Source organism: Vidua macroura, chromosome 2 (assembly GCF_024509145.1).
Source record: "Vidua macroura isolate BioBank_ID:100142 chromosome 2, ASM2450914v1, whole genome shotgun sequence".
Taxonomy (NCBI): domain Eukaryota; kingdom Metazoa; phylum Chordata; class Aves; order Passeriformes; family Viduidae; genus Vidua; species Vidua macroura.
In genome coordinates, this window is record NC_071572.1 from 82,825,458 (window position 1) to 83,037,961 (window position 212,504).

Below are 212,504 nucleotides of genomic sequence, written 5' to 3' on the forward strand. Positions count from 1 at the left end.
TGTCCACAGAAGAGTCCTGCAAAAATCAACTTTATTCCAATAAAGGGAGAGTATAGTGGGCCATACCTCTGTGGGGTCTCCTGAGTTTTTGGAGGATCCAGCCTCCTTTTATCCTAAACTTCCAACTGCATATTGCCCTCCTCTTTCCCCATTGGCTGAGGTACTAAGAATGTACAAACTTCCCAAACCACCTAATACATGTCTTCCTTCCAATGTGAACCCATTCTTCTAGAATATTATTAGGTCTTTCAGGTTATCTAGTTATATGGTCTGATCTCTCCTAGACTCCCTCTAGGAAAACCTGAAAATTTTAAAATTTTCCCACATGAATATGGAACTATGCTCTATGGGTCACAAACAGGGAAGGCTCTGAGTAGCTTACTCAGAGGTAAGAGATTGTTGGATCATCTCAAAGACTTCAATAGCCTTGGCTTGTTGCTGGATTGTGGCTTCCAGCCTTGCCATTTGCATTTGGAGCCTGAAAAAAAGTACAGGCCTTATCACAGAAGTCCACAAGAGAACAAATCCCAAAGGAACAGCGTGAAAGAACCTCATCTAAAACAATAGCATCTTTGAAAATCATGTATTAGTATCTCACTGGGGTGCAAGATGACAGCCCTGTTGTTTTCACAGAATCACACAAAGGGAGTCCTTACTCCACTGTCTTACCGTTGAATGCGTTCTTCCAGCTGGGGGATAGCTGCAGCTGAAGAATCAAAAGTATCAACCAGGATGCCTTGCATGTTCCTCAGAATTGTTATTAGCTTCTCCTTTTGGGCATTCTTCCCTGAGTCAGCATAATATTCATTCTTGTTAAGAGGTTCTTTCAGGTCCTTGAGCTGTCAAACCACACGAACAATCCCCAGTAGAAAGCTTTTACATATTAAAAAATAGTAGAGTGCTTTGACTCTGATGTTAACTTTCAAAACCTGTGCTACTTCTTCATCTTTTATAGTAGGCCCTTTCCTACACTGATTTCCTGGAGTGTTTCCTAAAGACTAGCACAACACTTTTCTTCTCCTCTCCTCTTTCAAGGACTCTGAACACACTTTGTAGTATGTTCTGGTGTCATGGTTTAGGAATGGTATTCCCCAAATTTGTGCTCTCACTGAGACTCTCCAAACCATACTGCTGCTCCCTTGCTCCCTCCTTCTCTTCCCCCTCATCCCTGTGACAGGAAGGAGAGAAGAAGTGGGGACACAAAAGGTAAAGATCATGGGTTCAGTTAAGAATAATTTACTGGAAACAGCAATGAGATAAGAAAACAGTAACAGCAACAATATTCATAAGAAGAGTGTTCAAGAGAGAAGTAAGAGATCCATGTGCAAAATGCTCAGAACCAGTGTTACCCAACCACTCCCTCTGCCACACTTATTCAAGTACAAGGGAATAGACTCCCTTTCCTTTCCCCTTCCCCATGCACTGCATTCCCCTGTCCCCCCCCTCCCCCCCCCAGCCCCGCTTCCTCCATCCTCTGTCCTCAGCAATGACCTGAGGTGGTATAGAATAACCTCAGGGCCCTAGCCATGCCTCCTGGCTACTGTGATTAGAAACTCCTCCTCTTACTAAAGTGACTTTACAACTCCATAACAATGGTGATGGGGGAAAGAAATACTACAAAACATCAACACAACCCTCCAACAGGCCTATTCCTTCTCTGTCAACACTCAGTCCTCTTTGCAAAACCACAGAGGAGAAGCAAATACTGTGTGCTCCATGAAGCTTGGGAAGCACGTTCTTCTCCCATTAAGGACATAGTGACGTCACAACTAGTGATTTTTTTAATTGTAGTCACCAAACTTATAAAATAAGTCGAGTCAGTCATGTGTCACTCAACTTACTCCTGTTGCAAAGTTTTATAGTGTACTAAGACCACCTCAGTGCAGCCCTCCACTGTTACTTCAAGTGGTGTCAGCAGGCAAACCTCAAAGGCAGCAGTGCTATTCTCTCCCCTGAACCACCCCGTTACACAAAATTCTTAAGGAACAATCAGTTCCCTGCTCTGTTTACTACAAAGAAGGCTTGGGACCCTGCCAAGAAACAGGCATTTTCCACACCCCAGTTTTACACCTCTCCAGTTTCTCCAACAGCAGTTTCTGTTCCTTCCTGCTGTTGATCTTCACAGTTCCAAGTGGAGCTCCTTCCAGGGAGTCCTTTTTGAGAATTTTGCCAAGCTTCTGCCTGGCTAATGGCTAAGGTAATGGTGTTTCATAAGTGTGGGAAAATCAGTGTGAACATGACAACAAAAGCGATGCTTTTACTGATGAAATTACATCATTAGATTGGTCTACACATTGAGGGAGAGGCTGGCCAGCAGGTTGAAGGAGGCGATTCTCTCTTTCTACTCTGCTCTTGTGAGACCTTGCCTCAAGTACTGTGTCACCTTCTGAGGCCCCCAGCACAAGGCAGACATGGACCTGTGAAAGTAGGCCAGAGGAGATCCACAAAGACATTCATAGTCCTGGAACACCTCTCCCATGGAAAAAGGGTGAAGGACCTGAGATTTTTCAGTTTGGGGAAAAGCAGGCTCTGGGCAGATCTTATTGCAGCCTTTTGACATTAAAAAAATGAGAGATATATTTACCAAGGATTGTAGTTACAGGTCAAGGGGCAATGGTTTAAAATGAAAAGACAGTAGATTTAGATTAGATATAAGGAGGAAAATTTTCCAAGTATTGTCATGGAACAGTGGACCAGGTTGTCCAGAGGAGTTGTGCTCATCCCTGGACATGTTCAAAATGAAGCTGAATGGGACTTCAAGCAGCCTCTTTTTGCAGCCTTTCTGCTTCAAATACATATGAAATTAGGTCCAAATTACAACTCAGGTCCAGATTAGTTACTTCCTCTCAGCACTATTTCAAAATATACTCACTAGCAAGAACACATGTGCTTACACTGATAGGTTCTATTTAGGGATATTGCATCTGTCTCTAAGAGTCACTTGTTTGTCCTGCTCAGAATCTGTTTGAGTTGAAGATTTTAAAGTTTGAACCTTTAGCGAAGATCTTCTCCTTGTAATGTAGGGAGCTAAGCAAGCAAGAAAAAAAAGAGAAATAGTTGGGAAATGAATCCTCAGCAGGACTGCAGCAGCAACACTGCCTTCAAGTAGAGAGCATGAAGAAACGTGACTTCTGCCAAGGGTAGTGTAAGAGCTCCAGAAGAGAGCTAAGTACCTTATTCTCAGAAGTGGAGATACATGTTCCTTCTGTTCTGCTCTTGCAGCTGATAAGAGAGATAAAAATAAGGTAAGAGTGTTGCTGCTGTGAGTGCTTTTTTCATTTTGCTTTTCCAAAACTGATCCACTACAGAGAGGCCTACAAAGGTAACCATGTAGAGCCTCTGAAATTACCTTTGCTGTGCTCCACTGCAGCAGAGCTCACGCCCACTCTGTTTTGGTCTGCAGCAGGAAGCTGCACATCAGCCAACACTTTCCTTTGACCTTCAGAATCAGTCTGCATATTTTAAAAGACACATATGAGAACTGCCACAGGCTGCTTCCACACCCTCTTCCACCCTCAAAGCTTCTGCTTCAGCCAAGAGGCCTAACAAGAGAGGGATCAGGTAAAGGAAAGAACAAAAAGAGCAAACACAGTCAGCATATTTGGCATCTCTCTCTTGAGCAGAACTTCCAAAACAGGACAAAGTCCTCCTGCCCAAGCTTGAGAGAACCTGGGCAGAAGAAATAGAAATTGTGGGTCATCCACAACCATTTGACATTGACTGGATCCACAGAAGAGGTCTATGAGGTGGGAAAAAAAGATTCTCACAATGCCAGCCTTCTAGGACTTCAGAGGACTGTAACTAAAAGGAAGTTTTACTTATTTGCCTTAGAAATCCCACATGGACTTCAGCTGTAAGGAGGTCCAGGACATTAACTGGACCTCACTTTGTCCCAGTCCCATCTGAACATCTTGTCTGAAGCAGCAGCATGTCGAGGTCCAAGTTATGAACGTGTGGCAGAAGCAGAAGCAAAGGAAAGTGAGCCCAGAAGCAGATGAGTCAGAGGGACCCCCACTCTCTTCCTCAAAGAAGATACCTCAGAATCCCAGGGAAGATCATTGTATTCCTGTTTTGCTTCCCTTCCTCCTGGCTGCAAGACTCTGTCTTCCTTTTTAGCTTCTCTCCATGCTTGTTTCAAGACCCCTAAGAAAAGATAAGCACACAACAGCTATGAGTGTTTATTTTACTCTGCTTTTCTGCATCTGATTCACTCCAGAGAGGCTTACAAAGGTAACCATTTAGTCCCTCTGAAACTACCTTTGCTGTGTTCCACTCCAGCAGAGCACAAATCCGACCTGTTGCTGTTTGCAGCAGCAAGCTGGACAGCAGCCAACACTTTCCCTTCACCTTCAGAATCAGTCTGCTTAATTTAAAAGACACACATGAGAACTGGTACAGGCTACTTCTCCACCCACATCCACACTCAAAGGCTGTGCTTCAGCCAAGACACTTAACAAGAAGGATCAGGTGATGGAACGAACAAAAAGGGCAAACACAGCAAGCATATCCAGCATCTCTATTGAGCAGGGTTTTCAAAATGAGACCAAGTACACCTGCCCATGCCACAGAGAATGTAGGCAAAAGAAATAAATCTATAGACTGTAGGTCATATGGGAACCCAGTTGATGTTAATTGCATGTACAGAAGAGAGATGTTTGATGGAAAATGAATCCTCACAATGCCAGCCTTGCACAGTTTTCACAGGATTGTAACAAACATGGAGCTTTACTACATTATCCTTACTGCAAATCTAGATTGGACATCAGCCACAAGGATGCCCAGGACATTAGCTTGACCTCACTTTGTCCTAGTCCCATCTGAACAACGTGTCTGCAACAGCAGAATGTTATCAAAGTCTAAGGTATGAGTGTGTGGCAAAAGCAGCATCAAAGGAAAATTAGCCCAGAAGCCAGTTATTTAGAAGGACCTCACTGTCTCCCTCAGAAAAGGTACCTCAGAATCCCAAGAAGAATTATCATCTTCTCCTGATTTTTCTGCTGGTTGCAAGACCCCTAAGAACAGATAAGAGACTTGTCACAGCTCTTCCAAATCTGATTCACTTCACTGAGGCTTACAAAGGTAACCATGTAGTCCTTTTGAAATTACATTTGCTGCGCTCCGCTGCAAGAGAGCGCATGCCCAGTCCTTTACGGTCTGCCACAGCATGCCGCCCACCAGCAAATACTTCTTCTACAATTGCAGAAAAAGGCTGCGTGATTTAAAAAACACACATAAGAAGTGGCACAGGTGGCTTCTGCACCCACTTCTATGCTCAAAGCTTCTGATTCAGCCAACATGCCTAAGGAGAAGGATAAGGTGATGAAAAGAACAAAAAGGGCAAACAAAGCCAGTGTTGAGCCATTGTTGTTGAGCAGGATTTTTAAAATGAGACAAAGTCCACCTGCCCAAGCTTGAGAGAACCGAGGCAGAAGAAATAAATCCCCAAATTGTGGGTCACACACAACCATTTAACATTGACAATTCACAAAAGAGATTTGCAAGGAGGGAAAAAGCAACTCTCACAATGCCAGTCTTCTAGGACTTCAGAGGACTGTAAGCAGAAGGAAGAATTACTTCTTTGTCCTAGAAATCCAGCTTGGGGATCAGCCACAGGGAGGCCCCAGACTTTAGTGGACCTCATTTTGTCCCAGTCCTAACTGAAAAGATTATCTGAAGCAGCAACTGGTTAAGGTCCAAGTAAGGAGGGTGTGGCAGAAGCAGCATCAAAGTAGAATGAGTTCAGAAGCAGGTGAGCCAGGGGGACCCCACTGCCTCCCTCACAGAAGGTACCTCAGAACCCCAGGAGGAATCACCATCTTCCTTTTCAGCTTCTACTGATGCTGCTGCTGGCAAGACGCCTAAGAAAGATAAGAAGCATGTCATTTCTGTGGGTGCTTATTTCACTCTCCTGTTCTCCACCTGCTTCACTCCAGAGAGGCTTACAAAGGTAACCATCTAGTCCCTCTGCAATTACTTTTGCCACGTTCCACTGCAGCAGAGTGCGCATCCAACCTGGTGCCGTTTGCAGCAGGACACTGCGCACTGGCCTGCACTTTTCCTCGACCTTTATGATCAGTCTGTGTAATTTAAAAGATGCATATAAGAACTGGCACAGGCGGCTTCCATATCCACTTCCCTGCTCAAGTCCTTCGCTTCAGGCAGCAGGCCTAAGGAGAGGGATCAGGTGATGGAAAGGACAGAATGGGCAAGCACAACCAGTGCGTTTGGATCACTGCTGAGCATTGTTTTCAAAACAGGACCAAGTCCACCTGCTCAGTCTGGAGAGAATCTAGGCAGAAGGAATTAATCTCTAGACTGTAGATCATATGGGAACCAGCTGATACTGCATGCATCTAGGGAAGCGAGCTGTGTAATGGAAAAACAGCAATCCTCACAATGCAAGCCTTTCAGTTTTCAGAGGAGTGTAACCAACTGTGAGCTTCACTGCTCTGTGCTATACTAGAAATCCCACTTGAAGGCAAGCTGCAAGGAGGCCCAGGACATAAACTGGACCCCACTTTGTCCCAGTCCCAACTGAACAGCTTGTTTGAAGCAGCAGCATGTCAAGGTGCAAGTTACGAGTGTGTGACAGGAGCAGCAAAGGAAAACAAACCCAGAATCCAGGGAGTCAGAGGAACCCCATTGCCTCCCTCAGAGAAGGTACCTCAGAATTGCAGAGGGAGCGTTTGTCTTCTTTTTTCTCTGTTCCTTCTGCTTTGTAGTCTCCTAACAAAAGATAAGAAGTGCATAATTTCTGTGAGTGCTTATTTCACTCTGCTTTTCTCCACCTGCTTCACTCCACAGAGGCTTCTGAAATTAACCATCTAGTCCCTTTGAAATTACCTCTGTAGGGCTGCACTCTAATAGAGCAACTAGACCTTTATTTTGGTCTGCAGCTGGACCATTGTCTTTCTTTTCTGCTGCTTCTTCTTCTGGGACATCACCTAAGAAATAAGATAAGAAGCACGTTGTTGCCTTGAGTCTTTATTTTCCAGATCTTTGACCCGTCCCTCCAGACCAGCTTTCCATTGATTGGGTATCATTCTGCTACTGGCCACAGTGATTTTCCTCATGACCTCTTTGATAGCAAAGTACCTTACATGACTCTGCCAGCGCAGGTGTTTCCAAGGGAATGACAGGAGCTGTCTCATAGCAGGAGCTCCCAATTTGTTCATTAGCAATACTAAATATAGAAAGGAAGAAGATGCATTAGGAAAAATCCCCCCAGATTTCCATGCACTCTCTGCAGGAAGAGTAAAAGCCATGCATGCTCCATTCTACCCATATTCATAGATAACTGCTAAAGGGTCGCACACACACAGAACATACTGCAGTCCCAGAGTAATGGAGACTGAAATCCTCATTACAGGCATGCTGACAGTACAGGGTGCCTAGTCTTATCTGTGAAGTAATTCACTCCTGCTACAGTCTGGCTACAGTCTCATCTGATAAATCTCCTCTCCATTTCAAGGGCCAATGAATCTAACAAGCCTCCTGGCAGACTGACATCACCAAAGCCTCTACCTCAGCTAGATGTTATGCTAATGGTGCAGCTACTCTCCACTTCAAGATGGTTTAAAGTCTCCTCAGTCCTGGTCTTCACTTTGAAGGGCTTCAGAAATTCCCATGGCTAGCCTGAGGACCTCAGAGTTTAGAGAACGCTCAAGTGGGTTACCAACAGGCCAACAAATATTGTGCTTGCATTCCAAGACCTGTGCTGTCTTCTAACAACCCTGAGTTGACTGGGGCTTGGGTTTGTTTAACAAACAGAAAAAAAAAACCAATCAAACAAGAAAATAAATTAAACATGTTCTCCAGATCAAGGTTGCTGTGCAGAATGGTGCATTATCACGACATTTGGACTGTGCCAGAAGCCTGGAAGGAAGGAATGAATGCCACATATCGTAAGAGCAATCTTCAAAGATGCTTTATCCCTAAAGGAGTTTTTACACCACAGTTTACACATGCTCCCTTCTCTCCTGCTTCCCATCGATACAGGTTGCCAGAAGGGGCAGGGGAAGAAGAAATGAAGTCAAGATCCAGTGGCATGAGTTCATGGGCAATTGTTTATAGCTAGAAAAGGCATGCTTATAAGAATAATGCAGTAGATTCACCCATCCCTTGGCTACCACCACTGTGAAAGAGGGCTTTTTCCCTCAGCCTAGTAAAGCGCACAGGGGATATCAGTTAGATCCCCTCTGAAACAAAAGGCAAGTAGTTGCTGCCAATGCGGTGTAACTTGGAAACACACAGGTGAATTCTCAGAGACAACTGGGGGGGAAGGGACAAAGTTTTCCTCAACTTCTAAATCTACTCTTGACATGGAAAGAGATACATCAGAAGACATCACTGAGCTCAGCTTCTACAAAGCTCTCAGCACCTCATTAAACCCTACTGCTGTTACCAAAAAGGGAGGTACCTCAGCCAGATATTAGGGGAATGCGGTTGTTCTAACAATGATGTAAAACACTTACAGATCATCTTGAACCATTTTGGTGAAAGGTTGACATGGGTAGAGTTCCTTGTCTGACTCAGGAAAAACAGCACCATGTTGAAGAAGAAGTTGTATTACTTTCTTATTCCCAGAAAAAGTAGCAACTGTAAGAGGGGTCCTAGGGCATCCAAGAGATAAGAGTAAATATGTCAGCTTTTGCAAACATTGCCTAGCCAATACTTTAATTCCTCTTTGCTCCTTAAACAATTCATTTCCCCACTCCTACAGGCAGAGTGAAGGGACAGCCAAATACCTACAAATGTTGGAGAATTCAGGTATGTGGGACCTCAGGAGGTCTCCTGGACAGCCACCTGCCCAGAGCAGATTCAGGGCCTGTGTGCCTGTGCATACATGCACATGTGGGCATGTGGCATGGTAAACAGTGCTTTCTTGCAGTCTTGCAGGTGTGGAAATCACCCCCTGAAGAAAGTGGCAACTGAGCCCGGGTCTGCTTTCACAAGTCACACAGGAGATACTTCTGGGTGACTCCTGGTCCTTTTTCAAAGTTCATTCTTATGCCTCCCATCAATCCAACTCGAACAGGGCTAAGGAACCCCACATGCACTTTTTGCAAACCCTTTACCTATAAACTTTATCCTGAGCATTCACGTCAGCTCCTTTTTGAAGAAGGAACTTGACCATTTCTTCACGGTTTTCAATGATTGCAAGAGTAAGCGGAGTGTGTCCCCACTGAAAGGAGAAAACATCTCTCTTAGAATAACAGAGAGAAGTAGAGCAAGTTGACCTGGGAAGAGCAGTTTTACCCAAAGTCCAAGCTTACTTTATTCTTAGCATCAATATCTGCACCATGCTCAAGTAACAGCTTCACTAGAGATTTGCTAGAAACCATGACAGCAAGGTGAAGGGCGGTGTTACCATTTACAGCTCTGTGGTCGTGGTTGGCACCATGTTCCAGCAGAATAGCTGCACAGTCCCTGTGCTGGTGCTCTACTGCCTGGTGGAAACAAGACACAAAGGAGGAATAACCTCCAACATATGTGTTTCTCACTGTCAGAACTCCCACACCTTCCCAACACTGGAAAGAATGAGCGTCATCAAAGATTAGAGAATGTAAGCCCCTTCTGCATACCTTTATTAGTGGTGATTTATCCAATCTGTCACAAGGGTTTAGTTTGCACTTCTTTTCTACCAGAAACTGAACAACATCTGCATGGCCATTTATGCAAGCAAGATGCAGAGGAGTCCTAGAAATTAAACATATGCTGTTGCCCTGGTTTAAGTTCAGATGGCAAATAAGCACCATGCAGCCATTTGTTCACACCCTCTCCCTCTCCACCCCAGTGGAACAGGGAGGAAAATCAAAATTAAAACTTTAAATAACAATTAAACTATAACAGATTGATAAATAGAAAAAATGAAATAAAATAAATATTATAATAATAATAGCAAATAAAAAATCCCAAGAAAAAATGTGATGTACAATACAGTTGCCGACAACCCACTGATGCCAAATCCCATTTCAGAATGTTGACCTGGCTAAGCTCCCTCCAGCTTTTGTGTACTTTCTCACTGGCAGAGCATGAGACACTGAAAATGTCCTTGACTTAGGGTAAACATTGCTTAGCAATGGAGGCTGTGTAAATCTACAGAGAGCGTAGAACCAGTGTGAGCACCTGAGAACTCCCCCCTCCCTCCCATCAGTCCTGCATCAGTTTTGTCCCAGAGACTGATGGGATGGGACTTCTGACAGCATTAGGAAGGCTGTGCTGGTTTTTTGCGAATCCATGCCCTGCTAAACCAAGCCACTCAGTCTGGCACTTGGAAAGGAGCTGTCTCTGCTTGAATGAAAGGCTGATGAGCTCCACAGAATCATCAGATCTTAATATGGTTTGGGTTGGAAGGGACCTTAAAGACCATCTAGTTCCAACCCCTGCCATGGGCAGGGACACCTTCCACTGGACCAAGTTGCTCAGAGCCCCATCCAGCTGACCACTTGGACAAACAGGGATGGGACAAAAAGAAGATCAAGTACAGGGCCCAGGCTCCAGAGCAGGGCAGGGCAAGCCAGAGCAGAGTGGAGCTTTCTCTGTCTCCTATTACAGCTCAGGCAGGGCTCCTGTAAGGCTGGTGCTGTGGGGCTGACCCTGCTGCCAGGCACAATTCTGGGCTTGCCTGACTCTTCCAGACAGGGTGGGTGTGTTCTCTGCAATATTGGGTTTGTTACCTGGTGTGCAGCAAGTCAATAATTACACACTTGTGAGAGACATGGATTATGTGTTTCAGAGCCTGGGTGCTCAATGGTATTTCATAAATAAAGCACACCCCACCGGACTTTCCATGCTATTATTTATACATAGAAGTTCAGAATTAAAAGCTTCCCAAGTACTGCCCCTCTACTACGACTGTTTAATAGTTTCCATACAAGTTATGTAACCACAGCTAACTTCTATGCATGCTTAGGGGAGGGGTCTTTTTAACCTGTAGGTGTGATTTTCAGTATTATAATGAAGAAAATACAGCAACATTATACATGGACCTTGAGTCTTTTGCCAAACTGGCAATGTATAGACACAGAAATACATCAACATCTTGATTTACAACAGGCTTTACAGATGTCCTTCACTAAGGGATGCTTCTGCTGTCTGTTCTACTGACACAACAATATCTTGATTTACTACATCTTAACGCTTGTTAGTTCCAGGATGTCCTTGGCTAAGGGATGCTAGCTGTTGTTCCACTGATTGTCTCCTCTCTTGCTGCTCAGGCTTGAAAGCAGGCAAAATAAATACTTAAAAACCCCACCCCGACTCAGATAATTTCGACAAACTCCACATTTTGAACAGGCGGAAGGCCTGCTGTTTGTCCTTCCTGCTTGTCCCGGTGGTAGCCATTGATGCGGAGTTTGTTCAGCCACCAGTGCTGCCGCAGCCGGGCCAGGTCCGCGCTGTGCAGGTCCACCAGCACCATGGCTCGGGGCTCGGCGACCTCGGGCTGGGCTCAGCATGCACAGCAGGTGCCCGGCGGCCTGTGCCGAGCCCCGGGCGGGGACGGGAAGCGGCCGTGGGGACGGGATCGGCAGATCCGAAAGGCGAGGTCCGAGCGGCGGCTGCGGCGGTGAGGGCCGGAGGCGCGCTGCCCACACCGCCAGCACGGAGCCAGCACTGGGAGCTGGACAGCGCCCGGCGGGGACAGCGACCGTGCAAGGCGCCCAGGCGTCACACACGGGCAGCTCGGGACACACCCGCCCCGGGCACGGCCCTCTCCGGCGGGGAACGGGGGACCCGGGATAACACGGCCTGGAGTATCAAAATCACAGCCTGAGACTCCCTCCTTTTGAGAAACTCTGAAGAAGTATGAGCTATAATAATGAAGAATGTTACCCCAGATTAAAAAAAAAAACAAAAAAAAACAAAACAAAACAAAACAATAAAAAAAAAACCAAAAAACAAAAAACCAAAACCAAAACCAAAAACAAAACAAAACAAAACAAAAAAAACCAAAAAACCAACCAGAACTGAGATACTGCTGGTTCCCAGGAGACTGTGTTTTCCCCTTGGCAGACAGCGTTCTGGAGATAGTCTCTTCAAGCTTCCTCTAAGCCAAGGGCAGGCTTTTGAATAGGAGGCAGGCTAGAAGCCTCCTGTGGTTTACCATATCCTAATCCCAGTGATCAATAGTTAATTGTATTTCTATCCTCTTCAATCCATTGATCATTTTATGTTAAAACATTAGCTAATTAATGACTACCTTTGAACACCACAGTTAGACTCATTAAGTTAATTTTAAATAAATCAGTAACAGACAAATTCCTGGTGGTTTGGGCAGCCTTTAAAAGGGGTAATTTAGAAAATGAGTTTTCAATGACTCCATTCTAGCAGTTGGCAAGAACTCAAAAAATAAGCTAAGTCTCAACTGAGGCCATAAACCCTTTTATAGAAACACTAAAGTCAGATTGTCAAGGAATTCAGCCCCCCAAATCCCCAGCCTGTTTAAAAATCTGCCTACTCTCCTGGCATTAAAATACCTCACTTCAGAGGCAAAAACTCTGAGCCCTCTATCATGAGCAGGAGGGGGGCTGTTCACTACATATGCACAGACAAAGAGAAAGCAAATTATTTCCTGAAGAAAAAGACATTTTAAGGAATGATTTTGCACTTCCTCTTCTATCTATTAGGAAAAACGGTTGATGTCAGGTGGAAGAAAACTGCAAGGACAGAAAATAATTCTTTAGGGAAATACTAATATCCAACATATACAGTGATTTATGTCCTTTTTTTTTTTTCACCTAAAAGATCGTTGTAAAGATTATAATAACATAAATTAAAGATTTAAGTCTTGATTGCTTTAATACCTAACTGCTAAATCGTGTTAATAAGGAAAATATGTCTGACTGCTTTTTCTAATCCTTTTCATGCTTGATTTTCAAATTATATGGTAAAAATTAACTACAGCCAAATGCAAGGGCCCCCACTGAGGGACAGGAATGAGTTAGGCCACTGGTTGTTCATAAAATAATTCCCTAGTAACTTACCATCAAGGAACAATTTACATTCACAAATTATCAGGAGCCAGATTTTGACTACCTAGATAAAAGTCAGAGCACTTAACTGTGAAGTATTCTTTTGAGCCTCAAAAGAAGGCATAGACTTTGGATGCTAGCTTCTCAAAAGCTTGAAGAGACAAGACCTCTTGAAAAGCTTGAAGAGACAATACCAACAGAGTCTTTTACTTGCATGGATTAATCCTTCACCAGTTACACCAGTAGAAGTTGTTCTAGTGGATGTGATAGAATCACACTTAGTGATTGTATCAGCAAGTGGTATAGAGAAATACACCCCACTGCAGTGGCTGTTATTCTGTGTCCCCTAGAGATACTCTGCCGGAGCCAAAGTGTCATCCAAATACAGTCTTGTTGCACTGAATGCCATAAACAGTGTAAACAGTGCTGCAATAATTATCCAGACTGGAGGCAATTCCATTCATTCAATCTTGCATTTCATTCACACAGCTGAGCCTAAAGCACATCTTTGCAAATGTTGTGTTTGATGCTATCCCAGCACACTGTCCACGCAGCATTCAGAATTAAGCGGGCTAATTGAAATAACAAGAAAAAAACCTTAATTAATGCCTCCTCATGATTTCTGTGGGTCACATGGTGGTTCTCTGCTGCAAGTAACTGGTTTCTTGCAGGAAAATAGACACCTGAAGTGGCACAGGCCATTCCATCTGACTGTTAGCTCACTGGTCATTACCATGACTTGAAAGCATTTAGATGTGCAAGTAACAGGATACTGCTATCAAACCTCCAGCATAGTGACTGGGTATTGTGTAGGAACATAGAAGCTTTCATATTTAGCACATGGCAAAAAAAAAAAAAAACCTGCTCTCACGAACCTGCTGTATGTAAGGTTCCCTGATTCTAACAGTGCATCCCATCACCAATGTTTGCCAGTATTCAGTGGTGCAGCTCAAAGAAAGCAGCAGGGTTTGCTCCCAGTCATCACTTGAATCTCTTAGTGATTGTTAGATTTCATCCTGCTTAATGAACAGATTAGTTCTGTGCATTGGAATTACTCTACACTTGATTAGAGAATTTATTTATTATTCTCAGAGCATCAGAAATAATCAATTCTATTATATTTTTGCCCTTTTATCCCTCATAATCCTTTTTCACCTCATTCCAGAAATGCATTTTCTTCTGAAATTTGCACCCTAAGTTCTACTGGGACCATCCACAGAGTACCAAGCTTCTAAAGATAGCACAAAATCAGCCTTGATATTTTTCTTCATTGTAGACAAAACTAAGATGACTGTTTAGTATTTTTCGTCACTTGCATACCAACAGAGTATCAATTCTTGTGTATTATTAGCCCCTAGGTGTTTTTATCTGCCCTCTTTATTCACATTTCTTTCCAGGCTTTTGAATTATCTGATCATAATAAGTGTGCAGGCTGGGATCCCTCTATTCAAGGCCTCCCTGAGATGCACAACCATTGGGAGATGCTTGCTCTCAGAACATAGCCTGTTACATACTCCTTTATGAAACTCCTTAGCTGCTAACTAAATCTTGTCTCCTCCAACAACTTCTGTTTATGAAGGAACTTCTATCATGTGCTTACCTTCATGGTTTGAAGCTTAAAGAACATTAGCACCCTAACGTTGCTGGTGAGATAAATACTGCAGTTGCCTTTCAGCCAGAATCAGTCCCAAGAAGAAAAGCTCACAGAAGCTTGCAGAGAGGGAGATTACAAACCTCCTCAGGGTCAGGCCACAGTCCCACAGCACTTTCTTTCCACCAGAGTACAAGAAAAGACATTTTGGAGAGGAAGTGCCACCACCACAAGACACTTTCCTGATTTGGGTCCCTTTCTTCCTATAGACAACCCTGTGCTTTTTTTTTTAAGCCATCTTTAAGAAAACACTCAAGCAAAGTTAGGACACAAGTTATTTAGGTAAAACTGGCAGTACTGAGTTGTTGCAGGACACCAGAGGAATGGCTGGCTGGCTGGCTGCCAACATCCAGGTGGGGAAGTGGTGGGAGAACAGGGGCAGCCGTGAGTGGGTGGGGTGGTGCCCCCTGTCCCGTGTGTGCACAGCCAGCCCCAGAGCCCACACCACCAGGAACACCACCAGGAACAGCCCAGCTCTGCTGGTAGTGCAGGAGCAAGATTCCAGTGCTGGAATTAGCATAGGCTTGCCTGACAGAGAACCGTAGGCATAATGAAATAATAAAACTCAGCATAATTTTACAGTTGAACTTGACAATTTTTTTCCCCAAACTAGACTATTCTATGAGAATCATTCTACAATAAAGATATATTTATGAGGGCTTATCACATAAATCCTGCTCAATACTCACAGGCCCTTTGTGAGCTGTGCGCCCTTTCATCTGCATTTTGTCTTTCCTCTTCTTTGGGTTGGTGGTTGAGATGAAGTGACTTACCACTAGCCACCTTGAAATATCTTCAACAGACAAAAAGAAAGATAATTTAATTTAAAATTACAGGAACAGTAGGTTTACCTGTCTAACCTGATTTATTAGTGTTCCCCTGCCAACTAGTTTGGATAAGATTCCAACCACCTGAGCACCTTCATGTGTTTGATCTCCGACAGACATTTAAGAAGATTGTCGTTTCTATGGATTTTGTCGTATGTGACATAGTGAATTTCCTTTCTTCCTTTTTTTTCCAGTTGGTCCTTAAGAAACAGAGCACACGGTTAATTTGGGAGATCTAAAGAACAAAGATAAAGACTGGTTTAAGTCCACTTTCGCTGAAAGATTTTTTTTCTTCCCTGGAATTATGTCTGATACAAAGGTTTCTTACAAAGGAAATTCACAACAGACCCACAGGGGGAAACTAAAAGGGTGGGCAGGATGTGCCTTTAAACATCCTTAATTCAACAACTGAATGTTGCACAAGGGAAATGGACTGCAGAAAATGGAGAGGTTATTACCATGCAAACCTGTAATACAGTATTGCCATTGTCACTAAGAAAGCAAAAGCTTTGTACTGAGCTCTTTAAGCCTCAGAGGAAGGGCTTGCTCTAGATAAGCTTTCCTTGACCTCTACAACCTGCACAAGGTAGATGAGCTGGAGCCAGCCAAACCGGGCTTTGGGGGTAACAGAGAGAACAAAGAGCGAGTACTTCTAACACATGTAAAATGCATCATATATCATGTATTCAGATGTAATTTGGGGCTGAAGAGCAATTAAGAAAGAGTAAAGTGTAAAAATATGTTGGCAAATACATAAATGTGGCCTCATGTGTGTCTTGAAATGGGGGAGAGGAAAATACCACCATGAACATCTTGCACTTCCAGACACTGGAAGTGGGCTAAAGCTCCCCCTTCACCACCAACCACCAAACCAAAACCATCAACCCTAGGACTCAAAGGAGCAGGGGAAGAGTGAGGCAGAAGGGGTCTAGAAACTAAACAGAGTGAGAATAATAATTGTAATTGTGTAGTTATCATTATTATATTATTATTGAAGTTTTTCTGCACTGAAGCATTTTTTTTCTTATGTAATTATTTAGTCTGAACTATTATTTGCTTCTTGGATTAGACCGTTAATATTTCAATCACAGCAGCAATAAATTCTTGTTTTATATATATTTCTTCTGAAATTTCCTCTGTCCTACTCCCTATCCCTCCTTTATCCTTTGCTCCTCCCACTGCACCATCCAGAGTGGTGGCCACACTGAAAATGAACCAATGTGAAAGACAGGCTTTTTCCAGTGATTTGTTCTGGGAGAGTTGATCAACTTTGCAAACACCATCAGAGTGAAGGGAAGATTACTACCTGTTTTAGAAAAGCTGGAGCTCTACACAGTTTTACTATCTGAGCATCATTATAATTTCAAAACTATCTCATTCCAACAGAATGTGAAATGCAATAATAACTACCTGTGAATTTTCTATGGCTATGTCCTGACAGCAGTACAGCAGCAGCAGTTTTTCCCTACTCTTATTTATTTCTTCTTATTATATATATGCATTTTCCTGATTATTTTAACTATAAAACTAGCCACATTCCAGGAAACAAGAATTTTAAAGCCGATTATGTCTGGAGCAGGACAGTGATTGAAATGAAAATTGTATTTTCAATGTAGACTTTCTTAAAAATTACCATTCTTTGAGTTTTCCTACCTCAATGCTTAGAGCAGGATGGAGAGTAAATACCACATATACAGAAACCTAGAATTAATTCTTAAATATTTTTCCCTTATCTAAAGCATATTTCTGCAGCATATCATACAAGTTAATTCTAGTCCAAATTTCAGATATTCAGGACTATTTTTCTTGATGTATGTTCCTAGAAAGGAAAGCTGAAGGGTGTAGCAAACCTACCAAGATAAACTAATGTATGAGATGATTTGCAATAGATTAGTCATTTCATCAAAAAATTTAAGAGACGTCTGAAATACCTGTGCAGGGTAATTTTTAAAAACATCTACCTCACAATAAGTAACGAATTAAAGGTATGCAGGCAACAGCTGCGCACTCCTCTGGGAAGAGATAATATTTTTGTTCTTTGCTTATTCAGCAATTAAAGAGGTCTTAATCAATTAAAGTCTTCTTATAACCACAGTCACCAGAGGACAAAGCAAATATTTCATAGTTCTTTATGTTCTAAATCAGTCTTATCCTGAGCTTTTGGTTTATTCTGGACTAAAGGCTGCAGCCTTGCACATGGTGCCAGCGATTATCCCAAAGCATACGGCCATGCTGAAGCTTCACATCTCTGTAGTGTTCCAGTTCCAGTTGAGGCTACAGAAACCTGGATCCAATGCAGATGAATGCTACACACAAGCCAAGATATTTATGTCCAAATTTCCTACAGCTTAAGGCATTAATTTCTTCCTTCTGTAATATTTAGAATATGTCCTCAGTCTGGGATTACATTTTCTGGAAAAAATACAATCCTAAACCCGCAACCCCAGTTTTGGCTGCCCTTTCCTTTTTAATAACTTCTATATTGTCAAAGTGTAGGAATTGGGCATTTAAAGCATCTTTTAAGGGTAGGTGTTGGATTTTTCAGAACCAGAGCAACTAATCATTTGTCAAAGTCATATGTTTTTATAAATATGTTTTGTTTCTGGCTCTCAGTGTTAGCTGTATTTTCTATGGCTCACCAGCACTTTATGATTCTGAGCAACCCAAATACTGCTCAAGACAGATGGAGTGCTGGGTTATTGCAAACTCTTCATCTGACCCCAGTTCAATCTCATAGGAAAATTATCCATGGCCCTAGAGAAAAAGAAAACCCAAACTGTTCATATCATCACACAATTATCCACATTTGCACCCTGAAATCTCCTCCTCATATGTATGCTTTAAAAACAGCATCCTGCCACATCCTGGGAATATCTGAGCCCATCAAGGCAATTCATCTCCCTTCATCACTATGTCTGCTGTTTTTTTTCACCATGAGTCTGCCAAAGGTGAGTTATTCTGACAACTTTTCCAGAGCATCCACCCTGGGAGCAAATAAGGATGCAGGCACAGAGCAGACAAGGGATTAAACTCATCTTATGGTCAGGAGCAGCTGTACAGAGAACACAGCACACCCTAAAACTGTCAGGACTGTGGAACACATCCAAGATCACCTGAAGAGCTCCTTTACACAAAATTCCTAGGCTTAATCTGGGCTTTGCCTCTTTGTTTTAGGAACAAGTCTATTCTTATATAGGACCCACTTCTGACAGTGTGGTGAAGGCCATAATAGAGAAGTCTCTATAAAAACACCTTCTCCAAACAAGAAGTGAAATAACTCCTTTAAACTGTTAAGTCAGAAACTGAATAAGTGTTTGTCATCTAATTTCAGCTCTCCCACACATACTTCCAGTGAAGTCAGTGAAAATTTAGGCATCTAAAAACTATTTTGGATTGACTTCAGTCTTCTAACCTGTCAATAAGGACAAAATTCTGTACTTCTTCAGTAAGAAGTGATCTCATTGTAATCACTTGCTTCTGCAATTACCTGTAGCTAATTAGGAGTGAGTTATTTAACTTAATTTTTATCTCTTACCCAGAAAACCCCACTAGGCAGCCAAAGGCAAGAATCAGCAGAGACAGGAAAAATAAACTCTTGCTATAATAAGTAATTTGCTGTTTGCTGAGTTTTAAGTTAGTTACTAATCTTCAGACTTTCTATTGGCAAGACATCACCTAAACTTGTATTTTCATCCATTTAAGCATCTAGTAAAATTTTTGGCAGAGTTGTCACTCCAGAACTTGTTGATCTACTCTTTGTGAATTATTTTCAGCTTACTACTAACAAAACTACACTAACTCAACACTGCTTTATAATTCTTGACCCGCACCTGGTTGTCCTGTCAATGACATTGTGAAAGACAATGACATTGTGAGACTATTGGTGAATCAATTCACAACAACCCTCCTTTGCAAACTATGAAGCCAGGAAAAATTGTGCACAAATTGCTACAAGAAATTGCCCTCAAATGGATTTTGTCATATCCAAAGGATGTTTTTGCTACTCATGGCATGAAATGATGTGATGACTCCTTTACTCAGGAGTAAGAATGTTTTAAATACTACCACAATATTTTCCATTAATTAACCCAAGGAAAAGTCCATCCACTTCTCCCATGAGGTTGTGCATGACTTGATACTGTAAAATTTCTCAGCTCTCCTAATCAAGAACAGGTCACTATTTTAGCCTCTGACAACTCAAAGCCTACATGGGTACTACTGAAAGTTCACCTCAGACTTGTTGCCTGCAGCCTCCTGAATCCAGAAACTAAGACTCTGCCCTCTTTCAGCCCTGCACCCATGAGATCAAACTCCAGGCAGGATGTTATCTCCACTGCTTTGTCCCCCTGTCCTCGAAAATGTCTCCAGGATAACTCATTTTCCTTGTGACATACATGTGGGAAAACACTATTATCTCAGTTTCGTCTCTGCTTAGCTTCTTTGTGCTTCTTTGTGCTGAATGAACCATTGATCCATGAAACCCTCTGGCTGCTCAGCACTGCTGCAGTCCTCACTCCCTCCCTCCTTTCCTTGGGCTTTGAACATTTGGCACTGCAGTAATCTTATTGTCAACTCACCTGAAGAACATGAATGACCCCTCTTTCTCCCAAATCACAGTTAAAAAAATAAAGGGGGGTGTTAGAATTACAATAAATAAATGCTGGGGCTTTTTTTTTTTTTTTTTTTTTAGGTTTTTTTTTTGTTTCTTTGTTTGTTTTTCATTTCTATTTTCCTATCTGTACCTGAAATGAAATTCTTACAAGCTGTCATCTAGAAGGACCCTCCATTTTTTTTACTATGCAATATACTTTTTCCATTTCATTTTTGTCAGAAAACAAAGGCAGATGGTGATTATTTCTTTTCAGAAAAGGATGGGATTTTTAAAAATACCTGAACAGAACAAATACTTTGGGTATCACTGACAGATGGCCACAGCAAGAACGATGAGTATTCAAAATTGTTTGTGAGACCAGGATAGGTCCCCATGCTTTCAGTGCTGAAAGCCCAGTGTCTGTCCCCTGCAATGTGTACAGTCAGCATCTGTTACAGAGAGGAGTAAAACACAGAAAGATCTGAACAGTTTAGGGAAATTCTGTAATTTCCACATGTGGTTTATAAAAATAAGACAAAGTTACCCTCTCTTTTTTTGTCGGGTTTTTTGTTTGTGTGTTTGTGTGTGAGAGTGTTGGGTTTTTTTTGGTGTGGTTTTTTTTTGTTTTGTTTTGGTTTTTTTCTTTTTTTTCTTTTTTTTTTTTTCTTTTTTTTTTTTTTTTGTTTTATTGGCAAATGCATTTGGAAGTGTTGACATTATATTTTGAGGTGCATCATCAAAATAAAAAATTATTAAATTCACAATTTGGCACGTATTTATTTGTTTCATAGGGCACAGGTAAATCATTGCTAGAATGATTGTTAGGAGTCTTTCCAATTTTAATAACACTGTTCTTTCAGCTATTGCAATGCATAAGCAGTTCATCTGTCTTTATTGCCTTGCCTGACCATATTCTCTGGACTACTGTCAAAATATCCCCAGTGTCCTTGAAAAAACTCATATACAGACAATAATCAACACATTATCTGTGAGTCTCCAGGGACCCATATCCAGAAGTAAACAAAACAGATCCCTGGTAACAGAGATCCCCAGAGGAAATGTGCTACTCCATTGTCTGTGATTCAAAAGTCAGTGCTTCAGAAAACAATACTACTGTTTTTAGTCATTAGAAGGACATTTTAGCTGAAAGCAATTTGAAAAGAAATTTATTTTTATTTCCTTTTGAAAAAAATATATAAAAAATTACGTTTTTCTATGACAAACTTAAGGAAAAAAGAATCTCATGGTGCATCTCTTGACTATTTATGGCAGAGGCCATTGATAACAAGTAAACAATTCTGATTGTATTCTATGGAAGGCAGCAAGATATGTTCTAGCAAATCCTTTATGATGAAAGTTTTCTGAGCACAAATGACTGTAACTCACTTTCTTGCCCATCCGTGTACTTCTCAGAAGTCAAATGATTTCCAGAAGAAGAAGAGAAGAAAAAAGTAAAATTCAGGATAAGTCTATGACATCTTTAACTTCAAAATATCCTCTCACTAAGACTGAGTTTAGAAAATAAGCTTTTCCCCCCAAGCTGCACTACCCATGGCAATTTTATGCTTTAAAAAACACAGCAGCAAAATACTAACTGTAATGCTTTTGGCTGTCTGCTCCTTCCCTCATTCATACATCATTTAACTTCCTTTTAGGAGGTGAAAACATCAGCTAATCTGAGGAAGGAGACAACTGGTTTGAAGCAATTGTTCCATGTAATACTCTTTTTTTTGTATTCTCTCTTGTGCCATCATGGTACATCAATAATTTATAGAGCATTTAATTACACAGTAAAGCACAAGTGGGCATATTTTCTGTAGCTATTCCAAATACATCAACAAGGCCTTTTTCCCCTTAAGGTCCTGAAGCATGTATAGTAATGGACTTAAAAAAACTTTCCCTAGAGTACCTTATTGCTCTTGCTTTATGTTCTTTTAATTTATTTTGGGGATGCTTTTTGTTTTGTTTTGTTTTGTTCTTTTGAAAGGGGAATTTTCGGGCCAAACCTAGAGAATACTCTTGCTGCTTTGACTTAATCCTTTCATATAGGCAGTGCATTAATAAATAATATAGTGCTGACCTGCACTGAATTATTTTTCTAAAAATCTTTCTCAGGCTTCACAGGAAACAGGACATGGGCTTCTCAGGGAAAAAGAATCAGATGGCATTAGGCTGGTTCCTTGCTGATTTTGGTGAGACACCTGTGGATGGTCCATTCTTGGTATTCCCTTTGTTTTCAGCAGGACCCTTGGAATCATGACACTGTCACACTCAGGCTCTGAATCACTCAAAATCTCAGGTTTTCCTTCCTGCAGTGGGCCCTGACATTAGGTAAGGGTCATGGCAATGCCATTTCTATTTCTGCCACTGATTTGAAGGCTCTTGGAGCGACAAATTAACCCTCTGTGTTTCACTGTATTTTGTAAAATAAGCATTAAAAAAGCTTGCACCAACTACACAGAAGAATACCATGAGACTAATTATCAGTGTTTCTGAAGAATTGTTATGTCCTCAGGCCAAATGTGTTATTGGCAATGTTTCTTACTTTTATAAGTGCCAATCTAAGCAATAGGCACCAAATTCATTCTTTCCTTAAGGCCACTGAAGACAGCAGACCAAGTAGACCAAGTTCTGGTCTCATATCTGATCCCATCACATTTTAACCCAAATCTCTTCAGGATTACTATTAAAATTGAGACCTCTTTTACACCTGCAAAGTCTTTAAGAAAAAAACAAAAAAAGCCTACCAGTGACAAAAGTTGAGCTCCATCTGCCTAGCACACTGCTTGGCCCAGTTTCCAGTAAATATCATACCCTGCACCTGTGACACATTTTTTTTCTGTTTAAAAGTGACACAATTAGAGATAATGGAGGAAAATATACTTTATATATATACATTTATATAGCTATATAAAATCTATATTCTGCAGAATGAAAGCTACCTGAAGTTGGAAGCAGAATGCCATAAATACGTGGAATAAGCACAGTGACAGAGACAGCAAAATCACCACAGAAAAGAGAGGTGCTTTTGCCGTGCTTGTCAGGGAGGGAAGAAGGAGCCAAGTTTGGCCCAATATCGAGAGTACCAAACCATGAGCCCAGCCTTATCTGTCAAGAGAAATTGGTGTAGAAGAATTCTCTGTTTTCCAGGTGCTTAGCAACATAATATTGTGGAATTTTCATGCAGATTTTCCACAGCTGAGATTTCCAGAAAATAAAAAATCTGAACTTGTTTGGAAACAATGAGTTATTTCCTAAGCCCTAAGTGTGATGGGCTGGTTAGTAAATGGAATCCCTGCTCTGCTCGCACTTGGGTCTGTGCCAATCTTCTTGCTACATCTGTCATCTTTCCAATATTGTTTAATTAGAAAAAAAAATTGACACAATAGCACATTTTGGGTTGACAAAAAAAAAAAAAAAAATCCCCAAAGCACCCAGTTCTGCAGAGGGAGCTCCATTGATTTTGGACTAATGTTTAAGATTTTTTGAATTTTCTGCAAGAAATTTCCCTTATTATCTCTGTATACAGGACACATCCCAAGCAGATGACATTTACAGCACTTGTCAACATTTTAAGACTCTTATTCAGAGAAAGCAAATTAGAAACTGCATTTTGTTTTCTATTGAAATACGCAGAAGGAAACCTTTCCAAATTACCTTTGGAAGATGCAGGTCCCTGTAAACACAGAGCTTTCTTTGGGACCACTGTGTTCTAGGATGATTACTTGGCTTGTTCATCTTGTTCCTGTATTCGGCCAAACAATTAGCTTGGCAATGTGCCATAGCTAAACTTTTCCTTGGGAAACTACTGTTGTCTAATTGAATGTGCAATGAAAATATATGAAATTTTAAACTGTTACAAGAAAGAAAGAGGGTTAATGATTTTCTATGTTGCATTTTAAAAAAGCATCTCCTTGGACTTAGTGTACAATGATATACACTAGCTGACTACGTTGCTAAGTGACCAAGATTTGAAAATGAAAAATGTAAATATAACCCCTGATGTTGATTTCAGTGCAGGGGAGAATTTGGAGAGGAGAAGCATACATTAGGTTCATCACCCTCACATGAAAAGACATTGCAGGACATATACATTTTCAGCAATATTATTAATAATAGTTGAGTACATGTAAGTGTCTTGAGAAAATGCAATTAAAAGTTAAATTGATTTGCTTATTCATTTTTTCACTTTCATGGCAACACTTATGGCTGCCTAGTAACTGTAGTGGAATCAAAGGATTAATGCCCAGTTTTCAGGGATGTCTTCTTCACTGCAGATATAGAGATGACATTTAGATCTTAAAACATCCCTTGGGAATCCTCAGTATAGACTATTAAATCTCATGCAGTTCACTTTTCTGACCACTGAATCATCTTTCCTATCTCCTGTTTACATACATGTCAGGCATTTGTCATTTAGCATGGGCTAAGCAGACAGGTATGTTTTGTAATAGATATCCTTTGCCTCCTCTGTGAAAATACAGTATTTGAACCCAGCTTTCTAGAAAGAAATGGTCCGTGAATTAGACACTAATTTTGTCTCTTCTGTAATGATACACACATTTTCTGCATGCATTATGGGGAGTCATGAATATAGTCAGCATGGTTCAAAACAACATCTATAAACAATCATGTCTAAAGTGACAGCTTAAGTATAGATATCTGCACTGCCTATAAGAGAAAATGGGCAGCCAAGCAACATACATTGCACTCTTCTGTGTGGTTGGGGATTTTTGTTTGTTTGTTTGCCCTGAATTCCCCTTTAAAATATTTTTCTTATTTAATAAGCACTCTACTATAGTTCAGGTTTACATGGCAAATTGATTTGATAAGGTGTAAATAAATCGTTCTGTATAATTATGTGCATGCTATGTAAGGCAACAAGAATTTACTGGAGACTCTTGAGCTTTCATGAGCTTGAGTGTCTCTTGATAACTTCTGCAGTGGTAGCTGAATTGGAGCCTTGCTGCAAAAAAAAAAGGGACAGAGCAAAAAAGGAAGCAGCAAAGTGGAGAAAATACACAGTGAAAGCAGGATGCTGGTGAAAGAACAGAGAAGTCAGCATTACGTGCACTGGCACCAAACAGCACAGCAGTGTGTCCCACCCACTGAAACGGGAGGGTTTCAGCACCTCCGGATGCCAGCCCAAGCTGGAGTGGCAGCTACAGCCCTGGTTCTTCCATGGGCAAAACCCACAGCGTCAGGTATCCTACAAAAAGGACCTTGACGCTCAAAGAGTGGGTAGAAAATCACACAACCACTTCTTGCAGCTCCCAATTCACAGTACAGAACAATGTCTCATGTCCTCTTGTGTTTGTCCTCTACAACTGAGCTTGGTCCCTGCCCCAAGGACAGCCTGAGGATGCCCAAGATGGTGCAGATTCTCCAGGACACCCCCTCAGCTAATCACAGTGAAAAAACAAAGGTGCAGCGCAGACTTCCATGAAGACAGCAGTAGAATCTCCCATCTGGCAATTGCTCCAGTTATTTACTTCAAAAGAGAAAAATCTCTGAGAATGCACAAGTCAGATCTGAGATGTTTCAAGAAAGAATCAAGATAATATCATTACCAATGAGATATAAAACCAATACAGTTAAATGGATAGCTGCTGCTTTTTAAAAACATATTATTATTCCCTTTTTATTATTTCTTTGTTTTTAATTCTAGGTACAGCTAAAAATTTTTATTATGCATTAATTTATTTTAAATTTAAGAATAATTTATCAGAGGAATATTTACTGAATTTAACATAAGATTATCATAACAGCTTAAGATTTCCTATCCAATGACAACTAAAAATACTGTGATTATCACTTTGCTATGAGTATAGTACCATTTAATTTGAAAGACGGAATTACCTAGGAGAAATTACTGCAACTTGTAGACATCAATAAAGTCCCAGAAATAAAACATAAGATACTAGAGGCCAATGAAATAATGATGTTCAAACTTTTCTTATTACTGACTGGGATGATGACGACGATGAAGGCTGTGCTGGCCATTGCAGAATGCCTTCATCAGGAAGAAAGTTGTCCACAAGGACAGTCAAAATTTTATGGACCATGAGTTTAAATTAGCACACTCAGTTCACTCAATCCCAGCAATCTACATAATTTAAAAATCCCAGTTCAGGTTTAGCTGATGTCTTCAGATGAAAACATAATAAATTTTGGCAGCAGAGGCAATCTGAGGCAGAATAAAAAAAGGGTAAAATCCAAAGATGCAGAGAGGTTGTTTCGGAGAATGTGCAATGCCTAACCTGGGATGGGAGAGTATGCTACATTTTGTTTTAAGGTAATGGGAGACTGGACAAGACTAGCAAAGTCTTGACTGCAAGCATTGGATGATAAGAATATTCCCCATACCAGAAAAATATGTTTTAAAAGTTTATTAAAAACTATCAAGAAACTGCTTTGTCTGGCCTGTGCTTAGCACATTTCCAAAATGTTAGATGCTTTTGGGGAAAGAAGGTGAAGGTTCTTTCTTGTTTTCCTGCTTTTCATTTGAGGAAAGTTCTTCTTTTTTCTAATCATCATGACAAAGATGTCCTATATTTGCTTTTTATTCAGTTTTCTTCTTTGTCATGTTCTTCTCTCAGCAAAATATGACATTTTGAAGTTTTCTGGACTGGAGAAGTAAAACTGCTTTTTGCCAGTGATTCTTTATCTAAAGAAATTTCTCAGCTTTTTGACAAATAACAAAATCATTGTGCACTATCCAGGACAAACCATATTCCCCAACAGAGGTAAGCCAAAGCTGTAAAATTAAATAATTTGGTATCTTGCTTTTGTTGAGGATGTCACCTGTATGCTTTCTGTGGCTTCCTGATGGATGCACAGAAACACAGGCAAGGAGGCAGAAAACAACTTTAAAGTTCATATTGTGATAATATGAATGGGAGTGGTTCACCAGAACAGTGCTCTCATTGTGAGGGATTTTGCACTCTAAGGCACAGGATGACTTCCAAGGAAGATTTTCTTTCCTATCTTGTACACATTATACCTGGGATATTTGTGACGTATTGTGTGAGATATAGGGAAAAACTGAGAATGGAAACTTTCCCATTGAAGATAATAGGAATTTTGACTGGGGCTTAGATTCTGGCCAGAGGATTTAAATGTTGATATTTGTCTAGGAGTCAGAAAATCTGGATTCAGCTCCTCAGTGGACTATTGATTTCTGGATAGATGTTAGTATGTCAGTTAACAGTTAATTTTTAAGGCAGTTGGTTCTCAGTAGGTTTAAATAGCCCTGACACTTCCTTCAGGTCCCAGAGAGAGAATTCACAATCTTGGAAAATGCAGCTATTAATCTCTGCCCTCTACTGCTGTATCTTTCTCAGCTCTTCTGATTCCCACACTTTAAGCGGCCCATCTCTTCAAATTATAGTTTGGGGTTTTTTTTTTGGTATTGGACCTTATTAGGATGAAAGAACAGTATTAAACATTTTTCTAGTACCTGACTCTATCAGGCCCAGGCTTTGTGCTATTAGGCCTAAAAGCAACACAAATAGAAAATAATGACATAGTTTGTATTGAATTTTATTGAGGCCAGTGAACACAGCAGGTGTCACATGCTTAGAGTAAGTGTAGAAGTGAGTGAGTGTAACTACTAAAAATGAAGATGCAATACCCAAAAGAGAGTTCTGCAGCAAAATCAGAGGTGAGAACAAAGACAGTCCAAGGAACTTTCCTAGACACTAATCAAACACACATGCACATATTTGTGTCTGTGTGGGTGTACTGGGTTTGCATGGCAAGCTTTTGGTAGCAGAGGATCTACAGAGGCTGTGAGAATCTGCCAGAAGCTTCCCCCATGTCCAACAGAGCCAATGCCAGCTGGCTCCTAGAGTGACCTGCCACTGAGCAAGCTGAGCAATGTGGTGATAAAATGCCAAAGAAAAATTAATAAATGCTGAACAGCAGCCAGAGGAGAGGAGTGAGAATATGGGATAGGAACAGCCCCACAGACACCAAGGGCAGGGCAGAAGGAGGGACAGGAGGTGCTCCAGGCACCGGAGCTGAGATCCCCCTGCAGCCCATGGTTAGGCAGTTGTGCTCCTGCAGCCCATGGAGGTCCACGATGGAGCAGTGATCCACCTGCAGCCACTGGAGGATCCCATGCCAGAGCAGGTGGATGTCTGAAGGAGGCTGTGACTCCATGGGAAGTTCACAGTGAAGCAGGGATCCACACTGGAGCAGTTCATGAGGAACTGTGTCCCATGGGAAAGACTCAAGTTGGAGAAGTTTTTAGAGGACTGCCTCCCATGAGATGGACCCCACACTGGAGCAGGGGAAGGGTGTGAGGAATCCTGTCCCTGAAGAGAGAGAAGTGGCAGAGACATAATGATGAAAGAGAGTGTGATGAACTGGCTGCAGCCCCCATTTTTCCCCATCTCCCTGTGCCACTCTGGGAGAGTGTAGAGAAATCAGGAGTGAAGTTGAGCCTGGAAAGAACAGAGATAGAGGGAAAGTTTTTAAAGCTCTTTTTCTTTCATTATTCTTCTCTTTTACTAACTAGCAATAAATTAAACTAATTTTCCCATGTCCAGTCTATTTTGGATGTGATGCTAATTGAGGAGTCATCTTCCTGTCCAATGATTCTGATATCTTTAACAGTGATTGTGATTCTATGAATGGACAGGATTTTAGAAGATGGGATCCAGTCATAGACAGGGACTGTAACCAGTAGTAACCAGGTAAGTACTTAACCAGCTACTAAGACTGCCACTGCTTTGGGAGTGCTGATGCTTTTTTCAAAAATTTACACCTATGTTCTGATCATGGGAGGGTCAAGGTTGAGTGGCCTATGATCAGATAGTTCAGCTAATAGTAATTGTCCTTCCTACTCCATGTGCACCCCTCTGCACTCTTCTATCAGCCCCTGTCAGCCACTCAGCTCTTCATGTACTCACAAGGTTGGTGTAAAGTGCCCTTTCCTTTGACTACATCCTTTAAATGCTATTGCTGTATAAATGTCACCAGTTCCAGTGCTACCCACAATATTACCCACTGCAAAGCCTCATGCTGTTTTTTTACTCTGTGGCTATTTTCCTTTTTTCTGCTCTCCTTCTGGCTCTGGACCAATTCCTTCTTTAAAATTCCTTTTGAAAGGTTCAGCTTGAGAACACTTCATTTAAGTACTGACAGTAGGTTCATACTTTCAGAAGTACTGCTGCAGAGCACAGGAACTCACCAACTTCCCTTGATGAAATGCCTCATAGGTTTTTTTTTAATGACTCAAGGAAAAAAACTGTCTTGGCTCCTTTCCTCTCTCCTCAATGATTCAGCCACACAAATATGTAGCAAGATGTGTGAAAAGCCATTCTGTAAACAAAATTATTTAAGCAAAATGAATCCTATTGCATTGGTTTTGTACAAGTCCTGTGTCAATCCTATGGGACAGGTTGAATTTAACCCTGGCTTAAGTTTGCATAAATGAAGACAACTCTTATTTGCTGTCAGAGATGCTGTCACGAATTCTTATTCCAGTACATGAACTTCCATTCTTCCAGAATGCTACCCCTGAATGTGCAACGTGGTCTGGCACACAGCATGTATTACTAACAGAAAATCTTTCAGAGAAAGATGGACAGGAGCTGGAGGGAGGCAAGCATCTGTTCAAACTATTCAAGGATTAAATTGATTGTCTCTACATTAATTGGGCCAGAGAAAGGCGATAACAGATTGGCAACTGAACACTGCTCAGAGGGATGTAAATTTCATAAAAAAGGTTGGAGTACAGCACAAGATAATTTGTAACAGTGAGCCACTCTATTCCACTGGGCTACAGAACTGAAAGAGCTGAAGAAAAAGTCTGCAAACTTAATGCAGGGAATTCTTGGTAGCTCAGAAAAGTTGATAATAAAATAAAGGATCCAGCATCTCTTTCTGGTAAAGAAAATACATGGATTCTTATAACCTTCCCTCTAAAAAAATCCTTATTTGCAAATATTGTCAGAATGGGTCTCAGTCAAAGCTGTATGAGGAAGGGTGGGAAGGATTTTGGATGTATTTTTTGACATCTCTTTTCAGGGGATGATTGATTTATGTCTGGTGATGTACCCAGTATGACTCAGCTGTAATGAGCAAAAAACTTTCTGTGATAATTTCCTATATGTTTTTCCTTCTCTTTTCTCTTTAAGTAGCAGCATAAAGTAACCCAATATAAAATCAAAGCAAAGGTACCACCTCTCTGTTGCAGAGTGTATTTAGGCTGGTAATTCTTGTTCCACTCCAACAGGAAGACCTCTCCTGTTTCACATTCTCATGTATAAAATTTAAAACTAGCCCCAGCATCTGGCTGACAGACTGCATTGTCATCTCCTCTGGGAGAAGGAGTTTCTCCTGGTAAAGAGGAGTGTGGTGGGTTGACCCTGACTGTACACCAGGTGCCCACCAAAGCCACTCTGTCACTGCCCTCCTCAGCTGGACAGGGGAGAGAAAATAGAGTGAGAGGTTCATGGGCAGAGATAAGGACAGACAAAAACAAATCTTGAAAACACCTTTCCCCCATCTCTTCCTCCTTGCCATGCTTAACTTTAATCCCTATTCTCCACCTCCTCCCTGACAGCAGTGCAGGGGACTGCAAATGGGTGCTCTGGTCAGTTCATCACATGCTGCTTCTGCCGCTGCTTACTCCTCAGGGGGAGAAGTCCTTCCCCTGCTCCAGTGTGGGTCCCTCCCACATGCAACAGACCTCCACAAACTTCCCCACTGTGAATCCTGCCCATTGGCTGCAGTTCTTTACAAACTGCTCCAGCATGGGTCCCTTCATGGGCTGCAGTCCTTCAGGAACAGGCTGCTGCAGCATGGATGCCCCATGGGATCACAAGTTCTGCCAGCAAACCTGCTCCAGTGTGAGCTCCTCTCTCCCAAGTCCCACAGGTCCTGCCAGGAGCCTGCTCCAGTGTGGGCTTCCCATGGAGTCACATCCTCCTTTGGGCATGCCCCTGCTCTGGAATGGGATCCTCTGCAGGCAGATCTCTGCTCAACCCTGGATGTCCATGGGCTGTGGGGGCACAGCTGCGTCCCCATGGGCTGCACCATGGGCTGCAGGGGGATCTCAGCTCCAGTGCCTGGAGCACCTCCTGCCCCTCCTTCTGCACTGACCTTGGTGTCTGCAGGGCTGTTCCTCTCACATGTTCTCACTCCTCTCCTTTGGCTCTTTCTGCCTCTTTCTGTCTCTGACCACAATCACTTCTGCACAATGTGCTTTTCCCCTCTTCTGGAATACAATATGCCAGAGGCACTACCACTGTTACTGTTGGGCTTGTCCTTGGCCAGCAGTGGGCCTCTCTTGGAGCCTGCTGACATTGGCTCTGTTGCACATGGGGGAAGCTTCCAGCAGTTTCTCAGAAAAGCCACCCCTGTAGATCCCCTGCTACCAAAAGCTTGCCAAGCAAACCCACTACAAGGGACTAATGCGAGAAAACTGACATGGAATAATTCAAAGTTTCAGGAATGGAGACAGTGGCTGTTTCTGGAAGCTGTTCCTCTCTCAACAGGTAGGTAAGAGTACCAGAATATTTGGCATGAGTCAGTGGCCTCTACACTGGATGGCTAGAGAAGCTTGCACTGCTGACTGTTCATTAACAGTAAAGGAGGGCCCTTTCATCAGTGATTGCAGATTTTTTGCTAGAGGGAGAAGCAATTAAAATTCTTTAAAATTGCCTATTCCTGAAGTATTTCTCATTATAAAGGACTGCAGAGGGAATTACAAATCTGTTATTTTTTCACCATGCGAGCACAAAATGAAACAATTCCTTAATGCCTTAATGTGATACTTGCAAATAAATGTGAGATAAGTTTTGGGACAAAACCAATGTTGTTTGAAAATCTGTGACACTCTAATGAGAAGATTAATAAAAAATAAAAAAGTAATTTGGTTCAAATACCAGAGAGAGGCCAACATGATTTTTATTCCTATTTCTTTTTCCTTCTTCCACCCTCCAGGGAATAGTTTATCCATTATAAAATGGGGGTTTGCCAGGACCGGTGTTACTAAGTAAAAAAAAAGTATGTAATATCTTACTCACTAAGATATTACATAAAAGGTTGGCAGTGCAAATACTGTCCTCAACTTCCTGAAATGGTGGAGATGGTGTACTATCCATAATTAAAAGGTTGGTAGTTGCTTAGACCTAGAGACATTACAGGACACATTCAGTCTTCCTGAAATACATTGATACATTCAAGAAACCTGATGTTCAGGGTGCAAGTGGGATTGTAAGCACATTTTTCTTCTCTGCATTGTCTGTCCCTCAGCTCTATAAATTCACCCCAGCGCCAGAGATGCTCAGTGGTTAGGAAACACTTCAGATCAGTTTCTGAAACTCTGATAGAGGTTTCAAAGCTTCTTTTCTACCAGGGTAGGGAGCTATTCAACGTAAGAGAGCATGGGCTAAACTTCTTTCATTTTAGGGTAGTATAGACGGATTTTGCTTTAAATCTTCTCTGTTCTTTAGGTAAGAACACTACTTCCCACCTGTGCTTGGGCACAGTCTGGCTCTCAGAATGATCCAGAGTCATCAGTTCCTGTTGAATTTAGCAATAGCTACTGGGGCACAACTCTGGCATAAGCCACATTTAAATTCAGTCTTAGGAGAAAACTGCAAATAGCAGCAGCACATCTTCAGCTGGCTGTTCAAAAATCAGTGAAAAATCACTACTGATTGCATGAGAAGGTGTTTTTAAAAGGTTTGCCAATCGCCCCCTGTTCCTGAAACTTGGATCACTGCAGGTCCCCTCACTGATGCCACTTTGCCAGCAGCCAGCAGCTGTTGATAGACATGAGCTGCTGAAGACGATCTGAAAATACCTCTTGCTTTTTCACAGTACAGTACTCCTTACCCAGATTTTTTCATTTATATCTTCAACAGTCCTCACTACCTGTCTGTGCTTTCTTTGTCTGAAGTCAAGTAATAAATTATTAATGTAACTTCAGATGCAAAATGCAGTGCCCACCCAACATGGTTTGACAGAGACTCTGGACACAGTTTGATGGCTGTCTCAAGTTATGCCTAAGGGTTTTGTCCACCCTCAGAAAAGCAAAGTGATAGGGATAGCTAACCCAGGAAAGCTGCAAGTCAGCAGGCACACAGGGACATGAAAACACAGAACAAAGCAGAGCTAAGCACAGCCCTGTGCCATGCTGGAGTTAGCAACCCCTTGTTCTCATCTACACATCAGTTTATCATCCTCCTAAGTCAGAGTTTTAGTAACGTAGGCTTGCCCACAATACCAGCTTCATAGTCAGCATGGACCAACTGGGGGAGTGTGCTTGCAGCATCTGGCTTGCTGACATTCTTTGGAAATGGCAAGGAGCTTTTGAGCCTACTGTTGTCAGAAATCCATCCGCCTCTAGCAGATCTATCTCAAGAAAGAGATTTATTTACAAGAAAGAGCAAAGAAAAGGAGTCAACAACTTGATCTCACAGAAGAATTACAGAAAAGCAGAAATGGAAGAAAGAAACTCCTTCTTCCTCAACATTTGCCAGTGTGGACTGTGTCTCCCCTAAATGTTACCCAAAGTCTCCTATGAAGTGCCAGTGGTCCTCCTAACTCAAGACAAGTCAGTGAAACACAGCTTTGTACTTAATGGAAAAGCCATTTTGACTGAACAAGTGCATTTCCATTAAAAAAAATCTATTACAGAAATTGATTGCAATGCTCATACTGGGGCATATGAGAAAAAAAGAGACAGAAAATGTAAGCCATTCATCATTTCTTTACAGATGCATGCTACCCAAAGGCTTAATTGTGGTTTGATTATATGCAGTAGTAGCTCATTTACACTTGCCCTGGCAGAAGGCAGTGGTGACTAAGAATGCTTTAACTGAATGTCATACACAGCTTTTCCTTCAAACCATGCCAGGGCCTGCTGAAGTCAGGGTGATGAAGTTCACCTTACCTATATTTAGATTTCCAGCCAGATATCTTTCATATCATGATTCCTTGAGCCTATTTTGGTCACTTGCTCTAGTTCAAGATGCATGGGTCCAACAGGCAGGACCCATTCCTGTCTGTGGCATTTAGAAGCACTGTCCTGTGACCAGCTAGATGTGGTCAAGTGTATTCCACTCTTAGTCTTTGCATTGGCTCAGTGGGTTCTGGCTGAGAGGTCAGCAATGAATTCTGGTGAGGTTAAACAGTTTTGGAGACTTCAGTCCTGAAAGTACACATTGCATCACAGTTTGTCACCCTTGAAATAAGCAGTGTCCTGTAGTCAAGCCACAAGCCATTCTGCCAGAAGACATTTCCTCCTTGTTATAATCCCTGCAATGGTATAAAATACACTGGTACATGTTACATTTTTCCTGAACTTCCATTTTTCTTTTGTTTTTTTCTCATTTCACTTCACCTCCTCTTCATCTTTCTCTGTTTTCATCTACTTTTTTCAGTCTTATCTTCCTTGCCATCCTGTATTTTGTTTTTCCTTTTTACTGCTTTTATATAATGTCATTATTTATTGTTTTTTATCAACAAGTCATCTCTTCAATACTCTTCTTACACTTATACTTTCCAAAAACTTTGGAAGAGAAAATAAGTTCCATTCTGCTTCTTCTGCAAAGCATTTATTTAATGTGTTAATACACATTGCATTTCTAAACAGTGTAATACATTAATGCAAAAACAAAATAAAAAAATTATATTCCAACTATTTTCACATAAATGTAAAATCTTTCTAAGGACTACACACATATGTGGGATAATAAATTATTTTCCTGTATCACTTCCATCACTTAATTTTTATTTCCTTAGTCATGTTCGCACTTTCCTCAATTATTTTTGTAATACAGCTCAGCTCAGTCACTCAAAGCTCTTAGAAATCACGCCCACCTTGTTTAGTCTCTATCCTGCATAAGGAACAGGAATTCAACTGAAAAAGCAGCCTCAAAAATTGCTTTTCAATCTTCAGAACCATGCATATCAGCCCTAAATACAACCAATACAAGTCCGTCTGGCATGTTAATTGTTGCTTACCTCTTATCTATGCTTGCAAACCAGCTGCAAGACCATAACCCAGTGGGGTTAAAAGCAATGCTTAGGTTTCTGTATGCAGTATAGAATGCAGGACAAGATTGCTCCTGGTTAATTCCAGCTAGGGACTGGGAGATTAGGATGCTGGGGAGCTCTCCACATCCTACACTGTAGAAGACCCCTAAGCTAATTTCAGGAAGGCGTGTGAACAAGTCAGCAGAACTTTTCTGCTTCTGGGAGAAATGCATACACTGGGTTTTTCCATGAAGATACAGGAGCTCACTAAGTGCTAGCTCAGCGCTCTCTAACCAGCCCTTTAGCTCTTTCCTTTGCACTAATGTGAAGACAGGCTGAGAGAGCTGGAACTGCTCAGCCTGGAGATGGGAAAGCTCTGGGGAGGCATTCTAGGAGCCTTCCAGTCAGTACCTAAAGGTTCCTACAACAAAGCTGGAGAGGGACTTTTTACAAGGGTGTGTAGTGATGGTACACGGGTGAATGGCTTTTAACTGAAAGAGGGCAGGATTAGATTAGATTAGATTAGATTAGATTAGATTAGATTAGATGTGAGGAAGAAATTCTTTACCAGGAGGGCAGTAAATCATAGGAACAGGTTACCCAGAGGAGCTGTGAATGCTCCATCTCTGTAATTGTTCAAGGCCAAGATGGACAGGGTTTGGAGCAACCTCTGGAAGGTGTCCCTGTCCATGGCAGGGGGTTGTAACTAGATGATCTTTAAGGTCCCTTCCAACCCTAACAATTCTACGATTTTATATGTAGCAGAAGTAGCATTGTGCCACAGCAGTGATTTCATACATCCCTTATTCAGTCTGGCAGCCACAACCTGGCTTCTTCTGAAAACTTTCCAGAGCAATAAATAAAAGGGTTTTTGCTTGCAATCCCTGCTGCTGTACTTTGGAAGGAGTGTCTGGAACTTCCAGCAGCAGATGGCCCTTCCACATCTTCAGACTTACTTGGTGGACCTTTGATCTTTCTGAAGTTGCTTCAATAAGCCAGCTGAGTCTGAATCAGAAAAAAATCTAAGGCTCATGAAGAAGTTTAATCCCTCCTAATAACCTAATCTTATGACATTTACAATCCTCCGGTTGTTTTTATATTCAATAACAAGGTAGAAATCTTTTGCAATCCAACTTCATTATTGCCTCCAAGGCCTTTCTAGGAGCACCATAATCATTTTCCAAGTGCTGCAATGGACCTGAATTAGAAGCATGCTGGAGCTACTCTTCTCTCCCATGCCTGCAATTTGTTCTTGAGTGCTGGTGTAACTGGTATGGTTCCACTAAGCCATTGCTGACTTTTCTCAAAGACTTCTGCATCCCGCTGGACTAGTTCTCTATTCCAGAGAGGAAACACTGAGCTGTTTTTGAAGATAGTCATCTTCAAGTCAGTGAAAACAGCCTAAAACATGCATACATGCAGCACCTGTTTACCTCCCTTGCTTGCCAAATAAACAAGTGGTGGAAGACTTCTGGAGGGTATGCAGGAATAGCTTAGTACAAGGGCAAGGCAATAACAGAGAATGGCAACTGTTGACTTGCTCTTCTGATTTGACTGTCCTTCCACATTGTTATCTCAGTACAAAGGTCATGGAATCACAAATTTAAATGTACTTAATTATTAATTTTATAAAGAGTAATTAAGTGTTCCTTTCCAACTCATCATGAAGGCCTTCAGTCCAAGGCATGTACATCTGTATCACTCAAAGCATTTGGCTATTGCATAAAGAGCTTTACAGTACGAACTGCGTATACTTTCCAGCTTTCCCTGTCTCCCAGCATTGGTTAAAAGGGAAACTTCAGGGGGATAGTGTTCCCCTCAGAGCTGCTGAAGCACACAAATTCATCCAGTTAGTCAAGCAAAGGTAGAGCATTTACATATCCATAATTAAAAGGTTATTTAATTAAAATATCCATAATATGCATAATTAAAAGGTTAATTACTCTCTGTCAGGACTGAGGGTCTAGAAATTCCCACAGATGTTTCTCACTTTGGGACAGTGCAAAGGGAAATTCCTTTTGTCTTACTTTGTGCATATTCCCACAGTTGTCCACCCTGAAGGGAAAGAAACGGTCACCTTCACAGATGGTCTTACCCACAGGTTTCATTATTTGCTTTAACACTGACAACAAAGGGAGACCACTAATTTATTTTTGAATGTCTGCCATTATATGAAGTGAAAATGGCTCATGAGTGACTTCCATTTCCTTTGCCACAGCTACCACATTGCCAGCCTTCGCTGAACACACCTCAAATGTCTTTTCTTTGTGATCATCCCAGTCTTCTGCACCTCCTTGTTCCATGGAACATCTCTTTCCATTCCATGTTCCTCAGAACATGTCCTGAACTGTGGAGAAAGCTGACAATATACATGCTGTGTCAGCTGGTAGGTTTTCTCACACTGCTTCTACTACATGGGCAATATCACTTAAGAGCAGGAATGATGTTTACCTTGAAAAGGGTGGGCACATGCAATCTACTTTTACTAATGATGGACTAAAGGAAAGGGCATATCTGAGATCCTGAGCAAATATTAATGTCTGATCTGTATCTTTTTCCATTTTTTTACAAATTGAACATTACATTTCACAAGGGAAAAATCAGGATGCGTTGATCAGAGAACTGTTAACACCAGAGACTTATTAATAGTAACTACAGTACAAAAGCAGCTGTTTCCAGCTTTTATACAGCATTACATTTGCTTGATGCAGATAAAGAGAAATTACTCATGAGGCAATGGAAAGAAAGGTGTAGGAGGGTGAATCATGTTGGAAGAATAGGAAAAAACGAAAGTGGGGGCAAAATTTTTTAAGCATGCTGTGTCATCCCCAGTAAAAGGTAATTTGCTACATCAGTGGAATGCTATTAACTCCTGCTTGGTTGGCATAATGCATGGTGGAGGAGGGAATATTTCAGTCAAATTGAATGACAGTAATTTGGGGGGAAAGAGAATGACTCTCTTTACTTTTTTTTTCTAGAAGGAAACTCATTGGCATCTTCACATCTAATTCTGATTTGCAGGCAATTAGTGCACAGTTGCACGACTGGAGCCAAACTCTTGCTATTAGCAGAGCACAGCACAATTGGCTAAGACTGAAAATAAGTGAACACAAAAAGACTGCAGGCTTTCTTGAGAATAGGATGACAAACATTTAGTGAAAACATGGTTTACCAGTTAAAATTGCAGTTAATTTTAGGTATGTTTCTTTTTTTTTTTTTTTCCCAACGACCACTGTCATATTATCAAGATTACTCTTTGAAACAGGACTAAGGAATGCTCTGGAACAATCTCTACTTCAGGGATTACAGGCTATGTCATATTAGAACTAACCAATCTACTATAATCTGCATATTACACAGGATTGACTGTCACATTGGATTTTTATGCAAGTTTATAACAAGAAATACTGCATGTGTCACTCTGACTGCTTTTTTTCAGGATGACATCTTCCATTTCCTCTGCCTAGGGAGACCTTTTAATCCATAAGCAGAGATTGGAAAACAAAGATACTCATGTCAAAGTCAGACAAAAAAAATACATTTAATATTGTGCCACAGAAGCCAAAATTAAGGGCTTAACCCAGACACAAAAATGACATGACTTACAAGCACATTCTAGATTTCACGTGCAGATTTTTTCCCCTTTGTGTTGCCAATATCTCCTGGTGTCCAAAGAGCTGTTCCCAGCAGAGAGGGAAATGATCTGGGCTCTCAGGGCTCCTACATATTAACTCCTCGACCATTCCATACTGAAACCTTTCCTGGCAGCCAGTCTGAGTCCATATACAAAATGAGGTGGCATGTTTCAAAATTTATAATCATCCCATTAAACCTTTCACTATTTCTTTTCCATTTGTGGGGCACAAAACAGTCATGTGGAGTATCTAAGGGAAAAAAAAATCCCCAAGTTGTCCTGTTTTCTCAGTGTTAAGCAGCTTTGGGGTACATAACCCATGCCTACGTTGCAATTCAGGTATGTAAAACAGGCAGGGCACCCCAGGCCCGTTTCCCTTTGCAACCAGGCTGGATCTCCAAGAGCAGTGCTGAGGGAAGCCCCAGCCTGGGTGTTTCCATCACAAGGCCAGGACCACGTTCCCATGTCTTTTTTCCCCTCCTGAAATACTGCTCAGTGCAATAGTTCCACAGCAGATCACTTCACCATTTCACTGTGGCAATCCAAAGGACATCCAAAATCTTTGCATAAATATTGAGAGGGGTTTAATGGGGAAAATATTACTCACAAACCCTTTACACTCTCCAGCTGATAACTTGTGCCCTTCATTCCCTTCACTTACACTACAGAGGTCAGTATGACCAGGTAACTCCAACTCCCTGACCTACTGCCAAGTGATCTATTTCTCTGAGTTTTTTTCTGCTCTTACTCTGCTCCTACTGCCTCTAGGGCTGTCTCAAAGTGCCACATCCCAGGTGCTCTGGGACATAGATGAGATCTTTGCTCTGTCACAGGAACACATGCTGCCCTTGAGGAAGTTGTTCTCAATTTAGGCTCAAGATTGTGACTCCTAAGATTGTGCCACAAACTGCCCCTTGAATGCACCACACATCTCACTGTACTTCTCCACACCTTCTGACAGGTCAGGAGAGATTTGCTGAGGTGTTAATACCAAGTATGCAGTATTTCATGCAGGATAACACTGAAGATATTGTATGCACAAATACCTTTGCAATGACAAGAAGGTTTCAGTGAGGAGAAAGGTGTAGGCAGTCCTGGAAGGAGTGGATCTGATCAGCTTCTCGTTTCTTGCAGTGAATATCACACTGCTGCAGTGAATATCTCACTTGGGAGTGAGACTCCAGCTAGAAGGGATCTAAAGAGGAGGGGCAGGAAATGATTAATTATTTTAGTTAAAAGAAACAATACTACTTGGCCACAAGCCCCCAGGTAATAAAGAATTACTTTTTCTTAGCTAATGAGAAATTACACCTCTACAACATCTGAATAAGAATGCAGTCCACTGAAAGTAATTCTTCAAGAAAGGATGTACAAAAAGACTAGGAAATGCACAAAACATTTGCACACCACTGCAAAAGGGCAGTTTTGCTGAGAAATCATTAGAACTGGATTTAGAGTAGTCCAAACTCATCCCAGCAATGGTCATGGAAGGTGCTCCATGTATCTAATGTAGCTCTTTCAGTGGCAAGACAGGGCTTTATTATTGTTTTATTTTTAATTTTTTGTTGTTGTTTGTTTTGCTTTGTTTTGTTTTTAATAATTAGCTATTATTCCAAGATCTAGCTATAGCTACATTTACTAAAGAGCTGTATTTATGCCCAGTAGGATGGGAAGATCCAAATCTGTGTTATTTTTGAAAGACTTCAAGAGGCACTTCACTACATAAAGGCAGTGTAACCAGTTTCCCACCTGCATCAGAAAGTGGTGTAAGAATCAGGTCCACATGAAACAATCAAATTAGGAGCCCTTTCTCTAAACAATTGCCCTTTTCTTGAAGAATTGATGATACCTTGAAACTATGAGAGAAAATTCTGACAGTGATAAACTTCAAATTTTAAGGGTCCAGAAAAAGAAGAAGAAAAAGGAAGAAATAAAAAAGAAATTAGGAAAAAGAAAGAGGGAATGCTTATAACAGCCTTTGTGGGTTTTTAGAATTTTGTTCTTTTGCAAAATGGTAGAGGGCAGACTGGGGAACTTGTACATGTATACCAGGGTACTGTATATACTTCATGCCCACCAAAGCTGCTCTATTATCACTCCCCTCCTCAGCTGGCCAGGGGAGAGAAAATATAACAAAAGGCTTATGGGTTGAGATAAGGGCAAGGAGAGTTCACTCACCAGTTACCGTTGTGGGCAAAATAGGCTTGCCTTGGGGAAAATAGTTTAATTTATTACAAATCAAATCAGAGTGGGATAATGAGAAATAAGAACAAAACTAAAAACACATGTTCCACTCACCCCTCCCTTCTTGGGCTGTGCTTCACTGGTGGTTTCTCTGCCTCATCTCCCACAGTGGCACAGGGGGATGGGGAATGGTGGCTGCAGTCAGTTCATCACACACTGCCTTTGCTGCTCCTTCCTCCTCACCGGCAGGACCCCTCACACTCTTTTATCCCTCCAGAAGGCTCTCTGCAGTTTGGGGAGTGGATATTTTGTATTCCTTCTCAGGATCTTACAGTGACTGGCACACATCATGGCACCCTGTTTCTTTTTTCCTATATTCAGATCAGTGACACATTCAGAGATGACAGCTCAGAATTCATGCAGATAAGGGCTCATATTTAAAATTCCCTTATGTAAACATTAATTTTATTAAGATCTGTCAAAAAAACCTTCCCAAACATTGAGAGCAAATGAGAAAGATTCACAATTTACTAGATACTTCAATTATAATTTGATTTGAGACTTATTTTTTTTTAGAAATGTTCCTACTATAAAATTACCTGTGTATTATGAACAGAATTTTAAAAGTTTTACATCATATTGTTACACATCTTCACTAGAGTTCTCCTTTTGAGATACCTCCTGTTAATCCCTGGATTTTTACTGGATACTTCTCACCTATCAATTCCAGAGAAACTCCAGTATTCCTAAATCCTTATTTTCCCAATGGATTTTCCCAAAACAACAAAACTTGCTATTTTATGCCTCAAGGATAACCAAGAGCTTCTCCAGACTGGGAGATTACCTCTGTAGCTAGCAAATTTAAGCCAAATATTTGCTCTTTTTGTCTCTCTAGTTCCATCTTTTATGTTTTCTTCATATTTTAGCAGTTAGATTTGGATGTCAGGGACCCAAACCACCTCACACTGGATCTTTAACATTCAGTAGTTTTTATTTCCAGGGTTACTTTTTCTCCCTTTCCTCCTCCTCCACAATATGTCCCTAGTTTTCCTTCTGCTCTACTCCTACCCCCAACATCTCTGTCTTTGCCTGACTCCTCTCAGTGTAGGGCATTCAACTGCATTAACACACAATCTTCTTTTTCTTCTGCATCATTACTGAAGAAACTACTTGACAACAGTAACTACAAAGATCCCTGGTTTATCACCTCACTCTGCCAAAAATATTACCCTTAGTGCTAACCTTATATGTTCTTAATTTCATTTTCAGTCCCAGGAGAGCTTGTATTCAATCTCATCTGAATTCTTTCTGAGTGTGAGTTTTTCCACCACTGCAGTTCCTGCTCACTACTTAAGGAAATGATGTGTTCTAATCCAAAAGCATAATAAACTAGATCAACTGCTTTGCTTTCAATGACTGTCCTAACTATTCTATGAAAAAAATCTGGCAAGATTTATTCTTTATAAACATAATCATTTCTTTTCCTCATGCTTCTGAGGACCAAATCTCTTTCACCAGTAGGCTGGTTATCTATCTCTCTGCTAAGCTGGAAAACCTCCATAAAAGTAAATAACATTATGCCAGCTTCACACTAGGCATTCTATCAGAGTTTATTTCTCTTCTTTAGAGGCAAGGAGTTCTGGATATTGACCTTAACTAAAATTTTCAAAAAGATCATATAGACTTTTTCTTGGTTTGGAGCTGTCTGCTCATTTTGAGACACAATGGATCTCATTTGAAAGCATAGAGACACCTTTGTTTGTTAGACACCCAGAAGTACTTGCAAGTTTAAAACCACTAACATTTCTCCATTCCCATGTCCATGAAATGCAAAAACAGCTTATCTATCTTGCAGGCATATTATAAGGAAAAATATGTCACTGTAATTTAAGATCTCAGATACTGTGAACAATTAAGGAAAACGGCAAATAATGAAGCAAATTCAGGTAAGCAGCTCCATAGACATGAACTCAGTTTTTCTTCCTTCTCCTTACATTATTGAAAAGTTCTACACTTCAGCTGTGATTATATTACTTGTGCTAACACATAAAATAGCATTTTTTATCCTTCTGTACTTTGTCCTTCGCAGACTCAGGATGAGTTGTTGTCCTAGGGGAAATCACTGAAATGAGGAACATGAGCAAGATCAGGTTTCTGCAATACAAACCTGATTCAAAACATGATCTACACTTTGGTGCCATGTAGGTCATGTAGGAGGGCAAAATGTACCCAGTAATATCTGTGATTGTTAGTTTATACTCAATGGGATCAGAAGTTGATAACATATCTGGTACTTTTCCTTCCATTTTAACCAGCCATCACAGGTCTTCTAAATCCTCCTTCTCAAACTGTGAATGACTCTTAGACTTCAAAACTACAAAGAAGTCTTCCAAACTCAAATCAAATAAAATACAGAGTGTTCCCTGTGTAAATAGATTCCTCCATGAAGAATAAATCTAATGAATCACACAGATCTCTGATTAATGATGCTTACAGCCTCTTGTTTCCTTTCTTTCTGTGGAAAAACTCCCCATCCATCTCCTAGGAACTGAAGGGATAAAAGCTGATGCAAGCTGTGGTTGCTTGCAAGAGTTGGGAGTGCTGCTGCTGGAGCAGCAGGTCCATGAGCAAGTGTGGTAACGAGAGCAGCTGACAGCTCCACAGGGTTCATTTGAATGCATTTCCCCAAGTCACAGTTTTGAGAAAACTTTGAAGAGTATCTTAGACAGCATTTTCAAGGTGATATCTATGCCCTCTGCCAGACTGGTGAATAGCTCTGAATGTGTCAAGGTCATTAAAAGGAGATATGACAGGCAAAGATCCTAATATGCAACTACATCATTCACTGCCTTGGTATATCAGGCTAAAAATCTCAAATTTCCCAGAATAAAATGTCACCAAGGAGAAAACAGTGAGATCCATATGCAATCTGCTTTGCAGGGAGAGAACAGAAACTTGACATGTTTTTCTACCAAAGAGAAACTGAAGTGATAATTCAGGTGTGATTGTTTCACACCTCCTTGAGGAGTGGCTGAAAAGGATTCCCTGTGTAATAAAAGCGCAAAGACTGTAGACTGAATCTAGGTCTATAAGACTAGAAACAAAATGCAGATTTTAAAAAGTGAGGAGCACCTTAAAATCAGCAACTGGCACAGCAGTCAGAATAGAGGAGGGGCTAAGAAGGTGAAGTCCCTATATAAGCTTTGAAACAGTAATATGTACTGTTACAAAGATACTTTTCTGGTAGCAGTATTGCCAAGTAACCCTGCCCCAGGGCTGCCTCCCACCAGCATCTTCACATGCACCCCAAAAACCTCCTGGCCTGGACCTTCAACCAAACAATTCTGAGCTCACTGCCTTGTCAGCTTGAAAATGTTTTAGCTGTTGGAGCTGAGACCAATGAGATCAATGCAAGACCTGACACTGTTTAACATTTTCATCAATGAACTTGGAGAAAATATAAAATCACTGAAGATAAGTTTTGTAGAGCTGATGATGTAAAAAAGAGCAGAGAGAAAAATAGTACCAGAGACAGAACATTATTAAGAGCAAACTGGTGTTGACGAAATTATTTCATTGAAATAAGTGAAAATTCATATTCCTGGGGAAAAGAAATGCAATATTTATGCGTCAAGAGATTTTATCAACAGTAAAATAAGGGTTATATTGGGCAATGAGCACACACTGCAGAACTGTCAGGAAAGACTAGAAAAAGATGACAAAATATTATTTTTCAGTGATAGAATTGAGTTGAATTAGTTTTCAAAGATAAACAATTATGTCATTCAAATGCTGGAATACTTTTATGGGAGAAAACACAGTGTCCTATATCTTGAATGGGGCTCTAATCTGGTGGGGAATAAAACCAAAAAAGTTTAACAAGATCTCAGGAAGCAAAAAGAAAATCTAAATTAGAAACTACAAACAAAATTCTAGCAGTGAGGGAGACTAAACTCCTGAGCAAAACACCAGAGAAACTGTTGGATTTTCAGCCTCTTGATGTTGTTGCATAATGACCTGATGCCTTTTTGTGTCAGGGCTTAGATTCTGGATGTAAAGCAGCCACCTGTAATGCATTTGGCTTGGGTTTGGTGATCTTCTTATGCCCTTTTTATTTCTAAGCTCTATGAAGATATGTGAATATTGTCTTTACACTCCCATAGCTGTTCCTTTTTTTGTTTCAGTTTCTAGCCAAATTGAGAAGGAATATAAAATCTTTTGCCTAGCCTAACTAGAATCAGTCCATGTTTTATTAATACATATCCATTTCTGTTCCAACAGCTGGAAGAGGAGAAGAAGCTGAAGAAGGCCTTAGTCCCAGACTTATACTCCTGGGCTATATAGGTTTTCATATTTTTTCCAAATGCCAATTAAGTACTGTGAAGTATGAAATGAAACCAGCAATGCAGAAGTATATTTTTGTGTATTTACAAAGCATTTTGCAAAATATATTCTGCTAGTTTCTTCTGCTATTGCCTGTGAGGCTTTTCAGCAGCATGTCATTATCCCAAACTGCATGATTTCTTGTAGATATTAATTTTGTCTCCATATATATTATAGGTCCAATAAAATTGATTTAATAGGAGAAAAAATTTTAAAATTCTCAGATTTGTGAGCTGCAGGCAATGCAGTTATTACAGGAAATTTCGAACTCATTTACCTTTATCAGGGTCCAATTAAAAACACCATTTAAAAGGCACGTGATAGCTGCAGTGTTCAGCGATGCTGCAGGAGATTCACAAGATGAGAAGGGGCAAAGAAAGTTCAGCTCAAAAAAGAAATATATTCCCAATGAACAATTAACCACCCTGAATCAGGATCTGCTGACAGAAAGAGGTAACAGCTGGACTGGGTAACAGCTTCCGAGCCTAGAGAAAAGAAGGCTCCAGGGACACCTCATAGCACCTTCCAGTACCTAAAGGGGACTTATAGGATGGGGACACACTTTTTTTTTAGTAGGGTGTCTAGTAAGAGAACAAGGGGGAATGGCTTTAAACAGAAACCAGGCACTGTTCACTATGAGGGTGGTGAGGCACTGGTGGCACAGGCTGCCCAGAGAGGCTGTGGATCCAGTATCTCATGAGCAGAGTTGTGCAGATCTTGTTGGAGGCACTTGATGGTGTAGGGAAAAATGTAAAGGTGTTTGTTGCTTGCCAGGAGCAACCTCATGGAAAGCCAGCCTTTGAGAACCTGGTGAGTGCATTTACACAGGTATTACTCATAGATAACTGCAAAATAAATGAAAATTAAATTCATCCTGAGGTAATAAATTTACCTTTCTCAAAATTAATAGCCAAGAAGACCATAAATATTTATGAGAAAGGAGGAAGAAAATAGAAAAAAAGTCAGGTAGAAGTCATAATTTGTTCCTATGAGTTTTGAATAGACACTACAACTGTCTGACTGTGAAATTTAGTCTTTTCTATCATTAGATCTCACCTTTCAGTTTCAGAGTCTTCTCCACATGTCTCTCCAGAAGAGAAAGACCAAGAAATGAGACATTACAAAGTCTACATTTTTAAGTGTTTCCACATTTGGCCAGTACTTCAGGGTCTGGAGTGTCCTGCAATGTGTGGAAGGATAAATTCTTTAAATTCAAATGTTTTGAAGCCTGTGTAATATAAAGTTGGTACCTACTTATTCATCTACCCATAGCTAGAAACAAACAGATACCTTCTTCTATTATCTCCATTCAGTGCAATAAAACAAGAATGAAAGTTCTGAGACCCACAGCTGGGTTATAAAAAGCAACAGAGCCATTGGAATGGGATGTTTGAGACAAGCAAGCATGAGGTGATGGCTCCTTGAGATGCTCTGGCAGAAAGACTGGTTTCCTAATGCATGTATGTGTGCCTGCCATGTTATTTTGGCAAGGAAGAAAGTGCAAATGACAGGACAAGAGCTGTAGGTGTTTGTCCAACAGAGCTGAGGGCTGTGCATGAAGCCCTTTTCGTTACATGGCACTGGTTTTGCTGCATAAATTGAAGTATTCCTAGAAATCTCAAATCAGTTAATCCCAAAGCTCCTCACATGGCTGTAGGGATTATTCAGTAATTAAGAAAATTAAGAGTGAAGCTACACTTGTAGATGATATATTAGGGGAGTCTTGCCAAAAGTTTCTATGATGTTGTAATTTTCTATTAAAAAACCAAACCAAAATAAACAAACAAACTAAAACAACAAAAACCAAAACAAAAACCAAAACCAAACCAAACCAAACCAAAACAACATAAAAAAAACCCCAAAATCCCCAAACAAGTAAAGAGGAAGATAAAAATAAATGCTAGGGGGAGTTGTCTCATAATGCAGAGAAATGACATTTGCTCATGACATAGATCAGTCAAAAAGAAAATCCTGTTTTGTGCCAAACTTTGATGGAGGTAACTGAGCATGAGATGACAATACCCTCATAACTTCTTATATACTATTCTATAGGGGAGCATGTGTTGCATGGGTAAGGCAGCAGCTAATAAATACCTGGAATAGCAGAAATAAATACCTGTAACTTTCAGCAAACACTGCCAAAGTGAGCCACCCCTATCCACATCTATGTGTGCAGAGCACTGAACATAAAAGCATAATTCCCTTCCTAAGTATGAAGATGCTGATATGAGCCAAGATTCTCCAAAGTAACTATCAGACCTGGGGATCTCACTTTTACGCCTGATTTGAGATATTGCAAAAAAATAACTTGTATTGCAGACAGTTCTGGGTAACTGCCCCCCTAGTTTTGATCTTTTGATAGGAATCCATTGTATTATTGCTCTTGAAGTGTCATCCTTCAGCAGCAAAGAAGAAGGGAAAGAAGAAAGAAAACAGGAAAACAGGTATCAGTTATTCTCATCTGCTTAACTACCATGGCAAGCTAAACCCTTGCTGATGCTGATACAAATCTGAACAGTTTCCTCAAAGCATAGCACACTGGAGATTATTTTACAGAGATGCTTCCGAGGCAATTCACAGTGAGCTAGAGCTGTCTGTAAGCAAGAACACAGCAGACTTTATGGCAGGTACATTCTTGAGGGAAATAGATTTATTTGCTATGTTTGCTTGTCGAGCCCAGCACCTTGTCTTCAGTGGTAGTAAGAACTTCACTTTCTGTTTGATTTCAGAAAACTGTGATGGCTTTATGCATTTCTCTCTTTTGATTCATACTTTTTTATTGAACATCACTACTACTCTTGCCATATCACTTCAGCTAACTCTAAAATAAAATGGAAAGATAAACCATACAGTCCCAAACAAAAAAATTTTAAACCCCCCAATTTCTCTCACAGATACAGAGATGTGAGAGTAAGGGCTGAAATATGGCAATCAACAACCATTGCAAAGCCAGAAATTACCCAGTAAAGTCTCCAGGCAAGCCATAGACTTGTTTGCTGCCACAGGTTAGCTGACCTCACTGCAGGACAAACCACACCTTTTGTCCCCTAAGCCCCAAAAGAAACAAACTACACTGCAAAAATAACGTTGTTGCAGCAAATTTTGCTGGCATTGCAGTGTCTGTAAGGGATCATTTGTCATCAGATTGAACAACATGATGTTGTAAGAGAATTGTGATGCCAGCCTGGCCTCTGGCAGTCACAAGATCCACAGCCTTGTTCTATATAAAAAGAGAGAATTATAATTTAGGACATTGAGAAGGGTCATTCTGCTCCATTTTAATTAAGAAATGTAGCACTTATGATTTAACAAAGGAAAAAAGTTCTGTAATAAAATGTTTGACAAGCCTCTTATGAACTATAGCTGTGCCTCCAGAAGAAGATGCCAACATTTATAGGACAAAACCATAGAGACTGTGATAACAACTGGCACTGCATGTGACAGTGCCAGGCGAGGCATGTTACTGAAATACAATGTAACATGGCAGAAGTGCGATTGCGAAGAGGAAAGATGATCAGCTGAGCTGCCTGAATCTGATGGAAACAGAAACTGCTGAATAGAGGAGGAAGGAAATATCTGGAAGAACAAGAGCTTGACTGGAGCGGATTTTTGTGAACAAAGCTCACCTTCAGTGTGTAGTCTGAGGCTGTAGAAAATAGGCAGGACTGATGGTGAGTCCCAAAGTAGCCTATAAACACCTGAGGAAAGAGCTGAGGCCTCTGCTTGTTGCTGGTGATTTTCTCAACAGCAGATCAGGTCTTGTTAGCCACGGTCTCCCTGGGCTGTCCCCATGCACTTGGACTATATCCAGAAGGGTGCTCCAGCTTCCAGCCTGGATCTTCATCTCAGCTTTTTCAGCTGCATTTCTGCTCCGACATGGTCCACACTAGTGCTGCTCTCATCCCACCACCCCAGCCCAAACGGTGTGTTTTCCAGAAGAGAGCCATCGCCCACCCAGGCAAGGTCTTTGAACTGAGTGCCTGGAGACCGGACGGCACCTCCAGATATCTGAGATGCAGCCAGAGTGCCCCCCGTGTGGAGCTTACCTGAGGGTCTGTGCTGCAGTCACAAGACCATGGCAATTTTAAGGAGATTTTATCAAGGGCAGACCTGAGAGACTTCTTTCATGGAGTTGAATTGAATTGAATATACCTCATTTTGTTTCTTGAATAACTCCACTGGACATGGGCACATTTGCTTATTAGAATGATTGTCAACTGAATCCTTGAACTTCCCCATATTCTCACCTTTTAAAATCAGCTGTGACACCTGGGTTCAATAAAATAAGAAGAAATTTGAGATTTACAATAAATATAATTCAGCTATGCATTTATGATATACAGGTGTTTTGAATGAACAAGGCAGAACAAAGCTCACAGTACCATGATGAGTAGCAAGATTTTGTCTAAAACTGAGAGCCAGGGACAAGGCTAGCCTTGCATTCTGAGCCAGGAAAGATCATTGGATGCAAGGCATAACAGACTTCCAAGAGAATAGCTTAGGTATGAAGAGAATGGGTAATTTTAATAAACATGTATATGAAATATATTTATTTATATATATAAAAAGATCCTTTCAACCAAGCTGACATGAGTTCAGCAATTAAAATAGAAATATAGAACTTTAAATGACAGAGAATTCACTGAAAAATAGAGAAGTAAGGAATCCCCCAGTGACAGATAGGGTGAAACATCATGGACTGATTGGACTCAGGAGAGAGAGCATTCAGATGCAGTAAGCCTGCAGAGGTAGCATACGCACCATGTGTTCTAACAGAAACCTGAAACAACAAAGAGTTGCCAAGTGAGGAGAAAGCAAGGAGATGAATCTGATCCAACTATCCATGTAAATAGTCTCAGCAAAGTTTTGGAGATTAAAGTAAAGTAGTACTTGTGTTGTAAAAGCAGTATACTCTTTGAAGGTTAGCTTGTAAGGCTGACGAGGTGAAAGAGTTAAGTTCCCATTGACAGACTTATTCCTGTATATAGTTGGGTCATATTTAGTAATAAGAAGTTTGCTGAGCCTTAGGCTGACACCCTCTGGAGCCTACCCAGCAGTAGGAACAAATGGATTCTCTATCTTGTGGGCAAGAATTGCTCCAGTAATTTATTATTCAATATGAATCCATTAACAGTAACAACGTCATAGGGTTTGGAGGAGATGGTGTAGCACAAATTATGCTGAAAGACTAACAAATCCTCATAATGATTTTATTAACCTTGGGGAAGTATGAAAAAAGAGCACTGGGCTTGGTTTCCCAGGGCTCTGGTCTCTCAGGGCTGGCAACTGAAACCAACAAAAAAAATGTGTTCTACAAAGAGATTATATCAGATATGAAGATGGTCCAAAAAAATCAATAAACTCTGAAACTTCCAATGGCATTTATATGTCAACATTTAGAGGGTTGGATACATTAAAGATTATTTGAATTTTGGAAAGTTGCTGAAAATTGAAATATAGAACAATAAATTCTGCCTAAGTATCTAAGATACAAATGGGAATGCTTCCAAAATAAAACTTTGTTTCAGAGTGCATATGTAAGAATAAAACTGAAAGGACTTCACTGGCTTCAGTAGTTTGAGCTCACTCATTCAAAGTCAAATAAATCCATCAGGTCAAGAGACAAATACAGTACAGCATAAATTATCCAGAGAAATAATGAAAAACACCTCACAAAATACCACATGCACAAATTCTAAGAAGCAATTGAGCTGTTTAAAAACCACTAAAGAAACTATTACCTAAGGAAAAGGAGTGCTGGGGGGGGGCACATGTACCTTTTACCTGCAAGATGACAGAAAGCCCAAAGCTCAGCAGTACGAGGCGATGCTGCTGAGCCCCAGAGAAACCAGTTTTCTCAGGAAATATGGGGGGTCTGTTAGAGCTGCCAAAGCTGGTAGCAGGAAGGAAGTGAGGCTGCCACAGCTCCATGTCCAGCACACAGTGAGGCTGGGCACATACTCCTGACAAACACATGGGGTGTATACACACCCCAAGCAGGGCTTAAGCCAGGTAAGGGAAGAGGCCAATAAGAAGTGGATCCTGCAAGGTGGGATAATGCTTTTTATCATGCCAATGTTCTCCCTTACACAACTGGCTCAGGTGTGGAAAACTGGGACATTGCTATGGGTAGGAGTGGAAGCTCCAGAAAATTTTACTAAAGAAGCCCATTGCAGGTGCAGAAAGGACCCCCTTGCTTTCCAAACTCCTTCTCAGAGACAGAAGCTCAGGCACAGCTGGATTCAGTCCTAGTTTAGTGAGGAGGCAAGAGACTACACTGGTCAGGCACAGGGCATGGACAGACTGACACCTGTATTCACCATTCCTGGCTCACATGGGATTGACTGGACCCTTTTATCTCTAGTCACAGAATCATAAAATTCCATTTTCCCCAATACAGTTTGATTCATCTCTTCTCCCACTTTTGGTCACTACTCTAAATTTCCATTACAAGTCCTGTACATGCCCAAAATACATTTCCCATAAGTCCTACAGGTGCTCTCTTGCCCCTTTAGGCAGTAACGTTCTCAGTTTGTACAGTTATCCTGGGAGATGCTCACCAGTCAATGCTCTTTGGTGATTTCTCACCTGGACCATGGACTGATTACTGTGCTGTGAAAACCCTAGAAGAAGCCAGGTTAGGGTTCCATTTCTCTGATGAGGTTATTTTGGTTCCCCCATTCCTTTGCATTGACAGAGATTGGTTTTTAGCCACACCAGGGGCTCCTCTTCCCTTTCCTTGCTGTGCTACAAGACAGGCTCCTAATCATTTGGTGCAACCTGTGAAACCTACTCCTTTGAAATTAACCCTTATCCTGTAAGAATAAGGTGAATTTATTTGAAGTGGGCTTCATCCCCTCCCAGTTGAGCCTCTGCACTCCTTTGTGTCTGTGGAGATGAGTGCTTTGACACATAACCTTAACAGATTCTTTTTCTGTAATTTGAGAGGCACCTCCTTTTGCATGCAGAGAAACTTTTGCTGAACTCAAAGGGAATGTCTACCTAGATGCTGCTTTCTACACCCCAGCTACTGCCTGCTTGGAGTGAATCTACGGAACGGTAAATTGAGATCAATTCTTAATTGTTAATAAAAGCATTTTAGGAAAAAACAAATTAAACCAAGAGTAAAAAAATTACTGCTATCAGATGCTACTCATCCAAGCATTCTAGAATTTGGAGATGAAACCACTGAGCTGCTACTTCTCATGTCATGATAAGAAGGTCCAGGATGACCAGAACATCTGTAGATAACACACAAAACCATGGAGAAGGTTCTCCTCCCTTTCTGAAACCCGAACAAGATTGTTGTTGTTTCTCCCATGGACAGCATGTGAAAAATGAACTTCAACAGGTGTAAGCTGTATTGCTTGTCTTCTACCAGAGAACCCTTTGACAATTGAGAAATCTGTAAGCAGCAGAAATACTGATTAATCCATACAGAACCAAATAAATTAAAGCATGCGAATGGGAGGTCTGACAAGGCTCATAATACATTCCAGCAATTATAGAATGGTAGTGAGTGATGTATACAGCCTCTCTAGTCCTTCATCTGGAGACATTTTAATATAGAATTAATAAAACAATCACTTTTCTATTATGTCCCTCTTACTTTTCACTCTCCCTGAGATGAGCTGAGTGGAATCTCTTAGGTTGTCCATCAACTGATCTCATTCCTCACTTCTAGTCAAGAGTTTTCCAAGTTAACACTTTCCCTTCTCTGCCAACATGTTGAGACAGCACTCCATCCTTACAGATAAGGCCAAGTCCACAGTAAATATGTACAAGCTTGTCCAATTTTAAAATGCCTGGATTTTTCTTTGGTTTTCTAAATAGGAACTGGAATTTCAATGGGGCACCTGCGTCTCTTTTTACATTTATAAATTAATTTATTTACTACAGCACCTCTAAAAAGATGCAGAAGCCTAACTTTAACTGTGCCCTCATGAAAACCCTTGGGGTGAAGTGGGATTTTTTCAGAAGTTCCTATGTGACTTTAAAATGAGACTTATTATCAATGAAAAATCAGCTCTAGAGCTTGCCTGTGAGTCTCACATCAGTCACCATTCCTTGGACAACTTCAAAGATAAATTCTGCATTAGGACAGCTATTTCTTCTAGTGATGCAGTAGTGGAGACAGGCAGGATAACACTGAGTTTGCAGGGTAATTTGTAGTTTTATTGATACAGAAGATTAAAGTTTTACAGAACATCAGGCAAACCCATCCTCTTATTTGCCCAATACTTGAGGATGAACAGTTACAGACAAGAAAATTATCCAGTTACCTGTAGTGCAGCTAATGATTAAATTACATTAAAACTGTTAACAATATTATATTGTAAAATATAAGTTCATGTACAGTATATAAATACAATACCTTTCTGCTCCTTGTCAGGAACATAAGCTAATCACAGATCTTGCAGTTTAATTTAGCTTGTGCTAAAGTACATTTCCATCTTAAATATATACCTTAATGTAAACCATACCTATGAAATCTCTCAGTTTCATTCCCTGCTTCTTAACTTGCAACTAATATTACAGCACTTTAAAAGCTGAATGAACACTCTTATTGAGAAGAGGTTTCTGTCAGAATTTCCTCTCTTTTAAATCTTTGGCAATGCTACACAGGACACTCTCATTAGTCAGACTTAGTTTTTTACCACATGACATTTTAATCTTATCCAAAGAAGGAACACTGATTCCTGACTCTTTCTGTCTGAAAGAGCAGGCCATGCAAATGCTCTGTATGAGTGTTTAAAATTATAAAAATCCTACACTGTAGGAGAAAATTGACATTGTGCAAAATATATTAATAAACATTTTAAAGATTCAAAAGATACAACATTGTTAGACTTGGCTGCACTGGCCAACTGCATAAAAAACACTATTTCATACCTGGTCAGTCGCTGGCCATTCACTGCTCTGGAAACCTGTGCTTTGCAGGTTGCACTGCAGTCAGAGCAGGAAGATGTGCATGGCTTTGTATTCAGGCCAGCCTTTCCAAGGTCTGATGGCTAAGCTAAGAACCCTCAAACCTATCAAGCTTCTGAACAAGTCATCTGGCTTTCACAAGGATATGTTACATTCACTGGGTACCAGGGCCACCTCTGTAGGTTGTAGGTATCCAGCTCAGCAAATTTTCATTGATAGAACTGTGGCAGTATTCATTTGCACCTGACAAAATCACCACCAAACTCTGAACTGGACCAGTCCTTATGCACCCTGGTAGAAGCACCTTCTCAGAGCTGCTCACCAGGACACAGCTGAAGCAGAACGGATATGAATGGACTTCAAAGCCCTTTATTCTCCCAATGCTCAAGTAGACAGATGAAAAATCAAGAGGAAAAGTAACGTGCATTTAAATCCTCTCAAGCCTACTGAAGATGTTTCTTGCAGAAGTATTCAATGTCAAGTAAAATATGCTTCGCAGAAATATATTCTATTGGTGTGTAGCGTATGCATTAGGTAAGTAACAGATTCACTATGAAACAGATGGAAACACTGAGATTTAATGTCTTTTAAAACAGCTTAAAGACTAAAAAACCCTTAAGATGAAAAGGTGAAGGTACCTTTTTCTTCTCTGCTAACTACCCGTGTTTGCTCCACTGTGGCACTTCCATAAGAAAGGTTGATTCTGTGGTATCACACAGGCAGAGACTCATCCCTTCCAAGTGCCTGCCAAGCATTTAACTTTATCCATGCTAAAATCAAAATTAGAGCATTACTCAGAACTATTTCTTTAACATATACGTGCAGTTTAAACTACATGCTGTAACAAATCCCTATCAGAAATGCCCTCATCCACATGGAGATAAAAGTGCTCATTACAGTCACCAGATGGTAGATGACAGTGGAAATATTCTTAAGAGAAAATATAAATATAGATATATTTAGCAGTATATTACTCTAGCACTGTAATGCCAAATGGTAGATTACCAAATGGTAAATTTCTGAGGAATATACTGAAGGGAGGCAAAATATTACATATATTTCTATCTTAATTTGTATGACTACAGTGGAGAGGTTTTGGCATAACATATTTCTTGGGGGAATGTTATGATTAAAAATATTCCTTGGAAAAATTTGTTTCTTCATAACAGGAATGACTATGATAAATAGTTATGTTATTGCACAAACTACAGGGTTTTTAGAAAACAAGACCAAGAATAGTGCTTCAACATTTGGAGTGGAAGTCGTTTATGAAGTGTGAGACAGAAAGTCAAATATGAACCCTGAAAATCAGGATTGTACATGGGGAATCAGCGTGCAGGCTTGCTAAACAAAACTAATTTCTACCCAGATACCAACTTATGAACTTCCTGGTTTTTTCTTCCAAAATAGACAAAAGAAGCAAAAATATATAAAGAGCATGTTAGGTACTACTTAAGGCAGAACATAAGAATGCAAAAATAATTATTATATGTTTCAATAGAAATATAGATATGTAGTCTACAGACTTCAAGCCACAGGTAATAAAAAATACAGTATTTCATACTTTTGTATAGTTGAAATCAAGGATAAAGAAATTGTGTAAAAAATGGGTCAGGGTAACAGTTACCAAAATGTACAAAAATAAACTGCTTATCATGTGTGATGTTGAATGTTTTTGCATGAAAGTAATATTGTTTTGTTAAACAAAACAAAATCTTGTAACTTTTCATTCAAAGTCCAGAAGAGATATATAATTACTTTCTAAAAAAATAATGCATTTTCACATGTATATCCTACATCTTACAAACTGTACCTCTTTGCACAGTACCAGTAGTTGAAAGCAGGTCCTGAGTCAAGAATTTCTTGTTAATGAACAAAATAGTTCACAGTGCCTGGTTAATTACTTTAACCCAACCACCAAGTCTGTAGCATTTACATCTGCAGGAAAGCTCCCTGTTGCATTAGCAAGAACTGTGGATGCAGGATAAATGATTTCTTCAACCGTCACATATGTCCCTGTTAAAAATCCAACAAATCCAACAACAGCTATAAAAACATCTTTAAATATTGTCCATAAACTTAGGTTTTCCTTGTAGAAAGTGAGGATTTCAACCAGAGGTGGCAGAATCAGTCCCAGAGTGCTGCTGCTGACAGCTCCGACGAAAGAAATCACCAGGTCTAGGCGAGGGATCAGAACTGCTACAGCACCTAAAGCACAACAGGAGAAACAGTGGCTTCAGATTCAATGTCCTCATGAGAAACAAAACTACAACAAATACATAATCAAGTGGTTCAGGCTTTTTACAAAGCTCCATCATTCAGTATTTTTCCAGCTCCGTGTGGTGTGCACTATATAGATGAATGCACATATTTGTCAGTAACCCACATCTTTGTGCTCATCTGAGAGACCCAGTTTCAATCCTGAATTTCTGCATGAGCTGGCAGAGCATCAAGTTAAAGTGTTCTTGTACTTACAGGGTAAAGAGATTTGGCCTGCAAATCATAGAGAAATGAATGATATGAAATTGCAAAGGAAATGTTTTACTTTTTTGGTTGTCGGTAGATTTTTAGGATGAAAGAATAAAAGCTGAGGAAGAGTAGAAGGGGCTGTTGCATGCTGCCCAGGAGACAGTGGGCAAAAATAGGCTACTGTCTATTAATTTGTATAATCTAATAATCTAAAAATCACATAAAATTATTAAAAATGAACAAAGCCTGTTGATGGCTTGGCAGTCACGAAGTCATTTAAGTGACTTTTACCTACAAACTTGAAAAATCTTGGTTTGTACAACTGCATTCAGTCTGTAAAATATCACTGCAATAGTTGCCTAGTTAACCAAATGAGAACTCAGCCCTGCCAAGAGGACTCTGAACACAAGGCCCACTAATCCTTTTAAGCTTGGCCAGTGTCACCTCCTGAAACTACAACAGTTACAGAAACAGAATCTGTCGTGTTGGACCAGAAACACTTCTGGTTTTAACCACTTTGGCTGGCAAGGTCCCCTAGTATTAACTCAGATACACCAGTTGTTGTGTCATGTTTTCAGTCCTGGATTAGAAAAAAGCTTTCAAAAGCCTCTATATGACCCCTGTATGTGGTGGAAATGTCTTTTTTCTCTTCCATGAATACACTGCCTTTTAACTATCACACATTAGTGTAAACATCCACAGCATCAGCCTGTTTGCATCCTTCCACCACATCTCATCAAGACAAAGAAGCAATCATAAAGAAATGGGAAGGGGAAAAGAGGTGTAAATGCCACCAGCACACAAAAAATACCATGTAATATGTTTTGGTTCTTCCATAACTCTCTTCTTCACTCTGAAGCCAAAATAAAAGCATGTTTGGTTTTAGAGCAACTTCATTGACCATTTATAACAATGAACAAATGGAACAAGCAGGAAGGAGATCTCCATAAAACACGTGAGGATGAAAACCAAAAGGTGTGTATTAGCTTTATAATGTAAAACCATGAAGTTGTGGTTTCTATTTGCAGAACGTCTTTTCTGTGGTCTGAGTGGCACCAGCTGCATCAAATTCTGACACACTGTGATTATGAAAGGCAGCATACTCAAATGATGTTCCTGTTCATGTTCTCCATTGAGAATTGAGAGAATTGAGAACAACTTTGGGAAAACTGCACTGGAAAATACACTCAAAATTCACTTACGGAACACAACAGTTGTCCACTGCTACCTGGCAACTGTTTGCTACACATCTTAATGAAACTTGAAACTATAGAGTTCTCACATAAAAAGGAGCTAAGACTAAAAGGTATAAACCTGCAGAGGGAGAGTGGATTCACTAGCCCATCCTATTTGAAATGAACATATCATGCACAGACCTGCCAGAAAAAAAAAATCAATTAACTTGTTCCTACTTGAGATGACTATTAACACTTTGGGATTCTACAGAGATATAAGAGGCACTGTTTGGCCAGAGAAAGATTGGGCAGAGACAGAAGTGGAAACCTTAGAAACACTCTGGCATTCAAAAATACGTAAGACAGGTTTTTTATCCCACTGTTAGGGTGGACCTACTCAATGCCAAACAGTTTCTTCTGTAACATGATGTGACATTTGAAGACTGGAAATGTCACATGTTTATGCATTATCCAGGACAAAGCTGAATGAAATGAGAAAGGAATTATGCCAAAGTTAATAAAAGTCACCAAATACCCACCACTGTAACTTTTGCAGCCATAACTGTTCAAGCCACAAGAGTAGGCACCATAAATATACAAACAATACAAGATGAGCACTCAGACCAGATTGGTGAGTGTGATACTTACACAGCCATACAGAGTCCAAAAGTAATTCAAAAATGCAGCTGAAGTGTACTGCAGTGTCTGGTAAAAGTCTCAGCTAATGACTATGTTGAATGTGTTGTTCTAAAGTAGAAGAGAGGGCTGCACACTTATTATCTTGCCAATTCAATAGATGTAGTGGGTGTATTCATTAAATATAGATTTTCAACTTCTGTAATAGACCTCTTTCAGTTCCACATGTGTCCAGAGTTTAGAAGGCACTCATTAATTTATAGTTCATAGTTTTGATTCAAACACTCAGCTTAATTAAAATAATGAGACTATGCTTCATATTTTTAATTGGAAAGAAATCCAACTCTAGTTTGTAATTGCTACAAGTTACAGAAAAACAAAATGCAATGTGTTGACTTGAATCTCATCAAACGTTTGTCTGACTCATACAAATTTGTATGAATCTGGATATTGCTGTGGGAGGAGGTTTAGAAAAGTGTTTCAAGGTTTTAATTAGTGTCTTATTTATTCCCTAACAGCCAAGAGAAACACAATGCATGTTTATTACCTACCAAAGAATGTATTCAAGAGTTAAGAAAGGGCTCCTTTTTCTAGAAGCAGACATGGGGCATTCCTACAGGTAGGGAGCCTGATTTTCCCAGCCATTTGCAGGTTTCCAAAGTACAATGTAAAGAAGAAATTCAGAATCTTTATCAGCAGTCATGAAACCTTCTGGTTTGGAAACCCAGCTGAAGAAGTAAGTTCTGTATTACTAATAAGACACTTTTTTTTGGTGGTTAAATTGTCTTCAGGCTTGAATAAAAGAGTGGGGGCCATACGAACAAAGCATTCTGCAGAGATAACAAGAGGTAGCATCATATTGCTTCTACCTTAAACTCTGCAGTCTAATCTCAAAAACTGCAACTCATGGTTTCTCCAGCCCCTCTCAGCTATGTAGTCCCACATTGGGTCAGCTGAGACTTTTTGAGGGGAGGAATGCTATAGTACAATGTTTAGATTTTCTTAAAGGACATAACACCCAGTGGGAAGATACGCTTAATTTTATTCTCTTTATTTTGTAGAGCTGCTTCTTTTACAACTTTTTGTTACAGAATCAGCATATTAGTTGCCAGACTTGCTTGTTGGGAGGTAACTCCAGTGAGATTGCTGGGGAAAAACTAAGTTCTGCCATTTCCACCCAACCTAAATGCATTATAACTGCTGATGAAGTCAAATAGGTGATTACCATATTCCAATACTTCCTCCAGTAATCAAATATTGAGCTGCCTTATTTCTATCAGAAAGTAATGCATATGTCATACTAAACCACTGAGCAGGATGGGCACAGCTGTAATTAGAATCTATGGATCTAAGTGAAGATTGAATATAACTTTGGTCCTATCCATAGATAGTTCAAAAGCAAAGCATATTATGCCTTCATCAGGACACTTTAAACATAGAGCTTACTTTAAAAGCCTTTATTTCCATATTTCCAGTAGGAATTAATTAATTTATAAGCATATTTAGGAAGCCAGAAACTAATTTTGAAATTTAAAATGCTAATAATAATTTCTGCTATATTTTCCTTTTGCTCAGTAATGAAGCTGTTTAATATTTCTTCAATAAAATAAATTATTTTTCTGGTAATACCAGATTTTAGATTTTATCTAGGTATTCAAACATACTTCTGACAAAAATACCAGGTCAGTGGTATTCAAATGTTGCATCTGAAAAAAAGTAGTAGTACATACACTACTAGATCAATAGTATGGCCCAAGCAAATTGTCCTAACAGCAGGTTTTATAAATAGGCATAGTCAAAAAGATTGGGAGCTTCTTAAGTACAAAAAATGTTGGATATTACTAGGGAGAGGTAACTTCACACAATTGAAAAGCAAAGTAATTGTCTCATGTGACATACACCCAGTTCTCTTCAAAGGCAGTGACAGTGTGGAGGAGGCCCCCGTCCTGCAGGAAGCCAGCATACCCCAAACTTTCTATTTGTACCACTTGTCCAGGACCAGATAGCAGACTACAACATTGATGTATTAAAGATGGGCGTCTGACACCCATATGACCTTCCAAAAACATAAAATAAAATTGTATTCTTAGCACACATGTCTATGATATGGCAAGGAAAGGGTCCCTTCCGGGAGTTAAAAATGCCAAGAATCCTGCCTGTAGGTAAATTAGCAATTCAAAATATCAGCCTGAATCCTCTTTCCTATTCTAATATCCCAGGCTGCCCTCTCTGTCCATCTTTCTTTACTGCAGCAGTGCTCAGCCACTCAATCTGGCATCCTTTCCTTCCCTTCCCCCTACTGCAGTGTTTCCTGGATCCCCTTCCTTAATGCAGCATCTTCGTATTTTCTTCCAACTCCCTCCTCCTTTTCTGCAACGCTTCCCTCCACATTGCCCAAGGCTTTTTTTTTTCCCTTTATCTCCTGTGAGAATGGAAAAACATTTCTTTGATATGGACTGCCCCAGAAGGCTCAGCCAGTTTGGCTGCAAGGAGTTTACACATGCAGGCTGGACAACTGGCAGGTCAAGATAACGTCATCTTCTCATGTCCTACATCACAATTAAAACTATTCACCTTTTAAAAATGAATGTCAAAGTCTAACAAAATCTAATGTTTCCATGAGAAGTTGCTCATGTAAATTAATAAAAAAGAATGCCTTCCATAGTGGACACCAAACTGTTTATATACATATGTACAAAGGAATATGAGACCAAGTAGAAACTCTTACCTATCTGCAGATATACCAACGCAAATAATAATTTAAGAACATTTATGAATAATTTAAGTGTTGATAAATGCAGTTTTAAAAAAGGATTTTAGTTAAAGATCCTGGTATTATATAATTGCAAATTAGAATTTTCCTTTTTTGTTTTGCTAAGAATCATAATTAACATAGGGTTTTAGGTGGCATTTGTCTCAGCTGTTGAGACATTAAGACTATAGGATACATATAGAAGATGATTCTTTAAAAATCTATTCAGATTGTCTTCACAAAAAGTAACTTTCTTAATCCAATTTTCTAAAAAGCATACTTTTAAATTTGCTCTATCTCAAAATCAAAACTAAATGGGAAAAGAACAAAGCAGAAGACATGTTGCAGTTATACTATGAGCTGACAAATTCTACTTGCACATTGGAGAGAAAAGAGGGACAGCTTGCACAAAGGACAACCACACACATCATCTAGTTTGGCTTTGTTCCCTTTGGAATGAAAAACTCCTTCATCATTATCTTCCTGCAACACACAGTATGAGAGACAGAAACATAAAGTACTTCACATCACTTGCCCTCACACTACACCACCACATTTCTGATTGTTTTGTCCTGTGTTAGTAGGAAAGACCAAACTCACACAAGAGAAGATGGTTTCAATATCCTTATCCTTCACAAGGAGAGATGACACAGGACACTGCCCTGACACACAGCAGGGCCTTGTTCAGGGAATGAGTAGATCCATCCTTTCCCTAGAGCCCTCCACTTTTCTCAAACGTGTAAATAAATTCAGTTTTTACACCACTTTGCACCCAAGATTTCAAAACTCTTATCAGAAGGGTTTTTATTATTTTTATTCCTTAAGCAGAAAGACACATGAAGAATGACACCAGACCAAAGAGCAATTTAGCAGCAGCATTGAGTCCAGTCTTCTTACCAGTCTACTTAAAATACCTACAAGCCAGGACAAAGGACTGCCACATACCACTGGTATGAGACATCTGTTTCAAGGCAGCATTCCCCCCCTGCTCCACTAATAAAATCACTCCCCTCAAGCTGTCTGTGTTCTATATAACCCCAACATTCAGGCAGTGCAGTTAGTTCAGATTTCTGCTTCCACAAACAGCAACCATTTTAGCAAAATCCAGTGTCACAACAATCCATTGCAGGAGGTTGTGTGAGCAGGTGTGGCTTTACAGGGACAGGGATGAAGCAGCAGTGACACAGCTACGATGCAATTCTTCCCCTACTTTCCTCCTTGGGACCACCCAGACTGACTTCTCTCTCTGAGCCAAATGTCCAAGTGGTAGTTAATGGTATTTTGGCCTCCTCATCCTGTTCTGCCTGCCCCATCAGATCTTCAGAATTAATGTATTTTTACTAAGCACCCCCCTTGGGTAGTGACCCAACAAGAAACCCAGGCTGTGGGAGGCTAAGGAATGTCCTCACACTGCAGTTTGTCCAGAGCTGCAGTACCAAGTGATCTTCATCAAACCAGGAGGCAGACGTGCTTGGCACAGCACACGCCACATTAGGTGCAAACGTATTTGACCATTTAGTTAACTACAATCCATGTGGTCAGAAATGGCATCCCTTTTAGGCTGTCAGATCTGAACCATTTTAGTTATTAATTTGTCTCTGCAGTAAATTTATTTGAGTTTTGCTGCTGATACTTTATCGTAAAAAATCTTTTTAAACATTCTCCAGTGAAACAATGCAGGCAGCTGTTAACATGAATTTCTGGATTCAAGGAATGAATGCAAAGCATAGAGCAAAACTCAGTAATACTGAGCTCCAAATGGATGATCCTAGACCATAAGAGTACTGACACTCCCCACTGGCAGTCTCCTTCTGATTCTCCAGGCTCCCCAGAAATGAGTCCACAATTGAACTTTTGTCCTCTTTGTCTCACTCTCTCAAAATAATTTGTGGCTCTGAGACAGCTGGAAGGTTTTGAACTGTGCAAGCAAAAATTAATGTTTGCTTATCCAAGGACAAGACTGTTTTTGCTACAGAGAGCAGAAGTGAAGAAAAGAGTCAAGAGGAGTGGTTAAGCCTTGAAGAGCTAGCCATGCTGCTTCCAGTGATGCTAAAATGTTGTATTTTCCAATATTCACCATCACCACTCCATACTCCCCAATCTTTCTCTTGGATGCACTGTGTATATCAAGCTATCCCACAGGAAAGTAAGCAGGGATACATGGCTGCTACTTTGTTGTTTCATAACAAAAGCAATAATAAATTCCAATAATTTTGTATTAAAATTTTTATATTAAAAAGTTTGTCTTGCCATTACCCTTGAAAATAAAATTTTCATTATATACCTTTTGATTACCACATAAAGCAAGAAATAATGTGGTGAAGATGAAATTGAACATACTTAGCTTTAATCTCAAGCTAATATACTTTGCTCCATAAATACATAAATATGAAGGAGAAACATCACCAAAGACACCTTTAGGAATAGTAAAAATTACTTATCTTTATCCTTCAGGCTTCTTTCCCTGTTTCATAATAAAATTTTACATTTCTTTAATAAAGATAATTGAAGAAACAGATGATTAAGATGACAAGAAGCATCTGTTATTTTGGAATCCTTTTGTAGTAATAGAATCCATCAGGGAGCCATAAATTGTAACAACCATGCCAGGTAAATTATCTTCTCTAATCACCATCTAAGGACTAAACAATATATTAAGTAATAGAGTAAGTTAGCCCTCCCTCCTCTCACCAAGTATTAAAAAAACAACGTAACAAGGAGATTATGCTCTAAATTGCCTTAAAGAAACTTCTGAGTCTCTAACCAATGTTTTTGGGGAGCAGGGGTTGTTTATATGCGCTACAGCAGGAACACATTAATTTGCAGAATTTCCAAACAAGGAAGTGTACCAGACCAGTTTGCTTAATCACAGAATTCATGACAGAGCTCTATACTAAGAAAAACCACAAAGAAGAGATTTAAGTGAGGACATACTATAAAAAAGAAATTTAGAAACATCCCATGGAGAAGTCCGGATGCTCAGGAAATTCTACTAAACAGACACATTTAAGGGATACTACAGGCAGTAAGAAAAGCTTTTACAACCACACTGATAACAAAAGGCTGGAAGGAAGGAAGTGAGCTTGCTCCTGGGTGGAGTGTAGGATTTAGTGACAGCACACCCAGCAAAGGCTGAGGTACTCAGTGCTGCCTCGGCCTCAGTCAGCCTCCCAGTGCCTGGTGTCAGTGAAAAGACCTGAATAAGAGAATTTCCTTCAGGAGATGAAGATTGAATCAGGGATTATTTGAGACAACTTAAAACCATAAAGATATACAGAACCTGAAGGGTTGCATTCAAGAGTGTTGACAAGAACTGGCCAATGTGCTTCTAACACCACTCTGTATTGTCTTTTACAAGTCTTGGAATTTGAGGGAAATCCCTGGTGACAAGGGAAATTAAATGTTGTCAAGAAAGGCCAAAAGAATAATACAGGGAAATACAGGCAAGTCATATTTACTTTGGTTCTTGGAAAAAATCATGGAGCAAGTCATCTTGGAGCATATTTCAGGGCACATGAAGGAGAAAAGGCTATCTGGGAACAGAAGATTAATGGATTTATGTAGGAGAAACCATGTCTGACCATCCTGATAGCCTTCTTTGATACAATATCTGGATTTACGGATGAGAAGAGAGCAGTAGATGTCATTTACCTCAATTTTAGGAAGGTCTTTGACACTGTCTGCCACAATATTCTTGTGTCTGAATGGAGGGAAAACAGAGAAGTAAAGAACCTCAATGGACCAAACAATAGTTGTTAATGGGTTGTGCTCTACCTGGAGGCTGGTAAAAATTCTACAGCTAGTAGGGAGAGTAACAGCTTCCTGTAACTGATAAAAACACAAAATGATCACTTAAGATGACATGAATTGTGTTCTTTAAACCTAGAGAATGATAATGTGCTCCCCACAACACTAATACTGAAATATGTCCCTGTATCACAAAGTACCAGTGTTGAAGGTGAGCTGACATCACATTTATGTAAATATTAATTTACATAATTAATTTTTAATCCTGATTAAAAACTGGATTAAATTTTATATTTTACAGTGATATTTCACAGTATTTTTATGAAAATGGCTTAAAATATATTAATTCCTGCTTATTGATAACTTCAGATTACACATCATAGTATTTAAATAACAGCGGTACTTTACAAGACAAAATGCTTTATTCCACAGAGAAATTTTAGCCATTTTCAAATGGGAAGCCACACTGATTTTACACAGTGTTAAAAGTTTTACACAAAAAGCAAATACATGGATTCTCATGTTGTTTTTAAGGATCTGATTTGGCCTACTTATTTTGGGCTGTGAGAAGCAGAGGTTTTGGGTATGATCAGCAGCTATAGCATATGGCATGTACTCTATTATTACTGACATAGTAATAAATAACTTGCATGCTTGCTGCAATGTCTCAAAAGTAAATTAAAAAATAATGCCCTTAAAAAGGTAACAATCACTAACAACCACACTGCAGTGGGATGAGCAATGCATTTCCAAAACAATGCTTTGCAACAGCTGGTGTCACAGGCACGGACTAGTTAAAGCCTGCTGTGGTGATTGATGCTACAGAAACAAGAAGCTGCCAAGAGCCTTGGCTTCCTGGGGAGGATCACGTGCAGTAGCTGGTTGAGGTTCAGCTCCCTGTGTTGAAAGTACTGAATTATGGTCTGCAGTCCAAATCCATCAAAAAATGCAGTCATCTGCAGATGTTTTTAGTCTTAATTTGTTGGTATTTCACCTCCCAAAATGAAATTCAAAGAGAGTAACTTGCTTCATCACATGGGTGAACTCACCTCCAGCTCAGCACAGGGAAATTCAGGCACTGCTCCTGTCCTCTCCCGGCATCCCAGCAGGCGAGCTCGCTGCAGGCTGGGGCTCCCTGCACAGATCACACTTTGCCACGTGTCTGGGAACACAAGCTGCATGCTAGGGAAGGGAAGGGGCACCCTCCTAAGCATTCTTTCTTTGTTTTTTGTGACCCAAGTAAATCAATACCTGACAAATTACGTGATTGCACATCAGAAGCCTCTACCAACACGTATTATGCTTTATCTGTAATTTTCAACAAGCTCACCATCATCTTTTCACCTTGATGGGAGACGAGAGATAATGACTTAGTGCTTACTGCAGTTACACATGAATAAGGGAACTCAGGTTGGACATGTTTCCTTGAAGGACTGAGGTTTAAGTCCCAAATACTGGGTTTTCACCTACAAAATTACCTTCCAATTATTTTATTCTAAATAAGGAATTGGGCTTGTGTTGTGTTTCTTCTGGCTATCCTCAAATGCTCTGCATTCTGTTTTAGGGGTGTTTTTTTTCCCATACTAACTATATCTTTGGTAACACTTTCAAGTGGACAGTGAAATTATTATATGTAAATTATACTTTATAAAGCAGTATGAACTCCTGCAGAATAAAAGGCAATACTAAATATCAAGCATAAAATTTTACTTTATTATAATGCCATTTTTTAACTAGCAGACATTACAGCCACCATATCAACAAATAAAGCCAATAAAAAAAATCTTCACAGTATCTAATACTACCTCCTTACTTTGACACAAATATTCACCCTAATTAAAATTTATTGGAACATTCTTGTGGAAATTATTATGTATATTTGCTGTCTGTAGTCCTCATATTACTAAAAAATGATTTGCAATTAGTTGTAAACCAGCTAAAAAATATTACTTGCAAATTAGCAAAGAAAAAAAGGTAAATTCCAGTATGTTTGAAATTCATCAAACCCCTAGCTTTTTACTGTCCAAAAAATTCCAGCACTGATTTCATTGTTAGCTCTGGATCACACTGTTATTTATAATGTAATATTCAAATCTAGAGTAATTTTGTAAAACAAAAGTCACCTTGAGAGGTAAGTATAGGAAAGATCTTGCATTAGTTTGGTGTTCCCAGAACACGGATCTGAATGTTGGACCAATATTTTACTCTCAATCTAAACAGACCTAAACCTAAACCATTTTATTCCTTGCCAAGAGCTTTGTAAATATTGATTTAAGGGTGTGATTATAACCATGGAGTTAGAATATTGATCTACCCATTGTCAGTGTAAGAATCAATTTAGAAAACAAGTGAAACACAAAATTGCCACAAGTTTTTTCAATTAGAAGAGATAATACTGCTGTTTATAAATCAGATGAGCAAGAATTTAATTAGTTTCCCTCTAGGAAAAAAGAAACAAGAAAAGGGAACAATGAAAATACTCACAGGAGAACAGTATTATCAAATGGTATCAGAATGGACTAGGAGAATTTCCAACATAAATAAAAGGACAAAAAATTATAGTAGATCTGGATTTAAGTAAAAGGGGGTTTATGATAAGGTAGATCAGTATTGACTGTTGGTTTCTGGGCATAAACAAAAACTGATGGGTGGATCATCTTGAATATTAACATCAAGTCACAGAAAAACTCTATTTTATAGGTTAGGCACAGCTGAACACCATGGAGAATTAGGAGAACTGTTAACATGGTCAGCTAACACAGCAGGGCAAAATTTTGCTCTCAGTGTCACGAACAGATATCCATACCTCAGTGGTAATGCTCTATATTTGTTTTAATGCAAGTTTAGTCTTTTACCCCACAAATAGAAATATTCAGTATGTTTACCCAGTAATAATGCTTAATTAGCAAAATAATTTTTAATGGCTTAATTTTATAAAATGTAGTTATGTAATTTGCATGTATTAGATAATATTGATTACACTTCATTATAAAAATAATACTTCAGATACTGTATGGAAAACCAAAAGGTAGAGGAAGAAATTCTGTATTTAACAGCACCAAATGTTGACAGATTAGGAAGAGGTCTGTGAGATCCTTTCCCAAAGACCTTGAAGGATCAATTGAATGAAATGAAGAACAGCTTTTGTGCTAAGAACATTCTGATTTTATCCCTCCCTTTTGTTATCAAGGTATTTCATACACTGTCAAGAAAAGGGATTCTTTTTGGATGACACAAATCACTCAATAATTACAGTGTAAAAAAGAAAGTCCTTCAATGAGGAGAAAGAGAAAATGACAAGGTTTTATCCATCCCTCCCTCTAATGGCATGAGTTTACAAGTATTTCCATACAAGCAGGTCATACAGCCATTTCTAAGCATCCTCCTGTCTGGAGTGAGTTGCAGTATCTCAGTAAGCCAAGGGAAGGAAAAACACATAAAAATCCAAAATAAAGCAGTAATGCCAAAACAGTAGAACCACAAGAATTTAATTAATTTAAATATGCTATAAATTTTTCCTTATTTTCGCTCTAACACTTTAAAGCTGCCTTTATTATGACAAGCAATCTTGGAAGTCCTAGCTCTGCAGTCTGGTGCAGTCATTATAATCAATCCACAGAGGACTTAATTCCCATACAGTTCCATCGGTTTCTCAAGACTCAGAGTTTGGTGCTTATTACACGTAGTAAGGGTGGATGAAACAAAACAAAGATTAAAAAATTGCTAATTTTGACAGAATGCAGTTCAGAAAGCACAACAAGCTGCTACCACACAGAAATCTCTCTCCAAACCTTCAAAAACAAGGCAGAAATTTGAAAATCTTTGTGAGGATCAGCTTATCAAGCCACAGATCATGAGTAACACTCAGGCATCATTACTATTCTAGCTTTTATGCTTATTTGAAGCACCAGCAAAGAAAATGCCTGCAGTGACTAATTCTAGCTATGAAGTAATTTTTTAAGAGACAATTGAAAGCAAAGCTACATTTCATCTTTATTGAAAAGAAAGAGAGGCACTAGGATGCAGGTACACAAACCAGTACAAAAGTTATACTTTGATGGCCCTGAGTATTTGATTTATTTCTGTTTTCAATATACAGTGAAAACCTCTCAAACATTTTCAAGGAATACTTTGCTACTTGGCAATTTTCAAAACACTTACTTGCAACCTGCTTATCATTTGTGGTATCTTGAAAGAACTCTGTACATTTTGCTCTCTGCACAGCAATATATCTATGCTTGTGGAAAATGTATTTCCTCATCAATAAATTAGGAAAGTATTTTGAAAATAAGCTGCAACCCAACTTTGCAGCAGTGTTCTGCTGGACCTCATTTTAAGAAACTTACAATCAATTTCAAATTTTTTTTTTCACTCAGTGTACATTAAATATGGTATTTAGCTATTCAAATTTTAAATGCCCTCTCATGCTAACCTAGAAATGCAGATGGGTATGATCAGTTTTCTCACTTTTTACGTGAGCTCATACCTTTTGTGTGATGCTGACTGCACTTCCCCTGCCTCCCCTGAGAAAGCAGAGGCTGCTCTTCAGCAAGTAGTGCTGCTACAGAAATGTAATCAAACTTCCTGTCACTCTTAAATTTACATAAGATCCCGAGTGCCACAAACATAGCACATGGAAGTATGTGTCAGTTCCCCAGTGAATTCTCCACATGGACAGAGTCCTTAGCAGGGAATTCACTGGACCACAGCTCGTCACTAGAGCCAGTATTACGCTGGTCTACTTAGAGGCATTAAAAATAATTACCACCAGAAAATCAAAACGTCTGCAATGTGTAAACGTAAAACGTACCTGGAGATGTTTAGCTGAATAATTCCCTTCTTACTCAGTAGTCAAATCTTTCCACGTGCTGCATTTGTGGATAAAACATGAAAGTGTGCACATCATTACTTTAACCACTTCCCTGATCAGTTAGCTGAGCTAGTTAGACCAGCTTATTGTTCTACCAGCTTATTGTGAGGACAGCATATCCAAAGAGAAATGAAATCCCATAGGCTACGGCTAAGCCAGGCTTCTCTTTTCATCTTGTTTCCTAGTTTGAGTTAGAAAGTCATACTCCAAGGGAGAAATGGCTTCTGTGTCTAATTTGCAAAGACTGGTAACAATCTGACAGGTAACAACATCTTTTAGCATTTTTCTCCATATTTTGCATATTCCTGAAGGGAATCTGACAATAACTTTCAGCTTCCTCTTCTCAGAGAATTACCTAGCTCCCCAGTCATATTCACTCCCTTGCTCAGTAGAATGTTTGATAGGTCTCAATTATAGCATCTATCTGAAAATGACTTGGAATTGTATCTAAGTGACTTTCAAAAGTATTCTAAGTAAGACTGTAAGTCTCCCCATTAAGTACTCAGACTTCACTGTCAATTAGTCAGAGGAATATCATTGAGCAAATAGTGCTTAGCTGGTTTTGCTCAACGTTTTTTTATCTATTTTTCCCCAAAGCTGCACCACTCTCTAACTAAAATATTTACTGAGCTGGCTCCTCTGGAGAGGACAGTGTTCAGCATCTCCCAACTTACTAATTAGCCTGCTTATCTTTACTGGCAACATAAATATCCTGTCTGCAAAGAGCAAAATCAATAAAGGGATTAACTGACTATCCCACTCTTCTTTTAAGCCATAGCCACAGGGAAGACCACTTGACCAAACACTCACATCACTCTGGGCTGATTGATGCCACTGAAGATACAGATAGAAATTTATAAGAAAGGGAAAACAATTTGTGCTGAACAATAAAATTAGGCAATTGTATAAAAATTTGCCTATATATAATGCCTTTCCTTAACCCATACTTGTTAGAAATGAAGATCAATTCAGCAACACAACCATGGGACAGAGTAAAGATTACAACATACAACAGCCTGAGACAAGAGTTCTAATGCCTAAAATTCCCAAGATTTTATTGAGTAAATTCTTCAGACTTCATTTTCTGCTATGCAGGGAAATATAAAGAAATAAATATAAACTTCAGAAATGTATGTTTTCTTTAATGAGATGGCTCACATAAGTAAGCTTATTTATTCAGTGCTGCAAACCAGAGAAGTCATCCCCTAGGTAATGGACCCATTTGTTCTTTTGCTGTAAAATGACTTCCACAAAAAGACATTCTGTTAAAAAGACACATTCTCTTAAAAAGGCACATTCTGTTAAAATCTGTTTTGAGTTACAGAATCACAAAGTATGTCAAGTTGGAAAGGATCCATATGGATCATCGAGTCCCAGCTCCCAGCTCTTCACAAAAGCCATCTAATCTGGTTTTCAAATGTTAGGGAGACTTCATTTCCCTAGGCCATCAGACACTGTTCTGCACAACACTTTCAGAAGTTTGTTTTCTCTTTGCTGACTCACCCCTGCCCTCAAGTAGTTCAGTTTCATTTTTATGTTACTAATTCACTGTTGATTAGAGTTCATCTTGCGCTGTGTAGGCTAGGATTAATCTAGAAAAGCAAGAGATCAGGAAGAGTAAATGATTTTTAAAGAATTTCTGAAGTGCAAGCTGTAACCTATCACTGAAAGGACAATGGAATACCAATACACTGAGAATTAGCAACAATGCAAACCCAAACCCAACCTACAGGAGAGCTTTGGCCATGATAAAAGCAATCACTTCAGCTGCCTGCTCCACTAAGAGACCAGTAAAAGACCAGTATGTAAATTATACTGCAACTCTGTTAGCTTTATCTTCAGAAAAGAGTTCTTTTATTCTTTTATTGGTTTTACCTCTGTTGTTATGGTCATTTTATACTTAATTCTAATTCAAACGTGTTAGTTCAATTTGCATCAAAACCTCCCCATCAGAAAACTGAAGTTTTTTCATCTTTAACTTCCATACCAAAATCAGTTCAGCACAACTTATTCCTGAGCTATGTGCTTTAGCTCTGCTGAACACCACAAAAAAGGTTTTGTCCCAGAATAGCTTTAATCTTTGCTACAGTGCTTAAGACGTTTTCTTTAATTGATGACGACATTGACAAAGGGATTGAACACATGCTCAGGAAGTCTACAGATGACACCAAGCTGAGTGGTACAGCTGGCAGTCCTGAAGGATGGGATGCTACCCAGAGGGACCCGGAAAAGCTCAAGAAATGGGTCCATGGGAACCTCAGGAGGTCTTGTTAAGGGTGCTGCATCTGGGCTAGGGCTCTGGTGCCAACACAGGCTGAGGGATGAACAGATCAGAGCAGCCCTGCTGAGAAGGACTTGGGGGTGCTTGTGAGTGAGAGGCTGGACATGACCCAGCCATGGGCACTCACAGCCCAGAAAGCCACACGTGTCCTGGGCTGCATCCAAAGCAGCGTGGGCAGCAGGGCCAGGGAGGGGATTCTGCCCCTCTGCTCTGCTCAGACCCCACCTGCAGGGCTGTGTCCAGCTGTGGAACCCCCTACGTAAGAAGGATGTGGGCCTATTTGAACAAGTCCAAGGGAGGGCCACAGAGATGATCTGAAGGATGGAACACCTCTCCTACGATGAAAAGCTGAGACACTGGTGAGAGAGTTGGGGCTGTTCAGCCTGGAGAAGAGAAGGCTCTGAGGAGACCTTCTAGCGCCTTCCAATACCTAAAAGGGGTTTACAAGAGAGCTGGAGAGGGGCTTTTCACAATGGCATGTAGTGAACAAGGACAAGGACAAGGAGTAATGGTTTTAAACAGAATGAGGGTGGGTTTGTATTAGATACTAAGATTAAATTCTTTAATGTGAGGGTGGTGAGACTCTGGCACAGGATCCACCTCTGGAAGTGTTCAAGGCCAGGCTGGATGGGGCTCTGAGCAACATGTTCTAGTGGAAAATGTCCCTGCCCGTGGCAGGGGATTGGAACTAGATGCTCCTGAAGGTCGCTTCCAACCCAAACTATTCAAGTGTGTGTACCCAGATGGAGGCCATCAAGAGCACTGGATCATGTAGTCCTGCTGCAGTTTAAATGGCTTCCTGAGAGAAACATAGCTCACTTTTTGATCTCAACAGACACTTTTATTACTGGCAGGCTTGTCACTTTCAATCCAATGTACTGAGTGTCAAACAGTTACAAAGCTGCATCAGGATGAGTAGTTGAAAACAGCACATCAGCTGATTCGGTTGTTGCCATACTAATGCTCTTCTGAAAACCCTGAATTAGCCACACTAAAAGAAATGGAGATGGAAAGAGGTGAAACAAAAGGAAAAGTAATGATTCTCAAGGAAGGAAAATGCCAGAATGATGATAAATGTAACAACGTAATGTGATGTGATGATAAATATTTGGACATCTATAACATAGCTATGAAAGAGTTCATTGTGATAAATGCAAAAAAAAAAAATCTTTCAATTTTATTTCACACAGGTCTATTTCATTACAGAAAATTTCTTATGCCTTCAGTGAACAAAAATCTCACTTTTGACTTCAGACAACTTTGTTGTAAATAGGTATCAACAGAGAAATATGGAAATACTGTGAGGGGGACATAATTTCATTTTTAGTTCTACCATATAATAAAACTGATGCGGAATTGTGTTATTTTGCACATGTTCCCTTTTGACTTCAGACAATTTTGTTATAAATAGCTATCAACAGAGAAACATGGAAATACCATGAGGAGGACATAATTTTATTTTTATTTCTACCATATAATAAAATTGATGCAGAATTGTGTTATTTGGCACAGGTTCCTTTATACCTAGAAGTCTCTGCCATGCAGAATTTATAATCAAACAAAAAGCTACATATGAGAGGCAGTAGTTGCACAAAAATGGCTGCCTACTTCAACATAAACTGCTTTCATAGTACAAGTCTAACAATATATAGTGTCAGAAATAAAAAGGCAGCCTACTTTACATTACTGTTCAACTGCTTGTACTAAAAATGAAGCCTTTCAAAAATGATACTGAAAAGGATCCCAAATTATTTCACTTCTCCATTCAAGAAAACAAAATTCAATTTAAAGAAAGGCTTTTCCTGTATAATAATACAGTTTAAAATTGTATCAAATAGTAACTTCTGAAATCTAGTAATGCTGCTGAAAACCCATACTTTTAGAAAATATCTACTTCAATAAGTATAGAGGAGCAGCCTCCGATGCTTGACAAGCTGCAACCAACTTCGTAGCACTACTTAGTTGAGGCTTGACTATGCAATGTGTGATGTAGCAGCTGCAGAACATTCACAGTCAAACACTCTCCAAATAAGCACACTTCTTACATCCTAAGTGTTGACACAGTAACTCTTTGTAAAACTAGTGGAATAGAACTTGGATTCTGGTCATCTTTCAAGCTTTTACCGTGTTAAACACAAAAAACCGTAAAGCTCAATGAGCTTGTTTCATCTTCTTCCAAAATACAATGCAATATTTAGTTATCAGCTTGAGAATTACTTTAGTGATGAGACTGATCCTGCTTTTTCTGTTCCCTCACAGATCACACTGAATTTCAACCCAAGTAACTATCTAGTGTGTACCCTAAAAGAAGTCTGTCTAAGCACAACTGCCAATACCCCTAACGCTGTCACACACATCCAACAGAGAAATCTTTCTGCATATTAAGAGATACAATGTTTGCTTTCTCAACAGGTTAATATTCAAAAGTTCTAAAAGCTTGTAAGTGTTTTTATCAAATACTTCCACCTATTTCAAATAAACAAATAAAAATAATTCAAATAAACTTAGAGGCTGTGGCCCTTCATAATCATGTATATTCATTATTGCTCTATTGATGTTCTGTAATTAACCAAATACTTTATGGTACTGGATATTAAATAGTCTAAACTTTACGTAGTCTCATGTTACCACATTATCGTGCAGATTGGACTATTTACGCTTGACCTTACTCAGTTTTGCTAACAAAAAAACCCAAAGTGTGCAACAAAATCAAAAGCATTACAGTATGACCTTAGAACACAGCAGTTTGCACTGATAAATGTTTTAATGGATCACTTAAATTTTAAAAGAATTAAATACTAAATATTAGGAACTTTCAAAGAAATTGGATTAAAGATACTTCACAGCTGGCTGAGATGTATACTCAACTGCAGAAAGAATGAAATCAATGCAACACAATTTTATCCAACCAATTTGCTGTGGCCAAATTTTCCAACACAGGTCCTCAAAAATAGTCAGTATTAAACCTCCCCAGTATTGTATCTGTGTGCTATGGCATCTAAATAATCTGACTGCTTTCCTCACAGCCTGACCACCTGCAGTTGTGTAAGACAAACTAATGAGATAAACATCACTGGCATGCTGCACCGAAGTATCAGGCTGTATAAATCTGAACATTTCTATGTTTTCATACAGTCAAAGCTAAATACCCCTCAGGCACCTCATCAAGCTCTAAATTGCTTCCTATGGATAAACTGAAATTAAAGATGACTTACATGTATCAGCACAAGGATAATTCACAACAAGTGTCTGAATGACAGCATTTAACATAAGTGTCAGACACAGAGCAGCATGACTTGAGGAACAAAAATAAATCCTCCAAGATCTGCAATATCCAAGGATAGCAAGAGAAAAGCACTAGGAAAAAAACCTGCTTCATACACATCTAAAATTTCTCAATTGTATGTTTAATATTTGAAATTTTTATATTTGGCCTACTTATGGAGATCAAATTCAAAGGTATATTTTCCCAATTCTAGAGACTTGAATCTTTGGCTGAGTAGTCAAATGAAGGAACTGGAACATTTCATTCAGCAGTAATGAAGTCAAAACTTGAAATGCTGAAGTAGAGATAGTGAACATTTAAACAACAGAGTTAATTAACATGCAGATCAGACAGGTGATGAGAACATTATGAAAAGTGATTAGTCTACACTGTGAGAAAAGAAAATGCAGAAATACAGTTAGATTTTTTGGAGGATGATGTTTCAGAAATTCGATGACTAAAATCCTGACAGAATTGGGCAGGAAATGAAAAATAAAGCTTGATAAGCCTATTTATTTTAGCTCATAAGCATTTGCTTAAAATGAAAGAATATTGCTTCTTACTCCAATAGACTTCTGTGATTTTGACTTGGGTTAAGGTATTAGTCCCATTCCATGAAAGGTATTTCAATAAATGTGCAATACTTTTATAGGAAGACAAACCCCCCCCCCATTCCTATGTTAGCTGTACCAGGGACAGATGAAAGGACTCCAAACTGCAGAAGTACAAAATAAAGCAAGGAATGCATTCTGCATCCTTATTGTACAGATGAATGTTTAAGGGCCTGGTCTTGAAATCATAATATGGACAAACTCATGCTATTCACTGCCTTAGTGGTCTATTTGTGAGAGTGGGATCTCTTACGTTCCATCTTTAAAGTGCTTTTCACAAATCTTTGACAACCAGAAGAGTATAAAAGCAATGTATATACTTGTATATATAGAATATCATTTGCTCTTTTGATAACAGGAAGGATAAAGACTGTACAGGCAATCTTGATTTCATGATTTCATAATGTCAAAGCTTCATAGCAAAACTATGGAATACAAAATAACACAATTTGAGACCAGACTTGAATATAAAACTGCATTCTGCATATTGAATGTGTTTGACTGTTTTCAAATAATACCAGATTTTCAGGTCAAAATCCATGCAATTTTTCAGCATTCACACTATCATATTGACAAAAATGTATATAATCAACAGGGAAAAAAGGCTGGAAGAAACACTAAAAAAAATCATGATTCCTAAGTTTTATTTGAGAGCGATTTGGTAAATGCTCATTTTCTAGCTGCAGGATTTGATTAAAATGTAAAACACTGAAGTGTAGCATATTTATCATTTTCCTTCCCCTTTGCTTCAATTGAACTAAAATCCCATACCCCATTTCCAACTTAAGTAAGCATCTATATTGACAGCTCTCATCATCACACCACTCACACTAGCTTTAAATAACTTCCTTATTTAGTTTAATTTAAATAACTTCCTTAGAAAGTTTAGTCCTCTACAGGTATTTGCACTAAGTTCTGCCTTCCATGGGTACCTTGAAAAGCCAGTGCTAAGGGCAATCATGGATTTCCTTCTAATCTGAATATAAGAAGAATGAAGTTTCCACCACATTCTCCAATGTAAATGGAAGCCTCCCAAATAACTCAATTTAAATCAGTGCAGTGATATTTAACACACAAATGATACACACCTGTTCCCTCAGGACGCCATAGTTCGGGGGTTTTCCCTCAACAGGAATAGATGATGGATACAAATACGTGATGGATACAAAGCTTACTAAATCTATTTTTGTTTATCCTTAAGTTTTTTTACAAAAGCAACTTGAGAAATGTCTCTGCTTTTAGAAGCATTATAGTTAGTAAGGACTGGGGTAGATACATTTCACCTTTTTCTCTCTCATCCCTTTATTTCCTCATTTCATCAACCAAAACACAGAATTCCACAGACTCAGATTTTAGCTCCTCTGGAATAGGATAAGGTAGGAAAATTATTTCGTTTTTATTATATTGTATTTCTTTCTGTGCAGGAAAGAACTGTCCAAGGTATCCTTTATCAGCTAAAGTAGATATGCTTAGAAATGATTGATTATGATCATGATTGATTATGAGTAAGAAATCCCTGGGAAGATTTTCAATTTCATTTATTGGTTTAAGAAGCCTGAATTTAAAAATGCAGCAATGATGCCATAGATCTCAGTATATAACATGTTTCTTGCAGCATAGTAATTCCTAACTTGAGTGCAGTGAAAGATCTCACAAATAATCTCTAATAAATGTATTTTCTAACTTGTGTATGGCATAAGTGATGCCAATGAAGACTTTAATTCATCACATTAAAAAAAAATCACAGTATGAAATACTACAAAACCATTTGGAGAACAAGGGTTTGAAATGAACAGTATCACAGAATTGCTGAAAATCTCTCCCCAGAGAACTTCTACTGGTAATCCATTCTGCTCCTAGAATTCACAATACAGCTCTGCTTCAGCACACTATGGGACACCTCGCTTCTGTGGCTTCTTCCCCTCTTTGTGTTTCTAAAAATTGAGCAATGAGATGTAAATCATCACCATACTTAGATTTTTGCATCAAGTTTTGTTCTCCTAACCACTAAACAATGTATTGTAAATTATTTTGGGTTAAAGAGTGTTGTTGCTGCTATTTTCTGAGAGCAGGTTAATTTGCAAACCCAACAGTATTTTACAAATCATTTATCTATTGTAAAAGTGATGTTTACCTAACTCAAGTTTGCAAGGTGCTCTACAATCATGACGCATGTGAAGCACCAGCATCAATTTTCCACACTGGAATTGCCTTTGGAAAATTGCAAGTGTAATGTAATTTCATCACAGTACTGCAAAACTGTGACTGAGGTACTTCAACCCTCACCATTTTAACAAGACCAACTCTCCTCTTGTTGTTTGTCATGACCATCTGACAAAACCCAGTAACTGTTAAAAGAATTAAAAGAATTTAAAAGAATTAAAATCTGGACACTTTACCAGAATTGACTCTTCATACAATGAAAAGCAGACCACATAAAGATCTAGTTACACCACTAGAAAATGAAAGAAGGTTTCATATGCCTGAGAGTACATTCCTGTATCAAGTTTAAGTGGGCTGAATTTGGAAGACTGATTCACTCACAGGAAGCACCTCTACATACCATTTGCGTCATCATCAGATATTTCATGAAATATGCTTATGTAAACAGAACAACCTTGAGAATGTTTTAGGTGTATTTTTAAAATGAAATGTTTGCATATTTTTCTATCTGCAGTCATGTCACTTTGGTAATTATTATCTTGTTTCTCCAACTTTCTGCTGCAACCACTGCTTTGCCTGTGTGAGAGGTCACATCCCTCAAAGCAGAGTTGAGCTCATCTATGATTTGAAATTGCCTTTGTCCTCTCCAAAGGATGCTGACGACAGAGATGCTCCTAATTTTAGCGTAACAGGGAAGTATCGAATGTTGAACTGAATGAGTCTGGTCTTGTGATTTAAGCTAGATAGGGTAGATCTGTGTGACTCAGAAAAAATTAAGCTAAAATGCTATGGAGTTCTAACATATACCAAAACAGCAAATTTTAAAAGTTTTTATGTATGCAATTTTGAGTCTTTTCTGAGAGATAACAAGCAACTCATCAGGAAGATGTAACATTTTCTGGTAGCAAAATATTCCTAGTTCACTCTTGCAACAGCATCTCTACTGCCTACATAAATAGGAACTAATGGATTCAGCTCCAGAACTCATTTTTGCCTATGGAGGTCTCAAGGCAACAGGAACCAGCAGTTAGAGGAAAAATATGCTATGGAAAGGGGAAAGCATTATCTTCTTTAAGAGGCTGGGAGAAGGAGAAAGAGAAGCCTAGAGCAGACCAGTGCTATGGAGCTCCAGATCTAATGGCACAGGAAGGTACAAACAGTGTGTACTCACTCTTCACTAGCAGGAACCACTCAAAAACTACAAGCACTTATAAAGCATGATAGACATGAGTCCAACACCTGCAAGCACTCTGTGAGAGCTAAATCCTTTTATTACCTCTGCTGTTCAGTGCATGTATTGATTTTGAAAACATTTCCAAATTACTGCAAAGCTGAAGGATCAAATCTATCTTGTTACCTACAGGTGGATGCTTCAAATTTGCTGAATAACCTCACACTAGTAATGTTTCTCACTGACAGGTATCAGGAACTAAACTGTGAAAACAATTTTAACATCTACTGGATATCAGAAATGTCAATCACCAAGCAGTCACCACTTTTATTCAGTTACATTTGTTGTGTGGCTAAGCACTTCAGAAAATGAGATAATTGTCTTGATCTAGGCTATATCAATTGCAGGTTTTCATTCCTTAAAATGCTGTCATCTTACAAACCTGGGCAATATAAGGAGAATTTATAATTTAGTCACATTCTACCACATATACCTTACTATTTGACTGGCCATAAATATAAAAACCTTTCATGTTTATATGAGGAGTTTTAAGGAACTGGCTACTTGTGCCCTATACCTCTTTCACTAATAAAGATGTCTTAAGGGCTTCTATGTCACTGTATCAAGTGTTCCACTGAGTTGTGACTCATAACCTTACACAGGAAATACTGGGATTTTAAAATGTACTGCTTTTTCAACTAAATCTCATATTTACTCTTCTGAACCCTTCCTCGTCTTTATTTCAAATGTCTCCAAGATTTAGGCTGAATTTTCAAAGTATTGCATTAGCTTTAAGAACAAGGAGAACTGAGATCTAAAGAAAGTTTGTTCTTAAAACACAGTTAAAACACATCTTAAAACAGTCTTAAATGCATTTTAAAATTGTATTTTTAGACTCAAAGGATGTACACCTGCATAGCTCACGAACATACTGATTGGTGCATGTTTGATGAAGAGCCACAAGGATGACTCAAGGATTGAGCATTATTCATGAGAGAGCTTAGAGAGCAGGGACTGTTCAGCCTGGAGAAGAGATGTCTCAGGAAGACTTTGTCAATGTGTACACTTACCTCATGGGAATAAACACAGAATAAAGAGTCAGAAGTGTCGAAATGCTGCCCAGTCAGAGGACAATAGGCAGCAGACACAAACTGAAACCACACACAATAATTTCTTCCTGAACATAAGAAACAACATCTTCCCTGTGACAGTGGTCAACACCAGAGCTAGTCACCCAGAGCGGCTGTGTAGTCTCCATCCTTGGAGGTACTCAAAAAACACCTGAGCAGGACAGCAGGCCTGACAAGGTCCTCCAGGATGCCTTCCTTCCTACCTCTACTGTCCTATGACTCTAGATTTGCTCTCATGTTTTCATGCAAAGACTGTTTTGTTTTTTATTTGTATAATGGAACTGCTTATATACATGTGCTATTTACATATTTTTCCCAGGTTTGTTTGTTTGTTTGTTTTTTATTATTGGAATTTATGACTGGAAAGGTGAATAAAATAGCACAAATATATGAACAATTCAAAAGTTCAGTATTTTTCAAAAGTAAAAGAAACCTGTATCAGCTTCAAATAAAAACATAAATATGTTTTTATATGTTTTTATTTGAGGCTGATAAAATGTACAAATAAATAAAAATTGACCACATAAAGGACATAGAGTTGCATGGACAGATTAGAAGAACATGACTAATTTAAATGGCAATACTGAGCATAAAGTAAGACAGAATAAAGGTTGACATCATAAAGTCTAAACTGAGTAAGTACTTGCATGAACTTGGTAATAAAAGCATTTACCTTTTTCAGTGTGACATTATAACTAATGAAGGTTTAAGGGATTGCATATTTTCATTAATCTGATTTTGGGTACTTACAAAATAAACAGAGTGAAACAATTTAATCTATTAATGTAATGGATTTTATACCACACAAGAAGAACTAGAAGACTTTCCAAGCTTGTATGATTGTAAATTATGTGCAATTCTCAAAGACAGGCACTGTAAATGCCAGCATTTGAATACCAGCATTTTTAACAACACAGAAGTCTGTATTTTATACTGTCCTAGATACCCTGTGTCTAATTATCTTGATACTGAGATTCTTTTTAAATGACCAAAGAGTGTTTCTTTTTCTCTAGAGCCTGGACCTTCCGAGGTCATTAACTGCATTGTGAGAATGCCAGGCAAAACCGAAGTGTTTGCAATGAGTCACATACGTGCTAAATGGCACTGATTCCCCAGAACTCCAAAGTACCTAATGATTAGGGCATCTCTTGAGAGCACTTGGACAAGCAAGTAGGTGGCAAGAACATAAGATGGTAACAAAGAAACATCTAATTATCCTAGTATGTATACGCATCACAAGCTCAGTGGCCATCCTCTACAGAGAAGGCACAATGCAGACAGTGTAAGTAACATGTTTTATAGCTCCACAAGACAAAAACATACAAACTAGCATTGCTATTCCAGGGAGAAAAGATGCTGTTGATGTAGATCAAGGACAAACAGAAATAACCCTTTGTCCACATTGAAAAAAATAAATAAATAAAATTATATTTAACGTTGATGAAGACTCAAATTTTACATCTGGTTTGTAACAATAGAATGTAATATTCAGTTCTTCCATGAATACATCATGTACCAAGAGCACATGGTAATATGAGGACACAGGAGAACATTTTACAAGTTGGGAACTGACAGAATGCAGGTTTTTTATCCAAGCAAAGGGAAGATTCTTTTGCTACAAAACTTGGTACAGAACTGTGTTGTAAATAGAGTATGTAGTCTTTAAAATATCTGATATATTTCAAGTAAATTTTTCCAACAGTTTTGCATGCAATTTGTCAGCATTCAAAGCGATATTTTAAAATGCAACTTAATTAAATATTATTTTGCTATAATCAGAAAAAGTCCACAGGCTTTGTACACTCTCAGAGCACAGGGTCTCTGGATTTGTCTGGACTTGTATTAGCCTGAGCTGATTTTAGCTTGTTTTAACCATGAGAACAATTCTTTAGCCATCAAACAGTCAAACTGACTTTTCCCTAACTTTTTCTAGCTTAGTTCTGAGACTACAGTACATGTTAATAATCTATTAAGTCCATGTACCCACTAAGCAACCTTCCATTCTGCACAGCAAATTCACATTGCATATAGCTTTTCTATCTATAATTAGATAGAAATATCTAATTATGAAATATAATTTCATAATTAACTTGGGCTATGAGTGTTAGTGTCATTGTAACTGGACTACTAACAACTGCATTGTACTTGAATTATACTCATATAATATTAGGCTTTATTAATAAAACCTTACATCTGTGTAATGTGTTCTGTCTTAGCCCATAGCAAAATTCTGTGTAAAAAAACCCAAACAACAAACTTAGGAAAAAGTTGTATTTGAGATTTTAGCCAAACGTATGTATTCTTATGCTCTCTGTTCTTGTATCACAATAAAGAAGATGTTGATCATAGAACTTCAGTCTTAATACACTGTATGTTTCTTTAACAAAGTTACAATACTGCCAATTTCAGAAGAAACTATCTGATTATTTGATACTCATGAACAGCATTTTGTAATTTGTACTAATCCACTTCCACACTTTCTCTTATAGCTGTTAAACATTTTTCTTCCTGACACATCATCTCACATACACTATGTCTCTTCTCCCTTTATAACCAAGAATGTCTTTCACTTCTCTAAAATAAGGATTCATATTTTCCCATTTGTTTGCAGGAAACTGCTACAGATCCCAGATTTGTTCATGCATCTTATCCTTCAGGATCTATAAAAACCACACACATGAAGGCTCAGTCCTAAACACTTCACTCAATTCACTGGCTTGGGATTGGGTCAATGGCTAGGAAGATTTTTTTTTACTAAACATCTAATTAAAACTTTCAGTTATTTAAGGGATTTTTTTTATTACATATTGATTGATAAGCATCAGCATTTATAGAACAGAAAAATCCCTACAATTACATTATAGTTTTCAGCTTTCTCACATGAAGGTCACTGGAATGAAATGGAAATGGAGAAATAATTGCAATTTGGTCCATAAGACAGAATTACTACCTGATTATATAGCAGGGTAATTAAACTAGACTTAATTGAGATGCTGCAGCATGTCTTCCACTCCCAGCAATGTGCAGTGTTAGCCTGGTCTTGACTGGGCTCTCTGCCTTCTTTCTGTGCTGTGAAGGCACTGTCTTTAACAGGACTCTGCATTTTATATTGAAATATACTTTTTACAAAAAAAATATCTCCTTGTCATTTAAAAAAAATATTCTCCCATGTGCTAGATTGTAGGAGTACCCCACCACTTACAGACAAACTTCAGGGGAGAGCAAATCCCCACACTAAAAAGATGGAGATGCAAACAATACTGTGGGACCATAATGGTTGGGAGTCATTCCCTAGAAGTACATGGAGTGTCTTTAGTACAACACTGCTGCAGTGCTTGACATTTCAAAATCCAGGTTGAAAACCACCATACATAGCCTATGAAAATCCTGGAATGGATGGGACTTGATGACTCTGATAGCAGAAAGCCTCTGCTTTAAATGCTTTGGAAAGGAAATCCAATCACATTCCCAACATGAACAATTGAAAAATCAATTCAAATGCCTGTTAAAGGGAAAAGTTTTGCTTGGTTTTGAATTCTCTGCTGTCTCTTAGAAGGATGAGAAGCTATTGCCTGTATCTGTAAAACAAGTTATTGGAAAAGATCACAGAAGTTTACCCACTATTTACACTACTGTAGAATACTTGTTTTCTACTTATGGAAATCTCAGATCCTGGCTGCTACACTTGTAAATGAGATATACAGTTGCAAAATTAAAGGTCTGAATTTGTTTATTCCCAATAGCATAAGTACAACATTGAAACAGATTGTGCAATTTGTCTCTTAATTTCCAAATAAACACAGGAGACAATACAATTAAATTTTGGAATGTAGAAGCACACACAAAAATCAATTTTTGTTCAGAACAAAAGATTTGAACCTGTAAAGAAAGAAGCTAAATCCATCTGAGATAATCAGTGCATGCACTGACCAGCTTAGCACATAAACTACTAACAGCTATATCAAACTGCTCTAGTCTCTCCATCTGTGAATGTTGTTGATTGGAACTTCCTTGGGATCAGAAAGATGTTTCAGACTTTCAGATGGTTTCCAGCACCATCAGTACTCTCTCATTCCTGAAGGCAATGGGTCTCCAGGAAAAAATGATGCTATCATATTTTCCCCGCCATTCAGCTGTTTGGCCCTACTTTGTGTAACCTCTCCCCGCAAAATATGCCTTTCCTGCATGAGCTACAGAAACTCCCAGATCCCCAGTGGATTGTTTTAAGCTTTGCCATCATCCCTCCTCACTGAGTTAGAGGTCAGGCAGACACATCACCTAGTCTGCAGCTCTGCAGTGGTGCTGCAGCCAACACCAGCACCCACCACTGGAGAGCAAATAATATCTCTCTCCTTTGCATCATAGTTTGCATCATTACAGTTCTATATTGATTTAAAAAGATGTGATGAAAACCAAATTGCAACCTTCTGAAAAGGCTATGGAATTATGAAACTAAGGGAACTACAATTATATACTCAATTACCCAAGACTGTTATTTTTAAAAGCTCCTGTTTAAGAAACTCAATTCTAAATCATGAGCTGTAGTAAATTACTTCATTGCACATACTATATCAATTTAAGGTCAAACTAAATTACATTTTAAATAACTCACTGGTCTTTGAACAAGTCTCAAGATTCTAGTGCAACTTTGGCGTTCAAAAAGTAACTAACTAGATAAAAAGTTACTGACCTCAAAAAGTTCACGTTCATTTATAAATAAAAGCTTAAACACTCTAATCAATTCCTTTGATCCAAAATTTAAACAGTACACCATGCTCGAAAGTACTCCAATGCAGGAGTAAATCAGCACAGAAGAATTTCTATCAAAATGGAAAAAGCAAAAAATAGTTAAGTTTTGTTTTGTAAACCTACTGATACTAAGGTTGAAAGACTTGTTCAGCTATAAAAAGCTGAAAATTATGTCCAGCTGTATAAATTCTCATGCTCTCAAAATGCGCTATTATTACCAATAATTCAGTTAATATTTCTGCAAGTGAAATCCTTATAAATATTAAAAGTCTTTGTCCTTCAAAATTACTTTTTCCTATGCTTTATCTTAACAGTGTTTATGACAAAGTTTTGGGTTTTTTTAGAAAAAAATAGATTTTTTTATATTGCAAAACTGAAATTTTACCTTAGGAAACTATTTCATTTATATGAAACTCCAATTTTCCATGGTTCTATGCACATGAAAGAAATTAAATATTTAATACTGCTACACAGTGTAGGGATTCCAAACAAATGAACTTTGTGATGAGAAAATGGCAAAAGAAACTACGAAATTAATAATAAAAAGAGACCTTGAAAGGACATACAAGCACAATCTCTCTCAGGCCCTCTCAACACATACAAGTAGCCAGTTGAAATTTTAAATAGCCCAGGCAATACTGACGATCACAGCATGAATTCCAAATAGAGGACAACAAAAGTATAAAAGCTTATTTTAAAAGAGCAGGTGTTTTCCTGCAGAAGAAGAACAGCAATAGATAATTCTTATATTTTCATTTCCTGTGAATTGCATCAAAACCCAGGTAATACTTTCCTAATGTTCACTATCCCACGCAAGATTTATGCTTTCACAAACAAAGAAGAGTGAAGTGGTTCTTTAAGCAATTACTGACACCTTGTGCATTATCCAACTCTCCAAAATATGCACTATCCCTCTTTGGTCATACTGTCAACCACTGGCTTCTATAAAGCCTCTTCAAGGTCCTCTAATTTCATCGCTACCTGAAGTGCATCAGTGAGAAACATGGTATCATGACTTTCCTGATTCAGACACGGAACTGACAGCACCAAGGAATGTATTTTATGGACTCTGTCCATAAGCATAAGTATCAGGACTCTGTTACTTGTAGATTTTTTTAAAGTCAATTTTAGAATTTCACTTTAACTTCATACACCACCTTTGCAGAAGCTGTCACCAGCACTGGCTTGCAGCAGAGCTGCACTCTGAATTGTGAAGACTAAAGAAGCAGAACATAAACTTCTCAGCCAATTTTCCTCAAAACATTTCCTGCATCTTCTACATGCCCAACAGCTTGGAATTTCTCAATGAATTGACTAAGCTACAATCCCCTGTTAGTAAAATACAGTATTAACTTATTTGTGCCAGTATTTTACTATTTACGATTTTTTCTTTAACTTATACTATCCAGTCCAGTACCCACTGCCCAATATCCATTCATGCTGTACCATTTTCAAGTACGAGAAGTTTGTGGAAGGAGAGAGGTTGAAAAAAAGAAAAGCTATGGGTCACTCCTTCAGATGACAGTGATGAAACTGAAATTACATGGGGTTTTCTTCATGACTTCAAATATGTTTGATGTCTTTACTCCCTATTATCTAACTTCAATTTTTGTCTCTTTTGCATATACATAATATTAGTACATGCATCATCCAAATTCTCCAGTGTCAGATAAAAATATCGTTAGAGGCATCCAGGAAATGGTTTTCTTGAAATTTATTGATATAAATACAATAGATATTTTAAACAGGTCACAGGAAAGTGGTCTGCAGGTAGAAGAAATACATTTACTGAAAGAGAAATGCAGAAAGTGCTTTGGTGCTTTAGTGCCTGAAAAGCTGCTGTGCAACTCACCACCACTCAGGGAAAAAGGCTAACTATGATTTTAGCTATTATACATATTTTTTGATCCCAGCTATTATTTCGGTGATTTCTAGTCTTACTCCATACATTATAGCCTATAGTATAAGGAATGCTTACCTACTCTCTACTGCTGTGTGAGACCAAATGAACCTGACTTTATACCAGAGTGGTTAGGGTCTGCCTCATAAATTTTCTCTTTAATGTTTTGTGGTCTCCATTAAGAAATACACAGGCATATATCTGAATATACATAATAGTCCATTTTGTTGCATAATGTATTTTGCTATGTTTTTTCTGTGATATTACTAGAAAAAAATATTTTGATTCTCAGCTTGTGGGATAACTTTATAGCCTTACATAAACCAGCAGGCAGCTTTATGGAAATGCTAAGCCTTTCCAAAACACAGAACAGCAAGTATTAATGATATCCTACATTGAAACTTCTTCTCCAATCTTCTCTAAAGCTTCAAAGGAGGTTCAGCCTGTCTAGTGTTTGCAAACACAACACACAGAAGACCAGCTTTAGATTAACTATTCTGAAAATAACCACACCAGTTTTTCTAGGATCTTCATTTGCAAAGTGTAGCTCTTCCATGTGACAGAGCTGAATAAGTAAGTTACAAAAAAAGTTAGTCATAACCTCTCTTTGTTCCCTTTTATCTAAGAAAGAACCTTCAATAACAAGTAGAAATGAAACCTTGACTGCCTAAGGATGTAACTAACTTCTTACATCCTTGTTACATGCTCCATGTGCTGGCAAGTGAGAGGGGCAATACTCAGCACTGAGAATTGGTTTTGAATTTGCTCCATGAACTTGCTCTATGTTCATGACTTTTAGATTTAAGTTAGAAAATCAAGAACCACAGGACCCAAGATCCTTTTGACAAAACTTCTCATGGTTTTTATTATACACAGTCCTTTGTTGCAAACTAGTTGAAGACTGATTATCTCTGGTGAATTTAAAATGTTACCCTGCACTTTGGTAACTGAATCAGTAATACTGTATTCTTGCCATATATTTTGCTATCAAGCACTTTTTTTGTATTTAATCATAGCCATTATTTCTATTGTGCTTATCCCCTGTAATTTTATGTTATATAGAATGACAGTTATTTGAGCTAAAACAATTGCTCACAACAATATGTGTGTTTATTTTTATCGTGATTATTGCCATTCCAGCTCCCTCATGGCAAGAGCAGAGCACTCTATATTATGCATATGCACCATTTAATAACTAAGCTGTTCCTTTCCTTGGGGTTCAACTGATGGGTTGAACTTGGGGTACTGATGAAAAAACAAAACACAACAACTATGTATAGAATGAAAAAGTAAATGAAAATAATAAGTTATCTTCTTACTCCTCTGATAATTGCCAATGAAAATTGTAAGAGTAACATGGGAAAATAGCTACTGTATTATTTATTTTTACATGGAACTATCAGGTTTTTTTTTTTTCTTTTGGCAAGGAATGGCTTTTAAAGACATATATATTTACCAGCATGTGTTAATAAAAAACTGACTCCCCCAGAGCTGAATGTGGGCTGAAGTCAAAGAACACTTCCTTTTTCTCCATATACTCTCTCTCACCCCAGGATGTCCTTGTCAAAATACAAGATTATATGGCAGCAAGATGATGCCTTTTGTCTTGCTTTCTGACAATTTCACTGTCCTTTTGGTTGCCAGTGGAAACTGAGTTCATGGCTTCAGAAATCTCTGGACAATGAGTCCAAGATACCTTCCCAAATTTTAATGTGTACTTCTAAGCCCAGCACAATTCTAAGCACAATTTAAACTACCTTCCTCTTGATGGATAAGAGAAGAGAGATATAGCACGTTCCAGTACCTAAAAGGGGCTTACAAGAAAGCTGGTCAGGGACTTCTCTCAATTGTCTGGAGTGATAGAACAAGTGGTAATGGTTTTCAACTAAAACAGGCAGATTTAGATCAGATAGGAAGAAATGCTTCAAGAGCATAGTGAAGTAGTGGAAGAAGTTGCCCAGAGAAGTTGTGAATGCCCCATCTCTCGAAGTGTTCAAGGTCAGGCTGGACACGACTTTGAGCAACCTGGTCTAGTGTAAGGTATCCCTGCTCACTGCTGGGAAGTTGGAACTGAATGATCCTTAAGGTCCCTTCTAACCTAAACAAATGTGAAAGAGATTGTATGAATGTTAGCATTCTTTTATACCGGGTATAAAAAAATTATCTTAAACATGAAGTATTGGAAAATGCCTCCTAACATCAGTCTTTCTAGTTTATGAAAGAGTACACCAACTGCAACTTTGTTATGGCCTGCTTGTATTAACATATGGAACAAAATATGTGTAAGAAAGGATCCTTAAAACTAGCAAGCAGAAGAATGGTACCTAAAAGCTCCAGCTTGATAAATGCAACACAGAAAAAAAGCATATTTTAAATACACAGATTAAAGAGCAAGGATAGTGACCTACTGGATTCATTTTTACAATCAAGATGGATATGCCCAACACTTCAGGTAGTCTTCTCTGCTTTGAAGTAGACACCATTAGAGCTACATGTGACAGTAGTTCCTTTCAGCAATCAAAAAAAGATATAGAGTAATTTCTAAAACAGTGGCTCATGGAAATGTACCTGGGATAACCCAAAACATAAAGGATTCTGGTTACTTTTCTCCTACTGAATAAATGTTAACACTGCCAAATAATTCATAGTTTCTCCTAATTCCACAGCAGACTCTCATATCCTCAGAAGGCAGTTTAATTTATCACTACTCCACAGTTTATTTGGCACAAAGATGAATAAGAATTATATCTTAGATATCCAGCTCAAGAGAGCCACGAAAATGAATAATTTTAGTTTTCATTCATGATACTTTAACCTTTCCTTAACCTCAGCTAGCTGCCTTGCAATTTCTTTCTAGCTCATTAAACATTATTTTGAATGTGTTAAAAATTAGCTAACTGAACAGACAGGACTTTAATTAATGCAGTGAAGTCCAAAATTACGTGACCCCCTTTTTCCTAAAAGTAATATATCCAGAATCTGTGCTTCTGTAATCAAAAGTCATTCATGTCTCTGAGCTGCATCCTAATTCTACTGGACACTCCCACAAATTAAGTAACTTCTGGATGGCAACCTTGAACCAGGATCAAAATGTTAAATCACACTCCACATACACTTAGAATGTACATTTAACTGAACAGTAAATTATTCTAGCCTAGTCTATATGCTTAAGTACCAGGTCTTAAAATTAAATTCCTGCCATATTCTCAGTGGTGCACTTTGCAGCAAGCATTTGCAATAATTTTGCCTTCCAGCAAGATATATAGTGTGTAGCAATCAAATAGGGATAATTAAAGTAAACATAAACCACATAATTGCATAAACCATATAAAAGCTTCCTTCACCACTTAGACTTTAGATTTGGAATACATCGTGTCAAGTTGATTACTTGTCACATAATAATAATGGCTCATTTAATGCATTTATACTAATAATCCTCTGGCTTCTTGTCTGGTATCACAGATGAATTATGTCCAACAATTAAAACATAAAATAAAGAGAAAGGCATAGAAATAAAGATGGAAAAATAAATGCAGCAAAGTTACAAAATATAAAGTTTATGTTTACTGAATAAGTAGTGGATAAACACAAAACACAAGAGTGAGAGGCTTTACAAAAGGAGCAGAAATGGGAGGTTGAAATCTGAAAGGTCACAGAAAATGCAACCAGCAAGATTATGGTAAGGTACTAGTGAGGGGAATAAAAAAGCAGTAAGAACAAAAATATGGCATCTGATCTTATTCCAGCAAAGACAGAGCCACTTGTGGGGGAAGATGTTGATGGAATAATTGTATACACCTAATTCCTTTGGAGATCTGACTTTGAACCAAGGAGTCTTCAGTAAGGAGGTTCACACCAGTTTAGTAGGACAGCAACACAATTCAAGGTATCTTTTACTGAAGGAAGAACTATAGTTGAGATAATCTTACCACAACACCACATGTTAAATAAGAACATCATTCAATCTCAAAGAACATAGAAATCTTGACATTGAAACAACATTATTGTGACAACAGAAGAGTTTTATCAGTGAGCATTACTGCAAGTCAAAACACAGTATGTTCCATTGTTTGCTGAAGGAAAAATACACAAAATAGTTAAACAGAGAACAGGGGGATTGTGCTGATCAGTGAAGCCAATCTGCTTTTTTCTGATTGAATGCTAGAGCTAGTATGATGAAGAATATGGAATTATGCGCTGTGGTGGGATAAAGAAAACCGAAGACAAGAGAGAAGATATTCTACATTTGTAAGCATTAAGATGTTAATTTGACTCACATATCATAAAAATATATTGTAAAAGTATTCCTCTTTCTCCCCTCATCCCCTAAACTCTAGAAAACAGCTTTTTTGTTTGTGCCAGGACAAAGGTCTGGGGCCACAGTGCAAGTCAGCTCTACGAAAACTTCCACGTTTAAAAAAAATCTAGATAGAATAAGGTTTGCAGGATACCACAGGAAGGAACAAACTACTGAATCTTTGAACATGATGTTGAAAACAAAAGTATTAAAAAGTTAATGGGATGTCATTTGTGCTACAGGTTCCTTAAACTTTCTGTAGTAGTAAATTAATGTTGCTCATTATCACAATATCTACACTGAAGGAAAGTGAAAATGCATCACTTATCAAGTGAAAATGTACAGATTAAATTCAACACTACTCAATTCAGATTAACCAACTAAGCAAAGCACAACATACTATTATTACTTTTGGTATGTCCATTAACTCAATATACTTTTCAATTCTGCGTTGTTACACATCAAAAGGGAGGAAGGAAGACATATGCCAATATCCTGGGAAAAAATTGGGAGATTTTTAAAATACCAAGCACTGTTATCTATTTCGTCTTAACCATGCACTAAGAAACTGATGTTTTTCCATCTGCTGAATCCTTTACTTTCCCCTTAGGAAACTCTGGGTCTTAAAGGAAATTTCAAGTCTATGAAGCACAGAATAGATGTAAAATGCATAAGGGGTACATACAAAAATAGCTGCTCCACTCAATAAGCATGACAGAAAATCACTGGCTTGTGTATGACATTTAAGAAGAAACCTGATAAATGATCTTCTCTTCTAAGTCAGTTCATGCATAGAAATATAATGGGCTAAAATAATGGAGAAACACAAATTCATGAATTGTTGAAATATTACAAATAAACTTCACTTTCTATGAGCTAGAGAATATATATATATATTTCTGTTATTTGAACAAAGAATTTTCACATCAGCACTTCAGTATATTTGTAAGCACACAGATGGAAGATATGGAGTGGAACTAAAAAATAAAAGCAGGCTTTATTAGTTTTAAAATTATTGTTAGAAAGGGAAAATGGGATTTAACTGCAGGCAACTGAGCATGATATTCAGCATCACTTCTCACTCTTCCTGAGAAGAATTCATCATACCAAATGCTAGATATATTTCTCACCTATATCCCTTCAAATATGCCAAAGACGGGAATAAGCACTTCTGTGGTCCAGTTCAACTCATCCAGAAGCAAATATGTAAACCAGATCGACAAATTGTGCCCTTCCAAGTACCTGCTCCTCTCTCTTGCTTCCAAGGAGTCTAGCTTGGATAACCACTGCAGCTGTAGAGGTGCAGACAATAGAGTTCTCCATGCTAAATAAGACAAGTCTTAACGCATGAAGCACTTTGCAATTTATGCCAGACGTGACCTCAAATCTCCAGAGCAGCGACTGACAGGTCAGTTTACACTGTAAATTGTATTAGGAATCTTCCACTTCACCATGAGTGAATACAATTTACAAAGGAGACTTCAAAAAGGATCATAAACTGTTTTTTAAAATTATTAATAATTAAAAAGTTAATGCAAATAATTTAAGAATTAAAATAATTATTGCTCCAGAATATGATCAACTGCTTCAGAATACATTAATGAATTGCTAAACTATTTGTTCTTCATTTGTTTTGTAAATTATGGAACAAATGTTGCAGAATAAAAATCAAGCAAATTTCATGATAAGTCCTAAATTATTTTTTAATTTTCTTATTATAAATCTTTCAAAATTTTCCATTTTTTTCCCCTCAATCACAAATCACAGAGTCACAGAATGAGTAAGGTTGGAAAGGACCACAGTGGATCATCTGGTCCAACCTCCCCGCTCAAGCAGGGCCATCCCAGAGCACATGGCACAGGATTGTGTCCGGACAGTTCTTGAATATATCAATTGCTCAATATTCAAGCTCATACTTTTCTTTTTTTCCCATAAAATATTTTTGGAAAAGAACTGTACATCAAAATCTGAAGTACAAAATCAAAATTCATTCAGAATCCTAACTAACACTTGAACAGAAGTCCAACATACATAAAAATAATAAAAAAGCCCCAGACAGATAAAGCAGGACTTGTTCGAGCTTTTCAGGAATTTACTTTACAACCTGAACTTCCTATATATGGCTTTTAAAATATACAATTCTGCAATGATGAATATTAACATTAGACCATTCTGGGAGTCCCTACGACTCTATTTGGAAAATGTATTCAGACATTCATGTCTCTAGAACAATAAGCAATAAGAAATACTTTTATGGTTTATTCAAATAAACCATAACATTTTCCCATTAATCATAAACCACAGATATCTGGTATCCATATATTAAAGTTGAGTAAAGAAAGATTTTAATGTTTGCACTGTTAAAAAGAACGCAATTTACTATACTTCCATAAATTGATGCCTACACTAACAGCAACTCATAAGAAAATTTGAAACAGCAGATCAATAGAAATGACTCATAATCAGGATGCATTAACCCTGAAATTAAGAGTTTTATTCTTCTTGTAAAGATACTCAAAAAGTTTGAAAAAATCTGATTTCACATATTTATTTCTCATGCCCAAGCATATGTCAAAAAACCACCCAATGATCATCTCTCAATTTAAAATCACAGTACAGGATCTTCTACTTGGAAGCAAGAATTATGCTCACAGCTCCCCATATCCAAAAAAAGCCCCAGATAAAACCCCAATACACAGTGGGGAAAATTAACTTAATTAATCAAATATTTGATTTTATTCCTTTGACAATTCATAAACAATTATTTTATGTTAAAGCCTGCTTTGATGGACCTGTTAGCAGTCCACACTAATATTTTATATCCCATCTGGAATTTTCCTAAATCACTAATTTAACTATTCCACTTTTGTGTCATTAATATTACTCTCTGAAATTAATAAAATCTTATTTAAAAAAATCTAATAACTGATACATAAGTCTCTTCTATATAAATGATTATTACTTCATCCTAAAAGTATGCACTATTAGATCTTAAAACTCCTCCATCTTACCTCTCCTGCAGCTACTCTAAGCAAGTATTTTATTGGGACAATGTCAATAAACAGTGTAAGACATACGGTAAACATAATTTTATCTTCTGTCTAATTGTTCAGTATGAAGCACTGTTCTTTCCTAAAACCTGGTACAGTTCAAATAAGGAAATATTTAGAAAACGTTAGCTGATAAGCTCAACTGAATAATGCATTTATTCTCCTCTTGGTAAAATTACACACTAAGCTCAGACTTAATGGCAAGCAGCTCAGTAACAACTCCGTTCATGCTCAGCTGGATCAGCCCTTCAATTAAATTTCTTTCATTTCAAGGTAATAATCAAAACAGCTGACAATTCAAGTGATATCTCCACATCCACATGCAAATGCAGTATTTCTTAATTTACCTTTTAACAGGAAAACCGTGGCTGCAGGAACACAGCCCTAAATTAAGCTATTAAAAGAATAATATTCTAAACTTCTTGTGTGGATGAAAGATACTATTAATGCTCAACTCCAGTTTTCTACCTTATATTTGCTGATATTCTTCAGCAGCTTTTACCAATTCACAAAAAAAAATTATTTCACTACTATCTTTAATAAATCAAACACAACTTATTCTTTAAAAATTAAAGTAATGCTAGAATTGTTCCTTTCTATTTTATTCCCTTACTTCATGGATTTTCTGCCACCTTTTCAGATAAAATATTTTCTCAATACTACTTTTTTTTCCCCATACTTCTTCCAACACATCCAGCAAGCAGATTTAATTTCAGTGTCCTTCAGTCAGAAGACATGAGGAGGTCTTTGCTAGACAGTGAGATATTTACATTTTCATTCTAGTGGAAACTTTATTCTAGTCTTGCCCCATCCTAAATTTTTAAATCCACAATTCTTACTGTGAGGCATCAGAAGTGAATATGTCTGATGCCATTTAGCCTCAACACTGGCTAGCTTTGATGATCTGCTAAGCTTTAGTTAAAGCTTAGCAGATCATCTCTCCATCTCCAAGTTCTCAGCATATTTTGAAACTTTTAATACAGGAGGAATTAATTGCTTAAGCTGAACAAAACCTCTCCAAATTTTCCCCTCCCAGAATCACCATGATCTCAGTACCAAGTAAGCAAGAGAGTAAAGAACACTCGTGATGAAACAGCAGTTTATTTCAAGCAATGGGCATAACAGAACTGATTTTAGTAAAAAGGGGTTATTTCTTGCTCTCTGAGACAAGCTGACCTCTGGGAAGATAAAACTTACACCTTTCTACATAAAAATATTAAATGATCTTTTAAAAATTCATCCAGCATGATCCAGTTCCTTCAGAAGCAGACTGAAAAAGCTTCACATTTTAACAGTTAATTCCAATGTGCTGGACATACAATCCTATCATGTAACAGGCCTGGCTAAGAGCTGAACCTTGGGCATGATGCCCAACCTTTACCCAAGTAGATGCCGCAAATACACATCCTAACTATATTTGTGACATTGTTTTAAATATGTAAAATCGGGGGTAAATACTTTCAACATTATAAAACTTTCACCTTGACAAATATTTCAAAGCATTGAGGTTATCTTACATTCAAATACCACAAATATCAAGGCAGTACCCACACAAAATTGCACCTGCGTATCTCTTCTAGCATTTTCCAGACCCCATGGAGACTCTTGTCCTAGCTAGCCATCCAGTTCCTACCTGCTTTCAGCATTCACCAAATCCAGTCTCCAGCTCTAGGCTGGACTTTTAGCACAAGCTTAGCTCACCCCTCTACTCAGCACACCAGGTGCTCCCCTAGGTTGTAAAACAATGGTTTATGTCAGGATTTTTGAAGTCTGGTGGCATCTTCCTACTTGCTACAGCATCTACAGTGAAATCCAAGCAAAGATGAAGAGACTTTGCAAATTTGTCTCTTGCAAAGGAAATAGGAAAAACCAAAGGAAGCAGAACATGGAAATCTAAAAATGCAAAAGATTCTTGTGATCATTCTCCTGCAATGCTAAGTGTCCAAAAGTGAGCAAGTAAGTAATGAAAAGCCCTAAGCAACACAGATGGCTTTTGGGTGTGTGTTAGATCCCCAGTCAGTTGTTAAGTCCTTACTTAAAACAAACCTTATCAGACCAGAAAAAATGACCAAGAAAAACAGACTCCTGGGTCTGCTTCTTCCAAAAGAAGTTTCTCATATACTCCAACAATAAAACAATGACATAATTTTTGAGTAATGCAAAAGCTGCAAGAATTAGTAATAAGTGATTTTTCATGTCTTCTCTTAAAAAGCTAATGTGCTACTAGCACACAGCTGAAGCTCCTCTTCTCAAGAACTATTTTCAAGCAAGCAGATTCCCTTTAATCAGTGTATGACCTCTGAATGGTCCAGACATTACAACATACTCCGTCACTGATATCAAAACCATTTAATTTCTAAAATTCAATTTAAAATGTTTTGGATTTTTACTTTCTATTAAAGAAACACTTTCTGAATCATTTTAGGAACCATGTTCTGCAGTTAGACAAAGTGCAGATAAGTGAAAAGTGATGCTATTTAAATTAAGTCTGTTTAAAACCAGTGCTTCAACAAAAAATGAAGATGAATGTAAGCATGGGAGCTTACACAATTATTGGTGAAAAAGTATTACAGCTACTGCATGCATACAAATTGTAGAAACCACTTGTAAAACTGAAAAAACCTGAAATGCCATTAGGTTAATACAACACATCACACAGCAGCTTGGCAAGTATCAAACCCTTAAGAGCAAACTTTTAATGTTACTTTTTTGTGCCTTGCAGCAAACAATTTAATATCCTCAAATATCCCAGGAACATCCACAACACTTCAGCAGCTCTATTTCAGACATTCATATCACAGGTAAGTTGCAATGGCATACACTAGGTACAATTTTATTATACGTATTTTTCTCAAAGACATAAAGGCACAGCATTCTAATGCGAGATCTTTATATATATACCTATATATTTTGTACATATGTATCTTTTCATACATATAGCAAATTTCCTTTCTTTTTCTACTTTCTTTTCTTGGACATTGTTTCCCAGTTTTCCCTTTTCAGACTACCCAGAAATTACAAAAGTTAATGATAAAATTAAGGAAAAAACCTATGGCTGAATATTATGAATTAATTTATAATTTTCCCGAGTCAATCAGGGAAATGTGCCTTTAAGCCTGTTCACCACTGGCTCTTCTCATCAGACACATACATGGAACTATCTTTCACCTATAAATCCTTGAAGCCTTTGGCTGTATGAAATAGTTTGGATATACAATTTTTAGCTTTTCAAATCTATTGTGATATCATTACCAGGGCAGGTGATAAGGGGCACATAAAGGGCAACAGAGACTGAGTAGAAGTCAAGGGCCTCATGACAGCAAGGCATGGTTAGGACTGGAGATCTAACTGGTGACCTTTTAGTGTCCTGGAGAGACACTAAGTAGTGTTTAGAAACTTGAAGCTTTTTCATCTAGATGTATCTCAAGTATTACAAGAGCTACTCATCTATCCTCAGTCTTAAAATCTTAACGCCTTGATCACCTGAAGTAGAACACAGGCTATATGATGCTTCAGGAGATATGTATGTCAACATTCAAGAAAAGTTTGGGTTTTCTTTTTATTTTGTTAGTTTCACAAGGCAGATGTATTTTCAGAGCTGCAAGTTATTAGATTGATGGTATTTCCCTTTGCTTACTGTAGTAATTAAATTGCACTGACATTAAACTGTTTTTCTCAACAGGTTTGACCTTTAAAAGGTCTCACTGAATGTGGAAGTTTTCTTTTACAACAATCCTTAGGTGTCATCCAGTATATTAGCTACTGCATTCATCAAGGGAATGGAGACAATAAACTTAGTATCTTCTCCTTCATCAATACTTTCCCCTAAAACACAAGGTTTAACATTTTTTTGCTTATTCATCAGTTTTGTTTGTTTTTAAAATATTAACACCTTATTTCAATACAAATGGTCAAGTCAAGAAGCCAGCTTTGTACTAGAAACAATTTTTTTAATAACGTCTTTGAGAAAAGGTTGCTATGCTATTGAGCACTTTGGCTGGGAGCTGTAAAGGCAAAGCTGAACTTCCCCCACAGTTCATTATCTTCAGGAGTATTGATTTCTGGATGAGACCACACTCACCATTCAATGTCAGCTCTGCTGACTCCTACTAGCACATCTCAAGCAGCTGTGAGAAAGCAGGGACACAGTAGGAGGGAAGATTAGGGGACAAGCAAGAAAAACAACAGGAGTAACAGGCAGTGAAGGCAGAGATGCAAAACTACTTTGGAGCATTATCACCTAAAATAAGTGGCAGCTCATGAACTCCGTGACCAGGCATCCATGTTTGCAATGCTACTTTATGGATACAGAGCCAGCACACCTTTAGGCTTAATCCTCAGATCAACAAAACAGAAACGATTTCTCCATGACAAGCATGTACTGAAGATCACATAGATAAATGCTGACAAATCTCAGCAATGTGTATCTCACTTAAAAAATTTTATTTGAGAAAGGTTTCTTTTCCAGTTGGCAGCTTTAGGATATTACCAGCAAAAGATATTGTTGTCAAACAATTGGTCACACCTACTAAAACAAATGTGGTTAAAAATACAACGTTAGTTTCATTTGTTCGTAAAAGTCAAAATGTAGTGAAGTATTGAAACAGAATTTTAGGTTTGCTAGCCTCTGGAAAAATAAACAACAAAACATGTATTTAAATAAGCAGGTCCCAGCAAAATCTAATAGCAAGTTTTTTAATGGATGTTTTGCACATACTTACAGGTTGAGCAGACTAATAGTGCTCTCGCCACAAGTTCACTGAGTAACTTCCACTTCTGCCTCACCCTGGAGGTGACAACTGGAACGAGAATCTCTGCAGGGACGTAGAACTGAATCGAGTATGTCACAAAAATCCCAAAGGAGTACAAAATTTTTACAGACTGATACAACCTGTTGAAAACATTTACAGTCATGTAAGTATGTAAGCTGCAAATTTTCATTAAAAATTAGCTTGATAACGGCCCTAAGGAGATACACATATATGTATGAAAAAGTACTTTTTCCCCCAGCAAACATTAATATTTTAACTGCCTAAGAAATTGCAGAAGATAAGCCAACTAGAATAAATCTTCCAATAAAGGGCAGACATCCTTACCACTGTTACTTGTAGCTGATTAAAAAAATGACAAAGAGCTATCCATGCCTCCAAGAGGTTTAGATATATGCTTAATTCATGTTGCATTAATTACAAGCATTTGTCATTACTTGCAGAAAACTGGCAGAAATTGAGTCTCTTTGTATGATTTTCTTTCTATGGATGTTATAAAAATTTGGGGTGAGGGCGTGGTTCATTGCTTCAGTCGTAAAAAAGATGTTCAACTGAAGCAAAGCCAACATGCATAAGTAGGAAAATAAAAAACAGCAGCAAGACTAGGGAAAGAACAAATAGGACCTTGATCTTTGTATCTCTCAAAGCCTGGCAGCGGTCACTTAAAGCATTCTCTCTTCAAGTATCACAGTCTGTATCTGCATTAGTAAATAAAATCCAGCCAGGACTGCTTTTGGTCCCTTATCCTGAGGCCAAATGGCACAGCATGGCAAAAATTTTATCTGTACAGCTCAGCTCTTTTCCACCATACTTTCTATGATTCTATGAGATATGAGGAAGAAAAGAAAAATAAGTTTCAACTAAAAATATATTTTGATTAATAGGTCTTAAATTATCTGTATCAAAGGTTTGACCATTACTGTACACAATGCACAGGGATTCAGGGAATCTCCAAAGGCACATTCAAATGGACAGAAAAGCTATTGCATCAATTTACATGCTGACATAATGGTGTAACTAGTTTAGAAGCTGCTGCTTTTGTGACACACATCTTTTTGACTGCTGAGCAGCTTTTAGAAATTTAGAGGGAACAAGAGCTCTGCAAGACTGTCCTTATTCCAGCAGTTCAGATAGATTTTTGCTGGTTAAATTTTAGCTGACCAGATACCCAGAATTCACCTCTACTCCTCAGGCTTCAGACTACTCCAAGCTTTTACAAAAGGAATTATCTAAAATATATTCAAAAACAGGATTAGTAAGCATCTCCATTACACTATTTTTCTACAGCTCTATGAGGATTAAAACTTTCCAAATTAAAAAAAATTAATTTTTATATTACTGAGATGATTTTACTAGTAATTTAATATTATATTCTAATCAGAAAAAGATGACTCCTTAGGCTACCTTTTAATAAAAATATAAATCATTCATATGTGCTAAACCTTTTTTCAATTCGTCATTTTAGATTTCATTATACTCATTTTAAGGGTAGAAACATTGGCAAGCAGTGCAACAAAACTTGCAGAACAACAGAGCTAGACCAAACAGAGCAATAATTATGCAAAGCCTTTGCTTGAACTAGGCCCATGTGAAATCTTGTCGAACTTCAATACACCAATGTTTGTATGGTCATTAACCTTTGGGATTCACAGTAAGGGAACTGTTGCACAAAGACTCACTTGTATCTTAACAAAGAACAGATGGTGGAAAGAACCTTGTTGCATCCCGGGTTGCGTTCAGATTAGGGGTTCTGATATGTGTTAGTTAGCCGGTTCTGTGTATCCCTTTGTACACCCCTATTCCCCCTGTGATGGTTCATTCCAGGCTGCCTGCCATTGGAGCTTCCCCACGTCACTCCAGTAACCACCCCCTGTTCTTTCCTGAAACTTCCCTGTCAGTTACCCCGTCCCCACGTCCCCATTCATCCCAGAGCCCTGTGTCCACCCCTGTTGCGTCCCCGTTGGTCACCGTGGTCCACGTCACTGCCATGGTGCCTGTCCCCATTGGGTGGGAGGGCTTCTGCCCTCCTCGTCCCGCCCTCTTTAAAATCCTGTGCACCCCTGGTCCCAGCGCCATTTTGTCCATGCGGCGCTAGGGAGCGAGTCGCACTTCTCCATTGCAGCTCCACAAACACTAAAAGCTCTCCAGCCAGTCATGCAGACAGACTGGACTTTCCTTTCCTCTTTGTCTCGCCCCTCGCGCCGGCAGCAGAACGCAGCCAGCCCACCCCGGCGCGCGGAACACAGAAGCGCCCAGGAGGAAGCGGTGCCCCGATCCCGCTAAGAAGCAGTGCCCTTGCTGGGCTCTCCAGAGCTGCCCGGGACTGGGAGAAACAACGCAAAGCTGCAGAACCTTCATATTCAGCTTCAAGAAGACAAGAACCCAAACGAGAACAAAGAAGAAATTTTTTACAATGAGGATAGTGAAGCTGTGGATGCCCCATCCCTAGAAGTGTTCACGGCCAGGTTGGATGGTGCTTGGAGCAACCTGGTCTTACGAAAGATTTCTCTGCTCGTGGCACAAGGATCAGAACAGATGATCTTTAAAGGTCTTCTCCAACTGAAAACATTTTACGAATCTACGAGACCCAAACCAAGGACACTAACAAGTACTAAAGCAGAATTTTCTATAATTTACATCTGCAAATACTGAAAACTACTCTTTAAGTCAATTTTCAACATATTCTAAGTAATATATTTTGCTGAGTGACAATATGTACTTCCAAACATCATCTAAAATAGAACAGCACCAAGTCATTTATCCAAGAGCACCAATCTAGCAGGATTTTTTCAATACAAGTAGTCCTCTATTTAAATTAAGAACTTAACTAGTCTAGGGCCTGTGCATGCCTTCCAGTCAATTCATCTGTGAGGATATCAAATAAAACTCAGAAAGCAGCAGATTTTTTATTTAATTTTCTTTATTAGGAAATGTGTATTTTTAAGACAGGGGTTGTCCAGCTGGAATTAAATATATAAGCCAAGTCTCACTGCTTACATACATTCCAGGTCTTTCGCCTGACTGTCTTAAGAAAAAATTCCTCTGCTCCTTGCAATTTCTCTAGTTCAAACTGGCAACTTACTGGCTTTTTATGTGAGGACCAAATAGCAAAATATTGTTCTATGGTTCACTGGAAATTTGTTTTGCTAGCCCAGTTAATTGCAACCATTTGTCCCTCAGTACTGTATCAGGTAGACCCACAGTCCTGCACAGCAAGGGCATCATACATCACAATCCCTGAGCGCACCACTGAGCTGCTTCTCATAATTTTGTTTAGTGCACTGGGGTTCTCTTCAGGGTAAGACAAAAACAGATGACTTTGTTAACTGTGGATATGTGTCCTGAGTAGCTTTGAGGTTATTACGCTTATAATGCCAATTTTCAACCCTATAGAGCACCAGTTTCCATCTCTTTTATTATCTGTTTCCTTGCATTAGGCCTGCAAAGCCATCAGCACAAATATCATCATCATCACATCTGCACTGTAGCCAAAAGCTATTTGAAAACTCGTATGTGAACAGCTCTGTTAGACAGCAGGGATGCAGAATAAAGTTCATTCTGTTGCTTGCATGAGCACAATAAAAAGCAACAGTGAGTAGCAACCTTAGCTTATTCCACATTCCTCTCACTCCCTTTCTTTAATAACACCTCTCCTTAAGGCACAAATAAACCCAAAGCTACCTTTTAAAACAAGTTTTTCACTAATCTTATAAACAGTAAACATTTGCAGACTTCTGGTGGGTTTGTGGGGTATTTTTGGGTTGGTTTTTTTGGGGGGGAGTTTTTGGGTGGTTGTTTTTTGTTTTTTTTTTTGGTTTGGTTTGTTTTTTTTTTTTTTGGGGTGTTTTTTTTTTTTGGGGGGGGGGGGTTTTTTTTGGTCAGAGAATCACAGAATGGTTTGGGTTGAAAGGAATCTCAAAGATCATCAAGTTCCAACTCTCCTGCCATGGGTAGTACCTTTCACTAGATCAGGTTACTCAGAACCCCTTTCAGCTTGCTCTTTAACACTTCCAGGGATGGGGAGTCCACAACCTCTCTGGGAAACCTGTTCCAGTGCCTCACCACCCTCACACTACAGAATTTTTTCCTAATTTGTAATCAAAACTTGCCTCCTTTAACTTAAAGGCATTCCCTCTTGTCCTATCACTACAAGCCCTTTTGAAAAGTCCCTCTCCAGTTTTTTTTTAAGCCTCCTTTAGGTACTGGAAGGTGCTGTAAGGTCTTCCCAATGCCTTCTCTTCTCCAGGCTGAAAATCCCCCAGCTTTCTCAGCCTGTCATAGGAGAGGTGCTCCAGCCCTCTGATTATCTCAGGTTGTCCTCTGGACTTGTTCCAACAGGTCAACATCTTTCTTGTATTGGAAGTCCCAGAGCTGGACACAGCCCTGCAGGTGGGGTCTCAGCAGAGCAGAGCAGAGGGGCAGAATCCCCTCCGTGGCCCAGCTGCCCATGCTGCTTTGGATGCAACCCTGGACACAACTGGCTTTCTGGGCTGCAAATGCTCATTCCCAAGTCATGATGAGCTTTTCATCCCCCAACACTCCCAAGACTCTCCTCAGAGATGCTCTCAATCCACTTTCTGTGCAGCCTGTACCTGTGCTTGGGATTGCCCTCCCTTGCTAAACTTCTTGTGTGTGTATACAAGGAAAGGATATAAATATATATGCTGAGCAATATCCCCAAATATCAGAATGGGAAGGGAAGGGAAGGGAAGGGAAGGGAAGGGAAGGGAAGGGAAGGGAAGGGAAGGGAAGGGAAGGGAAGGGAAGGGAAGGGAAGGGAAGGGAAGGGAAGGGAAGGGAAGGGAAGGGAAGGGAAGGGAAGGGAAGGGAAGGGAAGGGAAGGGAAGGGAAGGGAAGGGAAGGGAAGGGAAGGGAAGGGAAGGGAAGGGAAGGGAAGGGAAGGCAGGCAGGCAGGCAGGCAGGCAGGCAGGCAGGCAGGCAGGCAGGAAGGCAGGAAGGCAGGAAGGCAGGAAGGCAGGCAGGAAGGCAGGAAGGCAGGAAGGCAGGAAGGCAGGAAGGCAGGAAGGCAGGAAGGCAGGAAGGCAGGAAGGCAGGAAGGAAGGAAGGCAGGAAGGAAGGAAGGAAGGAAGGAAGGAAGGAAGGAAGGAAGGAAGGAAGGAAGGAAGGAAGGAAGGAAGGAAGGAAGGAAGGAAGGAAGGAAGGAAGGAAGGAAGGAAGGAAGGAAGGAAGGAAGGAAGGAAGGAAGGAAGGAAGGAAGGAAGGAAGGAAGGAAGAAGGTTGGTTAAGGCCCAAATCTCAGTTGTTACAACAGCAGTATAAAAACAAAGCAAGCAAACAAGCAGTAAGAAATAGATGGAAGTTCTAGCAATGTCCTTCAAGACATTTTTATACTCTCATGTATTAAACATTGGAATCAGTCTGGCAATTAAACAAAACTTAAGAATATTAAAAATGCATATTTCACATTGATTCCAAGGAATGAAAAGGAAGAAAAGAAAGTAAAAAAGTAACACTTAAAAATTGAGAACATTCTTTACATATGTTCTCCTCATTTTCAGAGAATAAAGAAGTCAGCATTCAGTTCATCAAAACTATTAATGGGGTTTTTTTCCCATTAATTTGAGATTTCACTACTTTAATAAGCTACTACAACAGATATTGAAGAAGTAGATGCAAGTATATAACCTGTAAAACTTGATCAGAATGAAAACATTAAAATACTTTTCAGTTTTAGCACTTTTGCACTGCTGATACACCTAATTTTAGGCCTATTAGACAATAGTATTAAAAAAATAAATTATATTAGAGAATAGTTATAGTACATCCATCCACAGACAGATACAAAACTAACTATACGGCAGTTGAAATCATCTTCAGCATGTGACCTGTGCAGCACTCATAACAGTTAGAAAAATAGCTAAATAAAAAAACGTAGTGTCCTTGAGACACTGGCAAATATAAGCTTCATTCTCCTGACAGGAAGTCATCATATACACTATCCATGGACTTGGACTTGAGCTACAAACCAATTCATCTTTGATGTGTTCTATTCTATTTGTTCACCTGCTAAACTCAGTGATTACACTTAAAAAGGGCACGATATTACCAGGATATCCAAGGTAAAATTAGCTCATTTCAGAACTGCGTGACAGCTTGCTGCAAACTGCATATTCCCTCCTCCAGCATTCCTGGAACTAGCTCCTTCTAGAGATGGAATGCTTTAATATCATTGATCACCATTTATAATATCATTGATCACCCTCCATATGCAAGTCCTTCTAATATGGAAGAAATTACTGGCTAGGACCACAGCTCTATTGTGGCTACATTAAAAGTCTTAGCACCCTGATGGCACTGAGTCATGGGACAACCTTTCTAAAGTTTCTGCCTTCTAGGTTACTGCTTGTAAATCACAGAGGCACTTACCACTTATCCTGTGGCAGGTTTAAAGTTATGCTGCCTTTGACTTCATCCCCAAAGCGCATATATCCCAGGGTGGCCAGTGAGATGTACAGTGCCATGACTATTGCCATCCCAATGTTCAGCGCCTGGGGGAAACGTGTGCTGTCCTTCATTCTGTTTTCCAATGGCAGTACCTGGAAATACATGGAGACTCAATCACATTTTATGTTCTCAGAGTAAAACTACTTGTCTCCCCTCTTTCTATGCCAACTTCCAAAATTCAGGTGATTTTATAAATAAGAAAGATTATTCTACAATAATGTTTTACTGCCTGGATGGTCACAATGTTTCCTGTACCCAATAGAAAAACTCAGTTATCGAAAAGTACATATTTTGGTTGGAAAAAAACATCGGTGTGGAATTATAAAGCAATATTTATAGGTTAGAAAAACTGCCAAGAGAAACTTATGGTGTTGAGATGAAAATATATAAGCAATGAGAGTAACATTAAATGTTTTTTGGTAACGAAATTTTTCAGAATCCAAGGATATTTTTCCTCTTCCTGTCAGGTATGCCTGCACTGTCAGCTTCCATCACAGACAAACCTACTGACACACAAGCTCAGCCTCAGCACATAGCCTCAGCCCTCCCAGCAAGGAATCTGGAATCCATGACTACCAGAATGCAGTCCCATGCTCTTTTTCATCTCTCTGACAGTAACAGGGCCAGGCACACTAAGCCCTGCTTTTCTTAAACCTAGTGCTTTGAGCCTCACATAGTCAAGCCATCTCACTGGGCCTGCCATCACTTCAAAGTGAAGACACAGGCGTTGCAACCATTACTGCATGAAGTTTGCTGGGGATTGCCTTCTACTTGCACTCTACAGCATTCAGAAAAATACACTCAGTAAGCTCCAACTTAAGTTTTTAGACACTCAGAAAAAATTTCCAGGCAAGGCAGTAAAACCAAGTGACAAGCTCACATATTGGTCTTCCCACCTTCAATTTCACCAGCAAAACAGATCCTTTTACATCATTAAAACATTAGCTGAAGGTACACGGATACTCCTAGACAAGAACACTTTCCCCACCTCTTTCAGGAGAACCGTACAGTCATCTCAAATACTCAATATGTGACATAGTCCAAGACTAAGACACCTAATACTGTATGTCTACATCTAAGTGAAACATCCAAGCTTCTATTGATGCCTTAGGATTTTAGCTTTTCTATTTTTCATGTATTTGTAATCCTGCAATTCTTTAGTGTATAACTCTAAACTCCACATAGAGTTTATAAACTACTGTTTTCCTATTTTGGTCAGACAAAACAATTCCCCTCTAGGCATGGGAATCAAGGACACCTTACTATCACAACCCCAAGAGACATAAACAAAAGTGATTTGGGGGGCAGCAAACTTGGGGTAAAATGACTTCATTACCTGAAGCTGTAATTGGAAGATTAACCCCCAATATGCAAATGGACCAAACTTATAAAAGTATGGAAACCCATGATCTGTCATTTATTTTTGGATGTAGCCCCTGTGGGGGACTTCGTCTGCCCTAAATGCACCTGAAGGCCCTTTAATAAATATAACCACTTTTTATTATCTTAATTTTGTCTGGCCTTTGTTTTTAGGTAGCTCCAAAAAGGCATCACTATGATGAAATTAGCTAATGAAGACTAGGCAGTACAGACAGTGGAATAAAGTTCGCAGTTCAGCTTATCTTCCAGTAGACACGCAGGTTATATTTGAGGATGGCACTGTTAATTAAAGAAGCTTGTCATCCCTGGTTAGCACTTATGTCATATCTAATACAGACAAACAGTCTCAGTGCAACAGGGTTGCCCTGTAAAAGCTGGTGTTCATCATACAAAATTGCTTTTTAATTGACTGAATATTTACTATTTAAGCAATATGAGTTATGAAAAAAGCAGGTTTCATCCACTAATTAACTAACAAATTGATATATCTGAATTGCTGGCATATTATTTTCTATACAGTAATTACTCCTTTCCTCCTAGTCACCCACTGACATTTACTTCCTGACTTTTAGTAGCATATCACCACTGCCAGTCTATACCACATGGCCCTATTTCTCCTATATTTCAAACCCCAAAAAGCAATTTTACACTTGGGAACTGAGAGGTCCCTAAGAAGGTGTACAGTTAGAGGCAATTTTCATTCCTATTCAATTAAAATGCATTATATACATGTTAACTTCTTTATATATTTCAGAGTCTCCACTGCTGATGTTGTTCCTCCAGAAAAGAACCTGAACTTGACTGTAACTTGATCTGGTGGGGAATGCAAAATTTAAACAAAGAAGAGTTTCAAAAATTAAATCAATTTTTAAATGAGTGTTGAGCAGCAGGAAGAATACAAAAAGAGATGTGGTCTGTAACAGGTTGACCAGGATATCTGCCTTTTAAATCTTTTTCTATTTTAACAAAGTTCTTTTCACAGGCAGACAAGATTGTCATAGAATTATCTATCTGAAAATTAAAATTAAAAATGAAGTAAAGAACTAGTGGCACATACTACGTTCAGTATGCTTGAGTCCAAAGGAAGCATTGAAATTTTCTTTTTAAATTTCTAACTATACTGAAATTGTTTTATCTTTAGCGTTTAAACCCAGAAGACTCATGTTTCTCCAAGAAAACAAAAACTTAGCAAAAAATTAAAAGCAATTTAAAACCATTATAGGACAATGCTCTTAAGCATACACACTCTGTCTTTTAACTATCCACAAAGCCAAGTTTACTCATTAAATGCAATGATATCATTTCCTGTATACTTATGAGTAAATCAGAATAAAACACACCCATTTAAACTCATGTTATCATATCATCATCCTTTCTTTCACATTACAACTATCATTTTTGCTGAGTGTAAGGAAATGAGACACTGAAAGAAATACAGGATAATAAGACTAGTGGTGAGAGGCACATTAACATATGTAGACCTTGAAATTATATTTAAAAATGTTAATTCCTCCCGGCTTGTCCTTGAGTTAGTATCAGGACCACACGTGCCTCCAGGCTGAACAGACGAGAATGCCAATGCAGCCTTTCGTGCATCACTCAGTCCAGGTGACAGTGTCCCTGCCCAGCTCAGCTCGAGCCTTCCCAGGTTCAAGTACCCTCGCTGAGCAGCAATCTCAAGACAGTCGCCATTGCAGGAGATGCTTCCCTCAGTAAAACTGAACCCCAAAGAAATCATGCAAAGAACTTGAGCCAGGTTTGATAGAGTATCTAGTATCACCCACTCCAGACAAGCTAAAAAGTTCTGTAACTCACAGGATTAGCATGACGCTGAGTTACAACAAATGTGTATATTACACAAACACCCGGCTCCCTAAGCTGTTGAAGCTCGTCAGGATCCAAAAGATCAGTGAAGTGTTCACAAGGAAACAGAAGCTGCCAGGAGAGATGATATGAGCCAGTGCTTGTTCTGACACTGAGTCACTGGTAGGCAGCTACTGGATAGGTCTTCACCATAAAATTTCTTTCCAGTCCCTGCATAGCTCCTCTTGCAATGACTTCAGAAAACCTAACATTTCATCTGAATGCAAGAGACAAGGTTCTTTTCACAAATGTTTTTTAGTTCTGGTTTTACTGCTGCCTTTCTGGAACCAGGGTGTGAGATGAGTTAAGATTCAGTTTCAAAGATACATTTTTTAACCTTTATATTTAATGACTCTCTTCTGTGCTTCTGATTTCCATGCTGTACTTTCTTCAAGCTCTTTCCCCTTCACTTCACACTAGTCCTTGTCATAGCCCTAAACACCTATGAAATCAGATATTTTAGACTAAGCTTATGCCTTTCAAAATTTCTCCATTTCCATCCTTATTTTTCTCCTCACTGAGTAAACTCTCTATCATTTTTCTCTGTCAGCTGCTCCACAGAGTTTTTCCTACAATTTTTGAGACATTTGCACACATCACTACTATTATACTCCTTGAAACTTAATACTAGGTTCTTTCAGTTACAATCAACCTTTGGCTTCTTAAAATTGCAAAACAAGCACAGTACATCTTGATTTCATCCACCAAATAAATTCAAAACTACACATAATTAACTGGCAAAGAATTATAACTGAACGTTTGAAATAATCTGGCTAATCTGCTATCATCCATTATGCAAAGTGCTTTCCCCTTCATTTCAAGCTGCTTGAAGTAGGTATAAACATTCCCAGTAACACAATTGCCTCTTCATCCCTTGCCTTGAATATCCTACTACACTCACAGTTTTCCTGCATATAAGCTGCAGGGGACTGCCTAATTTTAACCAGAAATCTCTACTGTATTTTTCACATAACTGCACCAAAGAAAAAAACCCACAAGAGAATTAGACCTGCAGGCAATCAGATAAACTTCTATTTAATTTTCATAGCCACTGAAAGCTAATCTTGTAATGGATAGCTTAAGAGCAGACATGCTTAATGTTTAAATACAGTCACCTTTCCATTTCTCAGGAAATCCCACTAAAATGGCCATCCTTTATCCCCTGCACTTTTAAAGCAAGTATATCAGGTAGACAGCTGTATAGAAGTTTTGACTGGCTTAAGCTAGAGACAACACAAGAATTTTGGAAAATTAAAACCAATATATTTATCAATTTACTCAGGGAAAAAAAAAAAAAAAGCACCATCTCTTATCATGCCCTACAGCAGCAAAATAAAGCCCTGTTCAGTCAAAGCAAAAAAGCTGATATCAAAGGTATTCAAAATATGTAAACCTAAATTCTACTACCTAACCTCCAAAGACAAAATATTAAATTCTCAGCAGACAAATGCAGTGCAAGCCTGGCCCATTCCTTCTTGTCTGCAGAAGGTACCAATGAATTCATCTGTTCACTGAAAGATAGATTTACAACCACACAGCCTATGGGGGAACTGTCTGCTGAAAAAGTATAGTTACCTCAGGTAAAGTAATAATAACAACATACATCATTATTATATTGTCATGTTTGCTTGCCTGTCCTAGTGCATCTCCTCTTGCACTGCACAGAAAAAGGCCATGCAATATTTTGAGCAACAGGCTTCTATTCCATCATTTTTAGAAACATTTTTAAAGCTCACTGTCTTCAGTAAGCTACAGAACATCACTATTTAGAACATGTGCAATAAACAATCCAATTTTTCTTAACAGATACCTCATGACTGCAAACAAAAGGGCAGCTACTATTACCCAAGGAAAAATGCAAGCCAAATGGTGACTGTACATCAATTTTTATAGTAGAAGTTTTATATGAAATAAATAAATCCAGAAGACAAGTTCTCACTACAGAACACACTACCTTCTGAAATCTGCTGAGCAATTCCAATCACTCCAAAAACCAATCTCCTCAGACTCCAGTAAAGCCCCTTTCCACTTGTTTCATGAGGAAAAATAATTACTCACCTACACAAAAAAACCAAACCCAATCTACTGCCCTATTCTGACGGCCTTGATTTAACAATGCTTGAAGGAATTGTGTAAATCTTACCTAGCTTGCCGTCCAAACTTTGCACTCTCCAGGGCTTCTTTTTTTCTTTTATTATGTTCAAGAGTTTATTTATCACTTTATTATTACATTTATTTACTCTTTAGCTTGCTGTGAAATTTAACAGAAGCTCTGCAAGTTTGTATATTATCATGTCCTACGTGACTTTGTGAACCAAATCCAAAAAACTTCTCTCCAATGAAAACTGAAAATGATAAAGCAGTATTTTTGTTCGGTCACCAATATTTTAAAATATTTTAAAATATCTGTCCTGTCAAAATCACCGAATATGCTTTGCTGGCCTTTACAACAGTATGTAGTTTTATCAAGCAAAAGATAAATGCTAATAGAAAATTATGTTTCTAATTTATCAGACAGTTCCAGCCCCCAGTCACTTGGACTGCAGCCTACAGACTATACAGTACTATGGTCTAACATGTTCTGTATAAGTTATGCTAATCTCAAAATTTCCATAAAGTAATTGATAAAAGAAAAACTACTTAGAAATGCAAGTGTTGCTGAAGGGTATATTTCAATCTACTGCAATAATACATAAAGATGTAGAATATGATTGTGTATTTCTGGACTCTTTCTGGCTCAGGAGGTAAAAATGAAATTTCCCAAAGCTGCAATGGCATTTAAATGTTTATGCCAGCCAATTATCAAACCCACATTGAATTTAATAAATAAATTATAATGATTATAAGTTATAATAAGTTATAATGATTACTAAGTTCTCACCTATCCCTACCTGCTTCTTTGTAGGCAAGAGACAAAAAATTTACAAACTTCAATCTGTTTCAATGCAAATGGTTTAAAATAAAATGTCTTCCCAAAAGGTCTTTTGTCTTTTGTCTGAAATGCTCCTCCACCCATACACTGCTTTAGTTTCTAAGGGGACACAGAACAAAGTATACACATACAAGGTCCTGCATGGGGCTGTGCAAATTTCATTACTGCAGAAGTGAAAAAATAAATTACAATGGTTTCCACTGAGGACTAAAGAGTATAACAGGAAATAAATGAGATTAAGAACCTACACAATTTTATAACTCTAAATACAGAAATTTCTCTGCCCTGGGATAAAAAGCCTTGAAAATACAGCCATATACACTCCTGGACCAACAGTTAAAAAACAACAGGACCCCAACACAGAAACTGTTTTGCATGTCACATCTTAAGTTTTACACGGCCATCATTGAAAGAAATAACCATCCAATTCTGAAAAAAACCCCCAGTCAATCCAAACAGAAGGAAGAGAAGACACTGATGATTTTACTTTCCTTAGAACTGTTCCACACAATTCAGCTTGCCCTGAGAGCACATCACCTTGACAGCTGTACTACTCATCACCTTTCCCATGACACACCCACACAGCTCAAGCACAACACAAGGAAAAGAATACACAAAGACAAGTTGAAGAACAAACACCACATCACTTCCTGCTATAATCTTCTCACTCCAAATACCTTCACCATTACAACATTTTCCATTTCTACCTCTCCCATTTCTTTTAGGATTCTTTCTTCGGCTGCTCCTGACAAATCAGTATAATTTTTCAACCACAATGTTTATTAGGGAGCCACTACTGATGCCTGCAGAACTGCTCAGCAGTACATTATTAGGGCTCTCAACTCTGGGAGAACATGTATTAGTAAAAAAATTTAGGATTAGGAAAGGTATTCTTCAGTGAACATTCAAGAACATTACTGAGTTAAAAATTCCTTTGACAAAATAATAGGTCTATTAATACCTAGTATTTTCAGCCATATAATAACTTTTTTCCAGCTATTGTCTCCATCATCCTTGATTCAATAAATGTAAATTTACAAGAGATTTAACTTAAAAAATAAATATGTTGGCAAAATATTTAAGACGTAAACTAGAACTTAAACTTTATTTATTGTTACATATAGACACAAACGTGCACACACTGCAATGCTACTTTCATCAATGAAAAGCCTGCACAGAGCCTATTATAGATGGTAAAGTTAAGATGCTGTTGATTAAATGACAGACATGAAAGTCTAAAACCAAGGATGCAAGCGTTTATTCTAGCTAGCTGCTCTCTCCAGGAAAAGTTATTAACATTTCTGCATCTTCAGGGTTATATTCAAAACCTTTCTTACATCACGAAGACTTACTTTTAAACACTACTTGGAGAATTCCATGCACAGCAGGTAAGTGCTCCCTTAGAACATAACAAAGGAAATCTTACCAGATCATCACAACTAAGTTCAAAAACACTGCAGTTTAGAAGACTTACAGAATGCTGGGCTAGGGGAACAAAAAATCTGGCTCCAAAAAAGCAAAATAAACTGGATAAATATTCCTGCTTGAAATTATTTAACTATGCTTCTTAAGTATATGTAACATCAGCATAAGTAGTATGTGCATCACTCTGCCTCTACTGCATGTATAATTAAGGCAGACAAGTCTTCCATCTAAGACAAGGTCACATCTAAAAGGAAAATTAGCTTCTGTACCTCACTGAAGTTGTGTCTCAGACCCCAAAACCCTCCTACCATAAGCTGGCAAGGCAGAGCACGACATCTTGGCACTCTTGTCACTTACTCTTTGCCCCCTTCTCCAAAGTCACCAACCACATAATGATTAAGAAAAGTTTCAGGCAAGTAAGCAGTAAACTCAAAATGCCTTTGTTCTGCAATTGTGTAAATGCATGTGTATCTTAGGTTTTCTAAAGAAAAAGACACATTTGAATGTTGCAAGCATGTGTGTGGGATGCTGCCTGAAAGAAAGTTATCCTAGGGGCCTTCTGTTAGTGTTATTAAGAATTGCCTTTAAAATAAAAAGTAATAAAAGTACAATATGTAAAAACCAATGGTTCTCCAGGGTCAAAGCAAGTCTTTCCATTCTCAGGACGGGCAGATTACTGGTAAGGAATATTTAATTTGAGAAAGAGGTGGTATCAAGTTGTCTGCTACTTTATCAACATTCATCTGAATTGGGCAGATGAATATTTTTAACAGTTTCTGATACAACACCTTTCTATCTGCTGTATCTAACAACTTTCTCTGTTTCTAACACATTTGCTCATAATCATTTCCTGATTTTGCACAGTGGCTACAACACGCTTCTTGCTGACACAACATCTGAAGTCCACATTTACCATGAATGTTTAGTAGCATGTCATCTCCACAGTCATCAAATCCAGTTCCAAATACAAAAACATGCTTGTCCAAATACAAAAACATTCTCAGACAACTCCCACCTTTCCTATTTTGCAGATACAAGCCTTTGCATCATCAAAGAGATCACCAATGGAATTGATATACCTTGGTCCAAAGAGCTGATGCCACAAGTAGATTTAGATGACGTCATGTTACCTGTTAAATGTCTGCTTCTGATAAATACAGTCTGGTCTTAAGGGCAAGGGAAGTTTCTTTTTTTTCTTTTTTTTAAGGACAATACTAATCTCTCTAAAGAGTTTTTGACAATGAGAGGCTTTTATCTCAAAGCCACAGGCCTAACAAGCTCATCTGCATTACTTTCAAAATCCAAATAATGACATTTTAAAATGATAATCCACTTAGTTTCCTCTTTTTAAATCTTCTGGAATTGGTTAGCTGCTGCCTAATGTGATTCCAGAGCCTGTCTTCTGGTATACAAATACTGCCCTATCTTCAGCTGCAAAGCTGTGATATCCAAGTTCAAAAGCAGTTTGAATAGACATCTTCAAGTAATAGGCCAAAATATAAGAAGTCTTATTTTCCAAACCTCAAATTAATGTTGGAAAGTAATGTTTTTCTCTTCACTAAGCTAATCTGTCTGCAGCACTCAACACGAGGGAAAAAATCATACTCAGTTGTAAAAACTGCAGTTAACTTAGCATATTTATATGTAATGAAGAAAGAAAATTATATTTCTTGTTTGAATATTATGATTCTATTGCATCCTTCATCCTCCTGAAGCTTATTATAAAATATCGCTTTCACATTTGATTTGGTTTTTTATATCTAGAACAAGAAACCCAACCCGACTTTTGACGCAAAATATTTGTTAAGTGTAACCTGCATTACATAAACACAACATTATGCAAAGCTATTACCTGCACATGGCAAAGCTATTACCTGCATATGGCAATGCTACAGAGCCAAGCCCGAAAGCGTTGGTTTACACTCTTCTAAAAAGGGCGTTCAAGACTCTTAATTTCATTTTGGACAAACTCAGTCTGAAGTTACTTTTAATTCAGTAACAAAATCTCTCATTAATTTTAAAATCAGGCCTACTCACCTCTGGAATACAAAAGAGGCACTCACACATGGTTCTTACAAAATAATGTTACATGTTCTGTTAAAGACATCTTCACTCTACTACATCATCCACAGCCCCTCTATTCAACAAGTACCATTGGTACTCCCTTCTGTTCTGTGGCCTGAACACCAGCCCCATGCTTTGCCAGGCAGCATCATCTGGCACAGGGAACCCACAGCCAGCGAGAACCAAACTACAGAGGGAGAGCAGCAGCTGCAGAATCTCCCAGCCCCAGCACAGTCCTGTATTCAAAAAGGTTCACTGAGGGCTGAAGATACATTTTCTCCACTTCGAAATCAACATTCTGCCCGCTGAACCGAAATCTTGACTTGAAGGCTTAACAAAACCAAATACCTTATATGGTTTATTGCATCCACTTAAGAGTACTGCATTTCTGTTGCCACTGCTATTCCACAAACTGAAGTGATGTCACCAGTCAGTAGGATTTTCACAAGGTCACCCTGATTATGTTAAAATCTAAACTTACAAGTGATGAAATCCCAAAGCAACTCTCAACACTATGAATGGTAACCCCGAGACCGACAGGACTGAGCTCTCAGCTGCTGTTTGCTACCTTGGGGTCATTGGGTGTCCCTGCTGCCAACTTCTGTTCCCACACAGTAATGATCCCCATCCAGCTGTCAAGACAGCCACCATTTGCGGCAGCAACCTTAGACCAACCTGCAGTAACTCCATTTTTACAGACATCTCTAAGAGGCAGCAACTAAATGAACAGCACAAGCAACTGACTGCAGCACTTCTTAATCCTGTTACAAGCATCACTCAAAGTGTAGCATGAATTAAAATTAATCAGCTCTTCAATAGCACTAACCTTATTCTTGCTACAGCAATTGTAGCAACAAAAAAAACTACTTGCCTAGACTTTAGCAAATTGCCAGAATTGTTCAAACCTGCCATCAAATAAGAGTCTAGACAGATCTCATAGGCAGATATGAACAGCTCAATTAATCACATTAATATAATCAATTCATCATATTAATTGTTTTTATTTTAATGAAAAATATCTCAAAATGGTTTTATAATACTGGCTGATGAAATGTTTAAACTAGCTCTTAGTACTACCCAAGGGTTACTTTCTAGGTACTAACTTGGTTTCTTTGAGATTCTATATTTCAATTATAAATAGTCCACATTTGAGTTATTACAGACTCAAGTCAATAAAACTGAGGTTCTTCAAGTATATTTATTTAGGGATCGACTATAGCCAAAGCAACAATATTCCAAATTCCATACTGCTGATTTTCTTACAACGCTATGACAGCTAATCAGTCCTAAGCTAACGATTAATTTTAACCAAAACCCATGTTCATACACTCATCATCTGTAAGACAAACATGGTCTCTCAAGATCAAGAAGAAAATTCTAGTAGGAATCTGCTGAATCACTGCAGCCCTCTGAAACATGTTCCATTTAGTGAATAGGTCCTCTGTTTTATTAGTGTCACTAATTTTTATTAGTTACTAATGAACTATAGTCATATTTTAAGTGATGACAAGTGCTAAACCAAAAGAAAAAAAAATTAAGATATAAATATATTTTCGAACAATGGGATGAAAAAAACCCCAAACAAGAACACTGAGGGCAGTTTTCCTCTCTTGTCAGGTTCTGCTTAAGATGACTGTACCAGCCCAAAACCTCAGAATTTCATTGCCCCTTTTCTTAACACCTAGTAATCTGGCAGCTGTCAAGATGAGAATTGGCGTAACACACATTCAGATTCAAAGAAATGGAAAAATGAGACCTCATAACTGTTATGCCAACTTATTGTATAAAATTAAGCAATGAAAATCAACTTTTCTGAGAATTAAGACCTTAAGGCTTCTGTTTATAATGCCATGTTCAGACAGCTTCACAGTAATATGAGATATTTGCAAGACATTCCAGAACAGAACCTAAAATCAAGTCTCTAAAAACAAGACCGAGAGTTCATAAATCCATTTTAAGTGCCTGCAGTCAGACAGAGTAGACTAAGGAGCCAATCTAATTAAATGGAGCTTTTTTTTTCCTTACCAGAACAACTCAACCACATGGATATAGCAATGACTATAAGATAGGGGGTAACAAAGTTACCACACACCAGCTACACAACAGGTTTATGATGGTAACTTCCTAAGCTGTAATAACTAGTTATCAATTAAATCATTCACCAAGAATAACATGAAATTTTAATTATGTAAAAAGGAAATGCCTTGTCTTGCTTTGCTTTACTTATCTTTTTTTTATTTCATGCTTCAACAACTTTGTTTAGTTTTGATTATTCAAATATATAAAATAATTTTTTCTTCAGATCTTCTCTACAGTGAATGCAAATACAGCATAAAGATGCACAGCAAACATTCAACATGCCCAAAATATCCCCGAGAGGCCGGGACATCTTAATATCATTCTGCATATAATGAACAGACATTAAGCTATAGATTTTCACTTTCATTTCAGTTTGTAAAGGTAGCTATGTTATATTAATGGTTTTGTGTAATGTAAGCACACATACAAAGAGTATTGAACCATAATAAACAAAAACATTTAATTAGTTTGTAAACACTAATAACAAGGTGAAAACCATGCTTTCCATTTGCTTTGAAGAGGGAGTAAATTATAACCAAGTAAAACACAGAGACAGCTTTTGCAGAAATACATGCAATACATACGTAACACTAATATCTAATAATATAAAGTAGCATTTTATATGTTAAATGTACAAATAGAAAAAACTCTACACATTAAGCTCTTGAATAAAAGAGAGAAAAAAATTTAGTGTTCTTAAAGATGTCATTAGTAACAATCAGGGAGTCAAACAAGTAAATGCTCTGGGCAGTTTTTTAAGAGGTTTACATCAGAAGTCAATGCTGCTACTACTGATGTAAATTTAAGGCGCTGTCTAATTTGGGATCTAATGTGCCAGAAAATAATTACCATAAACCAATTCCCTACCTATAATTCAATAAACTACTGCTACCCAGTGATAAGCCCTCACTTCCTTCCTGAAGCTTACAGAGCTCTCACTTGGGATTCCCTGGCTACAAATACCTGTGTGCTATGCAGTACATGAGCAAACCTGATAAAACTGGGACATGCATCAGATCTCCTGTGCATGACACACACAGCAAATGTAGTCTGTCCTAGGCAGACTATATAACCTAAAAGTAACAAGCTTAGTGTAGTCCAGTCTGATTCTCTGAGCCTGGGGAAGTTTTTTTGCGCAAGACCTACAGGCATCAATTAATCTCAGACAACAGCTGATTTCCTATAATGAAACTTCCAGATAACAAAAGGAAAGAAGTTCAGATACACTCAGATATGTGGTAGTTAAACCTCTGGATCAATCAGTTAATAAATGAGAAACAGTGGAAAACAGTTTGAAAGCATACTTTTGCAACATAAGTTAAAAGGTTTTCCTATTCAACTCTTCTGCCACTGATAACACAGCAGCAAGGTAAAATAATCTGGTTTAAATCAGAGTTGACAAACCCAAAAAAGAAAACAGACTTGAAAATCTTCTGTTATATGAGTAACAGACAATAATTTCAGATTAATTGCATGCTGCTTTGGAGTTGTTTTAGTTTGGGATTGTTCAGGGTTTTTTTGAGGGATGGGGTGGGGACAGAAGGAGAGGTTGGTTGGTTTTTTTTTAATTTTAAGCATATACTTTAAGCATAACATTTTCTTAAGTATGTAAACATATAACAAATAAAGTATGTACAGAAATTTTCCCAATAATTTATGATCTACCATTCCCAGAAGCCTTTTAGCTACTTTTTAAAATATATCATGTGGAACAAAAGTGACTAATGTAACTAATAAGTAACTAATGAGAGGAAAGCTAATGTCTTTGCAAATAATTTGGTGGGTGAGAAAGCATGGGTATTAACATCTTTTGAAATGGGTCCTAATGTCTCTACTGGCTTTGGGCAGCAGGTTCATTACAGAGCCCGACAGCTTGGCTCCTGAAACAACCAAGTGGGCCTGTGCAAGCCTGAACTTCTGAACTTTGGGGTAAAATAGTAGGTTTAAGGGGGGAATATGTGGTAGGCAGTTGAGGAAGGCTATACCTAAGCAATGGGGAAAGGAAGAGGGCAACATGTGGCCGGGAGTTTGGGATAAAAGGAGGCTGCGCCCTCCAAAATCTCAAGAGAGAGAAAACCCCGCAGATGTGTGCCCCAGAGGACTCTCTCCCTTTATTTAAATGATATTGCAGGACTCCTCTGTCTCCTTTTTGGACATAAACCTCAGGTGTTTGTGGATTTTCCTAACACTAACTATTTGGGACTAAAGGCATTTTTGCAGTTTGGGATAGGGTTAAGCATCCAAGTGATGGGGATGCTGTGTCCACAACTTTCACCTTATTTGACCAGACAAATTAATCCTTTCCATACCAACACAGGAGATTAGCGCTTCAACAAAATCGACAAAATAACAATAGGACTAAAACTGCCTGTATCCCCGGCACAGAACCAGTGATTTTGAAGAGTCAGGTAAAAGCACTTACCACACCGATTCCTTCAAAAGCAAATACTGCTGTCCCAAAAAACAGTGGGTATTTCTTCCAGCCAACCACAGGTGGCAGTTTTTGAGGATCTGCTAGATCCTGAAGAAAACAAAGAAAACCAGTGCATTAGCTCTTCTTACAATTTTGATTGATGCATTATGTTATATGAAAGAAAACTCAATACATGTTGACAGTGGTGTATCTGTTGCTATTTACAATCCCTGGTATTCCTGCCAAACCAAGTCCTCTATACACATTTATAGCCACCTTCCCACACAGAAACTTGCAGATGTATTTATTTTAGGTTCTATCACTGTCACTAGAAATTTTCACATTTAAAGAATCACACTGGTGTGTATAAGGGAGCATCAGAAGGGAAAGTGCACATCTCAAGTCTTATCTTCTGCAAACTTCTGTATTGCTCTTTCTAACCTGCTTTCATACTGCACAGATATTAGATATTCTTCATAACCATAACAGACATTAAAAGAACATCTCCTTAATACAAGCCAAAGTTCTGCAGAATGATTAATTACTATCTTACCCATTTTTTTCATAGCTTTCCCTGCCTCCTTGCCCAGTCTATATATCTCATTGCCTTTCTCCCCATGCTCCACTTCCCACTCATGAAAATACATATTTTTATTACCTTAAATTAAGATGCCTCAAATATGAGGCTGCCTTTCAGAAATTGTCAGTCAGTATATATCTATCAGAAACTAACTGCCACATTCAACAAACATAACTTGCCACACTGAGAAAAAAAGATAATAAACATTTTTATACTCACTCTAACAATATACTGGTAAATAATCACCAGGCTGACAGCCATGGACAGATTGGCAAGCAATGAAAGCAAGGACAGGCTCTTAAGGTCACGAATGAAGACCAGGAGGACCAGGAACGGCAGGAAGCACAGCATGTATATTCGTAAATCAGTATTCCTTTTCTCAGCGGAACTGATAGTGGCACTAATGTTCATTGGAGCCATCTTACTTTCCAAGAATCCTTCATGGACCTTTATTAAAACAAACAAACAAGACCAACATGTTAAACAGTGGTAGCAATGAGCATATGGTCACACTGCTGTTTTCCTACATGAAGTTTGTCTCTCTTTTCCTGGTGAGTGACAAGAATTATGAGATTCCTGTATGTATATTCAGTGCAGAGGGGAAGACAAGGCACTTCCAGCATGTGCTTCATACTTAAGGCAAATGATGAGATCAGGGCTTGAAAGCATCATTATCCCGCCACTGACTAAAGAAGAAATTCACATATGCAGTTTAGATCAGAGTCCTTTCAGAAAGGGAGAGCTTGATAAACTGGAAGCAAGCCAGACACATCTGGGCCTAAATCTTAGGAGTCTGAATTTTCCTAGGGAGAGTAAGTGGGTTAGATGATAAAATGCAACTGCACCTCAGTTCAGTGCCTAACAACCTTATGCCTTCACCATGCACATCATAGCAGCATACATACAAAATAATGTTAGAATATGAACATGCCTGTCTTTCATTTAATTCAAATGAATTTTTTTCACTCTCGCTTTTTTTATTAATGAACATTAACTGAACTTTAAAAACCATGAGCTCGGACAGAATTGAGAGTCCTGTATCTAATAAATTAATGCCTATAAATTAACACCTATAAATTAAAGGTAGTACACAATGTGAAAGTGCATTAAGTTTTTTTGTACATAACATTACAATAGCTGCATGTAGTGCAAATCAGAAGATTGAGTTTGGAACTATTCATGACTCTCATTGTTTCTTTTGGGGAAAAGTCAGTGTGGCTGCAACTGCCAAAAATTTGTTTTGTGGAAATTTACACAGCCATCTGTGCTGTGCACAGCACAATCAAAGCTGGTAGTTATTCTGCTTGCTGCAAAATAAGAACAGTTCAATTTGTTTTAGATCTCATCATGCTGTTTCCCTTAGGTATCTTTTCCTTCTCTACCATTGCATTCACCATCTTACAAATTAGCCTATGACTGTACTTAATCTGCTCATGCTGCATAAAGTCTTTGCTTGATGGCTACAGAAAGATACCTAGACAGTGAAAAAGAAAATTCCTTATAGCACAGAGACAAACAAAAATGCTAAAACCATATATAACTGAAATAACGTGCTTGATTTCCATTGTTTCAAACAATCCACAAATTTAGGAAGAGAGAATTAACTTACAACTATTCTGTCTGTAACAAAAAGCACTATACATTTTTTTTTCCACCATGAAAAAGGGAAAGCTAAATTGTACAATTCTGCAACCACATGTTTTCCAGAAATCTCACTTTATATGAAAACATCACTGGTCATTATTGAAACACTGATGGTTTCTACCTTGCAAGAATCTAAAGCGTCACTTGCAAGACATTTAGCATCTGGTAGTTTTCATTAAGATAATGTTTTTAGAAAGCTACAAAGAAGTTCTAATTACATTTTGAATTGAATTCACACAGCTACAATAACTTGACTTTGCCAAGCAGTAAGTCAAACACTTAACCAAATTACTTCCCTAATGCCACATGAAGTAAAGCTCTCTGTGGAAGTTTCCTGCTTTCCCACCATACTTAAAACAGAAATGCAGAACAAGCACTTCAGGCCTTTCACTTTAACAGGTCTTGTGTGTTTACTTGCTTGCATGCACTTGCAGGTAGCCAGAGGTGCTCTGCACACAAGGACATGTAAAAGAGCTTCTAAGAATCACAAAGTGATTTGAGCACATAAACTCTCTACTACAATAAATATTTAGCCCAGCATGTCTTCAATTTATACAAATATCTGTAGCCTAATGAACTATTAGAAAAAAATTAATAGAACATTTATTCCTTAAAAAAACCCAAACCAAACAAAAACTATCAGGCAAGAGACAGTTCAGGTTCTAAAATACATTTTTTACAATACCACAGTATAAACCAGCTTCTTCTCAAATAATTTCAAGCATTCAAACACTTCAGTCTTCTCTTAAAGACAGACGCATTCCCTTAGTACACATAAACTCCACTAGAAAGTACCTGCAGTCAGAAATATTTTTTTTCCTATTACCACCCCCAAATTCCAGCTAGACATTCAACTGGAGTTTACTGGCTAATACAGCTGGAAATGCAATGTACAATACTCTATAAAGTTATATTCAAATTTTGGCCTACTGTGATCAGCTACCCTGATGATGGGTGTGATCAGATCACATTTTCACATTGTGTTACGTAAGTGTGGTCATACAAAATAGCTTTTATAATTGTTTGCCTTTTACTTTCACAAGAGTACTGAGGAAAGCACAGAGAAAAGAACATACTAAGCTATACACAAACTCTCCACAACCTTCATTAGGTGAATGGATACTGATGCACAATCAGCAAAACACAGCTGACTAAAATTCTCAGATGGTGCCCCCCTGGCCCTACCTTCCCACCTCCCATTTGCACCTTTCAGCTATGACTTATATGCCTGCAATAAACCACAACACTATAACCTGCTTTACAATATAGTAAGTGTGGTAACCCTTCTAGCTACACTGTTCCCTGCTCCAGAATTCTCTGAAGAAGGAAATGGAGGCCAAACAGATTCTCAAAAACTTCATGACTTGCAGAAGCATGTCCATGTATTTCAAGGAACAGGTCCTGTTCCTTGAAATACAGTTTAAAGAAAGAAGTCAGGGCATCAAAGACATTCTAGCTGGAAGAGGAAAAAAAATTAAAAATATACATATTATGAAATTCTTAATCTGCTCAGTACAGATTACTATTTGGCATTAACCACATTTGCAGTCACAACTGTCTTCAGTCTGAGATAGGAACAGCACCTACTTCTTGTATGTTTTTTTACAACTTTCTCTTGTCCTCCCATTTGATCTCACCAAGTACATAACTTGACTTTATTTTTTACACAAACCCTTTGCATTACTGGCTGCTCCTACGTCCTCCAAAAGACACTTCTTCTCCAAGTTGAACAAGCCCAGTTTCCGCAGCCCTCACAGGACAAGTGCTTCAGCCCAAATAATTTCAGCAGGCTCCCCTAAACTCACTTCAGTCTGTCAATGACATTCCAGCATTGAGGATATCAAAACTCAACAGATATGGTCTAACAAATGATGACAATCACTTCTCTCCATCTACCAGCAATTCCTCTGTTCATACAACTCAAGATGCTGTTGCTTTCAGGGCACATTGCTGGCTCCTGATCATGACCACTACCCTCTGAATCTGACCATATAAACAGCTTATTTCCCCACCCCCCCCAGCTAGTTGTCCATTTATTCATCCACCCATGCCATAGCAACCTTACCTGGATACAATAATATTGTCAGAGACAGCATGGAAAAACTTGCTAAATCCAACGTGGCACCTAGTACTTTCTCATCATGTACAAATTCAGATTCATGGACACAGTTATACTGATAAAAATGCACAGGAAGACACAGTTTATTCCCTTTTGTGGACATATATACCTTTAAATCAACTTTGTAACAAGAGAGCAACTTTAACATCACCAGTCAGAGCAGTACCACTTATGGGCTTAGGCAGGACCAGAGAAAATATCCCGGAAAGGTGGATTTTGAGATGTGACAAAATAGGGATCCTGTACATTAACTCAGAAGAGGCACACTAGATAAGATCCAGCAAGGGTTAATCTTGTGGGAGAACTAAACAAACAGGCACAAGTTACTGACAGGTAGAAGAAAGCTGAGTCAGAAAGTAAAATGCAAAAGTTATAGAAAGTAAGGATCACTACTCTCTCTTAAAATGGACCAATGGCTGTGGAAGATTTGACAGCGGAATGGCAAAGGAAAAATCTAATGAAGATGAGATTATACTGACTTTTTCAGGTGAGGGTTAACATCATCATGACTTTAAAAGTGCTTTCCTAAATTTTGCTTTGAAAATAGATCAGACAACACTTAAAACTGTACCAAAAGTACCAAAATACAAAACAGCAGGAAGAATTTGGGGTTTTTAAACTTTTTCACGTGCTGTTTAGTTCCGTGCTCATTGTGTTAGGATGGACTATGATGCACTTCCTATCTAACCTAGTCTCCTAAATATTAGAATTAATATTACCTCAGATTCCTATTCTGGACAATAATCACTTTCAATCCTCTGCTGCTCTCTGCTAGCGCATTACTGCATATGGCAGTCATGCTAAGCCAAGAACATCCAACACTCTATGTAACTGTCTTTGTCCTGAACAAAGCAACATGATCTGGTGTCAACCATTTCCCCAAACCACATGAGGAAGTATCATTATGGTTTTAGAAAGGAAGCACATAGCCATTGAAGTCTCTAAGCATAGTGATGTCCCCAGACACAAGATTTCATCAGGAGTTACTTCAGTTACTCAAGCATTAATTTACCATGCTGTTGTGATGTTTGAAAAAGTTTTTTTCTCTCATTTACACAGCCCAAGTATAGTATTCACCAGCTTCAGCTGAATCCAGGAAGATCAAACACTTGTGCAAATCTAGACATCAAGTTCCTTCTCCACTCAGAAAATTAATGCACAATTAGAGGCTGCAAAAAATTCAGTTGAACCAATGAAACACTTCCTTCTTAAAGGAACTATCTCAGAAGCAAGAAATAATTCCATTTCCTTAGTCTCTTCAACTGAGACCATTGTTTCCTTGCCTGTATCCCAAACCACACTCTTTCTGTCATGAAATTTTATGGACTTTTCAGCATCTAGTAAGCTCAAAACAGCAGTCCTTGAACTCACTGGTTCCTCCTAATTTCTTCCTTACTTAGCTCAGAGCAACAGCCAGAGCAACAGCCAAGGCGAGATCTGGGGCAAAATCAGTATGTGATCAGAGAGATAAAGACTAGATTATAACCCTGTAATTTTGCATAAACAGGCCAAATAAATGTTTCACAGCTCATTTAGTTCTGGCGCTTCCCTGCAACTTAATACTGTACTTTGCAGCATTTTTAATTCATCCAGTTTTATGACTAAGCATAATTCCCAAAGTTTTGTGAGCTTTTCCCACAAAAAAATGGGAAAAAAAAATCAGAATTCTACTACATATTATGCTACTGATGGGGCATCTTCAGGGTGCTAAAGATCTAAAAAAATGCTCACAAAAAGCTGAATTTCTCAGCTTTATCAGCAAACAATGAAAGAGGACACTTTTGCAGAGAACTCAGCAAACATTCATGAGAAAGCTGATAAATTTTCCCTCACTAAAAAAAGGTGGTCAGGCATTGGAAGAAGTTGTCCAGGAAAATCTTGGAATCACCATCCTTTTAAGTGTTCAAGAAATGTGTGGATGGGGCAATTGGGAACAGGTTTATTGATGAACATGGTAGTACTGGTTGATCTTGATAAAAATCTTTGCAAAACCAACCTCCACAATTCATGACTCTATGAAATGCCAAGACTCTTGACACACGGCCTTCTGCTGTCCAAGCAGGAAATGCAAACAACTATGGCATGAAAGGGGACCATGTTTTTTGAGCACAGGTTCTTCTTCCTATCCCTGTGTGCTCCTTCCCTAGCCTTGCTTCAGTCAGCCCTCAAGATTTTTTTTTTCTGTCCCATCTTTACTGTTCTTCTCCAGTCTGAAACATTTTCCCCCATAAGCCTCTTATTACATCCTGACAGAGTTAATCAGAACTTTTGTCACCAGTCTAGGTTTCTTTGGTGCTCCTGGAAAATATTTTTCCTTAGGAAAAGCTTGATTTGCGATTCAATATAACTGAAAATAGGATCTTGCAGCACAGTGTCTGGGAAATGCTAATGTAATGCAGAAAAATCTCAGTAAAGTTTCCACCAGTTGCAATGAGTGTAATTTGCACACACCAACATGCAAATATGATCAGCAACGTACAGATTATAATGCAGATGTATTGGTCAAGGTGTGCTATCAGCAATATTTTTACTGTTTTTCCTTTATCTCAGCTCTACCCTTCCTGCCCCCTCCATTCCCTCTGTCCACCTTCCTCATCCTTTCACTAGCCCAATCATGAGAGAATTAGGCTGCACTAATTTTTGTTCTTTGGTGCCCTCTACGGGACTGATTTCTGCAATAGAAAGTTGCCAGGAAGAAACAAACCAGAGTTCTCCCTCACAGAAGAGCAAGCACAGGGCAGTCCAAATCAAGTACATTTGGAAGTGGAACTTCTGAATTACTAGTGACTTTAATCCACCCATCCATAGGGTCCATGTTAGAGGTCTCTGCAGCTACTGCTTTTGCAGCAGTTGCCTTCCTGTAAGAGTTTTCAATGTTTCCTCAAGAAAGCAAAAAGTTTCCTGAAAAACATTTTAGTTTTGGCTTTTTTTTTTTCCCAAATCTACAAAAGCCAAGGTCAGCAAGTGCTCAGTCTCATCTTTTGCCTAAGGCCACAGCATATACATAACCAGCTGATCAAGTAAATATTTGATAAGAAAGGCTTTAATTTAAACTTACATTACACAACATGCATTAAAGATCTCATTTCAGAAGGCCAGCAAAATAACATCAGATTGTATTTCTAGCTTTAGAGACAGATTCTAATGGTAGGAGTGTAGTTTTAAAGGATAGGATTTTTTTTTCCTCACAACATACAAATTGCAGAGTACCTAGCTTCCAAATACACAAATTTGCCTCAGTGACAAATCTTCATCCATACAACTTGGAACACTTCTCAAACACTATATACTCATCCACAACAGGATGAAAAAAACAAACTATCTTCTATGTGCTAACTGCCCAAGGGGACACTCTTCTTCCTAATTAAATTAAGGTAAGCTATGCCAAGACACCTGTTGCCTACCTTATGGGTAGAGTAAGAATCCATACGGACAATTAATGCTCAGAAACCTACCACAGCTTACTCCTCACTTCACTACTCACGGGAGCATACACACAACCAGAGAGTCACAGAAACGCTTGGGTTGGAAAAGACCCCCAAGATCACCGAGTCCAACCTTTGACCAATCATCACCTTGTCAACTAGACCACGGCACTGTGTGCCTCGTCCAGTTGTTTTCTGAACACCTCCAGGACTTCACCACCTCCCCATGTAGTCTCTTCTAATGCTTAACAAACCCTTCCATGAAGAAATTCTTCCTGATGTCCAACCTGAACCTTCCCTGGCAAAACTTCAGACTATGTCCTTTCATCCTGTCACTGGTTGCCTGAGAGAAATCAACAACCCCCACCAGGTTACACCCTCCTCTCAGGGTTGGAGGTGATGAGGTCATTACTGAGCCTCCTTTTCTCAAAGTTTAACACCCTCAGCTCCCTCAGTCATTCCTCATATGACTTACTCTCTAGACTTTTCCTAGCTTCATTGCCCTTCCCTGAACTCACTTCTTTCTTGAAGTGAGGGACCCAGACCTGGTCACAGAACTCGAGGTGTGACCTCAGCAGTGCTTGTATGGATACAGGCCCAGATTCAGACTCATTAAGCTTTATGACAACTGACTAACCATAGTCTCCTGAGCAGAAAACACTGCAGAGCACATTGGTAGTGTCCTGGAATTGTAAAAAGAAGAGAGAGCACCACAAGCTCAACATGCCTGTGTTTGAGCATCCATCCTGTGCTGGCTGACCCTCCATGGACCACGTGCTCTGACACACAAACTGCTGACTGCAACTGCCAAGTGTGCCCCAAGGAAGGACCAATACCCACCAGGACCCCATCAACAGAATCCCCCTATGAGAAAGAGTTTAGAAGGACTGGAGAGCAAGAGACAAAGAAGGTAAATGAAAGCAGGAGCAGTGTCACAAAAATGCCAGGCATGGTTTTGTTTGCTTTTGTCAGAGATGGATGCAGTAAGGAAAAAAAAGGGGTAGTTGGGTTTTCTTGAAAGGTTTGGGGTTGCTTGCAACGTGTAAAGGCATTTGTAGCTGTGGGGATCCATTTGCAATGTTTAGTTGACTTCAGCAACTTCAGGCATAAAACTTGAATGAAAGAGATGTGACCAAATGTAAAGCATTCACAGAAGAGCAAAAACAATTTTAAGATTGTATCATGTCTCCCCTCTATTAGCTAGAAGGGAGACAGGATAAAAATATTCAAAAATATAAAAGGTGTCTACAAATAGAAAAGAATAAATTACTTATAGCTAGAATATGAAATAAAGAACTCACAGTATCAGTAAGAAATCTGAAGCTTCTACAAAGAAGCAGCTGTCTAACAGATAAAGAAAGCACTGGAACTGACTACTGAGGAAGCTGTAGAAATGTCAATGTCAGGCATTTTTTGGAACAAAAATCAGGATTCATTTAGATACAGTGGATTCTGTGAATAGAAGGGACTAAACAAGAACCAAAAAAAAAAACCTCCAGTTACATGAAAAGGATAAAATATGCCCAGGAGTTTGGAGAGAAAAAAAGGAAGTCAGCAGAAAGCCTAGTAAAACAACAAAAAAAAAATCTGGGACAACTGGCTCCTATACCATTTTATGCCTTATTTTCCATAATTTCCACAATTAATTTTTAAACTCAACAAACAAGTCAGAAGGAAATATACACTTTCACAAGATCTAAATTTAGTTCACCTTGCCCACTGTCCCTTTTAACCAAAAGCTTTATAGGAAATAAAAGTGAGAGAAAATGAATCTAAACCCAAAACTGCTTCCATATGGCAGCATTACTCACTTGTTTCACATTTTCTGCCAAGAACACAACATAAACGCCACAAAATCCCAGCTGTGTTATCACTAGGAAGAAGTCCACAACATACCTGAGGAAGAAAAACCAAACATACATTATACTTAAGATCCAAACAATTATCCCATTGCTACTTAATATGCAATTACTGCTCCTTTTTAGAGTAGTCAAAATGCTAGACTCAAATGCCACAGTCAATCTCACAAGCAGTGCAGTGCGAGTTCCTCCTGTGTCAAAATAGGGTGGTGATCATTGAAAGAACACTGTGGGTTCAGACTGCTTTTGAAAAAAGGGATACACCATAGTGGCCTGAAGACAAGACTGTAATGTAACTCTGCTAGAGTCAAGCACAGAGCAGAGATCTGCCCCAGAGACCCCAGAGAATCAATTTGCAGCTGCACTGAGTCTCTGGAGACCAAATTGCCCATTTGAGGCTTGTAACTCTTTGGTGCAATAGAAAATTATATATCAGAATATTAAAAAATGTATCAGAATTATATATCATTACATATCAGAACAAACCAATTTTACCTCTAATTGAGCTCTGCTCCATCCCTATGAAGTCATCACAACACATCTTAAAACACTAGCTCACTAGCAAGATGCTGCATCCTTGCAACAGGAATATAAAAAATTCTTCCATAAGTGAGGTAAAAATCATTTTAAATTAACACTGAGCAACATGTCTGTTTCAGATTCACAATTTCACTACTATGCAGTCATACCACAAACTCTACAAACAGCAACAGATGGCAAAGAAAATATAATTTGGTTTTTTTGTAAAAGAGGGATAAAACATTTAACAGACACAACAAGCCATTTATATCTTCATGTCATTATTGCAAAAACAGTAAATATTTCTCCATTATTTGTATGTTATATTTAAACAGGAACCAAAGAATTGTTTTGCTTCCTCTCAGAATACATACATTAAAAAAATTAACATTTGCAGTGTCAACCTGCAATGCAGAGAAATGCTGGGAAAAGAGAATGAGAGCTTAAACTACTTCACTGCATTAGACAACACAGAATGCATTTCTGGTTATAACATATCTCTTCCTATATTACTAAACAGAATTCATTTTCTTCAGAGCTCTTGTAGAACTGAAAATTGATACCCCTAATAAAGTGAGACATCCTCCCATTTCACCACTACCAGCTGGCAGGAGGAAATAACAAATAACACTGCATAAGAGCATTTTCAAGGAAGGTAAAATCTTAGTAAAATAGACATCTCCTAATCATTCAAAGTGTAGCCATTAACTTTTAAAAATTAATTTACTCAATTAAATTCTAGTTCAAACTTACCGGCCCCAAGAAGCTCGTTTCTGAAGAGCAGTCAGGGGCCCCACTTCCATTGCACAGCTGACTGTATCACTATATCCCAGGGAGGACTTCTTCATCCTGAAATCAAAAAGTGAAGAAAAAACAGAGTTACCAGAAACTATGATGACCCAGAACCCTACTTGGAAAATACTGCTGGTCTTCCATGATTATAACAGGTTGTCACCTGTGGCAACACTCTGCTGCTGAATTTCAGAGGTATGGTTTGGGTTTCTTTACTCCAGGAAGGGCTGTTTAGCACTCTGCAAGCATGTGAAACACAGGGTTGCTTCCCTCCAGTTCAACTGAGCTTCTTACAAAACATGGGTTTTTTTGATAAACTACTCCAAAATCATATTCTTATTATATGAACTTAAGAAATTAATCTCAAATCTAAAAGTCACATAGAACTTAAAGAGAATTAAACTCTTGTTGTACAAGCAGTTAATCACTTAATCAATAAGATCATTGATTCAATGATTTTATTTCAGTCATCAACTTTAAAGACCATTCAAAACTACACAGGAAAAATTCAGGAATGACAGGGTCCGTTCACAGTACAATATCATATTAATCTGGTAAAATAGATTTTCCAGCTACAGGGACATGAACAGTCTTGTGATTCTACTCAGTTCAAAAGTTCATTCACTCTGCAACATGAGACCCTCCCACTGCTTCTCTTTAACACTTGACAGTACAATAAAAACGTTTAATGAAAGTCACTATTAATCAAAATACTCTGTCAGTCAAATCTGAGTAACTCCTTGCCCGCATTACGGCACATCTCATATGGAGGAATATTTAATATTTATCTACTCAATAGCATCATTTTAACACATTCCTTCAGCACTACAAATTCAAAGAATCAAGTCGCCACAATTCAGTGACAGTGCTCACATATAATCACGAAAGACATTAACAGCATTTCTTAGTTTATCTTTTACTCCTATGAAGTACTTATAAACTGGGTATTCATAGATTATTTAAAATTTTCAAAGCTATGAAGACTCAGAAGCTCTATGAATATGAAGGACTTAAAATAAGCAATTAAAACTGCCATCAGAAAGACCTGATTATTTGCCAGCAGGGAAGAAAGTACTGGGAAAAACAAGTTAAACCAACCTCATTTTGTGTATGAGCAGAAAACAAATATGTTTTTTCAATGCGTTGCACAAAGCATAGCTATCATTACTCGGTGCACACTAAGAATTTGAGAAGAAGACTCTAAACTGACAGAAGAAACTGCTACAGCACCAGAGTATTTTGTAGACCAAAAATCACAAAAAGAAAAGAGGAATTTAAAAAAATTGCTTAAAACTCAGCAACTGAATGAGTAGTTCCACATTTACCTCTGACATAGAGAGTGGCTGCAACGTACCAAGATGTGCATACAGTGAACAGATATAAATCCTATGAACACAAGGCTGATTGGTCCAACCTGGTAAGGGAAAAAAAAAGGGATGACACAGGAGACACAGAAATTTTCATGGAAGTATGCTAGGGAAGAATCTTTACATGAAAAAAATTCACATTGTAGCAAATAAAGTAATAATTAAAAATTTTTCCCCCTCAATGGGTGTTGCTGCTGATGTTTCATGTCATCCCTTATTTTCAGTTCACTACTAAAAAGAAGGCTATTCAGGGGTTATTAAGCCATAAGTACCAAATGAGTACTTCACTGCTCTGTTTCACTTGCCAAAAAAGTTTGTCAAGAAAGAAGACTGCATAGACTGCACAGTTCAGTAGTTTTAACCACCTGAATGGCAATGACAGTAAAAGTTACAAGTTACAGACAACCATCAAATTAAACAATTTGTTTCAGAATAGAAGCTTGACCACAAGCTTTCACAGAAGGAACTTGCCTTATACACATGTAACTTTCACTCTCAGACTGAATAACCTGTACTATGGAATTACAGGATTATTTGGTCATAAGGTGAAAATTTCATTTGATTAAATTTACCCTGCCCTAGGAAATGTATTGTTTGTTACCAGGCATAAACAACCTGGGCTATACCCTATTTCTGCAGAAACACTAGATTGATTTAACAAGCTGATGCTTCATCCTAAGACATACAATCTGTTCCTAGAAAAGTCTGTACAAAGATAAAACAACCCCATGGAAACAATTCCCAGGAGACATCACAGGAGTCTGAGTAAACCAAAATATTTATTTTTTTTCTGACAAACTTTTTGTTTGGACCAGAAAAATACTTTGGCTATGCAAAAATGCAACTCATGCAATGATGTCTTGAGGGTGAAGTAGTAACTTCCTTTAGAACAGTAAAATCTTAATCTTCAGTACTGATTTCCCCAAATTAAAGACAAGAAACTGCACAATTCTATCAATATGGCAGTGAGAAATAAGAAGCATTGAGATTTTAGTTTTTCAGGACATGTATCTGTAAATCTTTCTAGATGATTTTCTCGTCTAGGAAAAAAGAATTCTTACCACAATGCCAGCGTTTTTTATTGCAAGTGGAAGACCAAGAAGCCCAGTTCCGATGTTTCCCTTGAGGAGGTGAGTCAGTGTTTGTACAAACCTGAGGATAAAATGTTACATTAGAAGTACACATGGATGGGGTAGAGGGCAAAAACAAAACCTCACCCTTTCTCTATAATGAAATGATAAATTGCAAGTTTCAACTTAAAATTTACAGTGGTCCAGCTATTTTCTAGGACGTGCAACACATTCAAATAATGTTTTTATTCATATTTACATGTGAGCACCCTCAAATAGAACACACAAGCGTGATCTTCAGTTCTTTACTCCAGCTTGTGAGATGTTAATTTCTCAGCAATTTCATAGTTCTTTGCCTCAGAGTCAAAATTACTAAGTTTTATCAATATTATTTTAAAACCTATAACATTCAAAACAATCATCAGCTGCAAATCACAATTCTGTCAGCCAAAGCTTTATCCAAAGGAAAAAAAACCAAAACATTTACAAGCTTTTCTAACTAAACCTTCAAAACAGATGTATCTCCAGAGTCTCTCAAAATCTTTTTTAAACCGTGCTTGGACTTTGAGTAGTCTAATCACTTTACATATAGGAACCTTGAAATATTTTACGGCCAGTACATTGTTAGCTTCAAAAGAAGTGAGAACCTACTCAAAATGGGCTGCTTTTTGGGAGAATTATGCAAAGTCCTTATGTATAACCACAAAATTGTTCTGCAGGTGCAAGAAATCTGAACAAGCTGATACTTAAGATTAACACATACGTAATGCCTTCTTCATGATCAAGCTGGTAGTGCGTCTTAACTGGCAGGAAAGTATTTTCATGCTCTTCATCTGAGATGCCATCTGAGTCTTCTTCATCAATTAAAGGCTTCATTACTTCCATGCCTGTACAACAGAGTTAACACTACATTAGCATTAGCATTAGAAACAAGCTTATAGATCAGAAGTAAGACATGATTCAAACTTCCCATATGACAAGGTTTTAATATGTTCCAAACTACAAAGATGATTTAAGCAGATATATAGAGCACAAGTTTGCACAGGATATTATCTCTCTTTAAAGTGGCACACCATCTCATTATTGTTGTTGTTGTTGTTATTATTATTATGGCCAAACACTACACTTTTTCATTAAGAAAAGCAAATTGCTATCATGAAGATATCACTGGTTTAAATCACTTTGCAAGCTAATGCAACATAAAGCAAAACAGAAAAGTCATCCATCATTACAAAAGGGTGAGATTCGTCTTAAACACTGGTAGCTACTTCAGAATTACACACTAAGTCTGCACTCAGAGAGGCAAGACAGGTACTACAGAAAGTATCTCCATTCATTGAAGAATTAACCAAAATACAGGAATCAGGTCACATGCTTTGAAAGCTGCAATTTCCTGAACCTTTTAAACTGGCATAAAATTCCAGCTAAGTAACAGCACCAAGTAACAGCAAGCAGTCAGTAGTGAACAAAATTGCCTTTTAGGCAAAACTAACATCTTATACCAGTTTAATGTTGAGGAAATTATAACCATTTTAAATTACTACAGTTAAGCAAAGCAAATTCTGCCAAGAGCAAAAAGATTATTTACCGTACACTTGCCTACCACAGTATCCATTCATAAAATATGTTGAATAAGTCTCAAGTTCCATAACTTCCAAAAAAAAAAAAAAAAAAAAAAAAAAAGAGAAATCCCTGTAATGTTAACATTTTGTATTAAAAAGAAAAAAAAAAACAAAACAAACGGACAACACTACATTTACATTACAAAGCAGCCATTTCATGTCAGGGTTTTAGCAGTAATGGGGCTACAGGAGTGGCTTCAGTGAGAAGCTGCAGGAAGCATCCCCCATGTTAACAGAGCCAATGCCAGCTGCTTCCAGGATAGATCTGTTGCAGGACAAGTCCAAGCCCACCAGCGATGGTGACAGCACCTCTGCAATAACATAGTTAAGAAGGGAAAAAAAAAACCTGCCAAGCAGCTACAGCTGGAGAGTGGACTGAGAATATGTGAGAGAACAGCCCTGCAGACCCCAAGGTCAGTGCAGAAGGAGTGGAGGAGGTGCTCCAGGCACCAGAACTGAGATCCCCCTGCAGCCCATGGTGCAGCCCATTGTGAGGCAGCTGTGCCTCTGCAGCCCATGGAGGTCCATGGTGGAGCAGAGATCCATCTGCAGCTCCTGGAGGACCCCACAAGGGAGCAGGTAGATGTCCAAAGGAGGCTGTGACCTCAAGGGAAGCCCACACTGGAATAGACTTCCTGGCAGAGGACCTGTGGCCCCACGGAGAGAAGAGTCCAAGTTTGGCGCAGGTTTGCTGGCATGTTTGTGACCCCATGGGGACCCACATTGGAGCATTTTCCAGAAGACTTTCTCCCATGGGAGAGAAACATGGAAACATGTTCCACAATAGAACATGGAAAGAGTGTGAGGAGCTCTCCCACTGAGGAGAAAGAAGCAGAAGAAACAACGTGGTGAACTGACCACAGTCCCCATGCCCCAGCTCCCTGCACCACTGGAGGGGAGGAAGTATAGAAATTGTGAGTGAAGTTGAACCTGGGAGGAATGGAGAGATGGGCAGAAGTTTTTTTTAAGATTTACTCTTATTCCTCATGACCCTGCTCTTATTTGACTGATAAGAAATTCAAGTAATTTACCCAAGTCGAGTCTGCTCTGCCCATGACTGTAATTGGCAGGAGATCTCTCCCTGTCCTTTTCTCAAACCACATACAAGCATTTTTTATACTTTCTCCAGCTAAGGAGGGGAGTGATAGAGTACCTTCTGTGGACCTAGAATCCAGCTAGGGTCAACCCACCACAGCCATTAAAGAAATCATTAAGGTTTTTATGAAGCCTTGGAGATGTCTAACCCACCAGCAGAGCACTGAAGCCGATGCTAAACAACTTCTAAAGAAAAACTGTAGAACAGCTGTAAAAATCCCACAAAGCAGAAGGCAGCTTATCCAAGTCATTAACATTACATCATATATATCAAACTCTCCCGAAAACACCAAAGGGTTGTCAAAATTTCATGTCTGAAAAGTTGAAAGCCAGTAATGAAAGCACTTGACAGAAGCAAAGATGCCCAGTCAAGAGCAAAAATCAGAGGTGAGAGACTCAACCAGCAAGTCCATTGTAAAGCAAATTTATACTCAGTGATATTCTAATTATAAAAGTCAGGGTGGACTTCACCACATTTCTCTACATGGCACATAGTCTATAAATGGATCAAAAGAAGGATCACCAGAGTTCCTTCCCTCTGCTCCCATAGCACTGTGCTGACTAGCTCTTGAGGATGCCATGACCATCCTCCCCCTCAGCTCTGAGTTCCTGCTGGGCTCATTTGATGCTCACAAAGACCTGCATACTCTAGTTCTGGAGTAAAAGTTTGCCTCCTCAGCGATCAGAAAGAGTAGGAAGTTTCACCCAGCGAGCAATTGATTAGGCTGATTTTCATTCTTTTAAGTACTGGTTCTAAACTAACAATCTGAAGGAACAAGCCAAATTACAAGCATGCAAGTCTATGATCACATGAAATTCGACAACATATAAAAGAAATAATACTTTAATTAATTTTCCAGTTTTGTCTCCATCACATTGTAGGATGCTCTTCATAATGGTAAACAATAATGACAACATGCAGCAAGTCAGGCTCTAATTTAGCAGTAGCAGAGGACCAGCATGACCCATAGGACCAACAGCTTTGGTGAGTATCACCAACTGCTCAGTCCAGGGAGAAAAGTAAAATTTTCTTCTTTCATTGCAACCTGAGACTGGACTGTTTGGTATATACATACATTTACACTGTATACCATGCAGCCAGATGACACACAGAAGACTCTGAACTTTATTTACACATCCTATTTTACTTTCTCTCCCAACTTCCTGACCCATCTTCTGATCACAAAGGTAGCCCTTTAAGAATAGATTTAGATATACTCAAGCATTCCCCTCATCTTTCAAGTAATAAAAATTTTCATAACACAAGTTATTTTTCTTCTGAAAAGTCATGTCCCCATGCTTAAAGCCATCTAGTCATCTCAGGGTTATTGTTACTGTCCGACTCACCCACTTTCTCAGAAATGGCTTAAATTAGACCCAAGAATATCCATTTCTAATATGCACACGAAGCCTGGGAGTTCACTGTTCCTATTCTAATGTAATAATGCACTTGAGAATAAATTCCATTAGAAGTTTTAAAACACAGGCTACAGCAACATCAACTCACATTGTCATAGCTACACAGGTTATGACTTACTACAGGTTCCTCTGAAATATTGCATTATGTAAAACATTCCAAGAATGCCGTCTGGTCTCATTCCTAGCCATAAAAATGCTCTTGAATTCTTCTCCTCATCATTCCTCCTTCATTCTATGACTGCTGTACAGTTTTGGCCTAAATATGTGAACCCATTAACAGTAATCGTACTGAGACATTCATGGGAGGTTTGGATAATGCAACTTTCTAAGCATGGGTTTTCATTTGATAATAGATCTCTACTGTTGGAATACTGTGGCTGTGTCCCACAGGCCATACCCACAGTGACATCCAGGTTTGTGTAACATCCACATTTAATGGGTCCAAACTTGTAGTCTAAAGCACATGAGATAAAAAAGCTTGAGCTTTCCATACTTGGATATAGTTTGAAATTAATTATTCTGGAACATCCACAGTCACTGCCAGAAAACTGGCACTGAAGACCCCCACATTTACTTTGATTCCTTCCTACAAAGGCCCAGTATGTGCAATTTAAATACAATCTTGAACTGCAGCACAAGAACAGCATATACATGTCATACCTGACTCAGAGATTAAGTTGTCTGGCGGCTCTCACAAAGCACATCGTGCAGAGCACACCTTAGCCAACATTAGATCCGTGCTCCACCAAACTATCATGGTTGCATTCAAACACACTATGAATAATCCAACCCAGTGCTCAGCCATGGAACCCACTGAAAATTTTGCATTATCATTATTCAGTACAACTAAGAATAAGGAAACTGATTTCTGCACACCCTTTTGTTTTCACTTAGACAAAACACCAGCCAATTTTCAGCCCTGTCCTTCCATCACCCAATATTAATTTCTTTTCTCCTTGTTCCACCACAAAAATATTTTCAGATCAAATGCTGTCTTCTGATTGTCTTTAACAGTTAATTAAACTGACATTGTTTCTGCTTTCTTCTGTGAACACCCATGCAAGCAGGGTGCCAAAAAGCTCTGCAAGTATTGCACTATCAACCAAGGCAACACGAAGTGCATTTCAATGTCTCCCAGCATTATCACTGCAATGTTGAAACTAATTCCTTAAACCACTGGAGAGATAAATCTCTGATTCATTACAGCTACACATTACACTATATTCATGCATAAATGTCAACCCTGTATCCTCAAAGACCCAAATTTCAATCACTAATCAGCTCCCAGGAACACTGAGAGATTAAATCCATAGTGTTAAAATTGCTACAACTACTATTCCTGATTTTGTATCCTCATGTGTACTTTTCTATCCCCTAGAATTTGCCAGCATCTTGCCAACACTTATGGACATACTGCCAAAGAAACCTTTGACTGTCACTAAATTTATTTAATTCTCAAGCTTCTCGAGCACACTGAAGAAACCCTCTAGTTCAAAAGTTCAGCAAAGAAATTAATTTTCACCAAGAACTTTAGTTAATTTTTCTATATTGCTCAATAAATTAATACTTCCAAATTTAACTGAACTACTTAGCACCACAGGGGATAAAACTGATCTCCATCATTTTCATTTTATGGAAGAAACAGTGACAAAAGAATGAAGCAGTTTGCCAGGCGGGCATAGCAACCTAAAGGAGGTATTAAAAATAAAAGCCAAGTATGATCTTCTAATGTTCCTTTGGAGAAGGTAACACCCCAGACAAACTCATCTCAAAAACCCCTTTTCCAAATCCAATTTAACAATATGGTCTGGTTTTCATTTGCTTGCGGTTTTTTTCCCCTTCAGGTTTTTGAAGTCAGTGTCAGCAATGGAATGAACTGGATTTGACATACAAGCATATAAAGATTTGGAGGATAGGATATAGCATAGCATTGTTTGCATCAGCTGGTTTTACTCATTTATGGGAGAGGGAACACACGGGTCTTGTTGGAGCAACACTTCACACATATATTAAGTGCTCAGCAAAAGCCAGTAGGCAAAGGAGGTCTTGCACATACTTCACTGCTCAGTCAGCTTCTACACAAGAACATGCCCACAGGGCCAGAAATACTGCCCAAGATTCACAAACTGTGAACTGTGTTTATTAAATAGAGGGTGACCCAGTGCCACTGTAATTGGGATAAAGATTCAATTTAGCAAGCAGCTGTTTTGACTGCTCCATAAAAGAGAAAATCAGCACCACATCATCTTTACACTAGCCTAAAATGCAAGTTTATGCTAATATTTTCCCACAGGCTATGAAAAGTCATACTCATGATCCTGGCGGCATACCCAGAGCTTCTGTCACCAACCAGGACTGGCTGCTCTTATGGGACAAAGTTAGTGACTGAATCTAGGAACAAGCAGACGCATTCAAGGAGTCTTCACTGCCATGTTAACACAGAAGAAACATTTATATCTGGCAGCAACCACATCTGTAACAACAGGAGAGGCTCAGTGTTCCCAGCAACTGCATTCAGTTGCTAGATGATCTCTGTATTACCTCTGTGCTGCGGAAAGGCTTTTCAATTCAGCATTCAGAATTAGGGCTCTCAAGACAAACTTAATTACAACGAAAACATTGTGACTAATTATTTTCAAAGTAAAGCTCAGTTACTCCCTCAACCACAGAAGGAAATAGCTGTTTTGATATTTAGGTACTTTAGTCTACAAATAACCCTCCCAGCACTTCTCCAGAAGACATCTCACTGTACAATACAGCTTTGTCCACAAAGCACACATGATTGGCTAAGTCACATGCTTCCACCACCTCCAAAGAAATTAAAGAGCAAGACAGAGTGACTATGGATGGTACTGCTAGAGGCATGCTGGCCCAGATGGATAAACCTTTGTAAATTTTCCTAGCTCAAGGGGAAAGTAACAGATAACCCCATTAAACCATACACAAGCCAGCTCCCTTTTTATTTTCCACTACAGCTACTCCTGTTGAATATAAGAGACATAAATACAAACAAACAAACAAACAAAATGCTCAAAATAAAATATATTATTTGGTTTGAAAATTGAAAAGGAAAATTTCAGCTGGTTTAAAAATTACTATTAAATACTAATAATTACATTTTCCAAAATAATAAAAGTGAGCATCAGCTTTTATTGTGTTTGTTTGTCAAGAACTCCAAGCTATGCTTCGTGCAGTTATTTGAATCCCTTTTTATTTCTCTTTGGAAAATAAATCTCCAGTCATTTATTACTCTCCATTACAGACTGTAACTTAATAAAGTAGATTTATTCAGCTTTGTGGTAGACTGTATTAATCTTGAGAATGGTTATTTCTAAGCAAATGTTGAAAGTCAGTAACGCCCCTCAATAAGCAGGAGGAACTGTTTGCTTTTGCTTCATAACTGTCGGATCCAGAAGGCTCATAAAATAGGGACACTTGCAGTTATTAAACCAAAGTGCACACAGGTCTGCATAGCTATTACACACTTACAGAAGAGCAATTTCACCCCAACCTACAATGGATCATTTATTTGTACAGACACTAATCTTAAATAATCCACTACCCTGTCTAGACCAAGCCACACATTTCTACAATTAACACGCTCTTAAGTGACAACGCATTGGCAAGACATCAGTTTTATTAAGTATTCAACAGCACTGAACCATGCAAAAGATTTTAGAATTCTTATCAGGTGTGGAACTGCATTTTTAAACAATTAATACCACAAAAAGATCCCATTTCTATGGGTTCTGACAGAAAAACTGTCCAATGTGTGAACTTCTGGGGGAAAAAAAGAAAAAAGCTCTAAAATTTCTTTTAGCATCCTTTCCTCCAAAGTAACAATCTCTCAACGCAGGATGATCAGCCTTGGGGACAACAAAATTTGAAGCATATCTTCCAAGTCCTATCATTGTCACTGGACAGGACAAAATCTGCAGATTACAGTGGAACTGTAATCCTCAGATTTCCAGCAGGGGGAACAAGGATGACTGGGGGACTGAAGCATCTCTCTTATGAAGAAAGGCTGAGGGAGCTGGGCCTGTTCAGCCTCAAGAAGAGGCAGCTGAGAGGAGACCTCATCAATATATATAAGTATTTAAAGAGGATGGAGTCAGGTTCTGCTCAGTGGTGCCAACCACTAGGACACAAGACAGTGGGCAGAAACTGATGCACAAGAAGTTCCCATTGAACCCGAAGAAGAACTTCTTTACAGTGTGGATGACTGTGCACTGAACAGGTAACCCAGAGAGGCTGTAGACTGCTCTTCTCTGGAGATACTAAAAAACCATTTGGATGCAATCCTGTGCCATGAGCCCTAGAATGGCCCTGCTTGAGCAAGGAGGTCGGACCACATGAACCCACTGTGGTCCCTTCCAACCTGACCCATTCTGTGATTCTGGAAACACAGCTCTGAGATGAGATTTTCCATGTGTCCAGCCCAGCCACAACAATACTTTATAAATAAACCTACTATGTGCTAACTCGTCCACCCATGGGCAGAAAAACTAAGAGATTAACATCTAGGTGGAAAGACTAATATTCTGTAAATACAATAAATACAATACCGCTAATATATAAACACACATACGCCCCAGCAAACCCTAACCCAGTCTTCCAGGACAGATAAATGCATCACCTAACGATGCAAAGAGAACGTATTTCCACGAACTCCTATGGAGGCCGTGACTTCACTAAGAAACCGAGCGCCAACCAGGTGCGACAGACGTCCCGGGGGAGCGGCTCCTGCCGCCCCGCAGAGCCCCCGGCTGCGCTGCCCCCAGCCCGCCGGGCCCGGCGCCGCCGATCCGGCCCCGCCAACTCAGCCCCCGCCGCCTCCGCGGCCCCGGCGAGGCGGAGACACCGCAGCACAGCGCCCACCCCCACCCCAGGTGGGATGGTTCATCCCGCCCGCCTCGGTGCGCCGAGCGCCGCAGCGCATCGCCGGTGGGCCGAACCATCTCTCCTGAAGCGGAGGGGGGTAGGGGGCGGCCAGCCGGTCCCGGCACTCACGGCCCCTCCTCCCGGCCCCGCAGCCAGCCGCCATCCCGCCGCTGCCGGGCAGCACGGCTCGGGTCGCCTCACCCAGCTCCTCCCTGCCCGCGCCGGCCATCGCCCCACCGGGCTCCGCTCGCCCTTCCGCCGATGTGGAGCCGGCCGGCGCGGCGCATGCGCCCGGCGGGAGCGAACTGCAGAGGGCGGCGGGCAGGCGGGCCCTGCGCGGGCTGAGGGAGGCGGTGCCGGCTCCTGGTGCGGGTCCGCCGCCTTCCTCGGCGTCCGGCCCCGGCACAGCCCCGCGGCAGCACCTGCCCGCCCATAGAATCCTGAAGTATCTCGACCTGGAAGGGACCCATAAGGATCTTCAGCGCCTTGCTCCATGTAGGAGCACCCAAAGCTAAACCGTGTGACTAAGAGCACTGTCCAGACACTCCTTGAACCATGTCATTATCATCCTTAGGGATGCGCTTAGGCTTTGCTGCGCCCCAGCTGTGGTCGCCCCATAAAGCGGTGTCCCTCGGCAGGGCTGAGGAGCCGGGCTTTGGATGAGGCACTGCAAGCTTTGAGCCATAATTAATCAGCAAAGACTGCAAACAGGGATGAGTGTGAACAGTTCAGCAGAGCTTGACAGCTGCAACGCTTGGAGATTAACCACTAACCTCACACCCCACCTTAACCTAACTTTTATGCTAGTTGCTTCCAGAATAACCTGCCAGTATTTCTTCAGCACAACTACCTATATCTATAGCTGATTTGACTTAAGTAATAAAGTTTACAGCTGCTGCTTTCCTAAAACAACTTTATTTTTTTTTCATGGAGAATATAGGGTAAAGTAATTTGATTTTTTTTTCTACACAAGAGAAATGCAATTTTCTGAAGGTTCTCATAAACTTCAGTCATCTTCAGACAAACATCATTAATTAATTTATCTACGATGAAGAATTTCCAGTGGGGAAAGCATCCATTTTCAATTGTCAAGTTTATGTGTATTCCAAATACTCCTCCAAACTTTCCTTTAAAAAATGAGCCATGTGTGTGAGCTATTATCATCAAATTTATTTTAGAAAAGGTTTCCCAGTAGGCTATCCATGACTGCAGGTTATTGATTTAAGGAACTGACTCACTAATTACAATATCTGTGTCAAGCATTTATGCAATATTCTGCTTTGTTTCTAACAATGCCAAACTTTGTTCAAGAAAATATATAACAGATCTTTAAAGCTATATTGAGTGTTCAGTCCTTCTACCTTGTCATTGCATCTCAGGACTTGACTCACTAAATCCTGCATAGACATTGAAGAGATGTTAAGGACACAGTACATCTTTATTTCACATCCTACCCAATGGAAAACTCTTTGTTTCTACTACTTGCTGCTACTTGCATGAAAATTCTTTCTTCTAGGAGCAGGTTTGTTATGTGCCTAGAGAGATTTTTCTAATATGCTCCAAAAGTTATATCTAGCATTTGAGTAATCAGTGGTGACCAATGAATATTCAAAAACACATGGGAGATACTATAATGTGATAGAAATTAGTTATTTTCTAATCTGCATTTTGTTTCTCTTTGGTAAGAATAGAAGGATTTGCTTTAATGTGTGCATCTGGTTAAATTCTAGACATCCATCCATCAAAGCAAAATTACTTTATGATGAGAATATTGCAGACACCAAACACTTGTTTACCATAGGCTTCATTTTCTGAATAGCATTTACAGCATCTCTCTTAGAAATCATGAATTCTACTCATGTTGTTTCTGTTGGTTCAGAGCAAGGCCAGATGGAGTACAATATCCAGCTTCTTCCATTTTTTATTTTTTTATATTAAAAGCTAACCCTGAAATCTTTAAGGGCCATTTTTGGTCTGCTTAAATCCCCCTTGTTAGAATAGATGCTCTGCTAGGTAGGTCCAGCTGAACACAAATTATACTCTTGCTAAATTTCCACACTTTTTTAGGGAAAAAAATACAAGAATCAATTAAATATACAGAAATGCTGTTTCAGTATATAATTCGTCTACACAGATGCCAGCTGGCTTTAGCTTTGGGGCTGCTTAAGTCTTGAGGGACTTCCATTTCTTCATGGAATCTTCTTTTTGTGATGTTATATATTTGGCTTCCAGGCCCTCCATTGGCAATGAGTCCCATCATTTACTCATGCATTGTACAAAAAAATGTGCCTTTTGAGCCTGCTACATGATAATCTCTAGTCTTGCAACATAAAAATAATTATTGCATTTACCTTGTCTAAGTGATTCTTGACAGATCACTGCCATACTCTCTCGCCTGTCTCTTTTCCAGGCTGAAGAGTTCTAATTTATTTAAATATACCTTCATAGAGATGCCATTCCATGGCATCTTTTCTTAATTTCTGTTCCCTTCTTCTATGAGTTCTACATCTCCCATGTTCAGCTGCAGTTGAGGAAGCCAGAACTGCAGCCATACAAAGACGCTAAAACCCGTCTGCCTACATTTGAGGGGTTTTCCGTCCTGCTTTTTGTAATAATTTGTATTTTAACTTTTTCTCAGGTACTGCTTTGCAAGGTGATTACTTTGCATGATGTTTTAATGAGCCATTGGTAGGCCTCAATTATGTTGCCATCCATCTGTCTGTAGACTATAATTCTATCTGATTGGCAAATGATTGACATTCCTCTAAGATTTATATCTCTGCTTTATATCTAAAAGCCCATATTGAAATCACCTTGAATATCAATACGGCATCTACATTTCATGAGATCCTGGATAGCAAATTGCTCGTCTGTGTATCTAAAAGCAATACCTCCTGTTAATTTACACTGAACATCATGGGATCACACTGAAAGAGGGATGTTTAGGCTAGAAATAAAGAAGAAATTCTTTACTGGCAGGATGATAAGGCACTGGAACAGACTTCCCAGAGAAACTAGCTGCCCCATCCTTGGAAGTGTTCAGGGAGAGTTGGGATGGGATTTTTGAGCAATCTGGTCCAATGAATGACTTCCTGCACATGGTAGAGGGGTTCACAGAATCATAGAATATTCTGTGATGGAAGGGACCGGTCAGGATCATCAAGTCCAGCTCCTGGCTCTGCACAGGACACCCCAAGAGTCACACCATGTGCCTGAGAGCATTATCCAAATGCTCCTTGAACTCTGTCCAGCTGATGCTGTGACCACTTCCCTGGGGAACCTGTTTCAGTGCCCAGTCACCATCTGGGTGAAGAACCTTTTCCTAATACCCAACCTAAAGCTCCCCGACTCAGTATTATGCCAGGTTGGAGCCTTGAGGTCCCTTCCAACCCAAACCATTGTATGAGTCTATGATTATGCAATCTGAAAACATGTATATATCTCTTTATCTCTTTTAATTTCCTTAGTTACAAGCATGAGCTTCCTTTCACAGCAGTTCCTTGTGATCCGTATGCTGGTCTGTAACAGCCATTTCCAAGAGTTCTTATTTTCCTTCTTTTTCTTGGTGCAAAAATTGAGCACTGAAAATCTTATACTGTGGTTAAAAACTCAGTGTTGTAATGCTGCTTTAAAAAAATGCAGTTGATAGAAGGAGACTCTTAAGCTTTTAGAAGTACTTGGTTTGATGTATATCAAATGGGGAACTGTTTTGTAATATCTTGATAGGAAGTTTCATGTGATGCTTGCCTTTCTTTGCCATGAAAAAATTTTGGAAGGAGATCTTGATTTCCATTGTATTTCCTAGAACCACAGAATGGCTGAGACTGAAGGGATCTTTGAAAATTATCTGGTCCCATCACCCTGGCAAAGCATGACCATGTGTATCTATACAGGCAGCTTTTAAATATTTTCAACAAAGGGAGGCTCCGCAGTGCCTCTGGAGAGCCTGTGCCAGTGCCTGGTGGCCCTCACATCAGAAAATTGTTTCCTGATATTCAGATAAAATCTCCTGTGTTTCAGTTTGTGGCCATTGCCTCTGGTCCTGCTGCTGAATGCCACTTAAAAGAGCCTGGCTCCATCCTCTTTGCAACTTCCCTTCAGTTTTTTGTAGACACTGATGGGATCTGTCTGAGCCTTCTCTTCTTCCAGCTGAACAGTCCCAGCTCTTTCAGTCTTTTCTCATGGAAGAGATGCTCCACTCCCTTCATTCTTGTGGCCCTTGCTTGGACTCCTTCCAGTCTTGTTTACATCTCTCTTGCTCTGAGGAGCCCAGCACTGAACACAGCACTGCAGGTAAGGCCACAGTGGTGCTGAGCAGAGGGGAAAGACTGGTCACCGCCCTTACCATGGTGTCAGTACTTTGCCCAGTACAGCCCAGGATGCCACTGGCCACCTCTGCATCAAGAGTTTCCTGCTGGCTCCCATTCAGCTTGGTGTCCCCCACTCCTCTCTTGCCAAGCTGCTTTCCAGCTGAGTGGCCCCCAGCATCTGCTGGTGCCTGTAGCTGTTCACGAGGGGTGTGGCTGAAGATGGCAAGCATGTTGTCAATGTCACCAGTTAAGAACACAAATCATAAAAGGCCCGTTCAACAAATATGTTTCAAACTCTAAAACTGCTTCTCAGAAGTTTGATTGCTACAGCTGTAACACTGTAATGTGTTCCAGCGGGGAACAGAAATGTTGGATGGCCTCCACTGGAATCCATAAAACATAGCTGTTTAGTCTTGGGGTTCTGTGGTCAAGATGACCCCGAGATCGTAAAAAGTCTTTTCCTCCCAGCCCCACAGCCAAAGAAGAAGTCCAGATGCGTCAGTTTTGCTTCTCAAGGTTGTTTATTTTCTCTTACCTATAACATTCTTTCTCTGACCTGCTAAGCTCTGTCTAGCAAGTCATATCATGGCATTCTGCCTGCCCTCTAGGGCAGTGTTTACATTTTATACTAAAAACTATGTGTACTTTATTTACGATTAATTCCCAATACCTATCACGTATGTTAAACAGTGTGTCTCTACTGTAAACCAATAAAAAGTGTCACCATCAGAGTGAAAGATGGAGGACAAGAAGAAGAAGGACAAGACACATCCAGATTCCTCCATCTTGCCTCCTGAACCCCATTCTAAAAAAACCCAAAATTCTATTTTTTCACCCTGTGTTACATTAACTCAAACTCTTGTGACCTGTAAATCTTCACAAAAAGTTGGCAGTTTTTTCCATGGACTAAAATCAAAGCCACAGGTGTTTTTGACTTTGTGCCAAGGTCTCCAAGCCCCCTGCCAGGGTCTCGAGACAGCCAGGGCAGCCAGAGGGATGTCCTGGGTTCCCACAGTTTAGTAACAAAATGTTAAAAGCTTGGGGTGTGTTGACTCTCCCTAAGCTTTGATGAAGAATAAATATGATTATAGAAGATACTGCAGCTGTCAAAAGTGGTGGTGGTGGTTCATACTTCAAATAGAAATTATCAGCACATTTAAAATACCAGAAACATTTGAAAAAGCCACCAGGATTTTTCCCAACATGAATCATTATCATGTCAGTAAAGTAAAATATTTTATCTATCACTTAATAAAAATAAAATATCTTTATTTGCATATAGATTTGTATGTGCTGGGACTTATCATTCAAGCATTGCCAACATCAAGGTTTGCTTTTGTTGTTTAATTTGGTGGGCTGCCAGTGTCAACTTTCTTTCAGTACACTTCAAAGTACAGCATCCCTTCAATAAGTAGGTCACTTGGGAAAATGTCACAAATGTTCAGATACTTGTGAATCTTTGTCAGCTCTTATTTATCTTTAAATAAAAAAAACAGATGTACTGCATGATAAACATACCAAGTTGCACTAAAGGAGATCATATGATAATTTTGGGCAGTGCCTCAGATTCACAACATTTTTCCATATTATCCTGCTAACTTCACGAGTCCTACAATCTGAAATACAGTGCTTGAATTCTGAGAGTGTCCAAGAAATACAACACTCCATGTACCCTTAAGCATCTGCATAGACCTACCTTGATGCTTATGAAATTAGGTAGATGTCTGTAGTTCTGCTCATGACCAGGGACATTGCCAAATCATCTGCCTCCAACTTATGGTCAGTTGTGTCTTATCCTGGAGTATTAACAAATGAAAGGATCAGGGAGGTCTTAGTCATGGCCCTGTTCTGGACTTCTAATGAGATTTCTTCAAGACTGTGTCCCAGGACTGTCAGGGAACAGGCCTCTTTAAGTCAGCTCCCACAAAGCACTGTGGACAAGAATGTACAAAATCTGTCTTCCTCCGTTTCCACAGTCCCCCCACAGTATTCCAGCAGGCTTTACACCTTCAAACAGCTCATGTGTCCTCATTTCTAGGGCATTTAGTATACCCACAAGAACTGAAAACAGATGACAGGAGAGGGGAGAAGAACTGTGATGGTGTAAGACAAACCATTTCTGTTTTAAAAATTGTACCATTAATAGTTTTTCACAGCCGGATATAATCCATTGGCGTAGGTCTCTTGGTGCCCATAGCTGTAATATCGCAAAAAGTCGTGGCCCACCAGCAGAGCCCTAAGGTAGCTGTCAGCCACCCTCCCACTCCTATGATTCACATCAGCTTTGGAAACTAGTACAGCCCATGGCACAAAGCATTACTCCCAAGTCTGCTTTAATTCAGGAGAAAACTCCAGAGGACTACAGCTCAGAGCAACTGAAAATCCACATTGCAGCATGCACTGCAGGGACTTCTTTCATGTGTCTTGGGAGGATTCTCCCTCCACCAGCTGCAAGGCTTGTACAGCCCCTGTATTCCTGTGAAACGGTGCTCAAAGAGGAGTGTGAAGAGGAGGATGATGATCTGCCTGCTTGAGCTTCCTGAGGTAAAGAGTAGTTGTAGAACACTGTAAAACCATAGCCAGTTAGTGATTAAAAGGTGATACTGCAAATACTTTTTAAAGCTGCAGGTATTATTAACTATAGGAATTTAAAAATACCTGCATAGACAATTTCAATTTACTTCAGAGGATGAATCACATCCAATGAAAAAAAAAAAGCCTCCTAGAAAGGTTTAGAAAGCACGAGATGTTAGAAAATCTATGACCATTCAGACAATTAAGCATTGGAGAAAGGACATCTGTAGGATTTTCCTAGGATCAGTTTCTTACTCTGAAATTTGCAACTGCTGTATACATACAAGTACCTACATTGGTAATTATTTATTCAGTAAACGTGGTAATCAAGCTCTTTCTCATCTGCTCTAAGCTTTATTTAATGTCTGTGAAAACGGAAGTGTACCATTTGGCATTTATCTTAGAAACTCAGGTCAGCCACTCATATTCAGGAAGCATTTAGAAGCTGTCCTTTCATCCACAGGAGCCACCCTATTGAGCAGCATAAAATCAATGACACACACTGTCTTTATAGCCAGACCCAATGTGAGTAGTTTAGAAAATAATTGATGGCCTGTTTCTTCTGCATAACGTATTCAATGTGCAAGTGAGCAATCGTCTGTCTGGACTGCTGCACTTTGGCTGTTGTGCTTGAGAACAGCCACCATTTCCCCCCCTGCATGCAGCCTCCTGCCCACTGGATCTGCATAAGCATGGTTTCAGGTTCTGCCCCTCTTCTGAGCTGCTCTGCTTCATGTGTTGGAGGTAATGCTCAGCCCACTGGGGTGGGTTGACCTTTGCTGTCCACCAGATGCCCGCCAAAGCCACTTTATCACTACCCTCCCCACATGGACAGGAGAGGGAAAATATGTGAGTTGAGATAAGGAAAGGAAGAGATCACTCAACTTTTACTATCACCGACTCAATCTTGGGGAAATTAATTTAATTTATTGAAAATTAAACAGAGCAGGATAATGAGAAATAAGGAAAAAAATCTAAAAACACCTTTCTCCCAGCCTTCCTTTCTTCCTGGACTCAACTCCCAGGATGAGGATAAAAGAGTAAAAAATTCACTTAGTTCCATTCATGGAGTATCAGTGTCACAAATGATCAGCCATTGTTTCATCTTTCTGTTTTAAACACAATGAAATGGTGTCTTGCATTCATGGAGAAGTTCTGCTACACTGTAATTAGAAGCCAATCTTAGTACAACCTGACAAAAAACATTTTTCTCCTCAAAGATCTAACTCTTCGTTGACTGCCATGTTTGCTTTTGAATTGTCAGTTGCATAAAACTCCATCCCAAACCCCATAAATAAAGCATTTACCAGAACAAAAGGATGCACTGACAATGTTGTCTTTTTCTGGAGTACTGACTTTGAATGGTATTTATCACTGTATTTATCAATACAGTGAACACCTCCCCTTCTATACAGAAGTTCATTCTGCTCTTTATTTCACAAAGCCATTTTCAAAATAATGAGCATATCCATCTTTTACAAGTGCTGCACATTTAGAATGAGGTAAATAATAATTCATATTAGTTTAATGTTGATTATTATAATTAGCTGTGGACTTCTAACAATAGAATGGGTGCTGGAACCCATTTACAGCTACAGTTCTGTATGTAGCATAAAAAGAAATGACACCATTAACTTTATCCCCTTTTTTTTTTGCTAACCCTTTTCATTATTCCTTCTTCCTTCTTTCTCAGCTGAAAAGTCTGAGATAAGCATGATGTCAGCAGTAAAACAGCAAAGCATTTAACAGTTTAATAAAGGTGTAACTACAAAGAGGGACTGAGGTGACAAAGAGCTGCTTCATGGAAGCCATGGCTGCTCATAGTAAGATCTCTGCTTCTGGTAAGGTCTCTGCCTCTGTTGGTTTGCATCAAAGGATTACATACAGTCTGGAAATAATTCATATATATATGTGGGTATATATATGTGTGTGTATACATATATGTAGATATATATGTGTGTGTGTGTGTGTAGATAGATGTAGATATAGATATAGATTTGGAAATCCACCAATTTACATCACCAAATTATATTCTAAATAGGAAAATTTTGGTGGAGACTGCTATTGATTAGCAAGGGGCAATCATGACTTCAAAATTCAAAAGGTGATATCCTGGTGCATGTGTGCCAGTCCTGGTTTATGGATAAGCTGCATATCCCAAAAAATAGGCATATAGACTGACTATACCAGTAAGCTTGTTAGAAGGTAAGTAAAATCAGTGTTCTGTGATAATCTATATTAAATTATAATCCAAAACCTGGCATGATTCAGAGCTGAGCCTGCACTTTCCAAGGCACAACCGGCACACGTACTATTCCCAACAAGGTTGGATGTAGGGTGGTAAGCCTTATCATTTTGGAGGGTGGTAAACCTTAAGTATCTGGGATCCTACCTCATGCTTAAAAAAAAAGGATCACGCCCTGTTTTGGTTACAAGTATAGAATTTGTTCTATCTTATAGATGTATTAAAGAGGGAGTCAACAAGCACGTGGTTCCTGATGGTGCCAAGAAGTTGCAGAATCTCCCTTGTCTGTAGCGGGAACAAGAGCAGAGCATGGGCAAGGGGGAGAGAGAAAGCAGATATTTGTTGTGCAAAGTGCTTCTTTCCTGTGTAAAGCAACGTTGTGAATCAACCATGTCTGGTGTAGCCAATGGACACAGAAATGAATGCCAGAATCTTCTGAGTCCAGTTCTCCCTGCCACTCCAAGTAAAAAGGCCTGCAATGTCCTTTTTCAGTCACAGCTTGCTGCACAGCACTAGACCCAGTGATAACCACTAATGAAAATGGGACATAGTTATTTTTTCCTTGGCTTGTTCAGACAAATTAAGACAGTATGAAAACAGAAATATTAGCTGCTGACATTTACCAGCTGGTTCTGGTGGCACAGCAGTGGGATGCTTGAAGGGAAGTATGGATGTGATTTCTGCTCAGTTCACTCAGTCTGAGTCAACCTCCCCTCTGTACACTACAGCACTATAATTAGTAGCAGTTCAATTGCATTTCACAAATTAAAGTTGTGTAAATTGTTCCCCTTTTCAGCACAACACTTCTGCTCTTAAGGGATAATCCAGGCCAAGGAAGCATCCTGAGACTCTATGGAGAAAGACTACCACTTCTCACAGAGCGGAGGGGAGAGAAGCAAATGAGCAATGTCTATTTATGTATCTGTATTCTAGGTATGTGGTAGTTTGTCAAATTTTAGCCACAAGTAGGATTGAAACTAGTTGATCTTCAAGGTCTCTTTCAGCCCAAACCGTTCTATGATTTTAACATTTTGCTAGTGAAAGGCTGTTAATGTAGGAAAGAAGAGGCAGAAGCATAGGAGGAGACAAAATACTGCTAGGATAGGAAACTATCCTGGACAAATCCTCCCTTCACTGTATAATAAAGCTGGTTTAAGAACCTGGAAGCAGAGAGGAAAGGATATCTGAATGCCTAGTCAAAGAGTACATGGGCTTTAAATGCTATTTAGTCCTCCATGAAGATTTTAAAACTCTGTATTGAGGACACAGAAGGGTTTTTAACATAATAACTAATGCTCCTGTGTTAGCAGCACCGTGGGTCATGTAACAGAAGTGGCTGCCTCATCCTTCCTAGATATCACAGGTACAACAGGGGACAGCAGCTCTTTTGGGCCATCTCCATATATCCTTAATCAGGCTCTAAGGTTGGAGCTCCAGGGTCAGACAAGGCACTTACTCCTTTTAGGGGTGCAGACACACCTGTCTGAATTTGGGCAACAGCAAATAATGAACAGCACTATACAGCAGGGTTGCAGTGGTGAGCTCAGGGATGCCAGCCCTTACATTTAATACTGGACTGCACCTGGGCAGCTGTTAAAATATCTGGAGTGGAGGACTAGATTGTACATGTCAGGGGATTGAACTTTGGAAGCTCAAATTTATGTCTGCCAGAATATGCTCCTACTTCTCCAAAGCAAAACTCACCTTCTCCATGTGGCATATTTAAAGCACAATTCCAGCAACAGGTATGCAAGATCTATTACCAATCTTTTCAGTGTGAAAAAGTTAAAGTACTTTCTCAGACAGGGAAAAGTGCTTAGTGCTTCGGGGTTTTTTTGATAAATAATCAGTTTTATGGTATTTTTGGTGGACCAAATGGGTACAGAAGTTAAAAGCATTGGTAAGACTCAGCCCGAGGTTAATATTAGAATATTAAATGATAGGAAGATCTGAGTCAAGATTTGAGATTTGGGCTCAATTTTGCTTCATCTCATGGTAAACATTATTAAAACCTCTTAAAGGAGAAATAGTGACAATATTGACTAAGTTTTAATTTTAACAACATGAGTTAATGTCTTTCTTTTTTGTAAAAGAGAGGGTTTTTTAATGGAAACTTTCCACATTTGGCCATCATTTAGATCATCCTTTGTAGGGAGAAGATGAAAGACAATTTCACTGGGAGATGGTCTGAAGTTGTTAGTGCTGCTGTCCTGTTTTCTTGAGGAAAAAGCAAGACAAATTTTCAAAAGAAAAAAAGAAGTAACAAAGGAAGCAGCAAGGATGGAAAATACAGTGTCAGGGAGCAGCAGGAGCAGGTGAGACATAAGGTACAGGTGACAGTAAGGGACACAACAGTGCCCCCCTAACATGGCCCTGGCTCACAGCACCTAGCTAGAAGAGCTGAGCAGGTCCAGCAAATCAGCAGGGCAGGATCCACAAAAAACCAAGGGCAAGGCCCTGAGCCTGATGAGGCCACGTCAGAGCTGCCCTTGAGCACAGGCAGCCAGACTCCAACAAGGACTTGGTGTATAGGTTCTGCTTTTGGTGTTCTTATTTGTTCTTTTTTTGAAGAATGTTGGTATGTTTCAGTCAGCTGCTCTGTGCACAGGCCAGCTTTATCAGCAGCATTACTAAACACACTTTCTTGGCTAAGGGAGGGAAAAAGTAAGAGAAGAATAAAAGACACAAAAAAGGTACAAGCAGGGGGAAAAGGCAAAAGAAGCTCCAGATCTAATATTAAGACATTGCCAAAGCTGGTAAAGGTGGAGATGAGAGATCTTTTGGGTCCCTCTGTCTGTCTCAAGAAAGTTACTCTAACTCCCAAGATGGGATGTGCCAGCACGCTCATACTGAATTGCACTTCCAGGATGTTACAGAAGTCATTTGTCACAGGTCCAAATTATACTGTTTGTGTTGCTATATTAAAAGCTTCAGCAAAGGGTCTAGGGTTAAACTGAGTTTTTTCCTATTTTCTTCATCTCGTGCTCTTAGTTTCTTATGTAACCAGCTCTGGTTACTCTGGGTCCTCTGGTTACTCAAACTACACGATTTTTGGCTAATATTAGTATGGCTCTTTGCTTCAAATTATTCAGTTTCTTAATTTTTTACTACGTCAGCTTCTACAAATAGTTTTAGGTAACTGGCTGGATCAGATTCCTGTTATCCTGGCTAAAGTTAAATATAAGAAGCCACACAAAGCTTTGAAAAATTGCAACTTTTTGTTACTAAAAATGTATCCACAAATTGCTCAAAGACACTTCTGTATTGTGTAGTATTATGATGACACAGTCTTATTATTAACACAGTATTAATCTACACTGGGAAAGACTTGAAGTTCCATTATATGCCATTTCAATAGGGGAAAAAAAAGAGAAGCCGAGGAAGAACTGAAATACAGAGAAAAAAAAATCAGCTTGCCTAAAGCTACACAGAAATTCTGCAACATTGGAAGGACTTGAATTCCATCCTCCTAACACATAAGCTAATACCACTCCTGCCTCATAAAAGCCTTTGGCAGTTTTATTTGTAACAGACCTCATGTATATCAGTTAATGTGAACAGTGTTCATTTCCATCAGCACTGCAGAATGAAAGAGGAGAATTTCTTAAGACAAAGCCAAGTGGAGGCAAAGAATTAACAAGAGTTATTTTTTAAATATCCCGCTCCCTCACCAGTTCATCACCATCACTATCAATTAACAAAAAAGTATTGCAGTTTGGTGAATAACCTCCCTGTGTACACTGGTCCAAGTGGTCCCAGATGTGTTAGTGTGCAGTTCCAGGGTGGCATGTCACAGCCGGCAGTGGCAGCTGATAGGAGTTCCCTAAATGCAGCCCCAACTCATGCTCCCAGTTCCTAGCCAGCTCTTGCCTCCCATCTAGTGGCTGTATCCATGCACCAAGTAGTTTATTCAGATTTTTTTTTTTAATTAAGGTACTGAACAAGTAAGAATCTTGTCTGCAATAGAATAATGTAAGAAATTAACTCACATTCTCAGAATTTTCTAAATAACTTTGCATAACTTTTTGTAGTAACTTCAGTAAACTCAGTTACTCAAATATTGTTGGTTCCTTCAAAAGTCACTATAGGATCTTCAGAGCTAGGAGACTGAAAAAATAAATCTGAACATGGAATTCTTCTATTACTTCCATGAGTTTGAGCCCTGTAAGGAAGCTGTGTTCACAAACCTTTCACTGCCTATATTAAAACAGAAAGCTTACTTCTCATCTCCAACAGCAAGGTTAAAATCTTGTGTGGAAAACTCCAGAACAGCAGCCTGTAAGGAAAAGAAACTAGGGGACTGAAAGAAGAAGAATAAAATCCCAAAAGTGAGCACAGACTCTTGACTTTACATCCTGCAACAACCACAGAACCTGGAAGGGACCTCCAAAGATCGTCTGGTCCAGCCTTTCATGGGACAGGGAGCCTCCACGAGATTAGGACCCTGTCCAGTCATGTCTTGAAAACCTCTGGTGAGCAAGGAATTCCCTCCCTCCAACCATGCGCTAATCCCCTCCTGTTTTGCACAAGCCATCTCCAGAGGAGGCAGAGTCAGTAGCTACATCACCTGAACAAAGAGCAGCACCAGCTGAAGTCACACCTGAGTGTGGCTCATACAAAAGAGCTGCAGCAAGGAGGTGGCAGGAAAGATGCCAAACAGCAGAGCCTGGCTCCCCACTGCTCCCAAAAAGCAAATGTGTGTCCTCAAGGAAGGCTGCAGATAAAAATGCCACTCAGCATCTGTAGTGTACAGAATGCTGTGTGTGGGGAAGGGAGGGCAAAGCAGAGATGTTGCTAGGGGATAACAGGGCCCAGGACCAGCCTTGGTGCAGCTGGCTTCTCACCCATTTGGGATTGCTACTTTTATAGGACATTAATAATCCGTCCTGTTGGCGAATATAGCCGGCAGAATACAAAGCAGGGACCTTATTCCATGTGAGAATATGCTGGCATTTATTGCTAGTCAATAGGTATTGGTAGTACTTTGGTGGGAAACATCTCCATTTGAGTTTATTTCAATATAGGACCTATCTATTTCTGGATTGTATTCAGCATCTAAGCACAGCTCAGAATTGATAAAGCCAGAGATACTTTATATTACCAGCATGTACTTCTACTAGCAATAAGAATAAATTAAACAAAGCCTGGGCACAGTCTTTAGACACAGCAAGTGATTGTTTAAACTGTTTAATTGTTAGGATAGAGCCTGGGGTATTTTTTTATGCTCAAAGTCTCCTAAACAACTCCCATGCATAATTTAGGATTTGGCATATGCCATGTATCATTCTCAATTAAATTGCCTCCTTATTTTGAAGGGGAAAAGGGCTTGAAATTGGCCCCTGTGCAAAAGAAGTAATTTAATGTGGTACTACAGGCATTGCCTTTGGCTACATCCATGCTGCTGGAAAATAAAAGCACCAGACTAAAAGTTTAAATAATGTTCCCCTAAATACGTTAACTCTAGAGTTTCAGGAGCTTCTATAAACAGCTTCCCCTCATCATGGGCTGCGAAATCAGAATTTTTTTTTTCCTTTTTTTTCTTTTTTTTCCAGGAAGCAACTCGCAGAGTTCAAAAGTTCTACCAGTATTTGGAGCAGTTGTTTTATAAAAATCCTCCACTTTCCTAAGAATGCAAGAAAATACTGCAAGTTAAATGGAGAATTAATTTCTTATTTGTCTTGCTGTTCTTTAAATAAAATACAAAAATTCCCTGGTGGTGTCTATTCTTGAGTAAAGAATTGTGTTCTGGATCTTTATGGAGTAGTGGCATAGGGAAGCATTTCCTTGATAAAGTCAACAAATTATAGAATCACAAAATGGTTTGGGTTGAAAGGGACCTTAAAGATCACCCCGTTCCAATCCCTCTCTCATGGTCAGGGTCACCTTCCAATAGACCAGGTTGCTCAGAGTCCCATATACCAGGGAATTATATAGATCAAATAGTTAAATATTTAATTAACTAATTTGCACTATTATTTAACAAATATGAACAAATATTAACTAATAAGATCAATTTAGTTAGTTTCACTTCCAAAGAGCTCTAACTAATAACTCTGAGAATGTGTCCAGCATTTTTCACCACTCCTAATTAGGTTGTATACATCATGAAGACCATACAGAAAAAAAAAAAAAAGTGTTTTACCCAGAGAATTACAGGAATTACCAGCGTGCCATTGGTATGTAAAGAATTAATATTGGATGATTATAAGTGAATGCACAAAAGGTTGGAAATTTGCAGAGTCCTCTAAGTACTGGCTCTTAAATGCACCAGCTATCCTGATTTAAAAAGTACTATCTGAAGTACAAGCAGCCTGAAAGAAACAAAAGTACTGCCTGAAAATGATGTGCTAAAATTTCTAAAACACCTCAAGGAATTACCTAATTAAATTTAATTCAAAAAATCAGCCCTTTTTTCACTTTTCAAATCTCACTTGAGCTATTTGTGCTTTACAAGTTAAATAGCAGCTTTGCAAATGGATTGGACTGATTCTCAGTCTCTTTTACAACCCTTATTCTCTTCTACATCCAATATGATATAAAGGAGCTTCACCATAGGCAGTCTTATCGAAAGTCTGACAAAGATAATGGCAACCTTCCCATAACTTAAATAATTTTACTGTGAGGCCCTAAATAGTGACAGATCTCAAAGCCTGAAGTATTAATATGGATGGATGTATCAATTAATAAAGAATCTTATACTTATTTAAGCACAACCATTTTTATAAATACATGCAGAAATAATACTTTGAGCCAGTTAATTTAGCAATGATTTGCTGCATTGAAACTAATGAGATCCCATTGGAATAAATATTATCATAGCTGATCCAAGGCAGAAGCATAATCAAGCAAGATTAGGGAAATAACACACTATCATCATAAATGCTAACCATATTTGTTTAATAAATTATGCTTCAGGCAGTCCCCAAGCAAAATATCCTTAAAACCCAAAGATTCTTGAACTCTGTTTCCACTACTGAATGATGGATGTGCAAATCTGTAAATCCGTAGTAGGCAACGGCCAGAGCTAGGTCATAGAAGATGTTGTTAAAAAAAAAAAATTAAAAGTATGCTTGAAATCATCATAATATACTTTCCTTTTTCCACTGAAATAAGCTGTTTTTCTAGAAACAGCATTCTTCTAGACAACATACTACAGTGATGGCTGTGGTGTGACCAGTGCTGTGCCTGAGACAGAGTTTGAAATCTCCCTGGCAATAAAGTCCCAGCTGTGTCTTTGTCTCAGGTAGTAGTTTTGTACTGAGATCAATTGCAAAATAATAGATACTTGCAGACTTCAGCCAATGAAGGTCTGTAGTGTGATGTCTGCACAAAGATAGCATACAGTTATCAAGCTATTTTGCACATATCAAGCCCATTGAGTTTGTATCCAAAGCATGTAACTTGCTACGTTTTGAAGCCTGTCTAAATGGTACCCAACTTTCTAGTGATGATGATGGTTTTGTGTTAATGTGTACAGTAGTGCAAATATAGATAAGCAATGCTAATTCCACACAGGAGAAAATATATCACCATATTACATTCTAATAACCTTTATAACTGCCTCTAAACAATTAGCACCAAAGTCTTTTTAACTCCTTTTATCACTGTGAAGAGATTATGACCTTAGTCTTTGTCTTGGTTACATACTTAATTCACATTGCACTCTTGGGAATCACTGGTGCTATTGACACCAGGAGACCATTTTATTTTTCTGGTGCAAACAGCAAGATGCTCTTAGGTCCTCAGAGGGTAGTTTGGGAAGCAGATGTTAGAGATTGGGTGTTATTTGTTTGTATCAAAACATGTTTCTCATCTATGCTGCTTGTAATAGTGTTGCGGCAAACACAGGGTTGATAAGGAGTGTGTGAAGAGCTGAGTAATTCTCAAAGCCTTTCTTCTGCTTGAAAAGTTAATAACTACTTCAGGTATGCACAGATTCTGCAAAGAATGTCTCTGTACAGGAACTATATATCTCTGAATCTTGAGCTGTTCCTTTTCAAACTCAGGACAGTTGGAGCAGGAGAAATGGGTAGGTAAGTAACAGCACTAGTCAGTGTAACCCTTCTAAGTATTCTTAGAAGAATACTTAGAATACACCATCATAAAGATCCCTTTGCAACATCCACACATAATCATCCTGATAATTTTAAGCACTCCTGAAAGAAACAAAATTTTCAGGCCTTGCCTTATCTTGAAATTAGTTTCCATTCAGCAATGAGTTGTCAATAATAAATACACCAACAGTTGTATCCATTCTTGGGCTTGTAAGGCTTGGTTGGTTTACCATTTCATAATCAACACAAGTGTCTTTATCTATTCTAGTTGGTCTCATAAGAGGAGGGAATTTCTAAGCAGGGAGAAAAAAGCCTAAATATTCCTAGATAGAGAGCACATGCCTAAATGCTATTTAGATACAGCAGGACAGGATGGTAACAGAACATGTTTTAATATAAGCCGATAGTACTTCCAAAGCATGTATTTGAATACTTTTCTGGAAGAAAACTGGTTAGAGGTTCCAGTGGCATTTGCATTAGTCATGTTTGCTTAAATAAACGTTTGCATTTATTTAAAGACAAAGAGTGGGTGTTTTTTTGTTTCCAATTGCTTGTATTAATGCTCAGCCATAGCTAGGCCAGTTTCTTCAATAATATTCCAATGGCCTTAATCTCTACAGGATAAAGACTGAACAATAAATGGGACTGTTCACTCTTAGCTGCTATGGCTGCTTAGTAAGGCTGTGTTCCTTGAGGAGTTCCTGGTTAAAGAACAGTCCTAATGAAGTACTGTCATGGCTCCCATTATAGTAATTAAACTCTGAAAATTACCAAAAATGGCAAATGTCTAATGTGGAAGAAAATAGCTGGTAACAACATTGCTCTGTGATGCCATTTGGTGACAGCAGTGAGGGCCCTATTCTGTCATCAGTGATCTGGTGTGATTATAATGGGATCATAAGCATCAAGGGAAGTTTATCCCAAAGTACTAATGTGGTGCAGGTGAACAAAACTGTTCCCAAGTCAATAAACAACATTGGTTTTTTTTTTTCTTCCCCTGATTCTTTTTTTTTTTTTTTTTTTTTTTACAAGGACAGGGGATCAGCCAGCCATTTGGGCCACCTGCAGTAATGAAATGGACTTGTCATTTAATGCCATTTGCAAACTTATTGAGCTCAGTCATAATCTAGTGAGATTTCTTCCCCTGCTGCTTCCTCCTGGAGAATTGCCCCAGTGTGCTGAGTGGGAAGAGTTGCATCTACATGCAAGACTGTCTATCTTTGGTCAGCATTTTCCTGAATGCAGAGTGCAGGTAAGTCAGCATGGCCACTCCTGAAACACAGAATTCAGGAAGAAGCAGGCAGGTAGGTAACACTCAGCAACAGCCCCAGGCCATTTGCACATGCTTCTTAATAAAAAAAAAAAAAGTGCTCTAAAAAACTTCATAACTTCATCAACCAAGATAATCTCACTCCATGGGAGGGCATGGGGATGTTGTACAAAAGTGAAAGGGTCTTCAGCTCCTTCAGGAATTGAAGAGGATCCCCCCCCTTTTCAAGGATATGATCTCTTAAGTAATCTTTTCAAAGATATGGTCTCTTAATCAGTGAAAGGAACTGATCCCTTAATTCAATAAAACCAGTGGAAATAGACAAACTAACGTGATCCAAAGTAACAGAATAGCACCACTTCAATTTCACAATCAAGCGTGCTGAAAAAAAAAGCCTGGTTTTTCATTCAGAAAAAATGGGGGGGGTTATAAACAAAAAAAAAAATGTTGAGGAATCTACTTTTAAAATAAAATATCTCCTCTACAAATGCAGTGTGTTTAGCATCCAGTTTGGAAAATCTGGATAAATATTTCCCTGGTGTATCTACCATGTCCTTCCTAGAGATGAATGACAAAATGTCCAGTTCCACTCTAAACAGTGAGAACTGTCATTCTAAAGTAAGTGGGCCAAATAAATCCTAGATTTATGACAGGTTATGTTATTTCATGCTTAGTGAATTGGTCTTTCACCAACAGAAGGTCTGCAGTAGATAGGTCACAACAGCCTAGCCTCTTGCCCTCTTGCCTACTGTGACTTAGACTGGAGCTGAAGGGCACACAGGGGACAAGCTGTAGAGCACTGATAACAGAGGAGTCATGGTGTGGCCATGCAATTCAGTTCTTTGTATTATGTTCTAAAACTCCTTGTAAGTTAGATATAGTCCAAATATTCATTAAAAATTAGGTGAGAAGCTATTTGGACAAAAATTATTTTTAAAATACAGTCTTCCAGACTAACATGGAATGGAAACCAAGTTCTTATACAGCTTTTGCATTTTAGTTCTGTTTGGTTCTAGCTTCCTTTCTGGAAGCACATTTCTTAAAACACTGGCCACAGAATCATTTGTCTCTTTGTGCCTGGGAACAATGCAGTTTTCACTGACTATTTTTTTATTTCTGTTTATTTGCACAAAATGTTTCTCCCCATGTGATAAACCGTGTTATTTTGCTGCACTGTCCTAAACCTGAAACACTTTCAATGGAGTTCCCTTGGGGACAGAGGAATGGAGCCTTAGGATCACTAATTGTGTTTCTAAATATGTCCCACAGTAGCCTAGCAGGCTGTAAAGAATTCCAATATCTATAAGGAAGAACTGGACAAAAATAAAATCTTATTGACAAAAGCCAACACATGGCTAATACAGATGAATGGTGGAAATCTGCCAATAATGGCAATGTTTTTTCCTTCTCAGCTGTTCTTGGGGGCAATGCTCAAATTATTTTTCTCATTGACCCCTTTCAGGAAAAAAAATCCTTTCCTGCCCAATATTTATTGACCATATTTAGAATGAGACAGAATGAAATTATATTGACATAGGTTAGCCTGTAGGGTTTAATTAACACCGCTGAGAAGTCTGATGCCCAGAAGGCACAGCTGCTTTCATATGGCATGAGCTGGTAGAACCAAAGCCAGGAAGAGAGCCCAAGTGCCTGTGATGAATTCTGCATCTGTGAGAGCAGGGCTGCTGGAGACCTCCAGGAGTTAATCTGTAGGGTTTGCATGTGCTCCTTGCCAGAAGATACCACGTGGCCCACAGCCTTGTGGAGTAATATCTCGAGTTAGAATCAAAGTGAAAATAGCCAGGCAGGGAATATTGATAAATGAGTCTTTTGTGTTCTACAGAGAACAAGGGAAGGGCTCCAGCCTGCTTCACTGTACATCAGGTATGCACATACACATGAGAATCATCTGTTCTTATCCTTCCTACTGCTTTGTTATCCAACCCCTGACTACAGTTCAAGCAACCCACCCAAGTCAAGGGTTTGATTGCCAGCAAAAGATGCATTTACTGATAACTCTGTGATACGGAGAAGTGTGTAGTAGGTTATACTGTTCCCTTCTGAAGCATCCTGGTGATCAGATCTTAATCTGAAGAGTTTTTCAGGAGAAGTTCAATGAGGACTGAGAAGTGCTTTCGGATAGCAAAAAGAAGAGCTGCTTGCTCCCTACCTTCCAGAGATACCTTTTTACCCTTACATGTTCTTTTGTCACTTTCTTTGTCCTCATTTTAGAGAGTACAAGACAGATGTAACAGGGCAGCCTTTCTCCAGAGAGAAGGTACTAGAATGAAGTAATACAGCCAGGTGAAATTGCTCAAGCCCGTCCCATGGAGTTCACTGGTTCGGTCTCAAAAACATAATTCAGTGGCATGAGAGGTACCCAAGCCAGTTCTGAACAAGTCAGCTAAGGCATCAAAACCTGCTTAACAGCCCTGCTTGAGCGTGCAGTAGTCAAAGAAAGTGGAACAGACTGAGAAGGGACAGCAGTGTGCAAAGAAAAAGGGAAAAAGGTTGGAGAAACCTGGCCAGCAACTAGCATCCCTTGTAAGCTGTCCATAAAGTGTCTTCATGCACAAGCTAAATTGTTTGTCCAAGCTTCATTTATGCATGTGTACTAATGTGCTACTGTGGGGGGGAGCTTTGGTGGGATAAATGCTCTTTCTGAAAGAGTAATATGGCCACTAAGAGGAAATCACAAACTAATCACAGAAAAGAACTGTAAAAGTCCCTTAAGCAAACTATAAAAGCTGTATAATGTTCACACACACAGCTGGCCTGTGCTGCTGCATGACCACCACAGCACACACAGAATCCATCACTCCTGACACTGGGTAAGAAACATCCCCTCCCTCTCATAACTGACAACAGAAGATGGTCCTATGTGACCCATTCCCCTTCTGGAGGAAGGGTTCACACTATTTGCAGGTATTTTTTCTATGTAGAGATTTTCAATTTTGCAGCAGCAACTCCCTGAAGGAATTTCTGGGCTGGCCAGATTCTCCACCCAAGATATTAGTCAACTCACATTTTCATTTCTTGGTAGCCATGACTGGACTTCAGCTATATTATATATGATATATGCTATACAGCACATAATATGTACTGTGTACATAATATGCACTGTGTACTGGGAATCTATGTATCTTAGCTTGCTGCTTGAAATTATCATGGCAATAAAAAGATATGAGGCATCTAAGAGCAGATGAAGATCCAAATAGTTATTTATGTTTTCAGGCCTGTAAGAATCCTTTAAAATATGGTTTTAGATTTGAGCTTCGTAACAAGTTAAGCCTGGAACTATGAAGCTCTGCTTGGCATAAAAAATGAAGGAAATGTTGATATCATTTCTTTTTGACTGGGACTAGGCTAGATGAGTCTTCTGCTGCTGCTTCAGCATCAGATCACCCAGGAGTGGAGAGGCAGAAGCTGACAGGAACGATTTGACAGTGCTTAATGAGAGGACATTTCTCACTCAGCCACTGGATTTTGACAGCTTATTTTGAAATCTTGCAGTGTTTGCATAAGACAAACAACAAAGAGTATTCACAAGTTAAGCTGACATTATCTATCCAAGTTTTTAAATGTGAAGAGCTTCAGTACTGGGGAAATATTTTACTCTTTAGATCTTTTTACTTTAAAATTGTTGAGCCTGTTTATTCTCCTAATTACCCTGTCAAATAGTCTGGGGTTTATATTTCCATTTCTGTTAAAAATCTTCTGATTCTAGTTCTGAAACAGAACTTTCCACATATGTGGGGAAAGGCATTGCCCATCTGATGAACTGTGGAATTGGCAACATGAAAGGAAACAGATGAAGTAAGATTTTTCTGTGCAAATCTGCCTAAACAAGACTAAACTCACTGGCCTAAGTAATTAGTAGAAGATAAATGCAACAAAGATAGCTGCAGTATTTCCAGATGAAAACATCTTATCAAGTTAGTGCTTGACTTGATGAGACTCATCTGATATACAGTGATTGTGTCTTTTCTAATTATCACAGTTCTCTTTTCCTTATTGTTCTAACAAAACTCTTGAAAGAACTTCATTTTATGTCTGGAATCCATAGAATTAGAAATACCAATTTCAATCTTAAATGAAGTTAACATAATTAATGGTAATTTTAAAAGTTTCCTTTAAAATATGGTGGGACCTGACTCTCACAGGATCAATAACTTTTGTTTTTCAGTAACTATTGTCTGGAATAAAAAAAATGTAAAGGAAGTCAATCGATGTGATTTGAGGACTGGAGGTTCAGAATTCCCATAAAGCATATGTAAGGTTGTCAGAGTGGTCACACTGGGTACATACACGCAACTGGTGTTTTTAAAGATTTATACTTGCACGTCATCTTACCCAAGAACAGACTTCCAAAATAGCTTAGCTTCCATTTAGGCCCAAAAATGTCAAGTATTTTTTGGTCCATTTCAAGTACTGAGGTAGTTTTGAAGCCTTATTTTCACAGCTTTCCTGAAGCCTAAAGTGTGCAAGAGTGAGGTTCTGATTATGGTGCTGATTTTGGCCTGCCAAAGATATTTGGAAAATTCCCAGCTAGCTCTCTGCCAGACAATACTAAAATGGATCTGAGAAAGATCCCTCAGCACAGCTCCCAAAACAATAGTGTGGGTGACACTGCACCAGTTTTTGCCTTGTTCCTTCAGGGGAGAAAAGCTGACAGCTCCCAAGTGCCCTCAAGCCATGTGTCCAGCTGGCAACATGTATCTGCAGTTTCATGTGCTGAAGACACCATACCAGTTGGCTCAGAATCAGCTCTTACACCATTACAGACACCCCAAAATGTGAATATGCAAAAGAGTAACCTCATTGCAGGGCTACAGGGATGCCAGACATCATCCAGAGGAGACCCACGTCCCAGTCTAAGGCAGTGTGGATGCTGATGGGCTTGCCTTCAGCTGGGTGGACTTGGCCAAGGTGCCAAGAACCACACTCATTGTTTAACTGTGCCCTCAGCATACAGTCTGGATGCTAATGAGCTGTAGCTCTCAGAACTGCAGCCCTCTCAGCCCTCTTCATGGCCTGAGGACACATTTAACTGTGCTTTCAAGTTACTGCCAAAACTTGTAGGCCACCTGCAGGAGAACCACAGCAGTTGAATCAGAAAGCATGACAAAACTGCTAAGTTAAAGTTGCATCTTCAGTTTTGGAGTTTTGTACAGTTTAACTACTTTTATTTTCAAACTTATTCCTCATTTAGATGGTGAAGCTTTCTACAGCAAAAAGAAATGTTTTAGTTGTTTGGAAAACAACCTCCCAACCAGGTGTAACCCAGAAGTAGAACTAGCATAATATAAACCATTTCTAGTAGCACCTTGACACCTTGTTTAAAGGATAAGATTCTGCACCAATGCTACATTTGCTCCACTGAAGTAACCAGACCTGTACACATTTACACCAGCTGCTGCTTTGGTCTCTTTGTAAAAGTACATCAATTCTTTAGACATATCCATGGTTGATGCTACAGGTCTTTTATGAGTTAGCCCAACTGGTATTAATTTTTCCTTGAGATTTCTTATTTTTAGATCTATATATTAAGTACCATTAAGCAGTCTTTAATTTTAAACTTTTATGTCCCATTATATTACTTTTAAATTGTCAGCCAAATGATATAACAGGTAACATGATGGACACATCTGGCATCAATTAAGACTTAAAAGCTAATAATGGTCTAAAAATATAGATGATTGGAATTACATGAGAACAATTTTGTCAGAGCATATTTAGACATGTGTAGGTCTATTATTCTAATGGTAAATGATCTTATCCTATGGCTGTCTTGGCTCTTCCCAAGTACAGCTGAAGGTCAGACTGATATTCCAGCCTTGAAAGTGGAAGAGACCAAGCAGAGGGATTCTTGTTCTCTAACTAGAAGTAGAACAAATGTTCCTTCTCAGTTAGGTTTGTTGCACATTGGTTGGAGGCACTTTACATCACTCCTGCATGAAAAACATGAAGTTAGAGCAGGTAGAAAGGAGACTGAGAGATGCACATTGAGACTTGCAGCTTTTACATCTAGTGGAGTTCTCCATGGGAATGGGAGAAAAGAGAAGATTTTTGGTTTGCTGACTAAAACCTTCAGTGGAATAAAGTTTCACAGGAAGTTTTTATCATTTTTCTACCTTTTTTCTTTTTGTCTTCTCTAACTTTATCTTCTCTGTACTCAGAAGAGTTTCATTTCCCTCTTGCCAAGCTGCTTTGTTATTTTTCAATTTAAAAAATGCAAACAATAAAACTGAAAATTGTTAGGATTGTTCATTCTATTGCATTTAATGTCAGAAGAGGAAAAAGAGGAGAAAGAAAATATTATCAAAACTATGAAAACTTCTAACATATTTTATTTCTAAAAGTTGGAAGAACAAGAGCTTTCTGTTTAATTTTTGAGATCAATAGATGTTTAAATGAGGAGAGATAACCCACTCACAATTGAAGGAATCCAGCTGAATCCATGGGAAATTAGGCTGATACAGAGATTCTTCGCAGTATTTTTTTCAGTCTGACCAGAATAACTTCTATAATTTCTATTCCTCCTGTTGCTCTATTCAGGACTTTGCATGAGCATAAGGTTTTATCTGTTCTGTTTAATTGAAATTTTCTTACCTAATCTACACAGAAATGATTGAAAGTGTTGGACATAAAAGCCCTATAATGGCTGAATAAAGAAATTTACTCTCCAAAACTTTCTAGCTGTAACTTAGGTGTTTCTCATATCTCTGTCACTATACAGCAACTTCAAAAATATTTCACCCCTAAAAACTGGAATCAGTAGATAATTAATACCTCCCACATAGGAGTAAGTAAGTGACAAAAAAAGTGCTTAGGCTATTTAGGCTACTCCTAAAAAGAAAATAAAAGTAATTCTTTCCAGGAAAAAAAAAAAAAAAGTATATAAGAAGAGATTTCTATGTTTGTATGTGTGCATGTATGTGTATGAGGAAGATTCTAATCTGACAGGAAAATTACATACTTGGCAAAGAAAAGCTTCCAAATATAGGGCTTGCCTTTCTGGGTGGTTCTGAATGGCTGATTGTCATGTGTAATGTTTTGAAAGGTTTGAAATATGTGATTTTGTAAGACAGCAGGGCCCAGATCCTGCCCATCTCTGAGAAAATGGCCTAACAAAGCCCTGGGTGAGAACTAGCAGTTGCCATTATTCAGAATAACCCTTAATTTGCCTTATTGTATCACAGCAGTTGCCCTCTAAGATACCAGGGATTCAGAGTCTGGAAACCATCATGCATTAACCAGTGGTGTTTCTATTACTGTCTTTACCAGGTCACACTGAGCAACCAAGAAGGTAGACAGTCTACTGGCATTTCATTCAAGAGCAGTTCCAGCAGCAAAGCTCAGCGTCCACATCTGACTGATGGTCAAAGACTGCACCTTTTCAACTACTATTAAGTACTTCTAAGTCCCCATGCACAGCACCTTCAAACTCTTTGTAATTAAGTGACCAAACCACACCATGCCCTAGATTGCACATTTTTATTTTGTTTCATACAGATGTTAGGTAGCGTGTGGAGCAATAAACATCAGGGTATACCATGGTTTGTAGGAGTGGTAGCACGGAGTTGTAAGAGCAGCTCTGCTTACTCACCAACAAGTACCTGGAAAGTCTTAATTTCTGCATGTGGCACAAGGAGACAAGAGAAGATGCTGAGAAGTTGCACCAAAACACTGTTATTTCCCATTTCCACTCAGCCTCACACTTCTCCACAGGCAAGGCTGTGTCATTTTCTGAGGAGTACTGGGACACCTCCTACCAAAACAGAGTTAAAGCAAAATGCAGGTGGCCCCTGTCTCCATAGCACACCTCAAAATAAGCTGCCCATTAGTATCTGAAACTCATCTCCCAGGTAAAATGTCTCAATCATGCATTCAGCAATATTTGCTTCAGAAAACAAGGTGAAAAAAATCTATCTCCAAAAGATGACTTAACAGTAGGAAGGGTCTCTGTCTCTGTGAGCAGGATTAGTCTTCTCTCCAGTGGAGGCACCCACATCCGTCTCATGTGTATTCATTAAGAAGCTCCTGTCAAGATTCCTTGCCTTTGATTGTCACAGGCAAATGCAGCATGGCAGGTTTTGTTCTCCCAGTATCATTCAGCTTCAGTATTGGGTGAATCAGGCAGCAAGGAAAGAAAGGTGGTAATGGCACTGCAGAAATCACAGTGAACTGTCACCTAAACCCCTGTGTGCTACAGGCCAAGAAGGATAAATTCAGCAGAAACAGGTGCTTTGAAGGATGGTCATTTCAGTCAGAGGAGAAAATCTGAGAGGAAAGCTCACAGATGGTCTTGTTTACTCTAACAAAACAAGAGCTGAGACATAGCTGGCTGAGAAGATAAACAGTGAGCAGAAAATATATGTAAGGTAAAGCAAGAACATGTAGCCATAACAGGTTATGAATAAGTTTTAATCTTCAAATTGGAGGAATGTCTTTGAACTCTGCCTGAATTAAAACTACTTTTCAATTTTCTGGTTATAAAAGAGGATGATGCATGATGGCTTTCTGTACGATGAGAATCTGGACCCACTGATCCAGAAAAGCTTTTTGCAGCTCGTGAACCTCTGTTTCTGTGCTGAATTTTAAAAAACATCTCCAAATCTCTTGACAAATTTTCACAAATATCGAAAACATGGAGAATTATACAGGGTTCAAAAGACCTGAACATTTAATGTGAAAAAGAAGCTGTTTGTTTGATTTTTATTTTTAGATTTCCATATCTATTTGAAAAGTGATATCTAACCTAAATGCCTTTGCAAATCACTTTCCAATTCATGTCACAATTTCAAAACTTTGTGAATAAGAGTAATTTCAATCTGTTCATACCATTGTTACCTTCTAAATAATATCAAATATCAAATAGATGCATCGATGAACATGTAGTTTTAATTAAATTAAGTATTACAATGTTATAAAAGGAGCAATAATTATGTTTGAAGCAGATTATACTACATGGAAAAGGAAGTTTTTTTATATAATTTGTTTGATTTAAATGAGAATCAAATGGTACATATGAAAATGCTGAATGCCTTATGAATAGTTAAATGCACAACAATAGCTGGATATTCACCAAGTAACTATTCACCAGTAACTATTCAGGTAGGAATATAGAAACATTAAGCAATTACTTATAGGTAACAAACTAATCTATCAGTAGAGCAAAGGAGAAAAAAAAGTCTTTTCCAGTTGTTACTGTTTGGAATCTGTCACCAGCTTTCCCTTTGATCTGACCCTGTCTGACACTGGCAATAGTGTGGAGTGTTTGCTCAAAAGCTCAGTTCTGTAGAAGCAGTACAGCTGCGGTGACCACTCCATCCTGGGGTCTAGTGCTAACACTGGAGATTGCTTCAGGAGAAATTTCACAGAAATTGTCATCAAGAAAGTTCAAATGTTTCAGAAAAATAAATCTAAATCAAAGTTGCCTGCAAAAGAGAGCAGCAAACATTATGCATGTGTAATAAATGTCCTAATAAATGTCAAGAAATGGAGCATTCTTCTGTGACTCCAGTAGACGAATGCTTATCCATGACCACAGGTTAGAAACACTTTTGATGTGCTTGTGCTTGATTTACAACTACAGTATATTTGTAATGATTAATAATGTATTAATTCTTTAATAAACCATTGAGGAACAGAATCTGAAGACCTAAACCAGTTTAAAATTTTGACATTCCTGGCAGTGATGGTTGTGTCAGAGGCTTGTAACATTTTTTCCACATTCTCAAAAGATGATGATAAATTATGATTCTTGGAATTTAAAAATGTGTTATGTACTGCAGCCACAGATTAATTTTGGTCAAAAACCAGTGCATATCAAAGTAGATGATGAACAGATTTTCTCACACTGTCCTGTCTCAAAGTAATGAATTAGCAAATTAGAGTTAACATTTACTAGTGTGACAGATACCTGTAGTGTACTGAAGTTACTAAACCATAAACATACGCTTCAGTAAATTTAAAATAATAAAATAGGGAAACACATTTGGAAGCAGTAATTTTTAAAAGGTTCAGAAAAAGAAAGTGAGCATATTTCTCTGTGCCTCTGTTGTCTCTGGCAGCTCCCTTGATCATCATCCCACCTCACGTGCTCTAACCTCTCACAATCTCTGTAAAGTTAGTCCTGTGGGGTACTTGAAGCAGTGAAAAAAAAATAAAAGCAGAAGCTGGATTGACATGTCCATTCTATAAGGTCTTACTTCATTTCCCTGAGCCTTCCTCATGTTAAGCAGAGGAAGAACTTGAAAGTAACTCAGTCTTGAATATCACAGCTAACTCCTCCTAACTCCTTCTACAGCCCCTGCAGTATGTAAAACACCAGAATTCCAGCTGAAAGATAAATAGATGTAAGGTGAGACAAGAGATTATAAACCCACCTGTTCACCTCTTTGATTTTTGTAACAGTGATTTTTATCATGGCTTTGGTTTTTTAGGGTTTATGTCCTTTTGAAGGGACACAAGGTGGTGGGGTGGTATATTGTATTTAGTTTCAAAAAGAGCAAACATTGACAGGAATGGACTTGTCAGGGAAAGCTGTAGATGGGCTTTCTGGGAACTTCTGATTTCCTCCATTAAGTTTTTCTGCCCTGCTTTCCAAGCAGCAGAAATAACATGGCATTTGCATTTCCACCAGAATACAAGAAAAGAGGTGTCCAATGGAGTTGACATTTTGGTTGTTTCCTTCAGTTTACAGAGTATATAACTTTACAATGAGAAACTAAGTCTTTTAAAAACTTATTATTTATTCTTGCAGGAAAATGGAGAGCCATGGCAAACCTTTCCAAGATGATGAGAATAATATTTAATTCATTTTTATACTGGTGTCTGATGTGATTTGAAAAATACATATGCTGTTTCTGTTAATGTAACCTTGGAACAAAGACAAGAATGAAAAAAAGCAGTCTCTGTTTCAGACCTTGCAGTATGCCAAAAGAGTTTGAAAACACAGTAAATTATGCAGCTGTCAGGTGACATGTGGGAGATAGGGCTCAGAAAAGTTCAAGCTCCTCTAGTTTACTCCAAATGATGTTTTCCTCCAAAGATGATTAGGCTCTTAGGAAACACCTGCAAATGTAGACCTAATTAAAACCCTGATTTGCCTACAGAGCAGGTGACTACCTTGCAAAAAATGCTCTTTCTGTAAATCTGTGTCCTTGTTGCACTTCTCTGTTTATTCTCTGAAATTCTTCTCATTTCGCTTCTTCTGTGGACATTTCCCTGAAAAGAAGTGTAAAGTCGATGCCAAAAACTGGCTCAGTCTCATAAATTATAAACCTCTGGCTGCCTTCTAATTGCACAGCACACCAAAATTCAGAACAAGCCTTTTATACTGAAAGCAGACAAAACTAACCTGAAATATGAACTATTGTCACTGAGTTTTCTAAGAAATTTTGATGACACCTGGTCTCATACATAGTTACAGTGGAGGAGATTTCATCTCTTGGAAAAGACCCTGTATTTGTGCCTCGCAGGTTGGGAAACAGGCAGGAGGACACCAGCTCTTGTCAGAGCTGGTCTCACTGCCACTCTACATTCACAATCCATATTATTAGCCATATATCCAAACTATCCAAATCCATATTATCCAAATATGCTTAATATTCTTCTCAGGAGCCACCTTTTTGCTGTGAGGGCTCATTGTATGCCATTCGTCATCAGTAATAACCAGACCTCCTCTCAGACCTGCCCGCTCCCGTTGCTGTGGGCTCTGCTGCCATCCAGTGGAAACCGGCATGAACTCTAAGGACCTCACCTCAAAACCCGGGGGGTGCTGGTGTGTTAACGCCGCAGGAGTCGCCCTGAGGCTGCGGGGATGGATGGATGGATGGATGGATGGATGGATGGATGGATGGATGGATGGATGGATGGATGGATGGATGGATGGATGGATGGATGGATGGATGGATGGATGGATGGATGGATGGATGGATGGATGGATGGATGGATGGATGGATGGACTGACCACAGCAGAACGTGGCTGACAGCAAAGCTGGCTCCTCCAAAATATTCTGCTGGAGACTGTGCCATAGGGCAACCAGTGAGTAGTCATGCAAGCCTGATCTGTGACAAAGGAGCACCTACTTGTCCTCATTGAAGTGTTCAAGTCAGCAGGGCAATTTCTAGAGACATATACCCCAAACCTTGCATAGACTGAGATGTCCCTCAGGGCAACAGGCAGGGGTGCAGCAAGGGCAGGAGAGATGGGGTCTCAGAGTGAGAGTGAGGGCAAGGGCAGTGCCATTCCTGACCATAGAATCATAGAATCACAGAATGGTTTGGGTTGGAATGGACCTTAAAAATCACCTCATTCCAATCCCCCCCCTGCTGAGGACAGGGATGCCTTCCACTGGACCAGGGTGCCCAACCTGGCCTTGAAGACTTCCAAGGATGGGACACCCACAACTTCTCATGCCTCACAGCACTCAGTCAGAAAAGCACAGTAGGTAAAGGGACAGGGACTGATGTCAGCCATAGCCCAGGGATGGCTAGCCCAGCCAATGGTGACAGGCAGGTCTCAGTCTGTCAAGTCTGGCCCCAGCCTGAGCAAACAGCACAAGTATAGGCTTTTCCCAGTGACACCTTCCCATCACTGCTGCTGAAGCTGAGCTGCTTTGCAGCATAAGCATTCGGACCAGCACCATGATCCCCTTTGCTTCCCTTCCCTCTGGGCATACATATATCTCACAATCATCATTTTGGTGCAGAGAATGACTTCTCTGTTTGTACCACTGACAGTGCCTGCAGATTTACCTAGATGGCTTCTATGTGCTACAACATCATTTAGAGTCCTGTTCAACCCACAGATGTAAGAAAATATCCTAAGAAAGAAACAGCAAAATAATTTCTGCCATGGAGATTTTTGTGCTAGTATGTATTGCATACTGCAAATGGTGCAGAAATATTTTCTAGGCATCAATCAGTGAGTGATGAGTGAAGGAGAGCAGGAAACAGCAATCATTTAACTCTTCACACAGGAGCAACTCCATTTCCCTTCCAGCACCAGGCACAAGGTTGGCCAACTCTACAACACAAATCACATCACCAGCTGCAGAAGCCATCCAAGCACCCTAAAATGTTAAATCAATGTTCAGTTGTTACCTCTCACAATGATAATTTCTGAGGATAGCCTAGCTCTGACAGCAGGTTTCACCTGGGAGCCGAAGACACTTTCCCTAAGCCAATTTAACCACATCTGCAGACCAAACTACAGTACCAAATGTTTAGAATCAATTTTGCCCACTGAGAGGTAGTTTGTTTTCAGTTTAGTGTAGGCAGTTTATCTTGCAAATCTCAATTCTTTTAGGAATGAGATGATACCTCAGTTTTTCTGGTTCATCTTTGCCCAGGATGCAAGAATTCAAGAATTCAGTTCATCATACAGATATATATTAGCAAAATATTCATCCATGTTAGTATTTATGTGGTGTATGGGGCAATAGTGCTGTGGTCCCTTGACACATTTAATGCTGGATTTGTAGCTAATGAGAGAACTTCTATATCTATATACTTCTTATACTTTTTATAAACTGATCACATTCCATCCTAAACATACTCTTCCCTTTAGTCTCCTTGAATTTGCTTTCCAGGGAGTTTAAAATTTTCCTAACTTAATTCTTTCACGAGGTCGCTTGAGTGTTTTCACCAATGTTGCATTTTAAATTGTCTTCACTCAGTGAATATTTTCTCCTTTCCCTGACATGTCAATCCTGATGTATTTATATGGAGCAGCTGTATTACTTGCTAACTTTGTTTTGAAAGGATAAACAAGCTGAAGTCTTGCCAGATTTTTCTGCATTAGTAATATCAAACAGGCTTGTACTTGCTTTCCATTGCCCAAACGTGTATGACCAGGTAAAAAGAATGGCAATTGAAAGAACCAAAAATACTGTGGAAAGGGGGAAGCCACTCAAAGCTCTGTAAACAGGGGAGGGAATGTGGTAGATGTCTCTGTTCTACAGCCATACTAAAAAAACACTAAAATTTGGTCTGAATGGAAAAATAAAAACATTTATATTCAAATGTTCTACAAAGAAAACTGAGACAAATAGTTTTGGTTTACATGGAAGTTTCTTATTCAGTCCTAAATGAAGTGTTTAATTTAGTTGTCTTTTTAATTATTTGGTCTTTCTATAGGCCCTGCAATCCTCTTTCTTTTTTAGAAAAGAAGTCTGTAGGTTTCAGGTAGATAATGTCAAAACAAACAATTTAGCAATACCAAATATTTCATTCTGAAAATGTTAAAATGAAATGTTTTGACATTTCCCCAATTTATCCTCCTCTTTTGCAGTCTTAACTATTTATCAGATTTGACATGACCTCACAGTTTGCTTAACTAAAATGTCAATTTTTGGCAAAGTTACTGATCCTGAGAACGGAAAATGGTCCATATCTACCTACTGGATCTGCCTCATCTTACTCTTCATCCTGTCAAAAAAGGATGGTTTATAGCTGTATCAGCAAAATGACAGGTGAAATGTAGAGGGTGAACAGGTTTCAGTTATTATCTGCTTCTCCAAATAGAAAAGCTAAGAAATACCAAATGAAGTGGCAGATGGCAGGTTTAAAAAAACAAAAAAAAAAGTGTTTTTACCACAGAGTTCCTTTATACAGAATATTATGAAGACTAAGACGTTTACATGGAGTAGAGGGATAAATTTATGGAAAAGAGAGGTTAAGAGGATGGCTGAAAACACAGACATCATCTGTGGCTCATAAAAACGCCAAGCTGCAAACTGTTGAAGGCTGGAATAACATTTTGGAAAATGATTGTTGCATGCTTCCTCTGTTCCCTGTGGATGTACCTCTGGACATTTTCTGAGGAAGGATACTGAGCTAGACAAACCCTTGATCTGACCCAATCATCTGGGCTGAAGTGAATTCGTGCAAATAACGCAAAGGAACAGAATTAATGAAAAAACCAAGTTCGGCTGCTCTGCCCGTTGAGCACAGCTGTGTTTCAGTGGTACAAACCTTATTAAAAATGTCACATTTGATGTCTGCAATGCTCTTCTGAGTTCCTACTGAAAAGTGAGCAGCTGCCCATCTGGGAAGCTTTAACAACACGGATATTATCTGTTTTATTTCCCTATTGGTAAGCTTATGATAGCTTGACCTATCAAACTGTTTACTGTGCCACACCAGTCTACTTTATTTCTTTTTGTCTTATGAAGAGATTCAGATATGTTGAAAACAGCAGTATCAATAAATAAGCAGAAGGCATCTGCTAATGTCTTCTGCCAAGAAAAGGAGAGTGGGGAAACCAATATAATTTAATTTAGACATTTACTCAATAGCTTTAAGCCCATCAAACACCAATACTTTATAGTTTCCTTCACTTTGCATAAACATTTACCACAACACGGGGGTTAAGCTGCTCCTCAAACCCATTTCTCTCCACTCAATGCTGATTTCATTGTATCCTTTAAAGAAAGGGCTGGCAGCATTACTCTGCTTTCTCTTCTGAAATGAGCAGAGAGAAGATTAAACTGATTAAGGTTGTTTTTTTTTTTTTAAGCCTCAGTCCTTTAGCTGGGTTCTTAAGCACCACAGTGACAGCTGTTGGTCTCACTTGAATATGTAGCCTTGAAAAAACTACTTGAAAATCTGCTCTATGATTCATAAAAAGCATGTTGAAATCACTGTCAGTGGAGTTGAAGAGCCAATGTGTGGATCACTGCAAGAAGAGTCAGGCTACAGAGAGGAAATTCCTAGTTTGTAATACCTGTTATAGCTTTTCCATAAATTACAACTCAAGAGTGTAAATGCTTTTACCACTTTTAGAGACATAGGAAGTGTCTTCTCAAAGAAAAAGATGGTAGTGCCATACTATGTTTAAAAGTTAAATAAGTTCTCAAAGCCTTGTGTTCATGGATCACATGTTAGAAGTTTGTACACATTTAAAAAATACAGTTGGTATCTTCTGATTAACAGCTGCGTTAAAAAAATGCAAATTCTCAATATTGTCAAAATAGTATTTTGTCTGTCAACAGCTCCTGATTTCATTACTGGAATGGTGTAATTCTGTAACTGGGAGTTTATTATCCATGATGGTGAAGGAGGTGACAAATGTCACAAAGGGCTGCATGAATCACACACCAAAAATCAGAATAAGATTGCAAAAGAAACATTATACAATGACTCACTGCTTAAGGACTATGTTAATTAAATATTAGTCAGGGCCTGAAGTGTCACATTGAGAGCTTACTTCAATTTGTGGCCCCAGTTACAGCTACAGACAGCTGGAAATGAGCCCAGTGAGACCCAAAACACACTGCTGAAGTACTTGGGCACAGCTCTTCGAGTTGTGTATGCTATTGCATGAAGGGAGAGAAAATGAGGAAGAAAAATAAGGGTGGAGAAAATCAGTGGAGCCATAAGCATTTGTACCACAGAGAGATGCTGCTTTAAGATGAATAGTGAGAGGCAGGTAGGTGTGGAGAAAGAGAGGAGGCCACTGTTATTAGGGAAGGTGCCAAGAGAAATGGTGGGCTCAGGATGAAGGAAGCTGACCCCTGCCCTGCACTGCAATAGTCAACTCTTACCTCTACCCTAGTGCTTCCAATGCAGTGCCAGCCACTCAGACTGGACATCCCCCAGTGAGGGTGGGATTCACTTTCAGCCTAAAGAAGAGTTCTAAACTAAGTCAGCTGTTGGAGTTGCAACTGGGAAGCTGATCCTGAAGGTTTTCTCTGAAGTAGGGTGTTGTACTGATACAGCAGTGGCTGCTAGGTGGGTGTTCAGGAAGTCCCACCTGGGTTCCTTATTTCACCAGGGAAAGGTTTAATTTCGGTGTCTCAATTCTCATTCTGTAAAATGAGATTATCTCCCCTCCACCCTAAAAGATTTTGTGACAGTAAATACATGCCTGGATATTCTGGTTATAAAAAACCACATGGAAAGTTGCAAAAGGAAATTAATATCTTTTTGTTTTCAGAGTAGGCTTTAAAGTTCTAAAGCAATAAAGAATATTGGTCATTCACTGAATGAGGGAAAAGTTGATGATAAAAGACAGCCTGCAGATAAAAGTATTTCATAATGCATCTGATAATTAAAAACCATGTAATAATGCAGCTGGACAAGAAGTCGGACATAGAATTGTGCAGCGCTAATTTTGCAATTTTAATAACATTAATTTACTTCTGACTGGGTAGCACACATCAGAGATATCTCAGACCACCAAATGATAGAGCATTCACTCCTTAATTGCTCTAAAATATGCAGCAGACCTTTGCATGTAGTAAGATGCACTTTTGTGAAAGTATCTTTTTTCTAAGATGCTATTAAATACTTCAGAGATTAGAATCTCAGAAAGCGCCTAAGGAACTGAAATTACTAGTTGCTTCATTGTAGTTTTGTGCACCAGCTTGCTCACAAGTACAATGGTAGGGTTGATGAATCCATATAAGCTTTTCTGATACTCAGTCATACATCTACAAATAGACACACACAAACACACCCCCTACCTCTCTCATTATAACTTTCCCTTTGTCTGAGTCTCTCTCACTGAGGTTATTTTAGAGTTTCAAAAGAACCTCAGTTTTGTTTTCCTGCACTGTATTTTTCTTCAAAAATATTATCCGGTGTTTGCCATTTCCTCCTGGTTTGGTGGCCTTTGCAAATCTGACAAGAGGGCACACTCCCAGATTGTTGGTAAAGATGCTAAATGGGACAGGTCCCAGGACAGACCCATGCAGTATCCCATGTGTTAATAGCCTCCAAGGTAGAGTGTGACCCATTAAATGTGGCCCTTTAAAGCCAATCATGCCACCAGTTTTTCTGATTTTGTTTTACCCTCCTGCAGCTCACAGTGTCCTAACTTGAATCCTGCTTTTTTTATCAGTTTTTCTGTCCACATCTCTATGTAACATCAAAACATCAAAAGGCTGGTGGTAACAAACAATGATAAGGTATATATAGGAATTTGTCTTCTCCTGGGAGACAAAGGAAGCTGCATCCTAATAAACATCCTTACAATAACACTAAGCAGTCTTATTAATGCAATGATTGTGAAAATGCCACAAGACAGACAAAAATCCAGGTTCACATGGTGCAGGAACACAAGAAGACAACAGCCATTAGTAAAGACATTGAAAAAAAGAAGATGCCTTAGGAAAAAGACACTGAATGCTAATTTTCTGCTGCTTGTCATTATTTCAGGGAAAGTGGACTCTTTCCAAAGTCAGGCACTTTGTGCATTGCTGTGCAACAATGAAAGAGCCATTTGGGGTCAGCAATAACTGTAAAATGAATGGACAGCAAAGGAGTGCCTCATTACTCAGCTTGACTGAAGACAGAAGAATATTTGATGATCACTTTTATATTCTGTCTCCGAAGCTGACTGCAATTAAGCCAAGCCAAAATGTTGATGCCTAATGGGATGCCACTGAGATTCAAATGTTATGTAGAATCCCATGGTATGTGAAGAGCCAGTAATATATTTCTGTGGTCTAATTAAAAACAATGTCTTTGTTTTTACATTACAGAAATGTAATGAACACTGTGTTAGTGCAAAACATTGTCCTAACAAGAGAAGATGGAACACTTGTGAGAGCTGAAAAAAAGCTCAGCTTGGCCAAAGGATCAAAAGGTCAAACATATTTCACCATTGTTTTTAGTTTCCTGCAGGAATTATAAACAGAAGGATCTTTATGAAACTTAAGCAAGAAAAATAGCTACAGCAGCACCTGAAACTACAGTGGGCAGAGGAATTCCAATGGCATTCATTGTAGCCTGAAAGAAGAAATTGCTCACTTCACTGGGTGAAATGTATTAACCTCTAAATGGCAGTGAGTCAATAAAAATGATTTAAGACTTCTTTCTGGCCTGAAATTCCATGAATCTATGAATACCAGATGACACCCATGCAAAGCCAACTGCTTATCATTCACACCATGATCTGCTTTGTTTCCTCAAGTATTAAAAGGACAATGTTCTTCTTCTCTATCTGCCTACTTCCACATCTTAAAAGAGTATGTAATCATATACCAGAGACTCTGACTTGTTGCTGCCCTCCATGCGACCTGCTTGGAAGCTGTGAACTTGGGATACATGCACAGAATCGCAGCTGTGCTGCTACCAGCACGTGATAAAACTGAGAATATGACTAGTTCCCGGTTCTTTTATTTTTACCAAATTCTTCATTCCAAACTATGGATTTCCCATAAATCCCATAGCTCTCACAACACTGCCAGGACATAAACAGCAACAGTGACTAACAGTGACTTCAGATTGTGACCCCTGGTCTAGTCCCACCACAAGACACAGAAGAAGACAAGGGCATCTTTGAGTAAAACAATTCTTTAGCCATAAAGTTTTGAACAGATCTTCCATGAGCCAGGGAAGAAAATATAAGTGCCTCTTAGGGAGAATGAATGGTTTTCCAGAAGTCGGATGGATGGGAAGGATGAGAGGCAGAGAGGGGGTTGTTTGGGAATCCTCTCTTGGTGCTCAAGCTTTGGTTTTATGGAAAGCACTCCACGTCTGCCCCTGGCTGTAGCAATCAGCCGCTTCCCTGGAAGATCAGAGGAGATTTTATCGCCCTGTGCCACAGCTCGATCAGAGGAGTCATTCTGCAACTTGTGAAATGCCAAGAGTTTTCTGTTTTCACCTCTGCTTCTTTTCCCTCACTTTTTCCGGTGCAATCTGAGAGTCACTTTCCTGTGCAACTGTGCACCCTCATACCTCAAGGGTGTTGGGGCAGAGTTTTGTACCCCTCTAACCAACATGCTGTCATCCTCCCAGCTTTGCACTCTGTACTCTGGACCACAGCCATGGCTTTCTCTTCCTCTTCACCCTTTGCTTTGTAGCTTTTGATGTATAACATTATGTTAGGGAACATGAATTGCCTAGTAGCTGCCAATAGGAGATAGCAGTGATTTAGGTAGCCAACCAGCATTATCCAGTGATACATTTGCAAAAAGCTGAGGAGACCATTGGCATAGGCAATGTGTGTGTAATCAAACCATGCTCTGAGTAGTATGATTAGCACAAGAAATAGAGATGATTAATAAAGAGGTGGAGTGCATCAGGGTGAAACCACCTAGTTACTGTAGAAAGAATATCTGGGAGAGAAAACCAGACAGAGCACCAGAGGCGACTCATAGGGAGTGCCCACCACTACCACCAGCACCAGAACTACCACTTCACCTCCCAGCTAGCTGCCATGGAAGATTCCCTTTTCTGTATCCCTTTCCCTTTTTTCTTTCTCATATTCCATTTCTCCTTTCTTTTTTTCCTTTCCCATTTCCTTTTCCCTTTCTTAAATTTGTGGATCTTTTAATCTTTCCTTGAAAATGTCCATTCCTACCAGAGCTGATGTCCCTCAGCTTTTTTATATCATCACTCATATACAGACACACTCTCTGTAAAACACCTATGTGGATGTTGTTGGATAAAACAGCTGGGTAATGAGTCACTTCAGTGATTTATTGCTGCTGCCTGGGGTGCATAGGGTTTCCACTTAGAAGTTTTGTAATGATTTCCTATGAATTAATACAAATTAATACCTAACAAGCCTAAAAGATCTTGATTCTTCATGTCTGTTCTTTCTGCATATAAAAGCTCTTGTCCACAAAGTTCTGTATCTTTGTCTCTCAGCCAAACACTTCTTTGAAAGAACTGCGCTCTCTGCCTCTCTCACTTTCCTCTAACAGCCAGGAAGAATTCCTGCTGGATAGTTGTTGTCTCAGGAGTACTACAGGTCGTTTCTGAAAACTGTTTTGTTACTCATTTGTGGGAGGCAGCAGGCACCAATAGACAAGGCAGTATAGAGAGACTCAAGTCTGCAGGGTCTGTTCCTGTGCATGACTCTCTCTTCCGTGTTTTTTGGCAAGCTATGCCACCTTTGGGCCTTAATTTCATTATCTGTGGTAAACAGAACATTGATACAAGGTTCTTACCGTTATCTGCAAAGTACCTTGACTCTAAAGATGAGAAGGGACTTAGATATGTATGGATGTTTTTGCTAGGTTGAACTTGTTGGCATTTTAATCTTTATGAACAAATAGGTCCTAAAAGTAGACCATTGTGAGGTCAGCTTATTTCATTTCACCAAATCTAGGAACTTGGTGACAAAGGAAAAAGGAAGCTCCTGGAAAATGCAAGGAGAGGTGCCTGGTCAGGTTCTTCTTCTGTTCTTTTATACAATCTGTTCAAATGAAAAATCCCTCATTCACAGATAATTAATAGAAGTGTGACTTATTTCACCTGATTTATCCATACAGAAAGTAGGAATCTAATTCAGACATCTAATTTTCCGCTAGAGTTGAGAGGGAGACACTCCTGGATGAGCAATCCCTCCAGCTGTGAGGATACTACCCTGCACAATGGCATCTTAATCTGGCATCTGCTTTTCTACTAAACCTACTGTAACTGCAATGCCCTGGCATTATCTGTACAGTTTTGTAGTTGTATTTCTTTGGTTGCCCATAATCTTTTTGTGAAAAAAGTCTGATGAAATCTCCCTTCTTGTTTTTTTTTTTTTTCAAAGACATGTCTTATTCAGTGACTCCAGAAATTCTTTTTACTATTCATTAAATTAATGATTTGACATTTTTTCCACATATGTGGATTTTTTTTCCCATTTCAAGTACTTTGAATCGGAATATAATCTATTTATTGTTTGTGTGATAGCCTGAAATTCTTCTATATTTATCACGTCCCATAACACAATGTCATAAGCAATTTTTGTCAGCATATTTTCATTTAATCCTAAAAGAGTGAAAATAGTTAAGACATCAGTCACTGGACTACTCCTTAAGGAACTCCACTCCTGACTTTCCTCTGCACAGTGCATTCCCCTTCAAAGGCACCTATTGCTGTCTCTCCTCTGTCTAATTCCTATTCACCCGAAATTTCTTCCACTAATTTGCATACTTTCCAATTTCCCATATGGCTGGTAGGCCAGACAGATGACATCAATGCCATTTCTTTTGTCTAGAAAATAAGTTAGCAAAGAAGGATGTCAGGCTATTCAAATGCGATTCACATTCAGTAAACTCAAACTGCAATTTATCTCATTCTCAATTTTTTCATTGTCTTTGGTTTCTTTTTCCATGGAAATATGTGTTGGGGCCCTGAGGGCACTCATAGTACTTAACTGCCTGATCAGCCTTGCCTGAGGCCTCTACCCACCCCTGCCAGCTCCTCCGCAACTGCCAGCCCTGCTTGTTCCCTGACAGTATTTTCTTAAACTTCTCATACCTTTGGGATCAGAATAATGGGCCTGTAGTTAGACAAAGAAGCATCCCTAAAAAACATCACTGGGTTTTCATGCTTTCCCTGACTTGAGGTCTGTGCGGACCCACTGCTATTAGACGAACAGTTTTGTGTATACTCAGATTTCTTTACAGAGAAATCTGTAAAGATCACACTCTGTCCCTGACCTGAACTCACCAATTTCACTGACATTTTTGTGTGTGCCTCAGTTCTGGTAATTTTTACTTCTACATTCTTAATCACAGAGCTAATCTGCCTTTGCCCATATGTTGAGCATGATCATCTTTACTAACAAGTGATAAGCTGTTAATAAACAACAACAATTAATGCTTCATCAGAAAACTTCCTGTAGACCCTCCCTCAGTCAGGTTGTTAGGTATATGCCAAACTTAGAGGCCTTTAAGAAAATTTGAATGTTTAAAAACTTCACTCTACTGGAAACCTGCACCCAGTTGCCAAAGTTGCTGTCACAAGATTAGTGACATTCTGCACTTCAGCTCACATAATTTAGTCTTCAGGCATCTCAAGGAGCTGACACAGGTGTCAAGAGACAATTTCCAAGGCTAAATATTGGAGCCTGCATTTTAATACAGTACATTATTACCAGCAAATATTCTCATCTAGCAGCCATGCACCATATGGTTATCTAGTTTCAAGCAGATTGGTAACTGCAGACTGCCTTAATTCAAATAAATCATGGCATTCTCTTAATATATTGGAGACTGCATCTGTTATCCTGCACCTGTCACTCCTGCAGCAATAGAATGATTTATGGTTCTCAACTTCAGGGTGTTATGAAGTGGCAGATGGATACATGCACGTGCCACCATCAGTTTGGGGACAGATGGAAGTGTAGCAGTGTCATAAACTTCAGACATTTCCTGATAATATCAAAGCTCTCTTTTTCTTTTGGGAAACACACCTAGTTACTCACCAACATTTCCATGATTGTGTCATTTACAGTAACCACAGTAACCACACTGGTTACTCACCAACATTTCCATGATTGTGTCATTTACAGTAACCACAGTAACCACACTGGTTACTCACCAACATTTCCATGATTGTTTGATAACTAGTACTGTGCTTAACATCTGGTTTAACTCGTCATATGTGGCATGAAGTTTTCTTAAAAAAATTGTCCCCACTGGAGAAATGAAGATCAGTACATAGCTTGGAAGTACAAGCAAGAAAAAAACTCTCTAATTATTCGTTGTTTGCAACTCAATTTAAAAGTGATTTTGGTGGAATTGAATGTGTTTGTGTGTGTGTGCATATATGTACACCTTAGAGAAAACAGACCTCCTACTTATTCAAAAACCAGCAATGAAAAATATTCATAACTTGGCAACTAAAAACAACAGCAATCTTATTTTTAAGTTGCTCTTTCTTAAAGATAGGATTAATTCCACCTAGCCTTAAAAATGTAATAAAAACTTGTGTGTGTCTTATGGCCCTATGGACAATGAAAGGCAGCTCCACTCAGGTTAAAAATTCATGTCAAAGAGAACTACCTTTTAAGTAAATGCAGAATATTTTTAAAAAATTTGTATGCCAAAATTGCATAGCTTAAAAGAAGATCGACCCTTACCAATATTTTCTAAACATTAAGGTTAGGACATAGCATGACTTGATCAGTTTAAATTACTAATTCATTTGTTTGCCCTATTTTTTTTTCCACAAGGTCCTTGCCATAGCTTTCATCTATTATTTGATTGAATAATCATATATTACTAAGAACCTCTTGTTGATGTCTGCTCTTTTCAAGGTATTTAAATATAGCTGTTAATATTTTCAATTACAGACTGTTTGAACATCATGAAAATAATTCATGTAGCTTGAAGTATTTCCAGACATCTTGAAGACATTTACTTTGAAGAGTCTTGGTTTTTTTTAACTTTATGATTTCAGCTTTCATAATTATCCCATTGTATGCTTGGAGAGCAGCAGAACATGGTTTTCTTCATTATCACATAAGCATAATACCTTAGACAACAAGATGAGACAGATCAGAAATACATTCCATATAGTCTTCCTTCTCTTTCATGACCAAATTGGAGCAACTGAATTTCACAGAATCACTAGCCTGGAAGAGACCTTCAAGATCATCGAGTCCAACCCATGCCCTCACACCTCAACTAAACCATGGCAGTTTTTTCTTAAACACATCCAGGGATGGTGACTCTACCACCTCCCTGGGCAGACCATTCTCATATTTTATCACTCTTTCATAAAAAACTTTTTCCTAACATCCAACCTATATTTCCCTTGACGCAGCTTAAGATGCACTTAAGATTAACTTCTAATGCCACATAATGTTACACATTAGTACAGGGAGTTTATTTTTGATTGCACTTTTCACTCATAACAAGAATCTGTAAATCACACCTGAGCTGGTCTGAAAGTTTCTGTAACAAATGGTTATATGAGAGTCTTGCATTCACGGTACTTTTTTGATGGTTGCTTACCTGGTTCCATGCCAACCTGCTTGCTTTCTCAGTAGCTACCAAAGGACCTAGAAAAATTTCAGATTCCCCAGCTTTTGAGCTCTGTAACTACTGAAGATTAAACCCGACAGCTAAATTTACTGATTCTTCAGAAAATTATTGGCTGATTAATGAAAGAGCACTTGATTAGTTACCTCTACATTCCAGTTCTTAAGAGTTTCATACTGTCCCAAACAAAAAACCCTGTTAGAGCTTCAACTGCAAAACTCCCAGACTCTTCTACAGGCCACCAGGCAGGATATTGTGGAAGAGAAGACCTGTAGATCCCTGGAGTATATCTTCAGTTAAATATTAAGGAATTCTGACTCCATGAAAAATTCTGCAGTATTAATTACTCATCCCTGTTCTCAAAACTATTTTTTAAGATGCAGAATTTGCTTTTTCAACAAGCTATGAACTAGACACCATGCACTAACAGATGTTACTGTACATCTCAGTGGACATCTCACAGCTCACTAGAGTTTTCATATTTGTTTGATGCCATGCTGCAAGATTTTCAAAGTTTTTACATATGCAAATTTGCAGCTAGAGCACTTTAAAGGCTTTACAGAATGGCCTATAGACATCTCATTCCACTGATTTCAAACGTGCTTTTGCATTCTGTTTAATGAGAACAAGCATTTCTGAAGTAATCATTATTGCCTCTGTGGCAAATACTCTGCAACAAGAGACCATGCTCTGCAGAGTAGAAATTTCTCTATATATTATGAGAATTACCGGTGTTCTACCATTCTACTTTAGACCCCAGAAGGTATTCAAAATGCAAAATTACTGTCAAACTGTGTGCAAATTAGCACTGCTTTCTAAAAATTGCATGTATGGATTTCCATTCCTGAATGGAAACTGGTCTTTAATATAACATAAATAAACTTTAGGACAGCTGGACAAATTCTGCCTTGACAGAAACACAGTAAATTCTCTGTATTTTTCTGACAATGAATAGATTGCAAATCAAGACAGATTTTCACCAGTACTGAGCAATGGAAAAGTACTAGTCTTGGAGGAGATATAAGTTCATATTTCTATTAAAATTGAGCTGGCTCAGACAAACCAGAATTCTCAGTCAACAGCTTTACCCATATGAGAAACAAAATACTATGCCAACCTTATGCTTTCAATTGAAAATACATTCCCAGTGTTATTAGTTATTTAAGGATGGATCCAAAACCTGTGGAAGCCTGACATGTATTTTAATAGACTTTGGAAAAAGCCTCTCAGAATCATAAACAGATTAATAGTAAATAAATACTACAGAAAGCAATCTCAATGATCGTTGATTATTTTAGAATGCCTACTGTTGGAAACTTCCTATAGAATGAAACTACCTATAGAAGTTATAAACCTATTTCTGATTTACTAAACTACATATGCAGAGAAACCTGCACACAGAAATAAACGTTCATGTTTTATCTTTTGTTTTCTGCATTGTATACATAGGTTATTTCGACCTGAAACTCAGCAGCCTGAAGAAAGCCGTAAAGCTGGTAAAAATTCTGAATAAAATAGAAAAGGCAAAGAAATCGCATGTCTGAAAGTCAGAGAGAAAGCTTTGTTGAGTTTAAAATGTTTCTGTAGATTACCAAGAATTATATACAAATGGACTTATTTAAGAAATAAATGGTTGTGAGATTGGTATTCTTGAATGAAATTACTAATGTCACCAATTTTCTAAATTTTCATAATTTTTTTTTTATATTTAGCACTATTCTAATAGTTCTAGATTCTTTGAATACAGTAATAATGTAGTAATTCCAGGCTTCATGAGAAGCTAAATTGAGTTTCTAATCCCTAGAGCTAAAGAGAAAGCAGCATGCCAAGGCACAAAACCAAATAACTAACAAAAGGATCAATTAAATCTACAGGGGTGTTTTATCCCAAATCATACTTTTCAGAACTACTAGGATTTAGCAGCTATTAAGAACTATTGTTAAGAATATAAAAAATGCTAGTCTTGCATAACTTGTGGTCTTATATTCTCATTATGTGATTATATCCTCATTCAGGCTTTGTTAATCAATGTAATTTGGGGGTTGGAAGTAGGATTTTGTTGGTGAGCCATTTTTTCTTATGTTACTGGCAGTCCTTTAATTTTTCTCCTGGGATGTATACTTTTCTCAAAAGAAGACTGGAATCCCAGGCAGTGCCCCCAAAGAAATCATTTAAGTAGAGTCAGTCAAAGAGAGAGCAGCAGTAAGAGTTGATACTCGGTTCAGAAAATATGACCTGCTGCAGGAAGTTGAAAGAATCAGGATTGTTTAGACTAAATGAAAGAAAGGACACCATGTTTGTATGCTCTTACATAAAATATTGCCAAAAAGCAGAAAAGACTAACTTGTTCTGCATTCCTCTGATGGACAGGATGAGAAGTCACAGGATTAAGCTGCAGGAGGCTCGCTTAGGTTAGATATTTAGTAAATGTAATTTGACATGGTTTTGTGACAGCCCTTTAACATGTCCCTCACAAATCCTATCACTGAACATGTGTTAGGAAAAAAGCAGACATAGAGAGGATATTCCTTATATTACTGATAACAGAAAAAAAAATACAGCATTGAATATGAATAGCTTCTTTGGTTCTCTAAAATGTGGCTGAAGAGAAGAAATTAAGAGGCGACTTACAGATGCTTTTTCTGTACCCTTCAAGTGTACGTTTTATCATTATGAATTCATAATTATAATTATAATAATGCAGGATTCCCCACATGCTAGAAGAATTGTCGCATCATTCCCATCCAATTAACAAAAATTATTAATTCTTTTTTTGAGCCACACTAATCCTCTCCCTTTCAAGACATTAAGAACTAATATATACACTCAATCACAAGTTTCATATAGCAAGAGTTTGATGTAAAGGGCTCATTACACCAACCACTGAAATTATGAATTAACTTCTGCCAATTGCAACTTCTTTTTTTAATCCACTAGAAAAATTATGTAGTTACATATATTTACTCTTTTTACCTGGAGATATCAAAATACTTGAGAAATTTTAATTATCTTCACAACAATCCAACAGGATAGCAAAGTTTTAATGTGACATACTTAAATCAAAAGAAAATTGAATGACAAAGACTAAGTCACTCTTCTCAGATTATGCAGAAAATAAGTGGCTATCATTAGAGCATATTAAATAATTCTTCTTTTCTATTTACTAGATAGTGCTTCCTCTCTAACCATGGTAATGTCATGATTGCATATTTATGGCAGAATCATGCAGAAGTAATTCTGCTACATTGCAATAACTGATGGAAATAAAATGAGAATCTGGTCTATGAGGTTTTACATTTCTACGTCTGCTGTCATTTGGTCTTTCTCTCAATTTTAACATACAAATTTGGTGTTCCATAACAGCATCTGAACAGATCGAGCTTTCAGAACATTCAATTCACTGGAGCTGAAAGTGGAATACTTCACTAGGGAGAACAGATTCAATGCAAGTGGTTAAAGGTCACCTGCAAGGTATTCTGCTTTCTAAACTGCATATGGAAATAATATTTCTTGTGCAGTACCTTAATAGAATAGCTGTCCATTAGACAAAAGTAGCCATGCAGAAACCTCATTGTGATAACACTGTCTTTCAATAATGTAATTACTTCATTTACCTTACAGCTTCATTTAGGTTGGAAAAGATCGAGTCCACCCATTAACCCAACACTGTAAGTTCACCACTAACCATGTCCCTAAACGCCTCATCTACACATCTTACATACCTCCAGCAATGGTGATTCTACTTCTTCCCTGGGCAGCTTGTTCCAGTGCTTGAAAACCCTTTCAGTGAAGGCATTTTTTCCAAACATTTAATCTAAAAGTCCCTTACTACAAGGCTGTCACTAAATGACACAAGCAAAAACGACGCACTACAGCTTTGGTTATGATGAAGAGACTAATTTATTTTTTCTGACTCCAATCTTTTATAGTTCTCAAAAGATGCCGGTGGATTGGAGGGTGAACGTGCCACATCTCCAACGACACTGGACAAACTACCTGTACATCAAATTTCTCCGCCTCTATGAAAGAATGCAAAACAATACGTTATTTACAGAAAGTTGTGTGAGAAAGTTCTCTACAAGAATGTAAACTCAGAAGGCTTTAGAAAACTCTTGATAACCAGAGCAACACAAGGCCATTTCTTCTCATCCTGTTGTTTGTCACCTGGGAGAAGAGACTGACCTTAACCTCTCTACAACCTCCTTTCAGGCAGTTATAGAGAGCAATAGTCCCCCCGAGCCTTCTTTTCTCCAGGTTAAGCACCCCCAGCTCCTCATTGAACTTGTGCTCCAGACCCTTCCCCAGCTCTGTTGCCCTTCTCTAGACATGCTCCAGCCCCTCAATGTCCTTCTTGCAGTGAGGGGCCCAGAACTGAACACAGGATTTGAGGTATGGCCTCACCAGTGCTGAGTAGAGGGGGACAGTCACTGCCCTGGTCCTGCTGGCCACACTATCGCTGATACAGACCAGGATGCCACTGGCCTTCTTGGTCACCTAGACAACAAGCACTGGCTCATGGTGGGCCACTGTTGACCCCAGGTCTTTTTCCACCAGGCAGTTTTCCAGACATTCTGACCCAAGTGTGTAGCGCTGCCTGTGGTTGTTGTGACCAAAGTGCAGGACCCAGCACCTGGCCTTGTTGAACCTCATACAATTGGCCTCAGCCCATCAATTCAGCCTGTCCAGATCCCTCTGCAGAGCCTTCCAGCCCTCCAGCAGACCGACGCCACTGCTGTCTGTGAGCTGACTGAGGGTGCACTTAATCAAGATTTCATTTTGGTGAATCCCAGTGAAACAGTCTTTGCTAAGTTTACATTTAGTTGTCTTCAATATATTTTTGTCTCTTGAACAGTTTTAAAGCTATATTAGGTTCCTGAATTACTGTTTCTAGGTTTCATCCATACCTATTACAGCATAGAAACTAAAAAATAATAAATGCCTTACACTTCTAATTGGCATTCAATAACTCTAATGTTTTCTTATCATTCTGGAGTGATTCTTAAATGTTTCTGAATGCTTTGAGAACTCCAGTTCCAGATTATCCTAGCAATGAGTGTATACCAACACACGACATCTTCAACTACACCAGACTTCTCAGAGCCCTGTCCAGTCTCACCTTTAATGTTTCCAGGGATGGAGCATCAGCTCTAATCTGGGAAACCAATGTTCCAAGGTTTCACAACTCTCACAAAAAATTGCTTTCTTTTACCTACTCTGACCTGACCTCTTGCAGTTTAAAAACATTACCCCTTGTCCTACCACATTCTACAGGTCCTATTAAAAAGTCTCCCTCCATCTTTCTCCTTTTAAGTATTCAAAGGCCTCAATGAGCTCTCCCTGGAGCCTTCTCTTCTCCAGGCTGACCAACCCCAAGCTCTATCACCCTGTCTTCATATGAGAGGTGCTTCATCCTCTGGTCATCTTCATGTCCCTCCTATGCACCAGCCCTGACAGGTCTGTGTCTTTCCCATACTAAGGACCCCAGAGCTGGGCACAACACTGCAGGTGGAGTCTCATCAGAGTGCAGTAGAGGGGCAGAGTCTTCTTCCTCGGCCTGCTGGCCACACTGCTTCTGACAGAGCCCAGGATACACTTGACTTTCTGGGATCCAAGCACACATTGCCAGGCCATGTCCTGCTTTTCATTCCCCAGTACCCCCAAGTCCTTCTCTACAGGGCTGCTCTTGAGCTGGTCATCCCCCAGCCTGTGCTGATACTAGGGCTTGGCCCAAACCCAGGTGCAGCACATTGTACTTGGCCTCTCATGAGATTCCCATGGGCATACTTCTTGAGCTTGTCCAGGTCCCTCTAGATGGCATCCTGTTTCTCAGGTGTGTCAGTTTCACCACTCAGCTTGATGTCTTGCAAAATTCCTGAGGGTGCACTAGATCCCACTATGTCATCAATGGAGGCATTAAATTGCACTGGTCCCAGTACAGACCCCTGAGGGACACCGCTCACCACTGATCTCCATCCAACACTGAGACATTCTCCACTTACCCTCTGGATGCAACCATCCAACCAATTCCTTACCTCCTGAATAGTCCATCCATCAAATCCATTTCGTTCTAATTTTGACAGAAGGATGTTGTGGGTGGCCATGTCAAAGGCTTAGCAAAAGTCCAGGTAGATTACACCAGTAGCTCTTCCATCATCCACTGATACAGTCACTCCACTGTAGAAGGCTTTACTCAGGTTTTTACTCAGTTTCCTCCCCTATGTGTCCCTATATGTCTTGCTGACACTTGAACTTTTATGCTTCATTCTGTTAAACCATTCAGATTATTGCAGATAGAAACAGATCTGCAGAAGATGGGAACAGACTCTGGTTCCTCAAATGAATGGGTTTTGTCCACCTAGCAGAACACATGCAGTAGGTTTTGTCCAGCTCGCTTTGCTTCTTCTGAATTACTGTGCAAAGTAGTTGTATAGCGTTATATTAATAGTCCAGTGGCTTTCATAGAGTGCTCACTTAGCCATCTCTGCATTGCTTCTCAGAGGCCCACTTAATATGGTTAAGCAAATAGCTCTCAAATGTCTTAAACTTCCTTCAGTGAAAAGCTTTCAACAAAAAAACCATTATAAAACTAGATCCATAAATTCCTTTGCAGAAAAAATATAACAAATCAAACAAAAGAAGTGAGTTAGTTCTGTGATATTTTTCAAAAAAAAAACCACCTATATCTTTAAGAACACAAAAATGTTTGTTATTTTATTTCTAAGCTTTTCACAATGACTTTTTCATATTGAGGTGTCCATAACAGTTCATTGTTGTGACAGCCTCTAATATCTAATAGCCCTTTAACACATCTGTGCACTCCAGTCTCCCATATCTTTTCACAGTAGGATCTATATATTCTCACTGCCCCAAGGGCACTAAGAAGTTTATAGTTCTCTTTTTCTCTTATTTTGCTTACTTTTTCTAGGAAGACAGTATGATTAATGTTTCCCTAGAAAATGTCAGGCAGCATTCACTCCACTCTAAGTCAGCCAAACCAGTTCCCTTCTAGATTTATTAAAAAAATCAGTCCTTCTATTACTACCACACTATTATTACTCATTAGCTGCACTGCAGGAACGCTGCAGCACCTCAGTTCATCTTGTTAAGGTATCCAGCAACACATAGCAAATAACTGAACCTGTTCTCATTAAAAAAAAAAAAAAAAAAAAAAAAAAAAAAAAAAAAGAGAAACAATGGATATGACTAATACATGAGAGAAAATGCAAACTAATCATAGGAAATATTTTATACCAAATTGATTACAGAGGGGAAAACAGAGACAATGAATGTGATTTTGGTGACAGGTAGGCAAGCTACTCATTATATGTAAATACAAACAAATGCTGTCTTCTCCAAAATACAAACATGCCAGTCTGGAAAAGGCAGTGCATCCTGGAGCAAAGGGAGAATCCTGTTTTTCTTCTCCAAGCAGGAAGGCTTATAGCAAAGCAGACACAGAACCTACAACACATTTGTAAATTCCTTCCATCATATATTGTGACTTTAATTACCAAATGCCCATGATCTCCCAGCTCTTAATAACCAGCTTGGTATTTCAATACTGTGATCTCCTTAAGGGGATAAACAGACCCTTGAATCCTTAAAAGTCCCTGTTGAAACAGAACTTCACTGACATTACTTCTTTTCAGGAGTTCTCATTTTTTTCATATCCAATATCATCTGCCCTCTGGTGCATTCACATCCTGAACAGTGTGTATGGTCATAGTGCTCAAAGGGCAGTAATATTCTGAAAAATAATATTCAGAAAAGAAACCTCAAATGGCACTGTATGGATGCAGCTTTCACTTTCTCCTTGGTGCCTCTAAGGCAAGCTGTTTATTTTGGCATATTTGAAAGACCACATTGTTATTTGTCCTAAAACTTGCTACAGACTGATTTGATAATCATGCCAAGTTCTTTCTGTTTCTTTCTGTCTTCAGTCCTAATAATTCAACTCATTTATCAATGGCAGTGAAGGAATGCAATGCCTCTTGCTGTGCAGCACTTGCAGAAGTATGAGTCAAATATCAATTTACGTGTCCAGAAATTGCCATGAAAGACTCAGCACAGTTCCTATATGTTGTGTTTCTGAATTCACACAACTGTAACTACTCTATTTTGCCTACTTTTCTGACTTTCACTGTATTTTTCAGAGCAGTCCTTGACACAGATGCATTCAGCCTGCTGGGGATACCCTGCCCTAATATCTGCACTGAAATGAAGATCACCAGAAACAGAGAGGTTAGCTTCAATCCTTTGTCAATTATAAACTTATATTCTGTTCTTAAGAAATTAAATTTGAGGAACACACAGAACCATGTGATCTAGATCTACCTGCACCTAGTTCCTGCAACATTTAACTGAATTTTCAGGTGGAATAATCACAAATGTAAATAAAAAGGATCAGTGTTCATCTGGAAAAACTCTGCTCATAATTACCGTTTGCATGCACTTTCAAATCTCACAGCTCCTTGAAGAATTACTCTTTATATTGCATTGGACACAGTCTGAACCAGTGTGACTCATTTGCCTGTGCTGGAGATCTTGACATATCACAACACAAGAGCTCCTAATCTCAGAGTCAATATACAGTTAATTTGGAATAGGAAATCAGTTTGCCATGCAACAAACTTAATAGGAGGTTTGGATAAACTCTGAAGTGTCTGGAAGACCCACAGAAAATAGCACTTGATCAACAAGGGCAGGTGATCTGAAAGAAGGCATGCAAAAATGAGCCACTAACACTGGAGTTTGTATCCATTTGGAATTTCATGTCACAAGGACATCATTATTGTTTAAGTTAATCATAATAGAAAATAGTTGGTTTAACACATGACAAAATAATGCAGCTAGCAAGGCAGCAAATGCACTTCTATAATTTGGCTGCCTTTATATAGTTATTGCATCTTACAAAGCTGTGTAGCAGCACAAATTCTGCTCTGCAGCTGTGGTAAAATCTACAGCAAATACTTTTTTATTTTCTTTTCAGCTTCAACAAAACTAAAAAACTGAAAGATTGTAAATAATGCATAATTGTCTTTATTTTGTATCTTATAAATACTTTACCTTATTTATCAAATAGGGGTAATGGATTTTTTCTCTATACACTTTTAAGTCTGTATGTTCATAAAATTGCAAACTGGATACAAGTTTTACAATCCTCCTATTTGTACAGTGATTAGTATGCATTTCATCATAAGTAGTTGTTCATTTTTTCCTTCCAGTCCTACTTCAGTGCTGAAGAATCTCATGTACTTATATACAGTTGGGTCCACTACAAACCAGCAAACAGGGCACTCACATATTTTGATCCTTTTAGTCTCAGTAAAGTGAAAATATAAATGCATACTAAAGTTATGGGCTTCAGTTTAGATGTTTCAAAGGAAAGGGAAGAAAAGAGGCACTATCTTAGGCAGCAAGACAGCTGTTGTGTTAAAGTACAATGTCCCATAGGATAAGGATTGCCACAGCCCCTGGGTCCTTTGAGGAAATTCTCTCTCTTTACAAGTTCAGACTGTGCCTATTAATGCTACAAATGCCCTGTTTTTCATCCTTCCTGTTGCAGGCTGTTCATACTTTCTCCTGCAAATAAAGCATACCCTGTAATCTGTTTCTTGAGCAGAAGTAAAAGCAATATATTCAAGCCCTGTAACATCCTAGTTTCTTTGATCACAGCTGGGTGGCAATGTAGACTAGAAAGACTAATGACTTAGAATGAAAAAGTATTCCCCACACATTCAAATACAGTTACCTACCATTTGTACACCTTCCTCAATTAACATGAAGAAATTCAGACAGTTTTTTTAGATAAAACAGGACTTAAAACCAGTGGGTACCAGATAATCGTGATACTAATTATCTGTGATTTTCTTTCAAGCCTTTGTTTACCTCAGCTATTTAGACTGCACTTTATCATTAGACTGCCTTTTCTTTTCATAGGTATACTTACATTGCGGGCTCTGTAAACTAATGTTTTTGAAAGTCATTTAGTCCTTAAGTCCATGAGGCAAAAAGGACCAGGATGCAAGACTCTTTTCCTGTCATCAAAGCATGTCCTTTTCCTACCAGTCTGTAGAATTCATCTCTCTTTATTTTTTCCCTCTGGTTTTGAAATCTTGTACACACACTAGCTTGCTCTAACTCCAAAAAAAAGTGATAGAAAGTACAGCCTTACAGAGGGCCTCCAGACTATGGAGGGGTCAGTTTACCGCAACTATTTTTTTCTAAAGTTTTCTAACCTCAGAGTCATGATGCAAGAAATATCTCAAAGCATTAGCACCAAAGTCCAACATTTGGCCTTCTGATTTCTGAAAGACACAGACATAAAAAAGATACACACTCTGGTAAAGCCAGGTTACGGTTCAAATACAGCCCTGCATCTTGTTTTTCCTATTGCTTTCTCCAGTTGGACCCTTCAATGTGATATGGAAAGTCAGAACACTATCAATCTAGTGTAAAGGTACGGTGTAAGAGAATTTTCATGTTAATCTTCTGGCAATGAACAAAGGAAAGCAATAGTAACATTATGTAAACTGTGATAATTTCTAAATACTTATAAAATCCTTTAGTCATTATAACAGTCAGTCTTTTTGTACATAGAATTTGTTAATCAGAAAGAGCAATAAACTGAATCAAGAGCTTCAAAATGTACTAAAAATATAGCATCCATTGAATACAAAGTGAGACAATGGGAGAGGAAGAGGGGTGCAGCAAAGCTGGTTGCTATTCAAGGATCACTTCCTCCAGGCTCAAGAAAGATCCACCCCCAACAACTTAGAAATCAAGCAAAGGTGGCAGGTGGCCAGTAAAGGTGAGAAAGGAACTCCTGAGTGAACTCAGACATAAAAAGAAGTGTACAAGAGGTAGAAGCAGGGGTGGGTTAGGAATGCCAAGGCCAAACCAGAGTTGAATCTGGTGAGGGATATGCAGGGCAACAATAAAGGTTTCCACGAGTACATTTGCAGCACAACAAAAACTAGGAAAAACATGGTCCCATGCTGAATGGAGCAGAGGAACTGATGATAAATTACATGAGAAAGGATGAAGTTCTCAATGCCTGTGCCTCAGTCTCTACTGGCAAGGCCAGTCTTCAGGAATCCCAGGCATCTCAGGCCAGATGAAAAGTCTGAGACCTGAGGGAAGACATACCTTCAGAAGAGGAGGATCAGAGGAGGGAGCCATTGAACTGATTGGATGTACAGAAGTCCATAGGACCAATGGGCTGTCCCCACAAGTTCTGAAGGGGCCAGCTGATGTCACTGTAAGGCTGCCCTTGATTATCTCTGAAAGGTTAGGGCAGCTGAAGACAAGAAGAGAACAAATGACACTTATCTTCACAAAGAGCACTGAGAGAGATGTGGAGAACTACAGGCCAGTCAGGTTGACTTGAGTCCCCAATAAGATGATGGAGCAAATAATCCTGAAAAACATTTCCAAACTCATGAAGGACAAGAAAGTGACTGGGACTAGTCAGCATGGATTTACAAAAGGCAAGTCATGCTTAGCCAACCTGATAGTAACCTAACTTGATGGATGAGGCAAGAGAAGTGAACGTTGCTTAGCTCAACTTTCATATGGCTGTTGACGCTGTCTCTCCTAATATCCTCATCAACAACCTGACAAAGTACAGGCTAGACAAACAGAGAGAAAGATGGATTAAAAACTGGTTGAACAGCCAGGTCCAGAGGGTTGTGATCAGCTGCAAGAAGTCCAGTTGGAAGCAAGTCACTAGTGATGTGCTCCAGAAGTCAATACAGGGGCCTATGCTTCTTTAATGACCTGGGTGGAGGGCCAGAGTGCACCTTCAAAGAGTTCAAATATAATACAAAACTGGGAGGACTGGCAGATTGGTGTGCTGTCAGAACAGATTGGATACATTGGATGACAGTAGATTCCTGAAGTTTAGAAGAGGGAAGTCCTTCCCCTGGGGAGGAGTCAGTGGATCAGTTTGTGCTGGGGGCTGACCGACTGACACACAGCTGACAAGGCAGACAACAAGACCTGCAGGTCGCAGCAGACAACAGCGCTGACCGTGAGGCAGGAAATGTGTTGTGGCAAAAAAAGCAGCTTCTAGGGCTGCATCAGGAAAAGTGCTGCCAGCAGGTGGAGGTCCACTCAGGGCTGGTGAGGCCAGATCTGGAGTACTGAGTCCAGTGCTTCCCAGTACAAGACAGACATGAACTTAACAGAGTAAGTCAGAGCAAGGCCACAGAATTGATTAAGGGAATGGAACTTGTTTCATAACATGAGAGGCTGAAAAACACAGACTGTTCAGCATGGAGAAGAGATGCCTCAGGGAAATCTCATCAATAAATAAATATAAATACCTGGTGAGAGGGAATGAAGAAGAAGCAGTCAGACTTTTCACACTTGTGCCCACTGAGAAGACAAGAGGTAATGGGCACAAATTAAAAAACATGAACTTCCATTTGCTTTTGTGCACTCTGCTTGAACAGTGGGATTCGACTTGATCTGAGGAGATTCTTTCCAAACTAAACAATTCTGTGATTCTGTGACAAAACAGGAATGAAAAATCAACTAATTTATCCTAAAGTGATGCTGTTCATAAATTAAGACACAGTAAAACATGCTGAATGCCTCATTCTCAGGAAATAAAATAATTGGTCTTAGAGAAAACCTATATTGCAAATGACTGAAAGAAAAGCACAGTGTTTCTACAGAAACACTGTGTAGCTCTGGAAACCAAAATCCTCTGTAGAATTATGAGTATCAGTCATTTTGAATTATATTAGAATACATTATTGCGAGGAAAGATAGCAGAGTTCTAAATCAAAGGAAACACAAATTCTGCTCTCTTTTAAAAGCCCTGCTTTTCTCATTAAGAAAGCCTTAAGAAAATTCAAAGCTTACAGAACTTACTGTTATTGAAGCACAAGATACCTAATGGTAACTGCCAAATTAAGATGGTCAGGTTGAACAATCGGATAAAAAAGAATACATTTTTAATATATCACATCTGCTATGATGCTTGTTCTATTTAAGCAAAGGGGAAAAAAAATCTGAATTTTGAACTCAGAATATAGTCCATGCCTTCTGATTCTGTTTTCTCTGCTTCTTGATTTAAGTTTTAGAACAGGCATCTCTGTATAATGTCTGATAAATGAGGCTTGAGATCCTGTGTACATTCTTAGAAGTGACTACAATGCAAATAAATAGCATGGAGGGCACAAGGTGAAAAAGAGATAGAAAAAAAAATATTTGCAACATAGTTCCTGTTTCTGGTTGAAAAAGAAATGGAAGGCTGTTATTTAAGCTTTGGGAGAGTCATAACATGCTGGAAAATCTGGCTAAATCATGGATCCACAAAGCCATGAATCAGAAGGCTAAAATGATCTTTTTCTGTCATTTCCAAAAGAGAAAAATCTGTTGGTTCTGAGGTCGGACAGAAGAAAGCAGGGTTTGGCTGCCTCAAGATTGATGTCTGGTACTACAGAAGACACCATAAGGTAACTAAAATACCTAGCATGTATGAAACATAAAGGAAAATATTCAGGGAGTGCAGGAACCCATCCAAATGAGAAAGAAATCATTTAGGGGCACATACCATTGCATTATCCACAGTTACAGACCTTCAAAAGACAATACAAAGCTCCCTAGATTTCAGTATGCAGTCACAGAGAAATAATCATCTGAGAAAGCAGCATACACGCGCATTAACTTTGTGCCCGAACGAAAAGCTGTACATAAGATAATGACTGTTTAAGATGTTAGAGAAATACTCACATGTAATCTATGGATTCTGGAAAAAAATCCTATGGATTAGGACAGAATTATTTGAGCCACTAATTATTGGTATGACTGCAACCTTGGCAAAAAAATCTGCCAATAATAGAACGGAAAAAGCCTGAGTTAGTGATCCTACTGGCAGAATTATTGTTGAAAATTCACAAGTTAAGGCATATACATTACAATGAACTGTAGAACTCTCAGATGAGTTTGTTTCCATACTTCCTTTCATCCAAAATTATAAAGTAAGAATAAAACCTTCAGCTTCCAAAGCAAAGTATAATGAATAAAAAAGCTGAAAGTTATTTTTACTTGAAGAGGAAATATGCCTCTCTCAGTCTGAAATCACTGTTCTCTGAAAATAAATTATATTCTACAACCAGTGATGTCTGAGCATGATCTATACAATCCAAAGCAACCAACTTTGCCAAACACTTCACAGCTAACTAGATACAATTCCTAAAATCATCGGAAAAGCGAATGAAAATAAGGGAATGTAAGAGCACCAAAAAAGTCGCACAACCCTAACTGCAGGACTGTCTCCTTAATCAAAATTAGTTATGTGTAACTCATCTAAAAATACAATAACTTCCAAGGGAGGAAACCTTCTCCTTCAATAACTGCTGTTTAGAAACACCCCATTTAGATCTCAAAATAAAATGTGCATAAATACACTGTCAATAATCTGGCTTTGGGGTTCTCTGAGAGGTTGCAGTTTTCTACTTGTAAACCAAATAAACAACACTTGAATAACCATTCTTAGAAAAATGTCACGCTTTTCAAACAGGTGTTAAGTACATATCACTTTCTGTTCCCCCACATTCAAAACTGTATTCAAAAAGCAGTCTTTTCAAAAAGAAAACAGCAAGTCAAGGAATCAAAATTTTATTAAATAACATCTTTCACTTTCTGAGACATTGTTTTGACAAGCTTCTCTATATCATTTCATTAGCAGCAGCATTTAAAAAAAAAGAAATGTCACATTAAGTAATAGGACTACATATTCAAGCCACCTGTGTGTTTTCTGCTGTACTAATTTCTCTAGATGGTGGAAAGTATCAAATTGATGTGAAAAGTGTTTCCTGAGTTTAAGATTCAGTTCACTTAGCTTTAGACATACAATATACAGTTTTCTATGTAAACTAGGTACGGTAACTTTTCTTTATACGCACTGGACAGAAATAAGGACTTTGAAGGCAATTTTCAACAACCTCATTTTAGTTATAAACATAGGAGGAGACTAATTGGGCCTAGAATGCTTATTTCTGTTCACAGACAGAAGGTCAGAAATTTCAGCTAAAGACAACAACTATGTAGGTCTTTCCAGGTCTTGAGACTTAGTTTAACTTCATTTGACCTAAATTCATAGAAAAGCAGCATGATTTATAACCAGATTTTGAGGAATTTGTTGCATACCTAAATGACATTTTCACAGAGTGGGTAGACAAAACAATTCCTTCTCTAGCTGAGGACCAAGGACAAATGATCCAAATTTCAGGCTCAAGAGCATAAAAAGAGAGAAAAACAAGAAGGATGGGACTTTATGGGCTAAAGCTATAATTGGACAATTAGCTCCAATATGCTAATGGACCAGAACTTATAAAAGTGTGAGACCTCGTGACTGGTTGTCCATTTTGTTTCTGGCACTCCAGGTGGGACACGAATCCACAATCCCTGGCTTAGGAAGTCTAATGCCTTATCCATTGGGCCACTGGGACCTGTCAGGTCTAAGGGTTTGTGTCCCTTCGTAGTCATCAGAAACTGATGCCTTGTGAAGGCTGACCTAGAACAGGGACTAGAGGGAGTTAAAGAATAAAGTAGATGTTTATTAAAAGGCTCAATGGATAGACCTTGAGCAGTACAAGAGCCCAGCCAGGGCTACACACAAGATGAACCCAAAATGGTGTCAAAATGGATGACCGGTCATGGAGTCTCACCCTTTTATAAGTTCTGGTCCATTAGCATATTGGAGCTAATTGTCCAATTATAGCTTTAGCCCATAAAGTCCCATCCTTCTTTCTTTGTTTTTCTCTCTCCAGTCCACCATTGTTTATGCTCTTGGGCCTGAAATTTGGATCATTTGTCCTTGGTCCCCAGCTAGAGAAGGAATAGTTTTGTCTACCTACTCTGTGAAGAGAGCTTACTATCCCCTAATATGAAGCTCAGAACTACACACTAAAGCAGTACAGAATCTGAGAAATACAAAAGCTAAAACCTGAGGCATCACCTTCCCTAAACTATGCACATGCTAAACATATACCAGCAATAACTGGCTTTCCAGACAGTGAGAAGGATGCAGAATTATAAGCCTGAGTGCACACTAAAAATGATAAAAGATATTTCCAAATTCACCATTTGTATAACAACATGTCAAGTTTCATAACTAAGAAAAATAACCTACTAGACGCTGAAAAAAACAGAAATGTTTGCAGGTTTGGTTCCATGTGGCAGTAACAGATGACTGGCCATGTGGCCTGGAAGAGCTCTTAGAGAGAAAAAAAAAAAAAAAAAAAGAGTAACATTCACTTCCCAAAACTCAAGGAAAGGACAGCAATGTTGTGAATCTGTTTAGACAGCACTCTCTAATGCTGCAAATATGGTTACTCTCTTTGCACTGATAAAGAACTCAACAACTCACAAGGACACATGCTTTTTTTTCCCCAAAGGTTTGAAAAAATGCAAGAAGAACATAAAAAAATCTTTATCAGCATGTCAGTTGGTGCTTTGATCTATGGAATTCTTTTCATCAGAAAACTTGGTGGGAAAAATCCTTTACACTCTATAACAAGAACCATCAAAGCAGCTTAATTTTAAATGGTCAGAACTGGCTGATTTTTAGCACAAAGATGCTAAACTGCAACAAAGACATTTACAATGTTTCTAAACAAATGAACTATTATTTCAAGAAATATATTAAAAATTGTATTAAGGACCTAGTTTTCAGACATGGTAGTGCTTAAAAGCCATATAAAAATTCTAATATCCTACTGATTCTGAAAATCTGAATGCAACCTCTCTGATTTCAATGCAACTCTAGCAGTCATTTTGTAAAATAATCAATGATACGTTTTAAACCACACTGGAAAACAGGAAATATGTTTTCATTACAATGTATTAACAGAAACATTCATTTGCTTGGATTTATTTTTCTCTGTCAAGAGAAGGCAAGATGAAATTGCATTAAACTACTTTTAGCTAAAGTGAGTAAGAAGAACAATCTGTGAATGAAGAATGTATATGAATAATTAATGCCATGGCCACTGAGTTATTGAATCCCAGACAAGAGAATTATTGGATGAGATGACTTGCTAACCAAGCCAAGACTGTTTCTTCCATATTCCATGCACAACAAACAGGAAATGGTCACTGCTGCAACAGCTGAAGATAAAGGATAGATGAACAAATGAGAATATAATTAATAGTTTATCAAATTTCTGTGTCTGGAAATTAATCCAAATAGTTTGCTGAAAAGTGTACGAAGCCTATGACAAATTTCAGAGTTGAGTCCAGAATTCATGAGTTCAAAAAACCACCTTCTTCTCTAACTGTTAAAAGTTATGATCATAAATTTGGCCTAGATAGTTTCTTTTTTTTTTTTTTTTTTTTTTGCAGTAACCATACATAAGATGGCCTAGAAGCCATTGCTCTCAAGCATCCTCAGATACTTAGGTGATCTCTTATCCTATTGAATTGATGTAAGTGCATGGTTTTGGCAGGAAGCATGAGATGTTTCAGAAAAATTGCTACCATGTAAGCGTGGCTAGCCCCATCTGATTGGTCTATATACTCTATAGAAATAGGAATTTTTGGGATTGGAGAAATGAAACTAAGAAAATTTTGGACACCACCACTGGTGAGTTTCGAGATGACTGGAAGCTGTCCAATGTGACACCCATTCACAAAAAGGGTGGGAAGGAGGATCCTGGTAACGATAGGCCAGTTAGCCCAACCTCAGTACCTGGTAAGGTAACGAGCAGTTTATATTGAGTGTGATCACGCAGCACTTACAGGACAGCCAGGGTATCAGACCGAGCCAGCATGGGTTTAGGAGGGGTAGGTCATGTTTGACCAACCTGATCTCCTTTTATGACCAGGTGACCTGCCTGGTGGATGTGGGAAAGGCTGTGGATGTTGTCTATTTGGACTTCAGCAAGGCCTTTGACACTGTCTCCCACAGCATACTCCTGGAGAAGTTGTCAGCCCACGGCTTGGACAGGAGCACTCTTTGCTGGGTTAGGAACTGGCTGGACAGCCAGCCCAGAGAATTGTGGTGAACGGTGCTGCATCCAGCTGGTGGCCAGTCACCAGTGGTGTCCCTCAGGGGTCTGTGCTGGGGCCAGATCTGTTTAATATCTTTATTGATGACATGGATGAGAGTATTGAGTCTTTCATTAGTAAATTTGCAGACGACACTAAGCTGGGAGCGTGTGTCTATCTGTTGGAAGGTAGGATGGCTCTGCAGAGAGATCTGGAAAGGTTGGATGGATGGGCAGAGTCCAATAAGATGAAGTTTAATAAGTCCAAGGGCTGAGTCCTGCATTTTGGCCAACAAAACTCCCTGCAACATTACAGGCTGGTGTGGCTGGACAGTGCCCAGGCAGAAAGGGACCTGGGGGTACTGGTCGACAGCAGGCTGGACATGAGCCAGCAGTGTGCCCTGTTGGCCAAGAAGGCCAAGGGCATCCTGGCCTGTATCAGGAATAGTGTGGCCAGCAGGAGCAGGGAGGTCATCCTTTGCTATACTCATCTCTGGTGAGGCCACACCTTAAGTGCTGTGTCCAGTTCTGGGCCCCTCAGTTTGGGAAGGGCATTGAGATGCTTGAGTGCATCCAAAGGAGGGCAACGAGGCTGGTGAGGGGCTTGGAACACAAACCCTGTGAGGAATAACTGAGGGAGCTGGGGAAAAGGAGAAAAGGAGACTCAGAGGTGACCTTATCACTCTCCACACCTTCCTGAAGGGTGGTTGTAGCCAGGTGGGAGTTGGTCTTTTTCACCAGGCAGCAACTGATAGAACAAGAGGACACAGTCTTAAGCTGCAGCAAGGGAAATACAGGATGGATATTAGGAAAAAGTTTTTTTATTGAAAGAGTGATAAAGTATCGGAATGATTTGCCCAGGGAGGTGGTGGAGTCACCATCTCTGAATGTGTTTAAAAGAAGTTTGGATGTGGCATTCAGTGCCAGGGTTTAGTTGAGGTGTTAGGGCATGGGTTGGACTCAATGCTCTTGAAGGTCTCTTCCAACCTAGTGATTCTGTGATTCTGTGAAATACCCAAAAATCACATCACTAAGTTCTATCTGCCTGTTGAAGAAAATCTCCTGAAGAGTGATACTGTTTCAGTCAGCAGAATCTAGACTGGATATAAAGATGATTAGAACTGGCCTTTAAAATCATTATGACTTTGAGAGAAGTAGGTAAAGTAGAAGGTTCTTTATAATACCGTGAATTGAGTGGGGGAAGCTATTTTTAGTCCTCAATTTTATATTTGGGTTTTCAATTTAAACTACTGGGAAGGTGGAGGGCCGAAAATATTGCTTTAATATCTCCCCAGCTGTGAACTTCCTCTGATAAGATGGAAAATACTAATATCATCTTATATGTATGCAGCTGCCTTTGTCCCAGAGGATCCTAGGACATCAACAAGATATTCATAAAGAAAAGTATATTCACTCAATCATAGATTGCAGCAATCAGGTAATAGTCAGGAATACAAAACAAGTTAAAATAGGACACTAAACAAGGACATTTTGAGCACTGATCTCACACAAATCCCTGTGCTTATAGCTCATGATTAGACAACCCTATAAGATAATAACTTAATTATTCAACAGTTGAATTTGAAAAGTAAGCAGCATCGGAAAGGGGACAAAAATTGAGCCTGTCCTGGGATGTAGAGGATGCTGAATATAGCATTTCTAGTCAAAGGTAATTTTTTAGATCAGTGTTCCTAAACATGTGCAAAGATGTGCAATATAACTATGGCAGATATGGAAAGTTTCAAAGAGATGGAACTGGAATTGCTTTAAGGCAGAGGAAGAATATTCAAGATTGTGAAAGGATCACTGTGGAGTTGTGTTTTTAGCTTCCACTGTATGTATGTTCAAGATGGTTTATCCCTCTGTACCCCCCTTGTGCCTTTTTGGTTCATCCTGGGTTTTCCCATCAGCACCTGTGTGTCCATCAATCCCAAAAACCCTGGCTCAGGCCCCTGACCCCGCCCAGGTGACTTGTCCATCCTTCCCCTCTGTCTGGAAGCTTCTGCAGGGGTCGCTGGGTGGACAATGGCCTGGGGTCCCTCCCCTCCTCCCTGCTAAGTGGATATGCCGGGTGTCCTTCCCTCGGAGGGCCACTCCCATGGCTTCTCCCATTGCCTGATCGGTTTCCCCACCCTCCCTATATCAGGGCCTGCTCGAGGCCCAGAGCTCACTCTCTTCTGGGACCTCTTGGAGTGCTGTTGGTCTCTGGGGTTCTCCTCGGAGTCAGAATAAATCTTGGACCTACCCCCAGAAGGTGTCGCCTCCTTCCTTGCCGGTGGGATCAGCAGTGTCCTCGGACCTACGAAGGCACTCTCTAAAGCCCAGCTGGGTTCAGCAGGGAGTGCCTCTTGCTGCCCTTATTGCCCCGAAAAGAGCTAGCCGGGGTTAGCAAGGGATCTGCTCTTGCAAAGTTGGGATGGGACACGGCAGACCACTATAGAACAAATACACGGTGGCTCTAACATTACTAAATGACCATGTTATTTAGCAATAGAGTAATAACCATGTTATTTAGTAGTTGGTAATAAGTAACTAGCAATTAATAACTAATAATAATTTAGTTATTAGTAATAACCATGTTATTTAGTTATTTAGAAAACAAGTTCTTAATGAACAAAGATCTTTTCTGCAGACTTTTGTCCACAGTACATCTGGTTTTATGCAACATTATGAGAGTAGCTAATGACGTTCTGGAAATTCCATTCAAATGTTCTTCATAACTGGTGCAAAATTTTAAGAGGAGGATTGATTCTTCATTTAGTATTTGTTCAGTTCTCTATTTCAGATAACCTGTAAGCCTTTCCTGCTCCAGTAGCAAGGCAGTGTTCCATGAATGGCAGTGTGCTTATATTCATAATGGACTTGACAATTAAGTAACACAAGTACATCATAAAATTGCACCAAAAAGCATAAACATTGTGTAATGGATATGACTTCTCCTTCCAATTCTCCTTTGCCCAGCATCAGTGTATATACAGCTAGCAACTAGCATCCCAAACAGCTCCCAGTACACAAAGGTGATTTGGGTCCTTGCTGGCAGAATCTCATTCCTCTTACTTTAAAAACGACTGTTGTCCAACTCCCTTCCTCATGTGCTCCACACCTTCCTTGTCTTTCATCTACCTAGTCCTTCCTCAGCCTCTCTCAGCTCTTCCCTTTATTCTGGTGTTTCTCACACACCACAGTGATTGGTATCTGTAAGGACTGCTAAAGAACTGTCTTCATTCTCAAGTCTTGTGTTTCAGATAGGAGGAAGCAAGCAGAAGATAAATCTCATTGCTTAAAGGCCAGAGACACAATTAAAACCAGGGCTGATTTCTTTCCTACTTTCTTGTTTACCACTTTACAGCAATGATAGCAGCATCTACAATATGCACACACACACACACACACACACACACAAAAAAAAAAAAAAAACCACACAGAAAATTCTGATCTAATTGCTGCTTCCTAGAAGGAGCAAAGGAAAAGGTAACTTGTCAGAGGTTGAAGTTCACGACATTCAACAGGGATGTTTCCTGTTTCCTTGTTCCAAAAACAGGCTCAAACCCAGGCAAATTATTCATGAGAAAAACATACAATTTGAAAATGTCCAGTAGCCTGAGGAAACCATTCCCTGGATATACATTTTACTGTTGGTATCTTCATTGCTTTGCCTTACAACCTGATGGAGGTCAGGCTGAAGCTAGCTGTCGTGGTTCCAACCATGACACTAGCAAGTAGCAGAAGAAGGCAGGTTTGAATGTACTAGTAAGGAAAACCACAGCCCCTACCCCAGCTGGCTCAGCCTAATTGGCCAGGGAGGTCAGCAAGAGCAGCTGCTTTGAGGAGAACTCTGCCTTACGCCCCAGAAATGCCAAGCAGAAACTTGCCCAAGCAACCCTCAAGCCATGAAGGGGCAAAGGCTTGAGTCAGCTGTAGCAATTTTCTTGCCACACATACTGTATTGGAAGATGGAATACTTCAAGAATACCTCTCCAAGAATCTTTTGCTCTAGACAGTCAAACACTCAAAACAAGTGTAAGATTCAGATATCTGTGTTTGTGCATGTTTGCATACAGAAGTGTCTGTGTCTTTCTCCATGGGTCCTGCACATTTTTTCCCACTAATTTGATTTGCTACCCTAAATAAAAAATAAAGTGATCATGGCTTATATCTGTCTGGCCAGTTAATCTTTTGGATAATAGCATAGTGCTTATAATATAATAATTAGTTATGCCTGCAATAAAGTTGCAGTGTTGTCTTATGAGATGGCGGTGTTCAGGTTGGAAGGGAAAGTCAAGGCTTAAGGCCTCACCCTTAGAAATAATTGGGTTACTCTGATGAACAATCCTCATTTTCAGCTTGTAGAAAATGTAGAGTATTTATGTTAGCTCGAATTTTCTAGGAAAGCTTTGCTTGCTTTTGCTTTTTGTGCCAGGAAGGTGAAGCAAAGTTTCCATTGCTGCTGGTGGTGTTACATATTTGCATGCACTTGGCCCCACAAGAAGCACTCACACTAACCCAAGTCTCATCACTGTGAGCTGCCAACTGTTAAGCAGAACAGGATGTTCAAGCAGATGCAGTATTTGCCCAGCCCAGACTCAGCCTTGAGCATGTAAATGCTCAGAGCAAGCATCTGCAGAAGGCAGAGACAGCAAGCAAATATTGTGCTACTGTTATTTGCACTCTGATTAGAATTAAGGCTCTCAAGGTCAGAAGGGTGAGTTTAGATGTTAGGTTGATAAAAAGCTCTTTTCTGTTTCTAGAGAAAAGCAAGAGAATGACAAAGCCAGTATCCTATGTGCCTGCCTCTGAATCCCCAGCCAAATACCTCTTTACAGTCAAGTTAAATGGGGGCTTAACTTCCTCAGGCAAGCCAAAAAGCTCAGGCCTCATAATGCACTTCTATAGAAGGTAGGTAACACAGCAATACTTTTAAATTGCTCTAGCACTGTACCCCAATACTAATTCTGAAAATAATGACATTCAGTTAATTAGAAAACTAAACAGGAACTCCAAAGATAAAATAAATAAAATTAGTTAAGGCAGAGCACCTGATCACCCAAGTAGAACATGAAAATATCATCTTAATATAACCAATATAGCACTGTATTCTATATGAATACATTCTTATGCAAGTGAGCAATGTGAACTCTCATGACATCTACTCAATTGCTATCTCTGAAAACCCAAATGACAGCTTAAATGTCAGCACTGTTAATTATTTCTCTACAAGGTATTTCAACAGAATATTCACTTAATGTGCTTGATTCGAAAAATAAAAACTTAAATCTATGCAACATTACAAAACTTCCAATTATCTACTCTTCCATCATTAAATTTAAATATGACCAAAAACAGCTTGTACAATGGTTAACACATTTGTGCCATTGAAAACTAAAACTGTAAAACTATCATAAAATAATTTACATTCAGATGTAAACAAACCAGTTTGTTTCCTGTAATCCCCTCAGACAGTACAAAGTCAAATTTGTGCTTTTAAAGTGTTTATTTTTTTCTATAACTTGCCTATCTTAACCAGAATAATTTTTAATCAATTCTTATGTCACTATGATACAATATAGAAACTGAGCAACTGTGTCAGGATATAAAGCCACAGATGAAATGTACAGTCTCAAGTTTAAGTATTTTTTTTAACTGCAGACAAGATCACAAACAACATTTAATAAGTAAAAACAAGTTAACCAAGAAGTACTTTTGTCTGTAGAGCTAGAAACCATCCATATGGTGCCAAACCATAAAATATTTTTATGTTTTTATGTTTCAGTAGGAATAACTACAAAGGAAAGACTATGCCATACTGAAAGATGTTGCAGTAATGCTAAACACTATTATGAGTTTCCAGAAAAATATTAGCAGCAAGCTTTAAACAAGTGATTGTTCTTTTGTATGGAAAATATCTAGCATTATACAGATAAAATTCAACAAAGATCTTAGGTTAAAACAACCTCATACAATGCTCCAGGCTTGGGTCAGAATGGCTGGGAAGCTGTCCAGTGGAAAAGGACTTCGGGGTGCTGGTCAATGAGTGACTGAACATGATCCAGAGTGTGCCCAGGTGGCCAAGAAGGTCAGTGGTACCCTGGCCTTTATCAGCGATAGTGTGGCCAGCAGGAGCAGGGCAGTGACTGTACCCCTCTACTTGGCACTGGTGAGGCCACACCACCAATCCTGTGTTCAGTTCTGGGCCCCTCACTTCAAGAAGGACATTGAGTGGTTGGAGTGTGTCCAGAGAAGGGAAACGGAGCTGGGGAAGAGTCTGGAGCACAAAGCTGATGAGGAACAGCTGAGGAAGCTGGGGGTGTTTAGCCTGGAGAAAGGGAGGCTCAGGCAGGACTTTATTGCTCTCTACAACCGTCAGAAAGGAGGGTGTATCCAGGTAGGGTTCAGTCCCTTTGCCCAAATAGCAAGGGATAGGACAGGAGGAAATGGCCTCACAGTTGCACGAGGTGAGGTTTACATCCTACATTAGGAAAAATTTCCTCACTGAAAGGCTTGTCAAGCAGTGGAACAGGCTGCCCAGGAAGTGGTGGGGTCACCATCCCTGGAGGTGCATAAGAGATGTGTAGATGTGGTGCTTGGGGCCATGGTTTAGTGGTGGACTTGGCAGTGCTGGGTTAGATGTTGGACTCCATGATCTTAAAGAATCTTTTCCAGCCTACACAATTCTACCATTATTTTTTGTTATCCTTAGAGACGGAAAGACTAATTTTTAAGTGTTACAAAAACAGGCCTAATGGCACCTTTATCTCCTGTCTGCATTCTCCCAGAGCACTACCCTTAATTTTCAGGTTTCTTCTTACAGGATAAATTCTTAAAATTCTCCACTCCAAGATTTCAGCCTACGGTGTGACATATCAATTGGTTTACCTGGCAAATCCTACTAAATCCAAACTCTTTCTGTCCTTTCCTTCAGTGATTTCATAAGCAGCTTAAGAAAAGAGTAGTTTTCAGTTTAAACTAGAAACAAAATGTTTAGAAACAGTACTCTTCATCTATGTCTGTATTGTGTCAGGATTTATCAGCTCCTGCCAGTAAATTAGTTAGGCACTTTCAGAATCTTCAGGCATATTTTATGCCTGTCTCATTTTCACAAGTAGAAATCCCTCTTGCAAAGGTTCTTTTTTAAATGTCATTCTTCTGTTATTGCTTACATCTTAAGGATCTTTTTCATAGATTTTATTGTCTCTCAGTGACTCCTGCACAGTTGTTGATGGATGGCTTATACTCAGCTATTCCTTTTCTTTTCTGTAAATTAAGTTGGGGTGTTCATATGTATTCAAACTAATACATGGAATGCAATTAATAAACTTTTATAGAGCTGCTATGAATCCATCACATAAATATCACTAAAACCATGTGGTTTCTATGCTAAAGAAATGAGTCTGTTTCTTATGAGAATTATACTGAGCTTACTGGAACAAAATGTTCAATCAAATCTGTCATCTTGAGATTGCAAAGTTGTGAATATATCCTGTAAATACAATCTGTATTTAAAGTTAAATACACAAATGAACTTAGGTTTTACCTGCTATTACATATTGTACTACAAACCCAACACATATTGAAGAATTCAAGTAACAAATACCTAGGAAGGATAACTAGTAGGTATATAATCATTTATCACTGAAATTATATCTAAATTACACTACTCCTTTAAAACCACCACTTTTATTCTGCTCTGAAAATATTCTATATTGAATTGTGTATTATTGCTTTGTTATTAGAAACTCTCACCTGCTAGGTACAGAATCCAACATTTTGACTTGTTAAATTCCATCCCATTAATCATTGCCCAATGCTCCAATCTGAGATCCCTCTGCAAGGCAGCTTCCTAGGTAATGCCTGGCTCCCCTCGTTTTTGTAAATAGATGAGCATTGTACTTTGTCTTGTTTGACATTTGTTCACACTCCATTGTGTACCTGCCCTGATCTACTTTCTTTTTTTCTTTTTCCTGAAGAAATGCACGTATAGCTTTCCATGAATTTTAATCTAGAAGCTGATTTGAAATTAGCTTGCTTTTTTTTTTTTTTTTTTGCCGGCTGGCTGGCTGTCACAATTTGTAAGGCATGTTCTTTAAAGTCAACAAATAACAGTTTTGAGTCTCATAAGACAAGCTCTAGTCAAGAGATGATGTGGATGAGCAAAAGCAAATAAAAAAGTCAGAAATTTGATACGGATTTTTTTTAATATAGTGGGGGAGGCATTAGGATATACATAAGAGAGTTAGAAACACAACTCCAGCTAGTGGCAGTGGAATTGTCCTCCTAAAAAGCTTTGAAAATGTAGATAACTAATTTAAGCATTATTTTTCTGTATTTTTTTTAATTACCCCCCTCCCAGTTCCATTTAGGCATGACAGATGAAGTTAAATTTCTGAATAACTGATTACCACTGAGAGAGGGTAAGACAGGGAGGAAATTAAAATATATACACTGGGAATATGTCTGAAAAGTTCATTTCGATTGAGCAGATGAAAAAATGGAAATTTGCAGGCAGTTGCATTAGAAATTACTTCTAGTATATAATACTTTAAATCATCTCAAAGCTCAGTATTTAAAATAAATAAACCCAAATTTCACTATTGAAAAAAATCTCAAAACTATTTAAATTATAAGAAATTATATTTGAAACATTAACTCAATTACAGTAAGTAAATAATGAAGAAAAGTGTAATGAAGTATTAAAAGTGTAATGAAGAAAACATCTTAAGGGCTCAGAGTGCAGCAACTGGTCCCACAGCTTTCTCCTGTCATCCTGACCGGCCTGGCTACAAGGGAAAACTCTAATTTTCTAGAATGAATAGGCAAACCTCACCAGGGAGTTCCTGTCACCTGTGCTACGTGACCCTGCCTTGGCCAGGGAGTTGGACAAAATAATCTCCAGAGAGATAATCTCCAGAGGTCCATTCCAGTCCTAATAATTCCGTCATTCTGTGACTTTCCTGAAACTCTGCATGTAATTTTAGTCTCTTACTTAAAAAAATAAATTAATTAATTAATTAATTAAAATCATTTTTCACATCTTGAAACAGCATTTCTGCTGACACGAAAACCATCTGCCACAGTACAGTATGTAGGAACCCAATGAAATAGATTATTCC

General features: G+C 38.9%; 1 protein-coding gene across 3 annotated transcripts; it reads right to left on the reverse strand.

Annotated features, from left to right (window-relative positions):
* Positions 1-53,402: 53,402 nt before the first annotated feature.
* Positions 53,403-185,415, reverse strand: SLC36A4 (solute carrier family 36 member 4). Of its 3 annotated transcripts, XM_053971375.1 has the most exons (12): positions 142,419-142,530; positions 133,964-134,087; positions 133,192-133,282; positions 132,089-132,177; positions 130,725-130,820; positions 129,405-129,489; positions 120,625-120,852; positions 119,835-119,933; positions 105,592-105,761; positions 99,157-99,326; positions 56,283-56,377; positions 56,122-56,185 (listed from the first exon to the last, which is right to left on the reverse strand). In XM_053971375.1, exons 1-12 carry the CDS (start codon positions 142,444-142,446, stop codon positions 56,174-56,176), a joined length of 1,287 nt encoding a protein of 428 aa, XP_053827350.1. In that variant the 5' UTR covers positions 142,447-142,530; the 3' UTR covers positions 56,122-56,173. The 3 variants fall into 3 exon arrangements, with proteins under 3 accessions (XP_053827349.1, XP_053827350.1, XP_053827351.1); XM_053971374.1 differs by lacking the exon at positions 142,419-142,530 and adding an exon at positions 185,369-185,415 and having other exon boundaries at positions 53,403-56,377; XM_053971376.1 differs by lacking the exons at positions 56,122-56,185; positions 56,283-56,377 and adding an exon at positions 77,649-77,909.
* Between the last annotated feature and the right edge of the window lie 27,089 nt (positions 185,416-212,504).

Bases quoted from the DNA above. Each gene is read 5' to 3' on its own strand.
- SLC36A4 (XM_053971374.1), bottom strand. The intron at 133,283-133,963 runs GTATGTGTTAAT...TTTTATCCTCAG, and splicing joins GATCATGAAGAAGGCATTAC to GTTTGTACAAACACTGACTC. The intron at 132,178-133,191 runs GTAAGAATTCTT...TTCCCTTACCAG, and splicing joins TAAAAAACGCTGGCATTGTG to GTTGGACCAATCAGCCTTGT.